Raw genomic sequence first — 288,358 nt, forward strand, 5'->3', positions numbered from 1 at the left:
AGTCTAGACATATTTAAACATTGCCAGTTTAATAGAATTATTGTAAAGAAAAATGTGCGTGGGACCCGTTGATTGTTTTTTCCACTGGGGGTGGGTGTGCAGTATTAAAAAGTTTGAAGACCACTGCTCTAATGTGTGTTGATGCCATTGAGTGTGAGCAAAACCTACGCATAACCAGACAATGATAACGATGTGTCATGTTACAGCTTAGATAGCATTAAACAGCTTTACAATGCATCATTTAAATGCCTTCTTGCACAGTGGGACATATGCATGGACCCGAAATCTGCAAAAAATGTAAATTAAAGCAATTCTTGGAATGTGTCACGCCTATTAAAAGGCCTTTTCATATTCAAATAGACGAGGAAATGGATGTCATGGACCGATGTCCATAAATGATGCATTTCATTAAAAAGAAATATACTGTAAGCAAAAGCTTCAGTGGCACGGCAAATATGATCAAAATTCACCCAAAGGGCAGCATTCAGTGGATTAATGAAAAGGCAACTTCTCTCCCCAGGGACTTGGAGATAGCATGGATTGTGGTTAGGTAATGAGCTTCATTTGTAGAAGTTTCTATGCAGAACTCAAACTGCCACATTAATTTAGGGTTTGATTTAGAGTTTGGCGGATGGGTTACTCCGTCACATGTGACGGATATCTTGTCCAACTTATTACAAGTACATTATATCCAACGGCATTTGAAATAACGCAGAAAGGATAGTCGACTCAAATCACGCCCTTTGTTATCAGGGCGCTCTAATGGATTTTACAAAGATTTTGCTGCAGCTTACTTATGCAGTAGTCAATAATTCTAGGGTAAACCAAGACACACCTAGAATCAAGGAGTAAGCCAGGAGTACTGGAAGAGTTTATCAAGCCATCAAGTCACTCTTTGTGACTCAGGCTTTACGTTTTTAGAGTACAAAGGATTCACAGGCTTACACTGCTTGATATAATGTCTAGGAGTGGGCGTAACATGCGTAATTCGGTGTAAGTATGCAAGTAGAGTAATTCTCCATTCAGTGCTATTTCTTAGTGCAAAATGCACCTTGCGGCCAACCACACACAGGTTGGCGTTACATCTGGTTATAAAATATTACTTTACATTACAAAAAACTAAAAATCCACTGAAAAAAACTAAAGTTAAAGTTGGTTAGGTATGGTAATTATATCTTGCTTTTCATTTAAAAAAACGTAGAAATTCACCTAGAGTAAGGTTGAACTTTGCATGAAGTTTTGTAGAACGTTTGGACAAAAGCACATTAACCACATTTTCTACAATTAATGGCTGCTTAGTGCAACTGCCAAAGCACGAAATGGATTTTTAAAAGTACTCGGCAGAGAAACATTTGAGGCTGCACATCCTACTCTTGTAGAGCAAAATACATGGATAAAATGTAAACACTAAAACTAAAAAAATAAGCATTAGCAAACCAAACAGGTCTGGCATAAGCTGGCAAACAATTGGCTTTGCCAATGTATGTTTTTATGCAAATATTTATTGTAAAATGTTATTAAAAATCCATGAAGGAATTGCCACCTGTCCTTGCAGATGTATGCACATGTTTGCTCACTGATGGGCTGTCACCTGGAAAAGATTTGTTCAATAGAGTTAATCAAATACCATTGAAAGATAAAGAATGCCTCTTATGGCATGCGCATGTGCACAGGTGTATGTCAGAATGACGACTACAAAAATATCATGCTAGAAGAATATCATAGCAAAAATATTGATAAGCAGAATTTCATGAAGGTAAATATGAATTCGTAATTAGAAATTTACTATTCTTAACTACACATTCATGTATCTGCATGTCAAATCCGGAACGACGGTTCCGCGAGGGAGTCTCGAATATAAAAGGGGCATATCACAGCCCAAGACTATGTGACTACTTAAACTAGCAAATAACGAGTGGACTTATATTAATAAAGACGTGACACGGTCTTCTATTATAACAGAGAGCTAAAACATACTTAGGGACAAACGAATCCCCACGACAAGACTTTGACATGTTTATATTACTATTTGGCCTCCCATGTAAACAATGATTGAAGCCTTGAAAACGTTTCAATGAAACGAAACACGTGTCGGCTGCCGGTTCAACGATGGAAAGGAGGATTGTCACACCAAGCTGTTTAATCCTGATTATACTGTTACTGTTTTTTAACTTTGTAACTTAAGACTCTGGTATATATTCATATTAAATAGATACGGCAAGAACGATATTGATGTCCTGCTGGTACTTTGAATTGCCTTGCTTAAATGACTTTATGAATCAATATAAAATTGAATAGGAGTGCCGAGGTTTATTTCTGTTTCATGTCTGCACCTTACATTCCACAGGAATAAACCCCACTGTGCATAACCAAAGGTTAGGCCTTGCAACCAGCACTCTTAAGGCAACCAACCCATGGTGCATGTGACTTCTAGCCATGCACAGTGGAGGACGATCACATGGACTGGCCTACAGCAGGGCTGGCTTTAAAGCCTCGCCCATGTCCAGACCCTATTCCCAACCTTCCACCTGTGACAAACCCCGCGGCACATGCCCTTTGGCACCTCTTTTGTTTTATTAATCTGCATGGAATCTGGTAAACCTTTTGGATAGAGATAGATGGATAGATAGATAGATAGATAGATAGATAGATAGATAGATAGATAGATAGATAGATAGATAGATAGATAGATAGATAGATAGATAGATAGATAGATAGATAGATAGATAGATAGATAGATAGATAGATAGATAGATAGATAGATAGATAGATAGATAGATAGATAGATAGATAGATAGATAGATCTTCATGTTCAATTATTTAAAATCATTACATCACAACAAATAAATTCGAGATTCAAGTAGTAACAACCATTATATCGCAACACATAAATTCGAGATTCAAGTAGTTAAAATCGTTAGATCGCAACTCATAAATTCCTATACCCCCCGCCATACCCCATAGTTGCCTTGCTTTCTTTGTCCACCATACTGATGTATTCACTTCTCCATACTCCCCTATCGTCTATTCATAATAACTCCAAATTGCAAACAAATCACTATTAAAAGACAACTTAAAGTCGACTCAGTTTCTATACTGATTGGCCTTATCCTATTCGATCCCTTTGTTTCATTGTCATCGTCCCATTGTAGCCCATTGGCATATCGTACACATATTGGGCACATTTCAACTGATAACCAGAAAGACCAAAAGTGCTCCATACATAAGGTGCGTTAGACCTGGCATCATTGGCGTGGGTTTCCCCTGTATTTTTGCCTTTGCTTCCTGTGTTTTTGTTGTGTGTTGGACTTCGTTTTGCTGGTCTAGATGCGTTGGGCACTTTGCCACTGCTGTTCAGTTCCTAAGTGAAAGTGCTCCCTGTAGGACTTGGCCCTTTTTGGCTAAAGTCCCAAAACTTTTTGCTTTCCCCCTAGACCTTTTTTCTGACATGGTGTTGCCAACTTAGATGCTTTGGACACTTTGCCACTGCTGATCAGTGTCAAAGTGCAAGTGCTCCCTGTATAAAGTATAGTGGTAATTGGTTGACAATGATTGGTATGTTTGCCTTACTAGTAAAGTCCCTAGTAAAGTGCACTATGTGTGCCAGGGTTGGTAATGCAAATGCTACTAGTGGGCCTGCAGCACTATTTGTGCCACCCACACAAGTAGCTTTAAAAATGGAACTCAGGCCTGCCATTGCAGGGCCTGCGCGCAGTTTGTAAAACTGCCATGTTGTTCTGTCAAGTACACTTACTTGCCAGACCTTACCCTTCCCTTGCTATGCACATCACACACCCCTATGGTAGGTCTAGGGTGCCATGTACTGACAGTGAAATAATCTCCATTTTGTTTTCACTGTTGAAAGTTCATCTTGCCCATAGGACAGAATGGGGAGGCTGTGTAATATGTTTTCCAACCTATCTTCCCAAAGGTTTAAGATGGAAAGGGGAAGTTTAGTATGCCTGAACTCACAATGTAATAACACATCTTTTTATGAAGGTGGTTTTTGCATTTTGTGTTTCGAAACCACTCTTTTAGAAGTGGCTGAGTTTTTGTGCTCTGACATTTCTGTGTGTCTCTGCCTGGCTGTGGATTGACTGTCTGGATTTCAAAGCCATAGGAGCTGGGGAATGTCTTGACCCAGGGGAGGAGGTGAGACAGCAACAGGCTGACATGCATCTGGAGTGTAGGGGGATGAGAAGCCCCTAGAGGTGAAGAGGCCTGGGTTGCTTCTATAAAACAATTGGCCTATCTCCTGCTGAGTGATTGAGAATCCAGACTTCCACTAATCAAAGAAAGAGAGGTGTCACTGGCAGGGAGGCACCCAGAACTAGTTTGAACAGGGGTCAGTGCCCCCTGAAACAGAAAGACTTCAAAGCCATTGAGGCGTATAACTATGAGAGCTGAAGCCCCTGAACTTTGGAAAATAGCTTGATCAAGTGCGAACAAGACTGGAGCTACTTCATGGTCAAGAGGACCTTTGCCAAGGAAGAAACAACTGAAGAGACTGAAGGATAGGACTGACCCTTGCTGTGTGTTCTGGGGCTGGCGTGCAGTTTGCTGTTTTAACCAAGGAAAGGCTAAAGGGACTTTGCGGTGTGCTGTGTCCCCCTGCTTGAAAGGACTTTGCTGTGTGCTGTGTCCTGAAGTAACTTATCCCCAAGGGCCTGAGGTGAGCTGGCTCCCTGTTGCAGAAACACAGGAACATAAAAGTTTCCATGAGAGTCTGATTGCTTTGTTACGCCTTACAGTATTTTTACATTGCAAACGTGCCTGATTCTAGCATTATGAACTGTATAGCATGATATTAGGATTACAGGAGAATGTTTAGAAGTTCTCATTAATACTGCCAGAACTTACAAGGGCTGGGTGGCCTAACAACCGGCCAGGAGGAATATTACAAATACGCATAGGTTGGATTTATATTGTGTCGTCTTATTGTACATCTTTTTATATAAAGTTTATACTCGTTTTATTAAACTCGTGTGGAGTCTATTTGTGGTGTCATCATTGAGTTGTTGTGAGCGTGGTTGCAAATACTTTACACATTTGCCTTGAAGATAAGCCTGGATGCTCGTGCCAAGCTACCGAGGGGGTGAGCGGGGCTATCTAAGAAGGTGATCTTCCTTTCCCTGATGTTGGAATGCGGGTCCCTACTTGGCCTAAGGTACCTACCTCAGCCAACCAGGGATCCCGGGTCTAACACGCCCTCTGTAAATTGTTGTTATGGATTGGTGATTCCATGATTGGCATATTTGATTTACTAGTCAGTCCCTAGTACAGTGAACTTTGTGTGCCCAGGGCCTGTAAATCAAATTCTGCTAGTGGGCCTGCAACACATAAGCAGCCTGCAAATGTAACTCAGGCCTGCCATTGCAGTGCCTTTGTGCAGTCTGGTGCTGCCATGTCGACTTGGCAAGGGCACCCATTTGACAGGCCCTAACCTTCCATTTTTTACATGTTAGTGATCCCTGTGGGCAGGGTGGAGTGTATGCGAAAGGTGGGACATGCAATGATGTGTGTGGCATGTGCCGATAGTGAAATACTGCAAATTTCGTTTTTCACTATTGTAAGGCTATCTGTCCCCATAGGATAGAATGGGGAGTTTGCGCATAACACCTTACGAGCAGTACTGCCCATGGGAACAAGATAGGAAAATAAAGCTTGATATGTCTGAACTCAGAATGTTAAGATGCAGCTTTTAGTGAGGATGAGTTTTTTCATTCTGGGTTTAAAAATACCACTTTTAGAAAGTAGGTATTTTCTTGCCTAACCATCCAAGGTGCCTCTGCTAGGTTGTGTATTGACTGTCTGGCTTTGGAGTGACAGGGGCTGGGGATGTGCATTCTGTTCAGACAGCCACTTGGGGGGTTGAGGTGTGTCCTGCCTTTCCAGGGTGAGTAAGGACTGGGCTGAATGGATCTGGGCGGCATTATGAGTAGGGGGAGGAGATTTAATTCACACCTGAATGGGCCTGGTCTGCCAAGGACAATGCTGTCTCCACCTCCTGCCAGGAAGCTGCCCTAGAGAGGACAGAACTGGTTTTGGCTGGGCAAAGAGCTTCTCTGTCACAGAGAACAAAGAGATGTACTGTATAAAAAAGAGACCCAGACCCCAGACTGTTAGATCACTTCTGGAAATCAAGAGGAAACTTTGCCAAGGAGAAGAGCTGGAGAAACAGAGGAGGAATACTGCCCCTGTGCTGTTTGCTGTCTGGGGTTGGCGTGCAGTGGCTACTTTCTGCCAAGGAAAGGGAAAAAGACTTTGCTGTTTGCTGTGTCCCCTGCTTGAGGAAGATCACAAAGTGCTTGAAATTGAGCTTGCCTCCTGTTCTGAAGTCTCAGGGACACAAAGACTTCACCCCAGCTCCCTGAACTTCCTTGCTGGGAGTTCTGACCTGCCAAGAGGTGTCTCTAGCTGTTCTGGGTCTCTGGAGGTTGTTCTGGCTGTGGGAGCTGGAAAAGCAATGCAACGACGAGAAGCGGGATGCATCCTTACCTGTTTCCTATGCATCGCTTAAGAAACCGACGCAGCACCTACACGCGGCTCGAGAAATCGCTGCACGCCGCATCAAGTGCTCTGGTCTCCGAAGTCTGAGATCACCACACCAATTCTGATGCAGGCCCTGCTGCATGGCTGCAAGAACCCATGCATCGTCCCGGATCATCGCATTGCATCAAGGCACCAGGTCTGCCGCATCATTGGAGGACGCAGTAAGAAACCGACGCATCACCTCCCCACGCAGTAAGAAACAGATGCATCACCTCCTCTCCGGTAAGGTACCGATGAATGACCTCCCCTGCGCAGCAGTAAGGAACCAACACATCACCTCCCCAGAGCAAGGAACCGATGCATCACCTTCCCTAAGTGTAAGGAACCGACGCATCATCTTCTCTGCAACCCTTTTTGTTTGTGTGCGCAACACACCCAAGGTACTTTGGGCCTTATGTAGGTGGGCTTGCATTTACCACTTCATAAATACCGAATCATACCGATTCGGTATTTATGAAGTGGTAAATGCTATGTAGGTAATTGGTCGGTAAATATTACCGATTCGGAATAATTCGGTAATTACCAAATCGGTATTTACCGAATCGGTAATGAGGCATACCTTCCCATTGATGGGAAGGTATGCCTCATTACTGAATCGGTAAATACCGATTCGGTAATGGGGGAGCACATGCAAGGGTGGCAGGGTGTCACATTGACACCCTGTTGCACCCCTGATTCGGCCATGTGTGCACATGTGGCACACATACATGCCCTGAGGGCATGTGTGTCTGCCACATTGCACACATCTACGGGCAAAATAATGCATTTACACACATATTCGTCATTTACCACCAACTATTAGTTGGTGGTAAATAACGAATCCCCACACACACCACACAGTCCCCCTACATCTGATTTCTGTATTCGGAATTTACCGAAGCGGTAAAATTACCGAATCGGTAATTTTACCGAATCGGTAATTTTACCGATTCGGTAAATTCCGAATACAGAAATTCTCCCCCTACATACCAAAAGCCAAAATACCGGTCGGTAACGGTATAATTACCGAAAATCGGCCGTTACCGACCGGTATTTGGCTACCTACATGAGGCCCTTTGTGTGAAAAGTGTTGCATCTGCAATTTGCTTCGAACTGAGCTATTTCTATCATTTGAAAGTCATATTTTTATTAGTGTATTGTGGATTTTTGCTGTTTTGGTCTTGTTTGGTTTAGATAAAGATTACTTATTTTTCTAAACTGGTGTGGTGTCCATTTGTAGTGTTTTCACTGTATTACTGTATGTGTTCACAAATGCTTTACACACTGCCTCTGAGATAAGCCTGTCTGCTCGTGTCAAGCTACTAAGGGGTTATTTTAGAAGTGTATCCACCTTAATCTGACTAGAAGTAAGGGTTCCTATTTGGACAAAGATACCTACCTCAGCCAACTTGAGACCCCCATTTCTAACAAGGTGCATCACAAATTCATCCACTTTTGGGTCCATCATCATGCCAAACCCATGTTGCAGTCAAACTCTCCACTTTCCAAGGAGGCCCAAAGTGTTCAGTGCAAAAAATACTGTATACCCAAGTATAAGGCTTTGATCCATACACATCACTGAAGGTTCCCGCTCCTGTATTCCCGTTAGTGGTCAGAATGACCCTAAGTGCGTTGTGCAAAAGTACCTTGATACTCCCATGTCTCAATGGGTTCCCATCTGCAGTTGTCATCCAATTGTGAGACCTTTGGCATATTGCACTCCGTCCTTCTACTTTCCAAAGAGGCCCATACAAAAAGTGCTCCATGCAGCAGTCTAGACATAAGGCTTTGATCCATTTGCACCACAGAAGGTTCCCACTACTGCTTTCCTCTGAGCTGTCTGGATAACCCAATGTGCCTTGTGCAAAGTACCTTGACACTTCCATGTCTTAATGTGTTCCCATTTGCTGTTCCCACTCAGGCTACCTCTTTGGTTCCGAATTGGCATGTTTAGATTTCATTTGGTTTTCAAGTTTTATTGTCACTCAAGAGGGAGAAAAATTAAAAGTAGGCTAATAAACCTTCGATTTGCAATAAAATTGGCAAATCCTTCTCTTGTTTAGCTCAGTCTTGAAGTATTGAGGGGCATATTATCAAGCACGGCGTTAAAATTATAGCCGCTTTAGTGGCAGAAAGCTGCCGCTAAAGCAGCGATAATGAGCTTGATAATATGCTGCAAAGAATTCCCATAGAAGCCCATGTTGACACCAGAACATGGGCTACTATGGGAATTCTCAAGGGCATATTATCAAGCCCATTATCACCGCTTCAGCAGCAGTTTTCTGCCATTAAAGCGGCGATAATTTTAACGCTGTTTCTTGATAATATGCCCCGTAGTTTCTTCAAAATACATCAAGGTATGATATTTGACAGGCTGTTAAGACTAGGGGCCTCATGTAGGTAGCTAAATACCGATCGGTAACGGCCGAAATTCGGTAAATATGCCGTTACCGACCGGTATTTAGTCAAGTGAGATGTAGAAGGCCAAAAAACAGTTTTCGGTAAATATGAAGCGGTAAATACCGATTCATATTTACCGAATACATATTTACCGAATCGGTAAATATGAAGTGGTAAATATGAAGTGGTAAATATGAAGTGGTAATTATGAAGTGGTAAAACTGAAAAAGACATGTAGGTAAATTCGGTAATTAAGAAATCCTTGAAATTCGGTAATTAAGAGTCGGTAATTAACACTGATTGAAAGCAGGTGGTAAGCATCAACAGTGCATATAAGCAATCCCAAAATGCAACAGCGTGGACAACATGGCCGCTCTGTATGTCATTGCAAGGCGCCTACGTCTACAGGCAGCAGGTCTGAGGATATGGAGACGGGAGGAACGCATCTACAGACAGCGCATCACACTCTTCCAACTGACTGACGCAGAGATACATGAAAGGTACAGGCTACACCCACAAACCATCATGGACCTGATAAGGGACCTGCACCCACTCCTGGAGCAGCCAACAAGAAGGGTGCATGCCATACCACCACATGTGCAGGTGCTCTGCAGCCTACATCTACTGGCATCTGGCAGTTACCAGGGGGTGATAGCTGCGGTGGGCGGTGTATCCCAGAGTTGCCTGTCCCGTTTCTTCAGGAAGTTCCTGGATGCCATGATGCAGAGAATGCACCACTACATCAGCTTCCCAAACACACAGGCTGAACTGCAGAAAACTAAAACTGACTTTTATCACATGGCACAGTTCCCCCATGTCATTGGCTGTATTGATGGCACACACATCCCAATCTGCCCACCAGCTGCCACTGAGCACATCTACAGGAACAGAAAGTCCACCCACTCCATCAATGTGCAGGTAATCTGTGATGCAGGGAACATCATCACTGATATTGTTGCAAAGTTTCCTGGGAGCACCCACGACTCCTACATCTTCCAGAACAGTGGGATCTACACACGACTGCTTGCCGGAGAATTTGGAGAGGGATACCTGCTAGGTAAGTAACAGTGACGCCCCATGAAACCTGCAAATCATAGTGTATTGAGGCATGTGACTGATGGTTCCCTTTTACTCACCTAGGGGACAGTGCATATGCCTGCCGGTCATTCATCCTCACTCCCTACCTACACCCATCAACCCAGAGTGAGAGACGATATAACGTGGCACATAAATCTACACGCAATGTGGTGGAGCGCACGTTTGGACTACTGAAAAGCAGGTTCCGCTGCCTCCACAAGAGCGGAGGTGCACGCCAGTACACACCCATCATCTGCTGCAAGATCATTGCCACTTGTGCAATGCTGCACAACCTTGCCACGAAGAGAGGTACAGAGGTGGAACTAACAGATTTTGAGGACAATGAGGATGAGTCAGGCCAGCCAGAGGCCAACGCAGCTGGAGTGCCAACTGCAATAGATGGGAGAGAGAGACGGGCAGAGATCACATGCAACTATTTCTGAGTAAGTAAGGGGACACAGCCAGTTGTTGGATGTCATGACGTAGTTTAATAATTCGCCACTACGCCATTACAACAAGATCAAGCCAATCTGGCAACATTGCATATTTACAAGGAGTAAGTCCAGGGTTACATCACCCATTAGGAATTGGCTACGCAGGGCTGCATCAATGTTTGCGCACACGCGCTGCAGTGTGGGATGGCACGGATTGAGCATCCTCACTACTGCCAACCCCAAGCCGCCTGCTGCTCCTGCGTGTATCTGGGACGGGGGGTGTGATGCTGCTCCTGCTGCTGGAGTCGATGCTCTCCGCAGCATCCCCTGTAGCAGTTGTGGCCGCCTGACTTGTTAATAGCACCTCAAGTGCACTTGTGACCTGCACCATCCCCCGAGACACGTCGCTGCAGCAGTGTGTCAGGCCCTCCTGCATCGACACAGAGCGCCGGCAGAGTAGAGAAGTGGCAGTTGCCAGACGGTTGAGTGCCCTGGTGTGACTGTCCCTCCTCTGCCGTTCCCGGCGCCGTGCATCTCTGTCAGCATCTAATTTGCTGCACAACAGCTGGATTGACTGGGACATGTCCCGAATGCCCGCTGCCATTTCACCCATCCCCACTGCCATTGTGCTGATATTCTTGTCCATGTTGACAAAAGTTGATTTCATGCCCCGTATATGCCTCTGGACTGACATGACTGCCTTTGTTTGCAGGCGCTGTTGCTTTAACATGTTGCCCTCGAGCCCCGAGAAGACCCCATGGCTGTCAATGTTTGCTGGTGGACTCTGCACACGCGACCTGCGGCGCCGTCTTGCACCCGTGTGTTCTACCTGTGAGGTGTAGGGCACAGTGGCATGGCTCTCATCCTGGGGCATCGTATTTTGCTCCGGGCACCTGCTGTCGTCAGACGAGGTGTCTAAGGCTCGCAGCCTGGCGGCAGCACGCCTCCTCGACCTCACACATGCAGGCGGTGATGTGGCCGGTGACTCAAACATGAGTGGCGATGCTGGCTCTGGGTGAGGTGATGCTGGCTCTGGGTGAGGTGATGCTGGCTCTGGTTGAGGTGAGGCTGGCTCTGGTTGAGGTGAGGCTGCCTGTGGTAGTGGTGAGGCTGCCTGTGGTAGTGGTGCGGCTGCCTGTGGCAATGCTCCCTGGGCTGAACTTGTGCTGGCCAGAGATGATCTGTCTGGCCGGTGTGCCCTCATTCCTGCAGCATGTCCTGTCCTGCGCGATGTCACATCTGTGGACAGAAATGCAACATCAGCTCAGTGTACCTGAAGGGCTGCATTGCAAGCATCACAATAAATTCATGTAACACTCTCACATTGTCCTCTGCCTGCTTTTGGCTAATGTGTGTACCATGCATTGTTGTCCTGTGCTATTCACTTCATGGTTGGGGGTTCCCTGACTACATCTCCCAGAATGCATTGCCTGTCTGCACTAACACATGGACTGGAGTGGGATACTCATTTCACAATGGGGGATGTGGGATAGGGGTAGGGGGGCTACATTGCTGTGCATTCGTCTTACCTTGTCGGGTGGCGGCTCTGGCAGAGCTGTCGGCATCCCCAAGACCCACGACGCTCTCGTGCTCTATTGTGGCCTCCACCAGCTCCTCCAGTTCGGTGAGGGCAGGTGCCCTGTTGGTTCCACCTCCAGTCTGGCTGGCCTCCTTCTGGATTTCCCCCATCTTCCTCTTGGTTACAATCCTCAGGTCATACCAGCGCTTTTTGAGTACCTCTATGTCCCTGTGGGTCACTCCCACAGCATTGACCTGCGCCTGGATGCCCAGCCATATATTGCGGTTTTCTGACTCCGGCACTTGCAGGGACTGCCTCCCAAACAGCTTCTGGTGCTGCTTCACCACCTCCTCCACCAGCACCTGGAGTTCCTTGGGGCTGAATTTCATCTTCCTCCTCCTTTCCCCTCCATCTCTCAGTGTCCTCTGCGTGGACATGATGATTTTGTGCTGCACAAACAGGCACTGGCTCCCTGCCTCTCCTCTGCACTCCAAGCCTCTCCTGAGTCTGTTAATTGTGTGCACCTGCCTGGGTGTGGCCACTTCCTGGTTGGGTGGGGTGTGGTTGCACAGGATTGGCTGTTTCATACAGTCATGTGATTTTTTTTCCCGATTCGGTAAATACCGATTCGGTATTTACCGATTCAGAAAATAACACTTCGGTATTTACCGAATCGGTAAATACCACCTCGGTATTTACCGATTCGGTAAATACCGATTCTTGAATACCGAATGTTACCGATTCGGTAAATGTTACCGAATTATTACCTACATATAACTTACCGATTCTTAAATACCGATTCGGTACGGTTCGGTATTTAAGAATCGGTAAATTTTATTTACCTACATGAGGCCCTAGTTGAGGAATCTCTGGATTCAGGCAACTGACAAATTGGGGAAAGTTAAAGAGGGGCGGGGGCGTATTTGATTTGCTAACATGTAAGGTGCAGTTTCAGAGGGCCCGATTCACAGAACTGACTTAAGACAAAATCCTAAACTTACTACCATTTTGGTATTCACAGAAGGCACTTACTCATTTTGGTATTCACAGAAGGCACTTACTCATCGGTATTCACAGAAGTTAGGAGTCCTAACTTTAGGACTCCTAAATGCCTTCTGTGAATACAGAAAGTCTTAAAGTTAGGATTTTTCTCAGTTTAGGAGTCATAAAGTTAGGACTCCTAACTTTACTGCTCCTAAACTGAGAAAAATCCTAACTTTAAGACTTTCGGTATTCACAGAAGGCATTTAGGAGTCCTAAAGTTAGGACTCCTAACTTTACTACTCCTAAACTGAGAAAAATCCTAACTTTAAGACTTTCGGTATTCACAGAAGGCATTTAAGGGTCCTAAAGTTAGGAGTCCTAACTTTACTACTCCTAAACTGAGAAAAATCCTAACTTTAAGACTTTCGATATTCACAGAAGGCATTTAGGAGTCCTAAAGTTAGGACTCCTAACTTCTGTGAATACCGAAATGAGTAAGTGCCTTCTGTGAATACCAAAATAAGTAAGTGCCTTCTGTGAATACCAAAATGGTAGTAAGTTTGGATTTTGTCTTAAGTTAGTTCTGTGAATCGGGCCCACAGTCATGAAGCAAATTTGGCAGTCCCTTAACATGTTTAGCGTACTCTTAATATATCTAATTTCCTGCAAATCCATCAGGAGGGGATACTGTTACAGGGGGATGGGGGCAAAAAAGTGTTCATTTTCTATTAACTTTGGTGCTGATTAATGAGTGTGGTTAATGAATCTGCATTGTATTTGATGGGCTATTGGCAAGTGAAGTCCAGTGCAGGGATTTCAGGTTTCAACAAGAACTGACAGGTGGCAAAAGGGCTGGAAAAGGTAAAGGGACTATTCACAGAAGGGGATGCCTGGCCCTGTGAGTGGCCTGTGGGGAGAAGGCCATTGTGAAGTGGATGTTTGATTGAACGTGTAGTGTGGCTTTGGGTCTGAAGGTCGTGCGCAGTGGGATATGGCTGCAAGACCTGGCCCTGCCCCAACATGCTGTGAACTGCCAACACCCAATGCTCGAAGCATTTGGCTGTGTGTGGCGGGGTTCACAGCAGGGCCTGGCCACAGATCAGGGCTTCACCCAAAATTTTGTGGGTTGCCAACCTCTGCTGGGCGTAGCCTTCGACTTGTGCAGTGGGGGTTGCCCATAGGTCCTTGCCTATAGCCTTGCAAGATGTTTACATTTTTAAAGTTCATTTTAATGATTCTTGTATTCTTTTTTGGGTTCCACAAACCCAACTTGGTACGACAGAACTGTTATGGAAGACAGGCACAAACTTCTTCCTTGACCAATGCGGGGGTGGGAATGGCTTTTATTTGTAAGGTTAGGTCCATCGAAAATATGCAAACAAGAGTCCGAGGACTGTCACTGTTTCAAACCCAGTGGCACATTTTTATGATGCTAATTTCTCAAAGACTACTGAATGGGTTTGCACCTAACTAAGCAATGGCACTTCTCTGGCCCAAGTTATGGTTTCATGCCAAGTTAGGGGTTTATCTACAGTGTATAGCAAAGATTTCTATCAGAGTTAAAATGGGAAATGCTGCTTTTTTGACCATCCATTAATTCTCCCCCCACCCAACTTTGATGAATTTGCATATAGCCCAAAATATCAAGTTCATTCTAAAATTCATAAAATATAAATATATGCATTTACATGCATAGATGGGCTTTGGATCATCCTATTTCAGCCATTGGTCTGTTTCAATGTCATTCACATTCTGTTTTCACCCATGACAACCGATAAAAAAACAATGGGTCATTGCAGCTATTGGCAGTTTTCTTGATCACATGCACCCAAGTGTGCTTCAGTGTCATGGTTTGTGCTCCGGTCATCAAGATTAAATATTTCTCCTTTTATAGGTCACCCTTATTTACTTACTTTCTGTTTTTTTCAAATTTTGTTTTCTGTTTTTTCTTTGGAGTGCCTGACAATTCCGCGGAGGGTGCCACTGAGACACTTGCTAGCCGCACTTTTTATCAGCAGTGCACCTCATCCCAGGCCCCCACTTCTTTCAAACCATGCAGCCCTCTAGTAAATCTATTGCCCACAGAGCATCATTGTTTTGCAGGCCCAAGATGTCCCCCATGTTTAGAAAAATGATGTTGCCATCTTGGATTGATGCATGATTTATACACTACCCAGAATGCCATTACAAGATGGCCTGCGACTGAGTTTCTGCTTGTTTTGTTTTGAAGTCAGTGGGTGGATGAATGGATGTAATGGCCTGCTCAGAATGGCCCGCAAAGTGCTTCCCCTTCTTTCCTTTCAAGCAAAAAAGTGCTTGTCCAATCGCTTATACTCTCCAGGACAGACTAGGGCAACGCTCTATATCTAGGTGCCCCAAATGCAGTAGTCGCGAAACTTCAGACTGTACAAAACTGTGCAGCCAGACTGCTGATGGGAGTTTCCAATCGCTGCTCAACAAAACCTGCACTACACTTCCTTCACTGGCTTCCAGTGCAGGAAATTAATTTTAAGGCCCTGTGCGTTGTCCATAAATCCCTGCAAGGGAATGGGCCACCGATAAACTCAGCCATGATTCTCCCCTATAGGGCCAATAGGGAACTGCGCTCGGATGAGCTTCATTTAGTGGTAGTCCCTAGGATCAAGAAAGCCAGAAGTGGAGATCGGCTTGTTTCGTATAACGCCGCCAAGCTCTGGAACACTCTACCGCTGTCCCTTCGCAGGGAATCTAACCATGGCGCCTTTCGAAAACAGCTAAAGACCTTGCTCTTCCCTTAAGGCTCTGTTTCCTCTAGTAATGCCCAGTGTTGGGATGCTCCTGGGTAGCCATGCACTATACAAATGTATTTTCATTCATTCATTTCATTCATGCACATGTACAAAGCTGAATGAGAGTAAATGTATAATGATGTTTTTAGTAGCGAAATACACCAGTGACTAAAGAGGGATTATCAATTATAAGCCAGGTTTACAGGAATTGTCAATGCTTGTTTTTATATCTACAAAAAAATGCACCATTGGGCATCGCACTTTTTTCCCCTTGTAGTAATCGGGAATCACATATTAAGTACACTTGCTATTGAAGTAGCATGTAAATTGATCAAAATAGTTTGGGGCATACTCACAAAGGCATTTTGGAGGGTTTAAAGTAGTACTCTTTTACATATTCTTACGTATCTTTGTGAACTGACAAGTAAATAGGAATAGTATGGGAGTATGGAGAGAGCTTGCACATAAAATTAGCACAAATAGAAAGAACTGTGGGGCATATTAGCAACACTTTGCGATAACTATCGCAAAGCATGCTTAGCGCTCCTTTTCCTAACGCCCGCTATAGCAGGTTCTTATCTCGGAGATATCGCGTTATTAGCAACACGTATCTCCAAGGCGATAAAAATTCCTGCGATAGCGGGGAAATCGCCATTTTGCAGGGAACATCGCTGGTTTTCCAGCGATTTTCCCTGCAAAACGGTGATAACCTTGCTGATACTACCCTGTGGTCGTACCAGCAGAATCCACCCCCTATGTTAGGGGTGGCTAAGTCAGGATTTTAGCAGACGTTAGTTTTTGGAGAAAACAGCAGTTTTCTCCAAAAACTAACGTCTGCTAAAATGCTGGGGCAGCCTTGCTGATAGCGCAAAGCCGCGTTATGGATGTTCTGACATGTAGTGAGTGTCAGGAACGCCCACTTTGCATCTCATTAGAGATGCAAAGGTAGGCGTAGTGAAAAAGGGTGCTAACATGCGCTAATGCATGTTAGCACCCTCTTGCTGATAGGGCGATGGTTTTATCTCCGCTTTTCTGGCTTTTAAAGCCAAAAAAGCGGAGATAAAGCCCTTGCTGATATGCCCCTATGTCTTCTTTTGCAGTTTTACTAATACGGAGTTGGGCGTTTTGAGGCCAATTCGCAAAGGTATGTGAGAGGATGTAATAGAGCACTCCTTTAGTAGCAGTTCTCGTAAATACCTTTGTGAATTGGCCCATAAGTTAAAAAGTGAGTTGATGTCGCTGGCCAGTTCCCCCCCCCCCCCCCCCCCCACAATACTGTCCCTGCACCTTTCTCCCAGGATGTTACAGGAGGCAGGTGTTAACCTTGAGTGCAGGACAAGAAACCTACCTCCATTCTAATAGTTATGAGGCACCAGACCCGAGAACAGTGCCTTAGCTATTCTTGTACTGTAAGAAAATACTTTTTTTGCAGCTGGACGTGAGCCCAGCAGCCTAATTGTAAAAAGTATAGTGTCCCCAATCTGTCACAGATCCCTAAAAAAGAGGAATTTATTTTAATGCACGGGCATTGTTCTTGTATTAATCTCCTAAAATCTTATTTCATGCAGAATTCCTAATCTTTAACACACACCCAGACTGTTGCCCTTGTTATGCTCCACCAGTCTTGAATTTTGTGCCACTTTAATTTTGACATAAAATAAAAATAATTACATCTATGATACTGTGTGCTGCCAATTTGATCAGGTTTTTATGTGTCCTAATATTTATTATTTGCTCATGTCTTGTGGTGTTTTTGCTTCTTTGCACAGTATTTGTATATTAGTGCAAAATTCCCATGCTTTATGGCTATTTTATAGCCAAATAAAGACGATTCTAATTACAACTGTCCATAAGTAAATACGAAACTTCGCATCTTTAAACAATGAGCCTTTTTATGTCAGTGGCAATCAAGCTGGCTCTGTGAGTTAAATGCTCGCTGCTGACATCACCTGTGATCTCCACAACACGAGTTCCAAACACAGTCGGCCAGTTTATCTTTACTTGTGTGATTGGCAAACAGAAAAAAAGACAAACATTAGATGCAATATGGATTTCAAAATCTGAAAAATAAGTGTAAGATCGGAAAAATAGGAAGGAGCTGGTAAAAAAACAGGGGAAACATAAGAAAAAGGGAGTCATAGAGAGTTACCCTCCAGAGGAAACAAGCATTTGCACTGCAATAGGTCTCGCATTTGCGAGAGTTTGAGCTATTGGCATTGTAAATGGCAATGCCTTTTATTTATGTGTTTTGAAAACCTGCCAGCGGTGCACTTTGTACTTATTGTCCTTGCTTAGGAGAAGCAAGGTTGGCAGTAACTGCACCTCTTACTGCCAGCCTTGCTTTTCGGACGCAACGAATACAAGCACAAAGTGCGTGTATACGCACCGCTTGCAGGTTTTCAAAGCACATAATAAAAGGCACTGTCATTTACAAAGTCAATAGCTCAAACTCTCGCAAATGCGAGACCTACTGTATTTAATGTTTCACATGCAGGAACACAAGTCCTAAAATGAGAAAGAAAAAAAGTAAACAGAACTAAATATACTATTGCACTTCACAAGGGACAACTTGTGATCTCTGCACGAGGATTTAATTATACATTGGAACCCAATATTTGGATGTTCAATTTTCAATTCAATCTTTCTTTATTCGGCAATTCATAAAAAGCCATAAAAGATATTGTTACAAAAGTATACGTATTATAAAATTCATCACATAAAAAACAATAAGTTCATCACATTAATACAAAAAAATTTAAAATCATCTCCTTCATTGACATGTATATTTGCAGCATTTTCTGAATAATTAGCCTGAGTGGCTATACAAAAGGTAGCATATTTGAACAGGTATAATATGATCGTTTCACAGTTTTACCCTAGGTTGGGTCTATGTCGCGCAATGTATTGCAAGAAGTTCGAAACAATGTAAACCACCTCTTCCCCCTCGAGTAACTGTAAATATAATAAAGCTGGGCGGCATGTGCGAAAGCCCCTACGCTTTAATAGGGGGATTAATAATTTCCTCCGTTGATGCGTGTAGTATTTACAAAAAAGGATGGTATGAAGAGTTGACTGGGATGATGTCCCGTCGCAGGGACATGGTGGCAATATTTTATCCCAGTTATTCTTAAACGGAAAGGTGACCAGGCGGTAAAAGAAGTTCAATCTAAACCTGACTAAGAGGAACTGTTCATAGGGGGCTATGTTGTATGTCAGGTAGGGCTGGATACCAAATGCCGACTGAACTAATAAACAGTGTCTAGTTGTTTGTTTCGTAACCTCTAAGTTAAGTCTGAGCTCTTCAAGGTGGTTTAGGCAAAGTTTATAAAAAGCTTTTCTTGCTAGTAGCTGCATCTTGGTCGGGTCTTTATAGTAATTTTCTAGGCCAAGATCAGTAAAGAATTTTTTAATGTAGTCTAACCACCTGGATCTATGTGCGTTATCTAGGCTCATACAGTCTTGAATGATTTGTTGTGTGAGAACTGTGTGTTCAGATGTCCAAATCCTGTGCCATAATAACAGAGGCTGAATTCTCACCAGGTCTGTGACATATGGGAGACCCAGTTCCAGATGACAAGCATAGTTGGGGGCTGCCGTAGGTAGGGCTAGAAGATATTTCAAAAAGCCATTTTCGACCAATTGGATAGAATTAGCCGCTACGTGACCCCATACACCTGCTCCGTATAGGGCCACTGAGAGGCATTTGGCTTTATAAATTTTGATCATCTCTGAGGGTGCTTTTTTCCCTATTTTCCTCGAAAAGTTAGTGAGTGCAGAAGTGGTTCTTGCAAATTGCAGTTTCCTTACTTCTACAGCCGGTTTCCAACTAAGTTTTTCGTCCATCATGACGCCGAGATAGGGATACTTATCCGTGGTTGATAATCTTTCGTCATTCAGGTAGATGGGCTTAGTTTTGTTCTTCCTTTTAACTCCTGCCTTCATGACGAAAGTTTTCCCAACGTTAATTTTAAGATCAAGGCTTGCCATGAATGAGGCATAACTATTTAGGGCCTTCTGTAGCTCATTGGGAGTACGAGCTAATAACACAGCGTCGTCAGCATACAGGAGGGCTGGGACAGGGCGGTTTGCTACCATTGGGAGATCTTGGGTCCCTTTCAGCATCTCTCTTTCTAAGCCGTTTGTGTAAAGGGTAAATAGGAATGGGGCCAGGACACATCCCTGCCTCACGCCCTTCTCCACCCCGAACGGCGCTGTAAGCTCTCCCCCTGTGCCAAACCTTACTCTAGCTGACGCGTCAGCATAGAGTTCCCTAATATAAGTTACTGCGGTTTGTTCCAACCCTATGTCTAATAGGATGGGCCAGAGTTTGGAATGGCTAACGCAGTCAAATGCAGCTGATAAGTCTACGTAGACCATATATAGGGCTCCTGCTTTGATGTTAACGTATTTATCAATTAGTAATGATAAATTTAGAGCTTGGTCTACGGTCCCCAATCCTTCTCGGAACCCGTATTGTAGATCGGATAGAATGTTGTTTTTCGCGACCCATTCCTGCAAACGATCGAGTAGTATTCGGCCCATCATTTTTCCTGTAGAGTCTAGAAGGGAGATGGGACGATAACAGGAAGGTAGGTTCCGATCTCCCTTCTTAAAGATAGGGACTAATATGGAACTCTTCCAGGACTCAGGGATGCCAGTAAAGGTCAGTGCGTTGAAAACCCTGGTCAGAAAAGGGATCCATAACTCGGGGTACATTTTATAGAAGTCTATGGGGATACCGTCAGGGCCAGGGGCCTTGCCTTTTTTGCTTGCGTTTAGTGCCCTTTCTACTTGGTCACAAGTGATGGTCATGTCAATGGGAAAAGTCGGGAACTGGTGCTCGAGAGAATCATTTCCTCCAAGGTCATTTGTTGTTGAATTAGACTTAAAGATTTGAGAAAAGTGCTCTACCCATTGTCCTTCGTCTATAGCAACCTCTATGTTAGGGAGACTGCCCTTATCAGTTAGGAAGGGTGTTTTTACTATCTTCCAGAAAGTGATATTATTATTACTAAGGCAACTCTCGTGTAATTGGTCCCAGAGTTGTCGTCTTAGTTCCGACTTCCGTTCCTTAATGGCAGTGTTATATGCTCTCCTTAATGTAGATATTTCTGCCCTATCCCTGGGCGTTTTGTGTAAGGCGAGTTTTAAATTAGTATGGGCGATGGTACACGAGTGATTGAACCAGCCCTGGCTGCTCTTCTTTGAGCTGTTCTTTTTTACCATTAGGGCATTTTTGATAGTTTGTATCACCAGCCCAAAATTAGTAATAACGTCATCGTTGGGAGTGGTCGTATCCAAGCACTTCATTATAGGTAGGTAGGCTTCAGTGATCACAGTAGAAGTTATTTTTTCCGGATCAACTATGGCCCATTTTAGCGAGTATCCGTTTACTCTTGCTAATTCTAAGTTGTTCTGGGTAAGGGCACTAGAGGTTTTTTTTGTGGGCCCTATCAAGGTTGAAAGGGTTATGCTTATCGGATAGTGATCGCTTAAAACTACCTGGTGGGTTTCAAAGATAAAATCTTTAGATGTCGGACCATTTGACTGTAAAATGAAATCTATCGTTGAATTGCAACCTCTGCCGTGGAAAGTTTGGGCCAACGTCGTCTTTCCATTTATTAATTTTGATGCAATTCTCAGATCTAGGTTGAAAGTTATTTCATTTAGAAGACTACCTAGCAGTGAGTGGGAAAAATGTAAGATGGGGTTATCATCTTCATCATTTAAACCACACAGATGGATATTTGGGGCAGCACAGATAGTCTGGTTAAAGTCGCCGCCCCATATGATGGTCACATCTCGAGTTGATTTTTTTATTATAGATGTTATTATGGCGAAGATAGAATTAATTTTCCCCATTGCGTCCCGATCCGATAAGTTATTGTAGAAATTAACCAAAAGGAAGTAGTCTCTGGAATTTGGTATAATACTGAGAAGCTGAAAGTTGGGGTTGAGCGTTATATGTTTAATATTTTCTAGCTTAACCAGATTTGATATGAAGATGGTTAAGCCTCCTTTGGCCCTGCCGGACTTAGAATGTTCAGCTGGTGAGAAGTATGTTCTATAGCCTTGAAGGTGGGCTTCTGCAGTTAACCATGTCTCTTGGAGGCATAAAATATTAAAATCTGCTATAAAATCGGTCCAAATATCGTTCTCTAGTTTGGAGCGTAGACCCGCCACGTTCCAAAATAGGACTGCGATTTTTTGTGTATTACGATCCTGGACGGAAGTATTTTTAAAATGTGGAACAGGTGTCGGGGATACCAGTCTTGCTGCTCTTGGCGTCACGACGTTGTTTTGAGCTGTATGAGGTGACCCCTCAAGGGTTTGGCCGTTACGGAGTGATGATGGATGGGAGGGAAGGCTGGGTGCTTGTCCCTTCCTTGTACCGTAAAGAAAGCCCTGACTATGAGCCTCTACGGGGAGTCAATCAACATCCTCGAGTCCTTCAAGGGACGAAAAACGATTTGATATTGGGATGTTGAAGTTAAAGGATCTTAGTCTGTCTCGAGGAAAGCTATTTGATTTGATCAGGTTACTAGCTAGAGACTGCGGGTAGAAATATGTCAGATCATAGGTTTTTATGGAACTTTGGTTTTGGTTTTGTAACCAACTAGTTATGTAAGTAGTTGCCCTATGATCTCTAAAATTGACGATTATTACGTCACCTTGTATTTCCTTTGGCCGTGGGCCTACCCAGGTTAGTCTGCGAACATTCAGAATTTCCCCGTTGATGTTAGGAGGGAGCGGCCTATATTACCTTGTTTTTCAAATCGTAATAGCCCTCCCTTTTCCCTGGGTCCAATGGCGGAACTCCTGTTAAAACTACGACGTAGGGAACTGCTTCTGGAGGTAGATTTATGTGATTGCAGTTTAAACCCTGGTTGTGTCTGATGGGAGTGTCAGCAGGTACGATGTCTTGTTTCTGGTTTAAGTTAACAGCTTTAGTGTTATCAGTGCTCTGACCTTGGACTGTGTCAGTGTTGCTCTCTTTAACTAGCTGCGAGTGGTTTGGAGTTTCTTTAATAGTTGATTTTATAGATCTTTTTGCGGTTAGTTTGCTTTCGTTTGTTACTAAAGGTGAAATAAGGTCAACGGGGCTTTTTGTTGTTGGCATAATTCTATGTAATGATAGTGATTCGAGTTGATCACAATTTGTTTGTGTCAGCTTTTCTAATGAATCTAATTGTGTGGATAAACCCTTTATTCTTTCTAGGACAGGGAGAACAAGAGATTTTACTAAAATTTCTAATCGGCCCATCAGTTCGTTGACAATTACATCATGGGTACAAGTATTACCTTGAGAACAAAAATCATTTGTGTGTTTAATGTTCAAGGGGTAGGTAACTTCTTTTTGGACTTTTTTGTTCAGGTTAGCGTTTTTTAAGCATCTCCTCCTTTTTTTGGGGGGGGGAGGGAGGATAGTAGTGGTTGATTTTGTGGGCTTCATCTGTTTGGGGTTGGTAGCAGTAAACCTGAGGGGTGATGCAGTTGACGGTACGCAATCAGAGGGAACTTTGAGGTGAGATTTGGCAGCCAATAGTGGCGAACGAGTGTGGAAGTGAACTGGAGATATAGACTCGAGAATAAGTGAGGATGTCCTAGAATCGCTGGGGGTATCGTGTATTACAGAGGGAACAGGAATTGTAGGGTTCGGAGACAGTGCAGATCGAATAGGTCCGAGAGAGGAGCGCTTATTTTGTGCGAGTTCAGCCGAAAGGCGTCTCTCTACTATAGCGATTTCTTGCTCAAGGACTGAGGCGGCCCTAGTGATGAAACTGTCTAGTGTGCCACGCACAGAGCCTCCCAGTGAAGTTCTACTCCTTGTGCTAGGTGTAGCCATGGTGAGTGATTTAATTGGTGTACAGTGAGCTGTAATTATGTCAAGGCTAGTGTAGGTGATCCTAGAGAGGAGGTGAACAAATGCAACACAGTTAGACTAGTATGGGTACAGTGTCCAAGTCAAAGTCTACCTTTCGTCGTTTTGGTCCGGTCGTCAGAGGGGGGGCCCAGCCCAGCCTCTTCCTGCCCCTGACGGCCACAGACGGCCCGCCCTTTGCCCGGGCTTAGCCCGCGCGCGGTCCCGCGTCGCGGGGGGGTGGATCGATTAAGTAGCGCCTCCGGGCGCGCAGGGTCCGTGGGGTTTCCTTCCGGTTCACACGAGGCTGCAAGGGGACCTGGGTAATGAAGTCCCACCAGACGCTCTCCCCTCACAGCGGTCGCGGTGGCAGGCGACGGCGGGGGAGAGTCGTAGGAGACAGAAGGAAGGCAGTGAAATCAGGTAACCGCAATCAGGGCAAGCAGCGTCCTGTAGCTAGCAGCATCCCCCGCTCTGCCGGGGGGTGGATCGATTAAGTAGCGCCTCCGGGCGCGCAAGGTCCGTGGGGTTTCCTTCCGGTTCACACGAGGCTGCAAGGGGACCTGGGTAATGAAGTCCCACCAGACGCTCTCCCCTCACAGCGGTCGCGGTGGCAGGCGACGGCGGGGGAGAGTCGTAGGAGACAGAAGGAAGGCAGTGAAATCAGGTAACCGCAATCAGGGCAAGCAGCGTCCTGTAGCTAGCAGCATCCCCCGCTCTGCCGGGGGGTGGATCGATTAAGTAGCGCCTCCGGGCGCGCAAGGTCCGTGGGGTTTCCTTCCGGTTCACACGAGGCTGCAAGGGGACCTGGGTAATGAAGTCCCACCAGACGCTCTCCCCTCACAGCGGTCGCGGTGGCAGGCGACGGCGGGGGAGAGTCGTAGGAGACAGAAGGAAGGCAGTGAAATCAGGTAACCGCAATCAGGGCAAGCAGCGTCCTGTAGCTAGCAGCATCCCCCGCTCTGCCGGGGGGTGGATCGATTAAGTAGCGCCTCCGGGCGCGCAAGGTCCGTGGGGTTTCCTTCCGGTTCACACGAGGCTGCAAGGGGACCTGGGTAATGAAGTCCCACCAGACGCTCTCCCCTCACAGCGGTCGCGGTGGCAGGCGACGGCGGGGGAGAGTCGTAGGAGACAGAAGGAAGGCAGTGAAATCAGGTAACCGCAATCAGGGCAAGCAGCGTCCTGTAGCTAGCAGCATATTTGGATGTATTTTGTCTATTTCCATTGCAGCTTTTACAAATTCTAATGAACTTCCATATTTTCACTATTGATTTTTCCGTAACTAGCCGCCATGCAATGCAAGCACTGTGAGAATTAAATGGACGCCGATAAGGGCCATGCTAGCTGGCTCGGGGCGCTGCATTGGATTGCCATGGGATAAATCACGGAAGGAGCTACGCTGGGGCTAATAAGGCGATGCTAACTGAGGGAAGGAATTAACAAAGACTAAGCAGAATTTAGGACAGCAGGGTGTGTGAAGGGGCATTTAAGCAAAGACAAAACTGGAGCAGAGCAGCCTGGGCAGGAGAAAAGGAACTGCAATGGGCATAGTTGAGCAGCAAAAGGGTGCAAGTGAAGATCGCATTACTTTCACTGGAGCACAGCAAAGGGCAACAGGGTATCAGTAGTGGTGCAGCAGACCAGAGAGGCTCTGAAGCTGTGTTACGTTCCAGCACGAGCCCATCTCCATCAGGCTGCTGAAAAGTGAGCTCATAAGATTACGATGAAACTTCCGGATGGACCCTTGGGGCTCGCGAGAGCACGCAGCCACCAAGCCTTGGCCTGCTCTATGCAATAACGAGCTCTCGGGGTGGGCAGCTCCTAGTGGCGGTTGTCTCCACGGGCATTCATTAACAAGGCTGAAACCAGGCCAGCTCAGGCCACGAGGATATTGGAGCACCACAAAAACAAAATAACACACCAGGCAGGCTGCGAACGCTGGCTCACATGGACCTTCTGTTGTTTTCAGGGCCTGTAGTTGTTGATTAACACAGGTTGGCAGCAAAGTGTATTTCCTGCTGCTGCGCCCACCGAAACGGCCCCTCAACTCTCCAAGTGTTTGCTGAATGTGTGGCTGTCGACTGCAACAACGGGTACAAGACGTTTTCAACAATGCCGAATTTGCTTCCCATCTAGATTACCAACGGCCAGCCCAATGGACACTTTGGGTGATGCAGAGTCATTGTTGACTCGAGTGTCAGCTTCTTAAAGTGCCCCACCTGCCCTCTAGTTAAGAGAACCACACCTATGAGGGTAGAATACCCCATTTGGTCCGGCAGATTTCATGGCTGCACACGTACAAATGCAGCCAGACTCCGGTTTCCCGGACTCCTCTGTTGACCACCCTGCCACAGCTGTTCTGTGCTCTGCAGCAGCACAGAGGCACACAACCTCCTGAGCACCACAGCGGTGTAGTCACTTGGAGCAAAAGAAGGTCATCCCAGCAGGCGGCTGAGCACCATTAAAGTTATCCGTGGCTGACAAGGTACCCAGGCCTTTTGCTGCCTCACTTGATGCACACAGAAAGGGAGGGGGTGCGGGGAGGGAAACTCTGTGTTTGTGCTCAGAGGGTGGGGGGGGTCTCTAGGGGGTCTCTAAACGTGAAGCAGGAGAGGGGAAAGCAATAAAAAATACAAACAGTTCAAAGATCAAACAAGTATATAAAGCGCAGCGCTCCTGAAACAGGCAAAGCGCAGAATGAAAAAGTGTTAAAGTCTCTTCAAAATTAATAAAAATAGAGGTGGGCGATACTTTTTGCGCATACGTATAATGTAAGGTAGCGCGCATGTTAATGCGCACTATTTAAAAAAAAAAGACAATTACGCTGTGTAAGCGTAACAAGACAGTAGTTAGGCGGTGCTGCTTCCGGAATAACCGGAAGTTACGTATCGGATGAAGAGCCAATAATAAACCCGCTAACAAAAAAAATGCCAAAGTTAACTAATGGCAAGCGGCGAGAAATTACCAAGCAATAGGCGGAGTTTCACCACGCATATAGATTACTAGGGGCCTCATGTAGGAAGCCAAATACCGGTCGGTAACGGCCGATTTTCGGTAATTATACCGTTACCGACCGGTATTTTGGCTTATGAGATGTAGGGGGAGAATTTCATGATTCGGTATTTACCGAATCGGTAAAATTACCGAATCGGTAATATTACCGATTCGGTAAATTTACCGATTCGGTAAATACCGAATCATGAAATGAGATGTAGGGGGAGTGTGTGGTGGGTGTGGGGATTCGTTATTTACCACCAACTAAAGGTTGGTGGTAAATGACGAATAGGTGAAAAAAAGCATTTTTGTGCACGTTTAAGTGTGCAATGTGGCAGACATACATGCCCTTAGGGCATGTATGTGCGCCACATGTGCACACATGGCCGAATCAGGGGTGCAACAGGGTGTCAATGTGACACCCTGCCACCCTTGCATGTGCTCCCCCATTACCGAATCAGTATTTACCGATTCGGTAATGAGGCATACCTTCCCATCAATGGGAAGGTATGCCTCATTACCGAATCGGTAAATACCGATTCGGTAATTACCGAATTTTTCCGATTCGGTAATATTTACCGACTCATTACCTACATTGCATTTACCACTTCATAAATACCGAATCGGTATGATTCGGTATTTATGAAGTGGTAAATGCCAGCCCACCTACATAAGGCCCCCAATGTCTTGGAGAGACAGCGCATGCACGCTGCCTAGGCAAGACCTAAAAAGGGGAATGAAGAAGAGAAAAAAGCAGCAGAAATGGAAGAGCAGAGTCAAGAAAAAAAATTATGAAGGAAAGGGAATGGAAAACAATGGGGATAAGGGTAATACCCCTATTTAAAAAAGAGGCGTAAAAAAAGAGGCGAAGTAAAAAAAATATAAAAAATAAAATGGGTGTAGGAAAAGGGGTAACTCAAGGGGGAAAACTTGAAGTATTCAAAAATGAAGTAATGATGCAAAACAGTAAAAGATGGAAAAATAAAATCTGAAGTAAAATAAGTGAAGGAATGCGAATTTACAAGGTAATTTCTGTGTGGCACTCCAAGATAGTTTCTTGGTCACGCACTGATAAAATATTTGAGAACAAAGAACAGTGAGTAGACCTGCCGGCTGTGGGAACTGTAATAAGGAAGTCAGAGCATGCTAATGAGAAACTGAGTATTTCTGACATGACAATAAGAATTCTTCAAGGCCATCCCCCAGGGCGCACTGCAGGTAATGTAAAAACGACAGCAACACTTTGACTTACATGTCAGAAGGGAATGATGCTGCAGTGCGCAAGACTGAGAAATTCTTAACTTAACATATGATTTTTGTCTAGCTGGTACCCAGTAGGTGCAATCACATCATCTCTGGCTTTCCGCAGTGGGGGATTGGCAGAGTGCTGTACGGTACATTGGTCCCCGATGGAGACAACATGAAAACAAACACAAAAATAACTCTTTTCACCCGTGTACCAAAGAGATTAGTCTGGAAAACATTACTTTTCTGTAAGTCTAGAACTTCGAATTTTTCTTATACAGAAAATAGAAAATAATTAATTTTGGGCTCTTTTTGAATTTTATTTTCTTGTTTCTGTTTTAAAAACATATTACAAAATGCAATCAGAATTAAAATATCTGGACGTATTTTCAAGCAGGAAACGCAGAATCAATTGTTTGCAAAATTCATTAACAATAGGAATAATATCCCTGCTAATTCTGTATATTAACTATACCTTATTGTGAGAAACTATGTGGGTGATTACGATAGCGGAAGGCCCGCCAGCCATGCGGTGGCGGGCCCTCCACCATCGGACAGCATTTTCCCCCCGCCACATTACAATTGCGGGGGTAATCGCTTTCCAACCGCGGCGATCGCAAAGACCGCCCGCCATGCTTCCGCCACAGACAATCATACAGATTGCCTAGCGGAGCGCTAAGCATACCTAAAATGGTGGCGGTGCCTAGCAGGCACCGTCCGCCAGATTACTAAACTGGCCGCAGTCAGCCTTTCCATGGTGGGTAAACCACCATTGAAAGGCTGGCAGAGAATGCATTCAGGGGCCCATGGTGGGCCCCCCTTGTGTTGGGTGGTGGTGGTGGTGCACTGGAGGGGTACCCATGGTACCCTCTACATTTCCATGCACTAAGTGGCAGGCACCGCGCGGTGCCTGCAGCATAGTGCAGGGAAATACACTACATACATTTTTAACATTGCGGCAGGTGCTGCAGCCAGCAACACTCACTGCAATGGTAAAGATGCAAGATGCGACCGCCACGGTGACGGTTGCATCGTAATTCTACGTGTGGGATCATCGCCATACAGGCGGGCTGTCCCATTCACCACAACTATGGCGGGCGGACTCAAGTCCACCCACCATTGTAATCACCCCTAAAGTCTTTTTGAAGTGTGCCCCACTTTTTGTCCCCATTTTGACTACTAGATGCTGGTCTTCTGACTCTGATTGTGCCCTGGGCTCTGCTAACAAGACCCCGGGCCTGTGCTTTGTGTAAAAGGTACATTGTAATTAGGTATAATTGCAATTGGTACTGACAACCTACTGTAAGTCCCTAGTATATGGTAGGGCATGTAGGTTTAGAGGCCCAGTAGATTTAAAGCTCTTACGTGTGCACTGCTGTGTTGCTTGCTGTCATTTTAAAAGCCAGCCCTGCTTTGCAGGCGGCTTTTAAAATAAAACTGTGTCCAAATTCAACTTTGGGATTAAAGGTACTTCCAAAATCTTAAACTACCTTATTCTTTACATATAAGTCACCCCTATGGTCTAACCCAGATGTCCCAAGGGTAGGGTGCCATGTTAAAGTAAGCAGGGACATTATAAAAGATGTTTTAAAAGCTCTGATGAGGGAAAAACTGCCAATTTGTTTTTTGCCCCTTTGTAGAGCATTAGGTCCATCGGCTAACATAGCAAGGCTTTATCAAACTTTACGGGTCCTGATTTCACAGCAGCACAGGGTGCTCCCAGTGTCTCTGCTTCCCTTCATGCACTAGCACTTTGAGACATTGCAGTTCATTGGTGTATCTGCACATTATCAATGCATAGGGTGCTGTTAGAACTTTATTTTCCCCTATGCACTAGCACTATGTGCATTTATGAACCAAGACTGTTTTTGTTTGCCTTTGTGACTCATTTCACGGAGTTTATGAAATGTTTTGGCTGTATCAATTTTATCAAATATTTATGATGCATGTCTGATCTAAGCAGGTTTTATTGCTCTTTTTGGTGCATGCTTGTTTGATCTTAATGTTTTATACTTTGTTTTATTGCACTTTTATGGCTTACAGCCGAAATAAAGATTTGAATACTGAAACTTTAATAAAGTCTAACTGTTGACAGGACTGAGCTAAAATTATACTTCAAAGTATGAAAATTGTGGTTGTAATAAATCCAGCAACTTGCCAAGGCTGGATTTATTATTATTACTGCTAGAGAAAAGAAGCACTTGCTTTTAGTAGTGTGCCTAAATCCAGCCCTGTAGCAGCCTCTTCTGATTGGCCAGCCTTTGACAGGCTGAGCCAAGCACTCTTGATTAAGTGTGAAGCGGCCTGGGCTGAGACAAAGGAGACATCTGGTGGGAGGAGATCTACTGCTGCAGAGCAAAAGGAAGAAAGGGACTGGGTAGCCAAACTGGTCTTCAAAGGAAGAAAGACAGTGAGGACAAAAACCAGGCTCACCTCCAAATCCTGCAACTCCAGTCAGATGGGAGCCCCCATAATTGAATTGGCAGAGGGCTTTTCTCCATTTTAGATTTTATGGAAGCATAGTTTCTGGGACAAGGACTTAGCACCATACCGGGGAAGTGGTCATAATTGATGGTGGCACCCTGCACCCCATTGGTCAGGTGTGCCCCCTGCTTGCCAGCCCAGAAGCCTGGCTAAATATGGAAAAGCTGCCCAGAAACTCAAATTCATGCCTGAAAATATCAAGAGAAGAAGGACTGTCCTGCTAAACCTGTGGTCTGCACCACAAGAGGACTACACTCACAAGGACAGCACCTGCGGCACACCCTGGACTTTCTAAAAGAGGACTTTGCCTTTCTTCAAAATATTAAGGAGTGGGCTCCCTGATAGCAACAGGTAGAAAAGAGCTTCAAGAAGTAACCTGCATCAACTCCATCAAGACAAGCCCAGCTGACCAACTTCACCTGGACTTTAAAGGATTTGACCATGGGCATTGTGGGAATTGTAGTCCCAAACTTCCAAGCGGTAGACCAGAGCTTCTGGACACTTGGCTGGTGTTGTTGACCCTCAAAGACCCCAAAAAAGTCTGGAGGAGAAGGACTGCCCTGCTGGACCCTTGGACTGCACAAGAGAGGACTGCACTCATAAGGACTGCACCTGCTACCCTCAGAAGGCTTCACAACAAAAGGACTTTGCCTGTTTTAAAGGATAAGGATTGGACTCCCTGACAGCAATCGGTAAGCACTGGAATGGCTGCCTGCAACATCAGCAATGAGGACAACTCCAGCTGACAAGCTTTACCTTGATTTTCCCGTGGCTTGACCAGGTGCATTGTAGGGGTTCTAGTCCCAGACCCCAAGAGGCAAAACAGAGCTTCTGAGCCCTTGAATAGTGATTGTGGACCACTTTCTTGCATCAAGAAACACTTCTGGAAGTAAGTGTAAAAATGTTACATCGTGAGCAGCCTGAACTCTTTGATTTTATCCCCGTCCAGCGTGACCTTTTGAAACTATTGGAGTGCTATTCGTTACTAAGCGGTACAAAAGGGGGTGGTGATGGACGGAGCATCAGAACCAATCAAACACTCTCACCCAGTCAACAGATCTGGGTTTGATCCATCACCGTTCTTTAGCCCACTCTGCCACACCAGTTCAGACATGGCCATATGCAAATCAGTCTGACCCTGTGCCTCATGGGAACAGTCCAGCCCGAACTGCCAAGCCATGCCTTCCCTGGACCAGAAACAAGCTTCCTAGGACCGGTTTGTGGCATTTCAGCCGTCTTCAGCCAGGCTTGCTTGAATCCAGTGGCAAAGTGAGCAAGGGACTCACATCTGAGCATACCCTGCCATGGTACAAAAGGGGGTGGTGATGGACAGAGCATCAGAACCAATCAAACACTCACACCCAGTCAACAGATCTGGGTTTGATCCATCACTGTTCTTTAGCCCACTCTGCCACCCCAGTTCAGACAAGGCCATATGGAAATCAGTCTGACCCTGTGCCTCATGGGAACAGTCCAGCCCGAACTGCCAAGCCATGTCTTCCCTGGACCGGAAACAAGCTTCCTAGGACCGGTTTCTGGCATTTCAGCCGTCTTCAGCCAGGCTTGCTTGAATCCAGTGGCAAAGTGAGCAAGGGACTCACGTCTGAGCATACCCTGCCAACTTATGGCAAACAAAGCGGTACAAAAGGGGGTGGTGATGGACGGAGCATCAGAACCAATCAAACGCTCACACCCAGTCAACAGATCTGGGTTTGATCCATCACCGTTCTTTAGCCCACTCTGCCACCCCAGTTCAGACATGGCCATATGCAAATCAGTCTGACCCTGTGCCTCATGGGAACAGTCCAGCCCGAACTGCCAAGCCATGTCTTCCCTGGACCGGAATCAAGCATCCTAGGACCGGTTTCTGGCTATCAGCCGTCATCAGCCAGGATAGCTTGACTCCAGTGGCGTAGTGAGCACAGGTCCCACGTCTGGGAATGCCCATCCCACTTAGGGCGAAAAGCGTTACAACAAACAAATGATGGACGGAATGCTGACAATGCAGACATTCTCCCCCAGTCAAGAGATCTGGGTTAAATCCATCGTTCTTTTGCCCACTACACCAACCCAGTTTAGACATGGCCATATGCAAATCAGTCTTGACCCTGTGCCTCATGGGAACAGTCCAGCCCGAACTGCCAAGCCATGCCTTCCCTGGACCGGAAACAAGCTGAGGTTTATCTCTTGCAAACCTCTTAAAATTCTTGTGAATACAATGATTATTGCCTGGTGTTCACGAGCTTCCTGCTCGTGTGCTTTCACATTAAAATCTGGATATTTGTGCCCTGTTTAAGATGTTACAAGAAAAACATATCGCCCACAACCATCCTGCTTCAGAGTCGCTAGGAAAACGGTGTTTAAGATAACTCATGGTAAACAGCATGTCCATTACTAGAACTCGCAAGGAGATAATGGTACTTGCAAGAAAATATTGCTAGTTTGCAAGAAAAACTACACAAGTGCCCAGGTAGGAAAAGGGGGAAACTTCGAACTTTGATTAGACCAATAATCAGGAACTATTCAAGATTCCGCTTTTTTGCTCTAAACTTTGCATAGCCCTAGAAATAGTAGTTTGATGAAGATTGGTGAACTCACACTTTAGGATTGATAATTCATAGTACAGAAAACGGTCAATTGGAGGAGTTTATTTTCCTCCATGTGGTACTAAAATGATTACAAGTCAAATTCCAGATGAAACGAAAGTGGATTATTTAACAAAAATCCAAGCACCTCCGAATGAGAGATGTAGATGCCCCAGCCAGTGATTGCTCGAATAGCAATTGTTACCAGTATATACGCCCGAGGTACCTGCCATCATGTCTTAATAACCTCTCTGTATTCGTTACAAGTAACCAATGCCTATTTTAAGATCGTTTGTTTACAGCGAAATAAATCAGTGCATCTCAAATGGACACGAGGACACATTTCACGCTGAAATCTGGCAACAAATGTGGTTTCACTAGTTTCATAAATTTTAAAAACACATTTTTGCATAAATACAGAAATCACGCACTCTCTTAAATAACAATAATAACAATAAGTACATTAGGGTCATTGGAATTATGCAATTCTTAGAAAAGAGACCCACCCTCACCCCCAGACCGAAGACCAGAAATGCTAATATTTTCCCACAACTTTTTTTGGGGGGGGGCTAGCAAGCAAGCTAAAAGTGTTTAAGTGGCTCAGGGAGATATTCCAAAAACTGTAATCAGAACTAAACGTACGATTGTTTTGAAATTATCAAATTATCTGTACACTAATCTAAAAAACAAAAAAACAGCAGGACGCCATATAACAAGGCAGAAAAGACTACCAGTGAGGAGAGTGACAAATGCCTTTAAAGGAAAGTGGTTGGAAAATGGTGTCCCTCAGTACCTTTGCAACAATAAGTATGCGAAATGTAAAACGTTATGAACAAATTTACAGTGTGTGAGGGCTAAATAAATGAAGGGGTGCCTCGGTGGGCTACAGTATAGTGATAATTTGTAAGGCAATTGAAAAACATAAAAAAACTATAGTCACTCTGACCTTCCATTTATCATTGAAAAATTATATTTTTTCTTCAGTTGTGCCTGAAAAGACACATTTTAGCAAATGCATTGCCAAAGCAACGAGTAGAGCTCACATTCACCCTGAGAGTATCGCTTGGTATTGCTGATAAGGAACAATGCTTTTTGTTATCCAACTCTGGGACTCATTTTAGCAGTGAAAAGTTTGAAAGGCTGGGTTGACCTACGGTTGGTACAGGTACTGAAATCCTTGGAGAAAGGTGGGTTGACGGCAGAATATAAAAAGTGTAAATTCAGCAATGATTCCGTCACTTACCTAGGACATGAAATCACTAAGGATGGAGTAAAACCCAAGAAAGAGTTGATTAAAGCCATCAAAGATGCCCCAGTGCCACAGAATAAGGAGGAACTCAGAGCGTTTTTGGATCTGATGGAATACTATTCCAAGTTTGTAAAAAACTTTTCAATGAAAACTTACTGTATTAGAACCCTTCTAAAGAATAAAATCAAATTCGAGTGGTCACAAGACTGTGAAGACAGTTTCAAAAACCTAAAAAAAGAGATCTGTGACGCACCACCCCTTAAGGTTTTCGACAACGATCTAACATGTGTAGTCACCACAGATGCAAGTGGCAAGGGCATTGGGGCGGTGCTAACCCAAGTGGAGTGCGATGGAAAAGAAGTCACTATCGCTTTTGCCTCCCGATCCTTGACGCCAACGGAAGAGAAGTATTCCGTAATAGAGTGTGAGGCGCTAGCATGTGCGTGGGGACTAGAACATTACAGACAGTACATATGGGGAAAAAGCATAATTTTACTTAGTGACCACAAACCTTTGACAAAAGTGCTCACTGTAAAGGGATTATTCAATGCGTCACCTAGATTGGCAAGATTGTCAATCAAATTGTTGGATTACAATTACGAAGTGCAGTACTTGCCAGGAACTAAGAACGTTGTTGCTGATTTTCTTAGTAGGTTACCCTTGCACAATGTGGAAAAAGCAGAGAAGGAGGAAGAACTATGTGTCGCAAATGTGAATGAAGAGTTTCCAAGTATAACTAAAGAAGCATGGAAGGAAGAATACGGAAAAGATAGAACCTTAGACGAGGTTAGAAGACACATTGTTGTGGGATGGCCCAAGAAGGGTATCATGACGAAGGAATTGCGAGCCTTCTGGGAGTTAAGGAATGAGCTATCAATGGAAAATGAATTGATATTAAGACAGGGAAAGGTGATACCCCCTACAACTTTAAGAGAGAAACTTATTGACATATGCCATGAAGGTCATCTCGGCATAAATAAAACAAAACAAAGAATAAAGAGCTGGTATTGGTGGCCTGGGTGCGAAATTCAGATTGAGAGAGCTGTGAGAAACTGTATACCTTGTGAGAATTCAGATAAAACCCAAACTGTCCTAAGACCTCCACTTCAACCGTTAGAGTGCCCCAACATGGCGTGGGAAAGAGTTGGAGTGGATATAATGGGTCCAGTAAGATGGCAGGAGGAACAGATGTATGTAATGGTCCTAGTTGATCACTTCTCTAAATGGCCGGAAATTAAGGTTTGCAGGAAGGTGGATGCTTCTGATATTGTCAAATTTTTGGACAAAATATTTAACAGGGAAGGCATACCGAAAATTATTGTCAGCGATAACGGTAGTCAGTTCACATCTGACGTTTTCAAAAAGTTTGTAAATGGGAAAGGAATTAAACATAAAACTACAAGCATCTACCACCCAGCTGGCAACGGAACCGTTGAGAGATTTAATAGGGTGATAAAAGGCATCATCCAGTTGGCTAACAATAATAAAAAATGCTGGAGAAAGGAATTGGGAAAAATGGTATGGAGTTACAGGATAACCCCGGGAGACAAAACCATGGTAAGCCCGTTTGAGATTCTGAGAGGAAGAACTCCCATATCTAAGGACAATATTGGGTGGCTAAAAAACGCAAGGAAATCAGAATGGTCTGAAGAAAATGTGAGAAAGAGGATACAAGAGGCAAAAGACCAGGGTAAAGGAAAATTTGACAGCAAACATAACTGCAAGGACATCAACCTGGAAGAAGGAGACGTTGTGAGAGTAAGGAGAAGTGGTAACGTTGTTAAAGGACAAAACAGGTTCTCGAATCCGTTAATAGTGGAAAAAGTATTTTGCAATTCTGCACGCCTCAGCGATGGGAAAGTATGGCATGCCTCCGCATTGTCTGTTTGTAAAAGGAACGAAAAGGGACCTAGTGACACAACTAGTCATATACAAATGAGAAAGGAAGAGGACAGAAAAGAGTTTGACAAGCTGGGTCGGATAGAACTAGATTCAACAGATTCGGAGGAAGATGGAGATCACATGCTACAACAACACGAGGGACAAAACAGTGCAGACGGACAGAGAAGTGAAGTTATTGAAACCATAGGAGTTAACAGAGAACTGAGTACAAGCGAATCTGAGTCTTCTGTGGGACATGGTAGTGATAACGAGTTGGAGGGTGAACAGGAAGCTGTGGAGCTATGTGGAGACAGATGTGTTCCAAGTGCCAGTACCCCTGGAGATTCCATGGGTCCTTGTGACAGGCAAGACCCTAATCGTGAACCGGGGTGGGAGAAGGACAATTTGGAAGAAGAGGCCACCACAAGTAGATGTGGGCACATCGTGGTTAAACCCAGTAAATACAAGGATTTTGTTTGTGAATAAGTCTTACTTGTTACACACATATTATTAATGTTTTTCTTTACCACTTAGTTTTCCCCTTTCCTAGAGGAGGAGATGTGTTATGTTGTTTGCTCAGTTTAGTGCATTTTACTTGCCTCCTTCCTCCGCGCGCCCCTCCCTCCTGCGCGCGGCAACCTCCGGCTGGAATGTTGACAGCTGGGCATTCGAAGTGACAGTTGTGACAGTTGCATGTGACGTCATATTGTTAAGGTTGCACTTAGCCTCCGGTTGAGTGTGTCGTTCCGTAGAGTAATAAACCTACTTAAGCTAAACCTCCTGACGTCTCATCTTTACAGTGAGGGCTAAATAAATGAACTACAGTATAGTGATAATTTGTAAGGCAATTGAAAAACATAAAAAAACTATAGTCACTCTGACCTTCCATTTATCATTGAAAAATTATATTTTTTCTTCAGTTGTGCCTGAAAAGACACATTTTAGCAAATGCATTGCCAAAGCAACGAGTAGAGCGCACATTCACCCTGAGAGTATCGCTTGGTATTGCTGATAAGGAACAATGCTTTTTGTTATCCAACTCTGGGACTCATTTTAGCAGTGAAAAGTTTGAAAGGCTGGGTTGACCTGGTGGAATTCAAGCCTGTGATTAGAGGGATTAAACCAAGTTTGGGTTAAAATTTCACTTTACTGGCAAATATCATATTAGGCTTGAAACAGCATTGATGGGGCCGGGTTCCTTTTCTGGATATACTCGGGAACCCCTGGTCAACAGACTGTTGGTTCCTGCTTGAAAGTGTGGAGTGGAGAAATAACTTGCCTCATTAGATTTCATAGATCCAATAAAACATGACTCTGAAGAATCACTGACTCAAGGTTCGATTTTTCGTTAACTTATTGCAAAGCCAGGAGTAATTGGACATACAAACACCTTAGGATAAGGGTGTAGAAATACATCGGAACTAATACAAAACCAAACCTACGGGCCAAGTTTAGACTGTGGAACATACAAAGGATGACCAGTTCTAAGATCAGAGTGCAGGCAATGCCTGCCCCTGCATCGAGATTATTCTTCATTGGAGGTTCGTAAGTAAACAGCATTAGCCTTTCCCTACACTACCACTAGAGTGACATTGCATTTCCCCCGGCAAGGTCAGAAAAAGGTGTCAGCGCGTAAAGACTTCCTAAGAAGTTCACTATGTTGAATGGGTCAAGTAGCATAAAGCTACAGAGCTCGTTCTAAGATGCTCCTTCTCCCACCAGTCAGATCTCCTCTCCTAACACAATCCCCGGGGCACTGTCCCTCATTCCAACATCAAAATTCTAGGTAACACCCCTTTCACATCATGAGATCGTCCCATCCAGCTAAACACCTCCTCATAGGTAATTTTCCAGTTGGATCTGATACTTCCAGCTTCTTGCTCGATTCCCAGGCCTTCTCCAGTGAGAAAGAACTCTGTCTCAATTTATCAGCAATTTATCAGCACTCCTTGTACAAATGTATCCTCTCCTCCCGAAGCCTTACTCCTAAAACAAAAGCGTTATTCTAACTCACAAAGATGAATTTCTCCACCTGCAACAGAAAGATGCAAAAGAAAAGATTCTTCATACACATGAACATTACGAACGTTTCAACTATGAGAGCCAGGGAAAATACACACGATGCCTACAGGAAATCGGCTAATATAAGGTCGTTACAAAATACTGTTAATCATACATATACATGAACGCCATTATTGTGCACGTTTAAATCAGTGCGATACATAGTCAGCATTTATTTCTCATTAGCCATTGATAAAATGAACATTAAGATTTATCCATTTAGAACACAATTACAATGTTAATTTCTCCACGTTGCACAAAGTATCTCTATCACCTCACTTTACACGTTATTACATTTCACATTCTAATAGCCAAATGTTAACACGACAATAGAATATATGCGGGTGCAATCTATTCGTGATCATAATGCACCCCTACAAATTGTGGAACATAGCCGCGCTTTATCAGCATCCTGGCAGTATCTCAGGATAACTTTAAAAAAAATATATAAAATGCGTCCTTGTGAGAAAAAAGTCATGAGAGGTACTGGAAAACTCTCTTTTGCATCTAAAAGAACAATGTTGTGAAATTGTTATCGAATTTTGTGAAAAAATGGCGCTTTTGCACCTCACCAGGGTAAACACAAATTGGGGACCGAAGTCCAGTAAGCAACAGGACCTGCTTCACTCACTCACTTCCATGGTCTTTCAGTCTTCCTTTTTCACTGAGCCTCACACTCCAGCATTGACTACGAGTCCCGGATGTGTCCATCTCATCAAGAAGTGAATCCACCAGTCCCAGCTTTTCATTTACAAATCATTGTTTCCAAATGTGCTTGAACAATTGGTATAATGGTACTGAACCATCATTTGAACTCTAAGACCTGATATGTGCTGTAACTCCTGTTACCACACATACTGGAATTATGAGTTTTTTCTTAAGTAACTCGTCCCCTGGATACATTTTGAAAGGTCAAATCTCCTGCTATTCATCTGTGAAATATGCCAGGTAAATGGCAGAAGATGCAGACTTTGGGCTGATAAGCACCAACATTTACATAACTCCCTAAAAACTCTTTATTGGCGATAATTATTATCTCTAATACATACACTAAACACCCCAGTGTCTGTTTTTATCAGGTATGATGGTTATCGCATGCAGTAATAATCAACTTCTAATGCAGGCCCAAGAAGGCCTTTGCTTCTTAAAATAAACCACAGGAGTGGAGAACTATGTCCTTGGTGACTGAAGTAATCAGGTAAACTTACCGGAGGCGGCTCCTCTTCTAAGGCGGAGGAGCGTTGCCCCACTGCCTTTCAGCACGGCAAAAAGGAAAGATAAAATTATAATAACGCGATGGTTTCATCATTTTATTTTTCTGTGCGGAGGCAGTTTTGTGGGGTGGGGTTAGGCTGGGCAGCACGGGGAGGAGCGGTGGCACCCACCTAAGAGGGCATGAATGTTTGGCCGAACATTCATGCGCACTTTGCATGTTCTCCACCCAGGCTGCATTACAGCCTGCGTGAAGAACATGCCCAGGCTCCGATTCCCCATCTGAGCGCTGAACCACGGTGCTCAGACTAATCACAACGCTGCATTTCAGAGTTGTGATTGGCTTAGGGGAGCCTGAGTGCTTCCTGCTTCCTGCTCCAACAGAAGCCAGGAAGAGGACGAGAGGACGGAAGAGAGGTGGCGGCCGGCAAGCAGGTAAGTTATTTTTGTTATTTTTTTAGCACCTTTTTTACCTCCCTTCTCCTCCTTCTCCTCCTCCTCATTCCCTTCCTTCCACCCCTCTTCGTTGCCCTCCCTGCCCCACTACTGGTTTGTGGGTGCAGCTTCGACTGAAATGCACCCTGGACATGTTTTTACAGCTGATGTAAGGAGTGGTTGTCAATATTACCTACATTTTTAATTTCTGTCACAAAATTTTAAAATCAGCCTCCATGGAAGTGTGAAGAACTTTAATATCATAGCAAATTTCAATTCTCTTCTTCTTTAGATGCAGAGGTAAAACTGTTGAAATTGTGCAAACCTCTCCTGAGGTGGAAAGCAGTGCCGGACTGGTAACCAAAACCGGCCCTGGCAAAGTGCTTGGCCGGCCCCCCAAGGGGTTGGGGGTGTTGCCGAGCTGTTTAACAGGGCCGGTTTCGTCCGATTTTGTTACAGGGATCGTTTTTAAACGTTCCTGTAACAACAAGCATTTAAAATGCGATAGGTCTCGCCTTTTATTAAGTTAAAGCCATTTGCTTTGGTATATAATACCATTAGCAAAGCAAATGGCTTTAACTTAATCAAAGGCAAGACCTATTGCATTTTCAATGCTTGTTTTTTTCACTTTTCAGTATGCACTCTTGGAGAGAGCATGTCTCTGCAGTCCCTCTCCTTCACTTCTACCCTCTGTGGTGTTAGCCTTAGCCCTCCTGCCGCCCTCCCGCTCTCCGCTGGGTCATTCCTCCCCTCTGCCCTCTGTGCTGTCAATCCTCCACCCTCACAATTTCAAGCTGAAGGAAGCAATTGATGACGGAGTAGTTTGTTCTAGCTGCACGAAGAAATCTGGTTAGGGTGAAGGCTCTAATAAATGTTCACAGAAGCACTTCACGATTTGCTGTTGCAGTGAAATGCCTCTGCAGTACTGTACTTCACCTCCGCCCTCAGTAGTGTTAACCTTAAACCACCCCCCGCCCTCCTCTTGCTTTCCATTGTGTCACTCTCCTACCCCACCCTCAGTGACGGCCCGTGTAGGGCGTTTAACCGGGGCGGTGACGTGGCGCAGAGGAGGGGCAGGGTGGGGGGTTGCAAAATGCGGCAAACGGCCGATTTTAGGTAAGTTACGAAAAAAAATTATAAAAAGTCACCGCCCCGGTAAAACGCCCTACACGGGCCGTCACTGCCCAGGCAGCCCCCGCCCACCATCTGATGTTGTTATCCTACCCTCCTCCCGCCATCCCTTTTTTGTTAAAACATCCTCGGCAGTTCTCTTTAACCCACGCCGCTGCCTCCCGATGCACATTCTTTTGTTTCCTACCCTCTAGCTGCGCAACACGGCTTAAAGTAAACAAAAGCAAAGCACCATGGTGCGTTCAGTGCTATCTGCTCCATAGTGCTATTTTTACATTTACCTTAAGCCATGTTGCACAGCAACCCACGTTGCTGTGCAATATCTTTAAAAAACATTTACAAAGCCAAATAGCTTTTGCAGAGCTATTTGCCGTTGGCAATGTTTTTTAAAGATGTTGCACAGCAGTGCGGTCTGCTGCGCAACATGGCTAAAAGTAGATTTAAAAAGCGCTATGACACGCTCAGCGCTGGCCGCACCATAGCGCTTTGTTTTTATTTACTTTGAGCTATGTTGCACAGCAGCCTGCTCTGCTTTGCAACATCTTTAAAAAAAACATTGACAATGTCAATAGGTCTCGCATAGGTGAAACCTTTTGGCGTTGCCAGTGCTTGTTTTGCTGTGTACCTCAAGCACATTCCTTTATCTGCTGGAGGGCTTCCATGTGTCATGAGTATAAAGCCACCATTATCTTCTGGTATTGCCCTTTATAACCCTTGCCAGCTACAATGTGCTCGCTTGCCCAAATCTAGCTCTTGCATATCTCTAATTCTGCAGGTCTCCTTCCGGTCCTCCACACTCTGCACTGTTCCTGCACAGTACACCCCCATGTGCTGCAGCGTGTGCACGTGCCCCACTACAGCCCTATGCAATCTCTTTGTTTCTTCATGGACCCTTCTATAGTCCTCCATGCCCTGCAATGCTCCCACGCAGTCCAGTATCCCCTCTCGTGCTGCAGCGTGACCATAAACCTGCTCGGTGCAAACCATTGCATGCTGCAGTATGCTGGGGAGTCTTCATTTTACACCCGGAGCCCCATTATATATAATTGCCTCTGCATTCATATCCATTAAGATGCTTAATGCTTTGCAGTGTATATGCATGCTGCGGTATAGCAATCTTCAAACCCCATTACCTCTGCATGCCGTGCCTTACCCTTACATACTGCAGTGTGGTCATGCCCCCAGTATAGCCGTCTACATAACCTATAGATTCTATATTCTCTAATGTAAACCCTAATGTGCAGCATGTGCACATGCCTCTAGTATAGCCATACTCGTGCACTGTCGTCCCTCCGTACTCCAGTAGAAACCCTAGTGCACAGCAGTGCATGGGCATGCCTTCAGCGCAGCCATCCTCGTGCACTATGACTATCGCCCCTCCGTACTCCAGTATAAACAAACCCTAGTGTGTAGCCATGAGCCGTGCATGCGCATGCATCCAGCACACCCATCCTCGCTCACTTTGCCCCTCTGTACTCCAGTATAAACCCTTATGCATCGTGCCTGCACATGACTCCAACACACCCATCCTCGTGCACTTATCGCCCTTCCGTACTCCAGTATAAACCCTTATGCATCCGTGCCAGCGCATGACTCCAACACACCCAACCTCGCGCACTATCGCCCCTCCGTACTCCGGTATAAACCCTTATGCATCCGTGCCAGCGCATGACTCCAACACACCTATCCTTGCGCACTATCGCCCCTCCGTACTCCAGCATAAACCCTAGTGCCCAGCCGTGCGCGTGCATGCCTCCCTCCCACACAGCCATCCTCGAGCACTATCATCCCTCCAAACTCCAGCACTAACCCTAAAGTGCAGCCGTGCGCACATGCCTCCAGCAAAGCCATCCTCGCACACTGTAGTCCTTCCGTACTCCAGCTTCAACCATAATGTGCAGTGGTGTGTGCATGGCCCTAGTATGGCCGTTTTCATGCACTATTGTCCCTGTATACATTCTGCAAACCTCTGATAGTCTTGCGCATAATTTTTTGTCCCTCTTGCTTTACTGTGCACATCCCCAGGTGCAGCCGCCGTCTGCCCTGTGTAAGGCTGCCCGGGGGGGGGGTTGCGCAGCGGCCCGCCCCTTGGAGGGCGGCCGCCTTAGTGCCACAGGAAGGCACAGGGGTGGGAGGTCGAGTCCCTGGGCTAGTCCGGGGGAGACCCCAACAGATAGCTGTTTCCGGCGAGGGCGGGCAGGAGACAGGGGTACTTATACTGTCTCCGCCCCCTCCTCGTCCTCTTGTCCGCTCGTTCGCCTTGCCTGCAGTTCGTCGTGCTCCGTCGTGTCGCCCGTCTTTACTTCGGTGAGTCTGCCAGATACTTCCCTCTCGCCCCGGCCTTGTCCCTGGGCAGTACCAGGAGACGGGGCCCTGTGGTCGGCGTACCACGGGCGGGGGGGGCTGTGCTCGGGAAAAGAGGTTGTGGCGGGGGACAGGATCTTGTGTACGTTGAGGGGGAAAGCGCCGTTTGTGCTTAATCGGAAAGTTACCCTGTGGCCTTTTGTTTTGCTGATGTTTCCGTTTAATAAACATATACTCAAAACCAATTTTCTCTTTATTAGGTATGAAGGTGTGGGTAATTGGTCACTCAATTATTGCAAGACTGGCACATTGGGCGGAGGCAAGAGAGTGGCAGAATGGCTTTGCCAACACAGACATCACGTGGTTGGGTTTCTCAGGCTTGCGCTGGTGCGAACTGTTACGGAAAGTGAAGCAGAGACTCCAGGGAGGGTGGCTCCCGCCCAACCTCTTGGTGGTTCACCTGGGGGGTAATGACCTCACATCACTAGGGAGGAGAGCTTTGCTCCAAGACATGAGGGAACTTTCTGCAAGTTAAGCGTGTTGTTGGGGCCGTGTGAACTGTGGTGGTCGGAGATGACACCACGCGCGATTTGGCATGGTGCTCGCTCAGGGGACGCCATCGAAGTGTCTAGAAGAAAAGTTAACAGCGCCATGCGCAAGTTCACTGAGCAAAGAGGCTTTGGCTTCATCAGGCATGGCCTTCTGCACGCCAAATCAACGGGATGTCTGACAGGCGATGGGGTTCACCTCTCGGATCTAGGCATGGAGTTGTTTTTACTGGATCTAGGGGAAGCACTGGCAGCTGCGGGTTGCAAATAATAGGGGACTTTGGTGGGGGGCCCTGGTAGTGACGGTGGCCACTCCCAAGGCTGTGGAGGAGTTACAGGGCGATCCAGGGTCTGCACATACCAAGGGGTACAGCATGCAGCAGCACCATGGGGTGCTAAGCCAGGATACCCAGGGATGTTTAGCGGGTCCCCTGGAAGAACGACGGCGCCCCGTTAACCGAAAGGCGGTTGTGGGTCTGAGCAACCGGGGGCTGCCATTTATGCTCCGCCCACCCATCACAGGGGGGCGTGTGAAGCATGTGGACTGGTGGTCCACGGATGGGAGGGGTGGACCCTCCCAATATTTGGTATACACCAGTTGGCGTTGCCATGGTGACTCTAGGCTTATCAGACGGGCAGGCGGCATAGGGCTGGCCTGCCCTGGGATCGCCCGTAAGATAACCCACCTTGTTTGCATATTGGTTATGCTAATAAACCTGCAGCAATATTTCTCCACTTACAGTACAGTGTCGTGTGTTTTATTTATGCACTTATGTACTTATGTGCATTGTGATAACTGTTGCCGATATTGGCACTATGTAAGGCTGCCGGGGGGGGGTTGCGCAGTGGCCCGCCCCTTGGAGGGCGGCCGCCTTAGTGCCACAGGAAGGCACAGGGGTGGGAGGTCGAGTCCCTGGGCTAGTCCGGGGGAGACCCCAACAGAAAGCTGTTTCCGGCGAAGGCGGGCAGGAGACAGGGGTACTTATACTGTCTCCGCCCCCTCCTCGTCCTCTTGTCCGCTCGTTCGCCTTGCCCGCCCCTCCGCTTACCCGGCGTCCGGAGGGACAAAAGGGGGGGGGGCAGGTTTTTTCTAACTATTTTACTTTGTGTTGCAGGAGGAGTTACAGGGCGATCCAGGGTCTGCACATACCATGGGGTACAGCATGCAGCAGCACCATGGGGTGCTAAGCCAGGATACCCAGGGATGTTTAGCGGGTCCCCTGGAAGAACGACGGCGCCCCGTTAACCGAAAGGCGGTTGTGGGTCTGAGCAACCGGGGGCTGCCATTTATGCTCCGCCCACCCATCACGGGGGGGCGTGTGAAGCATGTGGACTGGTGGTCCACGGATGGGAGGGGTGGACCCTCCCAATATTTGGTATACACCAGTTGGCGTTGCCATGGTGACTCTAGGCTTATCAGACGGGCAGGCGGCATAGGGCTGGCCTGCCCTGGGATCGCCCGTAAGATAACCCACCTTGTTTGCATATTGGTTATGCTAATAAACCTGCAGCAATATTTCTCCACTTACAGTAGTGTCGTGTGTTTTATTTATGCACTTATGTACTTATGTGCTTTGTGATAACTGTTGCCGATATTGGCACTATTGTCCTTGCCTCCTGCAACCCTAATGCCATGCAGTGTGTGTGCATGGCCCGGTAATGCAATCCTCGAGCCCTTTTTTCCTTGTGTGCCCAGTATAAACCGTAAGGCACTGCAGTGTAAATGTCTGCAGTGCCCCTGCATGTGCTGTAGTCAGTCCACGGCAGCCATTATAGCCCCTCGTATTCTGGGATTCTTGCGTGCCCCCACTTTAACCCCTCTGCCCTGCCAGCTCTGCTGGTGGCACACACCAGACTTGGCTCACAGCCTTGGGTTTTGTGGGTCTCTAGTCTGGGCTAGGGCCAAACCAGGAGCTCACGAAGGGGCAACTCTGTGTTTACCTTGAGTGGTCATCCCATGAGAAATAAATTGCATGTGTCCGTAACGTCGACCGCACCAAGTTCCCTCTTCCCCCCTCTGACGTGTGACGGACGCCATCTCTGCTGACAAAGGGTCTTGTGGCCTCACAGCATTAAGAAAACGTTGATGCGAAGTCGCTCTCAAACATGTCCCGTTAACCCGGCCCGAACATGGCCTCACTCACCGTATCTGAAAGTTTCTCGGACAGTCTCAGACTGTTGCTGATTGCACGCTTACACAGCTGTATGACCAGTAGGCTAAGATTAGATTAACTATGGTGAAGAAAGGGATAGAGATTATAACATATGGAATAACCGCATCGGCTAAAACCACACAGGCCTTTTATCACCAAAACATTCTGAACTGCAGCTCACAAGAACATGGACTGCGCATACACGCGGCCGAGACACTATTCACCTGACTTGCTGCATCACAAAACTGACGTGTTTCATAAGACGATCCGATTTCAAATGGATGGCAGAGGATATGGGATCAACACATATTAATCATAGCTGCCAAAGTTTTAGATTGCTATGTGTGACATTCTCATTATTTACGTGTAATGGGTGATATTTCAACAGCTAGGAGTGACCCCTTTTCACGAGCATGAATGCAGTGAGTGCGGGACGGTATGCCCGCTGCCAGGCCCCTCGTGCTCCAGCCCCTAATTAATGCCGTGCCCCCGGTCACAGGCACTGAGACCCATATGGGCCCCAGGCGGACTGAAACCAGCAGTCCAGGGGCCAGTCTGTGACAGGGCGACTCACCTCGCGATCTACCAAACGACGGCATATCCCGACCAACGACCCTCACGACGGTGTGTCCGGCGCGCAAAAGAGAAAGAAATGCAGAAAACGGAGACGAAAAAGACTGGAAAATGGACGAGGGGAGAAAGCAGGGATGGAAAAGAACCTGCAATAGCGAGATAAAGGCCCCGGAAGAGTAGACTGCTGAGAAAACAAGCTGTCGGCCTTGTGTGATGACTTTGCCAAAGCTGAGTGAGAAGAAAAAAGTGCATGGGGACTAATGAAGGAGAGAGTGTCACGCCGCCAGTAAAAGATCAAATCCCGGTGGGCGGGGCCAAAAGGAGACAAGGCAGCAACAAGGAGGGACTAAGAAGCCTCCATTACAACGAGAAGCCAGCGTTTTGCATGCAAGATGATGCAAACCAATTAAAAAGATGGGCGGGGCTTCAACTCTGCCTCCGAGAGCTTTGGAATCTGTATTGATTCCAAGAAGCTTTCGAATGACGAGTGCAGTGCATGCGCGCTGCTTTCGCCAGCTGAGACCTAAAAACGGCCCCCAGGGGACCAAAACTGGCCCCCACACTGGCGGCCGAAGTGGGAAATGCCCGGTGCCCACTACGGCAGTCCGGCCCTTGTGGAAAGCATTATTTTATAAGGCATTTGTTTATTTTTATCAAGTACACCTTTGAAGTGAGCAGCAGTAGTAATCTATACAGTTTAGTTAAATTCAATGTTTGCAATACAACATGACGACTTTTTGTTATAAAATAGTTCAGTCTACCATCCTGTGGTTAGAAACTTAAAAAAGAAGAATTCATGTAAGATGTAATTGATTGATCTTTTAGCATGGTGCTTGATGGGCAACCTTTCACACTTTACTGGTGATTGATGTTCACAGATGTTAGAAGTGGTTTGTTAATTCAGCAATACATGAGTAGCCATGGTTTTTACAGAGGATGCCCATCCTATATTTTTATGTGCAGTGTTCTCTGCTCTGACTGCAGTCATAAAATGAATATTAGTCAAATTAAACTCATAGGGCCATATTTATGACCCCAGTTACATTGCGCTTGCACCAAGCAACGTGGTACATGCGCGACGCAACTCAGAAATTACATTTCTGAAGCCACGCAAGGCCACCTGTGTGGCCCTGAGTGCCGTTCATAAATCTCGAGTAAAGCAACCCAGCTCAAGTCACTGCTTTGCCTTACTGTACGCTAGGGAGGTGCTCCATGGGTTCCCAAGCAACTCCCATGGTGTTTGACGCATTCCCAGATTTACCAGACCTGGTAAACCTGGGAATGTGCCACAAAGATACGCCTTACCAGGAAAGGCGTAACAAGGAGAAATCTTTTTATTTCTCCTTGTTCCTTCCTCTTTCTATGCTTGCTGCATTCTGCAGCACATGTAGAAAGAGGAATATGCCTCTGAGAATTGGTTTTGTGGAGGAAGGTGTCCCTTCCTGCACAAAAACAATCCTGCATGCAACACAGGCACCCTTACACCATGATGCAAGGGTGCCTGCGTTGGTGCTAGGCTGCCAAAAGGCTGCCAGTGCACGGGAAAAGGCAAGAATGTGCTGTGTTCTTTTAAATATGGTGCATTCTTGCCATTTCCCTGTCACACAGTGCAGCTACTGCGTGACAAATCTTATAAATATGCCCCATAGTTTTTGAATACCGAAGAAATAGTAAACTTACACAAATGTGTAAGTCAACCTTTGTGAATCAGGCCCTGTATTGTTTATCTTCTCATAAATATTAGTCTACATTTTCTCCAAATCAGAGTGCAACCAAACTGTGCAGTTTCTACAGACAAACTTATATGATGTTAGGTTAACAGTGTACAGTGTTTTAATCGCAGCAACGTGCTCTAGGACACCTGTAAAGGTAGCTCTGTGCTTAATAAAACCAATAACATATAATTTCCCCCAATAGATGAAGCCTGTATCTAAAAGATGCAACTTAGCCACTCAGCTGTTAATATTTTACAATTTCTGGGCTTACCTATTAGGCCATTCCAATGGATGAATGTGTGCTATATAATGACTCTTTATGTACAAATGAGTTCATTCCACCCACCATTTTCCTTTTTAGGTCTCGCCTGAGACAGCGCTTTAGCGCTGTTCTGGCGAGACTTATAGTAAGCACTTTTGGAAGTGCAAACGAGTGCTTTCAGGCCGCCAACTACTGTGCATGTGTGCCGGGCGCGCGCACCATTTGGCAGCCTGAAAGCACTCGTCTTTCACTTTCGCCTGTCACACAGCCGCGCTTTGAAGTGTGATCGTGATTGCGATCACTTACATTTCGCGGGCGCTTTGATGTTTTCAGTGAGCCGCGCGGCCACTGAGGACATCAAAGCGCCCGTGAACACCATTTGCCACCCCCACCTCTTGAGCCAACTTACTCGCCATGTCTGCTCTGGATTCTTGTGCCTCTTTTTGAAACTCAGGAGCAGTAACATTGTCGTGGTGTCACTAGGGCTTCAAGTGGATGCTTTTTCAATATTATATACAAGCCACAGTTACTGCTAATTTATCTTATGCAACTAACAACGATTGACAAAGCCAATAGTCCTAACTTGTTTAAAATGTAAATACTTCAGAGAAATGACTACTTGTTATTGCATAAACAAACGCCCCTTTTCTCAAGTTACACTTTATGCAAAATGAGTGCGTGTTGTCTGTGTGTTTTTTCTGGAAGCACCAAGGTTCCAGTCTGCAGTTCTCATGTGTGTCTGTGGGGGCCTAGGAACGGTGGGATCTATCTCCAAGACATCGCTGTTTTCATCAACGACATGAAGAGTCGTTTGAAGCATTTCAGATGAAAGGGTGAAGTCTGAACTGAAAAAATATGAATGCAAGCGTATGTAACAAGCATTTGCAATGCAATAGGTCTCGCATTTACGGGAGTTTGAGCTATTGGCATTGTAATTGACAATGCGTTTTATTTATGTTTTACAAACAAAAACATAAATAAGAGGCATTGTCATTTACAGTGCCAATAGCTCAAACTTGCGTAATTGCGAGACCTATTGCATTGCAAATGCTTGTTTTATTTGTTTCCTTTTCCATTATCTCATTTCGTCCTCTGCTCTTTCATATTTTAATTTAAAATAGGTATTATAATTAATAACTTTCAAACCTTAATTCCATATTAATTATGATGTTTCAGGTGTATTTCACAGATAATTGCCCCCTCGTATTATAATTAATAACTTTCAAATCTTAATTCCAGATCAATTATTATTTGTATTTCAGGTGTATTTCATAGGTAATTACCTCCTCAACATAACTCATTGAAAGGGTTGTGTAAATGACACTGTATTGCACCTTCTCGAAATATGATTTTAATAATCCCTCTGTACAACACAATAGCTTGAAATTCCATTTTATTATTGTCATAATTGACACTTTTGTATTAAAATGAATACAAATCTAAGATAAAAAAAAAGATTAATTTCTGTGCAGTTACTGGATCCCTTCACTAGAAGGAAGCAAACGGGATTAGATAATTGAATTCATTATCTAATTTAATTTATTTTCTTTAGCAATTTGTTTCCCAGCTAAACATATTTAGCCACCCTTGAGCATACCACATCAGAAGTCTAGTTAGACAAACACTTAAGGGGGGCTTGATTGATAGTGCGGATTCCAGCTTGTAAAATCAAGCATTGGCAAATCCAATAGGCCTTGCTTTAGACACATGGGAATGCACACATGCACACCCATGTATGCCAGTGTTTGCATGCATTAACACATTGAATCCAGACCAGATGACTTTGTTAGTGTCTTCCCGCTGCCCACTCCATTGTTGTGGATACACTGTCCCTTAGTAGCACATTTGGTGGGTTATTTTGCATGCACTGGTTGAGTGAAATAAATGCACCGGACAAATAAAAGACCTATCTGAGACTAGGAGTTCTGACTACCAGCTTCGCTTCGCCTGTGTGCATCTGGTAGACTCTCCCACCTCACAGGCATTCTGAAGCAGAGTCTATGTGAGATCCCACTGGCAGTCTCACACCACTCTACCTCCCAGGGGCTCATGGTGCACAGTCTATTATCCTCTCTGGAGCCTCTCCCACCTCCTGTGCACCTCCCACCTCTGCTCTGCTCTTCCTGCTCCCCAGTGCAGGGATGCTAGCTTGTGGGCCAGGGCCCCTCAAGGGAGTGACACTCCGCACATGTGAAATAGCTGACTTACCTTCTGAGTCAGGGATTGGAACTGCTGGGCAGTGGCCTTGAGAACCCCCTGCTTTAGCAGCTCAGGCTGGGGTGCGGTTGACGTCAGAAAAGCTAATAATTTATGAGACTGTTCTGTCTGCATCTGTGCAGACGGAAGCTCTTTAAAAAGTCAGGGAAGCCGGTCACAGACATGAGGGGGGCAGAATCAATCACAGTAAAGGTGGCATTGATGGAGAAATGAATAGAAAACGAGAGGGAGAGAGGAAGAGGGAGAGAGAGAGGGGAACAAAGAGAGAGGGAGAAGGCAGAGAGGAAGAGAGAAAGGAAGGACATGCAAAAAGGAGGAAGAAACTGTTACAAGAAGGAAGGGCCATTCTTTGATGGGCGAAAGAGTGAAGGATTGGTGGATGGAATGGTAAAATAATATTTGCATGGGTGGGCGAAATAAATAATGGAAGAATGGATAAAAGGTGGGATGAATGGTTGGATAGAGGGAAACCTGGATTGAAGGGTAAAAGAACGGGTGGTTGGTGGTTGGATTAATAAAAGGAGGGTGAAATAATGGATGGATAGATTAAAAAGAATGTAAGGATGGGTAAAAGGATGGATGAATGGTTGGAAGTATGAGTGGAAGGCTGGATGAAGACATTAATGATGAAGGTGTGGATGGGTATAATGGTATAGGGGGATGTATGCGAAGCTGGATTGATGAATGGATGGATGGCTAAATGGCTTGAAGGCTAGAGAGATAGAAGGACGAATAGGGATGAAGGATCCTTGCCATCCTCAGCGACTACAACTCTGCCCCAACTACCCTTTGCCCGCTAGACATGAGACCCGAACATGCCATCCGCACAGTCTCTATCAACACCAACAGATAGGCTACCCTCCGCAACAGAAGTGTGGTCAAGAGCAACCTAGCGCCTGTACACTTGTCCACCCTGACTCCCGACACTCCCGCTGATTCCTCTCTGTCTGGCCTTTTAATCAACTGCCGATCGGCATTTAAGCACGCCGTTGACATTGCTGCACTCATCCTGAACAAAAACTTCGACTTAGCAATTCTAACAGAAACATGGGTCAACGATTCTTCATCTCCCCGCCTGGACCTCTTAGTCCCTCCCGGCTATAACATTTCCAAGCTGGACAGGCAATCTAGCAAGAAAGGAGGAGGCATCGCCTGCATCTACCGCTCTAACCTCAGTGTCACAGAACGTCTGGCAGATTCCACCGACTCTTGCGAATACCTCGCACTCTCCATTTGTAGCAACTCCACCCTATTGTGCAATTTACACATCATCTATCATCCCCCTGGCACGAACGACTCCTTCACTGACCACCTCATGGAACTTATGACTGCTAAGTTCTCCTCCTATTCCAAAGATATCTTCCTGGGTGATTTCAACCTGCATTGGAATGACCCCAAGACCCCTCATGTCAATGCCATCAAAGACCTCCTGTCCGATCAAGCCCTGACCCAAGCCTGTTCACTCCCAACACACTCAAAAGGGGCCATCCTTGACTGGATCATCTCCAAGGAATCAACAGTCAAGCTTATCTCCATAGACCCGTGCGACTGGTCTGACCACCACGCCATCGCATTCCTGCTACCTGGCACCCACAAGATAAGGGCACCTCAACCAATGATTCCCAAACGCTGGATTAGAGACACTAGAAACCTGGACCACAATGAACTGAAGGCTCGCTGCAAGTCTGACCTCCCCCCTCCACATTTCTCAACGGTCAATGACCTCAATAATCACTACTCTGCACTATCTCGAACATTATGAATGACCTAGCCCCACTAAAGCTAAAAATACCCAAACCAAAGACAGGAACCCCTGGTTCACTGGACACATCAACAATGAGAGGAGATGCCTCCGGCAATCCGAAAGAATCTGGAGACAAGACCCCTCCGCCGCACATCTAAAACTTCTCCACCAGGCCAGAACTGCCTACAACAAGAACATCCTTAACTCTAAAAAATTATTTTTCAGATCTGAACTTGAGAATGCCAAGAACAGACCTTGCAAGCTCTTCGATCTGGTCAAACACCAATCCAATAAACTGATCAAAACCTCGAAAGAAATTCCCAAGTCTTTAATATCATCTGAGGAATTCTCCTCCTTTTTCGCTGACAAAGTCGCAGCCTTAGAAAATGAACTTAGTGCCGCCACATGTTCTCTATCCCTTCCTGGCCTGCCCCCTCCTCCTGCGATGCCCCCACAGACTTCACCAAAAAATCAAGCACTTTGGACTGACTTCAACCTCTATGACGAAGACTCCGTATCTAAAATCCTATCGTCCCTAAACCCGAATAACCATTTCAACGACCCGCTCCCCTCCAACTGCCTAGCGGCCGTCGTCCAATCAATTATTCCTAGCTGGACTGCAATAATTAACGCCTCGCTCCAGCAGGGTTCCATTCCTGACACTCTGAAAGCCGGCCAAGTCCACCCCATTTTGAAAAAAACGTCGCTGGATCAAGCCATCCCCGACTATTTCAGACCTATCTCCAACATCCCCTCTTAGCCAAAGTGTTGGAGAAGTGTGTACAGCAGCAACTAAGTCAGCAGATCAACAACTTCCACCTTCTCGATGACTTCCAATCTGGATTTAGACCTGGGCACAGTACTGAAACGACCATACTCCACATCATTGACGATGCCCTCCAAGCCCTGGACCAAGGGAAAACGTGACTTCTAATCCTCTTAGATCTATCCTCGGCCTTCGACACTGTCAACCACGAAAAACTAATCGAACGCCTCAAACTCAGGATGGGTTTGGATGGCTCTGTTCTAGAATGGTTTAGATCCTTCCTCCAAAACCGATCGCAGCGATTCCTAATTAACGGCAACCTATCTGCTCCCTCTCCAGTCAAGGTCGGAGTCCCTCAAGGATCAACCCTGTCCCCTAACCTCTTCAACCTTTACTTTGAACCACTTGCCGAAGTACTACGCACAACGAATATCTCCTACCATATGTATGCTGACGACACTCAGCTCTACATCAAAGCCTCTTCTCTCGAGGATATTCTCTCCCTGAATGAGGCCCTGAAATCAACCGTCCATTGGCTCACCTCCAATCAACTTAAACTCAACGCTAAGAAAACAGAATTTCTCCTAAGTGCCCCTCCAAGAACCAATCCCGAGATGCAGATTTGGATCAAGGCTATCACAGCCTTAGATTGTCCACCGACCATTGTGAATTCAGCAAAATCTCTGGCAATAACCCTTGACTGCAATTTGAACATGCAAGACCACATCAACTTGATGGCCAAATCAGCCAGATTCCACTTGAGCTACCTCTGGAAACTGAAACCCTTCCTTGACGCTACCGACCTAAAAAGCGCAGTCCAAGCGCTAGTAATCTCCAGACTGGAATATGGTTGTTCCACTCTCTCAGGTTTACCCAAGATCTCACTGGCACCCCTAAAAGCCTGCCTTATTCCGCCGCCAGACGTCTTACAAGCTCAAAAAAATTTGACCATATCTCTCCACACCTGAAAGCTTTGAACTGGCTTCCCTTCAAGGCCAGAATACAACTCAAACTGGCTTGCATCACACACAAGGCTTTATACTCAAACTTTCCTGCTTACCTCGCACAGAAACTTGTGGTATGCGGCGGCAGCAGAAACTCCCGTTCCGCCAGAGACCTCTTACTCCAATCTGCACGGTTCCGGAAATAAACAACTTTTAACCGGGCTTTCTCTGGATCCGCTCCAAGAATGTGGAACTCTCTCCCGTCCGCCATCAGAAGAATCCCTTCTCTGGCACTTTTCAAAAAGGAGGCCAAAACCTTCCTTATGGGTAAATTCTTCTCCTAAATGCTGCCTCCTACCAATACACAGACCTTGACCGAAAACCGACTAGCGCCTCCCTTCGGAATACCGGGCTACCTCTTCAAGAAATCTGGGGCCTTAGCTGGAGTTACTTATATGTAAACTGTACATACGTGTCCGCTACTCTAATGAGATTCCTTGCCTATTGCACACTGCTATGTTCCCCTGTAAAGCGCTCTGATACCCTTACGGGTCAAGTTCGCGCTCTATAAAACTATAAAAAATAAAATAAATAAATTAAATAAATAAAAATAAATCTTCTAGGGTCGGTAGGGCTTATTCGCTTAACTCACCTGATGGCATTCTAGGTATTGATAGACGTGGGGGGTATTTTAATTTTCACTCTTCTCCCTTGCTGCGTGGAGATGTACTTATTTTCAGTTTCTTAAGTTTTTAACACAGAAAATTCAGAGTGAGAGGAACTTTACTTTTCTTCTTTTCTGAGTCTATTTCAGCAGGAATTAGACACTTACTTTGCTTTCTCCAGTCGCTTCTCGCCTCTGGAGTTCATATTTTGGTGAATTATACTCATGGGCATGAGCTTCAGGAGAAATGCCAGCTACCCCACCCAGATGCATGTGACTGAGTGCTAAGATGGCGGCTCGGAGTATGGATTGTTAATCAGATAGCCTTGGATAAGCAGAGTGATGTGGGAAGCAAGACTTTCAGGCACTGGAGAACTTTCAATACCTTGACTGTAAATAGTCTATTTTTGCTTTGAATGCTCTACTACAGCACAGGGGAAGAAATCTGCAAATAGAGTGGGGATGGGTTTGGCTGGAAGGGACACACCTTTCAACGCCTAGTGGCTTTGTACATTCACACTTTATTTTACTTCCCAATTTCCAAAGCTGTTTTTGACATTTGCATGCTCAACCAATGAGATAAAGGTAATGTACTTTGTGTCGGCTCAGACAGCAAATGCCATTGGTTGTTAGGAGATTAACTTCATCTAAGATGTTTACCTTGTTGTGACGCAGAAACCTGATGTGAGGGGATTCCCCTCACAATATAGTGGGGTTTCGTCAATGACTCTTTGCTGGTAATGCTGGCTCGGTATCACCCCTGTATTTCTTTGTAAGCTGTCAGATGACCTGATCCAAAATATAAGTTGTGGGAGAAGGAGGCAAATGGGTTCCCTTCATGCTCCACAGAAAAAAAGGATTTTGCAGGGAGATCCTCCTTAGGCAAACTCTTTAGGTGTTTTGTAGGTGTTTACCAATGACCGCTGTCTAAACAGAAAAGACTACACATAATATTGACCGCCATTTTCAACGCTGGATGTCTGATGCGGGATATTCCAAAACATGTCTGGCACTTCAAACCACCCAATGGCTGATGAGGGCTGACCCCAAATCCTTTTCTGTACATATTTTGCGTTGTGTTTTTTATTTTGTTGTTTTTATTCATGTGTTGTGTTTACATAAGCTCTAGGCAAATTTAATAAAGACAAAAAGTATTTCTCCCTCACATCTAAGCTGAGGATAAATAAATTAGGTGTGTGTGTGAGGGATTCATGAGATGTGGGAAGACGTGAAGAACTTACTCACGATTCACTACAAAATTCATACCAGTTTAGAAAGGGTCTCACGTGGTAGCAGGACTAGCCAAGCGGGTGAGTATGCACGGGAAAGCCTCTGGGTGCAACCCTCTGCTCATTTAAAACTGATGAATTAAAGGAAAGGTCTCCTACCGTTCTTCCTTTTCTTCTTCTATCCCACAGAAGGTTTACTCATATGTTCAGCGGTTATGTTTTAAATATTCCTTTTATTCCATCAATGATACATAAGCAGCTATAGCCGATACCTGTTTCGCTCTGACAGTTACCGATGAGTATTCTTAAAACGGGCCAAAAAATTAGGTAAAGGCAGCGCTTAATTTGTGCCGGTGCTTTCAGGTGCTTAGCACCGGCACTTATTTGACAGGGCCGGGGCTATTGAATTATGCTCTCGTATGCGATGGGCCCTAAAATTATTCAAATGAATGTACCTACCTGTTCTGCTTCGGCTGCATGTCTGCCTGGGTGTCTAGAGAGTGGCCCGGCCAGGTCCAGGCACAATCGAGTGTGTGACGCAGCCATGCGCAGTCAATGTAAACGGGATGTGCGTCGTACATAGGACAGGACCAATTTGCTAGCGCCTGCGCTGCCACAGGTGGTGAAATCAGCCGCCACGCCAGAGATTTCTTGTCAGAGGTTTCTCTGCTTTGTAACGGCCCAGGACATCTAGTGGGCAAGATCGTCTATGCCAGCTGCAGAGAGGGGGAGAGGATCGCTCGTTGACGTCATGGCCCATTATAGAAAGATGCTTCCGCAGAACTGAAGCTGTCTTCACTTTCGCCCATTTAATCCTCGAGTTCACCCACGCCTTTCTGAAGTGCGGCTTTGTGTCCTATCTGCACCAATGCTGCCATCTGTTCAACAAGCATTTACAATGCAATGGTCTCGTCATTGTTAAAGTTAGAGCTGTTGGCATTGCTCATGACATTCTTTTATGTTTTTGTTTTTAAAACATTTAAAGAAACTGCATTGTTATTTACAATGTCAATAGCTTAATCACTCTCCAATGCGAGACCTATTGCATTTGCACCCACACACAGAGCCACACACACAGAGCCACCCACACATACAGAGCCACACACACAGAGCCACCTACACACACAGAGCCACCTACACACACAGAGCCACCTACACATACAGAGCCATTCACATAGAGCAACCTACATACAGACGTACCCCCACCACTCACATAGAGCATTCTACACACAGAGTTACCCCCACACAGAGCCTCCCACACACACAGAGCCTCTCTCACACACACACACAGAGCCTCCCACACACACACACACAGAGCCTCCCACACACACACAGAGCCTCCCCCCCACACACACACACACAGAGCCTCCCACACACACAGAGCCTCCCACACACACACAGAGCCTCCCACACACATATACGCTACAGCCAGGGCTTTAAGAGGGCCGGGTCTCACCAGTGAAGAGCATCGGCAGTTTTTTAAATGGGGCCTCGAAACGGGTCTCTATCGGGCTCTGTTTTGTGCCCTGGCACCAGCGGTCCGTTTTTTGTCCGTTTTGTGTCACAGCAGGCACATTGACGTGCGTGCTCACTTCTCTCTAGTGGAGAAATTAGCTTTAGCGTTGTATCCTTTAAAGATTTCCCTTCTCTTGAAACTCAGAAGCAGCAACATCGTCGTGTTGTCGCCAGGGCTTAAAGTGGAAGCTTTTTCAATATTACATATAATAAGCCATAGTTGCTGCTTATTTATCTTGTGCAACTAAACCACTGACAAAGCCAATAGTCCTTACTTGTTGTAGGTCTGATGCTACTTGTTGTATCATATATCTGGATAAAATGACAGAAACAGCAAAATACAAGCCGGGCGGCATACTATGCTAAGCACAGATTTTTAATTTACGTTTTTAAGCCACGCCCTTAATTATATTTGCCACGCCCCTTTGAGCGACCACCCCCCCTACCCCGTTTTTCCATCCCACTTAAAGCCCTGGCTACAGCAATTCCGTTATGCAGTGAGAGCAACATAGCAAATGGATTACAAGCAACTTACAAGCACATCTGAATAAGGCGTATACGCGGCTTCTGAGCACTCTCAGATTGAGCAGATACCGGACGTAAATAAACAGGGTCACACGGGTTGGTAGCGGTGAGCGGGTGTGCCGGGAGGTGGGTCCAGTTTCAACACTGAGAACACAACAGCACAGCACAAATTAACAAGGACACTGCGAGAAGCCTGGCCCACGAGAACAGACAACATGAGGGGCTTAGGTGCATGAACAGTGGGAGGAGCTTGGAGAAACCTCGTGGAGAGCAAGAGAGGCGCTAGGAAAACAAGTGAAATATTTGGGCTGCGTGGACAGCGAGCCGTGCCTGAGAGCACACGGGCAGAGTGTGAACGGCCTGGGCACAGACTGGGTGCGAACCATAGCGCACATGCACAAACAGAGACCTTAGGGGGCCTTGGACAGTGGGAGGAGTTTGCACATTCACGCAGGGCGCTGACCGCTGCCACCCTTATTGCTGCTTATTTATCTTGTGCAACTAAACCACTGACAAAGCCAATAGTCCTTACTTGTTGTAGGTCTGATGCTACTTGTTGTATCATATATCTGGATAAAATGACAGAAACAGCAAAATACAAGCCGGGCGGCATACTATGCTAAGCACAGAGTTTTAATTTACGTGTTTAAGCCACGCCCTTAATTATATTTGCCACGCCCCTTTGAGCGACCACCCCCCCCCGTTTTTCCATCCCACTTAAAGCCCTGGCTACAGCAATTCCGTTCTGCAGTGAGAGCAACATAGCAAATGGATTACAAGCAACTTACAAGCCCATCTGAATAAGGCGTATACGCGGCTTCTGAGCACTCTCAGATTGAGCAGATACCAGACGTAAATTAACAGGGTCACACGGGTTGGTAGCGGTGAACGGGTGTGCCGGGAGGTGGGCCCAGTTTCAACACTGAGAACACAACAGCGCAGCACAAATTAACAAGGACACTGCGAGAAGCCTGGCCCACGAGAACAGACAACATGAGGGGCTTAGGTGCATGAACAGTGGGAGGAGCTTGGAGAAACCTCGTGGAGAGCAAGAGAGGCGCTAGGAAAACAAGTGAAATATTTGGGCTGCGTGGACAGCGAGCCGAGCCTGCGAGCACACGGGCAGAGTGTGAACGGCCTGGGCACAGACTGGGTGCGAACCATAGCGTACATGCACAAACAGAGACCTTAGAGGGCCTTGGACAGTGGGAGGCGTTTGCACATTTACGCAGGGCGCTGACCGCTGCCACCCTTATTTCATCATATTCCATAGACATTAGAGCGAAAGTGCCTTAAGGCGCCGGAGTTCAAGCTGCGCGTTATATGAAAAGCATAATACTCATACTTGCGGCCTCTGCGTCGTCTCGAGCTGTGCAGCTAGTGCGGGCCATGCTTGATAATGGCGCTACAGAAGAGGTTAAAGCGCCCACTGCCCATGCCTGTATCCCCCTCCTTCAGGACACCCCGTGCCACCGTAATTAGGGCAGTATTTATGGACCCCAGGGACCCGTGAGTAGACGAGGATGTCCTGGGGTGGGCGAGCCGTCCACAGGTGCTGGTCCTGGCCCAGTGACCCCTTCCCTGGGGCTCTCAGAGGGAATCGCCCTGAACACCACCGCCTTTCTCCGAGGCGAAGCAGAAATGCCTCGGAGAAACGCAGCGGCGGTTTCGGATTCGGGGGCGTGTTTTTCTTTTCTCTCCTCTTGCCATTGGCTGGAGGAGAGAAAAACACGCCCAGCGAAAAGTAGCGAAAAAACACGCCCCCGAATCCGAAAAGGACGGGGCTTGTTTTGCCAGACAAAGACTCTTCTCCAATGGCTGGCCAGCATTTAAGAGGCCAGCCAATGGAGAAGAGGAGAGAAGAGGGGCGGGTTCAAGCCCCTCTTCTCCAAAACATTAAAACTCGGAGCGAGACTGCGCAAGCGCAGCCTTCGAGCCGAGACCTAAAAAACGATAATAATCTAAATCAACATTTCCTTTCGTCCTGCTGCAGCCGTCATCAGTACAGCTGAAAGGGTAGGAGAATATCAGGGTTTTTTTCAGATTTAAGTAGCCAAAGTTTACGTTTACGCAAGGACACGTTCTTTCTTTGTTAAGTAAGGGGAGATTAAGTGATTTGCCCAGATTCACAGGTTGTTGAGCCCACACCAAGACCGGGTTCCACAGCTCAAAAGACGGCAGCACTGCCTGTTAGGTCACATTCACTCCACAGTTATTTTTATCAACCGAGGCGTACCTAAAAAGGAAGATATTATCACAAAATTTAAGGGAAAATAAGAATGCCATTTCTTCCAACAACATACACCCATTGTGAACATTTTTTACCGTTCACATACTTTAAAAAAAGGCTACGAACACCATAATTCTTTCCTGTATATAATCTGTATGTGACCCCAATCTACCACTATTTTAAAAGGCAGTACATATTATTTATTTTTCATGACTAGTGCATTTTAATGTCAAAACTGTTTTCATTTGTAACGTTAAAATGTGACAAAACTCTGTGCGTATGTTATATTCATAAGCATCTGAGTTGTAAATTTGATCAGTTTAACAGACATGTGTATTTTTGCGCAGTTCCATGGTTGCTACGTGCTGCTTTTGTATGACCTCCAGGTTACCTAAATGACAAAAGTCAGTATATCCTCTTTGTTTAAGGTGTGTGGTAGGTGTTATGAAGACTTGGAGGTAGGTGGCAAGCTGCAGCTTCAGCCAGTACTAGCTTTGCAATCAGCATGGGCCCGATTCACAGAACTAACTTAAGACAAAATCCTAAACTTACTACTTTTGGTATTCACAGAAGTTAGGATTTTGTCTTAAATTTGTCTTAAGACAGACTTAAGACAGACTTAAGTTAGTATTTTGTCTTAAATTTGTCTTAAGTCTGTCTTAAGTCTGTCTTAAGTTTGTCTTAAGACAAACTTTAGACAAAATCCTAACTTCTGTGAATACCAAAAGTAGTAAGTTTAGGATTTTGTCTTAAGTTAGTTCTGTGAATCGGCCCCCATGCCTTTTTATGTTGCTTTTTTTAAGCCAATGTGTGTTGCACAAAACTAGACGCCCCGTGATACAAAGTGATGTTGTGTACAAAGTCAGGAGTGATTGAACGTGTCAGACGAAACGCCGAGCCTCCCAGCTGCATTGAACTTGACACTCACCCTTAATACTTATACAAACGATGAGAGAAGGCTTGAGTTTTAGGAAGGACAGATCAGGGACATCTTAAGAATTTAGTGATCCCCGGGCCAAACTTTTTTTGTGAGATACTGTTCAGAACAGGTTTGAATTTATGATCCAGTTTCAGCTCTTTCATGCCCTCATTGACCAAGTCACAGACAGTGCACAGGCATACTCTCCAAATTATAAATGTGTTTTTATCCAATATTCAGTGATAGTGACGTGTGTTTTCAATACTGTAATACAGCAGCTGACTAAAAGTATTGTAAATAATCTCTGTGACCATTTCCTGTTTTGAATATGTGAGGTCTTGGTTCAATCTAATAGAAGCTTTATGAATGTTACATGGTGTGTATGATCAAAGTCCCACAGGGCCAAGGACTGTATGATTAATTCTTCTGTTAAAGGTCCAGTGGTAAGACACATGTGGGAAAAGTTGACAAATGCCAGTGTGGTAAAGTTCCCAGTGGAAGGATTCAGTTCCATACGTGTGGTAAAGAGGCTGACGTGTGGAAAATGTCTGTATGGTAAAGTAAGTCACTGGGTTAAGATGGTTCTGCGTTGTGATTGTGTATTAAAAATGTCTTGTGTGATGCATGGTTCCTTCCATGTGATAAATGTTCATTTGGATAAAAGATCTCCCTTGTGCTGCAGGGTCCCGCTGGGTAAAAGTGTGTTTAGAGTGTTGTGAACTGTTACTTACTGTTCATCAGGCAGACTGGCGTGGAAGCGCTACATGCGCCTTGAGGCGCTGGGAGCCACGGTATCCGTGTGGTGGTATTACATCTGGCTTTTAGCAGTGCCAGTTTAGGATGTGTGTGACGCCAATAGAGTAAGTGGATGTGGCCAGTGGAGGAAGTGGATGGAGTCGAGGGAAGTGGGTGTGCTCTCCTAAAATTTTCAGCACCTGGACTTAATATTTTACAAATTAAGCACTGGGTAAAGGCATTTAAAATCACAATCATACTATACAAAGGTATGTGTTTCAATTTGCGTTAGATGGAGTAAAGGTTGTATCTGTACCAGATGTTAGGTGCTCAAGTAATCAGTCCTGGAAGGGATCATGAGATGAGGGTTTGAGAGAATGAAATACATGAAGAGGCTCAAAGCGTCTAAGAGAAAAGTTTTATATTCATGAGGAGGAGGGAGAGGTTTCATATACAGGTGTGATGAAGTCATCAAGAAGAGTTTTAAGAATTGGAGTAAGAAGCGACACTTTATTACAACCCACATAGGTATTCAGCCTAGGACCTAGGACTCATGTGTAACACGGTGTAAATGTTGTCAGGTGCGGTCCAAAAAGCACCGAGTTCGACCTCAAGTACATCTGCGAGATTGCAAGAACGACCAGTGACAATAAGAAATTCCCGAACGAGTGTATTTCCATATTTAGTGGATGCATATTTAAATTAGGAAACTGAAGGACAATTGAGCAGTGTGCAAATTAGAGATGTGTTTCTTTATTTTTCTCCTCCAGTGCACAAGTAAGAACAGGCAGCTTCCGTAATTTATTTGTATAATTCATGAATTCATGGACCAGTGATCTAGAAATGCGCAGTGCAGAATGAAATAATAGAATTATTTTGGGGATCATGGAGGATTAATATTAGATCTCGATAAGTGTATGCACAGAATCTGTATACGAACTGCTGCCGATGTTGGTTCTGAGTACCATGTTCGAGTGTAGGGGTCGTCTCACCATCCTGTGATTCTGGGTAAATCGCTTAATCTCCCCATGACTAAAAAACACATAGTCTGATCTTGGGTGATGTAATTTGGTGCTCGTTTAAAGTGCTCTAATGGCCTCGGGCCAACTTGAACTATGTAAAAGTGAAACAAAAAAAAACATTACAACTATGTCACAGTTGCACACGTGGGGACATATTTTATGTATCAAACTTTCCCACAGCGCTATGCAGCAAGCCACCTTGCTGCGCTGCACGAAAGGGCAGGAGGGCCCTGTATTTAACATTGTACAGCACATTCTTGTCCTTTCCTAGTGCTGGCGCGCTATTGGCTGCCTACCACCAATACTGGCACCCTTGCGTCATGATGCAAGGGTGCCTGCTTTGTAGGCAGCATTGTTTTGTGCAGGAAGGGACACCTGAGAGGCATTTTCTTCTTTCTACATGTGCTGCAGAATACGGCACACACAGAAAGAGGAAAAATCATTCTCGTTGTGCCTCCCCAAGGGAGGCCTAGCATTTTGATGCATTCCCCTACTACTAATGTTAAATCTGGGGACGCGCCATAATGCAGGGGTGCATGGGTGGGAACACCCAAGCTCCACCCATGGAATGCTTCCATGGGGCAGGGTAACGAAGGCAGCGATTTGTGCTGACTTGTGTTACTCCATATTTATTAAGCCATGCGGGGCCAAGTAAGGTGGCCTTGCATGACTTGATATCTCTCGCTTAGGTTTTGCGTTGTCCTTGCCCCCCCTTGCATGGTGCAAGTGCGGCGCAAAACCTTGATAAATCTGGCGCGCATTGCGTTACTTCGTTGTCTTTCCTCTACGTCAAAACAGTAAATATAAGTGATGGTTTGCAGAAGGACAGATGTACTCAAAACTTGTTTACCAATTCCCTTTATAATGAAAAAACGAGTATACTTTATTCTGAGAAGAAATACATTGTTTTATGGTATCATAACTTAAACCCTTATTAGACCAAATTAAACAATATTTATTACACAATTTTTATGTCAAGCGATTTTTCTGCATGTAATATTTTGAAAGGCTTGAACTAGCCATTTTATTTAGTAATGAGAATGGTTGTTTGCTATATATACAGGATGAGAAAAGCATGATCAGGGATGTAATGATGGATAATCACCAAGGGGATGCAATAAACTGTGTAAAGGAAATATTCACCTGCATTATGGGCAGCTGCATCAAAGAATCATGGCGAAAGCCTTCAGCCAAATTGTGGCCCCATAAACCACTGGGCCTATATTAAATTTGCACATTGTTTGGTCGTGGTGCCCTCGAAGGTCAGCAACACCACAAGAAGAGTTATTACTGATTGTTGGCCTCCCAGAAGCAATGTCCAGCCCCCATAAAACTATGATCTGATTTAAAGAAAGGTGACACTCTAATGTGCTCCCCTTTCCAGCAAAGGTTCTCAAGAAAGATATCAACCAGCAACTCACTGAACACCTGGAACACAACAACCTCCTGGACCCCTCCCAATCTGGATTTCAAGCCAACTACAGCACCGAAACAGCCCTGATCACACGCAGCCACCGACTGCATCAGGGCCCCCCTGGACCATGGCAAAATGGCAGCCCTCATTCTCATGGACCTGTCAGCCACCTTTGACACAATCTACCATCACATTCTGATCAACAGACTCAACCACATCAGAATCCCGGGAGACGTCCTCAAATGGATTGCCTCATACTTCACCGAAAGAACCCAAAGAATCCGTCTTCCACCATTCACCTCGGAGCCCAAGAAGATCATCTGCAGCATCTTCCAAAGATTGTCCCTCAGCCCCCCCCTCTTTAACATCTACATGACCCCTCCTGGCCAACACCGTCAGATCAAATGGACTCAACATCATATCCTACGCCGACGACACCCAGCTCATCCTCTCACTATCAGAAGATCCCTCCACCACCAGAGCCAACCTACACAGCTGTAGGATGAACGTCGCTGACTGGATGAAGGACAACTGTCTCAAACTCAACAAGAACAAGAAGTTCTCATCTTTGGGAACAACACCTCACCATGGTACGATCCATTGTAGCCCAGAGAACTCTTCCCACCCCATCCCCGACAGACCACGCCCGCTACCTGGGCATCATCCTGGACAGCAAGCTATGAAGAAACAGATTATCACGGCCTCATCTGCCTGCTTCCACACCCTACGCATGCTCCGCAAGATCTTCAGGTGATTCCCAATCAACACCAGAAGGACTGTCACACAGGCCCTCATCACCAACAGGCTGGACTACCAGAACACACTATATGTAGGAATCACTGCACACCTCCAGAAGAGACTATAGACAATACAAAGCTCAGAGGCAAGACTCACCCTCTACCTCCACAGAAGGACCCACATCAGACCCCACCTCAAGAAACTGCACTGGCTCCTGATCCAGAAGAGATGCCACTTCAAGATCCTGAGCTACGCATGCAAAGCCCTGCACAACGAAGGACCAGCATACATCAACAAACACTTGACCTTCCACCAACTGACCAGACACCTATGATCAGCTTCTCTCTTCCTCACAGACACCCCCTGAACTCACCTACCCAACAACAGCAGAAGCTCTTTCTCGCAACTCCCTCCTGCACCTCAGGTCCGCCCCGTCGCTCCAGCAATTTAGGATAGGACTCAAGACCTGGATGTTGGAATGAACAAACCACCACACTGCAGCCCGCATCTCCAGCACCTTGAGACCCTCATGCGTGATTTGCAGCGCGTTATAAATGCTTGATTGATTGATCTCCAAGGGTGTGGCATTAGTGACCCAGAGAGAGGTTTAGGTTAGATTGAAGCCTCTCATGTCTGAGCTTTTGTTGTTTTCTTAGTGGTAATAGGCTCATTGAGTTTCAGGCTCTTATGAAGTTGTTTAGAAATCTGGTTCAACAATATATATGTGGTTTTCATTGAAATACTCACTGTTTTACACTGATTATTGTTACAAACGTATGAAACCCTATAGGTACTGCTTTTTCATCATCAAACGCAAAATATATTTATCAATTGCGATATTATTATTGCCCTGCTCATATATTTTATTGCTGAGTGAATGATGAGCATCCTGTGCCAAAGCCTATTTTTCCTTATTGCATACCACATGATGGGATTAGGGTCTGCTGGCACAGAAACCTTTACACATGCCTCAGGCTTCCTCCAGGCTGCATTTAGGGGGATAGTTGGCCTCTGTGAACATTCTGCACTATGCACTCCTTGAGGAATGCAAGGCCCTTAAGAGGATGCTCTCAGTGCTTTTCCCACCTGCCCTTTTGTATATATTTGTAACTTTGTGGTGTTTAGTTTTTGTGTGTATTAACATACTTCCTATTTTTAAAAGAAAAAAACACTGAATAGACCAGGGGTTAGAGCTAACTATGCTGAATGAAAAAGCTCTCAAACTACTATTATTATTGGAGATGTAATAGTAACCACATCAGACAAGATTACATTAGTGGCCACCATATGCAAGATTATCAGTTGGGATCACCCCTGTGAATCGGGCATGGTTGCCAGCAGAAATGTAAAAAATACTTTGCAATGTGGAATGTCTCTAAATGGGTAATACACAACACCTATATCTGCAATATCCCTAGCACCAAGTTAATTATATTAGTAATAGCCTCCCCATCACCATTTGAGTTTTACCACTCAAATATCAGCTTAGAATATATTTAGGAAATTCAACCATTTTTTCTCCAAACAGCAACTTTTGAGTTCTAAAAATATATACATTTTCATCTTGAACACATGTTTTTCACTTTTGGTATAGACACTCTAATTCAACCGAGCAAAAGCTTCTAATTTAGTTCACTTGATTCCACACCAAAGAGCTTCTTACTGGTAGCATGAGAGCTACCAGCAGTTCATGAGCTTCTTTTTTTTTAGTGAAAGTAAAAAACATTTTAATGAGCTTTTTACTACTTTTTATGGCGTCACGCACAGTGCTGGCTCTGGTGTTATTATTTTTTTTTTCTATTTTTTATTAGAGCAGGAATAAAAACAGAGGAAATGCAATATACATTACATAATAATGCATAAAAAACAGTAATACTCTGGATTAGCATCAAGGGTTTAAAAAATATGAGAAAATGCATAAAAACTATATTCTACAGTAACTGATAAACCCTAACACACTGTTACTGCATAGTTGGCCCATGCGGATGTAAAAGCTAGCACAACACTATCGGTAACCATTTAAAGTGCAATGTGCAAGTAGGAGTGAATATTAAAAAAATACACAGAAAAAAAAAAAAGAAAAACGTCACTTAAAACCATGCCAGTACCAACATCAATACAAATATTCAAAAACTCTTTAAAGTGCAAGTGCGGCCATCAGCGTCTGTTTTACTAAATCAAGTGTGAAATGTAATTTCCAAATACAGAAGGGTCTTCAAAGCTGCTCATACTCAGCCATACTGAATTTTTGCCAGATAGCTCTAAATCTTGCAGTAGCTCCTATACGTTTTGAATAGGCCTCCTCGAATCTATAAGTCTTGTACATTTTACTGACCCATTGGTTAATCCTAGGTTGTTTATTAGTTTTCCAATTTTGCAGAACAAGGACCTAGCAACCGCTATAGAGATTATTACAAAATACTGTTGAAATTTCATAAAACATTGAACTTCTGGCGATACCCCAACTAATACCAGCCTGGAAGATGGGTCAATGGTTGACGCCAGAAATTGAGAAATCATAATACAAACATCCTTCCAAAATTGCTGCAATTTACTACATTCATAAAATGTGTGTACCCATCCTCCTTCATCCTGCTTATTGAGTCAAAGTAGTAGAAAACATGTTATGCAATCTCTGAGGAGTGTAATATGCTAGCCATCTGGATAAAAAATTCATTCTTTTATAATTAGGACACCGCAATGCTTCATTCGAAAATTGTCGCAATTTTTTCGTATTGAACTTGCAACCTGTCTCTAAGTAGATTTTCTGGAGCTCTTTCGCAATATTCTCTTCACTATGCGCTTGCTGATATAACAGCCGATACCAAAATCCCACTCCCACTGTTTTATGCGACATTTGCTTAATAATTTGACACGCGGCCTCACTCAGCATGGTATAGTTATTCTTAAGAAATTTCATGAGCAGAAGATAGCTCACTGAAAAAGCAGTATTTAAATTGCCAAATTGCAGCCTTATCGTTTCCCAAGTAATTAATGTTTGATGATTATAAAACTCCCCTAGCTGACCAAAACCTAGTTCTTGCCATTCTTGGTAGAGCCCTCTTGCAGCATTAGACGTCCAACTACACAATCTTCGATGGAGGTATAAGCATGATATGCTGGAATATTTTGTGATTTTGAAAAAAGCATAATCCTAGCTGCCAATGCCAAAATAACCTTATACCTGGTATTTTTGGCGAGTTTTGCTGACCGTAAAAAAATGGGAAGCTTAATGGCACGTTCCTTCAGCATTTGTGTTAAAAAAATTAACAAAAACTGAATTTACCTCTCCTAGTTCCGATAACAAATTAAGCAAAGAAGCCTGATAATGCCAAAATAACCTTATACCTGGTATTTTTGGGGAGTTTTGCTGACCGTAAAAAAATGGGAAGTTTAATGGCACGTTCCTTCAGCATTTGTGTTAAAAAAATTAACAAAAACTGAATTTACCTCTCCTAGTTGCGATAGCAAATTAAGCAAAGAAGCCTGATAATAAGTCAGAAAATGTGGGAGAGCTAACCCCCCCCGATGCTACATCCAATTGTAATGTGGCCAGCTTAACCCTGGGGTGTTTATTATTCCACACAAACTTCTGGATCATTTTGTCCAATTCCTTAAAATATGCACTTGGAATTTTCAAGGGAAGATTATTAAAGAGAAACTGAAACAGTGGCGGCACTGACATTTTAACCATGGACACCTGGCCTATCAATGATAAATTCAGCAAAGTCCACTTTTCTAATAGTTTTTTCACTTTCCCTAGCATGGTAGTATAATTCAGAGAAAAAAATTAGTCACAATCGTTTGTGACATAGATGCCTAAGTATCTAATTGGATGTGGCAGTCGAGGATGTAAGGATGCTGGAAGATCAGAAGGAAACAAATTGAATGTAAGGATTTCTGTTTTTTGCTTGGTTCCCCCTACCTTCGTAAATTTCTGAATTTCCTCCATTTCATTCTGTATGCTAGACCCTTCAGCTTTAAGATGTAGAATTAAATCATCTGCATACAACTTGATTTTGGGCATACTTTCAATGGGGGGTACAATCAATATATTATTACGAATTTTGACAGCAAGGGGTTCTATAAACAGGGAAAACAAAAAGGGGGATAAAGGACAACCCTGACGCGTGCCAATTTTTGCTTCCGCCTGGCTATATAACTTTTTTAGCATATATATCAATTGAACAGAAAAACCAAACTCATCCAAAATAGCAAATAAAACACAGCAATCTACCAAATCAAAAGCCTTTTAAGCGTCCATCATCAAGATGGCGGCTTTAGTTTTATTAACTGAAAAATAATCGACTGCTTGCGTGAGAAAGTATGTATTGGTGGCCATTAGCCATCCCAGAAGGAAACCATTTTGATCCGTATGGACTACTTGTTGGGCACACGGAGCAATACTTCTAGCCCAGATCTTCATGAACAGCTTGTAGTCTGTATTCGACAACCTGATAGGGCGGTAGTAATTTACATCGCGAGGATCTTTATCCTTTTTAAGAAAAACTTCTAGTACTGACTCCTTAAAACTATTAGGGATATCAATCCCATCCTTGATTTGATTAAACATTTTAGTTAAAAAAGGGAGTAGTTCTTCTTGGAATACCTTAAATACTTCAACCAGCATCCTGTCCGATCCACCAGCCTTAGCATTAGACATACTTTTTAATACTTGCACAGACTTCTGACATTTCTATTGTACTATTGAGCATCTCAGTATGCTGCTAAGCTATCTCCAGTAACTCCAGATAGGACTGCAATTCTGATTCCTCGACTGCCAATGTATCCGCATAGATTTGTTTGAAATGAGAAAGGAACACCTCCGATCTTGCCTGTTTATCCTCTTCTAGCAAGCCAATTGAAGAATTTCTAACATGGCTGATTATTTGCGCGGCTTTCTTACTTTTAGTAGTCCAGGCCAGAAATCTGCCAATATGCTGGCTTTCTTTGTAAACCTTTTGTTAATACGCCTTGCTTCCTGTGATCTCCTCAAGCAGAAAAAAATCTTTCGACCGATCTTTTGCTTTTGATAGATCTTGCTGTAGTGCTTTTAAAGGTATGTTCTGCAATTGCTGTAGAATCTAGGTTTTGTCTAACTTCCTCTACTGCGGAATGTAACTCCGAGATCTTTTGCCTGCGTAGTTTATTTAACCTAGCTTACAGGCTATCATCTGTCCTCTAAAGCTGGCTTTAAATGCCTCCCAAACCGCAAAATTTGGGGCAGTATTTACATTAAACTAAAATAATTCCCTGATAAAACTTTTAGTTGCGGCCACCCAGGTATTATCTTCCAGTAGGGATTTATCGAACTGCCATCTTGCTCTCTCTTTCAGCTTAATCCCCAACCTTAACGTGAAAGAAACTACAGAATGATCAGAAAAGGAATTAGCCACTATCTCTGTTTTACCATTGGCCAATAACTTATCCACAAAAAAAAATCCAAACGAGATGCCGTTCTATATCTTGAAGAGTAACATGTAAATTGAGAGAATCCGTGGTGTCTCTGCCTCCAGGGGTCTGTTAATGCAAAGCCTGTTAACACATTTTTTATTAATTTTGCAGTTTTGGGCTTTAGCTGTCGGTTTGTTTTATTTGAGGTGTCTAGTACCAGATTCTGTATATAATAAAAATCTCCCCCTAGGATCAGTATACCTTACATACTTGCTACCAGTTGATAAATTTGCTCAAGCGACGCAATATCATCTTCTATGGGACCATAGTAATTAACTAAATTTAGCCCTACCTCCTCCAGTTTTACCTCATCCATAACCATCTGCCTTTTCCATCACATTAGACCTCCTCAATCTGCCAATTTAATGTATTTGATAGGAGGATCCCCACCTCTCACACTGCCAAGTTAGAGATGAAAAATACACCAAAATATTTTTTAGGTAGTGTTATCTTTGGAGTTTCTGTCCTAAAATGTGTTTCTTGTATGAATATAGTTTCAGGAGAAAGGGATGCTAACCAATTTAAAAAAGCAGAACTTTTATGCAGATTTAATAATCCATTGACATTGCATGTAATCACTTTTATATTTTGCAACATTTGGTCCATCCTAAATAACCTGTCTCGGGTTTGCCCAATCTGAGGTTTCCCTCAACTAACTTCACCTTTCTTTGAACAACACGTCTCCTTCTTACCACTCTCTGAAGTATTTTAGAAACTTGAACCCATACCCAACACAATTCACCTTTCTCCTGCTCATTTTTTCCATTGCTTACCCCTTCCCTAACCCCATCCTCCACCCCCCCTTCGCACCCCTGGCACCCCCTTGACCCTTCCTACTCCTGGCAGATAAGGAATTGCCCTCCTTACCCTCTGCCTGCCCCTTTTGTAACCCCCATGTTGTTGCACCCTAGTGTGACCCCTCACCCCGTCCCGCCCCAAAAGAAAAAAGAAAGGAAAAAAGAAAAAGAAAAAACACAAAAGAAAAGGAGAAGAACATGGGAACATAAGGACTAATGTCCATCATGTCGACCATTCGAATCACTTTTCATGTCTCCTTAGTTATATTTTGCAGTAATTCCTGGGCTTCATCAAGGCTTGTGAACATATAAAATTTGCCTTGGACCAACACTCGTAATTTTGATTGTTGGACAATGGCGGCTTGGGCCCCATGTGCTTTAAACAAGTATAGGAGCTTCACAAACTCCTTCTGACAACGCGCTGCCGCTGCACTCATATCAGAAAAAATGCGGCAGTTTGGAACATCTCAGGAGGAAAATTGTTTCTTCTGAATTGCTCTGGTCAAAATCTGTTCTTTTAGTCAATAGTCCGCAAATTTCACTAAGATAGTTCTAGGCAATTTTGAATTGGGGAATGGCTGTGCTGGAACTCTATGTACCCATGTGATCGTGAGATCGCCTGAGAATTCAGGAAGGACATTCTCTTTAATAAAAGATTCGACCCACTGGAGTATTTGTGTTCCTTCGCAACCTTTGGGGACCCCGGCTAGCTGCAGATTTGAGCGTTGAGAATGATTCTCCAGTTCTTCTAAATTGGTTTCCAGTAGATTTTTCTGCTTTTTATCTATCGAAACCTGCTGCTGCATCGAAGTCACTTGATCTTCTAGGACTGAGATTCTTGATTCAGCCTCCTGTAGTTTTGCCGGGTAGTATCCAACTACCTCTTCAATGTTTGATAAACGTGTATGTAGTGCTGCTATCTCGTATGCCTGGGTGGCTTTCATTTCTCTTATCTCATCAAGAATAACTTTAAGCATAGATTTTATATCGCATTGAAAGCTTGTCCCGGTCTCCAAATGCTGAGTTTGACTTGATGACAAAATTCCATCAGCCACTACAGATGACAATGATGATGAAGATGGGTTCTCAAATGGTCGAAAGAGTAGAGGGAGTTCCTTTACAGCTGACTTGAGACAAGGTTGTGACTGTATGCCCTGTGCATCCTGTACGTCCTGTACGTCCTGTATATCCCGATCCGAAGCCTGATGTAATAGAGGGAGTGGAGGCTGCGGAGGAAGTAGAGGCGCCTTTAATTTCGCAAATAACGAATATTCCTTGACTTTGCACAGAGGTGTGCTGGACGGATTTTTCTGGATGTTCTCCTGATTCGCTGTTCCATCCCGATTCACCGCCGGAGAGTTGTTATCCAGACTTTTGCCCATCGTTGCCAATCCAGATGATTTGTTGCCACATTCTAGTACCTCTGGAGTTAAGTGTATTTGTCTCTGAATGGGGCTTTCGGCCCTCTCTTGACTAGTGGCTCCTAGCCCCACCTCACCACACTCGAAACATCGTCTTCAGAATTAATAGGACTGGTAATTGAGGCTGATCCTCAATGAGCTTTATGTGCACGCTCAGCTCTTGCTGCCGCCGAGGCCATCTTCAGCTGTGTAGTGCGAATTTTGGTCTTAGGCGCCATGTTTAAATCTGGTTGAGCCAGTACATTAGTGATTTTTAATTGCTGTTCCATTCTGAGTGGGCTTTATATCTACAAATAAACCTCACACTGCCCAACGCAGCCAAGTTCTTGGGAAAGGGGTTGGCTCCTGACTTTTTTCTCTTTTATTATTTCCCTTCTCTTTTTCCTCAATCATTTTTAACTTTGTATTAGAATGACAATTTTATTACCCAAATGTAATTTTAATCTTTAAATATTTGTTGTTCTCAGTCGAGAACTAAATCAAATAAACTTAAACTTGAAACTCTTTTTCCTCCTTCCCCTCTTCCTTACTCCCAAAGTCTACTTCTCCAGTAAAATTTTCAGTAAAAGGGGGCGAAAAAGAGTCCAAACTCTCTTAAATGTAACACTTTGTTCTTAGTTGAAATGCAGTAATATCCTGTAACCGCCGTCTACTCCCTTTCATTCCCAGCACGCTTACCAGCTGAAGCTGATAAAATCTCACTTTCTTTGGTGTCTTGCGTCTTTTACCCTTTGCAGCCAGCAGCTGAATGAAATTCCAAGCGCTCCGCTCCAACCGCTGAGGAACGGTCAGTTCCCAAGCACCACATCCGAAGACCTCGGAGGAACGAGGGCCCCTCATTCAAGAAGCCCGGATTTCAAAACGCCATCTCAGGCTCTCCAGATCTCCGACAGCATGCTCCTCTCACCCCGAGCCACACAAAGAGCAGCGGCAGCCGCAGCCCGCAGTCCAGAGCCCCCACAGATCTGCAACCTTGCACCAGCGGGCGGCAGCCTCCAAATGCGGGGCGGGCAATGGTAACCACCTGAGACTAACTGCAGGCAGGATTCGCCATAGCCTCGACATATTCATCCCTTGAGCTTTGTGTTGGAGAGTCCAGGATTTGACTTTGATTTCCTGAGTTATTTGTTGCATTGCTTAGCTCTGATGGGCATATTTACAACCCCCTATCACCACAGGAAAACCACTTGTATCGATGTTCTTGTGGTGATAGGCTTCACCTTATTCACAAGGCCGTGTTAAGCCACTTAGTGTGGCTTAACGCTGCCTTGTAAATAAGGCATCCTATCACAATTTCTTAGCATGAAAGGGGTATGTAATGGGTGTTGCAGTGGGTGTTCCACCGCAACACCCATTAATTTTGACGCTGTCCCATATTTATAAGAGTGGTGTAAATATGGGGCAGCGCCAAAATTAAGCCCTGGGAAAACCTGGTCTTAAACAGGCGAAACGAGGAGAAATGCTTTATTTAACCTCTTTTTTGCTGTTTCTATGTGTGCGACCTTAGCCTTCTTGGTATAACGCCACGCTCCGTCTCTTTAGTGGTAAAAATGCCCCTGAATAAGCCTTGGACTGGTCTGTCTTGCTCGCCTGAGACTGAAGGGCAAAAAGAAGTGCTTGGGTCTCAATTTAAGGGTCCTTGGTACAGAGGGCTAATAACAAAAGAGGAGAAGGACCAACCTTTTCACAATTGGGGTCCATTAACTTCTGATTGGCCTCGAATCCTTTAGCCTAGATTTCTCAGGGCCTTTATCTATGCTTCCCAAAGATATGATTAAAAAAAGATGGTGCAGGATAAAATTGTTTGCAAGTTGCTGAATAATGCAAATGCGGTGCAAGCACTCCAAAGCCTTCAGAGACTCCCCGCTAAAGCAATGGGACTCACTAAAGCACATCAAGCCTATCATCACTCTTGATCGGCATTTCACTCTTCCAATAGCCTTTTATTTGAAGACTTTCTTATCAACAAGGTCAGAGCTGGGGGTCACACACATTGTCATCTCGAGCCCTCCCTCTGGACTTCTAATTACCTTTCAAGTCTTCTGTTCTTTTCTCGTCTGTCACTTAGAAATGCTATAAAACCCTGGTCATTCTCCTAGACTGGGTAATAGGTTTCAACACATTTTTTTCTATATTTCTGCTCTTAGTGGAAAGACGTTCTTGAGTAATTTCGCGCTTTGCAACCAAACCATGTCATTTTGTCTGATGTAGGGGTCTGGACCGAGCCCACAAAATTCCATGGATGTCCTACCTGGAAATAACTTTTTATCAACTAGGCCGTATAGACCTTTTTAAATCGCCAGCTTCTATCAAAAAGGAGGACGTGAAATGGATCAAAAGTAAATTCATGGAGAGGGCCAGACTGGAGCGGGAGGTAAAGGAACAGGAGAAACCTACGGTTAGGGCACATTTTATGTTAACCTCTTCCCCCTCTTTGGAGCCTTACCTTAAAATTGTCACTAAACCTTTACATAGGTTTTTGTTGACTAAATTTAGGTTTAATTTGATTCACCAGATCCTAGGTAGTCACCCCTCCTGGATAAAACCTGAATTAGGCCCCCCCTGTAGCTGCGATAAATTCTCGCAACAAGACACTTTACATTTTATCATGTTTTGTGAGATTTTCAGGGATATAAGGAAAAGTTACCTGGTTCCATTATTGAAAGAGGCTGGCTTCATACAGGTTAGGCCCGCTCTGGTCTACCTCCAGCACCTGGGGTCTACTCGTATCATTTTTTGCGTGGCTAGCTTTTTAGTGGCAGCTCTCAGGATTAAAAAGCAAACTCCCCTCAACGATATTAATGAAACACGTGAGGTTTTAAACAATTTTTAAACAATCAAATAATTTGTCAAGAACTTTTTAAGGTTGTCCCGTTTTTATGTAAAACTGTTATTGAGTGTTATATGTGTATTTTGTGATTGTAAATTTGTACTGTTGTTTTTTAATGTCTTTTATGAGTCTAACGATTCGAATAAAGAGTATTTGACTGACTGACACTCACCCCATTCATTCATTTGTTCGTACGTACATGAGCATAACCATCCATCTTCTCTATCCATTTGTTCATTCAGATAAGCATCCATCAATCTTTTCACCTGCATTCATGTCTGTGAGTGACCGGAATACCTCAACAGCTGCATACACTTTCACCAACCCGCCAGACACCTACGCTCTGCCTCACTCTCATTTGAACACTCTCCCCGCATAGGTTAAAGCAAAACTGGAGGTTGCTCATCCTCCTACCACACCCAAGGCATGGAAAGCCCTCCCTCAATACATCAGATCCTCTTTCTCACTTCTTGAGTTCCGCAAGAAGCTGAAGACCTGGCTCTTCATACAAGCACTTCGGGGACCACAGACCTACACACCTGCCCAAATGCCTGAATACCCTCTTAAGTGATTCGTGAGCTATACAAATCAACATAACATAACAAACATAAACCATTGCTTCCATATATCCATCTACACGAGTGCATGCACCCATCATCCCTCATTCATAGCCATGTATCTTCCCTGTATCGTTCTGCTCATTTAAGAATCCGCCCACCGACATGCTTCAATCAATGTATATAGGCACACACCTTGGCATCCAGTCACTTGTGTGAGCAGTTGAGTTAATACCGGTGAAGTGGGCACCACTTTGTTGGTTTATGGAAAAATAAATCTGCATTAAGCAGTGGGCCTACATTTTGATTGGTTACTGATGCTGCAGGTCAGAAGCAGTTCAACCACAGGTCTGTTTTGTCTCTGAGGATCGCCACCGCTGTTTTAGCCCTATCTGTAATGTCTGACTCCATCCATTACTGCGTGGTCCGGAAGGCAGTGACGGCATTAATATCCTTAATTCCCACTGCCTCGATTTCAGCAGACCAATATTTAGGTATTGCCATAGAAGTATAAAATGAGCCTAAATGTAAATGCATGACCATGACCAGTAAATGTAACCAATGTTGAAAACCATTGAGGTTGATGCCAATCTTGGAGGTAAACTGATAGGGTGTACGAAAAGTGGCACCAGACATATCATTCGAGGTTTGCATAACGATGCCACCCAGAACCAGTGACTGATCTTGGTTCTAACTCTTTGAAGCCAGGAACGTAGAACCTGCTAATCATCAGTACTAAATTGTGCTGAGTGGGATCAATAGGACATCAATGCTATTGTCATGAGCCATCATCCATCCATAACCAAAAATCGAAGGAAAGCTGTCCCGAAGATTAAATACAAGTGAGAACTAAAGAACTATCTACTGACCATACACAGATAATGATGAGTGTTTTGTGAACTGAGAACACACATCACATGTTGCTGAAACATCACTTTTTACGACATTGTGTTGGAGATAGGGGCATTGCCTTATTTACAGGGCAGCATTAGGGCCTTAACGCTGCCTTGTACATAAGGCCCTCTTTCACGTTATGCTTAGCATGAAAGGGGTGGGCAATGGGTGTTGCGGTGGGCGTTCCACCACAACACCCATTGATTTTGTCGCTGTCCCCTATTTACAAGGGCAACAAAAATAGGAGGCAGCGCCAAAATTAAGACCTGGGAAAACCTGGTCTTAAGTAGCCGAAACAAGTGCTTTTTCCATGTGTGCTGCCTTGTGCAGCACACATAGCAAAAGCAAAATGCCTTGGATTGTTTATGTACAGGAAGATCCCCCTTCCCCTACATAAACAATCTTTAAAAAAAATCCATTTTGTGACTTCCATGTGTGCTGCATTAAGAATCACACATAGAAATTACAAAATGAGATTTAAAGATTGTTTATGTACAGGAAGGGGGACCTTCCTGTAAATAACACAATCTTTCCCCTGCACACAGACACCCTTGCACCAATATGGTGCAAGGGTGCCTGCCTTGGCGCTACACTGCTAAGTATAGCACCAGCGCAGGGGGGAACACAAGGCTAAACCATATCGTTGTAAAAATGGTGCAGCTGTGCGTTTCTGAAGAGGCAGAGTGAGGCGTTAAGCCATGACGGCTAACGCCTTGCTCCGCCACTTCCTTGAAGATATGCCCCAGGGTTTTTCAGGCACACCAGAAGAACAAGCTGTGTGTTGACTATATGCTTTAGTTAGTATTCTATATACGTGTTATCAATTTGTGTTAAATCATTGTTCATCCTTCCACTACGCGATGTATCTTGACTTTATGCCAAAGTGTATAGTGACTGTCTCTTTATAATTACATGTCTGTTGTTGTTTCTCTATACCACACATAGTTTACTTTACTTTTCGATATACCACCTTCTTGGCTTTCTTCATATCATGCAACCTGCCACTGCGGCTGGGGTGTACAGTGATGTAGCTAGGTCAGGTGGTACCCGGTGCGGAAAATTTCTTGTCATCTCCCCCCCACATTGAAATTATTAAAAGAAGGAAAAATATGATACTTACAGTTGAAGTTATTAAACTCGTTTTAAATATATTTTTTTCAAATAAATATGTAGTGAGCCCAATTTTTTACTTTTTTTATTTTAAAAACATATTTTTGTCACCCCCCTCAGTGATGACCCTGGGGGTGGCCTGCCCCCACCGCACCCCCCTTCCTACGCCGCTGGGGGTGCAGTACGTGCTGTACAAAAAAAATATTAGTATCATTAAAGATTATATTGTGTATTGTTTAAAACTAGTGAAGGAAACGCCTGAAGACTGATGATGAGTAGTTCAAAGTGAGCGGATAATCAGGTCTTTGAGATGGCAGCAATAATTCTAGGTGCATGGGTCATCATTGCCCTGCTATGATGATGAATCTGAGGTCATATGTACTTTGGTTGCATTTGCAGTGGTTTCTGTACCCGTTCAAGGTACCACAGCACATGGTCTGTCCCCTCACATAACTCTGAGGAGGGGATTTTATGGCACGACACGGAGGCCAACATTATGCAATCTCCTTTTATTGCCAGCTCACACAGCAGCAACAATAGAGAAGAATTTAGAACATTGAAAAACATTCTGAACACTAATGTAGTCCAGCGACAGGCAGCCATCTTCCTTCTTTTATTGCTGCTACTCACCAGATAAGTACACCTTACTCTCTCTCTCTATTTATAATGTCTAACGCTGTTTTTTGATCATATTTAGCTATTCATTTACCTTATATTGTCTATTGTATCTTACAATGACTTATTGTGTATTCTTACAATGACCAGTTATTTCTTTCCTCAATTTACCCACATGATCCTGCCCTCCTAGACTCCCCCTTCACGTCATACACCCATACCTTAACCGGTTCTCAGACCGGACACACTCGCAAGTCTCCCGCTCCACTTTCGCACCATCAACAGTTTTACCGGACAGGTACCCTTCTGAGCGCTACACCCTAACGAATGCCGGGTACTCTTCTAAGCGTAATGCTTCCCTAAATAAGTATATACCGGTGCCTCCCCCACCCTCACGAATACCACGATAACTTTGAGGAGGGGATTTTACTCTAAAGTTAGTCTCAAGTCGGCCAGTGGTGTAAAAAGCTCCTTTCTTTTAGTTGGAAGGGGGAGATAAACAGATCCTTTCCCACATTTGAGGCTGATGAATTCCCATCTCCGAATACTTAAATGTCACATCAACTTTACTTCTGGAAATAAAACTGAGAAAAATTGCAAACATCAATAATAAACTGTTGATAAACTACAGGAGATGATCAACGGGTCCGGATGAGAGGTCCCTCGTGTCCTAACATTTTACTGTCAAATAGTTTATGTACTTGTTTATAGCAAACAAATCATTACATACGAACCCGTGGTGAACCCTTACTTTTAACAGGAATAGAAAAAGTAATGAATCGAGATACTTTCTGCTTTCACAGAGGGCGCAACTATTTACGCAATCCTTGAAATGTTTACACCTAATAAACTAAAGAACATTTGTTAGATAATAGCATTTTTAGCCCATCTTTATTCATTGCAGCCAAACACCTACACATTGTAATGTACTTTTTCCATTAGCAAAAGGGAAAAAAATCTATATATTGCATTAAGTTTAACCTAGTTCTCTAATGCAACAAGGCTTAATTGGCTGTGTAGGCTGACATTGTGGAAACATTCTGCAGGGTTTTTAAGGGGACTTTTCTCTCGCGTGAAAACTTCATGATTCAGTGCCACATCCTGAGCTGAGAGGAACCAGATAACGGTGGAGGGGGAGTGGCAGGAGACATAATGGTAAAAGCCGACTGAAATTAGAACTGATGGGTGACCGGTATCCTAGTTTTCTTATTCTGAAAAACGCTGTATGTTTTCTTGTACAGGAGACCATGTAATCCACCACTCATCCTTTTTGGGTTCTGGAGTAGTGTGCTACTCGCCGAAAAGCGCTTTGACACTTCATCCAGGGTAGCAGGCGCTATATAAATGCAATTATACTACAATACAATGTTACAAGACTCCTTGCATGTGCTCCACGTGATTTTGTTATGTTGCTCACTGATCGAGTCTTGATACTCTTTTCAATTTAGGGGGGTCCTGCCCCCATGACCAGGCCGTGACAGTGGCAATGGTTGATAGTACTAATTATAGTAGTGGGAGAGAGGCCTTTTTACCTTCCCACTTGTGTGGAGACCACATATGCGCTCTTCCAATATAAATCTGTGCAGTATTGTATTTTAATAGAATTTATGTAGTGCTAACTACCCCTGACGAGGCATCGAAGCACTCTATAGAAGGAAGCATGCAACTCTTTAACCCAAACTTGGTGGTCAATCCAGTGGTTCTTAGTTATTGTATATGTTTGGTTGTTGAGTTGGGATGACAGGGAGTGTTGCAACACCCCCATGAAACTTGAAAAAGGTTAGATAGTGAATAAACAATAAAGGGGACATTCAACTGTTTTTCTTCTGGCACCATTTGCTACATTTTCAAAGACAGACTGCCACATATCCCCTGTGCCTTTAGTGAGTTGGCATTACTGGTCAGCACCCCCACTTTTAAAAGTGTTCCGGTACCACTCTATGAAGTTGTAGAGACATTTCCTCCAGTTTCTTGTCGCAAATTAAGTTGGTAGAGCTTATCTGAGATTATTAGTAAAACTTCATGCAAGTTGAAGAGGAGATGAGTGGGTAGGCTAGAGGAGGCCGGATTATGTTAGATAGCAAGTCGAGGTTACATAAAAGAAGACTTTGTGATGAACAATAAATCAAACTAAGCATAGGTAAGCTAGAAAAAGTGAGATGTTATTGGACTGCAGGAATGGAGACCCAGAAGTCCAGTTTGTGATAGTGGTATGGTTAGGTTGCGGAACTATAGTACAGAGTAAGGCAGACAGGCATGTGTCAGAGGCGTCTACAACCAGGGGCATTAAGGCTTGTAGAGGAGGGACTGTAAGGACAGAATTATTCCATGGAAAGAAAAGGGAGGGAATACTCACTGGATATAAAAATCAAGGTCAATTTAATGCAGCATTTTAGGAATATGGTGGGAGTAGGTTTTTGAGGTAGGATGCAGTCTGAGGGTTTATAAACAGTGTGTCATAACAGGGCCCCATGATTTCCACGAAGTGCATGTGGTGTGCTTTAAAGTGCCTGGGTCCATGAGCGATGTGGTACCCATGATTAGGATAGCCCTCTGGTTCTGAGTATCGCATAAGAGTGCTCCAATGGATTTAGTGGTAGAAAGGCTGCGCCCGCCCCTTTTTCCTGCTGTACCCCTGTGCCACTCTCTCCTTTCTCGCCTCCGGTGAAGGTACGAAGCTATCAAGCAGGGAGCACCGAGTTTGGACAATATTGTAGTGAGAATACAGAGTAGCAAAATATTTACTGGTATCTATAGGTTTACTAAAGTTACCTCCACAAGAATATGCGTTGACAATATATATCTTCAAGCTCCATAGTAGTCGGGTCTGGTGGCTTAGTGGACTAACACATCCACGGAAGGGGCCTGTGCTAGACCTTATCGGCACAGGTTCAATTCCCGGCTGGTCTACTCAGCCTTTCATCTTTTATGAGGTCGATAAAATGAGTACCATTGAGTTGGGAAACAATAAACATCTGTTATTCGGCGCCAAGATGCCCCTTTGGGGGGAAGTGCGCTTTTCAAATACACATGGTATGTTGGTTATAAATCTGTACTTACTGTATGCACATATCGCCTCAATATTCCAGAGTACTAACCCTCATCTCCCTGTAGAAGTCATTGTAAAGCCAAGTACACAAATATCAGCAATTTGTAGCCACTAAATGAAGCAAGGAGCATCCTTTGGGCTCAGTGGGCTTACCCCAAACTAGTTCCAGCCACAAAGCCTGTGATCTGGTGGAGCTGAGCAACATTTGAACAATGACATTATCAATGGCTTAGGCTAAAAGTAGAGTGTGTGCAAAATGTGTGTAATTAGCTTTTGTGTAATTACATGAAATCTCAGTAAAAATATGTGGAATTACATATTACATTAAATTACACGTAATTACACAAAATTGAAAAGCAGCATTTGATACTACATACAGTACCTTGGTGTCCATTTTGAACAGAAAGACGCATTTTGTGCTAAAAAAAAATAGCGCAAAAGCACAGAAGCTGCAAATAGAAGTCATTGGCTTCCTGGTCATTTGAGCTGTTCCTGTGTGCTTGCGGTAAATGTGTGCAGCAAATGCAACATAATTACATGATGTGGTGTAATAGCATAATTTTGTGATTTTCATTTTACAAGCCTGTTTGAGGGTATTTTTTTAATAATAAGGGTGAACTGGCTGGAGTTAATGCCTCTGTACAGTATACAAGCTGATCCCTTTGGCTTGTCCACTGCTAGCCTTTTAGTTGAATAAGCTCTGCAGAGCTGCATAAACCGAGGCTGAGCCCAGATAGAATCTTGGGAGGTGACCTCAGGAGGTATAACAATACCCCAGTACCGAGGACAGTCCATTTCTCCGCTGTATCCTTAAGGAGGGTACTCTCTATTTCCAAGGATAACTACAATAAATGATGCAAGGATTGCCTCATTGTCCTAAAGACACACAGACACCAGAGAACTGGCCTGACAAGGTCTCATGTTTGGACATCTGTCAATCAGACAACTCTCCTACCAGATTGCCTACACCCAGTTTGGTAGTAACATGTTTTTTGTTTCACTATGACTTCATTTCCGTTATTGAATATTCTACTGCAGCTGATTGGGTCAATTTCCCTCACTTCGAAACTGTTGCTAAATGTGTGCATGGGTTTGCTTTTGCCACAATTAAACACACCTGAATTCAACGAAAAACTGTTATTTTGGTACTCACATTATTAGGGTGGTTATTACCACCGCTTCCTCAAAATATATGTGAGTTCAGAAAACCAGTTGTACAAAAAACCTTTTGTGTTTGATTTAGTAGACTATAATGTTGCTCTATGATAATCCGGGCCACGGACAGGGTCTTGTAACTGTCTCGACTCTTAATGCCTGATTTATATATTGCCCATAAGCATATTCACAGGTGCAACGGCATATCTTTAGCACCAATATAATAGTGCGCCTGATGAATTTAGTTGCAGGCGGTCCATGGCAACGGTGGAGACTACTCCGTATCCACCGTAGCCAAACTTCTCCGGCAGGCAGATTTAGGTGGGCGGACACACCAAGTTATAAATTGGCCTGTGAGTTCACTAATAATTCATGTTTAAAAACTTTAAATTAGTACTTTTCAATAAAATGCTAGAATGTGACGTATTAATGTCAAAGCTTCCACATGGGGAGAGGATTTGGCATAACGGCTAGGGTGTTCGACCTCGGACCTGGGGAACTGGGTTCGTGTTTCGGTAATGGAGCTGAATATCCTGGGATTCTGGGCAAATCACTTAATCTCCCTGTGCCTAACAAAAATGAATGTGTGTCCTCATGTAACGTAACTGGTGCTCTGTAAAGCGCTCTGATACCCGATTCGGTTGCGGGTCAAGTTCGCGCTATATAAAACTCTAAAAAATAAAAACAAATGTTAAAGAAATAAAATGTATGGAATTTTAATAGACTTTCTGGCACATGCGTCAACAATGCCATTTGCGATTCCTTATTAGCGAAAAATAACGATTCGCTAATAAGGAATAGCAAAAGGCTATGCATGTAGAAATCGCTTAAAAAATAGCGATTTCTAAACATTCCTAAATTGCGACTAGCAAATTGCGAGTCACAATTAAGGAATACCTCCCCATTCATTCCTATGGGCCTAGAGGCCCATAGGAATGAATGGGAGGACATTCTCAATTTGTGATTCTCAATTAGAGAATCGCAAATTGAGAATGCAATTTCAAGGGTGCCAGCATGTCAAAAGGACACCCTGTTGCACCCCTGAAATCTGCATATTAGTACATCTTGCACACACACATGCCCCAAGGGCATGTGTGTGTGTAAAATGGAACTTTGAAAAATGCACTTTAGTGCATTTTTCAAAGTTTTTGCAAATTACCATGAAGTTCAACTTCATGGTAATTTTCTCCCCCTATTAGTGAAATCGCTAGTTTTTTTACTTTAATGCATTGCATTTAAGGAATCACAATTTGCGATTCCTTAAATGCAATGGCAATTTAAGTAATCGCAATTTAGAGATTACTTAAATTGCGATTTTTGCATTTGGGATGATGCATCCGAAATGCAAAAATACCGATCACAAAGGGGCAGATTCTGAGAATCTGCCCGTTTGCGACCGGTTTTTGCTTTGATGCATGTGGGCCATAGTTTCATGGGATGTTTGTTGTATGATTTACATAGCAAACATTTTTAGGGCTCGGCTCCTAAGACCAGATGCAGACCCTTGGCTCGGCTCTGGCTTGCCTCTCCCTGTTACTTTGTTGGCTCACCTACCACTAGTTTCTTAGAGTACATGTCTGTCGAAGGTCAAACTCAGATTTCAAATCTTCTCCAATTGAGAGTTCTGGCAGAAGCCTGTCTGCCTTGCACAAGCTTCTGACACAAGGATTGATTTTAATTTTGATAAAGATTTTCAATGCTTTTATTAATGACATTTGTAAATCTATCTCTGCAAAACCAGAGGAATGCATTTGCAAGCAAAGTCCTTTTGAGAAGAATAAAAGCACTGAAAAATTGAACAAATATAGGAAAAGGTGTTTATCTCAAGGTTGGATTTTAAACTATCAACTACCGCAAATCGGATAAGCATGATTTGTACTGTGCGCAGCTTCTGACTTATAATGTCCACCACCAGTTAGAAAACTGTGAAATAAATTGAAGAAAATGTAGTTATGTTTGTATCATGGACGTAGCGGATAGTTTGTCCTGCCAGTCTCACTGTGGTGTCTGATCCAGTTAGGGTGTGTGCTACACTTTACTTTGGAAGGAATGGCTTTGCAGAAGTTCAGGGGTGCATAGTTTCCCATCTTGAGCTGTCTGATCCGGTGAAGGTGTGTGCTACATTTTACTTTGGAAGGAATGGCTTTCTAGAAGTTCAGGGGTGCACAGTTTTTCCCATCTTGGGGTGTCTGATCTAGTTAGGGTGTGTGCTACACTTTACTTTGGAAGGAATGGCTTAGTAGAAGTTCAGGCATGCACAGTTCCCATCTTGGGGTGTCTGATCTAGTTAGGGTGTGTGCTACACTTTACTTTGGAAGGAATGGCTTAGTAGAAGTTCAGGCATGCACAGTTCCCATCTTGGGGTGTCTGATCTAGTTAGGGTGTGTGCTACACTTTACTTTGGAAGGAATGGCTTAGTAGAAGTTCAGGCATGCACAGTTCCCATCTTGGGGTGTCTGATCCAGTGAAGGTTTGTGCTACATTTGTCTTCGGAAGGAATAGCTTTGTAGACGTTCAGGCATGCACAGTTCCCATCTTGGGGTGTCTGATCCAGTGAAGGTGTGTGCTACATTTGTCTTCGGAAGGAATGGCTTTGTAGAAGTTCAGGCATGCACAGTTCCCATCTTGGGATGTCTGATCCAGTGAAGATGTGTGCTACATTTGTACTTTGGAAGCAATGACTTTGTAGAAGTTCTGAGAACACAGTTTCCCATCTTGGTGAGTGAAAGAAGAGAGGTATGTATGCTTCAACTAGGCCCCAGAAACACAAGAGCAGACAAATTAGCACAGCAGGTATTCTGGCGTATGTTAAAGTGAACAATACTAATTAGATAAACACTACTGTTATTTCCTCTATCTGGAAAAGTATAATTATACACTAGTCTACATATACGTTGTCGCAATGGAGCCCGCCAAAACTGTCCTTCTACAGTGTCACAGTTGCGCTCTCCGACTGCAAAGATTTGGGGTTTTTCTTTCCGCACAAAGTTGAATCTCATGAAAGGACAGGGTCCTAGTTGTAGCTACTGAGATCATGAGTGTGGCTGCACAGGGGTTGGAGGTAGTGGGAAAAGAAGCCTGGGCCCCAACTCTAAGGGTTTTTGCAGCCTGGAGGTCAAGGGTCAATGGTGGTCCGAATGGGCAGGAACAGGATGAAAGCTGGGAATGCATGGAATGTGCAAAAATAGCCCTAGCAGGGCGTTGCAGAAATCAGGGACCCTTTCCAGGACTCAAGGTGGTTCAGCTGCAGAGAAACAGCTGCAGACACAGTGCGGACCTGGTCTAACCATGCACACTTAATTTGGGAGCTGTCCAAGGGGGCTCTCGTGTGTACAAATGAAGCAGACAGAAGCATTGTGTGTCTTTCCGGAAAGAACCCTCGAAGTGCACCTGAGCTTGAGGGAGCAAATCTGTGTAAACTCTTTGTCTCCAGTGCAAAGGCTAGGTTAATCAGCCAATCTCCAGCGAAAAAAAGCTTCTCGAGCCAATGAGCTCACATCTGTAAGCACTGACTCCCAGGTGGTCATAATGGCATCACCATAGTTACCTGACTCTGTAAACCAATCAAGGGCTTGTACCCTTTTCCATTGTCCTTTTGAGGTCGCGCCTGGGCAGCCCATGCGCTGCTCTGCGAGGTGATGCTGTATGGAGGTATGGCATGGAAGCTCTGCCTGTGACATCCCAGCTATGATGCTTCCAATGACATGGTAATTGGAAGCATACTACATAGAGGAATTCTAGAATAGTAGTGGGAGACCAGTTGGAGTGGATCTACTGTCGTGAGGAGATGTACCTGCTTGCTCCTGAAAAAAGGCTTTACTACCCAACTTTCTGGTATTATAGCTTCATTACAATTGGCGACGATTGATGGAGAGCACACAGAGCAAGCCGAGTAAAGCTTTCATCAAACCTACTAAATAAAAAGGATTTACTGAAATTCATCGACTTAAAGAAAAAGGATGATAAATAACGAAGAAACCAAGGACTTATACGTTTTTCTTTACAAGGATTGAACTCCACCAGTTAACCCTGGATTTATAATTTTAATGCCGGAGTGAAGCAACTGACTCTTACTCATTGTGACACGTGAGTAATCTTTTGGACAACTCTACTGCTTTTATAGCTATTTACTGTGGGACCTGGTACCTTGGCAGCTTTTTTGAGCGAAAAGTGCACAGTTTTAGCACTTTTAGGAAGTGTTTACCTTAAAATTTGTTGCCGGTACCATTGGTGGAATGCCGTCTTCGGCCGCAATATTAGAGCGGCAGAAGGATTCCATTCTTCACCAGATCCAGGCCACTACTGCATCCTTCGAGTTGTCCAAAGATTCCCAGTGACGCCTTCTTCCATCGAACGTCACACGCTCTGTGAAGCTCCGTAGACGCTGTCCGGAACGAGCAAGGAAGGATAGACCACGTTATCACATAAGGTCACGCATCTTTGTTTTTATTTTTTGTTGTTTGCCACCTAGCAACCTGCCGGCCATCAGACTTTTATCGTCCAAGAACTCGATCTCTGTTTCTCTTAAAACAAAACTGCTACTTTATAGAACTTCACCGGCAACTTAGAGTAAGCTTCTGATATCTCCAAATAATATGGTATTTGTTTATTTTTACAGATTTCTTCGGTGATATGCACACCACATATCTTATTTAATACTCTCCACTTCCAACATAATTCATGTTGCACACGGTGATGTGCACACCTTTTGCATAATTACTTTAATTGCTAGCTGTACCAAATATTTACTTTGACTTCATGCTGTATTAAGTGTTTAGTTTATATTCACTACACAAATTTTACTTCCAGGTCACACCACTTTAGACAGTAATTTTTTTTATATTTACCTTCTATAACATGTCGTCACAAGTTTGTGGGTTAGTACCACCTGTCCCATTTTTACCTCGTCCAGGGGAGCCAATAATAAAATGGCACGACTGGAAAGATTATTTTTTAAATTATATAGCTGCACTAGAAGAGGAGAACGATGAAGAATTTACACCATCAAGAAAAAAAACAATATTACTACATAGTTTAGGATCAGAAGGTATTAGAGTATTTATTCAGATGGAGATGAAAGTTAGATCTTCTGAAAATTCCAATGTTTTTCTAGAAGCACTGGAAGATTTAGATTCTCACTATCATCCTACTGTGTGTGTTGGTATCAATAGATTTGAATTCTTTCAAAGAAAACAAAGCAAATCTGAGTCTGTGGAAGACTATTGAGGAACTTCGATTTCCGATCGTGATCGTATCGACCCGCCATTTTGTGCTCCGCCGCCATTTTGTGTTGCCATCACTCAGGCAGCACGGCGAACAAGGTCTATTCTGCTTTGTCTGCAGCTTCGTGTCGGAATAACCCTTCTCCTCTATTTGCAAAGCTGGTGTTAGGACTGGCCGAGTACACTAATCCCTGTCTGGTTTTTCTAATCCCAGTCTCAACTATCTGTTGGTTCACACTATTCTTTTCTGACTTTATCTAATCGTCTGGCCTTCACTGTCCTCTGCTAGCATTCTCTCGTTTCACAACTGTCCTCCAACACACACAAACGTATCTCGCCACCTGCAAGTTAGTTACAAATCCGTTAATGAATTAGTTTAAGGGAGGGGTGACAAACATAGTTGGAGGAGAGGTTTCTTCGAGTCATCTGACACTTTGTTTTCAAATCTTTCCTATTGGTTCTGTCCTGTTTTTCAACTTTTCTTATTGGCTCTTTCTTGTATATTCTGGGTGTGTATTTAGTTAATGTATATGTTACCTATATGGTATAAAAGATTGTGCGCCACGGAGTGAAGTGGCAGTCTCCTAAGAACCTACCTTGTGTACTTCTGGGATAACTGTACTAGCTGCAGCTAATAAATCTGATCTTCTAACGCCTAACAGAGTGTCCAGTGTCTCTGTGTAGCTGAGCAGGAGAACCCAGGAGATTAAGGCGTACCCTGCGCCGCCAGGCCCAAAAGGTTCTGGTTCTTCAACTGGCGCCCAACGTGGGGCGGCTTCAGTGGTACCGGTTCTGCCTGAAGGTCGTGAGGAACCCCGCAAGACAATTCCGGAGGATTCGCGAGCCACGTCAAGCGACCCCTGTATGTCGAAAGTGGTCCGAAGGTCTTTTGCAGCGCGGTTACTCCTTCCTGACGGCTACTGACGACCGCTGCCCTGACTGCCGCCCTGCCTTGGCCCTTCCTTTGGTGATGTATGGTAAGGCGAGATGATAGACGGGCCTCTGTTGGCGTGAGAAGACGTCCTTAGTTAAGTATTTGGTGGGTCGCTCCCACAATTTTGTTTCTTAGTTGTTTACTCTTGGTTCTTAGATTCGACTATTGCAGTAGCCGAAGCCGAGGGTAAGTGCATTTGTGCTGCGTAAACTGAGTTTTACCCCCTTGAAGTTTGTGAACAGTCCGGTGATATCACGAGATGCCTGGTCTGACTAAGTTTGGAAAATGTTGTTGCTTTGGATGTAGTAGGGATTCCCGGCTTGAGGACTCCTGTCCGATTCCTTCGGTTGGAACTCCCACATATGAGCTCTATTCAAAACATGGTATTGGCCCCATTGCCTTTAACGAGGCATGGACCCGATACACGAAGAAAGATGGTGTTCTAAAATGGCCAGAAAATGGTAGCTTTGTGCCTGATGTGCTAGATAATTTAGAAGCACTTCTATTCAAAAGAAAAGCCCGGCCGGCAATGTTTGACTCTTTCCGCCTTTGGCGTAAGGAAGCCAAACAGAAAGAAATTAAGCAAGCAAAACGAGATAGAAAAGCACAGGGTATGACAATTATACAGGCTGCCCAACAATTTAAGGATGATGAAATTGATAATGCGACTGAAATTTCAGAGAGACAGCATCTTATGGCGATAGATAAATGCTATCCGGTGTTGCCAGTTTCCCCTTCCGAAAACAAGAAAGATATAGAAGAAGATCCCCTAATGTCTCACTTATTGAGATTGCCTCCGCCCTATGCACAAAGTGCCAATGCACCCCAATTGTTACAGCCTGTTCAGCCACCAGCGGTACCTCCGCCTGTTCCGGCTCTTCTGCATTTGCCTCTTCCAGCATTATCACCTCTGCCAGTTTTACCATTAACTTCGACTTCTTTACCCTCATCTCCTGATCTTCGATCTGCTTTGCCTTCTGCACCTCCTGCAATTATCGGTTCTCCTTCTGTCAGTTTGCCTAATACTTTGTATCCAATTCTCATGCCCAATTCTCCGTCTATGCGTACGCGACTTACAGACACTGTCACTGGTATTCTATCTCCTTTCTTTGAAGCTTTAAATGTGTCACCGGCTTTTGCTCGAAGACAGTCTCGTAGTCAGTTCCCAGATTCGGAAGAACGAGAGAGGTTGGAATCTCTTGCACATAGATGGATCAAAAAGGGTCCCCAATACAGTGTACTTGATATCATGCCTACCTTCTCACAATGGAATGCACCCACACAAAGATATGTTTTCGATATAATGTGTGATGCTCTCATTAAAGAATGGGAGGATGTGAATTTAAATTCGGTTCCTCAGGGTCTGTTAGATGTTCAGGCTGACTTTGATAAAGGACTTGTAGTGGGTCCTAAAGTTGAAAATGCTGTAAGGACACTTATTTCCTTTAGAAACTTATTATCCTCTCAGACTTTCCTTGATTCTGATCATCGGTTAAACTGACACTGAAAAATTATCCCATGAGAGAGGTTCCTCCACTATGGAAGGAAGAGGTTGCAGCAGTAGGTAATAATCCAGCTATTCCCGCTCATTTTCAGCGTATATGGGTACATGTCCCCTGGAAGAGATCTGAAGTTTTGGCCCTTAAACAGACTCTACCGGATCCTCGAAAAAACCCTGCGGGTTATTATAAAGAATTATCACAGACAGTTGACGCTTGCATCATGAATTTAGCTGATATCGACATGTTGATGGGAAATGTAGTCCCACAGACAATATGGACTAAGATTCGTAAGGAGAATCACGCACAGGAATTAGGTGCTAATTGGGATGTTATAACTGCTACAGATAGAGACCAAGTGGGTGGTGCAAAGCCTGATGCTTTGATTTCAGAACTCCCTGGTAGGATTATTACATTAATGAAAACGATGATGCCTGCATTGAGAGTTAATTGGGATAAACTAGCGGCATGCAAACAAAAGAAAGATGAAAGTGTCTCTGATTTCTTTACTCGTTTCGAGGAGACATTTATCGATCACAGTGGTCAAGATATGGCTATAGCGGGTGGACAGCGATTATTTGTGGACAAATTCGTATTTAATTTGCTTCCCGAGCTGTCACACAAATTGAAAGATTCTGAAAGTTCATGGGCTGTCTCTTCTTCTGCCCATATATTGGCTACTGCACAATATTACGAAAACAGACATAAAGGAGAAAAAGAAAAGCAAGAGAAAAAGACGAAAGAATTAAAAACGAAGGTTCTCTTGCAACAAGCCTATCCTCCTCGTCATGCTCAGCCTCAATTTCAACAGCCTCCGCAGTTTCAGAGGTTGTATCAAAAACCTGAGCCATACATTCTGCGACCTTTGTTGGGACCTAATAAATGTGCCTATTGTAGAGAAGAAGGTCATTTTAAGAATAGTTGTCCACTTTTATTGCAGCGCAATGGAGCATTATCTGCTCCACGAGGTCGTGCTGGCCTCCAGTCAGCAAACAGAGGTAGAGATCGAGGTGTGTTGACTCAAGAATAGCGTGCCCTTCCTTCTCCCAATTCCATGAACTACTTTGATCAGCAAAATGTTAGGTCTACTCAGTACTACAATGAAGATCATTATATTGAAAACGGAAATGAAAGTCTTCATGCCAACTAGGACAGCCATGGACAAAGTAAGAGGGTTGTGTCGGTTCCAGTAGACCAGAGTGGTCCTTATGTTAACGTTACTACAATGGGTGTTTTAGAGCCATTTCTTCTAGATACTGGGGCGATGAGAAGTTCTATCATTCATTCCAAACTCCCTAGGGCACCTTTGTCTGGCTTAACGAATGTTTCTGTAGGATTTTCTGGCGCCCCTGTTCGTAATCCGGTTTCTTGCCCTTTGCCTATTTCAATTGGCCCTTATGATTTGGAAGCTCCACTTCTTTTGACGAATGGTTGCGGTGAGAATCTGTTGGGTTTGGACCTATTGAAAAGAATGCATACTACGATATATTGTTCTCCTTCTGGTGTACATCTTACTTTAGGACAGAAACTGATTTCTCCAATGTATTTGTCCAAAGATCAGTTTCCACCTGAATTGCTTTCTCTTCCGGCAACACTTTGGCCCACAGGTCCGAATGATGTGGGCTGTCTCGAAATTCCACCTTATGTTGTCACTCTTAAGCCCAATGTTGAATTGCCGTGTATCCCACAGTATAGAATTTCCAATGAAGGTGAAAAAGCGCTTTTGGAAATCATTCATGATTTGATCCAGAAGGGTGTGGTTGAAGAAACGAGAGGAAACACATGCAATAGTCCTATTCTTCCTGTTCTTAAACGCACTGATCCTTCTCAGCCACCTGTATATCGTTTAGTAATTGATCTTCGGGAGGTAAACAAAATTGTTGTACCACAATTTCCTGTTGTTCCAGATATCACAGCTCTGTTGACAATGATACCTTCCACAGCGACTTGGTTCTCTGTTATTGATCTAAAGAATGCCTTCTTTAGTATTCCTATTGCAGAAGAGAGTAGGGACATTTTTGGCTTCTCTCTTGGAGGCCGAAGCTTCCGGTTTAAGCGCGCACCTCAGGGCTATTGTGAAAGTCCCTCCATTGACAGCCAAGCTTTAAAATGTCATCTTGATACTTTTCATTTGCCGTCTGGTGCTGCTCTTATTCAGTTCATGGATGACTTGTTGATCGCTGCTGATTCAGAAGATATTTGCAAAAATGTCACTGTTGCATTGTTACGCCATTTGTTTAATCTGAATCATAAGGTTTCACCTTCCAAACTACAATATGTCCGTCGAGAGGTTACCTACTTGGGTCATCTCCTATCAAAGGAGGGACAACGATTAACACCAGAACGAATTCAGGCGATTACGCCAATGTCTGTGCCATCCACACAAAGGGAGGTACGTGCCTTTCTGGGTATTACTTCCTACTGTAGGCAGTGGATCCCTAACTTCTCTCTGTTGGCCACGCCTCTGTTGGCACTCACTTTGAAAGATGCGCCTCAGCCCCTTCCTTGGACTGATGAGTGCCAAAGGAGTTTTACTGACTTACGTACTGCTCTGTGTTCTGCTCCTGTATTGGGTATTCCTGATTACAGTAAGCCTTTTACGCTCTATGTTCATGAGAGAGAGGGTTGTCAGTTTTAACACAGCAATTTGGAGACAAACAGCGGCCATGTGCCTATTTTTCGGCTACGTTAGACCCAGTAGCTAAAGCATTGCCTAGTTGTCTCAAAGAAACAGCAGCAGCAGCAATTTCTATTCGACAGTCCGCTGGAGTGGCGTTGGATAACACTCTCATTGTCATTGTACCACATGCAGTGGATACCTTACTAAACAGAACGAAAATGCAGCATCTTACGAGTGCTCGTCTAACTGGATACGAGCTGACGCTTTTGTCTAGTCACGTACACATCAAATGATGTAATACCCTAAATCCAGCTACTCTGTTGCCCCTTCCAGATGAGAAAAGTGTTGAGGAGCAACATGATTGTTTCTTTCGTACTGAGGAAGAGACAAAAGGAAGAATTGACTTGAAAGACACACCGCTAGAGAATCCGGATGGAACTCTATGGGTAGATGGTTCTTGCTTTAAAATGCCTAATGGAGATACAGTTTCAGCCTATGCTGTAACTACTTTACGTACAGTTGTGGAAACACGTATCAGACACAATTCAGCTCAAGCAGCAGAACTGATAGCTTTAACGAGAGCATGTATATTGTCAAAAGGGAAAAGAGTGAACGTGTACACCGACAGTCAATATGCCTTTGGTGTAGCGTTCAACTCTGGGCGTCTTTGGAAGGAAAGGGGATTCCTCACTTCACATGGCACCAAAATACAACATGGTTAGTTAGTGACTGATCTTCTTGAATCACTTGCCTTACCCACCCAAATAGCGATTGTGAAGTGTAGTGCACACAAAAAGATTACAGATGATGTTGGCCGAGGAAATGCATTTGCAGATGAAGTAGCGAAAAAGACAGCGAGAGATGTTACAAGTCGAATTTATGTGGCAGGTCCTGCAAATTGGGTCAGAGAGAGAGGAATGTATGAGAATACAGTAGAAAGTGTAAAATCGATTCAGGAAGAGGCTACAGAGAAGGAATTAAGTAGGTGGAAAGAAAGTACGGGAATGTTAGATGAGATGGGTTGTTGGGTGGAATTATCTGAACACCAACGTTGGCTGTTACCAGATGCCTATGTACTCCCAGTGGTTACTATGGCGCATGGTCCAGCCCACTTAAGTGCAAAAGGTATATGCAAACTTCTGGCTCCAGTGTGGCAAAATCAAGGAATCCCAAAATGCGCAGACAATGTAGTGAAACATTGTATTGTTTGTTTAATGTACAATCTGGGAAAGGGAACCCCAACTCCAAAAGGTCACTTTGCTCCTCCAACATATCCATTTGAGGTATTGCAGGTCGATTATATTCATATGGAGCGATGCAACAACCTTAAATACGTTCTGGTGGTAGTATGCGCCTTTTCAAGATGGATAGAAGCGTACCCTTTAAAATACAACACAGCCTTATCCACAGCTAAAGCTTTACTAAAAGAATTTTTCCCCAGGTTTGGGATGCCGCACATTGTCTGGAGTTACAATGGGAGCGAATTTGTGGGCCAAGTCATGCAAAAAGTTTGTGCGGGTCTTGGTATCAAGCAAAAGTTCCATGCGGCAAATCATCCACAGTCAGCGGGTTTAGTAGAATGCTACAACGGTACATTAAAGTTAAAACTAGCAAAAGTTCAGGCTAGTACAGGACTCAATTGGCCCGATGCCTTACCATTGGCTCTTCTGTCCACCAGAACTGCAGTACACTCTCGTTTGTGACTTAGCCCTTACGAAATGGTTTTTGGACGCCCGGCTAATGTATGGGGAGTCCCTCGCCCTAAGAAATACTCAGACTTGCCATATCCAATGTTGATTGACTACTTGCATGATCTTACGACTAAATTGCGTGTTCTCCATCAACAGGTTCAGAGTGCTTTACCGGAGGCTTCCACAGATCCAGGTCATTCCATCCGACCAGATGACTGGGTCTGCACCAAGAATTTCCAAAGGACGAGAAATTTGGAGCCCAGGTGGAGGGAGCCTCGTTTGGTGCTTTTGACAACGAGAACAGCAGTCAAAGTCGAAGGAAAGAAAAATTGGATTCACGGCGTGCATTGTAAGAAAGTGCCTTTGCCTTTACCTTACGATCAATGGGTGCGTAGGGGCATTGGTGACTCTGAAAGTGAGAAGGTTCCACGATTCGTGCCCTTTAGTGATGCACGCCTGAATGGGACACTGTCTCAGAAAGAGGACGACGACATTCTGCAGGAAGCGATAACACCACATCGTCGCTTGGAAACGACAAATCCACGAACATTGTTCCGAGACCAGATTGTACCAAATAAAGAACATTATAATTTGAGACCTAGACCAAAGAACACTTAAGATTTTTCTCTCTCTTGTGTAGTATTCTGTCCCGGTTGCAGGGTCATGGTAGAAGTCTTGATTGTGACCTGAGTAGTGGCAATAGGCCTGCAGGACTTGCAGTGTCATAGGACGGCAGATAATCATAATTGAGTGATCGAGGACGATTGCCGTGAGCATCCATTAGAAAGATGGAAACTACACTAGGCAAAAGAGAGAGAAAGGATGAAATGAAGAAAGAATCCTGTAAATTAATGTACAGTCGTTTTAATATAACCTTATGTGTTATTATATTATTGTGTATTGTTTTGGCGTTCATAGGTTGGATTATTTACGCTCTGCAGCAAAAAGTTGTCTCTCTTTCTTCCTCTTCGTCTTCTTCTACTGTCTCTCCACATCTATTTCATACCCTTCCTCAACATGAACTCATTAGAAGAACTGAATATTATAACAATTCCTTTGTCCAGTTATTACATCAACACCAGTTAGTGGTCAATACGACTGACTGTTGGGTGTGTGGACTTATGCCACATACCACAGAGAAAGGAATGCCATATTTAGTTCTCCCGTTCTCTGATGAGGGTTCTGCTTGGGCTTATTTTGTCATTTTCTCCAATGCCTACCAAAGCAAGTTCAAACGATCAGTTAGTTCATATATTGGTGCTCCGGATTTTAGTCATAGCTCATTAATTAAGGGAATGGTAGCTATGGCTAAAATCATGGAAAATAGTAAGATTTTCGTTGATGAAAGAAAAGCGTATACAAACTGGAACGTCACCCATTATGTCAGTAGCCTTAGTGATCAGGTTAAACAAAGAAAATCTCCACCAATTTGGACTATTCCTCATCAGGGAAATTTCTGTCTGCAAATAAATGATCGCTCTTCTGACACCATACATAGAAATAACTGTTCCCACACATACGTTTATTCCTCTCAGAACTCGCCTCCTCTAGTGCCATCTCAAGGCACGTATTTTATCTGCCACAATAGGGCTTACACGTGGTTACCAACGGGTTTTTCTGGTACCTGCTATATAGCTTTCCTTCTTCCCCCTACATACACCGCTTCTGCAAACTATTATCGGAACAGATATGGCAGAGGGATTATTGATTCGAAAGACACAGCAGGACAAGAGGGAGGAGATTTCCTCAAAGGATTTCTTCCTTTTTGGGGTCCAATGGCCAACAGCAGAAATATAAGGCAACTGGTCCGTGTCGTAGAGACCACAATAGACATCACTGTAGGAGCCTTAAGTAATATCACGGCAGAACTACAGGCGGACCGTCTTATGACCTTACAAAATCGAGTTGCCTTAGATTTTGTTCTTGCAGATCGTGGTGGAGTGTGCAAATTGATCGGGTCAAGTTGCTGTATTTTCATACCTACTGACGCTCCAACAGTATACCAAGCTATCTCCAAGTTGCAAATAATCTCTGAGTCGATTCATCAGGACGAAGGAGAGTGGGGACTACTGTCCAAATGGGGTTGGAAAGCATTGACATTCCTTGGAATAATTTTGACCATTATTTTCTCTTGTTGCCTTTGTATGCACTGTGGTCCCGCCATCTGTGACCTTTGTGCTACTATGTGCATCCCTAAACACAAATCACCAAGAACAGAAAACATAAGAATGATGTTACAGCAACAGCTCGATGACCTCATGGCTATCGACATTGACTCAGATTAACATGAGTCTATCTTGCCTGAGTTCTGGCAAAAGGAGGGTCTGAGGAACTTCGATTTCCGATCGTGATCGTATCGACCCGTCATTTTGTGCTCCGCCGCCATTTTGTGTTGCCATCACTCAGGCAGCACGGCGAACAAGGTCTATTCTGCTTTTTCTGCAGCTTCGTGTCGGAATAACCCTTCTGCCTCTATTTGCAAAGCTGGTGTTAGGACTGGCCGAGTACACTAATCCCTGTCTGGTTTTTCTAATCCCCGTCTCAACTATCTGTTGGTTCACACTATTCTTTTCTGACTTTATCTTATCGTCTGGCCTTCACTGTCCTCTGCTAGCATTCTCTCGTTTCACAACTGTCCTCCAACACACACAAACGTATCTCGCCACCTGCAAGTTAGTTACAAATCCGTTAATGAATTAGTTTAAGGGAGGGGTGACAAACATAGTTGGAGGAGAGGTTTCTTCGACTCATCTGACACTTTGTTTCAAATCTTTCCTATTGTTTCTGTCCTGTTTTTCAACTTTTCTTATTGGCTCTTTCTTTTATATTCTGGGTGTGTATTTAGTTAATGTGTATGTTACCTATATGGTATAAAAGATTGTGCGCCACGGAGTGAAGTGGCAGTCTCCTAAAAACCTACCTTGTGTACTTCTGGGATAACTGTACTAGCTGCAGCTAATAAATCTGATCTACTAACGCCTAACAGAGTGTCCCGTGTCTCTGTGTAGCTGAGCAGGAGAACCCAGGAGATTAAGGCGTACCCTGCGCCGCCAGGCCCAAAAGGTTCTGGTTCTTCACTATGTTTCCTCCTTAAAAAAATTAGGTATAAATTGTGAATTTGGCACTTTGCATGATAGCTTTGTTTGAGATCAACTCGTTATGCATTCAAATAACTCTTCTATCCAGGAAAAGTTATGGGTATGTGGTGATGTGCCATTAAATTAAATTATCGCCAGTTAATAAGGCAGAAATGTCAAAAAGGTGAGCGAAAGTTGCATTGAAAAGCAATGAAGAAGGTCTGGTTGTCAGTAAAGTTACTCAACAAAAATGACGTTAAAAGAAATGAAAAACGTCCTCTTACAGATACGAGTAAAAAATATGCATCTAATAACAAAAGGGAGGTTGAGTACAAAAGTTCTGTTTGTTATAGATGTGGATATAATGGTCATATAGCAAATGACAAAAAGTGTCTTGCTTTAAAATCAAAATGCACATATTGCGGCAAAATAGGCCATTTTGGCAAAGTTTGCAGAAGAAGGTTAAGTAGAATCAACAAAAAAGTTGTTGGATGCGTTGAGGATAAAAATACAGAATGTGGTAATAACTCTGATTCATCCAGTGATGATGAAATATTGTGTATAGATGATGCGTTAGACTCAGAAAATGTGGTTTTAAATGTGAGTGTTAAGTCAAAAAAGAAACCTGTGTGTGACATAATAATTGGTGGTGTACAACTACAGATTGTACCCGATTCGGGCTCTCCCTATACTATTATTCAGCGTAATGTATGGGATGACTTGTTTGCAAAAACATTAAATGAGAAATTAGAACCACCTGACATACAGCCCGTGACATTTACAGGAGAAAATATTCCCATGGTAGGATTCCTTGAAGAAATCTTCCAATTTAAGGACAGAAACGCAATAGGTAAGCTATATGTAGCTGAAAAGGGACCTTCTGTCATAGGTTGGGTACACCAGGGAGCACTGGGTATCATTCTCAACCCTAAGACTGAATATCAGGTAATGCTCTTAGAGGATGGTGATCCACGTATTATTGACAACATTATCAAACAATTGACTACAGTAGTCTCTGGAGAAGTTGGAAAATTAATTGGCTTTACACATAAAAAAGTACTAAAGGAAAATGCAATTCCTGTGTGCCACAAGCCCAGGAACATTCCCATTAGTGTGAGGGAAGGAGTCATGTCAGATTTAGATGCTCTAGAGAAGAAAGGCATTATTGAACCCGTAGAATGTGCGGAATGGTTGGCCCCATTGGTTGTTGCATGCAAACCGGATGGTCGTTTGCGTCTATGCATTGATTTGAGAGACCTTAATAAGAATATTGTAATTGACAAATTTCCCTTACCAAGAATAGACGAACTTTTGGCCCAATCTAAAGGTATCAAATGGTTCTCGACCATAGATTTAACTTCAGCTTACCACCTTATCGAACTACATGACAGCAGCAAAAACCTGACAGCATTCATTACACATTTTGGATGCTACCGCTTTGTGAGAATGCCGTTTGGCCCGGCTTCGGCAGCAGCGATTTTTCAAAGGTTAATGCATAAGCTGTTTAAGAATCATAAGGGGGTGATTTATTTCCAAGATGATATATTGATCATGGGACATGACAAAAAGGAACATGACGAATGCCTCACTATGGTATTAAGCACACTTGCAAAAAGAGGATTTACAGCAGAGTTTAAAAAAATTAAATTTGGGATGAAATCTGTTACCTACTTAGGACATGAAGTGGGTGGTGATGGCATTACACCTAAAAAAAACAATTAATCGCAGCAATCAGCAATGTCCCTGTACCAAAATCAAAAGATGATGTAAGATCCTTTCTTGGCCTTGCTGAATTTTATTCAAAGTATGTACAAAATTTCGCTACCAAGACTTATAACCTTAGACAACTTCTCAAAATAAGACAAGAATTTCATTGGGACACAGAACTTCAGAAAGAATAAGACACGATCTAGTCTCACCTTTTCCATTACAAGCTTTCGACAATCTTCCTGATGCTAGTGACAAAGGACTTGGTGCAGTCCTTTCTCAGGTTAATGAGGAAGGCGTAGAAGTAACTATTGCTTTTGCATCTCGTTTTCTATCTCCTGCTGAGGAGACATTCTCTGTAATAGAGAAGGAGATGTTAGCTACTGTTTGGGTCATGGAGAAATTCAGACAGTTTGTTTGGGACACAAGATTTACTTTACGAACTGATCACAAGCCCTTACTCAAAATATTGACACCTGAAGGCATACTTAAAGCTACGCCCAGACTGGCTAAGATGAGTTTGAAGCTATTAGTGTTCACTTACAATGTTGAATATTTACCTGGAAAAAGGAACCAGGTAGCTGATTATCTGAGCAGATCTCCATTACTGCTTTAAGATAATGTATGTGCTGACTGGGATGATTTTAATGTAGCTATTGTTCATGATTCTGTTGATGATTTTACAAATGCCATTTCAAAAAAAGAATGAGATACTGAATATGCGCAAGATAAAACCTTGAGTGATGCTGCTAAATATGTTGTAAATGGTTGGCCCAACAAAAGTGATTTACTAGATGACATTAGAGCAATGTGGGAAATCAAAGAGGAATTATCCATTGACAATAGTTACTACTTATGCAGGGGTGAAAGAGTTATTGTGCCGTCGAAATTACGCTCCAGGATCTTAGCAATCAACCATGAAGGCCATCTAGGGATTGTAAAACTTAAAAACTAAATAAGGATGTTCTACTGGTGGACGGGGATTGATAGGGACACTGGAAGTTTTGTCAGGCAGTGTTCCATTTGCAAAAACTCTGACAAAGTACAACGTGTATTTAAACCTTCTCTTGGCACCAGATATATTCCAGATCAACCCTGGGAGGATCTAAGTATTGATCAGCTGGGTCCTATCGAGGACGATAATGGTAATATGAAGCATATCCTGGTCGTCATTGATAACTACACGAAGTGGCCTGAAATTGAAAGTACAAAACATGACTCCAAAGAAGTCATAAAATGTTTAGAAAAATGATACTTAGGAGAAGGCATACCTAAAAGCATCCTCAGTGATAATGGCCCACGATCTAATTTTTTTTACAGTTTCTAAAAAGCAATGGTATAAGTGAAAGGAAGACTCCTGTCTACCACCCAGCTGGGAACGGCATAGTTGAGCGCTTCAACAGAGTGGTTATAGAAAGCATACAAGCATCTCTTAGTGCTGGAATAAAGTGGGAGAAAGAATTATTTAGTACAATATGGACATATAGAATCACTCCACTTGTACCAGCTACAGTCCCTTTAGGATTTTAAGGGGTAGAGAGCCATTCACGAAGGACAATGTGGCATGGAACTGTAAGAAAGTGTGTGGCAAATGGTCACCTGCTGTTGTGCGCTCAAATTTACGTAAGATACATGAATCCTACAAAGCCAATTTTGACAAGAAACATTGCACTAAGGAAGCTGATTTGCAGGTTGGAGATTGGGTTAAAATAAAACTTGGTACAAAGGTAAGAAAAGGGAGAGCGGATGGCTAAATGTAGGGAAGAATGTATAGACACAGAGTATCACATAAAGAAGAAATCATCTCCCATGAATTGGATGTCGGGTGAGGTTACAGAGTTAGGGAAGGGTCATTCCCATCATTCTAATACTTGCAGCGGAAATAATATTGTAAATGCAGCACAATCTGCAGTACAATCTGCTGAACAACCTTCTTGCAGTGGCACCAGGGTCACGCGCACTGGGAGACCAGTGAACATACCAGTAAAATATAGAAGTTACGTCATGTAATAAAAAAAAAATGTACAAAAGAGAGGAATGGTGACATTAGTATCTTATGTGTATATGTAACAATCGCTTTATTATACTAGGTGTTACTATTTCACTGTGTTTATCCTTGCATCTTTTTCTTTTTTTGACTCATTGTATTTAATTAATAGTACTGCCTTGTATTCCTTTTGGTTCACTGTAAAGGGAGAAGATGTGACATCCCAGCTATGATGCTTCCAATGACATGGTAATTGGAAGCATACTACATAGAGGGATTCTAGAATAGTAGGGGAGACCAGTTGGAGTGGATCTACTGTTGTGAGGAGATGTACCTGCTTGCTCCTGAAAAAAGGCTTTACTACCCAACTTTCTGGTATTATATCTTCATTACACTACCCATTTCCAGCCATCATTTCAATTGGCTCTTGTTACTGTGCAATTGTTGCTTTTTGTTTGTGAATAGGCTTAGTAGTCCCTCCTTGGTACCGCCTTGTCTGCATTTGCAACCTCCCATATCGATGGACATTTTACTTGTGTTGCTACACGGTCTGCTTTATCTAGTTGGTGAGCACTATTTTCTTTAATGATATTCCCTATTCCACCCACAACGTCGCAGCACGCCGCCACCTTTTATATTGTTATTAGTCATGTACTTTTTAATTTCCAGTGCGGCCCGCTTTAACTATAGCAGCCGCGCACATTTATTTTACGGTGTGGTCCACTTTCACTTTTATTTATTTATTTAACTTGCAGGGTCGCTTTCACTTTAGTGGCTGCGTTTATTTGTTTATTTAATTTGCAGATGCTACAAAAGCTTTCTTTATTTATTTTTTTTAACACTTTTTGTAAAAACGCCCCATAAGCGTTTTCACTTTAATGTTGGCCGCTGATCACTGTAAACAGAATACGGCGAACCGCGTTTAAAGAAAGGGATGCGGCCACCATTAAAGTGGTCTTGCATTTGCAAGAGTTTGAGCTATTAGCATTAGAAATTACAATGCTTTTGTATATCTGTTGCTTTGAAAAACACATAAATAAAAGGCATTAGCATTTACAATGGTAAAAGCTTAAAATCTCTCAATTGCGAGACCTATTGCATTGAAAATTCTTGTTCTGTATGTAACAGTGGGGCCATCCTTAATCCCAAACTCCTTCGAGTGTGGACCTCAACCGGGAAGGCTTAAGTGCCCAGAGCTCATCCGAAGCTCATGAAGGGTCTCTCCAGCATTAACAGTGTTGGAGATGCATACACCTCTTGCACTGGAGGCCAGAGGTGGGCAGGGTCAGTGGTGTGTCTTAGAGGCCTCTCCTTCCTCGCCTTGTGTAGAAATATCTCTTCTGGGTGACAGTGCCGGCAGGTGCTACCCCCACGTGGCCTCATTCGCAGGTAGTAACACCCCCTCCTGTCTCCCCTTGGCCTTGCAGTACACAGGAAGGCCCTGCACGGAGCAAGCGTGCCAGACAGTTGTGGCACTCCTAACTGGGCCCGCCCATCTGAGGAAATGGAGAGGGGAGGATTGTAGGACCAGCAGGTGGCTTCAGGTTAGGGAGTATAATAACATGCCTGCTGTTGTTCTAGCGTATTTGTCTGGTGTGTGTGTATTTTTAATGTGGGTTGTATGTTCTAGTCTGATGCGCCTGGGAACGCTCGCCCGCTGGCCAGGAAGTTGATGGATGGACACCTGGCTGCGCTGCTGGCTTAGCAGAGTGAGTTAATAAGTTCTTGAAGAAGGTATCAAAACGGCTTTGGCCAATCATCTGGATGTGGAGGAGTTTTTGAGGCAGAACTTTGGGCGTATTCTGTCACACCACACGGTACCACTAGTGTTTCACCTTTTATACTACAAAGGAAACGCACTCAGAGATCGAATTTATGCTCACATTAGTTGTGGGTGAGTTTTCTCACTTTTTACACTGAATTTGATAAGACATTACTTAATGGTATTTAGGGTTTGGTCCTGACATGACATGCACGTGCTAAGGAGCTTTTTACCAATAAAATCAATGTGAAAGAACTTCTAATCAATATGGGGAACTGGGTCCTAATCAAGAAACCACATAAAGTGCAGAAAAGGAGATTCTCAATTCATGTCTCCTATGAAAATTGCCAAGGTTTCCAAGGGTGATGTACTAACTGATGGCAAAGGGTGGGGAGCAAACTACGATTGGTGAAACTAATGCAGAAACAAGCTGATATTTTGTTAAGATTAAAATCTCCAGTGTTGCAGGACAATTTAACGGTTCATGGTGGAAACAAAATGATGGAAAAGAGGTCACTGCTCCCAAAGCAGGCGAGTCCTTCACAGAGGCCAACTAGACTGGTTCTGTAGTGCAATGCCCTGCATGGGCAGTTGGTCTCAGTGGAGGATTCTGTGGATAAAACAGACTTTTTAACTTTTTGCTCAGCAATGAAGTTGTTTGTAGTAGACCAACTCGCTTAGTAAATCTCACAACGAGATTTAAGGACTTTTGTATGCAATACTTCCTTTAGTTGTTTTACATGGTAATTCTTTTGTGTTTTATTTATATTCTGGTTTGTTTGTAAAGGGAAAGATGATGTAATAATATGCATGCTGATGTTATAGTGTATTTGTCACGTGGTACTTGCCTCCAGGTCCATGTATTTTTAATGTGAGTTCTATGTTTGAGCCTGACGCGGCTTTGAGTGCTCGCCCGCTGGCTAGGCAGTTGGGGGATGGACTCCCGACTGTGCACATGGCTGGATGATGGCTCCTTGCTGGAATAAATTTAGGGATTTTACTTACCTTCTGCTCCGCCGCCCCTTTCCACAGGAAGGGAACACGACATCCGCTCCAGGGATACGGTGCTCCATCTGCTGACCTCGGCAGCCATTTTGTAAAGATCTCGGTGCTCCATCTGCTGACCTCGGCAGCCATTTTGTAAAGACCTCACTCTTACAGTTAGTAATAGAAAAAGAATGTCTATTTCTACTCTGAAAGGAGTGAGTGTATCTCAAGGTACAGTGGGCTCTGCAACCTGTACCCAAATAGAACTACAATCTACCCTTAAAATGTTGCCTATACCACTGTGAGGGGTCTGGCGTTGGCCTGTTCACCTTTGGTGCTTTTCCTTTTCCCGACAAAATGGAGCATCCCAGGAAATAACAATGTAAAGGAAATACCTGATCTATATCCTTCTACAGTTGTGTATTTTTGTAAAGTACGATTTTCAGACAAGAGTAATGATTACACTTTCTTTAATGCTTCCCATTTGTAAATCTACATCCCCACGTCATAATCACAGTAATAAAAACCACTTTCATTGCACTCACCGATAATATATTCCTGTTGTAACAAATATCTCTGTTTTAACTCCACATTTTTATTATTTCAGAAAGTGATACTTTCATTGCCTCAGGCATAAACACATTTTAAAAGGCTCGTGCGCTATTTAAAAAAATGAAAGTATATCAATTTGAAGCATAATTTCACAAGCTTGCGCTGCCTTTATGTTCTTAAGATACTGTGTAAATTAAACAAGACAATTTGGACAAATTGGAATCGTTACACGTATGTTACAATTGCCAACAATTTTACGATGGTTTCGTAGAAAAGACACTTTCTCTAGCCGCGTTAATCTCGATTCTATTTGCGCCAGAGTTTCCAGGTTTTGGGGTAACTTTCATCAGATAAAAACAAATGCAATTTGTCGGGACCTGTGTATGTCAGAACAGCTGAAAACGTAGCTTTATTATGTTGGGCCCCATAGGAATGAAGTGATCATGGTCCACCTGTAAATACCAGTTTTACAAAGCGATATCACCTCCTGAAATAAAAAGCAACTTTTAGAGGGCCTAAAAGGGAAATATTACAGTTTTTTAGCACCACGCTCAATATCAGTGCGCAGTTAATAAACAAGTAATTGAGAGGGTTTCAAAAAGAGCAAAAAACAACAGAGGGACACCTTTAGGAGCTCAGCTCATATTTTATGCTACAGGCTTCAAAGAGGCCACTGAGTGAATGGTGGCAAAATGCACCTAAAAACCCCAACTGACGTCATCGGACAAAGCAACGTTCTAGAACGCATATTGTTGGTTACTGCGAGCCATGCCTGCTTGGGGAAAGGGAACTGTGCTTTTGCACTCGATGGCCCTGTGATGGTTCCTTCCCCTGGCATCTGCGACTGCCCAGGCCTAAACATAGCCTTCCCATGGAAGATAGTAACACCACTCATAGGAGCCATAGGAGTTATTCCAAGCCTGGACATGAGGCTGTCCCACTGCATCCCAATTCAGGAGATTTGCAGTGAATGTTCTGGAGCCAGTGCTTAATTTGTAAAAAAAATGTATCATTATAAGTTCCAGGTGCCTCGTTAGGAGTCCTCTGCAGCTTGCACCACTCATTGTCAGTGCCTGCTCTGCCAGTGACATTACCAACAAAACTACTATTCATCACACTCTGGTCACGGAACACAGAGGTGCACACAACACCGCCACTGAGTCGCTAAGTAGAGTTTCGCTTTGTTTGGTTCTGCATGCGCAGTTCCCAGAAGAAGACGCGATAGAGACGGATGGAAGCCCGGAGACGCCGCCGATAAGGTAAGATTATTTAAAATTGTATTTATAATGCTTTTTAAAGTTTTTTAATACTGCAGGCGGGAGGCGGTCAGCGCGTGCAGGGAGTGCGGAGATTGGTTCCATCTGCGTGCCTCTCCGCGTAGGTCCCTTATGCAAATTACGTCCACCCCTAGTTCTGTTAAGATGCGTACTGACCCAAATTGGGTCAGTTGGATTATCAAGGTAGATTCATACTTTGTATCACATGTTTTGACTGAGTACGAGAAATTCAAATACACTTTACGAATCATTTGCGCAGTAGTGTAGGTTGTTTTTTCTCCGGTCCTAGCGAATTGCCATAAGACCCCTTTGGGCTACCATAGGCAAGAAACATGTTGACCATACTCTTCAGAACTTAACCACGTCTGCTCCCAAGGACCATTGAATCCCATACGAGCAACACTATATGTTTTAATTAGGGTAGTGAGCTACACAAATAAAGTTTACTAAAACCTAGCATCCCTACACCTATTTTAAAAAATGTTCTTTCTTTCCACACTACACATAAACGCCATACCCCACATACCCACACTTCATCCATCGGCAAATCAAAAAGATCTCTGGCAAAGAGCCCCCTTGCAGGTGCCTGTCAGGCATTGCAGCGCCGGCCCGACGAGGAACATGCCCAGATGATGAAGCATGACACCTCTTGGGGTGTGTGAGGGTACTTGCTCCTATTGAAGCATATTCTACTGACCTGTTATCTCATTAGTACTTCATCCCTTTATAGGAACTGCACACCCCTATATTTCAAATACTTTCGAAAGGAGCACTGTTCAAAAGCTCCTGGTTCCTCTTAATTAAACTACTCTGCCTATAGAACCTTATGTCACCCCTGTATGATTCCTGATATTCCATGCATCATCAGGAAGCTACTGTGAGTGTTGTTGTTCCAGCGTACATTGCACGGCTGAGCCTCTACCTCCACTCATGGGTAGCTACATTTCTGCTGCAAGTCCTTGTCTCTCTGGATATGTTTGTGTGCTTTCCTCAGCCTTCTCTACATCAATCACTCTGTGTTTATGGTGGTCCCATATTCTTTGACACCCCCTCCGAGCCCCAGGGTCGGCTCTAGGGCGGTGCGACCGGTGCAACTGCACCAGGCGCTGACTTCGGGTGGGGGGGTCTGTGTGGAGTAAATTATGGTTTTAAAAGCACCTGCTGCCGTATTCCAGGCCCCCAGCAATTTCAGGCAGCACTAAAAATGTCAAGATCACTCCGGTGATTAATGTTCTTCCTAGAGAGATGGGAGGTCTGTCTATTGTAAGTTTTAGCTCATGGGAAGCTAGCGCAGAAGGGTTAATGTGCTTACTACAAAGAACATGTACCATAAGATCATAAAGTGCATTTAATGTAAATAGGTCAGCGGGTTTCTGCTTTTGTCTAAGAGATCCTTTTTTATTTGCAGTTTATAAATTATAATCCTAACATAGAACCGTGAGGTATTACTCAAAGAACTGCAGGCAAACTGCAAGGTATAGATTAGAGCTTTATGATTTGTTCCCCAATCTTTTTTTATCCTAATGTTGGAGAAAGGGTTGATTTGGATAGAAATCAATTCTGATTATTAAAGAGAACCCCCAACCATGGTGCTACATTTTAAATTCTTAGTTTGTGCTTATACTCCTAAACTATCCTGCCTACCAGTATGGATGACATGTGACTCCTACACCTTGTAGTCCTCTGTCTTATGTAACATTTACCATACACTGATTTACACACCTATGATTGATTGTCTTTGTGTAGTGTGTGATGTAAAGTGCTCTGACACCCTAAACTGTTGGTGGTGGCGGCGCTATAAAACAATTTAAATGCATCTGAGAGAGAGCGGTTATGGAGACCTCAGGGGCATTGATAAAGGGTCAGGGAATCTGTGGCTCAGATGGTCATTGTGGGGCGCCAACAACCTTTGTCGCACTGGGCGCCACTAGTGCTAAAGCCGGCCCTGCCAAGCCCCGCCCCCATCTGAGTGCCTAGTGAAAGCAAAAACCTAATTATTTTTTAAACTTTTGTTTATTAATGACTGCTTCCAGTTTAGGGACATACATGCACATTGTTCAACATCTATAACCCACATGTATCCAATGCTTTTAACCCGACATCCCATTATTTGTACTCGATCTCACTACCCGTGAGCCGAGTCGCCCTCATTTTTTGCAGCAGTATAATGTTTTGTTAACGATAAGACCAGCATCTTAAAACAACAGAGAAACAACGATAATCATAATAGGGAATCTAGATTCCCCCCCCCCCCCCCATCCAACCCACACCCCCCTTTCTTCACCCTCGTGGAAACTGAAGTTAATTAAAGCAAATACCATATGTAATTGTTAATCACTCCCACCCTTAAATATTGCTTTCTTAGAACCACAAATGCCTAAACAAGAGACATGCTGAAAAATCAAACTGTTCTGAACTCTATGACGGGTTTGCAGTGCCCTAGAAGAGGGCTCTCTAGGGTTTCCTAACGAAGCCTGCTGAAAAACCTCATACATAATGCTCCTAATTAAATATTAAAATCGAGTTCCACAGCTGAACAAATTAAATGCTGTCACACAATACCTTTGTTAACCCCCTGAAGAAAGAACTGTGAATAACAAAAGGAAAGCAGCTTAAGTCACTGAAGCACAGAGGTGTGTTTGATTTAGAAATCGTATAGGACACAAGAGAATTTGAAATGCAAACAGGGATTTGAAAACTAATACCTCGCTTTGGTATTTCTGCTACCGCTACACAAAGCAGTGCCAGCCCCCAGGTGAAATCAGATTTTGTGTAAGTGATTCATAATTTCGTTCAGTCAAATGCATGTGCACTATTAGCGTGTTTTACCATATAGACATTTTAAGCATGGACGTTTGACCAACAACAGTACCAAGTCATCCGAATGGCTAAAAGAATGTTAAGGACTATAGAGATAGCTCTATCCACATATAATAATGTTTGCAGATATGTTTGAAGAAAGAGATTTAGTCTCACTGAACAGATTCAACACCTTTCTGCTATGATTCTCCTAGTTAGGTAATGCCTAGCAAACCAATTTGGAAATAAGGCCCTCAGTCTGTGAATAAATGTGCGTTTTTTTCAGAATTATGACCCTGGATGTTCCTACTCATGGCAAAAAGGAGTACCCACAATAATGCCTTCCCCTGCACCCCCTGGTCCCTTTCCTGGTGGACTCCATTGCAATGGCTGATAGTCAAACTTCAGCGGAGGTTCCAAATGATGGAGACACGCCTTCCCAACATTCAAAAGCTTCCCTCCAGGAAGATACTTACCTAAACAAACTTAAAGCCTTATATATATATTTTCACACTTCTGTGGTATTTGGTTGTGTTTGTATATGCACGTTGTTATGAGTGATGAGTGAGTGTTTAGTTTCTTCCTGGAGAAAAGCTTGTGGATTTTGGTTTGCAGAACCCTGTCCCCTTGGTTCGAGGGGTATGTCTCATTGCTTCTGACGTGCCTTCCCAGGGGTTGTATGACAGAACAAAGCATGCCGTATAACATGCATGCCTTAACAACGCAGTCTTTGCAACGACCGCGTCTTTATCAAGCATACCTTTACCACACATGCATTTACAACTCATTTCGTTGCAAAGACTTGATTGGTAAAGGTGAATGTGTAGTAAACAAACTAAACACCCCACCCCCAGTCTCCCCTGCCCTGAGCCCTAAAATGAGTTCCTACTGTGTTGTAAACTACCCGCCCCAGCCCAACTAACTACCCAAGCCCCCCCACCCTGAGTCCTAAAACCCAGACTCCTAGCCCCAAAAAACTTCCCAGACCCCAGCACCACCGCCCTTAGTCCTAAAACTGGCCCCCAGGCCTGAAAACTGTCACTTCCCCTCCTGCCCTGATCCCTAAAATACTGCCCCTTGGATTAAAAACTACCCCAACCCCAGCTCCCCTCCCTCAATCAATCACTCAATCAGGGGGTTGTAAAGCGTGCTACTCATCCGTGAGGTTCTCAAGGCGCTGGGGAGGGGGCAGCTCCGGATCAGTCAAAGAGCCAGGCTTTGAGGTCCTTCCTGAACCTGTGCAGGGTCGGGAGCGTCTGAGGTTCACAGGGAGCTCATTCCAGGTTTTGGTTGCGATGTAGGAGAAAGCTCTCCTGCCGGTTCTGTTTCTGCGGATACGGGGGACCTCTGTCAGGGCGAGGTCGGAGGAGCGGAGGTTCCTCTTGGGTACGTGGAAGGATATTCTCTTGTTGAGGTATTTGGGTCCGATGTTGTGGAGGGATTTGTAGGCGTAGGTGAGGAGTTTGAAGGTGACCCTCTTCTCGACAGGGAACCAGTGGAGGCCTTGTAAGTGTTGGGTCATGTGCTCATGGCACGGTGTCCCGAGGATGAGTCTAGCTGCGGCGATCTGGATGGTCTGGAGCCTGTGGAGGAGGGACTTGTTGATTCCGGCGTACAGGGCATTGCCGTAGTCCAGTCGGCTAGTGACGAGTGTCTGGGTGACAGTCCTTCTGCAGTCTGGGGGGATCCACTTGAAGGTCTTACGGAGGATGCGAAGGCAGTTGAAACTAGTGGAGGCGATGGCGTTGATCTGGAGGTTCATGGAGAGGGAGGAGTCAAGGATGATGTCGAGGTTCCAAGAGTGATCTGTAGGGGTGGGTGGGCTCCTTAGGGCGGAGGGCCACCAGGTGTTGTCCCAGGCGGAGGTGCAGGGTCCGAGGATGAGGACCTCGGTCTCCTCTGAGTTTAGCCTCAGGTAGCTGTCCTTCATCCAGGCGGCCACGTTCTTCATACCTTCCTGAAACAGAGTCTGGTGTCTCCGGGGGTTCTTTGTGAGCAAGAGGAGGAGCTGGGTGTCGTCGGCGTAGGATACGATGCTGAGCCCATGCTGTCTGACAATGGCGGCGAGGGGGCCATGCAGATGTTGAAAAGCGAGGGGCTGCCTGAGCGCTAAAACCAGCCCCACCCCTAAAACCTACCCCCACCTCCCCTCAGGCCCCAGCATAACTTACCAAGCCTCATCCTGGTCTTTCCTCCTGCCGCGATCCTTCCGGTTCCGCTCCCCGTCCATCCGCTCAGACAGCTAGAACACTGACTGCCTTAACCACCCATATGCATGGTTAAGGCATATGAGTGGTTAAGGCAAGCGTTGTTCCGCTTGTGGGGAAACAGCATGTATGCTTAAGCCTACGCTGTAATGGCCGTTTCCCCTCCCCAAGACATTAGGCAAAGGCAAAAAGGATCAGCAGGTGATGTATTAAATGCTTTTTGCACTCCAGGGGCACTATGGTATTACAGAAGGGGCAGCAGAAGAGTGTGTGATCCCTTCTGTACTATTGATAACGCTGGTGCGCATGTTATGCCATAGCTATCATAAGAGGCCGTACCCTCATTTGCACGGTGGCGTGACAGAAATACAGAAAATAAAGAGAAGGTAGAAGTGAACAGAGAGCCTTTATACTCTGACGATTGAAAGAGGTCATGTCAAATTACAGAGCGAGCTATTTGAACTGGTTTTCGGCCAGTTTAATTAATATTGAGGTACAAACAAGCAAGGTCACATTTGCAATATCAAAACATATAATTTTTGCACCCACTTCGTATTTACACAGTTCTACTAATCCTGTAAATTAACATAGAGTCCCTTATTTATTTCCATTGCATAGTGTCAGAGAAAAACAACTTTTTTCTTCGTGGGTGCTGCCAAAAATGTCTGTGAGCAAAGAGAAACAGGACTGTGAAGCAGACACACAGGAAAGGTGCAGCTGTGATGAAAATGAGGGTGTGAGAAAACAGGAGAAAAAGTTATGAAGTCCCTTCACCTACAACAACACAGCCTCCCACAAAACAGCATGTTCTATTAGGCGTGACTTTTCTGTCTCTTGGGTACTATTCAGTGTATAGTTTTGGGACAGTCCAGGGCTCAGGGAACCACCAGCGAAACATATGTCCTCATGATTGTGATTTCTAATAAATGCATGCATTTATATTCTATCTACACTGCAGGGCGCAGAGTTATTTTGGAGTGAGCAATAGACATATGCATTTATATATACCCTGAGTTGCAGAGTATAGAGTTATTTTGACATGAACAATAGAAAGAGAGGCTGTGCAAATCATCCTGCTTGGCATTGCATTTCAATGGCAATTCCAGAGCCTTATGATGCAGTAAGATGCACAGAACCTTTATGAAATAAAACATTTTTGTATGTTATTTGAATTCTTCTGAATATCATTATGAAATACATAACTAATCCATGATCAAAACTGTCATCAGTAAGTCCCAGCATGATAGTTTTCCATCTGCCAATATATCGGGTCCTCAAAAGTAAGCTAAGCTCCTGGAAAAATCCTGCACACAGCTTTGAAAGGGTGGGCATTGCCTCATGCAGATCTGTAGAGCGCACCATCACCCAAGAGGGTATCCTGGTGGCAGGAGCGGCCCGTGCAGGTAGGAGCAGCGGGACAGTGGGGAGGGAGTTGACAGACGAGGACGAGGGAAAACTAAATTACATTTAAAAAAAGATAACCACTCCCCTTGCGCTCTTACCTGCACGGGCCGCTCCTGCCTGGCGGTGAGCAGGTGTGAGTCTAGGCACACCTAGGGCATAGTGGGACTACTCAAAAAGCCAGGTCTTGCAGCTTCTTGCGGATTTCAAGTGGGAGGAGGCTCTTTGGTGCAGCGGCAGGTAGTTCCATGGTTTAGGAAACGGTTTTCAGGTGGAAAGAGTACATGTGTGAGAGAGGGAAGGTGACCAAGTAAAGTACATGCAGAAGGGCTGAGAGAAAAGACAGTGAAGAGGAAGGAGATGACCTGAGAGATGAGACTATGGAGGATTTCAAACAGGTGTGTAGAGAAGTAGTCGTAGGAGTCTTAGTTATGCTTCTATGGCCACAACCCTATTAGAGAGCCCACTCTCCAATACATACTTTTTTCATCCCATTTATACTAAGTCTGCTACAGCAAAAGAGGAACCACGCGGGATAACTACAACTAAGGAGCATAAAGTAAGGGGCACACATGGGAGCAATGCTTCTATAAGGGCTGATTCATTTGAAACCAGACAGGGGAGAAATAGTGCTTGAAAACAAGGGTTATTTATATCAGTGAAGTTACAAGCAACAAGGTGACAGAAGAAATGCTTGCATTAATGTCAGCCACAGGAGATACCCCAAAACACATTCCAAACCATAGTTTTTCACCTACTGCGTCACTCCAGACAGAAACCTGCCATATACAAATCAGTTTCGGTTCTGCTCCAATCAATATTCAGTTCAGCCCAACCTGCCAGGTCAGGTTCCCTCCAGGACCTACCTCTCGGCATACCTGTCACACTTAAGGCAAATAAAGCAACAGACAGAAAGGTGATGGAATGGATACTTGAATTAATCTCAGTGACTGGCTATTTGCTCTGGCTGCATTCCAGTTCACCATTTTCTGCCTGCTGCGCACTCTAGACCAAGACCTGCCATCTGCAAATCGGTCTTGCTCCTGCTCCAATCAGAAGCAGCATTGGCAATTAGGCACTATGTGGCTGTCTGCAACTTGGACAGTTGCTTATTCCTATCTTACCTTGTTCTACCTTTTCTGCCATATCATTTAAAGGTCTCGACTAGGCAGCGCATGCGCTGTCTCTCGAGATGTGCTGTATCTACAGTATGGGCTTTCATCACGCCAATCCGTTTCAATTCGTTCCTTCATGTGCCTTTTGAAATTCCTTTGTTTTTGTTGGTGAATAGTTAACATTTGTCCCTCCTTTTGCTGTTTAAGTAATGCCCTGGAGACTAGCTCTGTTACATGGATCACTTTACTATCGGACATATAAGTTAGTTGTGCAACACTAGTTTTTCTTTTACCTGGGCTTTGTTAGGCTTTCTGAATGCGCTCAGCCTAGGGCTACAAATCATGTCCTTATGTTGTTGTCCACTGTCTTTGGTTTTACAAGCACTTTTTCATGCTATGTTGGTTTTCATCCTATAACATTTTTGGTTTCATTAGCTCAAATGTTCAAACCTTAAATAATATACTTAATGGAAGTGTAGTTTAAGAAGACGGCCAACTGTAGGATCAACCTATTTACATTGTGCTTTTGATAGTGTGATTATTTAGATATGATTAATGAGGTAAACATACTATTATTGCGCCATTTTATGAAAATTTAAGCAGCTTTAAGTTGCATGCTTTCAACTTTTGATGCATTCTTTTAGGTTTCAATCCTTGGTGAAATAAAACCAACATCAAGGGAAGCCTCCTTGTGCTCTCCAAACGCAGCATGTAATGTGAGGTACTTAACAATATATCCTGCAAATAGGCAGTGCAACACCACCTCAGCACCATCTCAGCACCACCGCAGCACCACCTCAGCAGCAACTGAGCAGCAAAGCAGCACCACTCAATGTTAGTGCAGCACCACCTCAGCAGCAGTGCAGCATCACATCAGCACCAACACAGCACCACCTGAGCCTCACCTCTACACAAGAACACCACCACCTCAGTATCACTCAGCACCAGGGCAACACCACCGCAGCACCAGCGCAGCACCACATCAGCATCAGCGCAGCACCACCTCAGCATCAGCGCAGCACCACTTCAGCACCAGTCAGCATCACTCAGCACCACTTCTGCAGCACCACCTGAGCATCACTCAGAGGCACCTGAGCACCACCACAGCACTAGCACAGTACCACCCCAGCATCACTCAGCCCCAGAGTAGCATCACCTCAGTCCCAGCGCAGCACCACCTCAGCACCAGCGCAGCACCACCTCAGCACCAGGCACATGCTCACCACCTCACTACCAGTACAACACTACCTTAGCATCAGTGCACCATCACCACCTCATCATCACCCCAGCACCAGCACAGAATCACTCAGCACCACCACAGCTTGACTCAGCACCATCACAGCACCAGCGGAGCATCTCCTCAGCATCACAACACCACCCCAGCACCTCCTCCTCAGCATCAGCACAGTACACCACCTCCGCATCAGTGCACCACCACCAGCGCAACACCAACTCAACACCAACTCAGCACCAGCACAGCGCCACTACAGCATCAATGCAGCGCCACTTCACCATTAGCACAGCACCACCTCACCACCAGTGCAGCATCACCTCAACACCAACTCAGCATCACTCAGCGCCACCTGAGCACCAGCACAGCATCACCTGACCACCACCAAGCATCACTCAGCACCACCTCAGCATCACTCAGCACCACCTCAGTATCACTCAGCATCACATGAACACCACCTCTGCACAAGCACACCACCACCTCAGTATCACTCAGTACCACCTCAGCACCACCTCAACACCAGCACAGCATCAGCGCAACACCACTTCAGCATCAGCGCAACACCACTTCAGCATCAGCGCAGCACCACCTCAGCATCAGCGCAGCACTACTTCAGCACTAGTCAGCATCACTCAGCACCACTTCAGCAACACCACTGCAACAACACCTTAGCATCACTCAGCAGCACCTGAGCACCATCACTACACTAGCACAGCACAACCTCAGCATCATTCAGCCCCAGTGTTGCATCACCTCAGCCCCAGTGCAGCACCACCTCAGCACCAGCGCACCACCTCAGCAGCACCTCTACGCCAATGCAGCACCACCACACTACCAGTACAGCACTACCTTCGCATCAGAGCAGGAGCACCAGCACAGCATCACTCAGCATCACCACAGTATCCATCAGCACCACCACAGCACCAGTGCAGTACCTCCTCTGCATCACTCAACACCACCACAGCACCACCTCAGCATCAGCACAGCACCACATCAGCATCAGCACAGCATCACCTCTGCACCAGCGCACCACCACCAGTGCAGCACCAGAGCAGCCCCACTACAGCATCAGCACAGCACCACCTCAGCACCAGCACATCACCATCTCAGCAGCAACTCAGGAGCAACGCAGCACCACTTCAGCATTAGCGCAGCACCAACTCAGCACCAGTTCAGCATCACCTCAGCACCAACTCAGCATCACTCAACACCACCTGAGCACCAACACAGCATCACCTGAGCACCATCAAAGCATCACTCAGCACCACCTCAGCATCACTAAGCACCACCTCAGTATCACTCAGCATCACATGAGCACCACCTCTACACAAGCACACCACCACTTCAGTATCACTCAGTACCACCTCAGCACCAGTGCAGCATCACTTCAGCACCAGCACAGCATCAGCACAGCACCACCTCAGCATCAGCGCAGCACCACCTCAGCATCAGCACAGCACCACCACAGCAACATGTCAGCATCAGCGCAGCACCACTTTAGCACTAGTCAGCATCACTCAGCACCACGTCAGCGGCACCACTGCAGCACAGCACGACCTAATCATCACTTGGCAGTACCGGCGCATGACCACAACACCAGCACTGCACCAACTCACGACAAGCGCAGCACTACCTAAGCATCAGTGTAGCATTACCACCTCAGCACAGCGCCAGCACAGTATCGCTTAGCGCCACTACAGATTCACTCAGCACCACCACAGTACTAGTGTAGCACACCGAAACAGTACCACCTCAGCATTAGCACAGCACCACCTCTGCATCAACGCAACCTCACTACAGCATCAGTGCAGCACCACCTCAGCACCAGCGCAGCACCAGTGCAGCACCAGCGCAGCACCAGTGCAGCACCACTTCAGCACCAGCATAGCACCACCTAAGCACCAGCATAGCACCACCTCAGCAGCATCTGAGCACCAACACAGCACCACTTCAGCATTAGGGCAGCACCACCACAGCACCAGTGTAGCATCACCTCAGCACCACCTCAGCATCACTCAGCACCACCTTAGTATCACTCAGCATCACCTCAGCATCACCTCCACATAAGCACCTCAGCATCACCCATCACCACCACAGCATCACTCAGCACCACCACAGCACCAATGCAGCATTTTCTTAGCATCACTCAACACCACCACAGCACCACCTATACATCAGTGCACCACCACAGCACAGCAACAACTCAGCACCAGTGCAGCACCCCCTCAGCAGAAACTCAGCTCCAACCCAGTACCACTTCAGCATCAGTGCATCACCTCATCATTGTTGTAGCACCACCTCAGCATCAGCACAACACCACCTCTGCATCAGTGCACCACCACCAGCTCAGCCCCACCTCAGCACCAGCACAGCCCCATCTCAGGAGCAACTCAGCACCAATAAAGCACCACTTCAGCATGAGCACAGCATCACCTCAGCACAGCACCAACACAGCATCCCTCAGAACCACCTGAGCACTGTGCAGCACCACCACCTCAGCATGACTTAACAATACCACAGCATCACTCAACACCACCACAGCCTCACTTAGCACCACCTCATCATCAGCACAGCACCAGCTCCTCATCAGTGCACCACCACAAGTGCAGCACCAACTCAGCATCAGCGCAGCACCACCTCAAAATCAGCACAACTCATCTCCACATCAGTGCACCACCACCAGCACAGCACCACCTCACCAGCACCAGTGCAGCTCCCCCTCAGTACCAGTGCAGAACCACCTCAGCAGCAACTCAGCACCCCTTTAGCAGCAATATCTGAGCACAGCACCAACTCAGCATCACTCTGCACCACCTGAGCACCAGCGCAGCACCTCCACCGCAGCATGGCTCAGCACCACCTCAGAATGATTCAGCATCACCTCAGCACTGCCTCAGTATCACTTGGCACCACCTTAGCACCAATTCTGCACAAGCACACCACCACCACCTCAGCACCACCTCAGTATCACTCAGCACCACCACAGCACATCCTCAGCATCAGCACAGCACCATATCAGCATCAGCACAACAACACCTCCTAATCAGTGCAGTACCAACCGGGCTGGACCAACTCAGCTTTAGCACAGCACCAGCACAGCATCAGCACAGCACCACCTCCACATCAGTGCACCACCACAAGCGCCCTCCACCTCAGCACCAGCGCAGCCCCACCTCAGTGCCAGTACAACCCCACCTCAGAAGAAATTTAGCACCAATGCAGCACCACTTCACCATTAGTGCAGCACCACCTCAGCATCAGCACAGCATCACCTCAGCACAGCACCAACTCAGCATCACTCAACACCCCTTGAACACAAGCGCAGCACCACCACCTCAGCATGACTCAGCGCCACCTCAGCATGACTCCGCACCACCTCAGCATCATTCAGCACCACGTCAGTATCACTCAAAATCACCTGTGCACCACCTGTGCACCACCTCAGCATCAGCACAGCAGCACCTAGGCATCAGCGCAGCACCACCTCCGCATCAGCGCAGCACCACTTCAGCATCAGCACAGCACCACCTGAGTCCCACCACAGCATCACCTCAGCAACAGCACAACACCACCTCCTCATCAGTGCACCACAACCAGTGCAGCACCAACTCAGCATCAGTACAACAAGCATCAGTACAGTACCACCTCAGCACCAGCGCAGCACCCCTTCAGCACCAGCACAGCACCCTTTCAGCATCAGCACAGCACCAACTTTGCATCAGTGCACAGCCCCACCTCAGCACCAGCGCAGCCCCGTCCCAGCACAAGTGCAACCCCACTTCAGGAGCCATTCAGCACCAGCGCAGCACCTCTTTAGCATTAGCGCACCACATCAGCATCAAAGCAGCATCACCGCAGCACAGCACCAACTCAGCATCACTCAGCACCAGTGTAGCACCACCACTTTAGCATGACTCAGTACCACCTTAGCATGATTCAACACCACCTCAGCATCACTCATCCCCACCTCAGTATCACTCAGCACCACCTCAGCATCGCTCAGCACTACCTCAGTCTACCCTCGGAATCTGGCATCTGTTGATTCTCCCCTAGTGTCCATCTGCTGTTCGTGTTGCAATTCAGGTACTATTTCCCAACTTCCACCCTACCGTTGTTTATCCTCCCCCCTGCCAGTGGTGGCACTGTGTGAATTGCGGATGTGCTGTCTATATATTCTGTTGGCGGGACCGCACTGCATCCATCTGCGGGCGGACTACTGGGGACGGAATTGTAAACTGGCATTGCAACCTGTGCAATACATAAAGAACAGTACAAAAACTTTCGATCCAATAAAACATAGATGGGCGTTACAGTGGCTGTCGCACAAATGTAAGACTACCATAGAGGGCCAGTGTGGAAATAGGCATAGAAATGTATGCTTTCTATAATGGGAATTGTAGACACGTGGTACTGTATGCTTTACGTCGACAGATATTGATGAAACTATCAGAGTATCATATGATTTACATACCCAGTACCTATGGTAACTGCTTAAGGTATTGTAATAGTTCATTAGTTCCCTCCAGAAGTAACTTTAAATGCTTTAGGTTTCAGGCCTTATGTTTAGAGAATTAAACAGCAAAATAAGACACTTATATGAAAATTTTCAAAATGGTCTTGTGGAAAGAAACCTCTCCTCCCAACTCCCACCCACAAATCCCTTGGAGAGGGGATGGTGCTCACTCACGGAGCTCACTGGCTCTGTACAACACAGGCAGGTCCAGTGATATAAGTATATCTGAAATTGCTTTTGGTTCCCAGTCCTATTCTGCTATTTCCTGTGTTATAGTTTATTTCATGTGCCTACATATAGGACATTATTTACCCTTCCACACGTTGCATACAGTACAGATGGCACTTTTTGCCGGTCCACAATGAACATTGGTCTACCTCCAAAACAGATCTTCCTAGTGAGGTGTAACACTGGTTGTCTAGCTACCTTGGAAGGTCTGTCTCTAAGTTCAACGTATGCCGCACCTCCTGCTCCTTAACCATCATTTAGAAGCAAAATCCTGGCTCGACGTGGGGTGTCAGGCATCTGAGGTCGCCATGAGGCGTCTGGTCCTCTTCTTTCACAGTATCTTGTTTTGAAGTAACAATGTGCACGTGTTGGTGGAGATGATGAACTGGCTTCTTATATCCTATTTCAAAAAAAACTTCTTGCAAAGATAGTTCTACTGCTTTCTTCCCAGTTGAGACCTTGGCTTCATACATTACCTCCTTGTCCGTCTTCCTCGTCACAGTAATTACACAATGAGCTTTAGCCAACCACAGAAGCTACCATGTCAAAAGTTAGCATACTAGTCTCCCATGTCTCCAATATGGCCGACTTCCTCTTCCTCCTATAAAAAGGAAGCCCACCCACAGCACATCCTGTTTCCAAAGCCACAACCAAAAAAATGAAGCCATAAGCAACAAGGTAGGGCGGGATGGGAAAATGTACTATGGTGAGGAAGACTATGACTCAGAGTAATAAAGATTAGCGGTAAGTAACCGGGCATTCCACAGGCACCCGTAGGACCACCACAAAAATATGTAGCTGTGCTACTAGTGAAGCTGCTAATGTTTTTTTTAAACTCTCTTACGATGCACTCATTAAAAAACACTTTAGGTGGGGTCACGGTTTCTGCTAATGTTGAGCTCACTCTGTAACACATGAAATAAATTGCCACAATAGGGACAATTTCAGTAGTGCCTGAAGCCAATTCTTCACCCTCCTGAAAATCTATGTCAAGAGCTGCAGCATTTATAAAATTCTCTAGAAATCGAAAGATGACCATCAGCACAGGTTTGCCTCCTGCCACAAGTGCTGTAACCTGTTTCAATGACATACTGAACTTTGTATGCCCGTCTCCGCTCTTGTCCACAACCATATTTCTGTCGCAGAGCCAACAAAAACACATAATAAGGTTCTTAACATATATACCTTTCAAAAATCTTGCCCCAGCAAAATGTCCTTATGCGGGCAATGGCCATACCTAATATGGTTGCCAAGAAGTTCTGCTTCGTAGCTTTCTTCCAGGTCAGTCTTACTAGGTGGCTTCTGTTGTCCTATTTTTTTGTTTTGCTCTGGTGGTTTGTGTGCTGCCCCGTCAATCTTAGCCATATTATATCCTGTGGCAGAAAACCAGGCATCATTGTCTTCTTCACCTCCAAATTTGTCCCATCAACGAAGAGTAAAAAAAGCCTTACATCTCATTATTCAGGTTCTTGGACTGTGAATCAACACACAAAGGAATTCAAACTTTTCCAAAATTGGTGATGAACTTTGCTGTTATGGTCCTCAAGAAGTGATGCGCAAGCCTATCACTTATGGCAGCTTGTTCACTGTGGAGATGGTACCTGCTCAAGTAACGATAGAAGAGGAAGACATTGCATCTCGATTCAAGAAGATGAAAAAGAATAAGTGACAAGAGGTGATAATTTCACGCGCTACCAAATGGTAGTTGTGGCATTGTTGTTAAGAAAAGTTGGACCTCCATCGTTACACTCCCCTATTAATGGTGAGATGTCCAATGAGTGTGGTGTGTGCAAGTTTGAACAGCACAGGTTTACTAAGCAATTGTTTTTCTGACTTGCAACACTAAGGGCCTAATTTAGATTTTGGTGGAGGGGAATACTGTGACGTAGATCCCGTCCACGGTTTTAGGATCCCATTGTATCCTATGGAGATCATAGTACGGCAGACAGGATATCCGTCACCTTTGTGATGGAGTTTTCCATCCACCGAGATCTATATAAGGCCCTTAGGGGCATATGTATCAAAAACCATATTTGCGATTCTCAAATAGGGATTTTTTGAGAATCGCTATTTGAGAATTGCAAAACGGGTTGTATTTAAAAATTCGCACATATTTTGCGCATTCTTAATATTCCTTAATTGCGATTAGCAAATTGCGAAATCGCAATTAAGGAATACCTTCCCATTCATTCCTATGGGCCAGGAGGCCCATAGGAATGAAAGGGAAGCAATTCTCAAATTGCGATTCGCAATTTGCTAATCGCAAATTGAGAATAATTTCAAAGGTGCAAGGGTGTCATGATGACACCCTGATGCACCCCTGAAATGAGCATGTGTGCGCATATGGCGCACATACATGTCCTAAGGGCATGTATGTGCGCCACATGGCACTTTGAAAAATGCCAAAAAGTGCATTTTTCAAAGAAATCGCAAATTACCACCAACTTGAAGTTGGTGGTAATTTGCGATTTCTTAAGGAGAAATCGCACAACTTGGATGCGTGTTACATAGCATTTAAGAAATCGCAATTTGCGATTCCTTAAATGCTTACGCAAAATTAAGGAATCGCAAAATTAGCGATTCCTTAATAATGCGATGCGAAAATGGCACATACATCGCGTTTTGCGATTTTGTATTCGCAAACGCTGTTTTTTTGCGATTCGCAGCGTTTGCGAATACAAAATCGTTTGATACATATGCCCCTTAATCCTGAAATACCAATGTGAGGAATCCATGGTGCTTAAACTGTGCACACAGAGCTTTTTCATTACCAATTCAAACTGTAAACACTAACAAAGAACAAGAGATTGATGCATAATGAAATACTATGATCTCAAGATATCAGCCTTTGAGAAAGTGACTGAACATATGGCTGATATACATTATAATTAATTTTCTTATTCGTGGACCTGCAGTTTGCACAAGCACTGAGTTTAATTCACACGTCAATGACAACAGGCAAAATAAACAATATTTTTTAGAGGTTTTTTTAGCAAAGAGCTGGAAGATTTACACATCGAATTATTGAGGAGCAGGCCTGCTAGTTAATGAAGATACCCATAGCAACTCATAACATGTATAGTTCAGCCTCTGTAAAGGATCAGATTTATAAATCCAATAACTTTTTTTTGTGGAATGTGTGATTTTATAAGCCAACTTCAGGCTCATGCTGACGGAACTATGACCATGGAGCATACACGGTTCCACATCTGTGTTCGTGATGACTAGGAAAGACTTATCGCACGTACGGAGAGACCCCAAGCATGTCAACTTTCATCTATTTAAAGGAGTCTTCTTGTGCAGGGCACAAAAGAAGATTCACAGAAGTACCAAGGGTATAAGGAGAAACTTCAAGCGATCTTTGATTGTGGTAACATCAAGACTTCTTGATCCTTTGTCCCACCCTTTAATCTTAAATAGCCTCCTGTTTGCAACTCAGAGGCTATGGTAAGGGCAAGTAGTGTGTTGAGAGGGGAATGTTCCCGGCATGGTATAAGGCATGCACCCATGCCCTGAATGCTTGGCTGCATGAGAAACTGAAATCTGACATGTTTTGGCTCTAAAGTCATGCTAAACTAGCAGAGTTCCAGGCCCTGTTCTGTGACCTGGAGAAGTGTATCAAACATATCCACAAAAGTAAATAGTGGACTACCGTCCCTGTCCTGGGTATATCAGGGACTGTTTATTAGTCCTTCCTGAGCACTGCTATTACGTTGATCATAGTGGTGAGGGGTAGAACTGCAGTTACAGTTGTTCAAGGTGAACACGTTTCTCAGCAGGGACAGCTCTTTTTTTCTGTCTCAGATTACAACTTCAGGAAGGCGGCTGACAGCCCAGTGTAGAGATCTCACACTTCATTGTGTCCCTGTTGAGGATATTCCTGCTTGTAAACAACCCAACTGATAGCTGCTGTGTGAGCAATCATTTTGCACAAAGACTGTGTCTGGAGAGTAGCCTGGTAATTACATTTGGAAGGAAACCAACCCAAATTGGTTCTAAAGCATGAGGCAGTGGATTCACATCCCCTATCTGGAAAATGTGTGTAAAAGTGGGATTCACACCACCCCACTTTGTTCCAGTCCTACGTTTTTCTTTACCAAGGAAGGGAGTGCTTATAAGTGAACTCGAAGAGCTGTTGCATAACAAGGGCTGGCGTATGTCTTACAGCCACACTCCCTAGAGGCATTTTAAGACATGGGCAAAGTGGGCAATTGCCCATGGCCCCCACCTTCATGTGGCCATCTGGGAAAGTTAATTTTACTTGATTTGACCTTTATACATCCTATATCTCTATCGAAACCTCTCTGCCTACCTCTTCCTGACTATGTCGCTCTACCCTGTGCCATCTTAAGAATTTTTGGGGTCCTGAGCAAGACATATTTCAACTGTTTTTGTGTGACCCTGTCAAAGTTTCACCTATAATTTAGCACTTTTTTTTACATCATGTGGCCTTGATTTAACCTTGATGGGTTATAAAATTTAAATTTGTTCTGTACAGTTTTCCCCAAACATGTCATGCACGGGGTCCCAAAATCCTTAAGATAATACAGAGTCTCCCTGAGATGAGGGGAGATTATGTGAAGTCAACACTTTCTGCAGGAAGATCTAAGGATCTGCCTGCAAAGCCTACACATTGCCTGCCTGCTGAGAGAGGGAGGGAGTGTACCTGGCCCTGCAGGAGAACAGACTGTCCAGAAGACGAGGCCAAGCAAGTTCCCTGCATGAGGAGCAACTAGAGGAAGCTGATGGACGTAGGAAAGGAAGCCAGGAGTGACCTTGTCTATGAATGGGATCCTTTGGTCTCTCTGTGCAGTTCTTCAAGGGGTGTTAATAAGAATATACCAGATCATGCTGATCCATGCCATCTGAAGCCCTGGGTGGAGTGTCTTGTGCTGCTGTTGACGAAGAGGAGGTTGAATCATTACAAAACTGGAAAGCCACAAACTGGCCCGGAGCCTACAACTACGCCCAGACACCATGAAGGAACTCAGCAAGTTGAAGAGCAGGTCTGCAGGCGAACCCGGAAAGAAGCAGCAGCTGCCAAAGACTGGTGCTACCACATAAGGCTTCTCCCAGAGCAAGTTCTGTAAAATCACTCTGCTCGCAACAGTCGCTGTGGTAATCTACAAATGAGGAGTCTACCCTGCAAGGGTGAGAGCGCCACCTGCACTTGTCGCACAGACTGGACGGAGGCCATTCACCAACAAGTAACCATGGATCGTAGCTGTACCTGGGGGTGGGAGAGAGACAGAAATGTGGGTGACTGCTGTACCTGATTGAGACCTTTTGGTACAAAAGCCTCTGAATTCACTGAACCAAGTTACACACTTAACTCATGAGAAATTTTGAGTGATCTGCACCCGAGTCTAATCATTACCTCTGCCCTGGGCCACTGGAATTATGCGGCAGGGGAGGGCCACATTGTGCGGCACGCTTGAGCAAATTATGCATCAAGAAAAAGCAAATTATGCAGCGTAATGCAACATATTCTGTAATAATATTACTTTATTATTTTGTCATTTTTACACTTGTAATCACTGTCTGGGCATTGGTTGCACATCATTAGTACCCATTTTTCACCCAAATACAGCAATAAGCAACAGAAATGTGACCAGTTAGCCTTTGTAAAGGGCCTTCCCGGCAAGACATGTTGCTTTATTTTTAGTAACTTATAAACTGTTTGAGCTAGAAGTATTTTTTTTTTTTACCATCTGCAGACTATGAGGCAGTTGGTGGACTATGTGTCAAATGCAGCAAACATATAATTATGTGGGGAAAACTCCACAGCACCCCAATCACATAATTCCAGTGACCGTGTCTATGCTTTAGCACTGTGGGTAATAGTGGTATCTCAACCATAGCGGCAGGGGAGATGGTAACTGGAAAAGTAAGGGGAAGTATAGCACCTCATGGTTAAAGCAAAACTTAAGACAACCCTATCTGACACAATAATTGAATAGTGTAGTAGTTACTTCTGCTGTGAGATTAAAGTACTTTCTTTTTCATAAAGATAAGCATAGGGCTGGGCGTTACATTACTGTGGGCCACATGTACAAAAGGTTTTAGCAGTTGCAGATGGTGAATCGGGCCATTAGCAGCCACTATAGCCTTTTGACATGTACTAACCCTATTTTGCGAGTCAGCAACCTATTACTGACGTGCAAAAATGGGTATCTGAGTCTGTATCAGAAGGGGGTGTATCAAGGGCATCTCTGCCCAATAGCGAGTTGCACGGGGATGTATGTTGCCAGTTTACCGTCTACTTCAAGTAGGTGGTAAGTCAGTCGCTTGGGACCCCTTCCCCTTTGTGAATAGTTGTGAAAAAGTTTTTTAACAGCAGGGGGTGGTCCCACGGACCACTGCCTACTCTTAAAAAATTAAACTGAAACGTTTCATTCTTCTTTTTGAAAAGCATCACGTTTTCAGCATTTCAAAACAAAAACGTTGCTTTATTGAAAAGCAAACACAGACATGCTGGTCTGCTGTCCACAGCAGGGGACCATCGCAGTATTTTTAGCAATTCCCAATGGGTCGGATATTGTGACTTACCTCATATATATTGATGTGGTAGGTCAATTGCAACCCCATTAGGAATCGCTAAATGTGTCTGAGAAGCATTAGTACATGGCATTTTGTGACTTCCTAATTGTGAGTCGCAAAACGTTGCTATTAGGAACTCAGAAAATGAAGCGGTCGTACATGTGGCCCTGTGTCTGTTGTTCGACTCTTGGGTTATGAACTATTGCCCTCCACACTACCTCCGTGAGAAGCCTGTGAGTGCTCGCCCTTTCTACCCTGAGAGTCGAGTAAGCAAAAGGTTGACTTAGTGCATTTTGCAGAGGCATAGTAGGGTGAACCCGGTCATCCCGAACGGGGTCAAAAAGGGTAAAAACGTCAGAAAGTGAAACAGGTTCTTTCGGTTCCCAATGCTACCTTATTGCACCCTGAGACCATAGGGTAGATAGGACAGTGCAGTAAGTAGCCCTAATAACACACATGGTGCCCGTGCCATGAGCACTTAACTAACGCAAAAAGAACAATTGATGGACAGAATGCTGAACAATGTCAAACATACATCCCAATACAGAGATGTGGGCCTAAATACATTGTGTTTTTTGCTCACCATGCTATTCCAGTGTAAACCCAGCCAGATGCAAAAAGTTTCAGCACTCAGTCCATCATCTTTTTATGTTGCTATGAGCACTTAACTAAACAGCAAGAAAATCTGAAAACTCATTAATATTTCAAGCACTCTCCAAATTTACTTTAAAATGCAGCAATTGCTTGCTGAAATTTGCCACAGACGACGAACTTAAAGATACCTTCAAATGCAAGAGAAGTTCTGTACTTCTTTCAATGTGCACCGTTTACACTCTGGCACGAGGCAGTATCACATATAGTTGGCATTTAACTTTCAACAATAAAATAATGCCTCTTTCCCAACCTGTCTCCAAACTAGGCGTGGTCCCCACCACACTTCACCCCCCCCCCCCCCCCCCCCACTCCGATCCCCTTCCCACCCCCACAACGCTTTGGTGGTTTTGTTTAAATTTTCAAGAAGCATAAGGTTCACCAAGGTTGCAAGTTAAAAATAAAATGTAACCAAATAAATCTGCTGAAGTAGGTTTTGTGAGAGAAAGCCTTCTTTACCAGAATTCTTATTACAAAAAGAGTTTATGCAGAAAAACTCTTCCACAAACACGTTATTTCCACTAATTATTGTTTTATTTCTTTATTTAATGCGATTTTATATAGCACGAACATTACCCGAAGGTGTCAGAGAGCTTTACAAAAGAACCAGTTGCGTTACATAAGGACTTTGGATTACATGAGTTACATAAGAGATACAAACAGAAAAAAATTGCAAATGTACAAGTTGTAAAGTCACTCAAGGAGAAGATATGAACATACAGAAAATTGCAAATGTACAAGTTGTAAAGTCACTCAAGGAAGAGATACAAACGGATAAACTCTAAAATCACATAGGAATGGAAGTAAGTACAAAGGTCTACTACATATACTAGTGGTTAGAGTTCTATATATACAAATAGTAAATTCACTCAGGATTCCATTTAACAGCGATTAGGCTTGGACAATTATTATCACCCGCGAGTAACACTTTCAGAGGTTAACAAACTTTACAAACTTCAGAGAAGGACAAGTTTGTCAATTTAGCAAAATTTGAGGCGCAAAATAAACATTTGACACACAGCCTTTAATGCCCCTGAGACTGAAAGGATAAAAGGGGCAATATAGTGCGTAGTGTGGTTAACACTCATTTCAGATTTCATGACAGGGCAAGTTCTGGTTAAACACTAATGTAGGAAAAGTATCAATTGCAAAACAGGTCAAAGCCCCCAATATCCAAAAACCACAGCACCCCGATTCTGAGCCGAATTAACTTTCAGAGGACAAACAACTATTAATAAGCCCTCACTCAGTAATAAAATGCTCAGCAACATGTACTTTAGGCCGCACGTGTGCGAGTCTTTGCGCAAGAATGTTTACTGAATAAGCACATTTATGGACAAGTGTTATATTAGAATTCAGAAAGAATTCAAACATCTTTAAAAGTTGAAGGATGGCATCCATCACCCACGTAGAGTTTGGGTACCAAACCATTAGCTCTTGCCGAAAATTGGAAACATTCTCTGACTGGTGTTAAGACGCTTTTGATGTTGCCCTTCATTTCCAATGGCCCATAGACGCTGATGGTGTTTAAAATCCAGGTGATGAGTCATCAAACAAGCAGTGGCAAAGCCATTAGGTTTCGTCTATGCAAGATCTATTGGCATTGTCAATGTTTTTACATGTTGCACAGCAGTACGAGCTATTATATACCATGTCTTCAAGCAGTTGTGTAACAAAACGTGAGGGGGTCCCTCTGCAAAGTACATGGAGGGGCCCCTCCTCCGGAGTCAGTCAGGAGTTCTCAGGCCAGAGTACTGTGCTGAGGGAGCCCCCTGGAGCTTGGAGGCTCCACGCACCGCCGGGGCTACGGGGCCTGTGTTACGCCACTGGCTTCAAGAAAAAATAAAATCACTATGACATGGCCGGTGCTGACCCCATCATAGTACTTTTTTTTAAACTTAAGACCATGTTGCAAAGCAGCCCACGCTGCAGTGCAATAATAAAAAAAAACAGAATGGGTGGGTTGGGACTGCAGGGAGGACCTAAAAACAGCCCCGCTGCCATCGCCAGACGTGCGTGGCCGATGCTTCTAAGGTGAGGTGCCACGCAAGTTTGCTTTCCATTTCAACAGAGTAGATATTATATCGTGGAAGCGTAGTGTCAGAGCCTGGAAAAGGTCTAATTTCTATCCACCCAGACTAAAACACACAATATGCAGTTTTGCATAGTTTTCGACAAAAAAATAAGTTGTGCATTTCATGAAATATGCTCAAGGGAGTAACTTTCATTGGTGCAGCAGGTGCAGTGACACCGCGGCCCAGGGATGAGAGACCCAATGAACCCAAATGTATAACTGTATGTTATTACAGACCCATTTTCGGTTTTTGGCATACATGAGACTCCTAGTATGCTGCATGTATTCCTTAATAAGGGAAAGGGAGAGCTCATGTGCAAGTGAGAGGTGGGCAGGAGAGGGTGGACTGAGCACACGAGAGAGTAATTCATAAAGTGGTGTGGCACCCTCAATAGAGTAGTACATGACATGCCAGAGAACTTTGTGGGATGATCTTCGCAGACATTTTCAGCAGCTGAATTAGAAACATATTAACTACAGAAGGGCGCTCGTCGGCAAATAACGATTGCTTAACTACATTGGAGACGAGTGTTAACTTATCGAAATGCATGCATTTAGGGAGAGAACTACAGTGTGGATCATCTGAATGAATACAGAATGACAACAAAAGGAGTTGCACGTATTACAAAGTAGCACAACTGATGAGTAATAATTGCACAGGTGCACAGATGCATATAGTAGCATTTTACTACAGTGGTGCCTCGGGAAGAAGACAATGCAATCTTGTGTCAGAAAGCAGTAAATTGCACAATCGCGTTAGGGAGCACCATGCAAAGCAGAATTGCATTACTGTGGAAGGAGTGGGGATGAACCTTTGCCGCAGGGAAAAGGGTTTCGGGGCCGAGGAGGAAGTGGTGGGTTTTTAAAAAAAACTGAGATTGAGAGGAGAGCAGGGGTGAAGGAGAAAGCCCAAAAGTAATACTTATTTTTTTCAAAGAGCGCCTGCCGGAGCCTGCAGTGGAAGGACATGACACTGGCCACTGGAAGCAGTACTTGGTCCAAGCTCCACAGTAGGACAAAGTCTCAAAGCCCAAGAGGAAGACAGAGGCAAAGAGGAGGCACTGACAAATGGGACGCAAGGAAACAAGACCCACGTGGGAGCCACCCAGTGGTAAGTAAAGTGACGTGGGAGCCAGCCAATGGTAGCTAGATAATGGTTGGGCTCTAAGTTCCTTTTATTTATTTTTTTTAAATACAAGAGATTTTGCAAGCACAGCACAAGTGCTGTACCTAAAAAGGAGAACACTTCACTGGGGCATTAGGTCTTGTAACTATCAAATTCAACCCAGGTTGTGTGCTCATACCCCTACAATAAATGTGCTGGTTGATGCCAACACCATTTGTTCCCATCATGCATTTCTGCCTGTGATGTTTGAGGCTTCATAGGAGGAAATGTGCATGCTCTTGTACTTCGTGTACTCTTTCCTACTGAAAGCAGGTTCTACTTGAGGGTAGTCCTCACCAAAGTCTCTGTGGCTGACTGGTCTTGAGACTTACGGTCCATCCATACACACATGTAGATAAGTGTCATGTGTCCTGGGTCCCTAACTTTGTCCCTAGAATGTGGTGAGTGTCAATCTCTTCACTTTCTTGACTGGACTGTTGTTGATGTTGTGAAGATATGTGTGAGTATGAATGTCTCCCTTCTTCATCTGGCATTCAGATGTCCCTCCAATGGGTCTACAAGGCTGATCCAGTGATGCTTCGTCTCCGCTGGCCCATTTGTAAGATTCAAGAGAGTTGATATGCCTTCTAAGCACCGTCACAGCCACATCCCTGTGTTAAATGGCACGGGCTATGTGGCCATCCACATGGGCAAAGAGCCTTAAAGATAGATAGCTCCACATTTTTGCATAATGTGCCACCAAGACAGGTAATTGGGACTGACAGACGTGGACTGTGACACACAGTCCAGCAAACACCATAACTCAACCTTACTGCTGGATGTAAAAATCTTCATTCTCAACCTTGCTGGTCCCTTGGGTTCTCGCTGATGCTGTAGCAGAGGAGTCCCCAAACTGTGGTCCAGGGAACCCTGGGGGCCCGCAAAACTTCCTCAGGGGTCCGCGACTATATAGATAATTACATAATAGTAACAGATTAATAAAGTGTATATAAATAAAGAAGCTCAATGTACAATTTACGTTTTTAAAACATACTGTAAATGTAAAGGAATTTGAAATTGGAGGAAAAAAGTTAAATTATTATCTCAGATTGATTCGTAGGAGCTGTGTAGGCGCATCAAACAGAATATAGTATGGAAGATGAGTGCCCCAATTGAATTTCGAAAAGCTCTGGCATTTCTATTAAAATTTAATTTTTTACATTTTGTTTATATGTGTGTTTGCAAATTAATATAATGTGCCAACATTTGTGTATTTTTGTTTGATGGATGCTTTTTTTGTGTTTTTTTGTGTATTGTTTTGGGGTTCAAATCATCGACAATGCTTACGCCGGGGTGCCCGTCTTCCAGTTATAACTCATGGTGGACCCCATATTCCAGTAACGATTCAAAAGGGGGGTCCTCAGGTTCCACTAATGGTCCCTAGAAGTAAAATGTTTGGGAACCACTGCTGTAGTATGATCTTATGTAATGATTGAAACTTTCTCTGATCTCTGGTGGTGCACTCCCTGTGCGCTGCTGGTGTGTTCCCAGAACTCTGCTCAGCCACAGGCAGACTCTTGCTACTTTCAGTGCCTGATCAATGTATTTACCAGCAGAACCCATACTTGGGCAGCGAGTTGTCAGGAGGGACAGCTACGACAGGTTTCCAAACCCTCTTTTCCAAGAGAGATCAGCCTGTGGCAAAACAAGAACCTATGGGAGGCAGTTTTAATCCCTTTGGCTGGTCAGCCTTATTAGTATACCCTTGTCACTTGGAGATTATAAACCAAGTCTCCAAGGTCTTTGTTAAAGTTGTTTGTGTTCAGATCTCAGACAGTGATTGGATCAGTTATGCAGAAGGACGCCAGCTCAGATTTAGGCGAGTGATATCTAAGGACCCTTTGTGTGTGTTTTTGTAAAAGATGCATTAAGACAAAAACATGCTCTACAAAATGTTATTTCTTTCAGCTCCAAGGATGGAGCTGGAGTAACAGCTCAATGAGTTATATATCCACGGCTAAACAAAGCAGTATATTTACTAAAGTTTTGCACAGGCGCTTGCATGGTGTAACAAAATGCAAAAAGTATAGATATTTTGTCATTGGCTATAAAAGCCATGGGCTGTGTCAGCTGAGCGCCCTTGACACCATTTTGAATCACATCAAGGTCGACTCTGTATTCCATCCTTCTGAAGATTAGGGATTGAGCTAATAGTACCTCCTGTATTTAGAGTACTTAGTAACTGGAGGAGTACTGGGTCTGGTGGTTTTTGGATTAATGTTTCCAGTGCAATGGGGAGAGGATGTAGCCTTAGGGCTAGAGCGGTCGACCTCAGTCTCGGCAACGCTCAACATCTTGTGATTCTGGGCAGACCACCTAATATCCCCGTAAATACCAATGCCTTTTATTTAAAAAACCTGCAATTATAAAAGGCCTTGTCATTTGCAATAGGTCAAAGTATCTAAAATGCGAGACCTATTGCTTTGCAAATGCTTGCTTTCTTAGCTCTCAGAAGTGATCGAAATGACGAGTCGCGCCATTCAAAACTCCAAAATAAATAAATAAATAAATAATATGCCGGCTTCTCAGCATAAACCCATACACATTTCACGATGAAGCAGTCGTGTTTGGGAAATAACATGCGTAACTGAAGTAGGCGAAATGCAATGTTGATGTTTAAAAATAAAACTGCTAATATCACTTTTAAATAAAATAAATATGAAAAAACACACACGGTGACACAAAATTGCCACTTTAATAAGGATGTGCTCACACAGATTATAAAAGAAAACATTGAAGGCAAAGAACGGTGTCCTGCCTGACACAACTGTGTGTTTGGTATTAGTTTTAAAAGAAGTTGGATTCTAGTTGGGAAAGTATAGAACGATTCTAGTGCAGGCATGGTCGCCGTCATTCACTAGTATAAAAAGTGAAACGTGTAAAGCAACATAAATCTCTCTTGCTGTTATGTACATATCTAAATTATTAATCAATCATTTCTGCATCTTTCCACTTAAATGATAATAAGTTGAGTTAAAGTAGTGCCTCATACCTTACTATATAATCCCACCAGGCGCTGCAAGTGGTTTATACCAGTAGTATTTTTTATTAGTATTAGCCAACAGTATGTAGCCTGGGTCGCTCAGTCGGAAAATAACCCTCCGATCTGTACTTCATGACAGATATTAGCGATGAGCGTTCAACTGGTAAACCACTTTGCTTGTATGTGTAGTGTAATTGACACCTCAGCGTTTCGAGGCACATTTCCCTCTATCCGCCTTCGTACTTTCAGCGCTTTGATGAACTACATCATTAAAGGTGTGTGCAAACTCAGATTACTGCACGTGCCACCGGTGTCAAATCTACACGAGTAGGACAAGAAATGTAATACAAACCCATGCTTCTAATCCGTGATAGGTTATTTTATATATATTTTAAAATGAAACATTACAAACAATGCAATCTTTTCATTTATTTATATATGTTCATAATGGATCATGAGTTGATGTTGGTACAACTGCAAATAACAGTTTAGTATGAGAAGGACTGTGATCAACATACACTTAAGCGAACGGGGACAGTAAGTTTAAATTTAGGGACGTGACGCCTACCCGATGACTATTAATAAAAAATATCATACTTGTTTAAAACTACTAAACCGTGTTTATTTTACCCTCATGTTTAACTTAGTTTTAAGAACAATACAGAAACAAACTAAATACTCAATCTTAAAATAGCCCAGTCTTTAAAACAACCCTACGCCACGGTGTCCTTAAAGCTGAGAGGCAACCACCTCAGAAAACAATGTGCGCCTCGGTGCACGCCGGTCCGCATTCGCCCGCATTGATTATAACAGGGTGTGTGTCAGCGTCACTAGAGAGAAGGCGGTGCCTGCCAGCGAGGACAGTTGCACCCCGCGGCTGGCTCAACTGCTGCTAGCGCCGGCGTAGAGGGTAAGGCTGCAGCCCCGGACCCCAGACCAGAGCAAAACAAACCTCAGGTGCAGACCCCTGTCAGTGGCTCACCCAGTGAACTGGTCACTCTGCAAGGAAATGAACCATTCTCATGTCTCCTTTCAGGTTATAATCCCTTAGCAGGCATGGGAGCCACATACAGACACAACAGACAACCCTCTCAACGTTAAATTTGTTCCGCTGGTCGCAGGTACTGATCACCGAGACCCGTTTCTGCGCCCGGACTTATTTTCCGTCACCAGACTTTGGCACGGAACAAGAGACAGGCGGAAAAGGGAGAAAGAAGGAAAATTCGAATATATGGAAAGAAGCCCGCAGGATTGGGATAAAAAAGTGCTCACCGACTAATGAAGGAGACAGTGTAGCGCCGCCAATAAAAGATCCAGTCCTGTTGGGCGGTGCCAAAAGGAGACAGGGCGGTAACAAGGAGGGACTAAGAAGCCTCATTATCAATCGGTAGCCAGCATTTACCATGAACGATGATGCCAGCCAATGAAAAATATGGGCGGGGCTTCAACACCACTTCTAAAACATACCCTAATACAGCATGCCTTGCAAAGAGAGCAGCGCATGCGCTGCAATGCTAGGCTCGACCTAAAAATGAACGTGTCTATCTGTAATGAAACTGGTGCTCATGTAAAGCCGCTCTGATACCTGATATCTTCGGCTCTAGTTTGGGCTATATAAATCTCAAAAAACTGATCTTTGTTTGAACCCATTGTCTAAGATTTGAATCTCAAAGGATTAACTCAGACTTTTACCCTCACAAGTTTGATAAAAGGAGTACTATTCAGCTAGGTAAAAATAAACATTTTGTTATCTGTCAATAGCGCATAGGCAAAAGTGTTTCCATCACTTTGGGGAATATCAAGCACTATGGACTGCTATCAGATAGAGGGCACTTTAATTCCTTTTAATGTCCACAATGCACAAAAATGTTCGCACACAAATGTGCATGTAGGCATGAAAAAAAAACCTTTCCAAAAGCAAATACTTCCTGATTCATGAAATCGGGCCTGGTGGAATTTTACACTCAGATGTTCAACTAAAGATGGAAATCCTACCATTACGACACACCCTTTTGAGTAGATGGATACCCAGATATGTACACGTTTGTGGCTCGTCTCATTTCTCTTCAGGCAGTTTTCTATCCTGAAAAGGCAGGGGATCCAGGCTACGAACTTTGTTGTTGAAAGTATGTTTCACTTTATCATATACCTATAAATCAAATTTAAAAGCCCGATTTATAATTTGGCAGACAGAGTAATCTCTGACTTAACATTCGCCGTGCAAGGACTACTCCGAATGCAAAATTTAGAAATGACCGCCAAGCTGGTGGTCACTTCTAAAGCATTGGCAGGAATCGCCTGTCAATGTTTTTTGAAGTTTTGTACATGGCTCTGTCAACAGGCTGGAGTTGTCCATCAAAATGTTTTCTTTTGTATTTTCAAAAAGAAAATCCTGATGTGGGATTTTCTTTTTGTAAATACAAAAGACAATGCTCCCCTCACCATGGGAGTTCTCTCCCATGGCGAGGGGACCATTTACCAATTTTTACTACCCATTACCACCAGGGTTTTTCTGGCAGTGAAGGACAATGAAAACTTACCTTTAAATCCACCCTTCTAAATTAGGTGGGTGGAATCAGCGGTCTGTCTCTGACAGCCCTTACTCCGTTCAGCCATCGAAGGGGGTTTATCGAGGAAGAGACAGAGTAGTGTCTGCTGTGATTAAACCAAAGGTCCGCCCAATTATAAATTTGGTGGACGGACCACATTCTTAGTGGTATGGATACTCCTTCAGTGTTGCAACTGAGTATCCATACCGCCAAAATCTAAATCAGCCCTTATTCTGGTGATAGTACCCACAATGTGTAATTACATTGTAGTCTCTCTTCCTTTGTAGGGGGCCTGACGACACAATCAAGGGCTGCCGAAAAAGGAGAGTTACTTTATATGCTGTATTCTACTTAGAATTACACTCTTTTTGCCGTTAAATATTTAGGGACTCATTTATGAAAAGTGATGCATCGCTGGGAAAAAACAGTGATGGTTCACTTTTCATAGCGCCATCCTTACGACACCATGGATGTGCCGTTTTTACAATACAGCATTCCATGGCAAAATGATTTACGGATACGTCAGGAATTCTGACGTATCTCATGGTGCAAAAATGGCGCATTGCTGAAGTGTGTCGGAAAACTGACGCAACTCCAGCAATGTGTCATGACCCATGGGCGAGTCCCATGTGAAAAAAGACCTGCGTCAATCCGTACACCTGCTTGAAGGATTAAGGCGTAAGGATTTTGACGCAGTCAAGTCGTAGAAGTGGCATAGTGAAATATCCTAAATTTCACTGTGCCGCTTCTACTGGGCTTTTTTACTGGGGAACAACCACCCTGCATACATTTCATCTGCCGCAGGTATATTGTAGCGCAGGCCTTTACAAAGTGACGCATCTGCCTAGATGCGTCACTTTGTAAATAGGGCGCAGTGTGGAGCAGTGTCACGAAAAAAGTGATGCAACTACGTCTTAAGCCATTCGTAAATAAAGGTCTTAGTTTAGTTATGAAAAATCCCAGTGGGAGATTATCATTGGAAGTGGAACCTTTCGAACGATTTTTTTTTAGGTAAATATATATATTTTTAAATATTTTACATTTAGTTAGGAGAAATTACAGTAGTACTTTAGCTTTGAAAGTGGAACATTTCGAACAACATTTTTTTGTAAAATATGTATTTTATATATTCTTTTACATTTAGTTAGTAATTCCAGTAGTATATTATTATCTTCGGAAGTGGAACCTTCGGACCAAATTGTATTACCCTTGTTAGGTTTGTTCCATACACTGAGGCTGGTAATCAACTTTTTCCATAGCGGATATTTTTGATTTTCCCATCTTGAAATATGTTGCTTTAGTTTGTCACAGCGCAGTTTGCAACTATTCGAAACATGGTGGAAATTACACTTGGGAGTGCAGAAAGCACAGCTTCTTCAAAACTCCCTTTTCATGGTTATCCTAATTAAAAGGAAGCAGCCCCTGTTATTTTTTTTACTGCTTGACAATAACAGTGGTCTCTGCGGAGATAAATACATAATTCAAATTCCAAATTATGCTCTGGAAGGTATCTCTTCCCTACCGGTGCAAGAAGTGTGTATGTAGGACAGGCTCATGTCTGTGTATGGCTCTGGGGGGTGTAATGTTCCTGCAAGCCCTCCAGGGGGTGCCACAGCGAGTGTACTAAGAATGAGGGAGGGACTAGCAGAGGATGCCTGCTGAGTGTAGGACTGAACCTGGGCATGAGTGCCGGATTGGTAACGTGCCTCCTGGAGTGTGTGCACTGGCTGGTGGCGCCCAATGCCACAATCATTTTTGGTGCCCTCACACTCCAAGACCGCCTCTGCGGATTCTCTAAGTACCACCGGGCAAAAGTGCCCCTCATCTCTCCAACCATAATAATATTGCTAAACACAGCACACCCCTGAGGTTGGCGCCTCCTCCACAGGTCAGCACTCAGTGCAGACGCACCAGTCGCACTGCCCTAAAGCCGGCCCTGAGTGTGCGGATGATATGAGTACCTTCCGGAAGGGATGGATGATCAAAGTAACAGGGGATATCAGAAAGCACGAGGAGGGCTTGTGGGTGAAAAGTTCCACCTGGATCTGGAGCATGGGTGGGAGCTCAAAGGTCTGGTTCGTGTATTTTCAACTACTAATGAAGAAATGGGAATCATTCATCAATTTTCATTAAGGGGCATAATTACTAATCTTTCCTGCAACGCAGGGCAGCAAGCAATGTTGCAGCGCTTCGCTGCGTGAAAGTGAGAGAACAGAAATGCTCCATATTTACAAAGATATGGAGCATTACTGCTCTCTGCTTGCGCTGGTGCACTGTGTGCTGCCTTGCGCCAACGCAGACACTCTTGCACAGTAGTGCAAGGGTGCCTGCGCTACGAGCAGGATTGTTTTTGGACAGGAAAGGATTTTCCTGCACAAACACAATCCTTAGAGGCAATTTCCACTTTCTAAGTGTGATGCGGAATGCATCGTACATAGAAAGAGGAAATAACAAGAAGAACTAAAGATATGGGGAAGGTGTAGCATTTTGACACATTCCCTGGTTTACTAGCTTTAGTAAATGTGGGAATGTGCCAAAATCCATGGGTAGATAGAGGAGAACACCCATGCTCCAGCCATGGAACGCCTTCCAGACGCAGTGTAACTTATCAAAAGGGGCTGCGTTGCATTACTTTTCTTCACACAGGCATGCAAGGCAGCGCAAATTGCCCCTTGCGTGGCTTAGTAAATCCCAGTTGAGGACATGTCTTGCCTTGCGATGAGTCACGTCAAGCACGGACAGTGCAAGCCCATCTGGTCCTAACTGCATGCGTGCACAGAAGACCATGCTTTGTATTGCGCACTCACTTAAAATTGTCACACCTATTCCCAGTGTAGGTAACCTGTCTTCACCCTCATTACTGTTTGGGCGTAATTTCTTGAGACGATTGACCTTTGACTTTATGTCTGTGATTGTCATGATGTACAAGACAATGGAAGTCAGGGAAGACAACCCCATTCTGCATTCACTGAATGTGCATTTAGCAGGTTACCTTGTTTGAATATACCAGGTAATCAACTAGCATAACCTTTACATTTAAGGATGTTAGTTTTGCATGCACAGAAGTGTATGCTCATGAGGTGTACAGCAGATGTGAACTAGGCCATATTCCCTCTGAATATAAAATTGTTCTGTGTTGATAATGAATTCATTTTGTTTGCCCTGTAGAGTAAGTGACTTGGGTTGCATGCTCCTTATCGCTTTCCGAATTAGAATACTCGAGATTAGATGCCTTGTTCTGTTCACACCTGGATCAGTGGTGTCTCTAGAAGTGAATTTTAGGGGACACACATTGCACCACAGATCAAACTAGTGGGGCCAATTAGAAAGTGTGTGTGTGTGTGTGTTTAAATTTGTTTTTATATGTATATGTTTATACATCTTTACCAGATAGATAGTGCTGAAAATTGCCCCTTTTGCAAGGTTATCCCAAACCTTTCGCCTTTTTCCTCCTCTGTTTTGACTTTTTGTTTGCAGGCTTTAGGGCTCTGGGCACTTTACTACTGCTATCCAGTACTAAAGTGCATGTGCTCTGTGCCTAAAATGCAAGGGTATTTAGTCTCCATGATTGGCATATTTGATTTACTAGTAAGTCCCTCGCTCAGTGCACTGTGTGTGCCCAGGGCCTGTAAATCAAATGCTACTAGAGGGTCTGCAGCACTGATTTTGCCACACAAATGATTAGCCCTTCAAATCTGTTTCAGGCCTGCCACTACAGAGCCTGTGAATGCAGTTTTAAACTGCCATTTCGACCTGACAAGTTCACCTATTTGCCAGGCCCAAACCTTCCCTTTTATTACATGTAAGGCACCCTGTGATAGGGGCTGGCCGGCAGCCGAGAAATCCAAGATGGCGCCTAACTGGACGCCCTCCGATAAACAAGTGAGCGGTCTAGCAGCAGAGCCGAGGGGAGGAGTGTCATCGCGGGAAGGAAAGGAGGATGACGGTTGCGACAGCTGGAGTGTGGAGAGTAATCAGGAGGAAGCGCGGGAGGACCGGCGGGAGCGGAGGAACACGGAGGCCCAGGACGCGGAGACTGCAGGGAAGACCAGAGGAGCAGAGGAAACCGGCGGGAGGACAGAGGAGAACGGCGCGTCGCCGCAGAGGGAAAATTCACTCACAACCACCACTCCAGTATCCCGTAGTCCCCCGAGGCAACAGCACACCGAGATACCCCGCGCTACGGTCCAGGGCGACCGTAGCTCCAGGCAAGTGACGTGGAGGGAAGGGTGGAGGAGGAGGTTGGAGGGAAAGGGTTTCTGGGGATTGTGGCACAAGTAAAGCACTCGCACCCTGAATGAGTGGAAATCCTTACACCACCCCTTCACTTTCCCTGCCTTACAACCAATCTCTGACTATCCTGCACTAACCTCGGTGACCTAGGAATGTTGGTGACGGGGAGCACCCTGTAAAGTTATAAGCTTAGCAGACAGACAGTGACAGCAGTGTTCTTTGTTTCTTTTTCCTGTTTGCCTTGTGGGGGAGCACAGGCCCTGGCTGCAGTGTGTGAAGAGTAAAGTTAGAAGAAGCAGAAGACCTTCCACTAGAGGACAGTTATTACAGACTTCGTATTTCCCCTTTTGTTTGGCTGTGGTGCACTCAAACTGTCAGGACTGCTTGTTAGCAAATAAAACTCATACATTGCGAGATTCTCAGCCACGTGGTTACTCCTAAGTGGGAAAAACTGGTAATTCCGGGTTCAACCAAAAGGGAGAAGGGTAAAACCATCACAGTGGTGTCAGAAGTGGGATATATCATCTGAAACAAGATGATGCAACCCGTGACAGTGCAGGACATGATAACTCAATTAGCCGAAGGTCAGAGACATTTACAATTTGTGTTGGAGCAACAGAACCAAAATGCTCAAAAAGAAAGGGAGGCTTTTCAAGCTGCCATGAAGGAACAGGCAGTTCTTTTAACCAGCAACCAGAAAGTACAGGATACGGCCATTCTGCGACTCACAGACGCTATCTCTAATGCCCGAGTACATCCTAACATCCCCGGTAGTGTTTTGCAAAAGTTTCAGGAAAGGGAAGATCCAGACTTTTTCTTTACAAACTTCGAAACGGTGGCTACCACCGCTACCTGGCCTCCTGAGCGGTGGAGCCAAAAATACATAGCGCCATTACTATCCGGGGAGCTACAGGCGGCCTACCAAGCTGCCAACCCAGCAGGAGTAACTCCCTATCCAGATATCAAGAAAGCCATCCTGGAAAGATTGGGTTGTGACCATGAGTGTTACAGAGCCCGCTTTCGAAAGGAAAAATGGGTTGCGGGAGACAATCCCAGAGCATTGTTCTATCGGGTTCGAGACTTAGGGAACTGGTGCCTTCAGCCTCATTCTTCCACAATGGACGAAGTAACTGAACGGATTTTCTTAGAACAATATCTGGAGGCATTGCCTAACAACACCAGGGCCTGGCTAAAACAACATCCCGGTCTCACTTCCCAGTCTGCAATTGAATTAGCTTGTGCTTATCACAGATCTCCAGATTTCAAAGCCCCAACAGGGAGAGCCCCTTTAATTTTTTCCAAAACTACACCGAAAACATCCCCCAAGAGTGGGGACAAACAACCTTTTTCCACTCCTAGACCACCTCCTAAACCATTTCCAAAGTCTATCACACCAGCTCAGATGGGACCCCAGTGTTTTAGGTGTGCAGAGTGGGGGCACATATCGCGTAATTGTCCTTTAAACAATGACAGTTCCGAACCCATGGATACCGCTCGGCGGAATTAGGTGCGGGGGCTGCGTGTGGCGGAGGTTGGAGGCGGTAGGGTGTTTGTGGCGCGGTGTGCTGGGGCTCCTCTCGTGGAGTTTGCTGCCTTAATAAGCGGGCGGGAGCATAGGCTTGTCTTGTTCTCGAGCAAGCAGAGGGGGCCTCCCGAATAGGTGTTCAATCCTTGATCTGGCAAGAAAAATTAATGTGTGCGTAGTTTAAAGTATAGGCAAGGGTATTTCCTTCAGTAAGGTTGGGAGATATTTTAAAGGTCTGTTTGCCAAGTGGCTTTCTCTGTCACACTTCTGTATGCAGCAGTGGGACTACTTCTCTTGGGGGAGCTCTCACGGTTGATCAGAGGCAGAACCAGATTTCACATAATGGTTAAGGTCTGAGACTCTTACTCTCATGGTTACAGGTTCAATTCCATCTGTTCAGTTAGATCTCTTTTAACATAGGTGGGGGGGGGGGGGGGGGCAGAAGTAACGCATTCAGTTGGCATTTAATCCCTTAAATTACAAAGCACTGTTACTCAGTGTGAATAGGTTTGTCTGCTGGGGAGAAAAAATAGTTCAATACTTTGTGATTACCATTTACCAGTTTTGTCTAGTTCAACGTGCGCACTCTTGGGGTTGCTTGGGATCAGGTACGCTGTAAATAGGAGCGCGTTAAAGCACTATTGGTGGGACTTCGCGCAGCGCAACTGGCTGTATTTCTGTTTCCACAGCCCCAGCATTACGGGGAGGACAAGAAGGTGCCAAGTTTCGCTGGTGGTAATTGAAGGAACACGCTTGGGCGGCACCGGCTAGCCAGCATCTCATCGCTTCTGGGAGCCACAGAGGGTTTGAGCGGGCGGCTCACCTGAGCCTACTGGGTTAGCCGGTAGGTCGTGGCTCTGGTTGCGTGGGTGCAAGGTTGGCTGGCGGCTGCTGCTTCCACAGGTAAGGGGTGATACAGTCACCTATCTGGGGCTAAGGTTACGCGTGCAGGCAGGTCCCATATCAGTTCTACATCTGTTAGCCATGGCCCCTCCGGTTCGGCGGCACGAGAAGCGATCGCGCACGGACGTCCTGCTGGAGGCTTTAATGCAGAAAGTCCAGGTCATGGGACAGACTCTTAACAGGTTACCGGATAAGGTGGAAGGGCCTGAGGTGCCAGTAGGGTGGGGTAGGCGGCCTGTTGTTCCACCAAGACATTACTCACCACCGCCGCCAAAGAGGTACAGGCGGAAGCCAGGGGGGAAAGGGGTAGCGGTCCCAGCAGGTAGTGAGCCGGCACCCGCGACAAGCCCCCAGGGTGAAGGGGGCGCAGGTGACCCAGTCCCACCAGCGGACACGCCGGGCCCCGTGGGCGAAGGGGGCCCAAGGTATGCTGTGCCAGTGGGACCCATTGTTGAACCCACTCTTCCCCCGGTAGATGGGGCGGGCGGAGCAAACCCGACAGAACCAGACATAGCTGCCAACTTAGCAGTAGTCCTGCCCTGGCTGGAGATGGTAGGGAACTGGTCTCAAGCCACAGAGGCGACAACGGGCGGGGGGGATGCCATTGAAAGGGCAAAGAAATTGATGGCTGAACTAGGAAAGGGGAGGCCAGGCGAGGTGCCGGCAGTACCGGCGGGGGGCGTAGCACCCGTTGCCCCAGCACCTGCTCCCGGTGGTGAGGTGCCGGCAGTACCGGCAGGGGGGCAGCACCCGTTGCCACAGCACCAGCCCCCGGTGGCAAAGGTGTCCGGGAGATAAGCAGCGACGCAAAGAATACAGACGCGGGCAAGACGGCTGATGCAGCAGCACCAGCAGGTACGAGGACAACACTACCTCCACTAGGTTTGGGGGAGCTGCGCTCCGGGAGGGAACAGTTGGGGCGGCATCTGTCAAAGGAGACTAAGGAAAGGATTTGGAGAGGGGAATACGTTAGCATGTTTTCCCTCTTGATTGATGAGGCAGACAGGGAAGAGGCGAAAAGGAACAAGGAATGGACACACTACAAGGAAAGGTCCAATATAGTCCTGAAATACAGAGTTGAAGAGAACTTGGCCAATTGGATACAGGGTTTCACTATATTCATGGCTGTCATGTTAGAGCGTTTCCCAGAGGTTGGATCTGAAATGGCGTGTTATCAGAATAGGGTCACAGTCGCCCACGCTACACAAGGTGGGGATGGGTGGAAAGAGTATGACAAGGAGTTTTGAAGGGCAAAAGCGCAGGATCCAACCCTAGGATGGAGCCAGACAGACATGTTTATTCATCGGAGACATTTGGTGCAGGGCACAGGCGAGAGTGGGCGGGGGCAGGTACCTGACGCAGTGCGGTCTCAGCCCTTTAAGACAGACCCCACCGGTAACACGGGGGGGTTCACGGGAAAGGCAGGGAGCAATGGAAAAAAAGGCGTCTGTTTTGACTTTAACAAACGGACCTGCAGTAGAGCACCAGGCACATGTAGGTTCAAACATTCCTGTGGTTACTGTGGTAACGCATCCCACCCAGAGTCCAGGTGTCACAAAAAGTCCAGGGGCAGAGGGGGAAAGAAGCAAGAATAGCAGCCTACTACTAAGGAAGGCTATTTCTCCTATTAACATTAGCACTATGATACCTTTGTTGGAGTCCTACAATTGCCCCGAGGCAGCCAGGATGATCAGAGAGGGGTTTGTGGAAGGTTTCAGAATACCAGCCCTGGGTTACAACTGGGTGGCGCACTTCCAGAACCAGCTGTCAGTGAGGTCCAATGTAGGCATAGCAACAGCAAAAATCCTTATGGAAGTGAGCCTGGGTAGGGTGGCCGGGCCTTTTGATGACGTCCCAATGAAGGATTTTGTGTGTTCCCCTCTAGAAAGCACCAGGCGAATTCAGGCTGATTCACAATCTTTCTGCACCAAGGGGCAGTTCAGTGAACAATGCCATCTCTGACACACTTTGTAGCGTGAAATATGCATCTTTCGACCAAGCGGTAGACATGTTTAGGTCTTTGGGTCAGGGGGCTTTGCTGGCAAAAGCTGACATTGAGTCTGCATTTAGATTGCTACCAGTGCACCCTGCAGATTTTCACTTACTGGGTTTCCAGTTCCAGGGTCAAGTATTATGTCGAAAAATGCATGCCAATGGGTTGCTCAGTGTCCTGCGCCTATTTTGAGAAATTTAGCTCGTTTTTGGAATGGGCATTCAGACGGGTGTCAGGGCATCGCTGGGTGCTGCACTACCTGGACGATTTTCTGTTTCTGGGGGCGCCACAATCTGGGGACTGCAAGTCAGCATTGTCAAAATTCTGTGCATTAATGCAGGAGTTCGGTGTGCCTTTGGCACCTGGCAAAACAGTGGGCCCAAGCACAACAATTGAATTCTTGGGGATTGAATTACATTCTGTCCAAGGGGTCTTGAGGTTACCCGCTGACAAAGTCAAGGATTTCGAGGGGGCTTTGCAGCACTGCTTCATGAAAGAGAAGGTTACATTGCACCAGCTACAGCAGGTGGTGGGACAATTGAATTTTGCACTACGCATAATCCCAATGGCGCGCCCTTTCTCTCGCTCTATCGCGCATGCAATGTCAGGCCTAAGGGAGAAGCATCACCACACCAGGCTGTCCGGCGAGGTCAGGCAGGACATGTTGATTTGGAAGACATTTTTGCGCGATTTCAATGGGAAAGTGGTGTGGCCTAGCCCACCTAAGTCCAGCCCGGAGTTGGGCCTCATGACTGACGCTGCAGGTAGCGAGGGATTCAGAGCCATCCTGGGGCGCGAATGGGTAGCTCAGCGTTGGCCAGACTGGTGGAGGGAATCTGGAATCACCACGAACATAAGTTTCTTAGAGCTTTTTCCAATTCTAGTGGCACTGATTGTGTGGGAGGAAGTTTTAAAAAATCAGTTGTGATATTCTGGTCCGACAACATGGCAGTATAGACTGCATGAATAGCCAAGCAGCTAAATGTAGCATGATGCTGCGGTTGTTGAAGGAGATTGTGTTGCAGTGCATGAAATTGAATGTCCTTTTTAAAAGCTAAACACGTGCCAGGTATTCTGAACCACGCGGCTGACGCATTGTCTCGTTTTAAAATGCAGGCTTTCAGGTCACATATTCCAGAGGCAGCAGTGCACCCATCACCTTTCCCAGAACATCTCTGGCAGCTTGGTGCCCTCGAGTATCGAACCTCGTGGCAGCGAGCCCAGCACCCAGAACCAGGAGTGCCTACGAAGGGGCGTTTGGGTCATTTTGCTTGTTCTTGGGGGAACAGTGGGAGCACAAATGGCAGGACCATGAATCAGTAGTGGAATACCTGGTGTACATGAGGGAGCAGGGGTGCACGGTTGCAGGGGCAAGAAGGCATATCTCAGCCATATAATTTTTTGCAAAGATGAAAGGAAAGGGGGATCCCACAAAGAATTTCATAGTACGCCAGGCGCTGAAAGGGTGGCAACGCTTGCAGGGAGGGTGGCCGGATGTCAGAAGGCCCATAGGTTTCGAAACACTAGAGAAGCTATTGGGGGCTCTGCAGCGGGTTTGCCCTTCCTCAGATGAAGTGATCTTGTTTCAAGCTGCATTCTGCATTGCATTTTACGGCACTTTTAGGGTAGGCGAGCTAGTCACAAAGAATAAGGAAGATTGGCTGGGGGGCCTGCAAATGGGACATGTTAGCATAAAGAAGGATTCAGTGCTGATTTCCATCCGGAAATCAAAAACTGATCAAGAGGGTAAGGGTGAGAGCATAGTATTACACAGGGCAGGGAACACACCATGCTGCCCAGTCTACAGGCTTGAGGTTTTTATGGCCCAACGGGCACGCACTCAGGGAGGGCCTCTCCTGATACATGGGGACGGGACACCACTCATGGTATTTCAGTTTAGGAAAGTCATGCTCCTAGCGTTGAAGAGTGCCGGGCTAGACCCTGCCGATTTCGGGACTCATTCGTTTAGGATAGGAGCAGCCACCGAGGCAGCAGCAAGAGGGCTGGGGGATGAGCGTCTCAAAAGGATCGGTAGGTGGTCCTCTAACTGTTTCAAGAGATATGGGCGGCTGCACATGCTCTAATACGGTGTGACTGTCCAACTGTTAGGTGCACAAGGGGTTTTTGCCCCTGTCTCCCTGTTACTCAGGTAAAGGGGTGTTTCAGTGTCGCTAGCTGATAGGCGCTAGACGCCGTTTCGGTGAATTTTGTGTGTTTTATGCCAGCATGGCAAGGCACTTACCTTTGCCCCCCCCCTTTTTGTTTCATCGTCAGTTGCAGTTTCTTCATCCTGTGACTCAGGAGAGGAGCCTGGACTCTTTCGCACTCACAGAACGCAAGAGCAAGCAGTAGTACGGCGGGCGCCGAGTTGCGGACAAACAACAAACATGGTGGTGCAAGTTCACTCTGCGCACCAGGAGGATCAACATGTGTGGATGATAGGGTACTCATATGTTCGACGTTTGAGGAATTTCTTTTCGGGAGCTACCAAGACTAGGTCCACTCAGCTAGGGATAAACTTATCCTTTTTCGGTCAGGGTGGCTTGTGCGTAGGTCAATTCAGGGAGTTGGTGAACCGAGCTTTAAAAACAAGTACGGGACCACTGGCAATCTGGATCCTGCACTTGGGGGGTAACGACTTGGCCCGATTAGGCAGGAGAGTTCTAGTGGAGGATCTCCTCACAGAAGTTGGGTGGCTAGCAAGGCAGTGTCCCCAGTCGATAATAGCGTGGTCACACATGATTCCCAGGTTGCAATGGAGGGGGGGTGAGTCAGTTAGAGCGTTGAATTACGCGGTAAAGCGTATCAACAACAAATTTGACAAACTATTTAGGCCCCCTAGACTAGGGTCCATAGGACACAGATACATCAAGGGTGAACAATTTTTTCTTCAGGACGGGGTGCACCTCTCACAAAAGGGAATCAGGCTTTCATAGAGGACATCCGAGCTTGGGTGGAGAGCGTAAGGCGCAGTACATGACCTTCCTAGGGGGTGAGGGGGAGACCAGGTAGTCGGGCAACTACGCTGGCCTGTGGCGGTAAGGTCATGATTGTTAAGCATAGTCTTCGGTCCTCAACGGTCAGCACCATATAACTCCAGGGGGTAGTGACAGCCGGTAGGTAGGCTGTCGGGGTGTGGGGGCCGGGGGAGTCATCCTTCCCAGTGGGCCTGGGGCCACCCCCGCACGCGCATGCGCATTAAGGCGCCATTATGCAGAAGTCTGCAGCCCCCCGTAATGGAGTGTAAGGCACAGGGCGTAGGGGGGGCCGGGGGAAAGTATCCATCCGATAAGCTGTAACCCCCTGCGCAACCTTATTAGTACACGGGGACCGGGGGAGCTGCCAGTCATTGACTTTGCCGTAGGCTCTAGATGGGACACGTAGAAAGTAAATACATGCATTGATAGATTTGCGGTAGGAGTGTCTTGTGTATTAGACTGTGTTAAGGTTAGCCGTGGAGTACCTGACTATCAAAATGTATCTGTACTTTCTGCGTAAAGTTTCTGTATATAATGTTTTAATTTGTTTGTTAATGTTAATAAATATGTCCGGGGGGGTGTTACTCCCCCCTAATCGAAAAAAGTAAAAACTATCTGTGTGGTCTCCCAAGTGTTATGCTGAAGGGGAGGGAAATGCCATCCATAACCCCATGGTCGGTAGTTAGAGTAGGGGACATGGGTAAGTACCAGACCATGTGTACCAGGGTCTGCATGACTCCCACTGTCAGTCCTCACTCCCTGAGGTTGGACTGACTTTGTAGAGTCGTCGATGTCAAGCGTGACCAGATAGCCTTATTAAAGCAATTGTTTTCTAGGAGCTATACTTGATTTAATCTTTGAAAATTCATTTCTTGATGTATGTATGTTGGATAATTGTCGTTTTGGTCTTGTTTTACTCAGGTAAATATTTGCCATTTCTCTAAACTGGCCTGGAGTACTTTAGTGGTGTTTTCAGAGAGTGCATGTGCGTGTGTGAGTGTGTGTGTGTGTGTGTGTGTGTGTGTGTGTGTGTGTCCAAAAAAGGTTTGAGAATCCTGCTCTTTTCGCACGTGTGAGTAAAGTGAACGTTTTGGTTTTTTTTCCCATCATAATGAGTATAAAATTAAACTGAAATAAGGTTCCCACTCTGAGAAGACACAAATAGAAAGCAGAACTTTACATTGTTTTAATGTTGAGTAATTAGCCAGCAAAGCCTGGTTGTGCATCAGCAAAGTTCACGTTAAAGACAGTGGACAATCTCAATTCTGATAGAAATAAGTAAAAGCCCTCTCTTAATAAGCCCCTTGGCATGTAAAATATATGTCCACTCTTTGTAGCAAGAACATACTATTCAAAAGGTCAGATTTTTCTGTTCCTTTCACTGCTCAGATCAAGCCACAAACGTGGACAGTCATGATATTTAAATGTTTGCATTTTTTTAACTTAAGCATCATTGTACTATTAATGGAGAGGATTTGGCAAAACTTGAAATATGCGTTAAAAATATAGCAAAAAAAGGAAGATGATCGATAGCAGTGCTATAACTACATCAAAGAACTGGATTGCAGACTGCAGAGTATAGTCAGCCAGTGAAATTAAGAGGCAGCGGGCTCTACTGTTTGACACTCATACACATGCCAACACAGTCTTGAAAATATCTGGTTTGATTGACACACAAACGTTTGGCCCAGGCCTAAACAGACTCAGCCCGCTAATACCCTTATCCCATTAAACATGGAAACAATTATTGTCTCCTAATAGACAGGCAGCCGCGTTCAGAGTGACCGGCTGCCCCATGGCCTTGTGGGAAATATGGGCCAAGTCCGTGCACTGCACCATCCAGGCAGCTCTGTCTACACCCAATAGCCAAAGCTCGCTTGTATTCCCCCTCAGGGACCTGATGAAGTGTGTAATAGAGAGGGTTTCATTTGTGGCTGCTGCTGCTGCGGCCCTTAATTGAGATAAAAATAAGCCTTTCCAAATGGAAAATTACTGTGGTGTTCGCTGCCGCATTAGTTTATTAAATTAACACCTAATTCCTGCGTGTAATGACTGATTATGCATAGACATCTCCAGAACACGAAATGAGAAAATATCCATGAGCTCAGAGAAGCAGCCGATGTGCTGGAATTCTCTCACTGTACCAAAATCAATACATGAATCCCCCAAAACGTTGTCACCCTAGCATTAATCTGGTTGTCCCCGGAGCAGAGGATCAAAGCTTTTGACTAGACTTAGGTGCCGATCACGATCCGGCAAAAACCGGGTACGACCCGTCGGACGGAGCATATTCTCCGTCCGACGCGTACCCGGTCGTCAAAATATACAAACATGGAATTACGATTCGCACGGGTACACCATTACCGTACGAATCGTAAAAAAGACCGACCGAACAAAAAACACCTACCAATGCGATCCGGGAAAGCGCCGACCTGACGTCGGGACGCACGCAGCCAGCCATTCACGACCCAGGAATCACGATTCGCACCGACGTCACCCCGCACGGTGAATATTTTGCGGCAGCCAAAAACTGCCGGGAAATCAGGACGACGCGAACAAGGACCACCAGTACGCGACGGACAGACGGCGACGCGAACAAGGAGGACCAGTACGTGACGGACACACAGGACGACGCCACCAAGGAGGACCCGTACGCGACAGGACGACGCGATCAAGGAGGACCCGTACGCGACAGGACGACGCGAGCAAGGAGTACCAGTACGCGACGGACAGACATGGACCCGAACCTACGAGTCATCCCTGCCCTCATAGCAGTACACCTCCTCTACAGGTTACGACGCAGACGCCGCAGAAGGTCAGAATAACTAAGGGAGGGGGGAAAGTGGGGTGGGGTGGGGGTGGCACGACCAGGGCAGGCCACAAAACAACCACATGAGTGACACACTACACATGGCCTGGACATACCTGACTCCCATGCCCTGGTCACCACGAGGGGGTGGGGGCGTGTCCTGATAATCCAGCGACCGCCACAACGGAAGTCCGTCACCACGCGAACCGGCAACACAACCAGACAGGTACGTCCCGTACCCACGCCTGAAGAGCGTGGGTACGAGTCGGACCACGCCCACACACGTCACCCCAACAATGGCGGGACGGATCGCACCCACGTGGCAAAGGCCTGGGTACGGGCCGCACAAACATCACATAGCGTGGGGACGGATATGTACGGACCCTACCCCCACCCCGTATGCAAGGAGCGTACCCCCCAGCCCAACAGTGCAAGTACGACCCGTACCCCCACCCGCGTATGCATGGAGCGTACCCCCCATGCCAACAGTGTAAGTACGACTCGAACCCCCACCCACGAATGCAAGGAGCGTACCCCCCTGCCCAACAGTGTAAGTACGACCCGTACCCACACCCGCGGACGTACGGAGCGTACCCCCAGCCCAACAGTGTAAGTACGACCCGTACCCACACCCGCGGACGTACGGAGCGTACCCCCAGCCCAACAGTGTAAGTACGACCCGTACCCCCACCCGCGGACGCACGGAGCGTACCCCCAGCCCAACAGTGTAAGTACGACCCGTACCCCCACCCGCGGACGTACGGAGCGTACCCCCAGCCCAACAGTGTAAGTACGACCCGTACCCCCACCCGCGGACGCACGGAGCGTACCCCCAGCCCAACAGTGTAAGTACGACCCGTACCCCCACCCGCGGACGTACGGAGCGTACCCCCAGCCCAACAGTGTAAGTACGACCCGTACCCCCACCCGCGGACGCACGGAGCGTACCCCCAGCCCAACAGTGTAAGTACGACCCGTACCCCCACCCGCGGACGTACGGAGCGTACCCCCAGCCCAACAGTGTAAGTACGACCCGTACCCCCACCCGCGGACGTACGGAGCGTACCCCCAGCCCAACAGTGCAAGTACGACCCGTACCCCCACCCGCGGACGCACGGAGCGTACCCCCAGCCCAACAGTGTAAGTACGACCCGTACCCCCACCCGCGGACGCACGGAGCGTACCCCCAGCCCAACAGTGTAAGTACGACCCGTACCCCCACCCGCGGACGTACGGAGCGTACCCCCAGCCCAACAGTGTAAGTACGACCCGTACCCCCACCCGCGGACGCACGGAGCGTACCCCCAGCCCAACAGTGTAAGTACGACCCGTACCCCCACCCGCGGACGCACGGAGCGTACCCCCAGCCCAACAGTGTAAGTACGACCCGTACCCCCACCCGCGGACGTACGGAGCGTACCCCCAGCCCAACAGTGTAAGTACGACCCGTACCCCCACCCGCGGACGCACGGAGCGTACCCCCAGCCCAACAGTGTAAGTACGACCCGTACCCCCACCCGCGGACGTACGGAGCGTACCCCCACCACACCAGTGTCAGTAGACTCGTACCCTCACCTCTAATGCAGTGTGCGTAACCCCACCGTGTATGTGCCAAGCGCACATATCCAGAAATCGGAGGTGTGTGTGCAGAGTCCACCCAGCAGTGCCCTGAGACAGGAGGGGTGGGTGCCCATCACTCCCAGCAGTGCCCAGAGACAGGAGGGGTGTGTGCAGAGTCCTCCCAGCAGTGCCCTGAGACAGGAGGGGTGGGTGTGGAGTCCTCCCAGCAGTGCCCTGAGACAGGAGGGGTGGGTGCAGAGTCCTCCCAGCAGTGCCCTGACACAGGAGGGGTGGGTGCAGAGTCCTCCCAGCAGTGCCCAGACACAGGAGGGGTGGGTGTGGAGTCCTCCCAGCAGTGCCCTGAGACAGGAGGGGTGGGTGCAGAGTCCTCCCAGCAGTGCCCTGACACAGGAGGGGTGGGTGCAGAGACCTCCCAGCAGTGCCCTGAGACAGGAGGGGTGGGTGGTGAGTCCTCCCAGCAGTGCCCAGAGACAGGAGGGGTGGGTGCAGAGTCCTACCAGCAGTGTCCAGACCCAGGAGGGGTGGGTGCAGAGTCCTCCCAGCAGTGCCCAGAGACAGGAGGGGTGTGTGCAGAGTCCTCCCAGCAGTGTCCAGACCCAGGAGGGGTGGGTGCAGAGTCCTCCCAGCAGTGTCCACACCCAGGAGGGGTGTAACACATGTGTGTGATGCCACAATTACCCACATCCATACTGGCTACAAGGGAACATGTCCCCATGAACTCATGTCAACTGACTCCACACACAAGTACAGTGATCACCAAGGATGCCACGATTGTTGCAGGTGGAGACATGGCCATGCATGCATGGCCAAAGTAGAAGGGCTCCGTCACACACACACAGCTCATGTACACACAGCTCTGCGCTAAACATTGGGAACACCCTGCAGGGAAGAAACTGGGTACACAGAGGAAGGAATACACCCTGGGACAATTGAACCATGCAGTAACTGCTGACATGACCTAAGGAAGTTAGCCAACACCTTGTGATGGCACACAGATCCTAGGGTGGCCCCAAAGAGCAGAACACTACTACAAATCCCACACACCCAAAGCCTTAAACACCACCCAAAACAATGTAGCAGCCCCACCAACACCAATACCACCATAGCAGGAGTGTGATAATGAAAAAAAAAATAAGCTTTAATCAGCATGAGCACAATGTCCGTGGATCAACGGCAGTTCAAAGTCAACAAAGGCCATAGGGCAGTCAATTATTCCCAGCTGCATGGGGGACACAGTGGGATGTGTGTCCCCTACCTTGCCTGCACAGTCAAATGCCATCGTCTTCCATACTGGTGAGGGCATCAGGGGGGGGGGAAGCAACAGGCACCGCAGGGACATCAGGGCAAAGGGGCGGCGTTGTGGGTGCAGGGATGGAGGACTCAACCACAGGGGGTGTGTCATGGCCAAAGGCGGAGGCCAGGATGGCACTACACACCTTAGCAAGGTCCTCCAGGGAGTCCCCTGCACCCGAAGTGACCTCAGGCCCCAAGGAGGGGGGGGGTTCAGAGGGATGGGTTGCAGCGCCACCGGGGGAGGGTGGAGACAGGGGGGGAGACTCAACCACCCTGACCGAGGACTTCCTTGACCGCTTGCGTGGTGGCGTAACTGTGGGGCTCAGGGACAGAGCGGCCATGAAGGAGTCCTTGGGGGAGATGTGGCCAGGAGAGCTGAGGGGAGGGGATTTGGAGGGAGTGGATTGTGTGGAATGCGGACTCCCACTCTGGCTGCGTGTCACACGTTTGCCCCCCGACCCAGTGGGTGTGCCTATCTCACCCTGTGTGTGCGTGTCAGGAGGAGTGCGGTGGACCTTCCCTGCTGGTGTGGTGCCTGTGTCTGTTGTGGTGGGTGCATGCCGACGTCTGGGTGTACGTGGGACAGGCATGGAAGTGGGAAGTGTGGATGGGGCAGGGGTAGGTGGGGGGAGGTCGCGCTGCAGGAGACCCACTGCTGCAGTCAGTGTGGAGTCTAGGGACCTCAGCAAGTTGCGTTGGTCAGCCTGCAAAGAATGAATGCCCTCCAAGAATGCCTCGATGTTGGTGAGGGTTTTCCCGTGGGAATGGAGGACATTCAGGATCGCAGCCTGACCAACCTGCATTTGCCGCTGGATGTCCATAGACTCAGCATTGGCGGCAGCAGTGGAGACAGGGGCAGGGGGTGCGGTGCCTGGCAGGAAGGAGACATGCGGTGACCGGGCACGCTGGGAAGGGACACGAGCAAGTGGGAGGCGGTTGGTGGGAACTGAGGGGGCGGTGGCAGGTGTTGTTCCACTGTCAGCTGCTGGTGCAGCCTCCGCCAACCCTGAGACATCCTCCTCGGACCTGTCAGCTTCGTAGTCTGATGTGCCAGTCGACAGGTCCTCGGCCACACTCTCCTCCGCCTCTGTCCCACTCGATGTGCCAGCCCCGATGTCACGGCTGCCACTGGTGCTCGGTCCCTCCGCCTGGTCCGTGTCCATGTCTCCCTCTGTGTCCCCCGACGATGCTGTGGGCAGGGTGGAGAGACAGAAATTAATCAGACACCTGTACACATCTGTCACATGAGTCCAATCTACATAGTCAACATTGCATAGCCTGAAGAGGCAGATCCCTAACATCTGCAAAACAAGGTACCGATGTAGGGCATGAAACACAGTTGGTTGAGCCACCATGCCACTGAAATACCATGGAGAGCATGAGACAATAGCTGATGACAGGAAACGGAGTCTGACATAGCACCCAGGCCCTGGGGACAATCCTGCACTGCCTCTGCACCACACAGCGTTTGTGAAAATACCTATGACCAGGGACAAAATCCATGAACTTGAGACACATGCTGCATAGGTAATGCTGCAAACATGCCCAACATAACTCGGTCACTGCACCTTGCGTGTGTGTCCAGTAACATCACACACTGTCCAGACCCAGCAATTAGGAATCAGGATTTGACACATAGGCATTGCCCGCCCCAAGCAACCCCCACACGATGCTAATTGCTGAGACACAGGTGGCACCAACATCTCATAGTCTGGGTGATAAACACAGTGGCAGGCAAAAGGCAAGATTGGACGCAAAACAGCAAAGGTGCGCCTGTACAAATAATGAGGTACCAGTGCCCATCCTCAGATGAGTATAACAAGACACACAGGCACTGGCAACTGTGAGTATGAAGAGGGACAATCAGGTCAGGCTGCACAGTGGACACCTGTACATAATAGCACGTCTATATACATGGTGACAGGGGACAATGGCACAGAGCACAACCTACGCTGTAGACAGTGAGAGTGTCCACGTTGATGATGACACAAACAACACTGAGGATAAGGTGCCCCAGGGGACAGTATTGGGCACGCAACTACATGCTACTGAATGGCTGAATGGGAATGACTGCTACACACGTCACCATCCCTGCACTATGCGTAGCGCACACTCATGCACATCATGTCACAGGCCACTACATAGGACATGCGCGCTGTAAGGCATGACACATGAGAGACCAACTCCCATGTCTGGAGCCAGCATCAGTGCCAACTGACATGGAACCCACATGCAGTGAACTTGACAGTTCACAGGCAAGGTCCCACAACCTGTTACCCACCACCACCACCCATGATGCTACAGTCATTGTTCTCGTGGACAAAGCGCCAGCCTACATTACCTTGTGAAGGAGTGACTACACACAGACCAGGGAACACATTGCAAGGAGGGGAAGGGTGGCAGGGGCGCAGCGCTACACTTGGGCAAACTGGATGGGCACAGCACCTTTAAACCCTGCCAGTGAATTAATGCCACTGTGCCCTTACAAATGCCGGTGACACACAACAAACGCACATGTACCTACCACCTTCCGCCTGCTGCATCGCCTGTAAGCGCCTCTCCAGGTCTGGAAAGACCACCGGCAGCACACGCCTGTGGAGGTGGGTCAGACGGCGGCGGCCGCGGTTCTTGTGGCTCTCAGGTGAGTCCCCCAGCAGGAGCCGTGCAATCCTCCGCGTCCAGCACCGGATATCCTGCCAGCGTTTCCTCACCTGGGACAGGCTCCGCCTCCGACCATCCACACGCCTCACGGCACTGACGGCGGTCAGCCAGATCTGCTCCTTGGCAGAGGCGCCTACCTGTGAGGAAGTACAAGTGACACCACATCAATACACCAGCCACATGTCACAGAGAGACATATGTGAACATAATAGCTGGTTACTACATGGCATGTAATGCAGCCAACGCATTGCACCTCTGTCATAGGGACATCACCCTCTGGTGAGGGAAAAGGCAGTACGTGCCATAGTGGGTACTCAGGTGGAATGATGGCAATGTCACAATCAATGATCAAGGCTCACACTGTGCATCACACCCACCCCTCCTGTCTCAGGGCACTGCTGGGAGGACTCCACACCCACCCCTCCTGTCTCAGGGCACTGCTGGGAGGACTCCACACCCACCCCTCCTGTCTCAGGGCACTGCTGTTAGTGATAGGTCCCCACCCCTCCTGTCTCAGGGCACTGCTGGGAGGACTCCACACCCACCCCTCCTGTCTCAGGGCACTGCTGGAAGGACTCCACACCCACCCCTCCTGTCTCAGGGCACTGCTGTGAGTTATAGGCCCCCACCCCTCCTGTCTCAGGGCACTGCTGGGAGGACTCCACACCCACCCCTCCTGTCTCAGGGCACTGCTGGAAGGACTCCACACCCACCCCTCCTGTCTCAGGGCACTGCTGTGAGTTATAGGCCCCCACCCCTCCTGTCTCAGGGCACTGCTGGGTGGACTCTGCACACACACCTCCTGTCTCAGGGCACTGCTGGGAGGACTCTGCACACACCCCTCCTGTCTCAGGGCACTGCTGGGAGACATCAGGCACCCCCCCCCTGGTACCCCCCCGACAGTACATGGCATGTGTGTCACACCGGGTCACAATGCCTGAAGACACAGTCACAACATAGGGACAGTCTGTGGCAGTGGCCTATGCACTCACCTGATACCCTGGTCGCCCATACAGCATGGGGTACTGTGGGAGGATCACATCCAGCAGAGCCATGTTCTCCTCCAGGGTGAATGGCTGTGTCCTCTCCACAGCCCTTGACATGGTTCCAGGGAATCAGTAGCAGCAGCTTGGTCGACAAATGCAAAGATGTGCAGGCAAGTAATCCCTCATGGGACCTGGCTGCCTTATATGTGGCCTTCTGCCCAGTCTCATGCACAGGAGTACAGAGTGATTGGTCACTCACATTTGCATCCTATGTTTCCACCAATCCCTTCAAACCTAGCAGTCTGTGGGTTCTCTATCGGTTTCATTCTCCTGCATGATGTCAGCCCCACAAACACATTGCAACAAAGTAGAAGAATTCCAACTGACTTCTGCTGTGCACCTTCCAGAACAAAATCGAAATTTGAACCTGGTCGCCATGACAACCAGCATGCATGTAGGCCTTAATACTTGTCCCCTATGTAATTAGGAGAATCACACACAGGTACGGTGCGTTTCCGGGCCCTAGGGCACCCCAAATGCATGGCAACGGCCCGTACATGCATGCCTACGTTCAAAATCACTATGGGTCTGCACGCGTATGCGTACACGTAGTGGTACGGACCGTACACACGCATGTACGCTCACTATCACTATGGGTCTGCACGCGTATGCGTACACGTAGTGGTACGGACCGTACAAATGCCTGTACGCTCACTATCACTATGGTTCTGCACGCGTATGCGTACTCGTTGTGGTACGGACCGTACAAATGCCTGTACGCTCACTATCACTATGGGTCTGTGTACCCGTAGTGATAGTGAGCGTACATGCGAGTGTACGGTCCGTACCACTACATGTACGCATACGCGTGCAGACCCATAGTGATAGTGAGCGTAGATGCGAGTGTACGGTCCGTACCACTGCGTGTACGCATACGCGTGCAGAACCATAGTGATAGTGAGCGTAGATGCGAGTGTACGGTCCGTACCACAACGAGTACGCATACGCGTGCAGACCCATAGTGAGAGGGCCGTACACTCGCATGTACGCTCACTATCACTATGGTTCTGCACGCGTATGCGTACTCGTCGTGGTACGGACCGTACAAATGCCTGTACGCTCACTATCACTATGGTTCTGCACGCGTATGCGTACTCGTTGTGGTACGGACCGTACAAATGCCTGTACGCTCACTATCACTATGGGTCTGCACGCGTATGCGTACTCGTTGTGGTACGGACCGTACAAATGCCTGTACGCTCGCCATCACGATGGGTACACATACGGCAGCACTCCCACAGTGATTGGGGAACATACACAGGCCCTCTTAGCAGCAGTACGCCGGTTTGTACACATCACTGTGGTGATAGTCGACACACAGGTAGGAATAGGGCGGACATACTTGTCCATGGATGGACATACTTGTCCAGGAATGGACATCAAGGCATCGTCTGTGCATTACTACATGTGTGGGGCACAGGTGTGACAGGCTGTGATGTGGAACATGCCTCCTGAGTGGAGGAGGCACCAGATGTATGATGAGATGTGTACAGGTGTACTGTGTGAGGGTGCAATGTGTGCCAGGCATGCCCTTGACTCCTTTGACATGTGTGCATGTCGTACTGCGCACTTGGGGTGAGCGTCACTGGCATGGCACGGACACCAACACACGGAAGTGTCCCATGATGGCCGGTACAGGGGTCATGAAACCTGACTTGTCACTACCCACAGTGCACAATGTGACTATGTCATTTATGTGTCCGGGATTTACATCAGGTTGATGTTGTAGCACCCTCAAAAGCTGCAGCCGTTGCAGCAACCAACATGTGTCTGTGTGTAGATTATCATTGCACACTGTTCCGCACACCATGCCACATGTGGTATCTGATGTGAGGTGCACATGTATGCATGGGACACGGAGTAGCGTGACAAGGCCATGTCAGCATCCTCACAAGGAATGTGTGGTGAGTCATGACATGTGCACCTTCATGGCAAGGTGTGTGGGCAGGCCTAGTGTAATGTCATGTGACCTGTGGCTCCGGTGTTCCGCTACCAGTCTCTACAATCGGCATCCTACTTCTGCTGATGTGTGGGTGTATGTCACTCCTGTCTTGCGTCGGGCTGTTCACTTGCACTGGGACACAGCTATTCCCATGGCGTGGCATGGGGAGGTTCTCAATCACCGTGTGTGGCTGGGTCTTGGAAGGAGTGTCACCTTGCATCCATACGTGTCCTGGGCATGTAGCACATGCCTGACTCCCTATGTGGCATGTGTGTATTGGCAGATTTACATGTGCTCAGTAGACATGCGTTGTTCTCGTAGTGCACTCACTCTTCCTTGTCACTTCCAAATTACTGCAGAGCGCCTCCTGTTGCCCGAAGAATTCCAGACTTGGCCACCATGCAGGAGAATGACAGGATCCGGCTCTACCGCTTCACCCAACCGTTGATTCTGGAGCTGACGGCGAGACTGGCACCACACCTGCAACCGCAGCACAGGTATCCTACGGCACTGACACCCCAGCTGAAGGTAATGGCTGCCCTACATTTCCTTGCCACGGGTACCTTCCAATATACCATAGCTCATGTTGGTGGCATGTCCCAGAGCATGTTCAGCGGTGTGCTGCATGATTTCTTGGAGGCCATGTTGATTCACCTGGATGACTTCATCAAGTTCCCAACCCCTGAACAGATGACTGAGGTCAAACGTGGTTTCTATGCCCTGGGAGGGATGCCCCATGTCATTGGGTCCATAGATGGGACACATGTAGGTTTGGTACCACCACACGCACGGGAGGTGGCGTACCGCAATCGGAAGCACTACCACTCCATCAATGCCCTTGTGGTGTGTCTGTCCAACATGGTGATTTCACATGTCTGTGCTCGTTTTCCAGGATCAGCACACGATGCCTACATCATGAGGCGTAGCGGGATGCCTGATATGATGATGCAGCTGCGCAACGAACGTGCATGTGTTGTTGGTGGGTACAGTCTGTCTGTCCTGTATTCTGTTTGGCCTAGCAGCACTACCGCTTCGCCTGTTCTAACGATATCCATGTGCTTTCCATTTAGGGGACGCTGGCTATCCCAACATGCCTTGGCTGCTGACACCTCTCCGCAACCCCATCACGCCGGCCCAGCTCCGCTACAACACCGCCCATGGCCGGACAAGGCGAGTGATAGAGAGGACGTTTGGCATGCTGAAGAGCCGATTCCGGTGCCTCCACAAGACCGGCGGCGCACTCCCATATGCCCCGGCGAAGGTCTGCAAGATCTTCATGGTCTGCTGCATGCTGCACAACATGGCAGTTGAAAGAGCTGTGCCCCTCATCCTGGATCAAGATGACGAGGACCATCCACCCGTGGAGGACGAAGGGCTTGGCAATGGGGCTAGTGATGTGGAGGATGTGGAGCCGCAAGAGGACATCCGGACTCGGCTCATACGCGACTTCTTTGCTTAGTGGTGAGTACCAGGGTCTGAGTGTGCACGCATTGGTCCCCGTGTGGCATGCGTTGTGATGTGTGTCTCCACCTGCATGTATGGCACGTGGGTCAGAGGTGTGTGTGGGTGTGTCACTGGAGTGATGGTGGCAGTGATGGTAGTTTTTCCCCAGACATAATTGTGACCTAGCATGTTGTCATACATACATGTGTCGAGTACATGCACATGCAAGTGGCTGTGCTTCTTGTGGCTGACTTCTTGTGTGTCTCTCTTCCCCAGGTACCTGCGCATGCCGTTTGCTGGTTGCATTGTTGTGGCACTGCTATTCCTCATGGACATGGCATCGTGGGCTGACTCAGCGTTACAGGCACGGACACGTTTGGAAGTCTCCATGGGGTAAGGGATGCATCTGGGGTGTATTGGGTGTGGCAGTTGTTCACGATGTGTGCACACTGCCCCGGTCGGGGTTTGGGTCCTCTGCAGACATGTGGCATCCCCATGGGACACGACATGCAGCTGGGTACACCTGAATAGATGGGCTGCCTGGTTGTCAGTCATCAGTGATGGGATGGTGGATTGTGATGAAGGCATCAATGTGTGTGACACTGCCCTCGGACACATACGGTTAACATTGTCTTGACATGGCGTGGGACTTCCACATCAGCGGATGTATGGTGTATGGCAGGCTCTCCGTGAGCAGCTGTGGGTATTTAGCTATTATCCGACACTTGTGTGCCAGTTCCATGGCTATCACGCATTTGTGCTGCAGAAGGGGGGTGCCAGTGTTGGAGCCACATGTTACTCCACATGATGTGTTCATGTGTACTTCAAGTTGCCTCTGCAATCCCAAACACATGACTATTAAAGGTGTCCCTATGCCTCCAAGGTGCCTCTTCTCAGTCAATGCTGGTGTGTTGGCACGGTGCATCCTGCATGTCTGGCATGGTATTCCCTGATTGTGGCTATGTGTCAATGTGTCGAGTGGCAAGATGCAAGCTGTGTGTGTGTGCTGAGACTGTGTAATGGGCATGATGTCCATGACTGTGTGGGTATTGTGACATGTGCCATCCCCATGCATCCAACGTTGTCCATGACCCCATTCTCTGCATCCACCGGACTCAAGCTTGCAGGACATGGTTCTGCCACCTGTCTACACGTACCTGGGTGCCCCCCAGGACACGGGCCAGGATCCCTGACCTCTGCGCATGACTGTTGCTGTACTCAATGTGTCTGTCAGCACGGTTGTTCGGCCACCCCCTCAGCTGGTTCTGACCATCACGGGTGTGTATGGTGCTCCATGTCTGTCTTGCCTAGAAAACTGTGACCCATGTGTCCTGTGCCAGACTCAGGCCCCAGGGTGTGGATGGTTGAAGTGAACAGATGACTCAGGCATGTTTAGACTGTACAAGACACATGTTAGGTAATAATGCTACCAGCAGGCATCTACTCTTAATAGTGTGATTTATTATTGGGGGGGGGGGGCCAAGTGAGGGCCTTTCCGGGATTAGGGAATCCAAAGTTCAGTAGGGGAGTTGGTGTCCTTGCCATTGGAAATCCTCAGAGTCCATGCCACAGTCTTTGTCAACATTGGTCAGCCAGTGACCAGCAGGGCCATGTGGCAGAGAATGTCTCTTGATGCTGTGATGCTGTTGCTCCAGTGGGCCAGGTGCCAGGCCAGGTGTCCTGGGAGATGGTGATGTAGCAGCCACCCTCACGGTCCTTTCCGTGGACGACCCGGCTTCCTGCGGGGAACCTCAGCAGCAGGCCGTGACGACGTCTGGGATGCTCCGTCGGATGTTTCCTCCTCCTCCTCATGATCCCTCCCTGTGGGTGGTGATGTTCTCCGCCTTCTGGCACAGGGAGGGTCGGCCATGGTGTCGGCCATCCGACGGAGTTCAGCGTGAATCCCCTGGGACGCCGTCACTTGCTCAGCCTGTCTGTCCTCCATCCTCCGTTGGTGTAGCTGTAGACAGGCTATTAGCTCCGCATGTTGCTGGGCCTGCTGGACCTTGATCCCCTCGAGGACGGACACAACCTGGGCCATGCCCGTGGTGTCCTGCCGGTATGAGTCCAGGATGTTACGGACATGGGAAAATACCGGATCCCCAGCCAACTGGTCAGGCTCGCGCCTCCGCCGCTCTCCACTCCCACCACCCCTGCCCACTTGCGTCTGGCCTGCACTTGTGGGCACATGGGGTCTCCGGGACCCCTGAGGGGTGGCATTGGCGTTGTCGCCTGCCTCCTCCTGGGTGCCCGGGACACCGTGTCCCTCCTGGCGAGCCTGGCTGCATTGTGGTGTTGGGGCAGGGATCCTGGGTGTCTCCTGGGATGTGGCAGGAGTGGGGGTGGTGGTTGGCACGGTTGTACCTGACGCAGGTGCTGCAGGTGGTTGGACACCAGAGGGGCCAGGTCGGTCGGGGTCGTCCGCAGAGTGGTGAGAGTGGTCACTGCCGGTGGGATCGGTCTCCTGCAGATCCGGGTCCTGTGAGTGTTCCCCCCCAGTGTTGGGGGGTGCAGCACGACGTTGACCTGTGTGTGAGAGAGAAAATGTTACTTTTGATCCATGCAACATCCATGTTGCATCCGTTACAAAGTTGGCACATTTCCTCTTGGAATTAGGATCTGTCTTGCATTCCACTCACAGTGCACTTGTGCATGTGTGTGTCCCTTGGGCACCAATTTGGCCCCTTTAACTATGTGTGGCACAGTCTTACTTGCTGCGTCAAGTGTGACTGCAGTCAGCAGTGGAGTGTGCATGTGTGCCGAGCTATGCGTTTGCGCCTTCCTTGTAGCACTGTACATGTGCACATGGAGTGGATCCACACACTCATATGATGCAGGTGGCTGTCCTTGTGCTCGTGTACAGGTTGTAACATGGCCCTGCGTTTTGCCATGATGAAGAGGGGGGGTTCTGGCACTGGGCACACTTGTCTACATGCACGCAGTCCACCTGCTGACGAGCAGACATTCCCACACACCAAAGGACTGATTTGCTCTCCCTGTGTCTCCCTCCTTCTCTGTCCCCCTCTCCCTCCCTCTCTGTCCCCCTCTCCCTCCCTCTGTGTCCCCCTCTCCCTCCCTCTCTGTCCCCCTCTCCCTCCCTCTGTGTGTCAGCCTCCTCCCTCTGTCCATCTTCCTGTGTCTCCCTCCCTCTCAGTCCCCCTCTCCCTCCCTCTGTGTCCCCCTCTCCCTCCCTCTGTGTGTCAGCCTCCTCCCTCTGTCCATCTTCCTGTGTCTCCCTCCCTCTGTGTCCCCCTCTCCCTCCCTCTGTGTGTCAGCCTCCTCCCTCTGTCCATCTTCCTGTGTCTCCCTCCCTCTGTGTCCCCCTCTCCCTCCCTCTGTGTGTCAGCCTCCTCCCTCTGTCCATCTTCCTGTGTCTCCCTCCCTCTCTGTCCCCCTCTCCCTCCCTCTCTGTCCCCCTCTCCCTCCCTCTCTGTCCCCCTCTCCCTCCCTCTGTGTGTCAGCCTCCTCCCTCTGTCCATCTTCCTGTGTCCCCCTCCCTCTCTGTCCCCCTCTCCCTCCCTCTCTGTCCCCCTCTCCCTCCCTCTGTGTGTCAGCCTCCTCCCTCTGTCCATCTTCCTGTGTCTCCCTCCCTCTCAGTCCCCCTCTCCCTCCCTCTGTGTCCCCCTCTCCCTCCCTCCGTGTGTCACCCTCTGTCACCTTGGCCCAGCTTCCTGGGCACACACTGTTAGCAGATCTTTGAGTGGCCCTTGGCCTGTTGATGTGAGTTTGTTTCTGATCTCCAGGCACCCATTTTGTCTGCTGTGTGTCTGTGCGCTGCTGCTGTGGTGGTGTGTGCTGCCACTCTTTCACACTGTTGGCTGTTCATTAGCTGCTGGCATGTGCAAAACAGTGCCTTCACCCCCATGTGTTGATGCAAGGCATCCGCCATTTGCTGGCAAGTCATTCCTGTGTTGGGACACAGTGTTTGTCTGGCTGTGACCTAGGCCATATGGGCAGAGGGCATTGTTGTCTGCTTTGGAGTCGCACTATGTGATTCTTGGTGCCCAGCCTCCCGCCATCCGGGTTACCGTGTCATGTGTTGTTGTCTTCTGTGGCCTGTGACTTGACATTGTCCAGCTGGGTGCATGGGGCATGGTGGCAGCAGTGGCATGTGCCTGCTCATGGAGTGTGGTTGAGTAATGCGATGGCTTGTGGTGGTTGCGTGCCTGTTAGTAATTTTGTTTGTGGTTGCAGTTCCCCCCATGTGAGGTGCGTTGTTTGTGTACTCACCCGGGTCTCGGAGTCCTTCTACTCCTTCAACTGCCTCCACCGGCAGTATGGCCATCACCCTCTCCTCCCAGGGATGGTACTGTACGGGTCTGCGGGAGGGCCCTCCTCCGGTGGCGTTGGCCTGGTCGTGTTCCTCCTGTCTCTTGGCTCTGACCCTCCTCCGCAGATCGTACCACCTGTTCTGGCAATCCTGCTTGGTCCTCCTGGTGTCCGCAACAGCATTCACAGCATCGACGATGGTCTGCCACATGGCTGTTTTGGCTGCCTGGCTGGTGCTTCTGACCAATGTTCCAAAGATCTGTGGCTCGACTCTGAGGATTTGATCAACAAGGACCTCCAACTCTCGGTGACTGAACTTTGGATTCTTGGTAGTGGGCATGGTGAGGGGTGTGGGTGGGGATGGTGTGGGTGTGGGGGGTGTGTGGATGTTGGGGGGGGGTGTGGATGGTTGTGTGTGTGTGTGAATGTGATGAGAGGGTGTTTGTGAGGGTGGTCGTGTGAAGGTGTGCAAGTGTAAGATGTGGTGTCGCTTGTAGTCTGGTTCTGTGGTGTCTGGCAGCAGTGGGTCTGTTGCAAAGGCTCATGGTTTGTGTGTGTGGGCCCTTTTTATTGGTCCATGGGTGGGTGTGGCAGTGTTTGAATTTTGGGTGGGTGTGTTATAAGGAGTGGTGGTGTATTGGGCCTCTGTTTGTTTTTGACAGTTGCAGGTCAGTGATTGTGTTATTTTAGTGGTTGTTGGCCATGTTTAGTGGCTGTGTGGCTTTCGAATGGTGTATTGTTGAGTTGTTTTGTTTTGTCCTTGTTGTGTACGTGCGTTTTGAGCGTGTGTACGGTGTGTACATGGGCCATTTGGTTGTACGATTTGGTCCTTGTGTGTGGCTTTGTACGACTCGTACATGCGGTTGTGATGTTGGGGCATGGGGTGCGCTCCGTACTTAGGAGGTTGTGTTGGGGGTGCGCCAGGAACGTACTGGGGTGGGGGTACGACTGGAACGTACTGGGGTGTACATAGACGGTGGTACGACACGTACAGGGGTGGGGGGGTGTACATAGACGGTGGTACGACACGTACAGGGGTGGGGGGGTGTACATTGACGGTGGTACGACACGTACAGGGGTGGGGGGGTGTACATTGACGGTGGTACGACACGTACAGGGGTGGGGGGGTGTACATTGACGGTGGTACGACACGTACAGGGGTGGGGGTACGACTGGAACGTACTGGGGTGTACATGGACGGTGGTACGACACGTACAGGGGTGGGGGGGTGTACATAGACGGTGGTACGACACGTACAGGGGTGGGGGGTGTACATTGACGGTGGTACGACACGTACAGGGGTGGGGGGGTGTACATTGACGGTGGTACGACACGTACTGGGGTGGGGGTACGACTGGAACGTACTGGGGTGTACATGGACGGTGGTACGACACGTACAGGGGTGGGGGGGTGTACATTGACGGTGGTACGACACGTACAGGGGTGGGGGGGTGTACATTGACGGTGGTACGACACGTACAGGGGTGGGGGGGTGTACATTGACGGTGGTACGACACGTACAGGGGTGGGGGTACGACTGGAACGTACTGGGGTGTACATGGACGGTGGTACGACACGTACAGGGGTGGGGGGGTGTACATAGACGGTGGTACGACACGTACAGGGGTGGGGGGTGTACATTGACGGTGGTACGACACGTACAGGGGTGGGGGGGTGTACATTGACGGTGGTACGACACGTACTGGGGTGGGGGTACGACTGGAACGTACTGGGGTGTACATGGACGGTGGTACGACACGTACAGGGGTGGGGGGGTGTACATTGACGGTGGTACGACACGTACAGGGGTGGGGGGTGTACATTGATGGTGGTACGACACGTACTGGGGTGGGGGTACGACTGGAACGTACTGGGGTGTACATGGACGGTGGTACGACACGTACAGGGGTGGGGGGTGTACATTGACGGTGGTACGACACGTACAGGGGTGGGGGGGTGTACATTGACGGTGGTACGACACGTACTGGGGTGGGGGTACGACTGGAACGTACTGGGGTGTAGGTAGACGGGGCTGTGACACGTACTGGGGTGGGGGTGTGGCTCGAACGTACTGGGGTGTAGGTACACGGGGGGTACGACACGTACTGGGGTGGGGGTGCGACTGGAACGTACTGGGGTGTACATAGACGGTGGTACGACACGTACAGGGGTGGGGGGGTTTACATTGACGGTGGTACGACACGTACTGGGGTGGGGGTACGACTGGAACATACTGGGGTGTACATAGACGGGTGGGGGTATACATATACGGGGGGTACGTGTCGGACGTACGGGGGCTGGGGGGAGTGTTGGGCGCGTATGCGGGCACATGTCTCCATGGTTGCTATTGGTGTTCGGTGCGGACGGTGTTTTTTCCATACGGTTGTAGGCTCGGACGCACGGGATGGATCGTGATTCCTCGGTCGGACTTGGATTTTTACGTTTGTAAGGTTAATCGTCCGAGGACGTGTCGGACACATTTTCCGACCCGAGGACGTGTGGGGAATGATTCCCGGTGCGGGTCGTATGGACTTTTTACCATGCGAATCGTGATTGCCAGTTCGTACGGCATTTGTACGATTCGTACGGTAAAAAGACCTGATACGAGTCGCACGGGGGAATTTTTTACCGGATCGTGATCGGCACCTTACAATTCAGTCGCCTAAAACCAGCCCGACCTTTACATCTGAGCTCTGTTCTGCACTCCCAAGAATTTTCCACCGGTGTGAACTCCTTAGTGGGACTATTATACAACACCGCGGGGGGGGGGACTAACATGGTGTTTATTACTATATCTGGCATTTCACCTCTCATCCATTTGTGCTCTGAGGCCATAAACTGGTTGGTTAGCAGAGCTTAACAAAAGCCTAAAATTAATAAATTAATACAAATAAATCATTGCTGCAAAGCTGTAAACTAGGGAGATACCGTTAGAGTCAGCTTTATTTATTTATTTATTTTTTCATTTAATAATTTTTTTATTTATCCATGAACAGAAATCAAAAAGAACAAAAATAAAAATTTACAGTACACACTATACAATACACACTATACGCACTTGGACCCCGACAACTTAAGACAACGAATTAAAGAATACATTATTTTTTTTTTTTCTTTTACCCAAAACTTACATACATTTCAAGTTTCAAAGCCATTTTTTGATAAAGTCCCAGGTAGACAAACCAGTTCGCTTTTTACCTGGTCGTTTAAGCCTATACAATGCAGTTTCCAACTGATAAATAGCCAAAATCCTAGTACGCCATTCCCCGAAAGTCGGGGGATCAGGATCGATCCATTTAGATGTAATACATAATCTGGCTATAGCCATGCAAATAAACAAAAAACGAGCTTCGGGATTGCGCTCAAGGCCCACCTCACAGATTGAAGACACCCCCAACAGCATATCTTCCACAGTAAGATTACAATTTACACCCAACGAAACATTTACAAAGTATTGAACCTCAGATATAAAACTGACCAACTTTGGGCAGGCATAGAACATATGCACCGAGTCGACCGCATGAAAATTACATCTAGGGCATTTATCTCCCCTTCCAGTTTTCCATCTGGCTATTTTTGAAGGAGTATAATATAAATTAAAAACGGACATATAGAACTGGCTTCTCAAATTACCTGCCAAAAGTACAGAGTTAGATAGTTTTAACAACGCTTGTATGTCAATCGTAGACCCAACTCTGCGATTCCAGTTACTTTGTTGAATATCTAAATCATCTACTTGTGTAGACATAAAACATCGATAAAACAAGCCTATTTTGGCCTTACCTTCGATTAGTTTAAATAAATCATTATTCCCTTCCAGAAACAGCCCTTTCAATCTGACTGGGTCCAGAAAACTATGGATTTGCAAAAGTTAAAAAAAATCTCCTCTAGGAAGATGATATTTATCCTGAAGCTGACCAAAAGATAATCGTTGTCCAGCTTCATACAGATGCCCGATAGTTCGTATTCCGGATGAGCACCACCTTCGAGAAACCATATCTTGAAAAACAGGGGGGAGTACCCCTATGGAATCGAAAGGGGTAGCAAAGACAATTTTAGGAATTTTGTAGATTATTCGGGTCTTTTTCCATCAAAAAGGCAGCCTCCAGGACCTTAAACCGGGTCTTTTTGTAATAATTTGGTTCAAAGATCCTTAATAAAAGATTTTGTGCATTATTACCCAAAATCATTCTATAGATTGACGGGGTATGCGCAAAATCATACATTTCTGCTTCCCCAAAAATTAAATCCCCCAAAAGCCGTAATACAGAAGACCAATAATAAAACCTGAAATTCGGTACGTCCCAGCCACCACGTACTCTAGGCAGGTACAACCACTTGATTGCCCTCCTCGTTCTCCTATATCCCCAAATAAAGCGTACACACATTCTTTCAATACGAGTGAAAAAAATATTATTAAACAAAAGGGGAATTAACTGAAAAAGATAAAGAAATTTAGGAAGTATAACCATTTTCAATACATTCGATCGTCCATATAATGATAAATGTAGCCTATCAAGATTTTGCAAAGTTTTATTCGAAGAATCGATAATAGGATCGATATTAGCCGCTGGAGTCTTAATGACATCAGCTGAGATACGAATACCTAAATAAACCGCCTCTGAGACCGTAGCTATCTGTTGAGGGTGACCGATCTCAGAATGTAAAACTTGGGTCTTACCCAGATTAAGTTTATACCCTGAGACCCTACCAAATTCCCTAGTGATATTTTCAATTATGCTTAAAGTAGCTTTAATATCAGAAGATATAATAGCCAAATCGTCTGCATACGCTAATACCCTGGGAGCCTCCATCGGAGAGGCTACCTGGGGGATTCCAGGGTTGGAATCGATTTTAGAGATCAGGGGTCCCAAATATAATGCAAATAATAAGGGTGAGCAGGGGCACTCCTGCCGGGTCCCCCTGTTCACCCTAAATTCCTCTGACTCACCTCCAAGTGTCCTAATAGTAGCAGTAGCATCCTTATAAAGAGCCTGTATTGCTTCAATAAAAACTAATGGGAAGCCCTTCCAGGCAAGTACAGCCCATAAAAAATCCCAAGAGACCCTATCGAAGGCCTTCTCCGCATCTAATAAAGCAAGACCCATTGCAGATTTCGTCCCATGAGCCCAATCAAACAAAGCAATAACCCGTCTTATATGGTCAATAGTGCTTCGGCCACCAATTAAACCATGCTGCCTACGAGATACCAACGGGGTAATAACCTTTCCTAAGCGACTAGCAATAATTTTTGAAAAAATCTTACTATCCGAATTTATTAAAGAAATCGGGCGATAAGATGACAATTCTAAAGGATCTTTCCCTTTTTTCCTGAAAACAATAATTGTGGTCCTAGACCACGAACTCGGTGGCTGCCCAGAAAAAGCACTCTGAACTATAGAATGTAATTCACTTTTTAACGTATTACAAAAAGTTCTATAAAATTCAAGAGAACGTTTATCTGGGCCCATTGCTTTACCCCGTGCCAGGGAAAGGAGCGCCAGCTCCACTTCTTCCCATGTGATTAAAGATCCTAGCTGTTCCTTATTTGTTTGGGATAGCACTGGCCCCTCAATCCCAGCTAGATAAGCCTCGGGTGCAGCAGTTTCTTCATTCGTATATAAACTCTGATAAAATTCCCTAAATGCCTGTCTAATTTTAAAAGGGGATGACTGCCGCTCTCCATGAATATCTTTAACCTCCAAGATACTATTCTGAGACTCCTTCTGTCGTAGTCTAATAGCAAGCAATTTACCTGTTTGCTCCCCAAATTCATAGCATTCCCTCTTGTAAGTCTCAAATTTAAGGGCTGCTTCTTCAGCAAGATACTGATAGACCAATGACCGTTTAACTGCAAAATTTTTCTGAGATTCTACTAAATCTATTTTTTATTTTAGCAGTCAATTCTTCCTCTACATCCGCAAGGATTCTCAGGGCCTGATCCAATTCTTATCTGCGTTTTTTCCTCTTTTGCCCTGCGAAACTCAATGTTTCACCACGGGCCCTAGCCTTGAAGGCATCCCAAACTGTCGACTCAGAAGCAGACCCCTTGTTTAATAAAAAAAACATAGTGATCCATTTTTCCATATGAGTACAATACTCCTGGTCCAGGAGTAATTTTCTATCAAATGACCAGTTACTCGTTAGGACAGAAGAATCAAAACCCGAAATCTCCAACATAAGAGGGTTATGATCAGAGATGATTCTTGGTAACAACCAGATCGCTGTCCTTGCTAGCAAAGAATGAGAAACCAAAAAATAGTCCAAACGAGACAGCTTCCTATGAGGTGCCGAAAAAAATGTAAACCCGGGCTGATTAGGCCTTAATTTAGCCCAGGCATCAGATAGCCCCTGATCGATCATGAGCATGCGTAAACTTTTAAAAACCATGGGTTTTTCCCCACATATGGTTGCCCAGCAAAAACATTGTCACCAGTCTCCAAATGTATATTTAAATTGCCACAAAAAACAAGAGGCTGAGGCCATTGTGCTAATTCATTATTAATTGCATCCAAAAGTTCTGAATCATCAAAATTAGACCCGTGCACACTACAAACGGTATAAACCTCCCCCTTCAGCCTGACTTCAATTATCACCCACCTGCCCCAAGAGTCCTCTCTTTTTCTTATACATTTACATGATCCTTTTTTCGCTAATATGGCAACACCCCTTGTATTTGTAGTTTGCCTTGAGCAGCCCAAAAGCTCCATCCCGAGCATACCCAACCAACCTCTGTGGGCCCATGAGATATGTGTCTCCTGGAGACACAACACATCCCAGCTCTGAGACTGTATCAATCTAGCCAACACCTTCCGTTTTTTAGGGTTATTTAACCCTGAAATATTCAACGTAAACAAAATCACCTTTCCCATTCTGAAAACAAGTATCTTTTATACCTACCCAGATGACAAAGAATATGAATAGCAACACTAATCTTCGATCAAACAAACATAGATACATCTCGAGGCCCAAGTAGCACAGCAAGCCGACAAAAAACAAAGCATGATACACTTGAAAGAATAGTTCATGGATAAACATTTCCACCCCCCCACACAACCCCTCCCCCAACCACCCACACCCAAACAACCCACCCAAACTACACCCCACCCCCCCATCACCACCCCCAAAGAGCCTGGGGACAAATGCCCCCTTTGATGTAGACTCGATTTCAAACACTCGCTCCTCGATGAGTCAGTGCAGCCCCCTGAAAAGTAAGGCACAAAAAGCAAATCATAATACAATTAAGCCCCCTATAACCGATAAGGATATCTGTTATCACTTTGACTCAGATTATTCAGATTCTTTACCAAAAATATCAAGACTGGAAGGGAATTAAGAACCCAAAGTTTGAAGAAACTCCTGCGCCTTAATCTCAGAATAGAAAAAAAATATCTAACCCTTGCAAACTACTTTTAATCTAGCGGGATTCTGAAGAAATATTTGCGCCCCCTTAGCCTGAAACAGCGGGATAAGCTGTCGCAATCTCCACCGGGTCTCCACCGTGACTTGACAAAAGTCCGGCCTTACAAAAAACTCGAAACTCTTTCCGCGAGCGAGATCATCTTCCAAGGTAGAGATCCTAGTTTCAGCTTCTCCTACCCGTGTAGCTATCTCGGCACAAGACTTGGAGACCCTACGAATAGCATTCTGGAGCCGCTTGCATGCACTCTGAACACGTTCACTCTCAGCCTGAGTTTCAGCCCTATGTACCATAATGAGATCATAAATTGTAGTAAGCGTAATCTCCCCCGGACCTACACTACACCTCAACTGCCCACTTCCATTCTCAACAGCAATAGTATTAGCTCCCTGATCCTGTATATCAAAATTTAATAAGTCTTGATGGTCCCTGGGTATCAAATCACCAGATATATGCGGTTGGCTCAGGACTGAGATATTCCTCTTTTGCATCACAGAGTCCTCCGCTGTAGAAGAAAAATCATGACTGTCTAATCCTCCTTCCTCTTCATCAGGATTATAGTCTTCCAACCAATCTTTAACAAGGCTTTCCGCTGAGGATTGTTCTGACAGTGAAAAAAAATCATCGGCATTAGAGGTTTTATCGCAAGCAGTAACACTATTGGGGTTTCTTTGATCCATATCCAATCTCACTGCCTGTATATCCGCTACCGGACCCCCAGTGTTAGCTATGACACAGTCCGACGTTTGGTCCTGTAGCTGTAGAACGTCCTCAACCGTTCCTACAGTTCCCAGAATGCATTGTCCTAATACACTTGGTTCCACCGGATTCTTTGGCGATGAAGCATTTAAGTCTTTTGATCCCGATATTTCCTGGCCAGCATTAAGCCCGATAGCCCCATTGGAAGTTATTTCCAGGGCCAGAGGGGAAACCACAGACTCACCCATTTCGGCTTCAAGACCATCAAGTAACTCACAGCCACCTCCATCATCTTCTTGTACGAGGTGCCCCTTACGCGGGGGCCGCAAAAAAATTGCCGGTACCGTTACCGACTTCGTGCGAGCCCCCGTCTGCTCTCCAGGTAAATCCGCGAGTTGTCGTAAGTCTGTGGGAGCAGCCTCTGTCAGCAATATCGCCGGAGATACACCACATGAATCACCATTTTTCAGGATTGATTTACTTGAAGCCTTATTTCTCGCCAATGCCGCAACATTCCTTGTTCGAGCCGGAGCCGGCACAGTTTGGCCTTTCGTCCGCTGTGAGCGAGAAGCAGACTTAGAAGCCATCATCAGCCAGGTACGAGCAAGCGGCGGTCGGCTGCCCACAAGAAGCCAGAGAGGTAAGGCTCCGTGGTCTCTCCAACCCGCCAAAGAAAAATCTCTCCACCGCATTCAAAACCTTCAAAGCATAGGAGGTCTAACACTGCATCATCGGGAGTGAGAAGAAGTCGACTCACTCGGCCAGAAGAACGGCCGCCATCTTAACAGGTGTTGTCTGAATAAGCAACAGTGTGGTATGACTTTTAGGCTCACACCTAAAATAGCAAAAAGTTAAATAACAAGTCTCAGAATTCGAAGGACTTTTAACAAAGAAGCCAAAGCTGGATGAAGGTGACCCTCGAGCCAGGGGTCAAGTTGACAGCTTGGCCAATTATAGAATTTATCCACCTCTGCATGTGTAGAGACTTAGCTTGTAGAAGTGGGGCTATCAAAATTATGCAGATTCATTTTATGTCCATAGGACAAGGCACCGCCTTTCTACCTCTTATGTTTTAGTAAATTGGTGCCATCACATCCACCAATGGCATGCGCCATCATACATTCATGCCATGGTCTCAAAGCATACACCACAATTAATCTATCCTTTGCTCTCTACTTCTGTTCATCAACATGTAGCTTTGGAATGCTTTCACCTAAAGTAAAATTACACCATTTATATTTTTGTAAACAAGAGAATTGTTGATGTACATTATTTCCCTGTACAAAATGGTCCAATTATTTGATGTGAATAATCATTTATTTCACATTTCTGCTAATTGCATCTCTTTTCACAATGATATCAGCTTGGTGAAGAGGAGAGGTTGTAAAGCCAACACGTTTCACCCCTTTGTGGTGCGCAGGCCTGGGGCTTCCTTAAGGCTGTATTGAATCCTTGATTCCACTTTCTATAGATATATGATAGACTCCTATTGGTCTTCTAGGAACAGCTTGTTCACACAAAGTGTAAATTCTTGCTTTTCTGGTACTGTTAGAGAGGGGGGTAAATCATCCTCTATGGTTACCTGAGTTGTACCTTATAGTTAACTTATTTTTTTAATTAGTCTGCGGTCAGCTGTTTGCCTGTGGGGTATCTAAGATGAAAGTCCTTTTACAGCTGGCAGGTCTCTCGTATCCTGGCAATCCGACATCTGAACAGACAAACAGTGAGTTGGTATACATGTTTCCTACTTGAGGGCATTTCTTGCCCTATTTTCTATATTTTGCTTCTTACACCCCTTGACTTCTATTTCAATGATGCTCATGGTGATTGGTCTTTCTTTTTTTTTTTTTTTAGCAATTTGGATAGTTATTTATCTAGTTTTTGTTTTGAGATTAAGGTAAATTCAGTACTCAATCTGCACTCCAAACTCTTGACACTTTTCTTTAATGTCACTAATGTAATCCTGAATTACCGGTGACATATTTCCCTCCATGTTTATGCTTTAACAGTATTGGCTTTGCATTGAAGACGTTTTTCCTGGGCCACTGTTGACAGGGTAAGTGATGATACGTTGGCATACCCTTGTGCTGTTTAGATATGAAAGGGCATCCTTTCCAGCATGGGATTTTTCCTCTTTATGTCTTTCTTGCAGATTCGAATAGTCATCGTCCCTTTTCCAATCTGGTAAGCCTTGAGCGATGTAATCCTTGAGCCTTCACTTTCTGGAATTTTTGGGAGAAAAAGAATGACTGATTGTTTTGTTCTTTTTATTGAGCTCCTAATAAGAAGGAGGGTGCATCTCAATTACCATCCCGATGAAGACCACAAACAATTAATTAATTGGTAACAAATTAAAGAGATGTGTGCACACAGGCTGTCTCAAAAGATGCAGCCAATATACAGGCCAATCGTGATGTTATGCTGTGTACGACCTTTGAGTTTGCCACTTATAAAACTAACTTCATACCAGTCTTTTAGGGGTATGGGCTAGGCCTGCTAAAGCAGTATGTTCACAAAAGGGGCCTCCCTCCTACCTTGTATATTATTGTAGGCCAAAATGTGACTTTGATTTGGGATTTTCTTTTAAACACCTTGGGACAGCAAACATAAAGGTGGCCCAGCAATTACCAAATGCTTTCCATAGCAATAAGCCAGACCGTTTTGCTTTGCTAATGCTTGTTTTACATAATGGGTTTTAACCGAATCTGAGTTAGGAGGAGGTGATGGCCCTCTCATGAACTGCCTCAAAGCATAGGACAAAGCTGGAGGTCCACCACCAGATGGTTATCGGCACTGCCCAGAAGAACATTCCACATATCGGCAAGCGCCAACATAGCCTGTGAACAGAGGCACAGTGGAGGTTGGGGTAGTACTTATACAACTACAATCAGGGTACGGCCACTGTATTCATGCACTAAGGCATTCAAACTGTTGTCGTTCACAGCCTCCTGTTCTGCCCGCTCCTCGGCATTCTCCTACCTTTCTGCCCTGGTGGATGATATATGGTCATATTTTTCTTCATACACACCCAAACATCTCATGCATGTCTTTCCCAATCTGAAGGTGGTGCAGACCCTCAGAGAGCATGTGGTTGAAAACATTGGCCATGTGGTGACAGGGGCTACTGAGGTGTATGGCTTTCGACTGGGTCAAAGTTTTCTCAGGGCCACATTAGCACACCTGCCGCTGTAGGGTGTTCAGCTATGGGAGAATTTGCTTCTGTTTCTGCAGGTGACAACGGGTTCTTCTGTAGGGCCCTTAGATAGCCCTTTGTAAGTATTGGAACTCACTGCAGGACTATCCACCGAAGGTAGTCGTCTTTTAAGGCAGGTTCACCCTCCCTGCACTTTTTTTCAGTTGCATGAAAAAAAGGGAGGGATACTCCTAGGTAAGGTTAAATACACGATAAGAGGGGGATGTTCCTGTTTATTTAAAGGACTCTCACCCATATATTTCCATGTGGCATGCTTCATCATTGAGTCCTCACCCGGTGAGATGAGGTGTCACCATGTGGGCTGTATCCCACTCTTGGGGAAGCCCTTTGATCTTTGCAAAAGTGGGTTTGCGAACAGTTAAATATCTGACTTGAATCCCTTTAATTTATTTTACTAATAAGAATCACTGGACAGGTTAAAAAGCAACACTGGCTGGGACCAAAAGGGAGTGTTAATGATACCTTTGTCAAAAAGTCAACATGTTTCAAAAGGTCAGCATGCCTCAGGGTAAACAACGTTTATTATGAAACTTTTCCCCCGCAGGGAATTACAACACGGTTGTTACAACCACTGCGTTGTAATTCCGCATACCATTACTCCGCAAGTCGGAACAACGACTTGCGGAGGGGGGAGAAGGTGTTGGATTTAAAATCCAACACCTTCCCTACTGTCCACACAGACTGAAGTTGGAATAGTAAATTATACTATTCCAACATCCAGCGCCCCCCCCTCCGCAAGTCGTTGTTATGACTTGCGGGGTAATGGTATGCGGAATTACAACGTGGACATTGTAACGACCGTGTTGTAATTCCCTGCAGGGAAAAAGACTGCGTGATAACGTCATATATTCTGCCTCAGCCGTATTCATAGCCATAAATGGTCTGCAAACTTTCATCAGAACCTGCTTTGTCCCTTCCGCTATATTTAATACTTCTTACCACATTGCCAATCTCTGGTTATTTTTATGTATACGGGCACTTCCTGGTAATTTTATTCTTAAAAACAGAAAAATTATCAGCATTAGCACTCTAGTAGTAATACTAAGTTGTCGTTATTTTGTCATCTTGCTCGAAAAGTGCTGCGCTGCAAACAGCGTCAGTGATGGTGTGTCAGCATTATTGCACACGACTACACGCTCTTACCTCTCTCACTCTCTTATCTAATGCCTCTTAGCCAAATTAATGCTTGTAAAGTTGCATGGTGACTAGAGCAGTTATGTGTTCTCATGCACAACCTTTTGCATCTCTGATAAAACTATCAGTTATGGCTCAATCATTGCTCATATAATTGGGGGTGTACTGAATGTTTCATTCTGCCCGTGGCATTGGCTGAATTTGGTGGAGTTACCCGGGTTCCAGCCAAGTTATGCCAATCACGGCATGGCAGAATTGTTTTCCTGCAGAGCTCCAGCAATGGGAGCTGGCAAGCGCAAGCAAGATTTGGTGTCTACTAGCACGATTTTCTAACACGGGTGGGTGCAAGCATGCACAGTCAGACAGCGCATCTCAAGTAGATTTGCTGCGCTCGAATAGATTTTCTACTCAAGTGGCAGTAAAAACAACTCGAATGGCCATGCGCTCTTGCTCACTGCATGGTGCTATTCGCACTGATTTTTCAGCACTGCTCATGCTACCGGCGCTAAATTGCAGGGCGAGCAGCACAACGTGCATATTTTACGCCCATTGGAGGAAAACCTTGGAATCTGGCTGAGTTTTTATGTAACTCAGTGGAATTCCGCAGACTGAAACTCCGTGAGTTCCGCCCACCCTTACATATATGCTATCACTGTAGAAATATATGTCATCACCATGCTTAGATGTATTGTACTATAGTTGTTCCCACCATGACTTGCTTCAGAGTCGGGCGAACCTCAAGATACTGCTCCGTTGTTTAGTGGGTAGTGTTACTGCCATGCACAAAAGATGCATATTTTCAAAATTTTGAGTTGGGCGGACATATGCTCCTATTTGAAATGTGCTGTATTTTTTACGGATGCAACGGTGCTCAAACTGTGAGCTATGAGCAAGCCAGGCACTTCCTGTATAGGTTACTTACAAACACGAGGTTCCTATTAGGCACCACAGCAGTGCTTAATTTGTAAAATATTAAGTGCCAGGGCTCTGACCAGGAGGCCACTGCAGCTTGCACCACCTATCGCTCCTGTCATCCGTGCCAAAACAACTACTAACCATCTCTTTCGCATGTAAATGCGACAGTTCAGATTATTCCAGGTCCCCAAAGCTAAAGGAATGGCTAGGGAAGCAGGTATTAGTAATTTTGTAATGTATATTGTTTCCTAAACAAATGGTATACTGCTCATCTCTAAATGACATGAGCAGCGCCACCTTGTGGCAGACTGCCCTAAGTGTGGTGTTGACAATAAGGTGCCGGTGCCCAGCACCGGAAACCAATTAAGTGCCGGTGCTCAGCACCGGAAAGCTCCGGCTCAAATTAAGCACTGCACCACAGAAGAATAGGAGCAGGCAGCCCTCGTATCACACACATTTTCAGCTGTGCTGGCCTTCCCCAAGAGTGGCTTTGTTATAGAGCTGAAAGGGGCGTGCCATAATCCAGAAATAAAGTCGGAATCCGCTTTTATGACGAAACTACCATTTAACATATATCCTTCAAAGAGTCAACAAAGTTTATGGGATTTCCCACCATGCCTGGCTATTTTTTTTGTTTCTTTATGTTTATGGGGGTGCCAACTCGTCCTCATGCATCTCATCTCCTTTTTAATTTCTTTTCCTGCCTACATGTTCCCACAGCACAATGCAGATGAGGAAAGTGCGGCAAAATGGTTTTCAGAGACAATAGGTCCACATACTTTGAGAACCTTCTTTTTGGTGCCCATGTGTAAGGTTCTATGTAGCACCTGTGGTAGAATAGAACCTAAGAGTACCCCAGTGACACTTCCATGTTTATTGTGATGCATCTATTACAGAACTAGAGATCAGTGGTCACTAACTGCAGATCTGGTATTGCACCATTGCAAAGTCAAGTGAGCTGCACATATGACATGGGATGCCTCTTTCACATTCACTATTCACAGATACATCTTTAGCTGTGCTGAACATTGATGTCACTCATCGGTGATGCAAGGAGTACGGATTGTTTTCATCTGCACATAACTCTTCTTGGACTACTGAATTCCAAGAGGCTTCACTTGTTGACCATATCCCTGGTTTCCTCCCCTGGCTGGAGGCTGGTTTATGGTGCACCCCATTAGTGGAGGAAGATGCCATAAATGCTCTGTCTCCTTATACCACAGAAACACTTCAGCATGGACCATCACTTTTGAAGATCACTTGATGGACTGTGGAGTGCTGTCTTTAGCATTTAAGTATGTCTTTATTGGTGTCTCACTGGAGAGTCTTCATTCAATCAGGTCTTCTGGACACCAACTTGTTGAGCAGACAGGGCTCCTTCAACAGGATCTGTTACACAAAGACCTCTAGTTCCTTAGTGAAAAAGCGCGTTTTCTCTGCCTCCTTGAGTCTCCAGTTAGATATAGACCATGTGAAAGCTATACAAAAAAAACACCAAATCAATAAATATAGAAATGTCACAAGAAAAGATACAATGAAAAAATAAGAAAATGGATGTCAGACCCAATTTGGGCAGCCACAGGACAGACAACAACTTTACCTCTGGTTTTCTGGGGCCTCACTGGGCCAAGTACACCCTTTCCATACTTGACTCATATGGTAGAGAGGGTGAGCAGTCAAAAAATAGTGTGGGGGTGCAAGAGCTCAGAGTTCAACAGTCAAACAACAGACACAATAACGTACTATACAGGCCTGTACTTTTCTTAATAAAATCAAAGTACTTTAATAAAACAGCAAAACAAAATACTACGCAGTTCAATAGAGACTCAGTTAATGCGTTGAAATCTCACCTATGATTCATAGTCCAGCATTACACCCACTACGGCGCCCTCTACCATTCTAAGAAGGTCTGCCAATGTCTATGGACGACATACAAAAGTACAGACATGGGCAGAGATCAGGCATAGGTTAACCCATGAGATAATTTGTAGATAAGGTCAAACAGCTCTCGCCAAAAGGGAGCGCACTGGCAACAGTTTCTCTTTTCACAACAGATTTACCTCTGACTGATCAGGTGTGTCTTCAGTCTTTAACCTTAAGGCCCCGCTTTATACGCTCACAGAGGCTCGGCTTGTGCCGCATTGACAGGTGTGCTAATCAGACCTGCTGCTTCAGCGTCACTCCGTTCACAAGGCACCACAGGGGCAGCCTCACTCTGGACTTGGACCGCACAGGGTTGATAAGCACAGCAGGCCTGTTCAGAAGTTGCCTGTCTTCAGCAGATGCAGCTTTATATATAGACATTTCCCTAAAGTATTCTAAAGATGCAAGCAAGTAGCCATTGATGCTGTGAGGATAAACACAATGAGGGGAGCAGTGTCATTCCAGCTCCCCTTGCCAATAGTCGCCTTACTCCTACCTCCTGACTGCTGCCAAGCGGCCAGGCAACATATGCATCTGCTCTTGCCAGACTGCCCTTACCAGGCTGTTCTGCAGTAAGTGAAGTCCTTCCAGGACCCACAACCACTAGCCCAGAGGTTCAGTATCCCTAGGATCCCTCACTTCGCTGCTTTCCCGCTGTTCTCCAGCTTTCTGTTTTTTCCTACTTTTCCTGCCTCCTGCTTCTAGCCACCCACCTCGTCAGCGCCCCTCCCAGGACCTACATAATGAAGTCCACAGCACGGCTGCGCCACTGGCACGCCATAGAAAAAAGCCTGTTTGCGCCCGTCCCTGCCTGGACTGTGACCAGCACCAGGAACCCTGGCCCACAAATACTCCGCCACAGATCTCCGTGCCATAGAGCCAGGAAACAGCAACTGCTGCCTCGCATCTCCCCATTCCACATCAGGACCTTTCACCCATCTCCGCTGCCACTTGACCTCCACCCCAGGACTGACCGTCCTTGCAGAAACCAGCACTATCCATCCCCGCTGGCCAAAATCTCACCGGATCAACTCAGATGCCTTCTGATCAATGCCAGATCGCTCTGCAAACAAGCCACTGAAGTCTGGGACACCATTTCCAGCCTCACCCTGATATGACCTTCATCACAGGGACCAGGCGTAAACCCGCATCAGCCCTGGACTTATCCACATAACATCCAGAAGATACAAGTTGAAAGATCGTGACCGCGCCAACAGACACAGAGGCGGCATCGCCATCATACACAAGGAAGCAATCATCTGTACAACCACCGAAGACGAAACCACACCATTCATCGTACACCTAAATTTCTAGCTCCATATCAACGACAAAACCACCATCAGAGGCAGCCTCTCATACAGACCCCCAGGACCTCAAACCGTCCTCAGCGATGCCATCACTGAATTCATCACCCCGCTCGCCATCAAATCCGAACACTTCTTCTTCATGGGAGACCTCAACATTCACCGGGACAACCCCACAGACACGAACTCCACCGACCTCCTGGAAGGCATGAACAACCTTGGCCTCACGCAACTGGTCTCAGACCCCATGAGCAGAGTTGGTCACACACTGGACCCCATTTTCATGTCCAGCAATAGGATCAGATACAGCCCCACCATGGAACTCCCCTGGTCTGACCATTCCATTGTACAGTTCACCATAACTGGATCCCCCTGCACCACCCTGACCGCCACAGCACCCCTTTCCGCAGCTGGATCAAGGTCACTCAACACCAATGGACCGATGCCCTCAGCCTCTCCCAGCCTGACTCTCCACCAACCAGTACCAGACAGTAGAGAACTTCAACTCCTGGATCACCTGCACCCCCTAGCGAGTCTCCCCCACCAAACCAGCCAGAACACAGGGACCCACCAAAACCAGCCAACTGGTAAACCCTGGAACTCTGCGCGGTAAAAAGCAGATGCAAAAAACTGGAAAGAAAATGGGGCTCCAGCAGATACAACAGTGATTGAGCCATCTTCAAGTCTGCCCTCAACAACTACCACCACCTACTCAAAGCTGTGAAATAGAAAGCCCTGACACACCACATTGAACCCAGAGCCAACTAGACTAAGCAACTCTTCGCCATCGTCCGAAAGTTCACCTGCTCATCAGCCACAGAAAACACAATCCTTTCCTAACAGGAACTCTGCAATGCTCTAGCAGACCACTTCCACAACAAGATAGCAAGCCTATACAGAAACTTTGTTCCCCAAGCCACTGACCTCCTCAGCTTCCCCACTCCCACGTAGACAGCCGCCGACAATCCGTTCACCAGATGGGAACAACTCAGCACAGCAAACACCAAGGCCTTAATGAAATCCATCCACTCAGGAGCACCCACCGACACGTGCCCCCATCTACTCTTCAACCTCGGAATTAACAAGATCAGCCACCAGCTCACCACCGTTCTCAACCCCTCTATCACCACAGCCACCTTCTCCAATGCCTGGAAACATGCTGCGGTCCGATCCCTCCTCTAGAAACTCTCTGCAAACTCCAAAGACCTCCAGAACTATGGCCCCATCTCGCTGCTCCCGTTTCCCGCCAAAGTCCCAGAGAAGGCCATAAACCTCCAACTCACCCAACACCTGGAGAAAATCAGCCTTCTAGACTCCTCCCAATCAGGATTCAGAGCCAACCTCATCACTGAGACTGCTTTGATCACCACAATAGAAGACATTCGCACCCTACTCGATAGAGGGGAATCAGCTGCCCTAATCCTTCTCGACCTCTCCGCTGCCTTCCACACCTTCTCCCACCACATGTTCATCAACCGACTGCACCAGATCGGAATCAAAGACGACGCCCTCATATGGATGGCATTCTTCCTCTCGGGCCCACACAGAGGATTCATCTCCCTCCCTTCACCTTACAGCCCAAGCACACCATCTGCCGTGACCTGCAAGGCTTGTCCATCTTTTCTACCCTCTTCAGCATCTACATGACGGTGCTAACAGACATCGTCAGCACCCACAACATCAACATAATCTCCTACACCGACACTCAGCTTGTCTCGCTCTCAGCGGACCTCACTATGATGAAAACCAACTTTCACACCTGCATGAAGAATGGTTCACTGATAGAACATTGATGACACATATGTGGAGCCCCCCCCGCGTATGTCCGAACCGTACCCCCCACCCGCGAATGTCCGCACCGTACCCCAGCCGTACCCCAATCCTCGCGTATGTACGGTCCGTACTGGCATCGCGCATGTACGGTCCGTACATACGCGAGGATGGGGGTACGGCTGGGGTACGGTGCGGACATACGCAGGTGGGGGGTACGGTGCGGCCATACGCGGGGGGGCCGTACGACTCGTACCCCGGGTACAAGTATGCCCGGGAAACGAGTCATACAAAGTTCGCTCCATACGGGACGTTTTCCATACGCTTCTGTATTCGGAACGCCGGTACAGATCGGACTTGTGCGCTCGGACTTCAGTTTTACGATTCTGTCCGGGTACGTCTCGTAGACATTTTCTCGATACGATTCGTATGTATTTTTTACGTAGGAATCGTACTTCACCGTTTGTACGGGACTTGTACGATTCGTACGTAAAAAAATACGGATACGAGTCGGACGGGAAAAATATTCCCAGGATCGGAATCGGCACCATAGTAGTTTAGTAGTAGTTTATTTTGATCAATAACATGATCATTCATAATATATATATATATTTTCTTTAAAACAATTAATAAACTATTAATTTAATTTTAAAAAGTTTAGAATTATAAAAAATAAAAATAAAAATGTATTATTAATTTAATATATATAAAAAAGTCTATAATAAATTAAAATATTAAAATATTAAAAAATATTTAAACTTACATTTCCTAATAGTCAGTGCAACAGTAGGGAACGTGTTGGATAGCAGAAATACAAATTATTATTCCCACTCCAATAAGTACAACAGTAGGAAAAGAGTTGGATAGTGGAGGGGTAAAAATTACTATTCCCACTTCAATGAATACAACAGTAGGGAAAGTGTTGGATAGTGAAGAGGTAAACATTACTATTTCCACTCCAATGAGTACAACAGTAGGGAAAGTGCTGGATAGCGAAGGGGTAAAAATTACTATTCTCACTCCAGTGAATGCAACAGCAGGGTGAGTGTTGAATAGTGGAGGGGTTAAATTTACTATTCCCACTCTAATGAGTACAATAGTAGGGAAAGTGTTAGATAGCCAAGGGGAAGAAATTACTATTTCCACTCCAGTGGATGCAACAGTGGGGTAAATATTGTATCGTGGAGGGATCAAATTTACTCTTCCACCTGCAGTGAGTGCAACAGTAGGGAAAGTGTTGGATGGCGGAAGGGTAAAAATTACTATTCCGACTCCAGTGAGTTCAACAGTAGGGAAAGAGTTGGATAGCGGAAGGGTAAAAATTACTATTCCCACTCCAGTGAGTGCAACAGTAGGGAAAGTGTTGGATAGCAGAGGGGTACAAATTACTATTCCAACTCCAGTGAGTGCAATAGTAGGGCAAGTGTTGGATGGCGGAGGGATTAATTTTACTCTTTCAACTCCAGTAAGTGCAACAGTAGGGAAAGTGTTTGATAGCGGAGGGATAAAAATTACTATTCCTACTCCAGTGAGTGCAACAGTAGGAAAAGTGTTGGATAACGTAGAAGTAAAAATTACTATTCCCACTCCAGAAAGTGCAACAGTAGGAAAAAGTGTTGGAATGCATAGGGGTAAATGTAATATCCACACTCCAAGCAGTTCAAAAATAAAAACTACCTAAATATTTAAAAATCAAAAATTACTATTATTTTAAAAAAATGAATACATTTATAGTTATGTTACAAAATGTAAAAACAATATATTTCATATATATAAAAAATAATATATTATTAATTACATAGAACAAATACCTACAAATGTTATATAAAATAAAATAATAAATACATTTCCAAAAAACAAATATATTCAACTAGAAATGTTTTACAAACAAAAACATTATTTATTACAAATATGTATGTATTTTATTTCCTACTCTGTAACACCACACTTCTAAATTAAAAAATATATATACTTCCATAATTAACATAATTATTTATCAATAAAAAACATGGTTGTAAAAAAATTATAAAAATGAATTAACTACCCACACTTTAAAATTATAATCCACACAATACACACATAAATTAAACTGTAAAATAATACATAACACAATTAAAACTTATTTTAAAATTAAAATCTATTAGTATTAAAAAACTAATTATGAAGTAAGTAAAATGAATTTAATACGCGCCCTTTACCACTTTAAAAATAAAAACAATGCACAAAAAATAAATAGTTAACATTAATTAACAACTATATATGAATTAATTAAACACAAGTTACTTGCCACCCTTTACCCCTATAAACCCCAAAACACACACCTAAAATGAATTACATGATTACCATAATTAATTACCAATTATATTTAATATTAATAAACAACCAATTATTAATTCATCAACACAAATAAAATACTTCCACCCTTTACACCTATAAACACAAAATGCACACCTAAAATTAATTACACAATGACCATAATTAATTACCAATTAATTAATTATTAATAATTAACAACCAATTATTATTTAATTAATAATACATTAATGTGCACATTTAACACTGTAACATCTCAATCAAATAAATATTCATAAATAAAAAATATTCATTAAATTAATATAATTAAATTACTTCCCACTCAAATCCCCTATAAACCCACAACTCGCTATGAAACTAAAAAACACAAAATTCTAATAAAAAACAAATAATAACTACTAAAAATATAACAAATACTAAAACATATAAATAATTCTTATACAAAACAAATCAGGTCTACCATTGTAGTTCTGAACTGCTGTGAGCATTGCTGTAGCGGACGCTTGCCAAAGGAAGCGGTTTTTGACATGTATCAATCTCTACTTTTGAAATTAGCCTAGGCAGCTACAATTAGTGCCTTGAAGCCTGCAAGGTCTGGGTGCAAGTTGTCCAAAGGAAGGACAAGCCTAATATTTAAATTGATATGTCCCAACGTTAAAGAACCAAAATGTTCTTGTTCTCTGCATAGACTGTGGTAGCCTACTCCTATGGTAAATGCCGACCTGTGAATAAAAGTCATGTCAGGTTGAGAACAAAACCAAATCACCCGTCATTTGATTTGACATTTATATAGCGCAAAAAGGCTATTTCCTAAGAAGTCACCCAGCGCTCGAGGAAGAGGACCCCCTGGCAAAAATAGAAGGCTCCATGCACCTGTTAGGGTAAGCTCCACTTCCCACCAGAGGAAGTGGGGCCAACCCTAACTTGAATCAGGTCATGTATGAATGATTCAGCACCAGGTGCCCCACAACATGCAGTGCACTAAGGCAGATAGAGCAGACTCCCTTGCATACGCACTTCTGTCCCCAAGCAAGCCACTCGGCGCACCGGCCTAGAGGACAGCTATGCCAGGCTAACCGAGGCTCCACGGCACTGCAGTATCATTACAGTTTAGGTGGGATTCTAATTGAGAGGTGTTCAGTCATAATCCCACAGATGGCAGCTTAACCCCTCTGGCTCCTCTGCCAAGCACATGAACCACATGTATGTACCTGTGGTTCCTCTTGTACTGAGCAGGATTAAAATTGCAACAACCCATCATCATTAGGGTAAAAGATAAATAAATTTAATAAAATAATTTTCCGTGGCGCTAATTTTAGACGCATGCAATTTTACAATAAATGGTTGATCTATAGAACTCCCGCTTATCTCCATAGTATCTTTCCCCTAGTTGTTGATAAATGTTTTCGGTGCGAGGAGAAAGGGAACTGGAAACATATTGTCTGGGAATGTCCTAAAATCCAGCCATTCTGGAAGGAAATTGAAAAATACCTCTCCTCTGAGCTTAAAACCATTATAATATTCGATGACTTAGTTCCTGTACTAGGCTGTTCTATGTGCCATATGATGAGTCCCTTTTCATAGCTTCTTTAATAGCCAAATCTCTTATTTTACAGTCCTGGAAAACCGATCAAGTACCAACTTTTCAGGCTTGGAAGGCAAAATTATTACGAATCCAGGGCAGGGAAAGAAAATATGCACTGAGATCTGGGGCACTCAAGAAATATGAGAAGTTCTGGAGTGTGTTTGAATCGTAGTCCTTTTTACTGTATTTCCTGACAGCATTTAATTTTAACTATATCTTCTTAGCTAATAGTCTGCTAGAGTGTTTCTCCCTATGCATTTTGCACTTTATAATTGCACATTACACTTTACAATTGAGATTTGAATTGTCGAAATTCGTTGTTGTTTTTTGGCTTTACACTTTGCACTTTATAATCAAGTTTTCGAACTGATGAATTTGTAAAATGCTTTTACACCTATGTGCCTTGTACCGTATTAATCTTTCTACATATGTGTTCTGTATTGAAGATTTTGTTTTTATGAACTCTCAATAAAAAGAATAAAAAAAAAATAAAAATAAATCATTAGGGTAAAACCAACCTGTCTGATGACACTGTAAACCCAGCTCACATTCCCTATTAGTGGGTGAACATCCAAAACAATTAGCAGGATCATGTGGCCCCGCTTTCATGCTCGGTATCCATTCTGAAAATCGAGATCAACCAATCTTTTGCCATTCTGTTCTACGGGAGGTTTCTGTCCTCGCAGAATTTTACTCAGGGCACCTTTGTTATCGCTTGACAGGTTTACCGCACTAGTCAATCTCCCCATTTGCCATGGGCACTGGGCATTTGGAGCTAGAAGCGTGAGTCGGCATGGGGCTTGCCGCGGCATCACTGGGTAGCTGCAAAATGATAAAACTAAACACGTTGTAATATTTATTTAAAATCCTACTCAATTGTAAACAATGATATGCGTTAAATATACTTCAAAGATGGTCTAACAAACGTATCTGTCTCTTTCTGAAATCCTCAAGAGTAATTAATTCAGCTTTGAACTAGGTATTACCTCTCTAATGGTGGTGATTAGCTCTTTGATGCAGTGTGAAATACCTTTCCTGAAAGAGAACAAAAGGCTTGAGCAGGGCGGGAAGGCAAGGAGGAATTAAGTATAGGCCACCCACTGGAACGTGTCCTGGAATGCAGCAAATTGGAGAGGATAGGAACAGCAGATGGACTTTACAGTGAACTTGTAGGAACCTTATCGAGAAGCATGTTGATACAGTGCAAGACTGTCAGGGAGCCTTTTAAGATGCTCTGTTCTTAGCCAACCAGTGCCCTCTCACAACAGGAGAGACCCAGCCTCAGAACCTGCCAGGGCTGGCTTTCCAGGGCAGTTATCTCATCTACATAGGAAAGCCCCTGGGTAGAGATTCAACACTCTGCATACTGACATGGGGTCCTGCTAATTTAGAAGATTCCCATAGCACAGTCTTCAAGGATTGTTTTACAGTGAAGTTAAGGACAGTCCTTTAAAAGAGGATGGGTGGACTGTGCTGGACTGAGAGAATTTTCTTGGGATTCGAATAGGCTTTATTCTCAGTGACTGGCTGGTAACTCCCACAAAATAGTCTTCCCTCCACGACGTCTTCAAAGCACAGCTGGACTTGGACGAGACAAGAAGAAAAAAATTATAACATATTTTAGGTCTGAGCTTCCTGCCAGAGGAAGGAGTAAGGTCTGAATCTTGACTCATTGTGCATCCATGCTTTTTAAGTGCTCATAAGGATTCTACCACCTGTCCTCCTATAGGGTTGAGGAGATAAAAGTATGAAGAAGGGCATCTTGGAAGAAGAACCAACGGACCATTTGGGAGTGGGATCAGTGTTCGCACTCTGTCTGGGGAAAGTGATTATGCCTGCCTCCCACTGTGGAACTGTGGCCTGAACACTAAAAGCCATCTTCTTTTTCTGTTTGAGACATGTAGGAGTGATTAGAAATATGCTTTCCAAACCCTGAGACTTGGATATTTTCTTGAGTTTCAAGGGATTGAATCAATGTGACAAGGCTCCAAAGACAAAACCTTAGCATCCAAGATTTGCTAGAATGACTTTCTTGAAGCTCATGGTGGGAAGATTAAGGTCACTGGGAGACCACTGAAATAACGTATCCAGCCTTGTGGTGCCTTTATTGGCAACAGAATCCTTCATTGACCTACAAGAGTATTTGTAGATCCAATTATGAAAGTAAAACAGGAAAACAGGAAAAGGTGGCAAAGTGATCTAGGCGAGAAGCGGAATTCGGCGGCTACATTGTTGAAATTCGTAACTCATGGAGCTTTTGGTTTCAAAAATTGATGCTCCAGCATAAAAATCAAATATCCACCTCCATCAGTTCCTCACTGGCTCCAGTATCCTGATTTGTCATAACTGGAGACATGGGGCTTATATCAAGATACATTTAGGTGCCGATTCCGATCCGGGAAAAAACGGGTACGAATCATCGTACGGAGCGTTTTCTCTGTACGACTCGTACCCGGTAAATAAACCGTACAAACTAGCAAGTACGATTCGTACGGAAACCCTATTTCCGTACGAATCATACAAAAGTCCGTAATGGCGAAAAAACACGTACAAGTCTGATCCGGGACAGCGCGAACACGACGTCCGTACGGATTTAGGCAGCGTTGTACGGACCAGCAAGTACGATTCGTACCCACAGCAGTCCGCACAGCTCTTTTTTTACATGAGCCAAAAACTGCCGGAAAAGCCAAGTACGCTGCGATGCTCGACGAAAAGGGGGTCCGGTACGCGACGTACACGCCACCAACCCCATCGTACGTGTCATCATGTACGGTGCGTACCCCAACATTGCATATGTACGGAGCGTGCATACGCGCTGTTGGGGTACGCACCGTACATAGGCCAGGAGTGTGTATGTACGGTGCGTATGTCTGGAGCCCCCCCACCCGCGTATGTCCGCACCGTACCCCCCTGGATGTCCGCACCGTACCCCAGGCGTACCCCAATCCTCGCGTATGTATAGTCCGTACTGACATCGCGTATGTACGGTCCGTACATACGCGAGGGTTGGGGTACGCCTGGGGTACGGTGCGGACATACGGGCGGGGGTACAGATATACGCGGGGGCGTACGACTCGTACCCCAGGCACAAGCCTACCCGGGATACGAGTCGTACAAAGTTCGATCCGTAGGGGACGTTCTCCATACGCTTCAGTATTTGGGACGCTGGTACGGATCGGACTTGTGCGCTCGGACTTCAGTCTTACGATTCGTACGTAAAACTGTCCAGGTACGTTTCCCCGATACGACTCGTATGTATTTTTTACGTACGAATCGTACTTCACCGGTTGTACGGGACTTGTACGATTCGTACGTAAATAAATACGGATATGAGTCGTACGGGAAAATGATTCCCAGGATCAGAATCGGCCCCTTACAGTTTGGTGATACAGGAGCAGTACCATCAATTGGCAGTTCCCCCACCCGACCAAACTCATCATTTCACCACCTCGTTTAGAGTCAGGGGAACCAGAAGTTTTGATGGAGAAATCTCAGCTGCCTCAATGAATGGAAACACTTGACTTGGCAGTCCATCATTTACTAGGCGTACCGATGACAGTGACAGCCTTCCTACCCTCTTTAGAGTGGGGTGAGTGTCACTGATTTCCCTGCCTGGACTCGCAAAGGGTCAACTACAATGGCCTTGACACACAAGGAGAAAACCCCATAAGGCAGATCAAATGATTTTTGTTTTACAAAAACAAACCCTTGCTTTGAGAGTTTATTCCAGAAAAAAATAAACTAATGCTGAGGGGAAATAAACATGGCACCCACTTGGCATTCATATGTGCCTTCAGTGCAACCACCACACTGGTGCATCCATTGGGCATACTGTGATGCGCACCAGGCAGGCAGGGATCTCTAATCATGGAAGGCAGTCCTGCACCAGAGGCGTGAAGGGGGACTTGGGGGACTGACATGAAACCTGCCCAATGTTGAATGAGCCTCTAAATCTGAAGTTAAAACTCTTGACCAGTGAGAGCTACTTAGCTTTCCTGATCTCTTCTCCGTCGCATACGCCTGAAGTCACGTCTGTGTCCTGATCACCCAAAAGTCTAAACACTTTTCAGTTTCTTGGTGCTTTTGACTTTATAAGCATTGACCAATTTGGCATTAGTGTTCTTTAAAATGTCCCCCTCTTTTACTAAACTGGTTTGTGAGTTTTATTGATTTGTTTCATGGCATCAGTGTTAATTTAGTGTTGCTTAATTACTTGACATACATTTGTCGGGGGAGTAACATGCTTCTTTCTGCCAATGGTAACAGGGATTAATCCCCTTTTTTCTTATTAAAAGTGTGTTTTGGCCTAGCTAGATGCTAGTTCACTAGGTTGGTGGGACGCTTCCCCAAGTTATCGATATAGAATATAACATCTATGAATAAAAAGAAGGGTGTTTTGGAAGTTAGATTGGTTATAACTGGGCATTATAAATCTCAGGAGCCCTGCAGCACACTTAGTATAAGGTCCCCATCATTTCATCGTCCACCGCTGGTCTCCTCAAGAGAGACGAGGGGCTGCAGCTGTGCTGTGCCCTGCCCACAGCACTCACATCTCTGGCAGCTGTAAGTTATGATCCGAAAGGCAGGAGAGCCATTATTTCTGCACCAAGAGGCGTCTCTCTCTCCTTCCTAAAGCCTGCATCTCTCCGCGCTCTCTGCGGGGGTTTGTGGTCATAATACTTGTTTAATGGCGAGCTTAGGGAATTGCCTGGAGGTGGGTTCGTTTTGGATGTTCTGTCAACGCACTGCCTCGAATACAATCAACATCTTGCAAATGCGTGCGTGGGTGGGTGGCCGGGAGTGGGGCTGGCAGAGGGAGTGCATTACAAGGAGGGAAGCAGCTAGTGTCTTTTCAGGATGCAAAACAACTTTTCAAGCACTGCTATTTATTTAATTAGATTTTATGTTTTTTTTAAAGTGCCTCATCCCACCTCTGTGGCCTCTTCTTAGCACTAATGCATATGTGTGTGTATATTTAGAGGGTTAATAATTAAGGGTAATTGTAAGATAAGACTGCGTTAATATCCGTTCAAAAGTCAGCAGTTCTTTTTGATTTTTAATATCTGATTCAGTGGAGTAGCTAAAAATGAAAGACCCCCATGCAGAACGTGAAGAGGGGTCCCGGAATCTAACATACTCACAGATATTCATTGGCCTTCGGCTGAATGGGGGCCCAAGAAGGGTTAGGGGGACCCTTTAGGAGTTGGGGCTCCAGGGGGCTTGCGGTACGGCCCTGTCGCTGCTGGAGTTTGTCTCAAGGTTCTAGGCTGTATCTAGTTGCACATTTTTCTTAGCAGTTCGATACGACTTGCCCTATGGTAACAGTGTTTGGAGGTTGTCGGCCAGGGAACATTTTCCAAAGTCCATTGAACACTGAATTTGATCATGGGACCCACATAATCAATTCCAGATTTGTGGTCCAAAGAGTTGGGGCATTTTTACTTGTAGGAGTAGTTTTTAATACAGCTGTGCAATGGTGCAATGTAGGGGTATTACGTATTGCATAAGCAGTTTCTTGCACTTTCCAGTGGCTGGCTGTAGTGAAAGTGCAGAAGTAGTTTATCAGCGATTGGGTTGCCAAAACAGCTCTTCCAAATCGAGTCCACATTTCAGGTAACATATAATGGAAAGGGTGAATATTTAAGCAGGTGCAGCAGGTGCAGCCAGCGACAGAAAGCCCTATTACAATTAATACCCTGCCGAAGGGCACCTGCAAACGCACATCCCCTGAGAGCAGTGCATTCAGTGCATTACAGAGTGGGAGCTTCAACTCGCTCCGTGTTTCACTGCACAGGTGGCAACCCACCTGCACTCTAGAGACGGGTTAGAGATCCCCTGCAGGCGGGTGCTGTGAGCCACTGCACCTGCATGCGGGGTGATGTCCAGTAGTTCCACGGGAACTCCTTTCTCCCCTCCTGAGGGCTGCCCCAAGGAGGCGCACTGAAATGTGGTGCACTGTCAGTGCCCGTCCTAAGGGCTTGTTTGTCTCTGCGCTCGTGTCAGTAATACGGTGCAGGCACAGAGGCAAAGTGAATCCCTCATTTGCATGGGACCATGCTCCCATCTAAATGAATGAATGCCCTCTAAGGGCGGCAGCGCTGTCAGTATTACAGAAAGGGCCCCACAAATGTCTGCAGCCCTTTCTTTAATACTGTAGTGCCCCAGGTGCAGAAAAAGCAGGGCACATACCTATTGAACCCCGTGGCACTATGTGCTATACGGCCCCATGTCTACATACATGGATTCTAGAATGAAGAATGCTCGGAGGAGGTGACAGTGAATTAAAGGAACAACACATCCTCCTCCTTCAACATCAAAGACAAGGGGAACATGGCAATACAAATGTAAATATTGCATTGAATAAATAATGAAGCGGAAAGGAAAAACAGATTAGTACAGTATCAAACCTCAATCAAGACTCAAAACCGAATTAAAAGGTCCTTCACTTCTAGGTTGGCCAGACCAACAGAATTTGCATGTGGTTTTAGACCTGAACAGTGTAGAAAAGGCCACAAAGAAAATGCCAGTCTGAAGGTTCACATGACCACAAGCATTCCAATAGCGATTACTGAAGAAGTATCCAAACAGCTAGAAAATTTGGGAGTGGAAAACGTAATTAAGTCTTTTGATTCTCCACCAGTCTCTTTTGATTCCCCACCAGTCATCGAACGCTAGGCCAACAGAAAAATCAGACTTTGTGTGGACCTTCACAGCTTGAATAACAGTATTTTAATTAATATGTTCCACCCCCATCAAAATCAAGAAATGTTGGTGTTGGTAAAGGATATCAACTTCTTTTCCATGATTATCTTCAGCAAAACACCAAATTCCCCTGCATGCATACAGTAAAGGATAGACCACCTTTATAAACCCTGAAAGGTGCTTTCAATGTAAAAGAATGCAGTTTGGCCTAACTTCACCGCAGTGGTTTGCCAGAGACTGATTCTTCACTTACTGAAGATGAAAGATTAGTCATAAGGAGAAACAAGTGTGAACATGATCACAGGATTGAACAAGTTCTAGGGATCTTCAACAAGAATGGGTTGATTGTGGGCCACTCTAAATGTAAGATTTCTCAACAACATGTGATATATTTGGATCATGAAATAAGTGGAAAGGACATAAAACCAATAGAGTTTTTGTCAAATTTGTAAACAAATTGCTTACCACATAAGGCAACTCTTAAAGGCAAAACACATTTCTTCGTGATCCGATGAGTGTCAAGAGAGCTTTGTAAAAATCATGGATGCTATATGCGATGCACCTGCCTTTTTAAAGGTTTTAACCCTAGGGTTCCAACATAGTTACCATGGTTGCGAGTGGGAAGGGTCTTTTTCCAATCTGACAAAAATGGAAAAGAGATTATGGTCTTTTTGGCTTTTGGAGCTTTGTCACCAACGGAAAAAAATTATGCTAATACTGAACGCAAAGTGTTATCCTATGTGCTGGACCTTGAACACTTTAGAGCTCTCAATTGGGGAACAGAATTTGTAATTAGATATGACCACAACATCTTAACTAAAATCGTAATCATCAGTGGCTTGGTGAGTGCATCTGCACCGTAAATCTAGATATCTTCAAGAATTTGGGCTTGATTTAGATTTCGGTGAACGGGTTACTTCATCACAACGGTGACGGATATCCTGTTTGCCAAAATATAAATCCCATGGGCCCTTTGTTTCTAATTTAAAGAAATTATTACAAATTAAGATGATAACTATGTATATTAAGATTATAAATTAAGTAGTATTATTACCAATTAAAAGCATTCAAATATATATATATTTCTAAAACACTTCTCATCCTACACTTCCCACCCTACTACCCTAAAAACCCAGCCCCCGCAAAAACAAATAAAAATAATACACAAAAAATAATAGTACAAAATAATGTAAAAATACTATCATGATAATTATTATATAAAAATACTAAAACAATGAATGAATATAAACATTATTTAAAGTAATTAAATAATTTACAGAATTAAATCAATCAATCACCAGATAAAACAATTCATTTTCATTTTTAAAAATATCTTTCAAATACAATTCACATAATTGATACTTAAATTACCAAAACAAAACTATTTATATCAATTATCAAATATATATTAAAACACTTGGCACTCTTCTCCCTTACAAACCCATCTGCCTGCCAATAAAAATTTTAATTCAAACAAAATCAAAAAATCTTTAAATATATTATTAAATCAGAAATAAAATTAACTATGCAAAAAACTTATTACACATATTTACAATTAAAATAATATTCATGTAAGGAACATAAAAGTAATAAAACATAAAAAAGTATTTAAAGACGATATTATATACAACTATATTTAAAAAAATATTAAACACTGCAAAAAAAGGATATTCTTGCCAGTGACATTCTGTTCAATGATATTCTTGACAACAAAATATTTTTGACACAATATTTGTGTTCAACGCTATTTTTGCAACAATATGAAGGCGCCGATTAGGATGGCAGGCAGACTTTAGTCCGCCCACCACCTTAGCGGTGCTGGGACCGGCCGCCAGTGGTGCGACGGTCCCGCACCTGCAATTAGGATGCCACCATGGCGGTGGCATCCTCCATTCCCAGCACTGTGGCGGGCGGTGCTCACAGCATCGTCCGCCACAATGCTGGGAATGCACTGTGTGCATTGTCATGCACAAGGTGACAGGCATTGCGAGGTGCCTGCCACCATGTCCATGACAATGCAGGGGGGTACCATAGGTGCACCCGACAATACCCTGGGGGCCCGCAACGGGCCCCCGAAAGCAGACTCCACATGGCTTTCCATGGCGGGGTCTCCGCCATGGAAAGCCATGCTCCGCTGCCCTTGCTAATATGGATGGCGGTGTCTAGCAGACACCGCCACCATATATAGCCCCTTTTCCGCCCGGTCGACTGGTGGACCCACGGAAAACCGGTGGATTGCCTTTCCGTCCGCCGGCGTCCCACCCGCCATACTAATATGGTGGGGGGAAATGGGTGGCGGGTGGGGAAGGATGTAGGGCGGATCGCCACCGCCATGTGGGCTGTGGCAATCCGCCCTACATCCTAATCGACCCCTAAGGTTGTGCACCGAATTTTAGAAGTATTTTTTTTTCTCACCCTTTTAAGTTTCTTCTTTTTAAGCATATGAACTTCTGATATAGAGCTCCCTCACTACGTTTGAAACCTGTGACATACATATTATCCCTTCAGTAGGTGTTTTGGCTCTTTGATCTATCCAGTCACGGAAACCTGTAAACATCTACTCAAATATTCTGCAGGTGCATTAACCATGTTAGTTTTCTTCATAGGTGTAATATCTATTGCCTGCATCTGAACCTCTGACCTGCAGTGACCTGCAGATTACACAAGGGGTCAGCAATAGGTGTGTTATTCTCATGTATTCTCCCACTTACATTTAATCTGCAACATAAAGAGCCTAGATTTTCTCTTGCCCTCTTTTGTCCCTCCTCCAACTTTCAATTAAAGGTAGAGTCGAATAAACATAACAAATGCACAATTTCAAGCAGTTTCCTTTTCTGTAATTACTGCACATTTACCCTCTATTATTAGGTCGAAGCCTACCAGACAGCGCTGTCTGGTTTGCTAAAGACATATTAGGGACAATACGAAAGTTGACGTAGGAATGCATTCTACCGGTTGTTTACCATTGGCTTTGTGGTTTGTAACTCAATTTTCTGGCATTCTATTTGATGGCTTTATTTGCTTTAGGCTGTCCAGCTTGAGTCCATCCCTCCCCGTTATCCAAATCTCATTTACTGTATTCTTCCACGAACTCGCATTCTGCAAACAGTCTTTTAAATCTTGTTCTTATCTTGTCACATTTGCTGTACATTGAAAGACAGAGGTCAGATTTTCAAGCTCTCTCTTCAGAGGGAGCTTGGTGTTTACTTTTCTTTCTCTGACTTCACAGTGAGAGAATGAATGTGTCAATCCTGCTGAGTACCCATATAAGAGGAGAGGGTATAGGATGTTGTTTTGAGCACACAAAAAAAGATGTGCTGATGTTTCGAACTATTTCAGAATTAGTACAAATGAAGCACTCTTTTATAATTCTGAAGTTGGTGGAAACAAATATTTGAATACAATCAAAAAACATCAATACACTAGGTGATGACATTTGCACACATTATCGTTTCTGTGCAGTAAAACCGTATTTCGGTGCAAATGTAATGGTCATTTCAATAGAAAAGGTGTCGTCTGTAATGTCAGTGCGCTACCACACCATGCATATTCTATTCTACGCCACTCTACTCAACTCTACGGTATGCCACTCTACTCTACACCCCTCCACTCTAAAACACTCTATGACACGCCACACCACGCCCCTCGACTCCACGCCACTCGAATCTATGCCACTCACTCCGCAACACAACACGCCACTCCACTCTATGCCCCTCCACTCCACACCCCTTACCCCACCCCAAGCTACCCAACTCCACACCAGTCTATCCCAATCCATCCCACTCCAATCTATCCGACTCCACTCCAGTCTACCCCACTCTGCTCTACTCCACTCCAATCCACCCCAGGCCAATTTACTCCACCCCATTCCAATTTTCCCCACTCCACTCCAACCTCCCCTACAATCTATCCAGCCTATCTCCATTCTAATCTACCCCACTTTTACCACAATCTACTCCAATCTATACCACTCCATTCCAATCTCCAACACTCCACTCTGCCACACCCACACAACTCTAACCCACTCCACCCCACTTCAATCTACCCCACCCTGCACCAATCTACCCTACTCCAACCTACCCTCCCAATCTACCCCATCCCTATCTACCCCATCCCTATCTACCCCACTCCAATCTACCCCTATCTATTTCACTCCAATCTACTCCACTCCAATCTAGTCCAATCTACCCCACTCTAACCCACCCCACTGCAATGTACCCCACCCCACTCCAATACAACCCACTCCACTCCAGTCTATTCCACTCCACTCTAATCTACCCCACTCCAGACTACCCCACCTCAATCATCCCTTTTCAATCTGGCCCACTCCAATCTACCTCACTCCATTCCAATCTACCTACTCTAATCCAATCTATCTCACTCCACTCCAATCTCGGCTACACTCCAACCTATCCCACTCCACCCCACTCTATCCACTGCAATCCACCCAATCTACTCACCTCCACTCCACCCCAATCTAGGGCACTCCATCCTACTCTACCCAATTCACCCCACTCCACTTCACTCCAATCTACATCATGTCATCGAAATGTACCTCACTCCAGTCCAATCTATTCCACTCCACCCCAATTCACCCAACTCTATCCCGCTCCAATCTACCCTACCCCCCTCTCCCCCAAACTGCCCTACTCCAATCTACTCCATCTAATCCACCCCACTCCCATATACCCTACTCCAATCTACCCCCATCTACCCCACTCCAAATCTACCCTGATCTACTCTACTCCACTCCAATCTACCCCACCCTATCCCAATCTACCCAATTCCAATCCACCACACGCCTCTCAGTCTACCCCATACCACTCTATCCACCTGAAATCCAATATGTTCCACTCCCACCTCGCCCACTCTACTCCAATCTACTCCAATCTACCCCATTCCAAACTACCCCACTTCTATCTATCTCACGCCAATCTACCCCACTCCACCCCAATCTACCCACTTCATTGCAATTTACCCTACCATTATACACCCAATCTCTTCCACTGCAATCTACTCCCTTCCACCCTAATCTACCCCATTCCACTCCAATCTACTCCTCTCCACTCCTATCTACCCCACTCCACTAGGCTACCCCACTCCACTCCAATCTACCCCAATCCACTCCATCAATCTACCTCATTCCACTCCATTCCACCCCAATATATCCTACTCCACTCTACCCCAATTTAACCCACTCCAATCTTCCCCACTCCATTCCAATCTACCCCACCCCATCTCAATCTATTCCACTTCATCTACCTAAATTCAATCTACTCCACTCCAATCTACTCCACTCTACCCAACTCCACCCTATCCCATTCTAACCCACACCTCTCGAATCTACCCCACTCCCCCAATCTACCCTACTCTGCTCCACTCTACCCCAATTACTCTCACTCCATTCCATTCTACCCTACTTTAACCACCCAATGTACCCCACTCCAATCTACCCCACTCCACTGCAATCTACCCCAATAGACTCCACCCCACTTTTCCCCAATCCACCCCCCTCCACTCAAATCTACCCCAATATATCCCCACTTCACTCTACTCCAATCTACCCAGATCTACTATACTCCTATCTACCACACTCCAATCTACCCCAATCTACTCCACTCCAATCTACCCCACTCCACCCCAATCTATCCCATTCCAATCTAATCTACCCCCTCCATTCTACCATGCTTATCTACCCAATTTACCCACTCCAATCTACCCCAATACACCCCACTCCATTACACCCCACCCTCCACTCCACTCTACACCAATCTACTCCACTCCACTTGACTCCCCCACTCCACACCACTAACTTTTAGCCATGCTGGACAGGCGCCACAATAGTGTACATAATGGCTAAAACACATTGCCAAAGCCAATAGCTCTCGCATAGGAAAGACCCATTGGCTTTCCCAATGCTTTTTGTTTGCTGATTATTCTCTTTTAGTTGTTTCCTTTTTCACTATTACCTGTTCCACTTGTTTAGTTATGGCCCCTTTGCTCTGCATCCTCTACTATCATCTTTAAACCTTTTGTGTTTTCAGTTGCTTCTTTATCCTTGTTTTGCTTTACCTTTTCTGTTTTTTCAATCCCTATTTTCTGTCTCCGTTCTTCTGATTAATTTCCTTACCTTATCTATTTTTCCACAGTTGCTTGCTTTTACCCTCCTCTCTTTGCAATATTCTAACTCTGTTCCCAGTTCGTATAATTTTCTTCTTTTCTCTTTCTCATCTGCTTTTCTTACTCCTTTGCCTGCATGGGTTCATGTTAAGTGACATATGCAGCACAATGATCAGCTGATACTGAAGTTATAAAGCTCACTATACAAAGCATACAGGTTACACTAGTAGTGCAAGAGGAGGAGAGTGGGCAAACAGATTAGGATATCCATGTACAATGGTACATCCCCCTACATTCCTGTTCCTCTTGCCTGTTCCTGTCAATTAACCCTTGCAGTGCTCACCCAGTTCTTGCCACTAAAATTGCGTCATCCGTGTAAAGTGGTATTGGAAGGGGGCGTGTTCCTATAAAGGGAAAATCCTTAGCTCTCATTAATAATGCAGATTCCACTCTGTTCATATAGAGAATCATAGGAAGGGGGCAAGGACACACCCTTGCCTCACTCCCCTATTTATCTTAAAGGATTTTGTGCATTTACCATTTCTTCCGAAAAGTACACACACATTCGCCTCTGCATACAGCTGTCTTATAAAAGCAATAATACCCTCCTCTGCACCCATCTCGGACATAATTGACCACATTTTGGAATGTGAGACACAGTCAAAGGCTGCTGTCAAGTCCATGAATGCAAGGAAGATGGATCCTTTCTTAGCAACAGCATAGTTGCCTATTATCATGCCCAGATTTAGAAATTGGTCAATATACGTAACCCTTTCTTAAATCCATATTGAGTGTCTGCCAGGATACTTTTTGAGTATGACCAATTCTCCAGTCAGTGCAACACAATACACCCCATAATTTTAACTGTGACGTCAAGAAGAAATATCAGCCTATAATTCTTGGGCAATGATTTCTCCCCTTTTTTATAAATTGGGACAATGACTCAACTTTTCCAGGAAAGAGGTTGGACCTATCTTTGCAATGGCATAAAAAATATTAGTAATCAGAAGACCCCACAGGACCTGGCAGTCTAAATAAACATCAACAGGAACTACGTCTGGACCAGGAGACTTTCCTCTGCTTCCTTCCATCACTGCCCTTTGCACCTCTTCTAATTCAAACACTAGAGGATTTGGGTCGCCTCGTGACTCAACAGGATCCACTTCAAAAATCTTCAGTGACTTATTTGAATAAATGGTAGAGAAATATTTAACCCATTTTAGTTTATGAATATAGACATTCGTTGAGAGGCCTGCAGCCACCCTGAAATAAGGAGCATTTACCATTCTGCAAAAGGCTGTACTATCTTTCTGTGAGCCAGCTGTCTGGAGGGCCTTCCACGCATCCTCCTTGATCTGCTTTATCCTCGTCTCCTGTGTCTTCTTGTATACTGCCCATCCATTTCTAATGAGGATGCTATCCCCATGGCTTTGTGCGTAAGGCCATATGCAACTTTGCGAGTTAAATCCATTTGTCCTTTCCAGAACTAACATAAATCCAATGCCGGAATGAGGCTTAGTTACACCCACTAACTCCATCCTACAGCACTGCTTAGCATGGTCACTATGCTCTGTGAATTAAGACTCAAACACTGCCACCAATGTGCTCAGATCCTCAATAATTAGAATATAATCTATCGTAGATACTAGATCGATATATGAAAGTAGGGGTAAGACCAGCTTCAGAATTCGTTAGCTCATTTGCCATCACAAGGTTGAACTTGACCAATACATTATTTAAGGCATTACCATAATCATCCTGTCTAAAATGCACCAGTCTCCTCATTATTATCTATCAAACCACAGACTAGTTTTGTGAACTTAAGACAATGATGGGCATTGAAGTCCCCCACCCGCAGCAGCTTCACGGGTTTAGGGTGATCGTTAACTATCGTCTGGACGAGTGAGTCTAACACAATCACCACCTGTGAGCCTTTCCCATCAAAATAGTTATTGTAATAATTAATTATTAGCAAGTCCCAGTCTTCTGATAAACCACAAAGCAGAAGATGGAAAAATACATCATAAAACTTAATCACATTCCCTGAGAAGGAATTTGCAATAAAAGTAATTAACCCCCCTGGCCCTACCAGCATTTGAGGGGAAAGCCGGAGTATACTACGTACTATCTCCATCAATGTAACTTGGCTCAACCTCCCAAATTTCTTGTAAGCAAATGACATGATGTTTTGCCACTATCTCTAGCCAGTCCAAGACTCCCAACTTTTTCCTCAGATCTGCTATATTCCATGATACAATCTTAAGTGATTCAGAGTTAACTATGGGCAGGTTAATAAGCATTGTTACAATTAGCAGTTTCTGTAGGCTTCGACTCCCCCAGTGAACGTTGAAAAAAAACAGGGAATGGCAGAGGGCTCCTGGTACTGGCAGTTAGGCTGGACTGTTCCCATGGGAAGCCGGGTCAAGGATGATTTGCTATGGTTAGGTCTAAACTGGAATGGCGTGTGAGGTTCTGTAGCGATCCAAACCCGTGAAATCGGTATCGTAGTACTGACACGATTTTGGTACCAATGAACCGCAAATGATCCATTACATACATGACAGTGTTTTCGCTACGCAACTAGCATGAATTCACTGAGAAATAGGGCATTCTGTTGTAAAGTCATGGCATCCATTTTAGTTACGGCATCCATTTTGTTTCTTGCCCTCACATAGTCAATGAACGGGCAATGACCCCGACAGAGTCACCTTGTTAAGGACACGTAAGCTCAAGCCCCGAGAAAGGCTGACGCTGCATGACTAGGCAGAATCAAGCTGCCTCCCTTGCCTGAGGCCAGTCCTGCTATACTGGTTCTCGTGTCCATTGTCCTGACTGAAAGGCCGAAGACGGTAGCCATGCCCGTTTATGATCCATAAACACCTCTTATCCTACTTTTCAATCCTTTGCACCTGGCTCTGCTCCTCTCCTTCTGGGCTTTTACAATGGGTAGGTTACGATTTTTATGATGGGGAGGATCGGGTAAAGAATGGAAAACTGACAAGGGGATCTGATCGAATACCGAAAACCTACGACTAATTATTGTTTGATGTCTATTTACTGTTTATTTGGAATACCGGGTTGGGCATGAGAAATATTCGTGTAATGTTGCCTAAAGACATTTTCCGTGTATTTAAGGAACAACCCACTTAATACAATTCGAACAGTCTCGTAGATTCTGCCTCTGTGTGGTTCCTATGACTTCTGTGTCCCTGCAGTAAATAAACCTTGGTCTTTGACGCCACCATCGAGAAGCCCGTGTCTCTGTTTATTTGTGCACCGAGACAGGAGGAACTCAGGGGTCTTTGGGTGTTGTTTCCCTGACACCTCTGGACTCTTAAAAGTCCAGAACCTCAAATTGGCGCCCAACGTGGGGCGACGTCATCTGGTACCGGTCCAAAGCCTGAAAAGTTCGAGAAGTTTCGTGTGAAGATTCCGGAGGGAGGTACCCCGCTTCATCGATCCCTGCATGTCGTAAAAGTGGCCCGACGATCTCTTCCACGAGGGTTCCCGTTCCCAGACGGCTACAGAGGACCGTTGCCCTGACTGTCGCCCTGTCTTGGACCCGAGGTGCAGACCTTAGTACGGCGAGACGTAGACGGGTTCTCCTTGGTGACGTCTTCCACATTTCAGTTAAGTATTAAGTGGATCGCGCTCAGTTTGGTTGTCTAGATACGTTTGTTTTTGAATTAGTAGATTATCATTGGTTGCTTTTGTTAAGATAATCTTTGTTTTGGTATTGGTTCATTTTGGTAGGCCTAAGTTCTCTGCGCATTTTGGTTGGAATTTGTCTTTGTTTGTCATGACTACCAGTAGTAATTGTTTCCTGTCCTGGTTACGTTGCAACGGGGATTCCCGGTTGGAGGATTCATGTTCGGTTCCTCCGATTGGAACTCCTACATATGAGCTCTATTGTAAACATGGTGTGGGTCCTATTACGTATAATGAAGTATGGGTCCGTTATACCAGAAAAGATGGTGTCCTTAGTTGGCCACCGCATGGTAGCTTCGAAACCGAAATACTAGACAATCTAGAAATGAAGTTGTTTAAGAGAAAAGCCCGGCCGGCAATGTTTGATTCTTTTCGCGTATGGCGCAAAGAAGCCAAACAGAGAGAAATTAGGAAGACGAAGAAAGAACAGAAAGAGAAAGGGTTGACTTTAATGGAGTCTGCTAGGCAGCTGCATGTCAACGAGACAGAGAAAGCAATGGAGATGGCAAATAGAAAATATAATTTGGCAATTGATAAATGTTACCCTGTATTGCCATCTTGTCCTACTAAGCCGATGGAGGATCATGAAAAGGATCCTCTGTTGTCTTACTTGTTGAATTCACCTCCACCGTATGCACAGGGTATTACAGTACCACAGTTACTACCTGTTGTACAGCCAGCTGCTGGTCAGCCTGGAATAGTTGCTCCACTTCCTTTGATTCCAGCTCCTGTCCTTCCCGTAGTTAATGTTCCTTTGGCACCCCCTCTTCCTGGGTCACCTGTTCCGCCTTTGCCTGTCGTTACGCAAACTGCTTTACCTGCTACTCCCACCCTTACTATTTCATCTGCTCCAGCTGCCCTATCCCCGAACCCTATGAACATTCTGACTCCGCTTTCCGTTCGTCGGAAAATAACCGACTCTGTAACTAATATCTTAACTCCTCTCTACAGGTCTTTAATTGGGACCCCCGTTTCTGACTCTATACAGAGACGTAGCCAGCTTCCTGGTCCTCAGGAACGAGACATGTTAGATTCGACAGCTCTTAGGTGGATGTCGAAAGCTGTGAAGTATGATGCACAAAGAGTGTTAGATACCTTTATGCAATGGAATGAACCAACTCAACGTTATGTTTTTGATGTAATGTGTTCTCTTGTGCGTGAAGAATGGGAAGATGATGACTTAGATTCTGTCCCCTCTGATCTGATAAATATTCAACAGAAATTCGCCGCAGGAATGGTGATAGGTTCAGAAGTAAGGGGAGCGATAGAACTGATTTTAGCTTATAGGGATGATTCCCCTATTCGAGCGACAAGGGACCCTGATGGCTCACCGATTACTACTAGGAAAAAACGAGGTCAATATCCGATGAGGGAAGTTCCACCGATATGGCGTGATGCAGTTCAAGCTGATGGGGCTAATGGTATTGCAGCTGCCCCGGCTCAATTCCAGAGAGTGTGGATACACATCCCTTGGAAACGGGCTGAAGTATTAGCAGTAAAACAAGCGTTGCCAGACCCACCTAAAAATCCTGCTGGTTATTACAAAGAGTTAACGCAGACAGTTCAGGCGTGCGTCATGAATTTGGCAGACATTGAAATGTTATTTGGTAATGTAGTGCCACAGCCTATATGGGCCAAGATTCGGCAAGAGAACCACCCAGTCGCCTTAGGAGGTGATTGGCCAGCTATTGTAGCAGCAGATGTGCAACAAGTTGGCGGTGCTAAACCTGAACCTCTGATTGCTGCCCTACCTGGCAGAATAATTAACCTGATGAAAACGCTGATGCCAGCGTTACGAGTTAATTGGGATAAACTATCGGCATGCAAGCAAAAGAAGGACGAAAGCGTCTCTGACTTTTTCACTAGATTTGAAGAGACCTTCGTAGACCACAGTGGACAAGATATGAGTACTGAGGGAGGCCAGAGATTGTTTGTCGACAAGTTCGTGTTTAATTTATTACCTGAGCTTAGTAACAAGTTAAAGGATTCTGAAAGTGCATGGGCAGTGTCGACAACAGCACAGATACTTGCAACTGCTCAGTATTACGAGAATAGAGAGAAGGAAGAGAAGGAAAAGTCAGAAAAGAAAACAAAAGATTTAAAGACTAAAGTCCTTTTGCAACAGGCGTATCCGCCTCGCTCGAATCAGTCAGATTCACAGCAGCGACCCCAGTTTCAGCAGCAGCCACAATTCCAGCAAGGGACGCCCCAAAGATTTAATTATGGTTTTTCCCGACAACAGTTAGCATGGAATCAGTGTGCCTATTGTAAAAAGGAGGGTCATTATAAGAATGAGTGTCCGGTACTGCACGCACAGACTAGTGGTGTCCCAGCTCAGAGAGGTAATGTTGGGTTTATGCAAACCCCTAGGGGTAGAGGACATGGTACAATGACACCACAGGCTGATCGCCAATCGAATTATTTCGATCAGCGAAATGCACAATCTGCGCAGGCAGGTAGATCTCCACAGTATCATGTTGAAGATTATTATGATCATAATGAAGAGATTCAGAGAAGCGAGTACTAGGACAGCCACAGGCAAAGAGAGGGAGTAGTATCAGTTCCAGTTGATCAGAGTTGACCTTATGTCGCAGTAGTTACATCAGGCGTGGTCGAACCGTTTCTGTTGGATACTGGTGCGGCAAAAAGTTCAATTATGCATGCGAAACTCCCTGGCGCACCTTTGTCTGGCTTAACGAACACTTCAGTAGGTTTCTCAGGCGCCCCTGTTCACAATCCTGTTTCTAGTCCTTTATCAATATCTGTTGGGCCATGTGAACTAGAAGCACCCCTTATTCTAACAACCAGTTGTAATGAGAATTTGCTTGGTTTAGATCTGTTGAAACGCCTACATGCGACACTGTACTGTTCTCCTTCGGGAGTACAGCTCACATTAGGCAAAAGAGTAATCTCTCCAATGTATATGTCGATGGATAAGCTCCCACCGGAGCTGCGTTCTCTCCCTGATACTCTTTGGGCAACTGGTCCTAACGATGTAGGCCTCTTGGAAATTCCCCCTTATGTGGTAAGTCTAAAAGCGAATGTTAAATTCCCACGAATCCCACAGTATCGGATTTCGAATGAAGGGGAACGTGCGCTCTTGCTGATTGTGAAAGACTTGATACAGAAAGATGTGATTGAGGAAACTAGAGGAAATGTCTGCAATAGTCCTGTTCTACCGATTTTGAAGCGTACTGACCCTTCCAAGCCTCCAATCTACCGGTTTGTGATTGACCTCAGAGAAGTTAACAAAATAGTGATTCCACAGTTTCCTGTGGTACCAGATATCACTGCATTATTAACGTTGATTCCTGCCTCAGCCTCATGGTTTACAGTGATCGATTTGAAAAATGCATTTTTCAGCATTCCAATAGCCGAGGAGAGTAGAGACATCTTTGGTTTTTCCTTAGGTGGTCGCAGTTTCAGGTTCAAGCGCGCTCCACAAGGTTATTGTGAGAGCCCTTCAATTTACAGCCAAGCATTGAAGAGTCAATTAGATACTCTTGTACTTCCTCCTGGTGTTGCTCTGATCCAATACGTAGATGATCTTTTACTGGCTGCTGATGACAAGGAAACTTGCAAAGCAGCTACAATTTCTCTATTACGTCATTTGTCAGACTTACATCACAAGGTTTCACCTTCTAAACTGCAATATTGTTGCCAAGAAGAGACCTACTTAGGTCATCTTTTGTCAAAGGAGGGAAGAAGGTTGACCCCAGAGAGAATCAAAGCAATTTCGCAGATGACTGTACCAAGCACACAGAGAGAAGTGCGCGCGTTTTTGGGTATTACGTCATACTGTAGGCAATGGATCCCAAATTTTTCTCTCATGGCAAAACCATTGGTAGCCCTGACTGGAAAAGGTGTTCCGAGCCCTTTGCCATGGTCTGACGAATGTCAACAGAGCTTCTCTAACTTACGTGATGCGCTGTGTTCAGCTCCTGTGTTGGGTACTCCTGACTACAGTAAGCCGTTTACACTATATGTCCATGAAAGAGAAGGTTGTGCTTTGAGTGTTTTAACGCAACAATTTGGTGACAAACAGCGGCCTTGTGCATATTTCTCATCTACATTAGATCCGGTAGCCAGAGCATTGCCAAGTTGTTTGAGAGCTATAGCAGCAGCTGCAGTGTCTATTCGACAGTCTGCTGGACTAGTCATGAACAACATGTTAGTAGTTATGGTTCCACATGCTGTGGATACACTCATGAATCGAACGAAAACTCAGCACCTCACCAGTGCTAGACTATCAGGCTATGAGCTGACGCTTTTGGCAAACCACATTCAGATTAAGCGATGCAACATATTGAATCCAGCAACGCTGTTGCCGACTATTCTAGAGTCGAGTGATTCAGAGCCCCATGATTGCTGTTTTAGAACTGAGGAAGAGACAAAATGTCGGATTGATTTGAAAGATACTCCGTTACTAGATCCAGACGGCACTTTATATGTCGATGGGTCGTGTTTTAAACTACAGAATGGTGATGTGACGGCCGCGTATGCAGTTACGACTTTGAGTACGATTGTTGAGACTGCAAGAGTAAGTCAGAATTCTGCCCAAGCTGCAGAATTAATTGCATTAACAAGAGCGTGTGTTTTAGCTGAGGGAAAGAGAGTGAATGTGTTTACTGATAGCCAATACGCCTTTGGCGTAGCACATAGTTTCGGACGTCTCTGGAGAGAAAGAGGTTTTCTCACGTCCCATGGAACTAAGATCCAACATGGACAGCTAGTCAGCGATCTATTGGAATCCCTGACCCTACCGAATGAAGTTGCGATTGTGAAGTGCAGTGCACATCGAAAGATTACGGATGATGTTGGCCGTGGGAATGCGTTTGCTGATGAGGTCGCTAGAGAAACGGCCAAGAACATGACGAGCCGAATGTACGTTGCAACGTCTGCAAGATGGATTGCTGAATCAGGAATGTGTGAGAATACGATTGAAAGTGTGAAAGCAATCCAGAATGAAGCAACTGAAAATGAGAAGAATGAATGGAAGGAGAAAACGGGTAAAATGGATTCAAGTGGATGTTGGGTTGATTTGTCTGAACAGCAGCGTTGGATGTTACCTGATGCGTATGTGCTCGCAGTAGTCACGATGGCGCATGGAGCGGCGCACATCAGTTCGAAAGGGATCTGTAAAATGTTAGCTCCAGTATGGAAGAACGATGGAATTACTAAGTGTGCGGAAAGAGTGGTGAAGAACTGCATGATATGCCTGATGCATAATCCTGGCAAGGGAACCCCAACCCCAACTGGTCATTTTGCTCCCCCTTCTTGTCCCTTTGAAGTGATTCAGTTGGATTTCATCCACATGGATAGGTGTAATAATCTTAAATATGTCCTAGTGGTGGTCTGTGCCTTTTCAAGATGGATTGAGGCATATCCGTTAAAGGATAACACTGCTATGTCCACTGCCAAAATCCTCCTTAAAGAGTACTTCCCCAGGTATGGTATGCCACGGATTGTTTGGTCGGACAATGGAAGTGAGTTTGTAGGGAAAGTTATGAAGAGTGTGTGTACGGGTTTGGGTATTACCCAAAAATTTCACAGTGCAAATCACCCACAGTCAGCGGGTTTGGTTGAAGGGTACAATGGCACCCTGAAACTGAAACTTGCTAAAATTCAAGCTTCCACTGGTCTACTTTGGCCAGATGCACTGCCTTTAGCTCTATTGTCCACCAGAGCGACTGTACACTCTCGAGTAGGGCTTAGCCCATATGAGATTGTGTTCGGTCGTCCTGCTAATGTTTGGGGAGTCCCTAGGCCAAAGGAATTCAAACAGATTGAATACCCAATGTTGATTGATTATCTTTATGACCTGACTGCTAAATTAAGCCTTATTCATCAACAGGTATTCGAATCCTTGCCTAAACTGCCAGAGAGTCCAGGCCACACGTTGAAACCAGGCGACCAAGTGGTAGTACGGAACTTTGAACGAACTCGGAACCTCCAGCCAAGATTCGTGGGTCCGTTCCAGGTACTCCTCACAACAAGAACTGCTGTACGCCTAGCTGGAAGGAAGAATTGGGTGCACGCTAGCCATACGAAGCGTGTCCCTCTCCCACTCCCCTATGATAACTGGGTTAGACAGGGATTTGGCGTATCTGAGACAGAACCTGTTCCTAGGCACATCTCTTTCAGTGATGCAGAGTATATAACGGACCACCCACGAACTGAAACACAGAACTCTGACACCTCAGCAGGAACCGCTCCTTTGAATCTTGGACCGAGTATTGTACAAAGTGAACATTTGTCACCTGTGGAGTCGAACATTTCCGCACCTGTAGACCGGCTATTTCAAGATCAGACAAGACCCGGAAAGTACAGATATAATCTACGTTCTCATGTTATGAACTAATGACATTGCATAATTACCTTTCTGTTTGAAAACTGTTTTGATCTTACTGCATTCCATTCAGTCAGGAAGTTTGCTCAAATTTTTATCTTTTTGTTTTTATTGTTTCTCTCACCTTGCCATCTGGGTTACCGTAGGGTCGTAACGTGTGCCTTGTTTTAATTTGCAGGGAATCAGACATAAGGTTGGTTTCTTCTGTCTATCTTTGGAACTCCCAGGGTAAACAGAGGCAAGTTTTTAACAGGTACAAACCATCCGTTGCCAACGGTTGTAGAAGATGGAGCTTCCTGAACTGCGACGGGTTAATGTCATAAATGTGCACAAGACAAAGCTATATGATATTCAAAGAACAGGGTATTCAGATGTTAGGAAGTACTGGCGCTCTGCTGGTAAACGTAAGTATCTTGAGTTATAGTATCCGTATGGTGCAAAACAGGGAGGGGAAACCCCTAAACCCCTCAAAATGTAAAGGCCAAAGAATTTTGACCTCAAACTGAGCAAAAGAACAGTCCTGTGCACACATACAATTATACAGTCATTGGTCGATACAGGTCAAAGCAATACAACAAAGAAAACATTCATAAAGGATTAGAAATTTCCCTTTTTAATGAGCATAACCAGCCGACACGTGTTTCATCGTGGGGAGTGTGAACCACGAATCTTCAGGGCTGGAAAAAATACAAAACGATTTGTGCTAAGACAAGTGCCAAGAACAAGGCGACACTGCACAATAATGGTTATTACAAACATAATATGTAAAATCAGTGCGGAAATAAACAGGAAGAAAACACCACAACTCCAAAAAGGTGCTGAAGTAGTAATAAGAAAAATATGTCAAGAAATTTGCCTAAACCTCCAATCGGTGTGAAGTCAAAAAAGAAAAAGGAAGAAAGGAAAGAGCAATTAGAAATCACCCTGCACCCGAAAATGTGAAGCGACTCAAAACATTGAGTCCCTTAATCTTAAAGGAGTACCAAGCAAAAAACCACAAAAAACCATACCTGAAGCTAATGCCAAACTAACAGTGGATGCTGTAAGGTAAAACAATACAAACAGCAAATAAACAAGAGGTCTCAGAATGACTAGACAATGGAAAGCGAGGCGTGAGGCACATAATAAAACGGATTTCTTACCCCACTACCGGTGATAATTCCAACCCGGTAGGGTCAATAAGGGTCAGTCGGACTGCACAGAAAAGTATTGTCTCTCTGTAAATAAAAAGTGATAAAATGCCTAATGTAGACATGAAGTAGAAGCATGGACGAGTAATTACGGGTCAAAAGATCCACTGTTGAAATAACACAACAACAAAACATACCTTCAAAATAAAACAGCCAAGTACAAAGAGTAACCTCGTACCGCCAGTCACGTGAAAATCCAAGGTGCATGGAAATTGTCTTTATGGGAGAGAATCCCGTTATTAGCAGTTTCTCAACGTGTTCGTCAAGGCAAAAAAGTAAAATCCATTATCTACAGTATAAATCACAACGGCAAACGCGTTAGGCGAACTCGTATATTACCCATTGTATATACTCGAAGGTAATAACAATGTGAAAAGTAATCTCTCAAGTCCTATGTACAACGCAAAATTAAATCAACTGACTCAACGTGTTCGTCAAGGCAAATAAGTAAAATCCATTATCTACAATATAAATCACAACGGCAAACGCGTTAGGCGAACTCGTATATTGCCCATTGTATATACTCGAAGGTAATAACAATGTGAAATGTAATCTCTCAAGTCCTATGTGCAACGCATAATTAAAACAACTGACTAAGTACTTACAGTGGAAACGAAGCGTCCGAGCGGCCTGGCGGCATCAATAGCGTGTGTAGGTGTGTCACAGAAGCCCGACCCGGAAGTGCTTAAATAGCCGGATAATACCGGAGCACTAGAACGAAAACATACAAAGAAAAGTACCCAAAAGAAGACAGACTTCGCAGCGATCACGACGAAGTCCCGTAATTGAAAGTGATCACAGAAAGAGTCTAAACCTACAAAGTCGATAAGCCCTCGCTAAAAAAGAATCCATTGTCAAAGCGCCAAGTTAAAAAATCTCTCTAGACAATACGTGGGAACGGAAAGTGAAAAAAACAAATTGTCGTCAACGCCCGCCTAGGAAAGACGCGAGTGATGCGTGTTGCTACCTGACGCTACCACGGTGTACTTTACTAATTTATCGGTGTAAATAGCAATCTATCAAGTAAATGAAACACAATATAAGTATTAATCCCCTAAATAAGGTGTAAATGGTAGAGCAACAGGGAAAAAGAAGAGGGAGCGACAGCGTAAAGGGAGAAGGGGGGTGGGACAGTAAATACACGTGACCTCACTGACAGCAGGTCAATCCATACATGCAACATAGTGGAGTCTAGCACATTGGATCAGAAAATGTTAAAAAATGTCCAATAGTCATCCTAGTATAAGGCGGATAACCGTATATTAATATACATTAGTATGATTCATATTATTGGTGTATATAGCAGAATTCTTTAGTGCTCTGCTTTTAGTACACATTCTCTTTGTTGGCGGTCTAACTCATTCAGAGCTTGTAAACGTGATTTTCACATTCTTATACTATCTATAAGTTGTAACTGCTTCCGTTCCTCAGCATTGTCTGATCAAATGTGCTATATACACAAATAATATGAATCATACTAATGTATATTAATATACGGTTATCCGCCTTATTATCCGGCTATTTAAGCACTTCCGGGTCGGGCTTCTGTGACACACCTACACACGCTATTGATGCCGCCAGGCCGCTCGGACGCTTCGTTTCCACTGTAAGTACTTAGTCAGTTGTTTTAATTATGCGTTGCACATAGGACTTGAGAGATTACATTTCACATTGTTATTACCTTCGAGTATATACAATGGGCAATATACGAGTTCGCCTAACGCGTTTGCCGTTGTGATTTATATTGTAGATAATGGATTTTACTTATTTGCCTTGACGAACATGTTGAGTCAGTTGATTTAATGTTGCGTTGTACATAGGACTTGAGAGATTACTTTTCACATTGTTATTACCTTCGAGTATATACAATGGGTAATATACGAGTTCGCCTAACGCGTTTGCCGTTGTGATTTATATTGTAGATAATGGATTTTACTTTTTTGCCTTGACGAACACGTTGAGAAACTGCTAATAACGGGATTCTCTCCCATAAAGACAATTTCCATGCACCTTGGATTTTCACGCGACTGGCGGTACGAGGTTACTCTTTGTACTTGGCTGTTTTATTTTGAAGGTATGTTTTGTTGTTGTGTTATTTCAACAGTGGATCTTTTGACCCGTAATTACTCGTCCATGCTTCTACTTCATGTCTACATTAGGCATTTTATCACTTTTTATTTACAGAGAGACAATACTTTTCTGTGCAGTCCGACTGACCCTTATTGACCCTACCGGGTTGGAATTATCACCGGTAGTGGGGTAAGAAATCCGTTTTATTATGTGCCTCACGCCTCGCTTTCCATTGTCTAGTCATTCTGAGACCTCTTGTTTATTTGCTGTTTGTATTGTTTTACCTTACAGCATCCACTGTTAGTTTGGCATTAGCTTCAGGTATGGTTTTTTGTGGTTTTTTGCTTGGTACTCCTTTAAGATTAAGGGACTCAATGTTTTGAGTCGCTTCACATTTTCGGGTGCAGGGTGATTTCTAATTGCTCTTTCCTTTCTTCCTTTTTCTTTTTTGACTTCACACCGATTGGAGGTTTAGGCAAATTTCTTGACATATTTTTCTTATTACTACTTCAGCACCTTTTTGGAGTTGTGGTGTTTTCTTCCTGTTTATTTCCGCACTGATTTTACATATTATGTTTGTAATAACCATTATTGTGCAGTGTCGCCTTGTTCTTGGCACTTGTCTTAGCACAAATCGTTTTGTATTTTTTCCAGCCCTGAAGATTCGTGGTTCACACTCCCCACGATGAAACACGTGTCGGCTGGTTATGCTCATTAAAAAGGGAAATTTCTAATCCTTTATGAATGTTTTCTTTGTTGTATTGCTTTGACCTGTATCGACCAATGACTGTATAATTGTATGTGTGCACAGGACTGTTCTAAAGCTATATGATATATTATATAGCAAATGCTTTCTAATGCAATGTACTTTGACACTTCTAATTGTTTTAATAACTTTAGTAGGCGGAATTATTTTTGGTATTCAGTTGATCTTTACACCTGTTACATCTACAGTATCTCCCCATGTTCCTGTTTCTCCGACTGTTGTTTCTCTTCATTCTTTCCATCCTTGTCCTGCCCACGAGCAAGCTCGACGCTCTGAGTTTATAAATAACACTTTCATTCAGCTCTTGCACCAACATCAACTAGTAGTTAACACAACAAACTGCTGGGTGTGTGGCTTGATACCACATACCATGGACAAGGGCATCCCTTATCTGGTTCTGCCCTTTAGTTATAATGGATCATTCTGGGCATTTCAGACCATGTTCGCTTATGCCCTAGAGACCTATCCTCCACGACCTCCGCGTTCCACTCGGTATAACTCTGCTAATAGAGCCTTGGTAAAAGGAATCACTGACATGGTTAGAGATGTCAATAACACTCCGTTCATTCCCAAGGATGAATTGCGAGTTTACATGGGTTGGAATGTTACGGAATATGGCATTACTCTGGGTGAGAACAAACGTAAAAGCTCGACTCCGATCTGGGTCGTACCCCACCAAGGTCAGGTCTGTTTGCAAGGAAATGGGAGGAATCCGAAAGCTCGACTAGGAAAGAGTGACTGTATCGAAACATATGTTTTCCCGTCACAGTCTTCCCCTGCATTCTTAGCTGCTAAGGGTACCTATTTTGTTTGCCAAGACAGAGCATACACATGGCTGCCTGCTGACTTCTCAGGCTCATGTTATATCGCTCAACTGCTACCTCCGACATACACTGCTGCACCGGACTATCACAAAACCAGAGTTGTGAGAGGTGTTTTCAGTAAAGAGGATACTGCTGGCCAAGAAGCAGGAGACTTCTTCAAAGGTTTCCTTCCGTTTTGGGGGCCTATGGTTAACAGTAGAAACTTACGTCAACTAACACGGGTAGTTGAATCCACTATCACCGAAACTGCGGGTGCCCTTAGTAACCTGACAGCTGAGCTTCAAGCGGATCGTCTCATGACGTTACAGAACCGTATGGTTCTTGATGTGTTACTTGCAGATCGAGGTGGAGTATGTAAAATGATCCAATCGAGTTGTTGTGTTTTTATCCCAGATAATGCGCCAACGGTATACAAGGCCATCTCTAAGTTACACAAAATCTCTGACTCTATTCATGTAGAGGAAGGTGACTGGTCATTAATGGTATGGTTCTGGAGCCTGTTGTCTGCGTGGGGATGGAAGGTTCTGATAGTCACTGGTGTTGCGTTGGTATTTTTATTTTCGTGCTGTCTCATTGTTCAGTGTGGTCCTGCCTTATGTAATCTCTGCATTTCAACATGCGTAAGAAGACCACCTGTTTTTAGAGATACGCCACGGGATAGAGTAATGCTTCAACAACATATCAGTGACCTGATGAACATAGAAATGGATTCTGACATAGAGTAAGTCATTGCCTATGTAAGGGCAAAAGGACGGTCTGAGGTTCTGTAGCGATCCGAACCCGTGAAATCGGTATCGTAGTACTGACACAATTTTGGTACCAATGAACCGCAAATGATCCATTACATACATGACAGTGTTTTCGCTACGCAACTAGCATGAATTTACTGAGAAATAGGGCATTCTGTTGTAAAGTCATGGCATCCATTTTAGTTACGGCATCCATTTTGTTTCTTGCCCTCACATAGTCAATGAACGGGCAATGACCCCGACAGAGTCACCTTGTTAAGGACACGTAAGCTCAAGCCCCGAGAAAGGCTGACGCTGCATGACTAGGCAGAATCAAGCTGCCTCCCTTGCCTGAGGCCAGTCCTGCTATACTGGTTCTCGTGTCCATTGTCCTGACTGAAAGGCCGAAGACGGTAGCCATGCCCGTTTATGATCCATAAACACCTCTTATCCTACTTTTCAATCCTTTGCACCTGGCTCTGCTCCTCTCCTTCTGGGCTTTTACAATGGGGAGGTTACGATTTTTATGATGGGGAGGATCGGGTAAAGAATGGAAAACTGACAAGGGGATCTGATCGAATACCGAAAACCTACGACTAATTATTGTTTGATGTCTATTTACTGTTTATTTGGAATACCGGGTTGGGCATGAGAAATATTCGTGTAATGTTGCCTAAAGACATTTTCCGTGTATTTAAGGAACAACCCACTTAATACAATTCGAACAGTCTCGTAGATTCTGCCTCTGTGTGGTTCCTATGACTTCTGTGTCCCTGCAGTAAATAAACCTTGGTCTTTGACGCCACCATCGAGAAGCCCGTGTCTCTGTTTATTTGTGCACCGAGACAGGAGGAACTCAGGGGTCTTTGGGTGTTGTTTCCCTGACACCTCTGGACTCTTAAAAGTCCAGAACCTCACGTGGCAAGCAAAATATCGATGGATTAAACCTAGATCTGTGTTTGACAATGTTCAGCATTCCGTCCATCATCTTTTTGTCTTGCATCCCTATAAGCAGCCTACCACTCGTACAGTAAAGGATGCCATTTGCCAACTATACTCTTTGGACACAGTGAAGAACATGGCCAATTTTGGCAAATTTATATACCAAACACGTTCACTCTTGAAAGAAAAAATGGCTCACGCAGAGAGCAACTAACATTCAGACGTGCCTCACTACATCAGGTACCTCACCTCACAAGGACCACTTCTCTTCAGTGTATTCAAGAAATTAACTGTATTGACTTTTATCTTTACTTGCTGACCACACAGTTAGGGCCTCGTTACGATGGCGGGTGGACTTGGTCCGCCCGCCACGGTAGTGGTCATTGGGTCCAACCGCCATGCGTGCGGTGGTCCTGCATATACAATTACGATGGGACCGCCTCTGCTGCGGTCGAATTCCGCACCTTTTACATTGCGGCGGTGGCTGCTAACAGCAGCACTGCTGCGATGCCAAAAAGAGCATGTTGTGTATTTCACTGCACTACGTGGCAGGCACTACACTGTGCTTGCCACTTGGTGCAGTGAAATGTACACCTCTCCTCAACACAAGGGGGGCCCGCAACGGGCCCCTGAAGACATTCTCCGCCAGCCTTTCAATCGCGGTTCAACCGCCACAGAAAGGCTGCCTTCCGCCGGCACCATAATTGTTGCGGCGGAGCCTACTAGGCTCCACCGCCATAGTGAGCATGCTGACCACTCCGCCAGGCAATCGGGACGATTGCTACTGCCGGAAAAGCGTCGGACGGACTTTCCATCCGCCGCAATACCCACCTCCATCATAATGTCCCCTTCGCTGGTACAATTTTAAAGCCTGTCTCAATCTTTTGGCTCCAATTTTGATTGTCATTTTGCGCCATATGCTTTTAACTTTATATTTTAATGATTTTAAGTAATCACACAATAAACTTATCCAATCCAGTCATACATCGTATGAAAAATTCAAATGAGATACTGACAAGAGAGAGATTCAAGCAGAAAATTAATCTCAGCAAGATATTTTCTGCGTGAACCAGACTTCCACAGGCAAAAATGGTAGGTAATTGCAAAAGGCTAGAAACTCTGAGAAGGTGTGTGACTTTTGACTATTGGGATATTTAAGAATTTCGCACATTTCCTTAAGAGCCGTAGACATCACAGCACGTCTTATACTTTCAAGAATGCGGCACCATTTATTACCTAAATATTTGACAATTGTCTACAATGGCAACTGCGAGGGACGCGTACAGAAAATATAGACACTCTTTCTTTCGTCTTTGACCAAAAAGAACATTTCCAGGTTAAACTGCACAGTTACAGAGCTAAAAATAAAGAAGCCCCCGAAAATAGACATAAACCAAATTAAACGTGTGCTTGGCTTCTTCTGCGCCCTTGTAAATTTCACTGTCAAAAAATGAATTCGCTTGTCGCGACGCCGGCAGTAGCCACATTAGAATGTACTTATGTTCTCACAGATTTCGTCACTGACAAGCCCTCGGCTGGATGTTTGCTTTCTATTTACGGCTCTTGGGTTTCGATAATGCGTGATTTATGCTCTGGGTTTAGCTTAATTGCCCTATGAAATGTAAATTTAATTGTACGGCATTTTCTCCATCATTAAACACATTTCCAACGTGTGCGGCTTTATTCTTTGACAGGCGGGAAGTCTGTAATTTCTGGTTTAATTAATGTTATACTTGACTAATAGGAAATAATAGGGAAGCCCGCACGATTTGTGTGCTTCTGTTGGTGTTGTACAGACTTGTGTGAGTGGGTATGCCCCTATGTGTTGCCAGTCTGCATAACTAACACTTTTGTGTAGTTTTATACAGCACCCAACTTGACCTAAGGGCATTGGAGGCTGCACCGAATTACTTTAAACAAGGCCAGATTTTTTGGGACATGAAGGCTGCCCAGAATCACAGGACTCTCTTTCGACACTGGGACTGGAACCAGCCCCGCCCGCCCAGTGCTGGAATAAAAAAAAAAAAATACACCTGGAACACATATATTGGGGGTCATGGTGTGGCAGAGGAAAAGGGGTGGAGTCACAGGGGTGGAGCTTAAAAAGTACAGTCTGACAGTCAACTTACACATTTATGTTTTTTTAAATCTGCTCAAAGAAATAGGCAAAAAGGTAAAATGTGACAATTATTCTGTTCTAGTTTACTTAATTGATCGGAAAGAGGCTGCATTTTAAAATATATTACAGTATTAAGAAAACCTTCTCAGGCATCCCGCATATAAATTGTGATTACATTTTGTTTCACGGGCAAGTGGGAAAATGGGTGATAGATTTTTGAGATTGAGTTAGTTAAAAGGAAGAGGTGCAGTTTGACTAGAAATGGGGGCCTATGGAAGCACGCCTTCCGCTGAACGGAATTAATGATGTTGGGCGTAAATCTTGGTTATAAACTGTACCCTGGAAAACCATCAACAGGATGTGTAAGCGGTTTGGTGGCAGCACGCGTTCTTTAGAAGAGGATGGGTATGAAGTGGTTAAAAGGGTGACCCTTTTGGAGCTCAAAAGGACCAGTCAGGCAGGGTTCTTCAATGTCGGTCCTGGAGGGCGGACCGATGCCAGAATTATAAGATAACTATATTTATCTAAATGTGGATATGCTTAAAATCTGGTATGGATCCAACACGAGAACCCTGGACTAAGGAAATGGACAGAGTTTGGGGTGGAAACCACTGGGTATTGCTACTGAGTGGAAGCTCGGTAGCCTGATCGAAATGATAGCGAAGGATGGTCAGTCACAGGCCCGGTTCTTGGTCGATGGATCTCTGAATAAAATTATGCAGCAGCAATGGTGACTTAGCCAATTGGAGCCACCAACACACAGACTTCTTCAGGTCTTGCTGACTTTTAGCACTGTCCGAAGAGTGGTATCTTGAGGGTATGTAACATTCCTCACGATGATCTCTGACGATATGCCAATACAGGGCGCTAGGTGGGAGGAAGAACTAGGTCGACAATTTTGAGGGAAAGAATGGGCTGATGCCATAGAACAAGTATTGACGGTATTGTTAAATATATAATACAAATACACACAAATTAACTATGTACATACTGCATACCTCATACCCCATACAGTAAATATGATGCAACACACAGCAAATAAGCACTGCCCCTACTGCTGCCTGGTAGGCACTGACTTCATGCACATGGTTTGGAGTGGCCTGGGATCAGTGCAATTCTGGACAACAGTTGTTACTGGGATTGAGCGCAGGTTGATTAGGAGGGCATACACTAAATGGAAATCTGTCTTTTGGGGGTGTACTCCTGACAAAAAAAAGGGAGGGTGGCAATAGATTCCTTGAGCTGGCAAAGGTCCTGGCTCAAAGAGATTGTACTATACTGGTGCTCACTTGAGGGACCCCCACAAAGTAGATGGAAAATATCAAAGAAGCAGTGGGCAATAGCGCAGAGAGCTGCACTGTGCGATGAAGAACATCGTGGAGCGTGGAAAAAGCCCATGGAGGACATGTGACTGGAGTTAGTTGAAACCTTTATGGCTACTGAGAGCTGAGTCAGGCCCCGATAAAAGCAGGGGATAGTCATTTTGACATACTCATTTCTGTTATGTTGAGAGGGAAAGAAGATTGTGAGGAATTGAGCTCCTTGTGTTTTTTTTTGGCTTCTTCTCTGAAAAGATATTGGCTATATCGGTGACAATCAAAGTTGAGCATTAGATTTTTGGCTGAGATTTCTGACCTTGCTGATTTGTTTCTGAAAGTAATTTGCTTTAGTGAGAAGATACTTGTGTAGTTTTCTATGAGATTTCAGTTTCTGTCGGGTTTTCAGGGCTCTTGAGGTATTTCTCATATTTCTCTAGTTTCCTTGTTTGTCCTTCTCTACTGTGGAGTAAAACATTTCTAGCTAGAGGGTCAAGAATTTACAGTTCTGTTAAGGACACAAAGGCGAGGATTATGCTTCTCTCACTTTACTGCTGAAAATACAGCTGCTAATCAAATCACAAAAACACATTAGACTTCCTTTCCTGTGAATTAATGCCAAATCAACCCAAATCACCAATCAGAGCACTCCCAGCCCTAAAAGGCCTCCTGGCACCACAGTCCTTCCTCGTCCTTTGCCTCACTTCGAACATACCTATAACAACATCAACTTTAAACATCCTACATCCAACGTGGTCCATGCGGTACTCCATCCAAGCTCATCCTCGGAGGCAACACATGATGACTCCTCCAACATGATCCAGATGAGATTAACCAATAAGTCGTGCACTGGAACCTCAACCATAACTACAGCTCCTTGCAAGGCAATCAATTCTGCTTGTTATCTGAACCTGTGAATGAGAAATAACACAGCCTTAACACTCTATGAAACATAACTACCACAAATAAACAGTGTGGGCATTATTACATCAATAGCAATTATGACCAATATCACAATCAAATTTATCATATGCATAAAATAGCAGAAATGAGGGTGGGGAGAATGCTTGCCTCCTTGCTCTTAATAGAATTGAAAATTCTTGCTGTGCTAGCTAGAAATTGTTTTTATTCTAAGTCAGGACATGAGGCTCGGATTATGCTTATTCAAAGCTGTCCCTCAATAACAGAGGCCACATCTACAATTGGTTTGACATAGAATACTTTAAAAGTGGAATCAGACAATAGGTATTCTTGCGGAAGCGGCATCGCTCGCCTCTAGTTCTGGAGGGGCAGAAGGTAGTATCTACTGCTGCATTAGTCCAACCCTGCTGTCCTCTGGGGGAGGTCTGGAAGTAGTTGTGGCCTGACACCCGACCTTGAAAGCGTCCAGCCCTGGCAAAAAGGTCAGTGCGGAAAACCTTTTGAAGCAATGTTTGATCTTTGTTTAGAACTGAGAAGGTCAGGACACATTTCTTACAGTACTTTATATAGTTGTCCCTGAAAAGAAGGCCATTGGCTAACGGACCTGCTTCAGAGGGGGACAGTTCTGCTCGTTTGGGGTCAATGCACATCAGGATGGAGCAGCATCTTTCAGAAGAAATGGCACAATTATCATTGCCTAATAAGCATGCTGCATGTTGGGTCCACCCTCTGAGAATATAAGGATCTATAAAAGATCCTATTTCCTCGGCCTGGTCTGCCCTTTCTAGAGTTTTGGTCAGGGCATCCAATAGGTCAAGGAGCTTGTCTTGACACCTAGGCTGAGCGCAGTCAATCTCCTTTTTGGGGGCCTAAGAAAACTTTTGCATTAAGACAGGCATATCTGGATCAAACTCTGGCATGTCAGCGACCTTACCCATCAGAGAGGGATAGGGACATTCAGCTCACATTTTAGCCTGAACCTCATCCTCAAAGCCGTTACGCAATCACATCTGGACATATCCAGATACATCTGGGCAAGGTTTCAAGGGGACAGTTCCTCCAGGATCAAAATCCCCCAAATTGTCTTGGAAAGAACAAAGATCGGTGGGTTTGATGTTTACATTTTGCCGCAGTGTGCTGGAGCTTCTCTTGGGAGAGGTCAGATCTGGAGGACGGTGAAGAGGAGTGATCGTGAGCTGGATCACCTTTCATGGCAGACTCAGAAGGTCCTCATAGACGTGATCTAGAGGCATGCGATGCAAGAGGCTTTCTAGGATCTCAGAGTGGGGCCACTGAGGGGTGCTTTTAGAGGGTGCAGGAGCGGCAGATCGGTCTGCTAATTTTACCTCAAAGAATGCCGCTGCCCGCGTCCCACGCAGTGGGACATCAGCAGGGCAGCTTTCTAGTGGCCGCCCGTCGCAGCCTTCCCCCTCCCCCTGTTCCGCCTCGCGAGCGAGGCCGCGCCCAGGGAGGGGATCTCCCAATGAGTGTGCCGGTAGGAGGCGGGCCGATAGGGGGGGCGAGGCTAGCCACCCCCTACTTAGGCGTCCCTCTCGCCCAGTTCCTCCTCTGCTTCCTGCGCGCTGCTCCTGCCTGGACACGCGTATTGCCTTACCTCGCTGCATCGGTCCGTCGTCCGCTCCGTCCTCGTGCGCCTCCGGCCCCCGTGGCACTGCTGATTGTCGTCGCCTCCACGCTTCTTGTTCTGGTGAGTCTTGCTGTACCCACTCCGCCCCGGCCCTGTCCCTGGGCAGTACCAGGTCGACGGGGCCCTGTGGCGAGGATCGCCACGGGCGGAGGGGGCGCAGGATGGGGGCATGGGGGGTTGGGGAGGCGGGGTTGGGCTAAAGAGCACGCTGTTTTGATTTCGCCCGGACCGTTGCGGAGGTTGTGGAGTGCGGGCCAAGCATGGCTGATGCCATTGAGTGCGGCCCCGGCCCCTGGTGTCGATGGTTGGGCCCTGCGGCCTGCCTGCTCCTGGGCGCTGCGACAATTCCTTCGGGTCGAGTGCCCGCTGGATAAGGAACAATGATAAGGAATCTGATTGCAAGGACTGAGGCGCAGGTCCTCAAACACAATCCGGTCGGGGTTTTCGAGTCGCGGGGCCGTGTCTGCAATCTTGGATTTCGGGGTAAATCACTTAATCTCCCCATGTTTAAAGATGTATGTAATATACGTTACGCCGCTACTTCGCGCCCATAACTGCGGCCTGTTTTCCCGCTACATAACGAATACAGGCATGCCCAGGTTAGCGATCTCAAGCGGCATGGTGCGTTTGAATCCTGGGCCCGCGTCCGCATTCTGTGATACGGGGATTAATCCCGTGCCTAAATATTAATTTAATGACGGTGCTGCGCGCTACAATGTCTTCGGGTCGCGCGGTTGCTCGATAACGAATACAGACTTAGAGAGCAAACCTTCACAAGGGCCTGGCTCATGTCCTCAATCTGGGGGGGCGGGGTTTTTCGAGTCGGGCCCGCGGCCGCATCGTGCCTTGTAGGAGAGCGATTGTGGTCTGATAATGTAACCGGTGCTCATTTACTTCGCGCTGTACAAACCTGCATTGAATGAATATGGTAACCGATGCTCATGTAAAGCTCCGTCATACCTTCGCGCAGTACAAACCTACATGAAATAAATATTTTGATGGCTGCTCATGTAAGCTTGTAACTGATGCTCATGTAAAGCGCCGTCATACCTTCGCGCTATTCAAACGTACATGAAATAAATAATGTTGGGGGGGGGATAGGCACTCCTGCTCCACCCCCCCTCCTCACAATTACAACAGCGCTTTAACCAGCGCTCACGTTAAGCACTCCCATTACCTTCGGGTTGGTCCAATGCTACATAGGGAGGCGCTTCTAGTGCGGGGGCTGCATGGTCGAGAATTGGCGCCGCTACATCTAGGCGGGTGGCGCCGGCTAAATTAGCATCCTCCAAGGCCGCAGTGCCGTACCAGGTGCCGCGGCTGGGGGGTCGTGGGGGTACAGGCGGGCGAGGCGGTATATTGAAAGAAGTGATATGTATGACCGCCCGTTGGGCTCCCGTCTCTGTGCTACCCCCCCCCCTAGTGTACAGTCGCGCATGTGTTCTGGTTGCCCCGTTCTCTGGTACAGGAATACAGGGGGCGAGCGCGAGGTCGCGTCCACATTCTGTGATTCGGGGCAAATCACTTAATCTCCCCGTGCCTAAAAATGTATGTAATACGGACGGTGATACGGGCTCCAATACCATCGGGTCGAGTTCGCGCTGGATAAAGAATATATGCATAAAGAGCGAAACGTATACAAGGACCGAGGCTCAGGTCCTCAATCTGGTTGGTGTTTCGCGTCTCGGGCCGCGGCCGCATTCTGTGATTCGGGCCAAATCACTTAATCTCCCCGTGCCTAAATATGTATGTAAATACGGGGCTACGCGCTCCAATACATTCGGGTCGAGTTCGCGCTAGATAAAGAAGATATGCATAAAGACCTACATGTAGTCAAGGACCGAGGCTGAGGTCCTCGATCTCAATCTGGTTGGTGTTTTAGAGTCTCGGGGCCGCGTCCACTGCCCCCACAGCGCCCAGCCCAGACCCCCCGTGGCGGGAAGCAGTGAGGTGCACAGCGGCTCCCGCGCTGCTCCTAATCCGTCTCCGGTGCGCCACTGCCCCCGACCCCACTCCACTCCAAGGTAACAGGATAACCCCTACTTTGCGGAGAGAGGTCCTCAGTAGAGCGCTCCAATATCTTCGGGTCCATTTCGTGCTTTTTAAGCACGTACAATAAGAACCCTCCTGTCACCTTGTCAAAGAAAAGGGCAGGATTTGCTGGCTGCAGGCCTCTTTGGGATAGGGATCTGCGCCAGGGTTGATTCCAGGGTCACGGTGGCGGCCTGCACCGCAGCTCGATTCCAGTGCTGCGCGAGACAACCCTCTCCCTCGCGATATGTTCTACCTGGCTGGGCCTCTGGCGCGATGCAGGCGGCAGCTGCCAGGCACCATTTCCAGTTAAAATTAATTCGCTGCGTCTTTCAGTTACTGTGGGGATATCCAGCAAAGCACCATATCTTCCGGTTCTGGCCATGGGCGGGGTGTGGGTCATGATGTCCTGATTCCTGTATCAGGAGCCCGTTTGACCATGAGTCAGCGTTGTTGAGGCCCCGTCTATAAAGAGGCAAGCTGTGGAAATCTATTTTCGGCATCGATTAGACTATCCCCTGCCCAAGCACGGGGATCGTTTAGTATGATACGAAACTTGTAAGCTCCCCGTGCTTGAATGTGTAATGTAAATAAGGTGCTCAGGTAAAGCGCTCCAACACCTTCAGGTCAGTTCGCGCTATATAATTCTGCAACATGTATTGCTGACTTCCTATATGGCAGATAAATGACACAAGTGCGTGCACTGTTCACATATGCGATCATGGGCATTAATAAACCCCCCGCACCTCAATAGAAAATCTGGTGCGGTGCTCGCGTGATCCGGTTTTGGGGATCGGGTAATATGATACGAATTTCTTAAGCACCCCCTGCGTGAGGATGTAATGTAAATACGGTGCTCATGTAAAGTGCTCCAAATGCCTTATTGTCGAGTTCGCACTATATAAATATGCATCATGTAATTCCAGGCTTCCGATGAGGCAGATGCATGATACCAGTACATGCACTGTTCTCATCAGGCGATTATGGGTATTACTAATCCCCCCCCACGCACCTCAAGGGTTAATCTGGTGCGGTGCTCGCGTGACCTGGAATGGGGATCGTGTTCTATGGTACGAATCTCTCACGCCCCCCGTGCCTGTATGTGTAACGTAAAGACATTACTCATGTGAAGCGGTGCAATACCTTTGGCGTCGAGTTCGCGCTATACAATATGCAACATGTATGTGCTGGCTTGCTATAAGGCAGATACTTGATACAAGTGCAGGCATAGTTCGCAAGTTTTGCTCCGATACCTTCGGGTCGAGTTCACGCTAGATAAATATGCAACATGTATTGCTGGCTTCCTATAATGCAGACACATGATACAAGTGCACGTATTATTCACAAGAATTGCTTGTGCCCACATTCGCGCGCATTAGATGATTACGGGCATTACGACATCCCCTGCACCCGAATGGGTTATTCAGTCGGTGCTTGTGTCCAGCGCTCGATTAATTTCGCGCACATTACGGTTTGAGCTAATCACTAATCGACCGTGCCCGAATAGGTATGTTAATACCTATGGCTCATGTACTGCACTCCAACACCTTCGGGCGGGTCACGCTGGGACTCTGGGCAGATAATTTAATATCCACGTGCCCGATGATGCATGTATATACAGTGCTCATGAACGGCGCACCATTCCCTTCGGATCGAGTTCACGCTGGGTTGCGACGCTGGGTAAATCAATGAATATCGCCGTGCCCGAATATGTATGCGAGCTGCTGGACCTGGTATGCCTGGGTTCCCGAGGGTCGTGGACCTGGCGGCTCATGATCTCACTCCCGTGCCCGAATATGTGTGTAAATATGTTGCTCATGCACAGTGTTGCCATACCTTCGGGTCGAGTTCGCGCGTCATAAAAGTGCTACTTACAGCAAGGGTCGCGCAGTCCGATCCCGACCACATGTGACCACGTGTCGCTCGTCTCCAACCTTTTGCTGAAAGGGGGCTTGGGTCGTTTGTCATTGTTGTTTTTGTCTCGACACCCACCCCCCATTCCTTACGGCCCCGCCCTCCCAGGTGCATCAGTCCTTGGGCAGGGCGGACCATGGGGAGATAGTCCTAACGTGGAACGGTCATTGCCATGTTAGTGACAGTTAAACACGGGTCGCTGCCGACAGTCTAAAAGAGGTATGCTTAAGCCTGCAACTCGGCCCCGCCAACATGCTTATGTGGGCCGCCTTCAACGGACACTGATATGGGGAACCCACACATATCTAACTGTAACCTAGACACCCGGGTGGGTGCCTAGTCGGGCAGAGCTACGCAACCGAGATAGAATGGTGTTATTATCTAATGCTAAAGGAAGTCTGGTTTGAGCCACTAGACGGGTTAGATATGGGTGCAGCTCAGTGCCCCAATCGCATTGAATACGGGGACGCACTGACATAGCGGCAAAGAATAAGTGGTCACCACATAGCGCATCACTAGGGCCTAAATCAGGGCACAAGGTTACCGGCGTGATTGTCCAAGTGGTTGCGGGTGCGCCGCTCGCGAGCGGATGGCAACCCGTGGTTTACCTCTGTCTCAAATCGACCGATAGTTCATGGTTAAGCCGATTAGCCTGCAGAACACTGAGCGGGGCACCATAACCAAGAGTTAGGCCTGCAGGAGGAGTAGCTGAAGGAACCATATAGGAATAGGTCCAGATGTACTTTGGGGGGCATTCCCCTGCAACAAAAGACAGATTTCGGGTTGCTTCAATGAAGACCTTCCACCCGGCTTGTGGGTGGTATAGTTGTTATATAGCAAGTGTGCGGTCGTTCAAAGTTTGGTAAAGACCACGTAGAGCCCCAGGGCGTCAGGGCATTATTGACCGTGCAGCATTCGCAACGTTCAGAATAGGGCCGGTATTTGCACCAAAGTTTCCGGTTGGTTCCCACAGACTTGTCTGTCCCCAAGGTTATCCTCTAGGGGTAGAACTTGAGACTAAGGGGGCATTGCCTGCTTCGGCGGCACAAATAAGCGATAGCTACGACGGGATGGAGTTACCATGCAGGTCCTGCCACCACTGGGTTCCCCCCAGGCGATGGGATCAATTTAGGTGGGACCTCGAAGTCTACGTTTCCTGGGAAGCTTCCAGCGGTAGGGCATTTAGCAACAGATAAGGTACCAGCGTGTGGGTATCAGATACCTGCTTTCCAGCAGCACCGTGCCCTGGGAGCACGCGCGTTGCCCTAACTCTGAGGCCCTCCCAGAAGGGGGCCCGAGTAGCAAAACAAGTGAATAGGCTCCAGAGGCGGGCCTCCGGCCTTCAGCTGGGTGAAATCACCATCATTTGGAGATAGGCCCAGGTAAAATAGTGCTTTTCGTAATGCCTAGAGGACCATTGCGGCGGGTGGCACTCTCCACCGGAATCACTGGTCGCGTACTGCAGCTGCAGGAGACTGGGATCCTGGTTACGGACACTTTTACCGTTTTCAGGGGGCGCCGCCAGCCAGCATATGGGGGCTGCTGTCCCAATAACTGGGGTGTCAGCGGGGCAAACACATGGGGACATTATGGCAATAGAACATTGGTCACGCCCAGGGTGCACTGAATCTCTACTTCAACGGAGCAGGAATTTGGCACCGCTGGGGATGCTCTGGGTTGTGGTGGGGGGCACCCCCCGCCACCCTCCTTCTGAGGAGCATGATGGGAAGGGCGTAGCAGGACTTAGTCAATCCTCAATGCGTGAACTTTACTGTCAGCGCGCAATGTTAAGCCGGACAGATTCCCGAAGCTGGTATGCCTAGGGGGTTACATCACTGAGTGATCGGTAGGGGCATAATTCCCATAAGGAATAGGGGATGGTGGGCAGGGGCAGGAGTCGCCCCTTGCCCATGGTTTCGCGCTGGCAGCGAGGAGCACTCCTGTGCTCCGGGTTTAGCAATCAGAGGGGCTGGCCAAAGGTTAAGTAAACCCCTTCTCACCTTCATAGCCTAAGGGGGCAGGCCCAGAATTGTGAAGAGGGTAACCTGCCCCCATGGGGGGCGAATAGTTCTTGGCACATCTCCCCAGGCCCAATGGGTCCTTTATTTCAGCAGACCCTATTCCGATTAGAATAGCGTCTCGGGCCTTGGGGGCTTAGATGGGGCCATCTACAACACCAGGAGCTATAGCTCACTGGTTACAGAACAGGACCCATAATTTAGCCCACTAAAAGCTGGCTCGCGGGGGCAGGGCACCTATAACAGCGAAGGGAGGAAGGGGGGCTCTGGCAGCGACGGAAGCCTCCCCAGAGCTGTGGCGGAGTTACAGGGCGATCTGGAGGCAGACGGGTACAGTAAGGGTACCTCTGCGACAGGCGGTACAGTAAGGGTACCCCTGTCCGGCACAGTAAGGGTGCCCGAGCCAAGGTCCAGGAGCCGAAGGGGGTTCTGGGAAGACCGCGACGGCGCCCCGTTAGTCCTTCGGGCGGTTGGGGGGCCTGACCAACCGGGGGTGTGCCACAACACGCTCCGCCCCTGTCAAAAGGGGCGGGAGTAGGAGACAGATCACGTGACCCAGTGGATGATCTGAAAATAAATATGTGCCGCACTGTCGGGCATCGACCCACCGTGCGTGCTGGCTCACCAGGCGGCCGGAGCAGCGAGGGGCTGCTTGCCCTGGATCGCCCGTAAGATAACCCATTTATCGTCATACTTATGTTGTATGAAATAAACCTGCAGCAGTTCTTCACCCACAATGAAAGTGTCAGTGTAATCCTTTGGGTGACGTCTGTGCATGCGTGTTGAGTGGAGCGGATGACGGTGTGGTCACTATGCCGCTGCCCGCGTCCCACGCAGTGGGACATCAGCAGGGCAGCTTTCTAGTGGCCGCCCGTCGCAGCCTTCCCCCTCCCCCTGTTCCGCCTCTCGCGAGCGAGGCCGTGCCCAGGGAGGGGATCTCCCAATGAGTGTGCCGGTAGGAGGCGGGCCGATAGGGGGGGCGAGGCTTGCCCCCCCCTACTTAGGTGTCCCTCTCGCCCAGTTCCTCCTCTGCTTCCTGCGCACCGCTCCTGCCTGGACACGCGTATTCCCACCCTTTCCGATTACCCTGCGTGGCGGAGACAGCGCGTTATTGGAATGTTTTAATGTTTCTATTTTGCGTTGCAGGCGGAGTTACAGGGCGATCTGGAGGCAGACGGGTACAGTAAGGGTACCTCTGCGACAGGCGGTACAGTAAGGGTACCCCTGTCCGGCACAGTAAGGGTGCCCGAGCCAAGGTCCAGGAGCCGAAGGGGGTTCTGGGAAGACCGCGACGGCGCCCCGTTAGTCCTTCGGGCGGTTGGGGGGCCTGACCAACCGGGGGTGTGCCACAACACGCTCCGCCCCTGTCAAAAGGGGCGGGAGTAGGAGACAGATCACGTGACCCAGTGGATGATCTGAAAATAAATATGTGCCGCACTGTCGGGCATCGACCCACCGTGCGTGCTGGCTCACCAGGCGGGCGGAGCAGCGAGGGGCTGCTTGCCCTGGATCGCCCGTAAGATAACCCATTTATCGTCATACTTATGTTGTATGAAATAAACCTGCAGCAGTTCTTCACCCACAATGAAAGTGTCAGTGTAATCCTTTGGGTGACGTCTGTGCATGCGTGTTGAGTGGAGCGGATGACGGTGTGGTCACTATGAAGCCGGGGGCTCTGTTCTGAGTTCCCATCTGCCATACTGTTTCAGGGGTCTTGAAAAGGGTGCACTGCTAACACGAGCGTCCTAACAGATTCCTGCACTGAGTTATCTAGTGCTTTCACCAACTGATCCTTAAGTTGATACTATGGAGGTGGCCCTTCATATTCTGCCATTTAGGGAGTAGATGCCAATTTCAATACCACTCTCAGGGAGAGGAGGATGGGTTGGTGAGCCCATGCAGGCTTACATATATATATAATAACCAGCAATTTCAAAGTGATGGGAGTGGCCTGCAGCACCCAGGGCAGCGCCCAGTTCAACAATTCTTGCAGCCCCAGAAAGGCGTAAGGAGAAAAGACAGAAAAAAGCTGCAGAGAGGCTTACTCAAAAGCTACCTTTTAATTGTTAGCGGGCGCTTTGCGCGTGTGTGCGCCTGTAATAGAAAGAGGACTGCACGTTGTTTGGCTTAGAGACCCCACTCAGGTGATTAGAATAACAGAGGCACACAAGGGCTCCGATGGAGCCCTCAATCCGCAACACATGCTAAGAGGTACAATAATTTAATACAATGTAAGGCAATGGCATCACCAAAAACAATCCAATAATATTATATTGTTACCAACAACAATGGTAGAAAACAAACAAAGTGAGAGGTACTCAGCTGTGGCTGCTGGAGCAGCACAGGAAGGGGAAGGACTGTGGTGTCAGCAGGTCTTATAGAGAAGGGAAGGCTCTGATTAGTGGTTGGGTACTGTTGATATGGCATTGATTCATGGAAAATGAAGTTTAATGTGTTCTTATAAATGAATTGGCTGCTGTGTTTTCACTACTTAAGTGAGAGAAGCATAATCCGAACCTTCAGTCTTGAAATGGAATTCAGAAGCATCAAGCAATGGAAGTGTTTCCCTGATTTGAGAGGGACCTCCTTGTTTGTGGTGTTTTTAGTAATCTGATTACAACAGTTTCTGAACTCCTCGCCAGAGTGAGATTTTATTATCAGTGAAGCTGAAGATTCGGAGTCTTTAATAGTTGCTGGAAGGAGAGGTATTTTAGTGATCTTTACAATATATTTATTGGGAGAGGTTAACCTTTACTATGGATGTCAAAAGCAGTAGATCAGAATTGTAGTGTGCAGAGATCTGACCAGTCACGTTCGAGAGACTTTTCGATATCGAGGGGGGGGGGCGGATTTGAGATAATGAGAGGGGTACATTAGGAAAAGGAGGAGATGTTGGACATACTGCAATTTACATTAGTTTAGACAAAACTGAAACCTTTTGATGTTCAGTGGAATGTCAAACTCACCTAAAAAAGATGCATTTTAATAGTGGGTTTGTATGGATGCTATGAGGTAGTTTAAGTGATTAAGAAAAGAGGTGTCATGTCCAATTGGGTGGTAGATGATGTGAAAGCAAAAAGTGTTCCTACGGTTTACTCTGATACTTAATGAAATAATTTTGGAGGAGGGTTTGGTGTCTGCAATAGTGCAGAGCTAATTATTTTAGTGAATATTTGCTATGCTGCCTTCATTGTTTTCAGGAGGACAGAAAATCCATCTGGTATAAAGAAGTAAAATGCTGTGCTAGTGGAGGGGAAAAGTGTGTTTCAGTGATGAAAACCAGGTCTAAGAAGTGAGTTGTAATGCCTATCTCATAAGTATGCGCTTGGTCGGATCTAGCACTCACTGGCACTCAGTTAAGTGTGGCACTTTGGAGGGATCAGTGTGAGATATGGTTTTTCCATTCCATTCATAAACTTTATTTCGGCCCCAGAGGCCATAAAAGCAACATAAGTTATTACAATTCACAATTTAAGATATCAAGATCAAATCACAGTTGTGAAATATAATAAAAACATTCATGGGGTACAAAAGAAAGTGTTAAAACTTTCAAATTAGTTACAGAATTTCCTACGTTTTATCCACATAGCGTTAAGAAACCGGGAGACTGCAAAAACAATTGGAGGGTGGGTGTCATACTTCAAGACTCTCAAAGCTTTTTCACACTCTCTAAATCCCAGGTTACTGCATATGGGCTTGACCCAACGTTTTCTTAGTTGATGGTATATGGGACAGAAAAAGAAAACATGTTTTTCGTCCTCTAGTCCAAAACCACAGGCCGGGCAGACAGGGATGTTATTAGCATCCCACCTGTAGGTGAAAGACCTGAGCGGTAGACTGCCCATTCTCAATTGGCAGTACAGCTTCCTAGCAGCCGGAGGGGAGATCAGATCTAAAAATGCCTCTCTCCTGTAGTTGTCTTTAATTTGGAGAAACTGGGCGGTCAACCTGCCAGTACCAGAACACTCATGCAGGCGCGAGAGGTGGAAGTTTCTGAACTGTTCAGCCAGTTTTGCCTTCGATAAGGCCAGACATGAAGCCTCCGGAGAGGCACATAAGTCAGGAAGGCCAATCTTGGCACAAGTATCCCTAACAAATCTCAAACAGGAAATATTCTTGTTTTTGATTAGGGGCCAACCCCCCTTAAATTCGTCTCGGTAGGAGCCCAACTCTGCATTGGACCAGAGTCTCTTCCAGTAGATCAATGGACGCAGCGTCACCACCTCTTCCATGGGTATCAACCCAAAATCCAACCTAATAGAGACCAACGGAGAGCTAGGGGGCAAACCCAGCAGACTCCTCATAAAAGAATTTTCAGTCCCAATCAGGCTGTGGATTCTGGAATGACCCCACAGTTCTGCTCCATAAGTGGAGGCTGCTCTTACTTGGGATCTGAAAATTTCTATTGCTGGTGCAACTGGCTTGGATACCGAACCTCTAAAAAGTTTGGAGATTCCCCCAGTAGTTTGGGAAAATTTTAATACGGAGTTGGCGATTTGTCCCCCCCATCCAAAATCTTCTTGTAATATAATCCCCAGATGTCCGAACGTTTTTACCCGTTCAAGGGGAATACCATTCAGCACTAGGTTTGGGCGTGTGTGCTTGGGGGGGTTAAGAATCATAAATTTAGTTTTCGCTAAATTAATCTCCAGGCCTCTATCACCACATAAATCCACAAAACCATCCAGAATGCGCTGGATGCCAGTTGATGTTCGCGACAACAACAAAGTGTCGTCAGCGAACATCAACGCTGGCACCGTACCCATGGCAAGTCTTGGCACATCCGTGTCCCTGATACCTTCCAGATGTTTGATGAGCCCGTTAATGTATAGACAGAATAGCGTGGGTGCTAACACGCATCCTTGGCGGACTCCACGGTTAACAGGGAAACGATCGGACAACTCTCCATGTTTCCCACATCTGACCTGGGCGAAGTTTTCTGTGTGGAGTCTCCTCAGGGCATCCAAAAGATATAAGGGAACCTTAAGTGCCCGGAGGACTCTCCACAAGTTTTCTCGCGGTACCAGGTCAAATGCCGACCTCAGGTCGACAAAAATGAGGTAGAGGCTGCCACCCTCTAGGCTCACGGTCTTCCAATGTAAGACCTGAAGTCGGAATATCTGGTCAACAGTAGAGATACCCTTTCTGAAACCCGCCTGCAGGATACTTAAGATGTTATGTCTGTCTCCCACGTCTGCAATCTATCCAAAATTATACGTCCAAACAGCTTCTGAGTGATGTCAATTAGGCTGATGGGCCTATAATTTGAGGGTTGTAAAGGGCAGCCTTTTTTGTATATTGGCACGATCTCCGCACCGCGCCAAGATTCTGGGGGTTCCGCGCCCATCAGAATGGAGTTAAACAGAGTGCAGAGATACGGCGCCCATATCTTGGGCTCCGACCGATAAAGGTCGCCAGGGATTTTGTCCAGTCCCGGTGCTTTGTTGGATATCAGCAGATGTATAGCGATTTCCACCTCCTTTATCGTAATCGCCAAAGCAACCTCAGTTCGACACACTGGTCTGGGGGGAGAAGTAGCTATAGATAGTGTACTACAATTTGTGCCTGAGTAAAGGCCCCCTATAATGATCTTCCCATACAGCTGGGGCTATATTAGGAAATTAAGTAGTTCCTGGTTCTTTTCTTCCGTTGCTAACAATGGACCAAAAGCCTTTAAAGTCCTTGGACTGCAAGGTTAGTCTTAGCTCCTCCCACATGTCATCCTCCCAGGCCTTTCTTGCCCTTACCAATGTTTGTTTAAACTGTACCCTGAGTGATTTAATCCTCTCTTTGTCCATGGCCTTAATAGCCATGAGCAAATCGCACTTCGACTTCCTACACTCAGCAGTATACCACATTTGCCTTTTAGCCAAGTGGGCCCTCGCGTTCCCAATCAGACAGAACACTTCCGAAAGTTTATTTACTAACTGAGAATGGATGTCTACAGGCCTGGACTCCCTCTCTGTGGAAATACAATTAATCCCAGCTTCAGCCATTCCACTAAAATGAGGCAGAGCAAGACTATACATTTCTGCCATTCTATTTGGGCTAGCAATGATGCAGGGCCATCTTACTCTGCGTCTGTTGTTATGCAGGATAAGAGGTTGCGCTATGGGAGATACTGCTGTATCATAACTACTCATGCCCCAGCTACCTGGTTTTAGTGTCATAACTAGGGCGTTGTGGTCGCTGTCATCCCGTTCTGACACCCTGAAGTCGAGCACCTTATCCCACGATCTTGTTTCAATAAGGATGTAATCTAAAATAGAAGTTTGCCCAACTCTATTGAAGGTGACACGTCCAGGTCTATCAGAATCAAATCTGCCATTGCATGCCCTCAAGGATAGAGAAAGAGTAAGTGCAAAGATCTGAAGAACCAGGGGGGTCCAGACCTCAACCGTAGGGGTCATGGAATCAGGAATATTCCGGTATTTATTTTCCGCAGTTGGATCATCTAAGTCCGACACACTGAGTGGTTCATATTGGCAATTAAAATCGCCACCCACTATCACGGAGTATCCAAGGTCCAAGGACAAGATGTATTTATTTAGATGTTCAATAACCTTAGACTCCCGGCCACCCTGGGAGGGTCTGGAATAGACATTCAGGAGAGCCAGGTGATTGTTTTCGGGCAGCTCAAGTAAGATACATTGAATGTCATCTGAGCTGGTATGGAGCTGCCTTGCTGTAGCACCCAGGCGCAGGGCCACCCAGGTGCTAAGGCCCCCAGATGGTCTCTCCCTACCACTTGTTACTGCTAGTGTGTTAAAGGACACAAAACCAGCCCTTTGGAAATTATCTAGAGCCCATGTCTCCTGCATTAGACAGACATCAAAAGTATCTATGAAGGTGCCCCAGTCTTCACATATCAATTTGCTCTTGAGACCTGCCACATTCCATGAGAGCAGACTGATACTCGACTTTGATTTACTTATGACTGGGATCAAGTCACCAGCAGATCTAATAATAGCTGGTGAGATAATTGCACTGTCCGAGGTTTTCTGCACGCACCCATTTGCCGACCCGTCCAATACTGCCGACCCCCCCAACACTGAAGGTATGTGTGACTCGTTAAGGGGACTCTTAGGGTTTTTCCGGGATAGAACCTCCACCGCAACCAAACTGTGCGATGTTTCTGGTGGCCCCGGGTGGGGAGAGTTAGGTTTCCGAACCAGGGTACCTGTGTTAATGACCGATAACCCTTTCTTTTCCCCAGTCGGGACAGTCAGAACACTATAGTTTGAACGTCAGTACACCTGGTCAAGGACACTAAATCTGTTAATGTGGTGAAAAACTTCGAGTGGGGGCGGGCAAAATTGATCATAGACTTGGTTTACATTAAAAGGGCGGAGGAGAGGTCCAACCTTGCCGGTTCTCAGACTGTCCACCCAGCCCCTGCGGGAAGCATCAAACCCAAAATTCGGAGGTCCCGGGTAAAAGTAAGTAAGTGGGAGAGCTTTTATAGCTGAATGGGGACTAACATAGCTACCAGACTGCATTGTACAAATGTGCCTAACAGTACTGGGATCTCTGAAATTGATTACAACACAGTCCCCCGGGGCGTCCTTGACTCTAGGGCCTACCCAGTTTATCCGCCTTGCGAATATTATCTCACTTCTGCACTGGTTCGGAAGGGGTTTGTTACGGTTTAACCAATGCATACATTTGTTTTTTAGGTCGGAAAAAGCCTCCCTAGATCCATGATTCAGAGTGGGGACACCTACGAGAACCACCACATATGGTACAGATTCAGGTGGAAGATCCAGGCAAGGTAGTTTAGGATCGAAGAAATGCCCTGCCTGCTTGTGGGAGGTGGGGTCAGATTCTCTCAACTCAGGCAGTGGGTTAACAGTAGCATGACTCACCCCACTCCTTAAATTCCCTGCTGAAGTTGATGGGATAGAGTCATTGAGGACTACTTGGGTGTCGATACCTGCACCGTCACCCTGCAGAGTAAGTTGATCCGTAGTATCTATCAATACATTGGGTAAATTAGAAACAGAGCAAATTGACTCAACTGCATTTTCTTTAGTCCCCCCCCCCCCCATCCTGAGAACCCTTAGCCCCAGACAATACGGCAAACATCGATTCTAAATTAGAAAGTCTATTTTCCATGGAGTCAAGTCTGTTACAAATAGGGCGACAAGTCGCAGTGAGTAACTGTTCCATTTTTGACCAAAAGTCTGTACTGGGGGCTAGACCCGTCATGCCCTCAGATCCTTCAGCCCTCAGGTCTGTGATAGCCACGGGGTCAGAATTTCCGGCGTTTGCCCGTTTTTGGATTTTTGATCTTTTGTTGGACAGAACTGTTCCGCCTCGCTTGCGTCTCACAACCTGTTCTGTCAGTTTGTCATGGGTTTCCTCAATACGGATAGGTAGTCCGGATCTAGTTGTTCCTACAAGGTTCGCGGATGAGGAAAAATCAAGCCCAGTAGGGTCACCTCGTTCAAGTAAACTACAGGCATTACTATTTACCATTGTAGCAGCAGTCCCGTTATCTCTCAAAACCGATGAATTAATGTCCAGGGCTGGGGTAGGCAAATTTGTAACTACAGGTGACTTTGCTAGGGCGATATTGCCCAATGAAGAGCGTTTGGTAAACTCTTGGTCGAGGGAGAGTCTTTTTTCCGTTTGCTCAATTTCCTTCTGTAAGACCGAGGCGGCCCTAGTGATGAAATTATCCAAAGTTCCAGCCACTCCGGACCCACAGAGAGACTTCCGACCCTTCCTCATACCTGCGTTGGTCATTACCAACTGTAGGAAAATAATGTAGGGGCAACGACAGACAAATGTGCCTGATAGGCCTCTCACACACAATCACTCACCATCCAATGTGAGACGGACAAAGCAGTAACTTCACTCACGTAGAGCTAGCCTGGAGAGCCAAGAGATGTGCCCCGTCCCGTCCTCAGGCGTGCTCTGACGGGCTCAGACGGGCCCGCCCTATGCCCGGGCTTCGCCCCGCACGCGTCCCGCTCACGCAATGGTAGGCGTGAGTAATATAGCAGAGAGAGGTGGAGCCAGGAAGAGGACCCAGGTGCGGTGAGCAAAGACCTGGCAAAGCACACTGGTCCTCGCAGTCCCAGCAACGATGGCAGCCTTGGGAGGTATGTAGCGCTATGAAGTATGCCCAGTCAGCTCCTCCGGGGCAGTTGCGAGTTAAAGGAATTTAAAACAGAGAATGTCCTCGCCTACGAGCGGCCCCGCGAAGCGGGGGCCGCGAGGCGTTATGTAGCCGAAGATAATGAGAGGTGGAGCCAGGAAGAGGACCCAGGTGCGGTGAGCGAAGACCTGGCAAAGCACACTGGTCCTCGCAGTCCCAGCAATGATGGCAGCCTTGGGAGGTATGTAGCGCTATGAAGTATGCCCAGTCAGCTCCTCCGGGGCAGTTGCGAGTTAAAGGAATTTAAAACAGAGAATGTCCTCGCCTATGAGTGGGTTTTATTTTGACTTGAATTCACTTTTTGGTATGCCATCCTTGCCGTAGCTTATTCCGTGAGGGATTTGTTGGTATCTTCTTTGTCTTTAGTGTGGGAATGAGAGATTCTCTGTGTTTTGAAAAGCACGTGTAGAATGAGGTGAGGGGAGAGAGAAGGGAGGGTGGACCAGAGAGTATGTGACTGTGCAGGTGCTAGGAATCAGAGGTGAGGCAGTTACCATGCAGCTGGAGAGTGACTGCTAAGAAATGGCAAAGTTTGATCATAAGGTAGGAGAACAAGAGATCTACAGTCAGTGCTTAATTCTACACAGTGCTTGCAGTGACCCATCAGCATTCATATTTTAGGACCTGAACGTATTTTTCCTCATCAGACTTTGACCCAGAGCAAGAGAGAGAGAACACACAAAAGCGGTGAACAGAAGGAGGAAGAGAAATTCAGAAAAGAGTGACGAAAGGAGTTAGTAGGGAAGAAAAAGAGCCTGCAAGAGTGAGATAAAGAGGGAGAAAGGTTCTGGTGGTGGATGTAAGAGCCATGAGGTGGCATCACGACTAAACAGCCGTGGCATTTGGCACACCCACCATTTGGTAGCGCCAGTCGCGGGCCTCTGAGTAAACCTTTGGGCCACAACATTTATTCGTTTACAAGTTAAGAACAAACTACAGCCCTGTGGAGACTCCTGCAGTTCTTGCTAAGTGCAAGTAGTAAAATCACATAAAGTCTAAGCTGTACTGTAGTACCAGGCAAATGCTCGGCTTTATTACCAATTAGGTTGTGAGGACATGCGGACAGCCAGAGCACAGCACAAGTCAGAGAGCATGGGGATCATTGATGGAGTCTTTCTTAGAGAGGACTGCAATACGGCAAATTGTGACTTTGAAAATATGAGATGTACCGAGGTGGAGCCCAAAATGCAGTAGAAACAAAGTGCAGGAAATTAGAATCCAAGCTATAAAGAGGCTGCTCTTCAGGATGAGGCTGCAGCCCTAACAGTGGTCAAGCATGTCCCAGTGAGGGCCAGGGAAGCAGGTGAAATCACTGGAGGAAGCCGGGCAGAGGTAGAGATGTGTCAGTGTGGCAGATGTCAGTTTCACTGTATTACGAGGGCCGCTAACTAGAATGCACTTGTAATAAGGTGGATGGGACATCCATTACGTTTGTGATGGTACACCCTGTCTGTCAAACTGTAAATAAGGTCTTAAGTTCTTATATTTTCCCCTCTGGCGATTTAGGATTGTCTTAAAACGTTTATCCCACATATGTGTATGCCCTAAGTAACTGTAGTAGTGTCTACTGGTTTGAAATACCTGGAATAGCATCAAGCAAATAGTTTCCCAAGGAAACTACCTGACTTCATGAGGGCCACTAAGCGGCACTGGTGGGACCCTTCCTGGTTACGGGATGTGTAGCACTAGAGGCCAGAACACCTGAAGGCTGCTGAAAAGATGAGAAGCACTGAGCTTATAGTAGGATGCTTCTAAGAGGCACTAAAAACAGGTGCTTGAGACCGCGTCAACAACAAAAGTAAAGCAGACATGTCTGGCTGCACTGCGCTTGAGGTGGTGAGTGCCTTACAGTCTGTTCTATGATTGTCCCAATGAGAATTGTCGGGTTGGTTAATGCATTGTGGTACCAGGCCATGTATGTGAACAATCCATTTCAGATCTTGTGTCTTACATATAAATTGTAAAGCAGTGGATACCAGTCAAATGTATTACTGTTAATAGGGAACAATGGGCATGATTACAAGTGTTATGTTTTGTGAATTTATAGAGCGCAGCTAATCAACCGTGATGGTATCCAGGCACTGATTAGGTAAGTGGACCTGTAAATTTCGATCCTTGCACAAACTTCGGTTTACCCATGGACCAGTTTTATAACTTACACACAAACACCACACCTTGCACAATTTTCTCAATATAAATGTCACCAGGTCAAACCTGCCAAGATTTAGTAGAGCTAAAATGCCAGAATTTGGTGTGAAACCCACTAAATGCACAAGTAATTCACCATATATAGATATTTTGTGAAAGAACTCAGAACAGGAGGTGCACCTGCTAAATACCTCGCTCAATTGTGTCACCATTTAGCAGTTGATGCTAAAAACACACTGGCGCAGTTGTACTTGAAGCTTAACAGAGGGCAGCCCAACACAAGCAAAAATAGTATCAAACTTTACATTTCATGTTCAAGCCCACACTGCATCTGATTTAGACAACAGTATCAACACTACAAATAGTAGCACCAAAGCAATAATCACAAGATGGTCAGATAATGGTGGGGTATTAATCACATCTGGAAAATAAAATTACCCTAATGTAAGGTTTTTAATTAGCTATGGTATAAATTAGCTATAAATTACTCTTATTCTGAGCTTTCAACTTTGAAATGAAGTATAACTTGTGAAATTAGTTTTTAAGGCCCTGAATTCTGTATTTTGTTTCCTTTTTGGACGGCCTTTTCACCTGATAAATTACAGCAGGGGTGACCTATCAAAATCTATGGAGGGTGAGGGGGGATGGAACTCTCCAGCATTGTTACACTTGGGGCTTTACAAACCCACCTTAGTGGGAAACCGGTTAGCGTAGAAATTTCTTGTCCAAGCTTCATCGAAAGGGTTTACCCTCATGAGCCCACCATCTCTCTACCAGAGATGACCAAACCTTTGAAGCCAAAAAACGGGACATTTCACAAAAATAGAAGAAGGACTACAATTTTACTTCAAGCGAGCGCACAGAATGACAGCGCTCCTCAGCTGAGAATTACAGAACAGGCAGTAAGAAAATGCATGAAATACATTTTTAAAACTCGGTAGATTGCCCTTTAATTAAACTGCTTTCTTGAAACAACTGCGAACTATCCCTGCTTTGTAAAACATAAAAAAGCACCTCCCGCTGTTTTCAGTCGACCCTTTCTAAAAACCGGGACATGAGCTAAATTTCTTGATATCTGCCAGGACAGATGGTGAAAATCTGGGACAGTCCTAGCAAATCTGCAACGCCTGGGCACCCTATGGCTGCTTAAATAGCTAGATGGGCTGACATGATCTAGCCATAAAGGGGCTCTTTGGCACCACTCTAGTGATAATTTTCACCCAACTCGTAACTCCAATCTCTTTGCACACTCTCATTTGCAAAGGCATCAGAATGTATCTTTGAACTTGTAAATAGGGCATAAACAGTATGAAAAAGCATGCCAGAGTCTTTCCACAAGCGCCTTACAAATGATGGATAGACAGGGGAGGTGCTCAAGGTCACGTACTCAAGGAGAACTTCTGTGGGCTGCTTTGGGTGAAATCATATGCATTTCTTCTCACTGTAAATACAACTTTTCCACCCTGCACAGTAATACGCCCCGGCAGGTTATAATTACAGAAAGAGGCGCGTCGGCCTTCTGAAAGCAGACCTTCCTTCACTGCGTGTCCCACCTCTTTCTTCTCGATATAAAGGCGCGAGGACAGGCGCGCGGGGGCGGACGAGATGCGTCGCGGCTTTCAAGCATTCCCATCCCTGGTACCAGCCCAATTAACTCAGCAAACTTTCTCCAAGCCATGCATTTTTAATTTAAAGGCGATTATCTAAGAGGGGCGCGCGCAGAATGGCAAGGCGCTGCCTTTCAGCTCCTAATGGGGAGGTGCGAAGACCTTTCGCACTCTGACGAAGCACTCCAGGCAGCGATGTGCGGCCCAGATGCTGCCATATTGATTTCAGGAAATGGCAGGACGGCGAAGGCCTGAAAGAGAACGTCTGCCCATAAAAGCTTCCTTTGTGCGCCGCCGTCGATTCAGTTCAGCTGCAGCCGCTTCCCTTCCTCAGCCGGGGCCGCCTGCCACGCGCCGCGTATTGTGCGCACCGGCGCGCGCACTGGGCGAGTCATGGACGGTTCGAGATAGGCGCACGTGCCAGAGTATGAGAAAACATAACTTTGGCCTAAACCGCAAAGTCGACCACAGAAGGCCAGAAATGTGGAAAAGGCTGCCCTGAAGTGAGAAGTGTGAGCTCACAAGCATTACCACACCTGGATTATGCTTTACAAAACCACACTAACAGGCAACCTCTTACATAAAAAGTTCTAGTCCAGTCTTCTTCTAAAAGTCTTACCCTCTTAGGCCTACCATTCTCTCCACCTTCCTTCCTCTGGGCTGAACAGTCCATTTTACTACTCAGAGGTCTACTTCCATACAGGGCCGGACTGGGAACACAAAGCAGCCCTGAAATTTCACTCCCACACACCCACCTCTCAGGGGGGGCCGGTGGGGGTGCAAGTGTGAAGCACTTCCGATTTTGTTACTGGGGGCCGATATTGCAGCAACGCTGCAAAACTGGCCACCAGTAAAAAAAAAAACAGCCCCCACTTCTGCAAAACCAGCCCCCACACTTCCAGCCTCCCGAGAAAACGCCGATACCCGCTACGCCCAGTCCGGCCCTGCTTCCATTGCTACATGGGCTGCCATGATCCAGCCATGAAAGCCTCTGTGGCACGTCCTAGTCTCAGCTTCCTGTCACTTCCAGACTTATAATAAATTAGGCTTACACACTACTCAGATTTCCTCCTTCTTATCCTCTTCACACGGCTGGGATATAACCCTAAACCCGTTGCCAATTTTGCATCCCCAATTCTTACAGAGTTGGCTGTTAAATGCGGGGAAGCGCTGTGACATGACCAGCACGGGCCATGTTTTCGAGCTTTTTTTCTGTAGGTAACAACAATGACAGGTGTGGGTAGGGAAGGGAGACAAGTAACAACTACGGGAGGGGATCTAAACAACAAAAATGGGAACAGTGGTGGCTGGTGATATCGGAAAGGTGTGAGGCATAATACTTGCTATGGCTTCACCTTATTGTTTTTTAATTTAAATTTGCCTTGGGTGCACCCCTATATGTTAATAATTGCCATCAGTGTGCGAATGGCATACTCTTGTCATGGATACCCCCTTATGCCAAGAATTATATCGTTAGACCTGGCAGCAGTTGGTGTGGGGCTTCCCCCAAAACTTTGTGCCTTTTCCCCTCCTGTTTGCTGAAATTCGTTTTTGTTAGCTTTAGGTCTCTGTGCACTTTACCACTACTAACCAGTGCCAAAGTTCTTGTGGTCACTCCTTAAAACATGGTTGGTTCAGCGTATACCCAAGTGACACATTTTATTTACTTATATGTCCCTAGTAAACTGGTACTACATGTACTCAGGGCTTGCTACTAGTGGGCCTGCAGCACTAATTGTGCCACCCACTTAAGTAGTATTTTAAAACGTCTCAAACCTACCATTGCAACCTGTGTGCAGTTTTATACTGCCAATTCGACCTGGCAAAATAAAACTTTTGCCAGGCCTAAACCTCCCTTTCAAATACATAAACGTCACCGCTATGGTAGGCCCTAAACAGTTTGTATGGCAGGGTGCATTGCATTTAAAAGGTAGGACATTTGTTTTTTAAGTGTTATATTTCCGGACAGTGATAACTCCCAAATGAATTTGCCCCTACTATAAGGCCTACTTCTCCCATAGGATAACATTGGGTCACCATATTACATTAAACAAGTGCCAACTTTTGATTGGGAACATGCAACAATGTTGTATTTGTTCTCAAAAGAATTGTAATTTAAAATCCTCTTTAATGGTAAAACAAGATTTTAAGTCACAATTCAGATTTTAGAAAGTAGGCATTTTCTTTTACTAACTATTTGGTGCCTGCAGATTGTGATATGAGTCACATTACTATGAATAGTTGGAAGTTGGCCTTTGTGCATTTCACCCGGGCTGTGGGACAAAGGGCAACTAGATTTGTCAGGATGGGCCAACCTACCAGTTTGGGTAGGGCAGAGCTGTTGCCTGCCCCACATACATTCCTAAGGGCTGCCTCCAGCACACTCAGAAATGAACTTGACACCAGCCTACTGTCGTACTAGACCACATGGAGCCTGGGCAGGGGAAGGATGAAACTTTCCAGAAGTGGGGGTAACCTAGATGTTTCCCCCGCTTCAAAAGAGGTCGTCAGGTATAAATATTGGACCTCCTGAGCCACTCTTCAGTACACTCCTGAATGGAGGACCTCCAGAAGGACTGCCTTGTACTTCAAAGGTCTGCTCTGTTGCTCAAGGCCTACATTGTACCTCCAGAAGGACTGCCCTTCTTTAAGAGAACTGCCCTGCTACTTGAAGCTTACCTGGTACCCTCAGAGGACTGCTCTGCTGCTTGAGGCCTGCCTTTCTGCTTGATCTTAAGATTACCACAGTGACTCCAAGGGCAAGTTGGCTAGTCGCCTGTATGAGCTACTGGGACATACGTTCCAGAAACCTTGAACCCTGCACCTGTCCTCTTTCTGAAGTGAGTCCTTACCCCCCAAGTGATGGTCAACTAGTCCTGTATCCTTCGAAGAGGTGTTAAAGGTACTACTCCAGCCAAAACCTGAAACTTGGGACTTAGAAAAAGTTTCACCAAAAAATGGCCTTAGAATTAACAGGAGACTGGGGCCTACCTGCCCAAGATGCATCACAGATCAGCATGACTTTGCGGTAGCTCCCACTATGTTCTTCCCCACAATGCTGGACACTGGAACCGGCGAGACATGATTTCCAACGAGAAGTAAGACAGAGCAGCAGGGTCAGGATAAAGAGAAAGACCCACCTCAGGCCCTCTCACAGGTTCCTGATCGAACTGGCTTAAACAGAACAGAGGATCCTGCATCAGCTGCTCTGTGTGGATCCTCATAGGTCTCAGGGATGCACTTATGTGTGCCCTGACAGCTCCATTTTAGCAGATATAATGTGCTGCCTGAGGCATGCATAGTATATCTTCGAAACAAAATGGATTGTGCCTGTGTGAAAGGATAGTAAGTTGAACTACGTCCCTCATGTGTGCAATTCTGATATTCATCTACAGAGTGCTGTGTTTTTAATCAATTCTCTGTAGATGGATAATTGCTCAGCACCCACAAACACCTCCTCCTGTCAACATGAGGTTGAAGCAGAGGCAGAGAGGACCGACCTGAGCACTGGCAGTGTTCATGAAAACATGACTTTATGACCAAATGCTAATGTAAATAGTTAACAGTGTAGGCAAAAGCTTACAGCATTATGTAGCACCTCACAGTGGCAGGGTTACACCCTAAAGCCCATGATGGGAACTACCATTGGACGAGAGGGCAAGCAACAATGATGGGAAGGGGACGGAGGGGAGACAAATAACAATGGGACGGGGTGCAAACAACAACAGCAGGAGGACTAGCAATAATGACGGGAGGGGGAAGGAGCAAACAACAATGACAGGAGGCAGGTGGGTGTAAGCAACAATGGGCAAGAACGACAATGAGGAAGCAACGACAACAGGGGAAACAAGAAATAAAAAAACCTACCTGAATCCCAGCTCATGAAACAGAAGGACACAAGTAAAGCAATTAATAAGTACTTGGTCCATGCTCCATCGAAGGGACAAACACACCACGAAGGAAAGAAGAAACCAGCAAGCCCTGCAGCAAGGAAATGAGAGTGGCAATTAAGCCATTCAATAGTAAGTAATAGGCAGGCTCTAAGCCCCCTTTTCAATTAAGTTAACACAAAATCTCATTGGCAACAGCGCATACGTTGTCTCAGGCATAGAAAGTCCTGGCTGCTTCATGTTGCCATACATAAGCTGCCAACCTACCACTAGGCCCTGAGGTATTGCATGGAGGAAAGCCATGAAACTATGGAAAAAACCCACCTCAGCTGTTCAACTCCCAGGAAGGCCCTGAAGAACACCCAAAAGCCCCCTCGTAGGTCAAATTGAGTTTGGCATCAGAAAGATCCATTGTTCTTTTTCTCACTGTGCCACCTCAGTTTGGACCCAGCCATATGCAAATCAGCCTTGGCCCTGCTCCTCATAGGAACAGTCCAGCCTGGACTGCCAAACCAGCTCCTTCCTGGACTGAAAACAAGCATACTAGGACCAGTTTCAGGGTGTTACCCCTCATCAGCCAAGCTAGCTTGAATCCAGTGGCACAGTGAGCAAGGGTCCCAAGTCTAGACATACCCATGGCCACTTAGGGCAAACATAGCAAACGCAACAAGATGATAAAGAGAGTGCTGAAGCTTATATCACCCCGAGTGGGCCGAGTATGCCCAGACGTGGGTCCTGTGCTCTCCATGTCACTGAAGTCAAGCTAGTCTGGCTGATGAGGGGTGACACCCCGAAACCGGTCCGAGGATGCTTGTTTCCGATCCAGGGAGGACCTGGCCTGGCACTTCGGGCTGGACTGTTCCAATGGGGAACAGGGTCAAGACTGATTTGCATATGGCTGGGTTTAAACTGGAATGGCATGGGGAGCAAAACAACGATGGATTTAGGTCCAGATCTCAGTACTGGGGTGAATGTATAACGTTGTTCAGCATTCTGTTCATCACTTGTTTTTTTTGCATCTGTGACAACCTGGCCTGGCCGTTTGGGCTGGACTGTTTCCATGGGGAGTAGGGGCAAGACTGATTTACATATGGCTGGATCCAAACTGGAATGGCATGGTGAGCAAAAAAACGATGGATTTAACCCAGATCTGTGACTGGGTGTGAGTTGTTGATTTGTTCAGCCTCTCGTCTATCATTTGTTCTTTTTGCATTTGTCACCCTAAGTGGGAAGGGTATTCCAAGACGTGGGTCCTGTGCTCGCTATGTCAGAGGGTTCAAACTAGCCTGGCTGATGAGGGGTGAAACCCTGAAACAGGTTCCAGGATGCTTGTTTCTGGTCCATGGAGAACTGCTCCCATGGGGAGCATGGCAAGAATGATTTGCAAATGGCTGGGTCCAAACTGGAATGGCATGGCGCGCAAACATAAATTATGAATTTAACCCAGATCTGTGACTGGCGGTGAATGTTTGATTTGTTCAGCATTCCGTCCATCATCTGTTCTTTTTGCATTTCAGATTACCTTGACACACCTCAATATACAAACAAAGCAGGACATATTGCGGTTGACATACCAAAGGGGCTGAGACAACTGACCTGCCCATGTTGTTTTAGTTCAACATTCCTATTGCCTTGACCATATCACATTCGGCCTGTCTCTGAACTCACCAGTAACCTATCCTCACAAAACTTACAAAAGTGGTGAGGAGGAGGTGGGAGGGAAGACCAAAGTATTTTGATTGTCACATTTTCATGTTACCATCCTCCTGTCTCATTTGTTGAGATCTAATTTTACAGTCTCACGGGGATTAATCTAAAACCTATTACCACTCCTGAGTTGAACGTTGGTGCTCAAAAGGTCTCCTTCATGAATAGAAAATCATGAGTTACATTCACAAAATGTGAATTTACCTTTCAGATGTGTTAATGATCATATCAATGTACTGCAATAACATGATGCAGTTTCACATGTGAGCATAGCTCCTCACATGGCCAGGGAGTGGCCATTAACTGGCACAGATGACTTAACAAGTTGGCGAACACTGATGTGCAACACACTTTTTGCAAGGCTGATTACTAGCCCCAACATAGTATGACATGAGCAAATATGTATCTAGTGTGGAGATGGAATACCCTGAACATTGCTGGAGGTGTAGAAGAAGGGGTTTCTCCACTGGGAAACTATTGGGCATATTTACAATAGAAGTGACAGAGTACGGCGTTATCCTTCTTGGCTTAACGCCGCTCTCCACCACTTCTGAAACGCAGGGCTGCACCCTATTTACAACAATATGGTGCAGCCCTGTTTTTCCCCCTGCGATGGTGCTAAATTTAACTGGCTAGCGTCAATGCAGGCACCCTTGCACCATAGTGCAAGGGTGTCCACGATGCAGGTGAAGATTATCTATGTTCAGGAAGGTGTTCCTTCCTGCACATAAACAATCTTTACATGGCGTTTTGTAACTTCTATGTGTGCTGCTTAATGCAGCACACATAGAAGTTGCAAAACGTCATTTTTTTTAATGTGCAGGAAGAGACACTTTCCTGCACATAAACAATCAATGGCGTTTTGCTGTTTCCAATTGTGCTTCACAACGCAGCAAACATGGAAACAGCAAAAACGATGAAAAATTAAACATTTCTCCTCGTTGCGGCAGGGTAAGACTAGGTTTTTCTTGGTCTTAATTTTGTCACTGCCCCATATTTGCGCCACTCTTGCAAATATGGGGCAGAGTCAAAATCAATGAGTGTTGCTGTGGAACGCCCATCGCAACACCCATTAACCTCCCCTTTCACGCTAAGTATAGCGTGAAAGTGTGCCTTATTTACAAGGCAGGCTTAACGCTGCCTTGTAAAAAAGGCGAAGCCCCTATCGCCACCACAACATCGTGAAAAGTGAAGCTGCGGTGGCGATAGGGGCTTGTAAATATGCCCCTAATTTTTTTTTTTAAATGTATCTTTTTTAAATAGTTCTAGTGACTGGTGTTTTTGGACCTTTCGGCAGTGAGAGACTTCTAAATAAACTTGGTCTTTGTTGGTAACACCAATTGGAATATTTGACTTGTAGGTAAGTCCACGAAAGTAACGCATGAAACCTATACAAATAGCATGAAGGTCAGATGCCCAATGTGGGATACAGTCTGGTCATACCCACCCGCATGTGGGATTCAATATATGCAGCAGAACTATTCACAAGCAGCCCTCAACACATGTTAGTGTTAACGTCAGACTAATCGGTTTAAACCTTTTAAAGCCAACCTCTAACATTAAATAAGTCCAAAGTGAGCTACGAATGCTGTTGTAACTTGGATGTTTCTGCAGTGATAGTTGCCCTAAGTGGCTATTCCTGCAATGGTTAGTGACGGGCTACTTAGAAAAACTTACTTTATAGTGTAAATTCATATTTTAGTCTCTTGGGCTAGGAATAGATATACATTTCATTCTCGCAACATTTACTAAGCAGTGAGAATCTACTTCAATGGTGAACTTAGCTCTTTAGACATATATCATCACAAAAGTGATTTCTCACAAATGTACTGGACGGTGTGGAAAACCATTTCAGGCAGTCCAGGAGTATCCTGCAGGGACTCCCCAGACCAGAGCTCCCCCCAGAAACGCGTGTTGTAATTAAGTGCTGTGTCTTGAGGCTAGTGGGCTTTTTCACAGCAGCCCATGCTCTGGGCCTACTATCTGAAAGAGAAGCAAATATGGTTCCAGGCACTAATGTGTTGCTGTAAGGGGAGAGGGAAAGTTTGGGCAGCTGCTCCACACAAAGGCAAGTACTTCTCCTATCCTCCTCACAACTTTTGCTTAATAAGACATTTTTGGTTTGCAAAAGCTGGGAGTGGACAGTGTGAGAACTTTATAGTTAATGGATAAAAATCACCTCCCATCACAGTCTGTTTAATACTATAAAGAAAGCTTTACCTCACATTGAAAACAGACCTAAATGTATACACTTCTTGTAGTGATAGAGCACAATTGTGCTCTTTCATTTGAAGGGGTGCATCATAATCACGAGTAGTTTGCACCTGCATTTATTCTTTTGTTGTGTTAACATTTGATTATTAGAATGTGAAATGTAATAACATGTAACGGTGAATTGATAGACATATTTAGTGTAATATGAAGACATTAACGTGGCAGTAGTGTTTCTAATGGACTAATTAAGTTCAGTTATTGAACTGTAATGCATTGATTTAAACGCACACCATATTTACCTCTGCACATAGACGTGTTATTAGATTTTAACGTGCAGAACTTGTGTAGGTTGCTTATAATTATTCATGCATTTGATGCATTAATGTAACATGTGGATTCAGAAATGCTTAAAGAAATGGTTATTCACGCGTAGCTTCATAAGGCCTACCATGTTATGTTCGTATGTTGGCCAATTTCTGTAGGCCTGAAATGCATTTTCCTTGGGAGCTCTCATGTTAGGCTTGGTAGTTGAATTTCATGTGCATATCGAGTTTTTTGTTTCTCATGTTCCTCTTGCAGGTGGATAAAATTGTCCTTGTTAGCTAGAATAACGTTTTTGCTTTAGGAGTCAGGCTCAGGGAGGAGAGGATACATTGGTACAGGGAGTGCTGATAACATGAGACGGTGTTCTTTCTCATCGAAGAAGGCCTGGGAATCAAGGGCATCGAGCCAGGATCTGGAAGTATCGAAATTAATGGAAAATCACACGTGAGGAGGTGTCTAGCAGCATGAGGCGAACGGGTGATGCAAAATTGGCGTTTTATATGATTTTGGTGTTTGAACTAGGGACAGTGCACCGGGGGTTGAATTAGGAGAAGAGAGGAGATCAATGGAGAGGGAAGAGGCATCTTAGAATGAGCTCTGTACCTTTGGCTACTTGACCCATTCAACGTAAGTGCACTTCTTAGGAAGTCTTCACACACTGACACATTTTCCTAACTTGTCTGGGGAAATATTTGAGTAGGGATGTCACCTTATTAGTGTGTAGGGACAGACTAATGCTCTTTACTTACGAACCTCAAACGAAGACTGATCTTGATGTGGGGGCAATTATTGCCTGTGTTCTGATCTTGGGGTTTGTCATCCTTTTCATCTTCCAAAGAGTGAACATCGCTCACAGATTCGGCTTTGTATTAGTTCCGATGTACTTGTACAACCTCATCTTGAGGTGCCTGTATGTCCAGTTATTTTTGGCTTTGTAATAAACCTACTAACCTAGAACCTGGAGTTGGTGATTCTTCGGAGTCATTATTCTTTGAAATTGCGAGCCTGACTTAGTTAGCTATTTCTCCCCTCTACACTTCCAAGCAGGTACAAACAGTCCATTGACCAAGGGTTCCAGAGTACATTGACGAAAGGGAACACGGCCCCTTCAGTAGTATATGGTGTGGTTAATTTATTTGGCACAAGTTAGTTACATGCAAAAACCTGTCTTCAGTTTTAAGCTTATTCTATCGAATGGCTTTTGGAACCATCCCTTTCCATTAAGAAATAGCCACAGCGAATTGAACAGTAATTTTTTTTAAATATATTTTTGTCTCAATAAGAAGCACTTGGTTTTCCTGTGAAATCCTTAAGATGATGGTGCAAGACAGTATAATAAATATCATATACGGCCCAAATCATTCGTCATAGGGCCATTCTTACTTCTACTGCATCTTAGAATCTAAGCAGTAAAGTTCTGGTGTACCACCGGAACAACAAACACACCCTCAAACTGAAAGACAGACAGGGCAAAATGGAATTGAGTGGCTTCAATATGGCTGTGTTTGTGTTAATGGGTGGAATGGGGTTTCTTTGGTTAGATGCAGTGTTCAAAAGGGACCTTGGTGGGTTTTCCCAATTTTAAATACTCAAACTGTACTCTTGTGAACGACCAAAAGATGAGCAGTCATGTGGTTTGTACTGTGTTATGCTATGAACAAGTTTCTGGGAGTATTGTGGTGATGTCATGTAGTCAGATGACTGTCAGAACCTCCATATGTCATCTGGAGTGTTGGTAGACTTCTGATTTCTAATGTTCTGATACTGTCTGTTACCACCTGTGCCTTGGCCATACCAGGGATGGCTCTCTGTACCAATAAACCTTTGGCATCTACCTTACTTTATGTTCCCTATCATCATTTCATTGGCGACAGAAGATGGGATTTGGAGCTACAATCTACGTTTATACTACAAGATGCGATTCCACTGCAACTCTACATTAATATGAATTCCTTTTGCCCAGGTACCGCATCTTCTCACTGTTTCCACTGGACTACTGGACTTTTCTTCCACAAACCAACAGTGGGTACATTTTTTTTTTATTAATGATCAAGGCGTTTAGAATCGTTCATATACAGAGAGCCGTGCCCTTCTCAAGTTCAAAACCAAATTTGAATAGTACTTTATTGACTTTCTCGTTACTTCCCCTAATATCCGTGCTCGCACCGCACTGGGAGGAAATGCAAAGTTTAAAGTTAATTATGGAAAAATTATACGGAGCCCAACCGTGAGATGCTCTCGCGCTCTGTTTCGCTCAAGCTATTACCCAGCGCGCGATTGAGCACTCACCTAAGCTCGTGTAACTGCCATTATTCTCTTCCTGCATCGACTTCAAGATTGTCAACACGGAACTGAGCTCGTGTAACTGCCATTGTTCTCCTCCCGCACTGACTTCAAGATTTGTGACGCACAGCGTCAACACGGAAGGAATTCCCGTTTTAACCCTGTGGAGCGCAACGTAGAGCATCGAAGACACGAAAATTATTTACTTTGCTTCGCGCTGACGCGCACAGCATTTGCGTGTCAAATTTACATCACAGAAAGAATCTCTTTCGTATCGCGCTGATGCGCATAGCATTTGCATGTCAAATTCACCTCCTTGAAGTAATTTCTTTTGTATCGCGCTGACGCGCACAGCCATTGCAGTTTGCTGATACGCTCAGCTTTAGCATAAAGTTTGTATATGATTATAGCACTTGTTGCATCTTCGCTGATACACACAGCTTCTACTTATGTGTATCATTCAACACTCCCTTTGGCACACGCAGTATCTTTTTCCTACTTATTTTAAATAACGCATTACTGCCATCTTGTGGAATAATTCATTGATGCATCAGAAAATCAGATTAAAAAAACACATTCTTGAGCAAAATTCCAGCACATCTGTCTCATTTACAACTTTATTCACTTCTACATTTTAAATCTTCATTACAATTTTTTTCTCTTCTCTTTTCTCTTTTTCTTCCTTTTTCTTTTCTCTCCTTCAATTACTTTTCTTCCATATTTTTACTCACTTTCACAAACATGCAGAGTGTCACACCTCCTGCACCCTTTTTACAGGAACCTGGAGAACCTCCACTTGAATGGAAGTTATGGGTCAGATCTTTCAAAGCATATCTTGGTGCTATTGATGGACAGAGATTCAGGCCTGAAAGAAAGAAAAACTTGATGTACTACCATTTAGGAGTCGAGGGTCAAAATGTCTTTGATCATCTACCTGACTTTGAGCCACCCGAAGGTCAAGACCCTGACGAGTTTGAGATAGCAGTAATGCAATTGGATAAGTACTTTGCTAAAACAAAAAACATTGTTGTACAGATACAACTTTTTCACTAGAGCACAAAAACCCAATGAAAGCATAAACACTTTCATTACTGCGTTAAAAGTCCTTGCTGCAAAATGTGACTTTGATAATTTTACATCTCAACTTGTAAGGGATCAACTTGTTGCACGCTGTTACTGTAAAAAAGTACAACAGAAATTACTCACTTGCAAAGATCCAACTCTCGATGAAGAAGTAGATATTGCGAAGAGCATTGAAAGATCTATGGATGATGCAAAGCAACTTGAATCTGCCTTATCAAATTCCACTATTTCTGGTGCTGTCAACTCTAAACCTTCCTTTTCTTCTTCTTCTCTTCCAAATATCCCAATAAGATCCACTATATTCAGGGGTGGAAGAAACTTTACACCAAACAGAGGTGGAAAAACATTTACACCTAACAGACAATTCAACTATAAAATAAGTTGCTATAGATGTGGATCGTCCACGCATGTATCTTCCTTCAAAAATTGCCCTGCAATTACTCAACAATGCAGTAAATGTGGCAAAATAGGTCATTTTGCAAATGTTTGTATGGGAGGTAAAAGGGGCAATGTAAGATGTGTACTCAATGATTCTGATGATCAACTCAGTGAAGATGTTACTAATCAAGAACATCTCGTAGTGGTTAAGAATTGTTCAGACAACTGTGTTACACAACATATTCCAGATCCAGAAGTTGAAGTTTTCATTGATAATAATCATATTCAACTTCTTGTTGACACGGGTGCTCGTACCACCATAGTATCCCAAGACAAATATCTCAAGCTTTGGTCCAATAAAAGTTTACTACCTCCTGATATACTTACAGTAGCTTTTGAGGGTAGCAAGATTGATTTACTAGGCTACTTTTGGGCTAAAATCAGTGTTTTCAATAAAAACATTAATGGTAAGGTGTACGTAGCTAAACGAGGCATCAATGTCCTTGGTCTCATACATCAAGCTGAATTTGGTTTTACTATCAAACCTGGTCTGCCAAATCTGGTTTTCATTGATCATCAGCCCAACTCCAATCATCCTAATTTTGTTAAGAATATTAGCTCTACGTCAGACACACAATTAGCCACTTCTTGGGAACACAAATATGCGAAGATTTTTGAAGACTGTTTGGGCAAAATTACTGATTTTCAACACTTTATCAAGATCAAAGAAGATACCATACCAATTAAACATAGACTTCGCAATGTTCCTTTAAGTATTAGATGTGACCTTTCAAAGCATTTACAATCTTTATGTGAGCAGGGCATAATAGAGAAAGTCGAATCCACTCTTTGGCTTTCTCCCATTGTTTTGGCCAAAAAGAGATCTGGGGACTTGAGGATGTGTGTTGACTTGAGGAGCCTCAATGAAGCCATCTAGGTCGATGGTTTTCCCCTCCCGCGTATTGAAGATCTTATCGCAAAAGTAGGGTCCTCTTCCTGGTTCACAAAACTTGATCTTAAAGCTGCATACCATCAAGTTGAACTACATCCTCAGTCCTGACATCTCACAGCATTTGTCACTCCTGATGAAATGATGATAGGGAACATAAAGTAAGGTATATGCCAAAGGTTTATTGGTACAGAGAGCCGTCCCTGGTATGACCAAGGCACAGGTGGTAACTGACAGTATCAGAACATTAGAAATCAGAAGTCTACCAACACTCCAGATGACATATGGATGTTCTGACAGTCATCGGACTACATGACATCACCACAAGTATATTGGTCATTAATTATGCACCACATTCACATCCTTTACTGCATAGGGTACATTTGCAGAATGGACCATAATATGTCTCTGGGGGACACGACTTTTGGATTCAAGACACTAGACCTCAAAAGCTATGTTTGGGATTCTTGTAAAGTTTTCTAAAGACTGAAAGGGCCTGATTACAATGTCAGGCAGACGTGAGTCTGACCACCACCCTAACGGAGATGGGGACCGGCCGCCATAGTATTGGGGGTCCCACTGACCAAATTACAATGCGACCACCACCGTGGCGTTCGCATTTTCCATGTTTTCCATTGCGGCAGGTGCTGCTGACTGCAGCACCCGCCACAATGAAAAACAGGGATGTGTAACACGCCCCTGTACTACATGACAGGCACCATGAGGTGCCTGTCACTTGGTACAGTGATCTGTTGTGGGGTACTATAGGTGACCTCCCCCCCCACACCCAAAGAAAAGGGCCTGGGCTGTAGGGGGGCCCGCTACAGGCCCTCAAAGTCCCTTTCTGCCAACTTGTTCATGGCAGGTTAGCCGCCATGAACAGGCGGGCGGAAAGGGCTATCCAAATTCCTACGGCAGTGCCTGCTAGGCACTGCCACCACTGTAGGGACTACAAGGGCCTCTGACACACCGGCGGGCTCAAGGAGCCTGTTGGATGCTTGGTGGTCGGAGTTTATGACCGCCACGGTACCGCCCGCCATCATAATATGGCGGGCGGTAAATGGGCTCACGATGGCGATGAATCTGCCACCGACAGCCTGTCGGCGGCGGCTTCACCACCATCATAATGAGGCCCTGAGTGTTGTCTGGAAATAACTGCTACTTTGTGTCTGTAACACAAAGGAACATCTATGTGAATAGTTAAACAAATTATTTTCATTATAAAAAGTAATAATTCTATCCACTCTGTTTAAAAAGAATGCAAGTATGTATTGTTTTTGTTTCCCGCTGCAGTGAAAAGTACTTCCCTAAATCCATTAAATGGGACGTTTACAATACGTGAGCATAACTGATATTTCTTTACATTCACAGTTGCAAGTTACCTTTTGCAAAAATATAAGTCGCAATGTTATTCTCTGTGTGTAACGATTTTAATATATTCTCGTCCACCTGAGTAAAATACATAATTTTCGTTAAAAATCTAGGAAATATGCATTAAAATGAGGATTACATAGCGAGTGGGAAAAATTCATATATTTTCATGGAAACATTTGAGGCTGGAGAATTGAGTTTTTCTAGTGGCCCTGCTTATTGCCAACTGCACTAATAATAATTCATATTTGTAAAGCGCGAACATATCACTCCTTAACGGTTTCAAGGGGCTGGGAGGGTGTCGGGCAGATTATGTGAGTTATTGCCCAGAGTCACAAGATGCTGAGCTGAGCTGCCTCCGGGTATCGAACTTTGAGCCCCCGCACTTGAAGTCAGCCGCTCTGGCCGCAGTGCCACGCCTCTCCCTAGTAAATAAGTTGCATTGCCTGGAGTATTGCTATCATTGTATCTAGTGAGGCAAACATAATGTCTCATTAGCTACAATAAAGCTATGTCCTACCACACAGGTGAGCACCCCTCCACAACAACAACAGCCCTGAAACCTACATAAGATTGAGAACCCTGCCTTGGAGCCATGTTATAAGTAAATGTGGTCAGATCTAGACCCCGGCTCACAAACAAGAAACCTGCCACTCACGTCAACTTCAGGGTAATGTATTAAGGATGAGCAGCTAATGCGGGGTGGGAGGCCATAATAATGTAGCACACCCTTCCGTAAATCAGTACCGTCTTTTGTCCAACCCCACGTTTCCTAATATCTGGGTAAGGTATTATAATTCTTTTTAGAGATCCCTATTACTTTCTAATTAAACTTGCAGCCTCCAATCTACCCTCTGCCCACACTAACCATCTTCAGATTGCTAACCTTACACTCACATTACCATACACCCACATGGCTGTATGGTAATGTGGAGCAGACAGATGTTCCTATCCCTTTCTAGATGCAAGGAGACACTTCTCCCTCACAACCTCTCCTATGGCCTGAGATTGTGAGTTCTGTGCAACTTCTAAATTAACACCTTATACCTTCAAAGCAGATTGTCGCTCCTGAAGTAGTATATCTGAGGATTTAGAAGGAATAAATGGGAGGAAGTGGAATGCAGAAGTGAATTGAGAAGGCATACACATTTTAAAAACAAATAAGGCCATGGGAAATTACATAGCCACATTTTTTAGCTGTCTCTAATATTAATTGGCTTTTTACATAACATCCTGTACTAGCAATGTTAACTTCTGAGTCAAGGCTGCGGTGCTTTATACCTCAATGGCTACTGTAGTGGCTTAGATGCCAAAGGTCATAGTGCAGTCAAGTAGTATGAACCTCTTTCCCCTGGCTAAGCACTGAAACACCACCTTAATTGGGGTGGAAAGGTCCCCTCATGCCCATGGAGTCCGGTGCCATTGCACCACCTCTGGGTTTATGCTATCAGCAGTTGTTCAGTAAGGTTTCTTGCCAAGCAAAGTTTATGAACTGTGGCATTTGAATTTCCATAGGGAAGGACCACCCACCACTTCTAAAAACAAAGGTTAGATCAATTATGTCAATTGAGATGTCATGAGTGATGTCATAAATGGTGTCATAGAACATGTCATGAGTGATGTAATAAGTGGGGTCATAAGCAGTGCATGGCGGGGGCACAGAAATTCACCTGTTATAGTCAGCAAAGCTAACTATAACAGGTGAATTTCTGTGGTTTTTTGTAGTTCAAAACAATAATGTTTGAATATATATATATACTTGATTTTAGCGTTAAAAAGTGATATTACATTACAAAAAAATATATAACTTTAATTAACAATCAATTAAAAAAACACTTTTAATAACATTTTACTAAACGTTTACAAATATTTAACATTTTAAATCAATTAAAACATTTTTCCTACATTTAATGAACATTACATAGTAAAATTCTAGTGATGGGATTGTTTGATTTTCTTTAAAAATAATATATACAAATGTAATTAGTATATCTGAATTCCTAAATCATTTAATGAATATTTGATTTCTTATTGTTGTACTTTTATGGATTTTATGAAATTCGAATAAAGGTCTTTTGAACTTGAACTTGATTGGATTAGTGTAATATTTTATTAAATATAAGACAGTAAAAATTATTTTAATTACATTTACATTTTTATTTTACATAAAATTATTTAGATTTTTTTAAAGCATTAATTTAAATGCATTATTTTTCCCTATAGTTTATGATAAGGAGATATCTGCCCCTGTAGTGGAGCTCTCTACCTATCAGTAAGAACTTTACACTTGTAAATTATGCCTTAGATGCCTCCACCTCCTGATTTCAAGGGAGGGACGGTGATTTAAGATTGCTGAATAGTAAAAGAGTGAAAGAGTAAATTTATACTTGAGTTATCTATACATGTATATGTACGTTTGTGGATTTACCTTTGTGAAACTCAAAAACGTGCGTCAAAGAATAGTTTACCTCAATCCCTTTAAAAGTAACACACTGAGTTGTTTCCTCAATGGCGATGGCATCAAGGTATTAAGCTCCATCTTGTCCTAGCCAGGATGAGACTCCAATAAACAGAGTGCTGAATGCTCTTTAAATGAGGCATTTGTATTGGGACCATCTGGAACTGTAAGTAGCGGGTATTTCTCACCACCTGCTGGTTGCTGCTCTGAACGAAATAACACAAAATACAGTCACTAAACATTGTGTCTCTGTGTTAGGAAATTGCATGGGGGCCAAATTTGACTATTTCACTATGGCTGGGCCAGATCACGGGTTCCTCTTCATTTCCAGTGCTGAGTGGGGGATATAGTTGGTTGGACCCCAACCCTGTCAGCTACCTTCTGTGATGGTGCTTGTTACTGATTAGGGAGTGGTGTGGTAGTTTCCACTTTAAATGGGCCTGGAATACTCCTTCAAATGCCACAAAGTGGTATGTAACACTGAATGATCCTTCTACAAAGGGTCTCTCAGCTGCCTCCTGATTGCAGTGTATCTGCCCTGGTTCTATTAATGTGTCTTATAGGACATCCATGTGCCCTTGAGTACCATGTTTCTCCCTCTTCTGATCCTTTGCAGTGCCAACTATGCTTGTCAATGAGCTGTGGGGGTGTTCCTTAGCACATAATAAGTGGAAAGTGAGCCAGAAGCACAGAGGGATTAGTTTAGTAAAGGGCAAAGTCAGGACCTTTCTCTGGTGGGAGAGACTATCCATCTCACATTATTAAAGAGCTTTCAATCCTGTGATGGATGGCACAGTTATGTGCTTACTTCTCTCTAATGCACACTATCAATCTCAAGAGGGAACTGGCAAGTACAAGAGAGTCACTGACCTAAGCATTATAAAAGCAATCACAGATTCTCAACCTTATAAAATGCATAAGTGTAATCATTTCCTTTTTATCTGTAAAAATCTTCAGATGCATTCTACCATCACATGAAATGCATATCTTCGATAAATGTGGGACATGCTTGTTTGTATTCAACACACGCGAGTGGACGCATGTGTCGATACACTTCTACAATGAACGTACATGTTCAGATCTAGTCGGATCATTCCCTTATCTCTATCCACCTCTCAGCTCTGCTCTACAGCCCTATGTGTTGCAGCAAGACAGGTAGCACTACACAGATGTGGAAGATGCAAAGTCCTGCACCTTGCATTTTCGCAATTATTTAAAAATCATCTGGCAGGTTCTTAAACCATAAAGCTGGTGAAGGTTTGTGCTTTTTAATGGGGAGGCAAAAATGGTCCATGCACGGTAGCAGGAACAAATGCATGTATTCTGATAGCCATTCCTTGGCGTCGCCTGTTTATGCCCAGACTATGAATTTGGAGAGCTTAGCGCTTCATTATGCACAGTTCATAGGATTAGGGTTCCACTTCGCCTACCGGCTAGTGCGGGCAACTTTAGAAATGGCAACTCCGTAGAGTTTGAGGTAAACAAAACCTTCGAGCAATGCACACCCTCAGCTCTTGTAAGAAATCCTCTACCATAGTCTATCCATCACACTAAATGAGCTGGTCCCACTCAAAAAAAAAAAAAAAAACTACAGGCCACCCACAATGAGGCTCTCAGTATCGTATGATAAAAAAGGGTGCTGTGCAACGGACAATTTAACTGGGTCATGGTGTCTGATAAAAGTGCACTGTTGTTTCTAGGAGCAGATGGCCAGATTCTCATAGTTTCATTGCATCAGACAGCCAGTGTAGTAGTAGCAATCATATGCATATGTTTTACATCTGCTCTGTGTTCTAGCTGGATGTAAAGCAAAGGCAGAGGGCAGCTAGCTTTACTTTTTCCAGGCTTGTTTTCCACTGTTCTCGGCCATGGTAATGCATACCGGTTTGGTTACTGGTGTCCAGCAGTTTGGCACTAATGTAATGTGTGCATGTGAGTTTAATGCCCAACTATAAGACACAAAGGAGATCTAGAGTGCCATATAAACATGGGACTGTTGAAGCTCTAATTAGAGAATTAGAGGGCACATATGCAAGATTGATCCTGTGAGTCGTAGTAAGACCTAGTTAGTCTTCTTAAGATTAGGCCTTGGACAACTAATAAAACCTCCACAAGACAAGAACTCAAAGTCAAAACCACAAAGGTTTATTTCAAAATTATGATCATCATAGAAAGCAAAAAGATTGTTAGTCAAATTGTGAATTAGCACAAATTAAAATAGTTCAACAGCCATGATCTGTGACAGTACTAACATAAGCTCCTTCTCTGAAACAAGCCAAAAGCTAGAACCAAATATAAAGTAAATAGATAGATTGACATAGAGTCTGTTCGGAGAAGGTCTAAGCATAAGGTGAGTAAACAGACTAACATAGAGTCTGCTCAGTAAGCAAGTGCAAATGCCTCTGGCACATTGTCAAAATTACAGCATATTTTATACGGTTTCAGGCAGAAAAGCCAACACACTAGACATGGTGTGAAATGCCATAATAGGGGTAGATTAACAAAGAGATATGTAAGAGCACTAATCACTATTAGAGCACACATGACACATGAAATGAGAAACACTTAGGTACACCTACTTTGCTGCATAATAATAAACAAAATATGAATAAATAAGAGAATATGACTGTGTATTTCATAATACGATCACATTAACATGTTTTGGCAAATAAATATCTCATTGTAAGAGACTTGAGCAAAAGACCTTACAATTCCTAAAGAGACCGGAACATCCCTGGCACTACTTCCTCCTGAGGAAAGCACAATAATAATTGTATCTTATCAGGAAGCAGACACATGTAGAGAGCTTCTATTTTGCTTATTATTCTATAATGGAAAAACACAGAAACATGCACACAGAAAGGCTTGTTCATTGTAAAATAATAGTGCACATTTTTTCTGAATTGATGTCAATGCAAGCTGGCTGCAGCATTGTCTTACTGAGACCCAATTATGCTAACTTAAACACATCTGAAATGAGCATTACACTCTTATTATTACAAACACTACCATGGGACCTTCATGGGTGCTGTACGAATACTCGAAGCAGCAGGAGCTGCTTTAAAGCCCTGCCAGTTGTTTGAAATAAAACTACAGGCCACCCACAATGAGGCTCTCAGTATCGTATGATAAAAAAGGGTGCTGTGCAAGAGACCTCATCCAGCAGCTATCCAATAATTTGGAGCCCTCTACAGTCACAGTTTGCTGCCATGCTCCACTGAGGATATTTTGTGTTAAATATTACCTCTTTTCACTTAAGGGAAAATAAGCATTTGTTGCCTTTGTGCCTGTAACTAGAAAACAAAAGAATTTGAGTGCAAACATCATGGCAATGAGACAGTTCCTGCCACAACTCCACCCCTTCAGATTGTGCTGCAGAAAGCTTGCTTGGGGGCTTCCAAGGATCAAAGGCCAGTGTCATGAACACAGGGATATTCCCCGCATTAGGGTCAGCTCTGCAAGGGTTGAAAGATATGAAGCAATATATGCTGCTCTGAAACCCCTGCAGTGCTGACAAAGCACCTTGACTGTCCTCCACCACCTTCTTGCAGGGAAATGCAAGCGGGTGCCAATAATCGGGACCGAAGTCAAAGACATTCTGAAGGTGCTGCATAGTATAATGGGATGTGTGTGAGAAACAACTTCCTATTGTGCATTTTTAAGTCCATCCTACCAGACAGCGCAAGCAAATGACCCGCTGTGAGCTTACAGTCCGCCAATCACGTACAAAAGGTTGGCTTCATTGTCAGTCATATTTGCTTGCTTCTTATTCAATGGCTTGCCTCCTCTTCTTGTGTTTGTCCCTACTCTGGAACTTAGCATTTTTATGATCCTTCTGATCATCTGGCTTGTATCCTGCCACTGGTCACATTCAGGGGTGGCTTCTCCGCTAAGGAGGAGGAGAGTCGTCCCACTGCTCTCTGAGCAGGAAAAATGAAATATAAAATGATAATAACGTTGTTATTATCATTTTGTTTTTTGTTGGTTCGGGGCTGGGTTAGGGCGAGGCGGGGCTGGTGGCACAGGTAGAGGAGTGGTTGATGCACTTAAGTGTGCATGATGGTTTGGCCAGCCGTCTAGGGCCAGCCAAACAGTCATGCACACTTTGCATGTTTCCCACCATGCTGTAATGCACAGCCTGGCGGGGAACATGCATAGGTTGATAGTCCCTGTCTGAGTGCCAAACCACGGCACTCAGACCAATCACAACGTTGAATTGCAGCATTGTGATTGGCTCAGATGAGCATGTGTGCTTGCTGCTTTCCGGACTCGCATGAGAAGAGGAGACACGATGGAGGTGGGACAGCGGCTGTGAGGAGGTGTTTATTTTTTGTCTTTTGTCCCCCTCACCACACCCGTTCCCTGCCTGCCGCTACTGCTCACATTTAGGGAACTTTCTTTTCTTTTTCATTCATCACTCAATAGGAGTGAATGTGTTTTCTAGCTCTCTCCCTCGTGTGCTGCTCCACACCTCAAATACTCCCGACCCACTGTTGTGTTGCTTCCCACCCCCTCACAGCTTGTCTGTAACAGCACAGCAGCAGGCTGACTTTAAGAGTTGTTTTGTGTTATCTTTTGCATTCCACATATTTCATGAAAGCATTATGGAAGAAATTGCATTAATATTCACAATCTTTGTTAAGGGGAATCACTAAAGGCATTAAATTAAATGGATCTCAACCCCCTGGTAGTTATGGCACAGAGTAGAAAGTTTTAACTTAGAGGCAATGTGCAACGTTTTTATGCAGTACCAAAACAGTAATAAAGACAAAATACAACAAACAAGAAACCCCAAATCAATTTGAAAAAATAGAGTGAATTTTAATAAATAAAATTACACCAAAACGACAAAACCAATTAGGGAAACCAAAGTTATAAATTTTAAAATGTAAATATAAAAATAGCTCTAAAAAGCACATTAGTCATCTGGTGGCACTTGACCACTACCTAGGCTCAGTTAACGTTCGCCCTTATAAGAGTGTGAATCTGATACAGAAACCAAGTTCCACGCAGTTGGAAGTTTTACTATAGGACTTAGTCTCTCAAATGAAAGTCAAATATCCTCAGTGGAGCATGGCAGCAAACTGTGACTGTAGAGGGCTCCCCATTATTGGATAGATGCTGGATGAGGTCTCGGTGAAGCTGTTGACTTTTGGCAGGGAAGCTCTGATGGGAGAAATTTGAATTTTGTGCCCAAGAAAGATCCCTCGTCAGATGGATACTTTTGGTGCCTTTGCCCAGTGAATAGATTTAGGGCCTAATTTATATGTTGGCGGAATGTATACTCCATTGCCACAGCGATGGCGTATACTTATCAGCAAGCTAATGGCCCCCCCCCCCAATTTAAATGTGGGTGGACCATAGGTTTAATTACGGCAGACGCTACTCTGTCTCCGCCATTATTTAAACCCCTCCTACACCCCTGCGGAGTAAGGGCCATCTGAGACAGGCCTGTAATTCAACCCATCTAATTTAAATAAGTCAGAATTAGAGGTCAGTTTTAATTTCCTGTCACCGCCAGGAAAACCATGGAAGTAAGGGGCAGTGAAAACTAGTACATGCTCTCCTCACAATGGGGGAGGACTCCCATGTTGAGGGGAGGATTGTCTTTTTTATTTTCAAAAAGAAAATCCCGTTTTGAAGAGCCCTACACCAAACAGCGACATGCATTGACAGAAACCGCCATGATGGCGGGTCCTCCTAATGCTTTATGAATGACCTCCAGCTTGGAGGTCATTTATAAAACTGGTGGGCAGTCTCTCCACTAGGGCGACAGGGCGATAGAGTAATTTACTCCATCGCCCTAGAGGAAATAGTGGCCATTAGCTAGTTTATAACTCAGGCTCTAATTCGATTTTTTGGAGCTAGGATTCTTCCCATGGGTCATGGCTGCAGGCTGTAGCTGAAGAGGGCACCACAAGGCCAGATACCTTCTCTACGAGATATCACTGAATCAGATTTGGTATTGCGGAAAATCTCAGAGCTGAAGGTACCTGAAACTCTGGCCTAGTGGCAATGCACCTTCATTGGATTGATTTGGCTTGTTGGTCCTCCAGAGGTCTTTGGAGCCAAAAAGTTTCCAAGTCTCAAGTTTTAGAACAGGTTATAAGGAGTAGATTTTGACACTAGCCCAGGGTCTTGGAACATGACAGCACTTGGGGGTCAAGACTCACACCAGCAGAGGCCAGCAGCAGGGTCCAGGGCAGGTGTAGTTGCAACTGATCAGCTGGGCAGCTGCAGGAAAGGCCTCTTGTAATGTGCTGTGTCCCTGTAATTTGTATAGGTCAGCCTTAAGACCCTTGGAGATCACTTCTTGGTCCCGGGTACAACAGGCAGACCAGGTCCAGTCTTTTCTCAAGTCACAGGCAGCAGTTCCAGGTCTCTTCTGTTGTCCCACATGTTGAAATTGTATTCTGAGGATGGTACTAGGATGCCACAATTATGCCTAGCACCAGCTTGTGGGTGGTATGAAGTATATGCTGTAAATAGGTTTTACCTGTTTCAGTGTGTAAGCATTACTGCCTCGAGTAAAGGGTTCTCTGATCTTCATGTACCCTCAGCATATGGGTTTCATAATATGATATAGTGAGTTAACCTCCTGGGCCAACCCTAATTAGCACAGAAGAGGGTGGAGGCACTGAAAGCTTTCAACGCTGATAGAGAATACCACAGGTGATTGCTAAGCAGGTACTAACTATTTGAGTGGGGGCCAAGTGGCGGTGCCTAAGGTTCAGGGGCCTCACACGCTTAGAGCCACCTCCCACCAAGAGACAGGGAGATGGGCAACCATTTCTCAGAGCTTTACAGCACAGCAACCTAACCCTGCCTAAGGGACACCGAAGCCACTGGGGACAGAAAAAATGGCTACATGAGTGCGGTATACTCAAATCAAAGAAGGAGGCAATCACATTGTTCCACACGTTAAGACTAACAGAAGCCACCAGTGGAAAAAGGCATAAGATCCTACCAGTGGCCCATTAGTAGCACATTTTCTTGCAAAATGTACAGTGTCAAGGCTCATGGCCTTTTCCTGCAAAGCCCAGGTGATGTTGTGGTGCATGGAAGGAGTAAAAGAAGAAATTTGAAAACCAGAGTTGAGGCATTAGATGATGTAGAAATCGAGCAAGACAAAACATTTTTAATGAAGGTGCTGGGTACTGTGGGGTAAAAGAAACTGAATTACCAACAGGTGGTAACCAATGTCCATGGGATGAATGTATTGAGGAATGTATTAAAAGGAAGCAGTGGCACGTGCAAGCTTTTTTGATTGAACATCACAAATGGTAAATGACTCAATAGACCAGTTTGTAAGATTATTACAAAAGTAAGCAAGCAGAGGTGAAATAAGGGGAAATGAATGGACAGTTGATAGGGGATCCGTGAATTGTGCAGTAGTACGTGTAACAGAATCAGTCTCATTTACTCTCAATAATCATGGTTTATGCCAATCTGGGGCACTGAATCTGACTTGGCCAAGATCAAAGAAGAACTCTTTCCAATAGACGAAGACAAGAAAACAGCATTGATGTTATGTCAGCTTCACATTCAAAGACATATTGCTAGGAAGGCTGAAAGACTTGGTAGGAATGTCTGCAGCCCCTCTCCCCCCTCCCTTGCAATGAAGCCATTGCTTGCTCCTCCACCCTAGACAACAGATATGGATTGGGTCAATGGAATTGTCCTCAAAGATTGTTTTCTGGTGCAAATCATATAGGCCATTCCTATCTAGTTGCACCACCGCATAGGGTGCTATTTATTTTATATTTGCTCTTTTGTTTCCAAAACACTGAACAAAATAAGACACTACACTAAGACAAGTTTAGAAATTAAAATTATGGCCAAAATAAGGCAACGCCAATGAGTCCGAATGGAAAATAACTTATATTCCCTTTGACCGATTTCTGGAAAACACCAATGGCAGCGACAAGCACTTAAAATGCATTCCCTAATGTATCAACCAATAAGAGCACAAGAGTGAAATTTTGATTTTGAAGGAGCACATTCAACATGGGCAGATGAGATTTATTTGACAAACAGAAGCTGAGACACATTTCCTGAAAGGTGGCTAATAAGAAGGAATGTCAGATGGAGAGGTCCTAAAAACTGGACACTCCACAACAAGAAGACACATGCAAACACTGTATTCAACATATGTATTGAGACATATTAGTAGAAAAGGGAAACAATAATTTGCATAACCAATAGGTTTAGGTTTAATGTGCTAACACATAAGGGAGGTAGCCAGTAACAGCGGACAGAGGTGGCTGTAGCTGTTAAAGACTCCTTTGTGCAGTTCATTTTAAGCAATGGATTTGGGGAGGAAAGCTACCCCCAAATAGCCAATAGCATTAGTTGAGAGATGGAAAATCGACTTGGCTGATCTAAGATTTGAAATACAAAGTCCCAAGTGAATGTTTGAAAGCCTATGGTCGGTGAAAGCCACTGGCTCATAGGGGGTGATCCAAAGCCCACTCTATGTATATTGTTAGCTATAGGTCTGTTTGACAGTAGGAAAACCCAGGGCTAAAACGAAAAGGAAACAAACTGCAGGATTAAGTGTTCTGTTGAAAATGTGGCAAAAACAGTTGGAAGGACAAAAATAAAACAAAGTATTAAAGCAGGAAAAAAGAAGAGATTGAAGAAAAAGGTGTAAACATTTCTGATATACATTCAACCTATCCCTGCCATGTCAGTAGAACTAAATATCCTCCTGCGTCAGTGCAAGTAAGTGATGTCATCAGTTTCCCAGCTTCTTTACATTCAGAACCACTGAAATGCTTTGATCCCTCAGCTGAGCTGCTCTGAAGACTTCAAGATGTCTAGTTCAAGATGAAGGCATAACATAATAATAGGTCAATGCAAGGGCATCAGAACTAGCAAGGAGGACCTCTGCAGCTCTCGATTGGTTAGTACTGTTTGCATGGCCTTTGTTTCCATGGCTCCAGAGAGAAACATCACTCCCCTGACTTACAGTTCCTCCCAGCATGTCTATCCTCCATTGGCACGATGACGATGTTGGCATTGATGTTCACCATTCCAGGCATGAACTCGAGTTGGGAATGTTCATCGTCTTTATCTGGTCTTGCATTGCACATATTACCCTGTAAGGGATCAAAATGCTGATTGCCCCCAGCAACCTGTGTAGAACATGTAAAACGTTGGTGTCTTAATTGTGCTTTGAACCACTCCAGTTGCTTTGAGCTCTCCAACTTGACTTGGCTCAAATACCTTCCTCTCTTACTCACTCCAGAGATGCATTTGTTAAAATATTCGATGGATGGACCAAAAAATGGTGCAAAGTTCAGGATAGAGGGAAGCCAGTGACAGTAGCAGTGCTCAAGAGAATAGGAAATTAATAGCATGGGTGTACTGGTCACAAAAGTAGGGCTGCTTTCTAAAGTAGTATGTTTTGTATTTTTTAATTATTGAAATATAACAGGTTTTTTATTTTTTTATTTATTTTTACAAAAAATGTGAGAGTTGATGGAGGGAGGTTGATGGGAAGCATCAGTTGATGTAATACAATATCAGGTAAAGCCTACAGGGGCTCTGTTATAGTCAGAGGCAGGGTGAAAAGAAATGTATTCCATCAACGTGATGGGAAGGAATTGATGAGCGGCCAGATACTGAGGGTGATGAGAAAATCTTTGGGTGCAGGTGGGTAGAACTCAAAGTTCCATTGGATCACATTCTTTTAGGACTACTCTGTGATTGATGGTGCTGGATTGCCATCATGCAGGTTTAAACTTGTGATGTTGGGCAGGTGATAGTATGAAGGGAACAGGGGCTGTGAACAACAAACTATAGAAGGCTTAGGTTATGCAAAGATGGGCAGTGGACTTATTGTCTTTACATCTGTATCTAGGACACGAAATTACAACAGACAAGTCTCATGAAGTAAGGATTTGGGGTCACTTGAGTCTATAGTGATATGAGCTTCATGCAGAAAAGAAAATAATAGGCAGTTTGGCTGTTCTTTTGAAGGCGTTCAAGCACATTGGTCTGGGAAGATTTTGCAGATTTGGGCTACTTTAAAATAGTAATATTTCAAAATGTAAAACTAGCCAATAGAGGTCTCTCAGATTACCCAAATATCTACAAGGCAGATGTAAAAAACAAACTAATTGCATTTGAAACAAATTCTTCTCACTTGTTTTGATATATATTACTTTAAAAGGTTATCAAAGGGCAAATCCATCCCTCCTAATCTAATGGACATTCATTCCCATGTAGTGAAATTTAATGGTACCACTAGATAACTTCAGCAAAATGAATGCCCTGTTCACCAGTGTCGCAAAATTTACTATGACACCTCTACCCACCCCCCCAGACCCTCCTCAAAAGTGGCCTTCAAGCCACTGCCCAACTTATCACAGACGACCACTGGCTGTCTGCATCTAGATCTCACATCAAATTTAAGGTCTGCTGCAAAGTCTGGTGCATCAATCACTGTAGTATCAACAAAAAACGTGGGAGAAGGTCCAAGGGAAAGGTTTTAAAGACCAGCAGGTTGTGAATCCCCTTAACCAAATATTGTAACACTGAACAACCTGGGTCTAGTACTGGGTCAGCAGGGATAAACAAAAGGCAAAACCACTCATTCTAACATCTCTTGGTTAGAGAAGAACCCTTTAGGGAACAGAACCCATCAATCACCGAAGAATCAGTGTATTGTCATCATCTGGGTCTGTCTCTCCTGTCACACCACACCAGAGCTAGAGAGAACAGCCTGGTCGCGGGTCAGGGGAGAAGGCGTACAAGGGTTGTAAACAGTACCAGAAATGACAAGAAAACAGTGGGTTCTCCTTCGTGTGAAAAGGGGTTCAAAAAAAGTGCAGCGCTAAATCAAAAAATGTGAATAAAAATGGCTAGAGAAACTCAAAAGTGCTTTAATCGGTAGAGCACCTCTGCCAAAATTAAAAAGCAAAATGGCAATTTAGCATAAATACATCGTCATTATGCTCATTGTCCATAGTATGTGGTCGACATGTTTCTGCCCACTGGGATCTACAAAGTATCGAGGGCATTCATCAGGACCTTAATATTGCTGCTACTATGAATAAGTAAAATTGTAAAAGTATATTAAATTACAGACATTCCTACCACCGGTTGAACTCCATGGATGTAAAAACCGGATACCCTACAAATGTGGGTGATACCCTCACCTCAACCTGGCTCTACTCAGGGAAGGGGGCCCCGCTCTCTCCGTCGGTACCCCAGGGCGGTCTATGAGTAAAGACCAGAGGTTGAGGTGAGGGTATCACCCACATTTGTAGGGTATCCGGTTTTTACATCCATGGAGTTCAACCGGTGGTAGGAATGTCTGTAATTTAATATACTTTTACAATTTTACTTATTCATAGTAGCAGCAATATTAAGGTCCTGATGAATGCCCTCGATACTTTGTAGATCCCAGTGGGCAGAAACATGTCGACCACATACTATGGACAATGAGCATAATGACGATGTATTTATGCTAAATTGCCATTTTGCTTTTTAATTTTGGCAGAGGTGCTCTACCGATTAAAGCACTTTTGAGTTTCTCTAGCCATTTTTATTCACATTTTTTGATTTAGCGCTGCACTTTTTTTGAACCCCTTTTCACACGAAGGAGAACCCACTGTTTTCTTGTCATTTCTGGTACTGTTTACAACCCTTGTACGCCTTCTCCCCTGACCCGCGACCAGGCTGTTCTCTCTAGCTCTGGTGTGGTGTGACAGGAGAGACAGACCCAGATGATGACAATACACTGATTCTTCGGTGATTGATGGGTTCTGTTCCCTAAAGGGTTCTTCTCTAACCAAGAGATGTTAGAATGAGTGGTTTTGCCTTTTGTTTATCCCTGCTGACCCAGTACTAGACCCAGGTTGTTCAGTGTTACAGCATCAATCACTGTCCCATATCTGATTAGAAACTTCAAAATGTAAGTTAGGCTCAGAAGCTACATTAGGCTCCAGACAAAACCTAAGGGAATGAGAGAACCAGACGCCAAGGATCCCATTTAGAGCTTGTGATGAGGCATTGGCCAACTTTTCGCCTATTGCCCCCTTACCACCAACATCTAAATGATCTCCCAAGCCTTCTGTTGCAACGCCCTCTGGATCTTGAACTGTGATCCCTCCAAAATTGATTGATTTAACTAACTGCATATATTAACTGAACAATACAGGACTTTTCTTGTGGCAGTGTATTGCGTTTTGCCTGCATCCAGTCTAGAACACAGACCGTAAGAGAACAAATATGTCTTCAGTGCCCTTGAATCCATGAGTGGTCCTTTCAGGTCTTTTGTTAGAGCATGCGCTGTCTCTTGCGAGACCTTTTGTTAACTATCAGAGTGCTTTGTGCCCGCCCTTTGATTACCATTGGTTGGTTTCATTCGCACTCTCATGTGCTTGCTTCTTATTGGTCAGCTGCCACAGGTTTCCTTCTTCTTGGTGTGTTTGTCTCTACCCTGAAACATGGATGCTTTACTTGTCTCATTCCACTGACCTTTTCTTGCCACTACTTTTTTATTTTTGTCATCACCCATCCTCTCTCTGCTGTCTGTGTTTCTCCACCACCCGTTATCCCTCCGCGTTGCCTCCCTCGAGTGATAACAAAAAAAGTGCTACGACACAGCCACCCCTGTCCATGCTACGACACAGCCACACCCTCCGTTGTCCATGTTATCTACCACCCGCCCTCTATGTTGCCTTCTGCACCCCTCACTGTGTTGCCTCCTGCTATCATTAAAAAAACACGGCCACCTCATAGCATTTTTTTTACTTTCAGTCATGCTGCACAGCAGCCGCACTACTGAGCGGCATAGCAAACACCATTGACGAAGGCGCTGGGTCCCAAAGGTGAGACCTATTTGCTTTGGCCTATTCTATCGTAGTTAGCTGGGCAAGAACATCAAGAGTCTAGGAGTTGCAAGAGAAGGTCCTATTTCCTAATTTCTGAAGTTGACACATCGAAGTGGCGAGACATTTTATATGAGTTAACCTATGGGTTTGATCTGAGGAAAGTGGATGCAGATGTATACATCAGATATATCAGCTTACACAGTTCTTTATGTGTAAGGAAGGACATTGTAAAGAATAACCAGTCTTCCACCTTTGTCCATTGAGATTCTGAAGCAGGATCACTCTTGTTAATTCTGGCTCTCAGTTTCACATCAGTGTTTCGAGCTTTCTGTAAGTGGGAGATTACACGTGCCAGTACCCTGTGAATAGGCCCTCTGCTTTGTGCAAAGCTGAGTCAGTCAGGGAGCTTAAGGTAATGCAGGTAGGTGACCAGGAATGAAAACAACAACTTTTCTCAGTAAACATTGGCAAAGCTAATAGAATGACTGACTGAAATTTTAAGAAGGCCTGCTGAAGTGAAAAAAACAAAACAACATGATTGCTTTCTGTGTACGGCATATCTGTGAGATAGCAAACTCAATATGTATGTGGTCTTTTGAGATGTAAAATAGTATCTCAGGCATTGCAAGCACTTCATTCGAGATTGAATTTTACAGCAAATAGCTAACAGCATTGCGTGAGAGAAATTCTCATTTTAAGAATTTCTATCAGTAGGTGATGTAGAAGATTGCACTGTCCAGCCAGACTTAAAAACATACTTTTTAGTAACTGGATTTCTATGTTTCTTTACTTTGGATGTTGGTTGTATGATCTGTCCAAAAATACTAGGCAGTGTCCCAGGCAGTCGCTGATGTTATGGCTGTGATTTTCCCCCAGAAACACAAAACTCCCACACTCCACTTCAGAAAGGAACTGAAGACCGCCCTTTGCAAATTCATCCAGGTGTACCCCTCCTGGACAATGGACCCAGCCAGAAAAATCCCCTGTACTTCCTGAATCCTCTCGAAACTCCTCCTTTGTACTCCTCCATTCTACCCCACCCCTCTGCAGCACTTTATTGCTACATACCGAGGTTTGGACTAAACTGATTACCTTGCATACTTAGATGCCAGAAACAGTGCTCTCTCACAACTAGACTTTGAGACTAATCCCCAATACCAGATCCTGTGTATAGATCACCCCTGTCATTTTGGAGGAGGGTGTGTTCTTGCGGGGTCTGTGATGGGCATGTTATGAATCACCTTGTACGGGAGGCTTGGCCCACTGTCCCAAGCTCTTTCTGGGCCTGTCCATTCCTTTCCTGTTCTGTGGGTGGTGTGCAGTGCGTTGGTGGTGCCCTTCATTTGGGGATCTCCACTTGCCCTTCCTCTGATGTGGTCTTTCAGGTTTGCTAGTTGTAGTTGCTTGCTGCCTTGGTTGTTGGACTGTCTTGTGGGGCTGATTTGATTGGTTCTAGGCCATTCTTATGTCCTTGAAGAGGGTTGCCAGCTTTGAAGATGCATTTCTCTTCTGGCGGGTGGCTCATTGGGTGGCCATCCCTACCCCTTCCCTTGCTGCTGGCTGCCTTGATGACTCACTGCTAAACTTTAGAACAGTCTCCCACTGATCCTGCGATGGTTTGAGTCTTTGAAAACCTCTAAAAACACAACTTAAAACCTGGTTATTTGCTTTGTTCTGGCTGTTGGTCTGTACTGTTTTCTTAAGCGCCAGGACGTTCCTGTTTGAAGCAGCTATACGCTTTATCAAGTGTGAATACATTGATTGATTGAATCCACCCAGACTATCCCATTCCAATCTACCCCACTCCACTTTACCACACTCCACCATAATCTACCCCATTCCACTCCAATCTACTCATCTCCACTCCTATCTACTCTTCTCCACTCCTATCTACCCCACTCCAGTCCAATCTACCCCGCTCCAGTCCCATCTACCCCACTTCACTCTTCTCCATTCTACTCCAATCTACCCCAATGTATCACACTCATCTCTACCCAATCTACCCCACTCCAATCTACCCCACCCCAATTTACTTCACCCCAATTCAATGTACCCCACTCCGATCCACACCATTATAGTCCAATCAAATCCACTCCACTTTCTATACCCTACTCTACCCCAATCTACCCCACACTACCCAATTCTAGCCGTCTACCCCAATCTACCCCAGTCTACCCCACTGAAATCTACCCCAGCCCATCTCAATCTATGTAACACCACTCCAATCTTCCCAACTCCCCCAATCTATCCCACTCCCCCAATTACCCCACTTCACTCCACCTTAATCTACCCCACTCCAAAGTAACCCAATCTACCCCACTCCATTCCATTCTACCCTACTATAATCCACCTAATCTACCCCACTCCTATCTATCTGACTCCAGTCTATCCCACTCCACTCCACTCTACCCCACTTCAATCCAATCTACCCTACCATAATCCACCCACTGTACCCACCCCACCCTAATCTACCCCACTCCGCTCCTAACTACCTCACTCCACTCCTATCTACCCCACTCCACTCCAATCTACCCACTACGATCTGCCCCACTCCACTCCAATCCACCTTGCTTCACCCCAATCTATTCCACTTCACCCCAATCTACCCCAATTCAAACTACCCCACTCCAATCTACCCCAATCTACTCCACTCAAATCTCCCCACTCTACCCCAATTTACTCCACTTTACACCAATCCACCCCACCCCATCCCAATCTACCCTACACCACTCCAGTCTTCCCCACACCACTCCAATCTACCCACTCCCACAATTTACCCCACTCCACTCTACTCCAATCTACCCCACTCCAAACTACCCCAATTTACCACCACTACCACCCTTCTACCCTACTTTAATGAACCCAATATACCCAACTCCAATATACCCAACTCCACTTCCCTTCAATCTACCCTACTCCACCCTAGTCTACCCCACTTCACTCCAATCTACCCCACTCCGCTCCACTCTACCCCAATCTACCCTGATCTACCCTACTCCTCTCGACACCACTCCAATTTACCCTACTCTAATCTACCCCATCTACTCCACCCCAATTCAATCTACCACACAAATCTACCCAACTCCCCCTCCAATTTACCCCAATCTACCACACTCCACTTCACTCCAATTAACCCCAATCCCCTCTACCCCACTCTACCCCACTCCACACCAATAACCTTTAGCCATGCTGAACAGCAGCCACACTGGTGTACACAATGGCTAAAACACATTGCCAAACCAATAGCTCTCGCATAGGCAAGACCTATTGGCTTTGCTAATGCGTGTTCCCCTGTGATGGGCTGACCTGAGGATTACACTGCACTGGAAAATGTCTGTGATGCTTCCCGCCTCCACTCTCCTTCTTGGCACACATGCAATGAGAATGTGGTCTGGGCCTGCTTTCATGGTCCAACTCCTCTTGCTGGTGGGGCCACCATTCTATCCCCGGGCCAGGGCTGAACTTCCTTTCGCCCTGTTGCCTACTTGAATGTGGGTTGGCTGCTCCAGTTTCCCTGTTAGTTTTCCTCGAGTTGTGAGGGTCTCCGTCCTGTGCTGCACCGCCTGTTTTCTTGCTTCTTGTAGCATAAGGGCTGTAACTGGTCCCCTTAACAGGTATGGCTTGCCTCCTGTGCCTAATATGTAAAACAAAGTAGTTCCATAGGTTTTTCTCAGAAGCCTGCCACTGACACTGCCAAATGTCAGGGTTGCTGAATATCAAGGCTATTTAGTCTTGATTTGACCTCATGCTTCTCATCCCCCTTCATACATGCCCTGGCTCTTTAGATTATTCCTTCTGGTTCCTTTTTATCCCTTTTTTCTCTTTAACATGGTATTCCTAAATCTTTCTTCCTCCTTCTCCCTCCCTTTTCTGCCTTTCTCTCTCTTGCTCTGTGTTATAGTCTGTCAAGAAAGATATGTCCTGGTCCCAACAATGTGCGCTGGTGGACCCAACAAGGGTGAATATTAAGCTTGTCTCTTCCCCATTTGTAGCTGTGGGTTGCTATTTGCCTTGCTTCTGGGCTCAGGTTTAGATTGTCTTCTGTTTATACCTTTCTTTGTGTCACTGCCTTCCTTCTGGGCATCAAAGGCAGTGTGGTGCTTGTTTTGGGGTAGACCTGCCCTGCCGTGGCTCCCTGTTGGCTTTGGGGCTGTGGTTCGGCTTGCCTCTCCATGGTGATTCTTTCCCTCTGATTCTCCAAACAGGGCAGAAAGGAGTGAGACAAAACCCCTGCTCGTTTCCTGGCCTTTCACCCTGGGAGACACTGCTCTGGGTTTGGTTCGGGTCCCTTCCTGCTCTTGTCTGTTGTGTGCCCCTCTTGCTCACTCTTGTTGCAGGCAAAGGGATTCCCTTATCCCTCTTGCTGGGATTGTGGCTTTAGGAAGTGGTCCCCCACCTCCTTATCTGGTCTTTGTCAGGAATGTCAATCTATGTTTTGCCTTGGTCTCTCCCTGCCGTGTCTTTTCACACTTTGTCAACTGATCCCCTCCCTTCTTTAGTTGGGTGTGAGCTATCCTTCATGCCCTACGTGTGCTTTGTTGGGCCACCTGTCTGCTCACTCAATCATTCAATCAGGGGGGAGGGGTGGCTCCGTAGTGTGCTGGGGTCATCTGAAGAAAGCAAAAAACAGTGGTTCTGTTGGGAAGCATACAAACTTATTTGAGTATGTAATTAATACAAATAACCAATGAGTAAATACACATTCAATGAGAGGCAACGGAGCACACACATAAAACCAGAATTACAGAAATTGAATTCATTTTACTGGACGGTGCGTATCAAAAGTTATATACATACACCGGGATATATACAGGATACACCAACCAAGAGACACGTACAAAATAGAACAATTAGTGATTCACCGTGCAAGTTGACTGACCACAAATTCACATATAACAAAAATATACAATGAACAATACATAAAGATAAACAAACAGATCCAACATCGAAGGCATAGACCACAGCAGGATACAATTTCCTAATTCTGTTTGTGGAATTGCATGGAAAAATTGGACAAGCAACGTCGACGTTTCGACCCTATGGGTGGTGCCAAATTGTGTGCATCAAAGGCGGGTCTTCATCAGGACAAAAGGATGGCTGGTGGCCTGTAAGCGCAAAGGATTTTACGTCAGAACCATGTGTGTGTCAAGTACCAAGGAAACACTAAAAATTTCCTTTCGCTGCAAAGTTGCTCACCTGGGAACAGGATTTTGTTCTATTGGATATGGATTCCTGGTATCACATTAAAGGAAATGTCATCCGACATCTAATTTGATCATGAATTCTGTAAAGATTAAAGAATAAATGTGTAGAGATAGTCACAGGGACTTCCTATCAAACTGATCAAAATATAACTGGTATGAGAGAGAGGCACGTACCTGGACGACGGTAAGTTCAATTAATGTAAATAAGTGGTGCCGTCATAACGATCGCCACATACTGTGAACAAAAAGGCAGCATGATTAGGGTCGCCGGGGGGTGCTTAAATGAATGAAGGTTAATTAGCTAACGTCGTAAAGTTCATGTATTACCGCTCACGATGTAGCAAAAAGTACATGTCAATAACAAACTATTTATCGAGTATTGCGTAATTGAATGATCAGCTGTCTACAGCGCATAAATCCCGAGTGACACAGGGATAATTGTATATAGAGTATGGGCCAACTAAAATTACGGCCAGTATTCAACCGTTTTAAATCTTAACGGGTGATCTTGTTACTCAAAAAGATGTTCGGCAATTTTAATGTGTCCAGTCTGTGATATACATATCTTGTGTCAATTGGCACTGGCATCACTATGTTACTGTCCTATATAATAGTGTGGCCCTATTATTTATTTATCTATATGAGAATCTATCTATTTATGAGATATTTGATACCATCCTTAATTACTGTGTATTGTTTAACATTTTTAAAGTCGACACAACCGTTACTGTAGAAGCTCATGTGCCTGTCACGTATATTAGGGAAACCAATTGTGGACGTATATGCACATTTGCTCTACATTGTGCTCTAAATGCTTTACATTTGATTTGTGAAATTGTTTACAATTGATCTGTCAATGGTATACCTGACATCTTTTGTACATATACATCGATATCCCTGTATTTGAACCCGTCAGATGTACATAGTTTACTATGATACTATCGCGTTGTTTCCTCCACACACTCGGATGTATCTCCCAGTAATCCCTTACAAATACACATGAGAGAAATCGGTTAGATATTTTACATAGGAATCATTCTTAGTGTTTCAAATACCCAGACGATGTCTCAGGCTTTCACTTGAGTAATATCCCGGAGTAGTCCATGCCAGACTTTAGAGATCACCCGCCGAGTCAGCGTTCCGCATGTACACGGTGTTTGTGACTACGTCATATAGTCAGTTTCTCCCCTCCCTCGCCGTCAGTAGCGGCCGAGTCTTTGACGGATATAGACGTCCCGACTGAGTATACCATGTAAGTTTCTATATCAGCGTTGCTTGCTGGCTTAATTTATGCGATTGAGGTTCAGAACATAGTTTCTCTTTGTAAAAAAGATTCTATTGAATTGCCGAACATCTTTTTGAGTAACAAGATCACCCGTTAAGATTTAAAATGGTTGAATACTGACCGTAATTTTAGTTGGCCCATACTCTATATACAATTATCCCTGTGTCACTCGGGATTTATGCGCTGTAGACGGCTGATCATTCAATTACGCAATACTCGATAAATAGTTCGTTATTGACATGTACTTTTTGCTACATCGTGAGCGGTAATACATGAACCTTACGACGTTAGCTAATTAACTTTCATTCATTTAAGCACCCCCCGGCGACCCTAATCATGCTGCCTTTTTGTTCACAGTATGTGGCGATCGTTATGACGGCACCACTTATCTACATTAATTGAACTTACCGTCGTCCAGGTACGTGCCTCTCTCTCATACCAGTTATATTTTGATCAGTTTGATAGGAAGTCCCTGTGACTATCTCTACACATTTATTCTTTAATCTTTACAGAATTCATGATCAAATTAGATGTCGGCTGACATTTCCGTTAATGTGATACCAGGAATCCATATCCAATAGAACAAAATCCTGTTCCCAGGTGAGCAACTTTGCCGCGAAAGGAAATTTTTAGTGTTTCCTTGGTACTTGACACCCACATGGTTCTGACGTAAAATCCTTTGCGCTTACAGGCCACCAGCCATCCTTTTGTCCTGATGAAGACCCGCCTTTGATGCACACAATTTGGCACCACCCCATAGGGTCGAAACGTCGACGTTGCTTGTCCAATTTTTCCATGCAATTCCACAAACAGAATTAGGAAATTATATCCTGCTGTGGTCTATGCCTTCGATGTTGGATCTGTTTGTTTATCTTTATGTATTGTTCATTGTATATTTTTGTTATATGTGAATTTGTGGTCAGTCAACTTGCACGGTGAATCACTAATTGTTCTATTTTGTTCGTGTCTCTTGGTTGGTGTATCCTGTATATATCCCGGTGTATGTATATAACTTTTGATACGCACCGTCCAGTAAAATGAATTCAATTTCTGTAATTCTGGTTTTATGTGTGTGCTCCGTTGTCTCTCATTGAATGTGTATTTACTAATTGGTTATTTGTATTAATTACATACTCAAATAAGTTTGTATGCTTCCCAACAGAACCACTGTTTTTTGCTTTCACTATAACGCCCAGGTTCTGAGGGTTACTGGGTTACCCCATTATCTTTAATGGTCATCTGAAGAGCCAGGTCTTGAGGTCCTTCCTGAACTGGGACTAGGGACGGTGGCCAGAGAGAGCTGGGCTGATTGCAGGTGTCTTTTGGGTGTGTGGAAGGAGAGTCGACTGTTCAGGTATGTGAGTCCAGTGTTGTGAAGGGCCTTGTATGCATGGGTGAGGAGTTTGAAGGGTATTCTTCTTTCGACTGGAAGCCAATGGAGATCGCGCAGGTGTTGGGCAATGTGACTGCGACTGGGGATGTCAAGGATCAAAGCAAACACAAGGAGATGATGGACGGAGCGCTGAAACTTTTCAGACACTCACCCCCAGTCACAGATCTGGGTTGAATCCATCATCATTCCTTAGCTCACTTCGCCACCTCAATCCAGACCCAGCTATATGCAAATCAGTCTTGACTCTAGCCTCATGGAATCAGTCTGGCTGCGGCATTCTGGACAGTCTGGAGTATGCAAAGGAGTTTCTTATTGATTCCGGTGTAGAGAGCACTGACGTAGTCCACTCTGCTGCTGAAGAGTGCATGTGTGGCTGTTTTTCTGGATTCGGTTGAGATCCATCTGAAAGTCTTTCGGAGCATGTGGAGGGTGTTGAAGGTTCATTGTGAGTGATGAGTCTAGTATGAAGCAGAGGTTAATCAATCAATGCTGTGGGTTTCTTGCCCTGTAAGCACAAGTCGGGTGTGACCTCTTCTCCTTGTGCTCCCTAATGGGACTGGAGATGGGGTTTCCTTCATGGTGTGCAGCACTGTGGCCCTTTCCTTGGAGGACCAGTGTTCATCCCCACCTTTTGCCAGTGGTTCAAACTGAGCTTGGCTTCCACATTGTACTCTATGCCAGACTTTGGGGGTGTGGGCTTTCTTCCCTGTCACGCAGTTGGCAACTATGCATCCATGTCTGGATGCTAGTCAAGCTGGCAACTCCATGGCTGTCTTGTTGCTTCTTCTGGGCTGTGGTGTGCCCCAGCCTCCATGCCGGGCTTGTTGAGGCTGTGTGCTTCTCTTCTTGCTGTCTGCTTGCTATTCCTCCAATCCCTGCAGGCATAGTGTTGGGTTTGCTCTATTTGTCGGTGCATAGATATTGGGTTTTTGTGCAATGCTCAGGTGCGGACCTCAGTCTATTTCCTCATGTTGGGGTCCTGGTAGTATGATCCTGCACAGGTTTCAAACCTCCTTGGTTATAGGGTTTTTGGATTGGTGTGTGAACTGCCCCTATTGCCCTGTCAGGCTTTGCCTGCTTTGGGTGCTTTCTGGGTTGACTGTGGGCAAGGTTTCCTTTAGCTCCCTTTCCTAACCAGTGGTCTTTCCACCTGCTAGAGTTTTCCAGATTTCTGGGTGTTGTGTCGTATTGGGCTTTCCCTGTGTGCTCTCTGCTGGTCTTGGGGCATTGCCCTGTGCCTGAGATTTGTCTCTGGTACACTGGTATGTCTGACCTTCCTTTTTTCCTTTGCTTGTGGGGTTAAAGGTGGGACTTGTGGCGTTCATTGGCTCCTCTTGCGTTTAGCAGCTCTTCCCACACCCTAGTGGTGATTTCAGTTCTGACTTCTCTCCTGTTCATTACTGGATTTAGTCTGGTTAGTAGTGCTCCTTTCTCCCACTGGACTGACACTTTTCACCAAGCTTCGTGACTTTCCTCTGGCTGCTGTGCTGTTGGAGTTGGCAGATTACATCAGGCTTCGAAAGCATTTTTGTACCAAACATCGCTGTCCTCCATTTCCCAAAGCTCAAGCATCCATTTGCCTTTTGGAGGATGCTTCACTGGTCTAAGTCCCTCTTCATGTGAAGATTTCTTCCCACTGCCTTGTCATATAAGTAATGTAAAACCAACTTTTATTTGCATTTAGTACAATATTTACCTGTAAGGCAATAAGCCGTCGCTATACTCATGTCAGCTATCCAATAATGGGTAAACGATAAAACGAACACATAAACATGTCATGTAACATTAATAAATAAGCAGCCCTGCTTCACTGCACATCATTTAGGGGTAGCATCTGCAGCTCCTGACTTGCTCTTTAGTAGCCTTGACATTGCTCTTATTAGCCTTAGTCCCATGTCATCATGAAGACAGTGGCAGGCAGGGGCGGCTCATCCGCTATGGCAGAGGTGCGTCACCCCACTGAAAAATAAAATGATAATAAAACTATATTACTATTATTGCCAGATGAGGTTAGGGGGTGAGGTCATGCTGATGAGCGCCACATCAGCAGGAGGGCAGAGTGGTAGGCTCTTATAAGTGTGCATGTAAGTTTGGCCAGCCAGCTTAGGTGGGCCAAACAGACATGCGCACTTACGTTTCTCCAACCCTGCTGTGTTGTACAACAAGATTGGACAAAAGCTGCAGGCTCCCTGTGCCTGAGCGAGTGTTAAACCAGCCCGCTCACGTCAATCTAGGCTCTGCTCTCATGCTAGCAACATCTGGATTAGGTAGGGAGCCTGTGCAGTGAAGCCCATCCACTTCTGGAACGAGAAGAGCAACGAGGCCGCCGGCAGCCAGAGTAGAGCAGCAGGTAAGTCTTTTTATTTTATTTTTAAAACCCAACCCCAAACCTCCCCCCGCCCTACCACTTTACTATAGCGGCAGCCGCTACTGGTGGCAGTTTCAGTCATGACCAGTCCTTGAACTTCCCCTAGACCCTCAGCATGAAACAAAAGGTGTATGGGAGGCTGAGGCTGGGGCAAGGGGTCAACCATATGATGTCATCAGACACTAAAGGGCACGTGATGTAATGTTCACTCCTGCTGGCATTCAGGTTCTTTACATCCATGCCATGCTTGTACTGTAAACTTGCAAAGTGATCTGACTACATTTAAAGTGGGTACTTTTATGTCTTTGACCAGGTGTTTGCCCATGAAAACCTGTGTTTTCTGCAGTAGAGTCCAGCCTGGCACAGCCCCTGTGGTTCCTTGAAGTGAATACAAGCTCTTGTCGTCATATGCGGTTAGCGGTCCGGAGTCACATGTCTGCATCGACGAACAGGAGCCGGGTTAATGCGTTTGCCTGAGAATATTGGCTCGCCAGCCAGGCAAACAATTCCTCCAGCACCTTGTCTCCTTGGGGGAGTGAGCGCCGGTCGATATCTTCCCTTCCCTACCAGGGTAGGGGTAATTGGAGGAAGCGTAGGAAATGTTTTTGGGCGACTGCCATTCATTAGGGCCCCAGCTGGCGACGAGGGTCTTGTAAGCACAGTTCCAGTGGGTAATGAGTCTTTCTTCCAGCTCGGCATGGCCTCACTCACGTCAGCGGAAGGAGGGGAAGTGACGCCATTGTGGCAGGCCATACTTGCTTACTGCTGCCTTTACGCTGCCCCGTGTTTAGTAATCCCGTTCACAAATCATCTGATCAATCCTGCAAATTTTGAAGAGTTATGAAACACGGAGGCCTACATCGTCATAAAAGAGCTTTGTAGTACATATTTCATGTAAACAAAATCCATGGCCCCAAGGAGAGTTAAAATGAAGAAATAATTACCAGGATCATGAACTCTAAAAAGCACGGTTTTGTTTGCATTTCGGTGCTGAATTTTGTAAAACATACAAAAAACACTATTTTCCTATATCCGCACTCCTTGATTCAATTGTAATCTCGTACATCCTGTTCTAAGACTGTAGCCACTTTAGTCTGAAATGCCGTAATTCCCATCTAAACTACTACTGCCACCAGATAACTGTTTCAAAAACTCAAGACTGTGCTGTTTCACCTAAAAAGCCCTGCGATTCATGCAAACAATAATTTACATTGACAAGGGCTTATTAGAGCGTTGTCCAGAATGCTTGAGGTCCCTACGACTTGTTAATTAGCCCTCTGGGCTGGACTATGATGTGCTATTAATTTAGTAAGCGAAAGGTGATGTGATAATAACGTCATCATTGCAAGTAGCCTTGGTTGAGGGCTGTGTTGTTCATCCACCTCCAGTGTCTAATGAGTTTGGTGTCTGAATCTCTGTACTTCCAACCTCAATAACTTTTCGTTGGAGTAAATACCCAATAATTTACAATATTAAAATATTTTTACATTTGCACTCGAGGATAAAAAAAGATTTAAACCCCAATAATTTACAATATTAAAATATTTTTACATTTGCACTCGAGGATAAAAAAAGATTTAAACCCCAATAATTTACAATATTAAAATATTTTTACATTTGCACTCGAGGATAAAAAAAGATTTAAACCCTCCCGTTACCCTTAAAATATTATCCACACAACACATTAGGGATCCTGACTCCAAGTATTCCCACCAACCCATCACAGCTAGTAGAAGGAGAAAATGTTGTGTCATCTCCATCACTCTAAACCAGTGGCTCTTACTCTAAACCAGTGGCTCTTAACTTGTGGCCCGGGAACCCCTGGGAGTCCGCAAAATCTAGTCAGGGGGTCCACGACTGCTTAGAAAATTAACTATTATTAGCAAATTAATAAAGTGTATATAAATAAAGATGCAACATGAAACTTGAAACTGTTTAAGACCTTATGTAAATGTGATTGAATTCGAAATGAGAGGCTGAAATTGAGTTGGAATCCTCAGATTGATTTGTAGAGGCAGTGCAAGCGAAGCAAACAGAATATAGTATGGACGGTGAGTGGCCTCAGTTGAATTTAGAAGAACTCAAACCTTCCCATTAAAATAAATGTTTATTTTACATATGTTTGTGAATTTAATACAATATTTAATCATTTGTGTATTTGTTTGTTGAACACTTGTTTCTGTATTTTTTTAGTATTGTTTTGTGGTTCAGACCATCAGAAATACTTAGGTCGGGGTCCCTTGGGTTCTGGTAATGACTCAGTGGAGGCCCCCAGATTCCAATAATGATTCTGTGGAGGTCCTGAGTTGCAGCTATGATTAAGTGGGGGTCCACAGAGGTCAAACATTTCAGAGCGACTGATCTAAAGAATGATTCCATGACTCCCAGTCAATGTAACATAACACACCCTCAGCCCTATTCCCTATTGAATCCAGCAAAAAGCCCCAAAACGCTGTGGCCTCCAAATAGCAGGGCCTAATTCACAAACTGCTCTTTGTAGTATGTTTAGTAGTTGGACCAAACGTAATCCAAAATGCAATTCACAAACTACGTGCAGAGTTTTAACACTCCGCACCCCCTAATCTTCTGTGTGCGGAGTTCCTCACCCTGACTGCGGAGTCTCTGCACACATGAGAATAGGGAATACAGAGTCGTAAAACTGCACGTAGTTTATGAATTCCGAGAAAGTGATAAACTTACTACTAAATGTAAGTTTACCTTTGTGAATCTCTTCTCCACAAACAAGAAATATGCCACAAGCCTGGAGACATGGTACACGTAGGTTCTCTGCTATGCAAGACGCGTCCTGATCCAACCTGCCTTCCCACATAATGATTACTGTCAAAAAAACTTTATCTGGACTTTTAGTTTTCTTACTGCATTAACAAAGCTTTTTGTTGACAAAGCTGTGTTAAGGTCCCAGTTTTGGTCCCTCGTGAAAGATGTGAAATGTTCATGTCCATTTTTCCTTTCCTTCACCCGGGCACATTTTTTCTCCACATAGCAAAATTCATTGTAATAGAACCCCGACACACCAAACACAAACTCACGGAGTGGGTTCCACACTACTTGCACGTATGTGAGATGATTCATGTGGAAAAATGTGGTGCAGATTTATGTTTTCTCACATGTTCCCAAAGATCTGCATACCATGTTTGGAAAATTGCACAAGGCACAGATTTCTAGGAGTACTACTGAGTGAGTCATTATTGTTATAGCCTGCTTTTTACACAATACACAATTGTGCAAAGTGTACCGTTACGCAGTGTTGAGAGTTAGCCGATGTGTGGCGTAATCGCTTACCCTGCCGCTTCACCAAATTTGGAAGTGACAAATTCTCTTCCCACCATGGAAGGGTAGTTACTCCATCTATTTGGAATATTGTATACAATTCCAGCAGTACCTAGCATGGGAAAGCACTGGATGGGAGTTAGTGAATAACCACAAACTCACAAGTTTGTGAATATTCACAAATTGACAAGGCAAACCAAGCCTTACTCCTCCCACTCCCCACCCCATGCATGAGGTTTACAACTGTAGAATTATATGTACTCCAAGCATAAAATTACACCATTTACAACTGTCAGGTTTCTTTTTATGGATAGCTGACTGGTGCATATGGAGAAATTCACAGCTGTAAACGTAAGTTTATGACATAAATGTTTTGCTTGATTACAAGTCTAGAATACATCCCACTTGGACAGTGTCAGCAGTAACCAGCCAAAACAGGATAACGAGTCTGCAGACCAAATAAAAAATGACACCTTTGGGTTTTCCCTATAACATTTGTCCCGGAAAAACATGGCAAATGTGAGAGAAAAATAGCACATGGATTATGGCTGAGTGCGTACACCGATTTCTAAAGCTATGTATCATTCGAAGCATTTCAACTGGTGATCAAAAGGAAAACGGGGCACTTCAGCAAATGTCTGCTGCCTGGAATTAATAATACCCCATAAAATTGGTAATTCCCAGGTGCAAAAGTATTAGCCATATTACTACAAAACTTGCAACATGTACCTATTTTCTACAAACTATTGGGCACATGCATCATGCTAGGATTTTGCGAGTCCTTAATTGCGAATATTGAGGATTCGCAATTAAGGACTTGCAAAATCCTATGTATGTAGGAACCGCTATACTACTAGCGATTCCTACACATTCCTTATTTGCGACTCGCAAATTGCGAGTCGCAAATAAGGAATAGCTTCCCATTCATTCCTATGGGCCTGTAGGCCCATAGGAATGAATGGGAAATTGCAAGCGCAATTTGCGAGTACCAATTGGTACTTGCAAATTGCTCATGCAATTTCAAGGGTGCAAGGGTGTCAAAAGGACACCCTGTTGCACCCCTGAAATTGATCTGTGCACAAATGTTACGCACACACATGTCCCAAGGACATGTGTGTGTGTAACCTACAACTTTGAAAAATGCACTTTAGTTTTCAAAGTTTGTGAAAATTACCATCAAGTTCAACTTCATGGTAATTTGAGCCCCCTAGTAGCGAAATCGCTACTTAAAAGTGGTTCTTGCATTGCATTTAAGGAATCGCAAAATGCGATTCCTTAAATGCAATCGCAATTTGAGAACTCACAATTAATTGCGCATTCTCAAATTGCGAGGGCCTTGACCCTTGATGCATTGTAAAAGCTAATTTTGCGATCGCAAACGGCCGATTTTTGCGAATCGCACCGTTTGCGATCGCAAAAAGCTTTGATGCATGTGCCAGTATATCTATACAGAGCTAATAATTGTAGCACTGAACAAGTATAATTGTGACATAAATTCTCTCAAAAGTATAGATTTGGATACAATGTCCCGCAGTATAAATCTTAGCAAAGTTGAAAAGTTTCTCGTTGACTTTGTGAAGGTAATGATTGCGTGCAGGTTACAGCGGTGGGGCGTTGGGGCCAAGTGTGTGGGGGGGGGGATTTCGAGGGACGATGCAGAGGGAAAATTAAATAAATAATTAATCTTCCCTCGGCATCGTCCCTTGAAATCACCCCTCCACCCCCACACAGTCCCACCGCCCCACCGCTGTTACCTGCATGCACCACGGCTGTCTGGCACACTGTAGGTGGGGTATGAAATCTTTGCGTGGCAGATGGGGGCGCTAGACTTGAGCAGTAAAGGACTGGTCGCATGGGCACAGTGTATATTGCTAAATACTCCTTTATTTGCTCTCAGTAACAGCACGGTTTTAGAGGCTCCTCGATTGGACCTCCATGTTTGTGTGCATTTCTTTTCTGGTCTTAAATGGGTGCACCCAAAGTTAGAAAGACTTCTTCTGTCCACATATTTCATGATTTTTTAAATGTCTGAATAATTAGCCTTTGACAAAATTACATTTGGACAAAGAATACAGCAAAACCCCATTTGTAGGATGTGAATTTTCATTAAAAACTTTTTGTCACATTTTTTTACGTATAAGTGAAGTTTTGCAAAGTTGAAAGGGCAAAACATGCCAACTTCACTAAACTTTGCAGATAAAATGTATACTTTAAGTACCCTGGGGGCCTGATTACGAGTTTGCCGGTCCTACAACCAATGGTGCAAATCACCGTCGGCTGTGGGACTGCCAAACCCGTGATGTGACCGCCCGCCAGATCAGGAGTTTTTGCCTGGTCTGGAGGGTGGTCCTGCGGCAGTCTGAGAGCAGCGGTCTGTCAGGCTCATAAAAGAGTCTAACAGGTAGAACCCTGCTCTCAGAATGCCAACTGCACCTTCCTGCATCGTGTGGCCTACATGCCACACTGTGCATGAAAGGGGCATGCAAATCCAGGGGGCCATTACTTGTGCCCCCCGCATGCACCCCCAGGCCCAAATCCGGCAGGGGGCTCTGTAAGGGCCCCCTTTTTTGCCATTTCGTCACCCTTTTCATGGCGGGTTCACTGCCTTGAAAAGGGCAGTGATATGGCAACTTGGAATATGTTCGATGGTGGCGGCGTTGGCACGCCAGCATTTTCCTGCCAGGAAAAGACTGCCAGTCCAGCGGGATCCTTGATCCCGGTGGTACCGGCGGTCTCGTGGCGGTCCAACCGCTGCAGTTCTAATACTGCGGGTAGTCCAGCAGTGCAGCGGTTATCGGACCACCACCATGGGTTCAGAACTGCCGAACTCTTAATCGGCGCCTTAGTCTTAATCTGCTGCTCTGCTTCTTTATTCTGAGGCACTTTTTTAATGCTAGTGTATAAAAGATGTGACTAAAATAAAGTATTTTTAATTCAATGTGGTACTGTCCACTGCAACTAACAGTCCCCTCTGCCCAAGTCCCAACAGCACGATGAGTATCACAAACATAAGCCCAAACCATGTGAAGTATGTGAGTCTATTAGTCAAAGTCACTGGGGCTACCTTATTAAATATCCTGAGGGTTATTGGGGTCACAATTACAATTGTCATAAACATTGGGGTGCAGATTGAGCTGTAGTAAAACATGTCAAAATACCTTTAGGAAAATGCCCATTTTGTATGGTCACCTCCAAACGTTCCCCGAATGCTAATGGTTATGACTCTGAAAGTGCACTGAAGCCTGCTTCCCAGGCCCCAAAGCCAGTATTCTCACCCTAAAATATGATGTAGCAAATGTGTACTCCCAATTGGCAAGGGCTTTAACCCCCTTATAAGTCTGTAGTAAAGTGGCACCAAGGGTACCCAGGGCATTGGTGTTAAAGGGGATAACTAGGGAATGAGCACTATTTGTTACACCCTGAGTGACTCAAGTAAGCAGATCGTAGCGGACCTGCCATTGCACACTGCAGGAACAGTGCCAACTGCTCCAACTTAAACTTTGCACTCACCACCAGTGGCGCTGTCACATAATATATGCCAGTCACCCCTAAGGTAGGCCTCCTAAGCTCAGGAGGTAGAGTGCAGTATATTAAAGTTGTGGACATATAAATGCAAGTTTATATGTCCCTATAGTATCCCTTTCCATTAAGGACTACTGCAAGTGATCAGAAGTCCATGGGATAACAGGGCTAGCACCCAAGCACACTCAAGGTCATCAGCTTGATTATGGTACCCCCAAATATGGTCATGTTTGGTATCAAACAATGTTCCCCCTCAAGCCTGGCATGATTCCAATGTCGGGTTTGATGTGGCATGCACCCAGTTGCTTACCTTAGAGGCTGCCTACCTGGTTTCTTCAGTCTTTCCTGTGCTCTGGCTGGCACCCTGCAGCGGTCACCTCCCAAACAGGAATCTGACCTCTGGCCAGGTAGTGTGAACACTCACAGGAGTCAAAAGCAAAGGCCAAGCCACGAAGGAGGTGACACCTCCCTCCCTGATGGGATGGCTAGTAAAGTGGCACATCAAGGAGGTGAGCTTCAAAGCATGCACCGCCTCTGATATGCATGCAGGCTAACTTCCAAAGGAGGAAGCCACCTTCACCCTGCCCCGGGCACATTTGCACCATGGCAGATGGGAAAATGAGTTCATCAGAGGGTGTACACCCGCGGAAAGCTAGCCACACCCCTAGGGTAGGCTACCTGGTCTGTACTGCCAACAAAGATTTCAGCCATTTTTAGAAGTGGCAGAGTATAGGATTTTGGATAGAAAAGGTGACACACACTCCTGGATATGGTCACCTCAGGGGCGGATTAGCCGCTGGGGCAAGTAGCGCATTGGTCACTTGCACCGACACCG

Source organism: Triturus cristatus, chromosome 9 (assembly GCF_964204655.1).
Source record: "Triturus cristatus chromosome 9, aTriCri1.1, whole genome shotgun sequence".
In the NCBI taxonomy this organism is placed as follows: Eukaryota; Metazoa; Chordata; class Amphibia; order Caudata; family Salamandridae; genus Triturus; species Triturus cristatus.